Below are 288,358 nucleotides of genomic sequence, written 5' to 3' on the forward strand. Positions count from 1 at the left end.
CATAACAGTCTTGAGACATGAGCATTAGTTATCATAAACACATGAGACACATATTCTTTAGGTATAGACATGAGCATTAGTTATCATATATATATATATATATATATATATATATATAACTCCATGAAAAAAATTAGCTATTTTACAAGAACCTCTCATGAACAAAATACATAGCAATGAATCATGAAAGCATACCTAGTGAGTTCGAGGCAGCCGACAGAGGGTGGGCTGCTGAGATGATGAGAGGGTGTCCACTATCGGCGGTCCGCTAGTTGTAGGAGAAGAGGGCAAGCTTGAGGCAGAGCTGAGAGGGCATCGCGACGGTCGCTAGTTTTTACAGGAGAAGAGGGCGAGATTGAGGCAGAGCTGAGGAATGACCACTGAGAGGGTGTCGGGACTCGGCGGTCGCTAGTTGTAGAAGCGGGCTACAGGAGTCTGGTTAGTGGCAAGTGCTCGTCAGGGACTCGGGATTCATCACCACCGTGTTTCACTTTCTACTGTGGTTGATCATAACAAGATTAGTCACTAACCCACAGGTACTGAAATAATATAACTAGCAATCATTAATCACCTCATGAGCCATCGGCGCCTTTGGTACCACCTTGCGCAGTGATATGCAAACACCGTACGTCAGATTTTAAGCTCGATTAGCACTTAATCAAACTAATTTATAAAAATTAATATTTAGTTGGCACGGTACCCTGTGACATGGCAGCCACCCTCGATTAATAATAGATTATCTCAGTCGGTGGTGGCGGCCCACGGGTGCCAGGTGGCCTAGGTTGTACATTGCGTTGCTGGCGGGTGGCCCAGCCTCAGCTCTATTTGCCACATGCATGGCCAAGGGAGATCCACAATGGAGAGCTAATGAACACGTTGATCCAGATGTGAGCCGTTGATCCGAGATGGGAGCCGTTGAGTAATCTCAGGTGGTAAAGCTGGGCCTGTGCTAGCTCTGGCGACGATTAAGATTTCGAATCGGCTGCGCCGAAATTTCACCTGAGATTACTCCCTGATTAGCTGCCAAAAGTCCCGACTCTCTTTCGCTCTTCAATGCTCCACCCTGCGCTCTTCATCAGCTGCCGCCCGATTGGTGCTCTTCAGAAGCGTGCGACCGACTGGTGCTCCACCCTGCGCAAGCCTGACTCTCTTTCGCTCTTCATTAGCTGCTGCTGCCCGAATGGTGCTCTTCAGAGGCGTGCGCCCGAGATTACTCTTCAACTGCCACTCGATTAGCTGCTCGAGCTGGAGGGGACTGCTTCATTAGCTGTGCGAGCTGGAGGGGACTAGTGAGGCACCCGATTGTTGGTCTTCAGCTGTGCTGTCGCCAGACTAGTGAGGTGCCCGACTGGTGCGACTCAACTATTACGCCTGCGTCAACATACAACTCAGCCTACACATTGGAGATAAAATCATGTCAAAACAAAGAATTTCATTATCAAATTGATCAATATGCTAAACTATAAATTGTTTAAAGATAATGCACCACATTGGAGATCAAATCATGTCAAAACAAGGTGTTTTTTGGCAATGCTTGTAACCAAAAGTATAACTCAATGTATTAGAAAGATTAAGCTAAGAGAAATACCTTCTTGACAGATTAATGCAAGTGGTAGTTTGATCTTTAGATCCAATAAGATAATAGAATGTTCTTCTCCTCCCCACTTTCTGCAATGTATTGGCTATATATATATATATATATATATATATAGAGAGAGAGAGAGAGAGAGAGAGAGAGAGAGAGAGAGAGAGAGAGAGAGAGAGAGAGAGAGAGAGAGAGAGAGAGAGAGAGAGAGAGAGAGAGAGAGAGAGACTATAATGTCAATGAAGTCCTCCCAAAATTACGATGGGCTGAGATTACTATTATCCCGAGATTACTATTGTCTCGAGATTACTTAGTGTGGCGGCTAGCATTATGTCCATGTAATGATGTTTAATAAATATCATTTAAAGAAGTATGGACTCTTTTCAAAATTTTCAAAATTATACCAATGCATTCAATTCTCTTTATTTTTTGAAAAGATTCGCCACCCCCCGCCTGCCCTAGCCTGAGATTACTTTGGGCCCGAGATTACTCAACAGGCGCCCGCCGCCAAGATCAACGCCCCCTCGTGTCAAGATGCGACCCCCAAACCTTCTCCATCGTTGATCCCCCTTGGCCATGCCCGTGGCAAATAGAGCTGAGGCACCCCCCGCCTGCCCCAGCCTGAGATTACTTTGGCCCCGAGATTACTTTGGGCCCGAGATTACTTTGGGCCCGAGATTACTCAACAGGCGCCTGCTGCCAAGATCAACGCCCCCTCGTGTCAAGATGCGACCCCCAAACCTTCTCCATCGTTGATCCCCCTTGGCCATGCCTGTGGCAAATAGAGCTGAGGGTGCGCCACCCCCCGCCTACCCCAGCCCGAGATTACTCAACTGGCGCCTGCCGCCAAGATCAACGCCCCTCGCATCAAGATGCGACCCCCAAACCTTCTCCATCGTTGATCCCCCTTGGCCATGCCCGTGGCAAATAGAGCTGAGGGTGGCCGCCGCAAGCTTGGTGCCAGGTGGCCGCTATAGCGGGGGTGGAAGTTATATAATATAACTTATTAGTAGTTATTACTAATTAGTGAGAAAACTATAGTGGCCAGCCTCTCAGATTTTGCAGTGGAAGTTGAAGGAACATGAACGGTGATGTGCATTAAATTTTTTTAAATTGCATATCCCATACGCTGTACAGTGTACACTCATTACAGTCATACAATTGTAAATTGTAATCAAATCTCTTAGTTGCAATCAAATCTCTTATTTTTCAAATTTAAAAACCAATAAAATTCTTTTTAATTTGGCATGTCTTGCTAGTCACAATTTTCGAATCCAGGAAGACTTCTCCCTACCTAGGTCTTCCCAAGCAAAAATAATTTTTATTTTGGACTTCCCGTTTGGAAGACCAAATATTGAGCTTGGTTTTCTTTTGTAAACCAATTTTTTTAAAAGACTTCTGTAGAAACTTCAAGGACCCAAGATTACCGGGGAAGGCTTCCATTTTTAGCACTGCTTTTTGAGAGGCTGAGAATGTGAGCATGTCAGGTGAGTCATTGCCATCTCGACATTCTAGTTACCGCTATGATGCGTAGTATATATAAGTGATGCGTAGTATATATACTAGTTACCGCTGTGATGCGTAATATATATAAGTGCTCCCAAAAAATGTTTTTTTTTCAACCCTTAAAATTAAAGGCAATGTCAAAGCTTAACTGGGATTTAGACTTAAAAATCACTAAAAATTATACAAACGTTGGGATTTATCACTAAAATGTACATATTTTATCCCTTAAAATTAAAGGCAACGTGAGATTTCAACCAAGATTCTTGAATTTTAGTCAGGAAAATTACACTACAAACCAGGTTATGTGAGCATTGGTATATATATATAAATCATGATTCATGTCTCACTGATTTGTACGCAGTGCCCACTGTGTTGAAGGGCGAAGTAGAATTGTGGGCTTGACCTTAGTTTGTGGGCATCATCACAGGGAGACGGGCGATAAATAAGATAGAATTCTTCATGTACCTAGATCGTGTGGTCAGTATGGTTATGTCACATGTGTAGCTGTAAAGCGTTAAGCTACAACCTGTAAATTTGGAGGCTACACTCTCAAGGTGAATGTATCCATATTATATACACTAGTTGACCAATGCTTCTCACATCTCCTCAAAAACTTCAAATTAAAATTCTACCCCAATCTTTTTAAACATCCTCCTTCTCTCCGGAACCTCAAAATTCTTACCACATGGCAGCTTTGTGAAACTCTTTGTTTATATAATATGATATATAGAGATACTAGGATCGTGTCGAAATTGCAGCATATAGACGTAACGTGGAGTCTAAACTCTCGAGGTGAGTATATACATATCATATACATGCTGAGGATGTATACGTAAGGCTCGGAGAAGTAGAACACAATGTTCGGGAAAAAAAAATGTATATGTATGTGTTGGTTTATATGTATGGCTAACAAGTTGAATGGGGTAGAGCTGGTTCAATTGATTTAGGCTCTGCAGTTAGCTATCATTTGACCCCTCTCCTTTGGTTGTTACCTGCAGACATACTGGGCTGTTCCTAATGGTGTGGTGTTCTAGTTTTTAGGGTCTTACAAAGCTGAAGTTGGATGCCAAACAAGTCAGATATGGACCTAAAACTAAGAGATGGTACAAGAAGGTAAAGCAAGCAAGCTACATCTTTGTTGCCTTTATTGAGAACCCAGCAGGTAGGTACCAGACCAATAGTCAAAATTTGGTTCAGAAAAAGGGATGTCAAGGCTAATGTGCTAGAGAAACAGGCTCCAAGGCACTAAAGCTATGGTGGAAGCTTGCATTTTGCTTGGTTATCAAATTTCTTGGGAGGAGTCTTCTCTTATATTTGAGGATGATAGATGGGAGTTGGTTTGCAGCTTGCTTAATAGAGGGTGATAAATTAGCTGTTGTTGTTGGTTGACTGTGGTTTGGGCTGAAAGGATGTAAAGTATATATAAATATTGATCCCACAAAAATGAGTGAAGCTAACATGAATGCATCTTATAATGGGTTGATAAGGCAGATTTTTGAGTAGAAAAGCAGGCTCTAGGATAAAGTGAACTGAACCTTGGTAGAACGCGCGCGCACACACACACACACACACACCTATGTGGATTTTGATAAGGTTAGTTTTATATTGTGTACACATCTAGTATAACTACATGTGGGCTACCATATTTTTTTAAAGGTCGGGACACCCCAATACTATCTCTCTGAGAGGCTTAGAATAATGTGAGTGTGTGATTTGTGGGATAGTGTCAGAAATAAACTTTTTTTCTAAATAGGAAAAAGAGGATGGCCTTGAATTCAACTGGATTTTAATGAAAAATGCATAGATTAACAAGTTTTGATAATTATGTGTATGTGTGTGTGTGTGTGTGTGTGTTTTATGTGTATGTTTCACTATTATGAGTGTGTAGGAGGCATTTAGTAGAATTGTGGGTAGGAGGCAAAGATGAATTGTGGTTTGACCTTTTATGTGTGGAATAGTGATAAAGGGACCCCATATTCTATTAGATATGACTGCCACTAGGGAGGGATCGCCATGATAAAAATAGTTGCCTGAAATTTTCAACCCAGTGTTAGAAATAAACTTTTTTCCTGAATATTAAAAAAAAGGATGACCTTGAATCTCAACTGATTTTTATAAAAAATGCATAGGTTAACAAGTTTAATAATTATGTGTATGTGTCTGTGTGTTTTATGTGTATGGTTCACTATTATGAGTGTGTAGGAGGCAAAGATGAATTGTGAGTTTGACTTTTTATGTGTGGAATAGTGATAAAGGGACCCCATATTCTATTATCTATGACTGTCAGTAGTAGGGAGGGACCGCCTTGAGAAAAACAGTTGCCTGAAACTTGCAACCCTACCTTGGACTTTAAATTTTTTTAAAACTGAAGGCCTATTAGGCTTCGTGGCCTTCACTTGAAACAACCCTTTACTCATGAAGATCTACTTCGAGCGGCCTTCTTTAGAAACCCAGCTTTTATGATGGAATTGCTTTGAAGTTTTGGAGGGTGATGATGCCCGTTTGAATCTTGCAAATTTCAACACTTTCAAAGCTATCCACAACTACTTAGTTCTTGATTACAAACATTTCTACAAGGAAAATAAATAAGATTACTTTTTTCTAAGGGTAAAAAACCTCATCCTTATTATGTATTATAATACCCCTGTTCTCATCATGTTTTTGTTAGCATAAAAGGACTTATGTTTATGTCACATGACCTATCTCTTGTTCGTGTGAGGCACGATAGACACTGTGCCTACGCTCCACACATCATGGTAGACTTAGACGCTATACTTGCATCACTACATAGGCTTAGTAGTGGCTTATATGTATATAAGTGGATGGTGAGGCACCATGTCCCTAGTGTATCTTGGGCCTTGGATTATTATGGGGTATATAGACTCCCTAGCATTAGAGATGACATACTTGATTTTTTTTTTAATTGATAGCCATGGAGTGTGGCCTAGGGTGGGGAAGCCCCTTTGTCTTGACAACGTAATTAGTAGGATCCTAGAGAGCTTGACCATCCGGGCAAGACACGGGCGGGGTTTAGGGGAGCCAAAAGACCAAGTGCGGACATGATTGAGAGTGGCCGAGCACGTGTGAAGGGCACTATGCTATTAAAAGAGTTAGGGGTCCAATCTTGGAGGTGTCTCTTTTGGCTATGGTTGTGGAGAGCTCTCAACAACCCTTGTGGTAATGAAGAATGTGCAGTTGAGGAGGCTGCCTCAACAGTGGTATCAGAGCATGGATTCTCATCGCTGAACGATGTGATTTGTGAAAGAGATTGCCCACCTAACTGCGCCTAAAACCAACCACCATCATGCCATCATCGTTGCTATAATCGTAATAAAACAAAGCAAGCCGTCAACAAGGCCGACTCCCATAGCACCGTCAAGCAGGCTGACTCTCACTATTGGTGGGTGGGTAACGTAACGTAGCCAATGTTGGCTATTTAGAGCCAATCACCATAGCAGATAGATGGGCTGTTGATAGACGGGCACAACAACCACGATCGCCATCATCTGCCTAAGAGCCGCCAAACTGGGTCACCTAAGAGCATAACAGCCATGATCGTCATTTGCCTGAGAGTCGTCGACTTTGCGGGCAGACAAGCGTGCAGCACAGGCTGCCTTTACCAGACGACCTTCACCAACCGTCGCCAGTTGGAGTATACAGACGAAAGAATTCAAACACACACTCTTTCTTCATCGTTGGATATTGAAGGCCTTGGAATCTCCGCATTTCAGAGAGCAAAAATTTCTTTTGTTTTCTAAAAAAAAAGGAATTTTCAAAGGTTTTTAAACCTTTGAAGTTTAGGGCTTGTTCCCAAACGGTGTGTCCAAAAGTTTGTTCCCATAGAGATTGGGAGGCTGTTTTCACTAAGTTTGGAGGTGTTTTACCCCACGACAACCTTCAACTTTTCTAACAAGCAATTTTTGATTGTTTTTACAAAGCTTGGGAGGTGTTTCGCCCCACGAAAACTCTCAACCTTTCATACTGCACTAGTGATTTCTCTTCGAAGGTAACAACTCGATTGGTTTCCTAGAGCTTAGACTTGAGGTTGGTGCTTGTGTTTATTCTCTTGCATCGCGTTTAGAGGGTTTATATAAAGTCTAATAACCCTAATGAGTCCGTAAGTGGAGATCCTAGTCATATGTCGGACATGGAGAAGGCAATGGCCGATCCTAATGTCGTGATGACCGACGGGGGCGATCTACTTGATGATAATTTGGTCAGCACTAAATAGTTTAAGACTCTAGAGTCCCGTACTTTGGACATTGAGGCCAAGTATGATACGATAGTCCTCTTTCTTCAGGAGTTAAAATATAACATTGCAAGCTTCTACCACTGTAAGTGCTTCAATGGGAGGGATGCCAATGGCTCCCACCCAAGGGGGCAACATGAATGTCCGTACATCTCACTCTAGAGATACTACTGCTATTCTAAAAGATTTGAAACCTCCGACCTTTAATGGGGAGGAGAATAAGCGCAATAAGGATGCAGTTAACACTTTCTTACAAAAGTGGCAAGACTTGCATCGATTGCATCATACTCCAGAGGAGATACGCGCGCTTGAAGCGAGCTTAAGTCTAGGAGGTAAAGCATACAAGTAGTGGATGATCTTGGAGTTCAAAAATCGGCCTACTATATGGGCTAAATTTGAAAGTGCATTCATGAAAGAATTTCTTCTAGAGAATAAGATGGATCATAATTGGGAAGCATGGGATAATTGTGAGATGATAAATCTCACATTGACTTAGTATATCTCCAATTGTCAAGAAATTATTCTCAAATTGAAAGGTATGAATGACTTTTAGAAAATTCCTGGATTTATTCGCGGATTAAATTTGGACTATAGGAATGAAGTTAAACAATATGAGCCGAAAACTTTAGAAGAAGCAATTAAGTTTGCTCAAATTTTCGACAACGCTGTTGGAAACAAAAAGTGTGCGCAAAATGCACAATGGACATCTAATGTGTCCGAAGGTTTCAAGCATCAAGGTCAAAATAAACAAAAGGGACCTAACCAAAAGAATGACCAATCTAAGAAGTCTAAAGGACCACAAAAGTTTCTAAAGCATGAAGATTTTAAAAGAGCTAAAAAAGAAAATTTATGTTTTCACTGCATAGAAAAGGATCATAGTAAACTACAGTGTCCCAAGTTAAAATAAAATGAGAAGAATAAACATGATCAAAATAAAGAAAATCAAGTGCATACTATTCAAGTGCTCCCTCTACAGACTTCTCGTAAGTTTAAGAGGTTCAAGTTTATCATGTTGATTTTGTTCATGCGGGTTGTGTCACATCATCGATGTGGATGCCAACATTTGGACCACATGAGTTGGTTCGAATGCATGGTCACGTTAAAGGTCACAAAGTACGTGTTATGATTGATGATAGTGCCATGCATAATTTCTTGAACTATACCTTAGTCAAGAAATTAAAGTTTTCGCAAAGTCCAAGTGATCATAAGTATGTGGTTTCTTTGATTAATGGTTATGATAAAGATGTCTGGGATAGAGTAGTTCGTGATGTTCCATTAGTCATTCAAGGTCATGAGATGCATTTAGATTTTTAAGTTATGCATATCACTCGAGCGGATGTTATTCTAGGTCGAGAGTGGTTATATAACATTGGTCCATCTTTGTCTAGAAGTTATTTGCATAATTCTTTTGAGTTTGAAGTAGATGGTAAGAAAGTGTACTTGCAAGGTGAACATGATGTACCCTCCTCACCTCTTATATGCTCTATGAAACTCAATCGCCTTGTACATGCTAATGAAGTAGAAAACATCTTTTTGTGCTACATGCTTCTTGATGATGTCATTTCTTTTTTCACATGTGAAAACATAAGTGGTTTAAGTGAGCATAGTGTTTACATGACTTCTTTTCAATCAAAGAATGTTAACAATAACAAAATTCTTGAGAAGATGACTAAGTTCCCCCAAATATTTGATGACACGATCAGCAAAGGCAAGCGTGCACTCGATGCATAGAAGTCGTCTATGATGGCACACGGTCCTATGTTTCAAGGTTCCATAAAACCACAAGGACCTATGCAAAAGAGTAATCAATCTAAGAAAACTAAGGGACTGATGTGTTTCTTAAGGTAAGAGGACTATGAGAAAACAAAGTAAGAGAATCTAAGTTTCTATTGCATGGGCAAGGGACATAATAAATCCCACCGCCTTAAGCTTGGTTTGTTGGACATGGGTGAGGGACATAATAAATCCCACCGCCTTAAGCTTGGTTTGTTGGACATGGGTGAGGGTTCACAAACCAAAGAAAAGGGAAAGGACAAGCAAGTTTATTTGTGTCCTATTAGTAAGTTGTTTATAAATCGTTTGATGTTATTTTAGTTGATTCGAAGTGATGGGAAGGCAACATTTCGGTTTTGCATAATCACCATCAAAGTTATGCTTTTTGTTGTATTCTTACATGGTTTATCGCTTCTTTGAAATGAACATTTACCCTTTGATGTTATGTTTGGATCACCTCACCACAAAGAATTTCAGCATGTGGTTATATGTATTTAGGAAACTTTCACTCTTGCAGTTTGAGTGGGTTTCTTTCTTTCGGTTATTCAACTTTGATCGCATGTTCCTTTGTAATTATATCTGTTAGTTTTTCAGAGGACAGATCAACTTTAAGGGAAAGGGAAAGTCCCCAATATTACTGTTTCTAGAAGCTTATGATAGATTTTGCTATAGAATGATCAATCCAAGTTAAACCTTTGTGGTGGAAACGGATATGATTAATGATGGTATAGGAACTATTCTTTGTAAGATTGTAAACCTAATTCTTAAAGAAGTTGGAAAAGGTCCAAGAAAAGTATTTAGTATGAAAGAGGATCATAGCCTATGGTGCATACCTTAAGGCCACAGTGTCATTGATATGGTACTAGTTTGAAATAGCCTTTGGTGCATACCTTTGGTGCATACCTTAAGGCCACAGTGTCATTGATATGGTACTAGTTTGAAATAGCCTTTGGTCTTGTGAGTATCAAATGGCTATATAGATAAAGGAAGTTGATAGGTTGAAAGGCTCATCGAATAGAGTTGTCAAGAGTTTGATCTTCAACTTAAATAAAAGTGTGCTTACTTATAATAAGCACATAAGGGGTAGTGTGTTGATGATCCACATGATGCCCATGTGTGGTGTGCCATAGTGATGAGATGGTACTCATCCTAAAGTATAGTGGCCCCTTGTCGAGACATGCACAAACACTAGCGGTAAGTCTCATAAAGAGGGTAGTTTCCAATAAGTGACATGATTCCCTAGCGGTAAGTCTCATAAAGAGGGTAGTGTCCAATAAGTGACATGATTCCCTAGATGGTAGATATGATGTTGGGATCCCTATTCACCATTCCAATTAGAATTATTAAGCTTAAAGAATGTCCGGCATGAAATTGTCCAACTTTAAAAGGAGTTATTGGCTAGACCAAAGGACGTCCACATTTAAGAGGGTCTAGTTGCAATAGCGGATTACCAAAAGTATCTTGTTATTACTAGGTGGTATGGGACACTCGATAGATAATGAGGATGAGGTAATCAAAAAGTGGCTAACCGATACCTGGTTGAGAAGTTTCTCATCCAATGATATTTCAAGCTAGTTGACACTTGAAATATAAAGATTTGGTTCAAAGGAAGTAAAGTATATGGTCAAACAACGAGTAAGACGTAGAGCTCAAGAGTTCTAAGGGATTATCCACACAATGGATAGAGACCAAGATTTGGTTTGGATAATCAAGAATTGGATGAATAAATTTTTGTGCCAATATAGTAAGCGATAGTGATATAAAGTTTAATAGTTGTTCTGGCATATTGTGTTCAAAATATTAGAAACTATGCTAAACTTGAGTACAATTGATCATCCATCTCGCGATGGTATAATCAAGACAGTCAAACAAATCCAAAAGGATATGCTACGAGCATAATTAAGAAACAAACAAGTTGGATGTGTATTGCCAATATTGATTTGCTAACAACTATGCCAGACATTCAGCACGAGGCTCCAGTGTAAAGTTCTCATGGCTGTTGGCCTCGAGAAAGAAAAGATATAAAAGGTTAAAAATTTTCTTCAAGATCTCCACGAGATGACAAAAATCACGAAAGATAATGTTAAGATAGCACAAGATCATGCTAAACATTATGAAGACAAAGATCATAGATAAATCATCTTTGAGGAAGGTGATAAAGTGTTTTTAAAGGTTCTCGCGCACTCCAAATCCCTGAAAGCAGGGAGAAGTCCAAAGCTATCTCCAAGGTATTGTGGTCCATTTACAATACTTAAAAAAGTAGATAGTGTTGCTTATAAGTTAGCTTTACCAGAAAGCTCTAAGGTTCATCCAGTTTTTCATGTCAATAGACTGAAAAAGAAGTTGGGTGATGACGATAATCACAATCGTCAGTGAAGAGATCCTAGTGGAACTTATTGAACCCCAATCCTTACCACATGAACCAAAAAAAGTCTTGGATTTCCAATAGAAAAACTCGACACTCTGTACAACAGGAGTGTTTAGTTAATTGGAAGGATAGACTAGAAGAAGATTCTAACTGGGAAAAGGTAAGCACACTCAAAAAGAGGTTTTCGAATTCCATTTTTGAGGACAAAAAATCTTATTAAGGGGGGAGTAATGTCATGAGACAACAGAGTTAATGGGAGCCTAGAGAGCTCGACCATTCGGGCAAGGCACGGGCGGGGTTCAGGGGATCCAAAAGACCAAGTGCAGACCCAAGAGTGGTTGGACACTATTAAGAGTGGCCAGGAAAATGCGAAGGGAACTATGCTATTAAAAGAGTTAGGGGTCCAATCTTGGAGGTGTCTCTTTTGGTTGTGGTTGGGTGGAGTAGAGAGCTCTTAGAGCAACCCTTGTGGTAATGAAGAACGTGCAACTGAGGAGGCTGCCTCAACACCCTTTCTATCTCTAGGTGTTCACCCTCTTATGTGTAACACATATCTGTAGCCAATATGTCACTATCAATGGGAGGGTGCTTTCTATTATACTTTGAGAAGAAGCTATTATACGCATAGTTTATATTGGAATATGAGCTTGCTTACACTAGCTACTCACCTAGCAATGGTGCTAGTAAAGGCCACATGTAGAACCAGGATAGGTGACCTCTAGTAGCCCTTTCTACTAGAGATTAGGTGGATCACACATTTATCCCCCTCTCTAGTGTTGAGGCACTAGGTTCTCAAGCAGGGGTGGACATACATGCCACATCTAGCATACGATGCATCTCTTCTTGTTGTGCGATCTAGGACTTTCAAGATCGAGGTAGTTCTCTATTTTATTACTTCAATAATTTATAAATAATCATGGAAATAATATGACCTATAGTATTTCTCCTTTGTATACATAAAATAGAGAACATATTTAGATGGAATCAAGTAACCACTACAACATTATGGGAGGCATAGTGAAACCATCATCGTAATAACAACATAGTTATGGGTGCTGCTCTATGTGACACCCCTAGCAAAATTATGTCGCTAGTGGTGTCACTATTATTGTGTTGACAAGAGACACACCTAGTGACACAATTACCATCTATTATTGTGACATATTTCCCCCTATGGCCCATACTTCAAATTTTCATTTTCTCTCCCACCTTTCCTTGTAGCTCTTGAGCACATGATGTAGCTGTGTATAGCTCCCAACTGCTAAATATCTATACCTTATGCACACCTGCTTGGTTATTCCTACGTAGTGTAGCTGCATTCACACATAGCTTAGCATTATAGCTCATGACTGTAGCCTACATGGATCCTACCATTGCCACTTTATTGATCCTACTTAGGAAGATTCTAGTCAATGTAGGTTTCATGGGGGGGCGTTTTGGAGGCCTCCATAGCCTTTCTTATCAGATTCAAGATTTTATCGACTCTTTTTAGAAGAGGCCAATCACTAGGCAAAGGGAAGTACCAGTTACCATTCGAGGTCCCATCTCGATGAGACGGGTAGACTGAAGAAGATGTGACTATGATGCATGTAAGTGGCTCTCCTGGCAAACTTTTGTACTAGTGCATTTGAGAATCTAAGATGTAGAAAGCTAGCATTAACATTTGGTTATGAATAAAGCTTTATGGATCAAAGCATAAAGCTTCATGCATTAAAGCATAAATTTAGGAGCTCTTGCATGAAGCATGCAACATGAAGTTGCATACTTAATGCATCAAACTTTATGAATTAAGCGACCACTTACACCCTCTTGTTTTTCATTTGTATTCTTGCAAGATGAAAACCCATGGTTAGGAAGTTCTTGTACAAGGTAGTCCATAGTCAAGGGAGCTCATACCTTGGGCAATCCAAAAGATCAGGAAGCCTTCAAGTTTCCTACAAGAGTACGTTTACAAGTTCGCAAGCTTACAAGCCAGAAAGCCTATGAGTCTACATGTAAATAAGCTTGCAACCACATAAATTTGCAAGTTTGCAAGACCATTTACCCATAGAATGACACACCCACAAGTCTACAAGGTTGTAATCTCTAAAGTTTGCTTGCCCATCATCATAAGACTGCAAGTCGACAAGTCCATATGCGAGCAAGCCTACTCGCAAGCAACCAAGTACATAATCTCACTAATTACCCCCATTGCAAGACCTCAAGTCACCAAGTTTGCATGCGAGTAAGCCTGCAAGCTCACAAGAAACCAAGTATATAATCTCAATCACCCCTAATCTGACAAGCCCGGGGGTTTTGCGCAACTAGCTTCAAATCCATTTGATGGCAAAGATACATGCTTGTGATCATCCTTGAAAGCTAGCAACTTCATTGAAGGTTGCATAAAGACCAAAGTTTCTACCATATGTTCAGTCTTTTTTGTACAGTCACTTTTACTTTTTGCACTTGTCAACCAGTTGTAACCAAGGGTGATTAGCCCTTTGAAGTTACCTTTAGGCAAGACTAGGAAGTCACCAACAAGGTGCTAATTATCAAAATAGGTGTCAATTTTTAACAAACCAAGCACTTTTATATTTTTCTTCTTGCTACCCCTCACTCTAGCTTCACTTGGTTGAAGCTGAGGCTTTCCTAGGGCACTAAGTAGCAAAAGATATTAAGTTGTGCATGGTTTCCTCATCAATCAAAGAACTAAATAGCACTTTCCCATAGGGACTAGCCATTTCAATGCATTTTCTTTTTGGTTCTAGATCTGCTGTAGTTGAAATCACAGGTACTTCAACACATGAAGTAGCAGCTTTTGGAACAATCTCACGCATGTGATTATAGTGCCAAGATTTGGCAACATTGTGGTAGTTTTCCAAAGATGTGGTCTTGGCCATGGCCTCACTAGGAACATATGGGTCACTAGCTAGGACTTCATCTGGAACTCTATTCATGCTTGTGTTAGATGGTTCTTGGACCTTTTCTTGCTTTTGTGGAGCGGTTGATGTTTTTGTCAAAAATCCCAGGGATGTCATGCTAGATGCAATTTGTGAACTGGCTAATGGGTTGCCCCCTTGATTAGAGGCTTGAGCAACTATGGGTGCATCTGCCTTTGACAACTCTTGAGAGTTCTTGGCATGAGTAATAATGTTTTTCTCTTTTCTCATTTCTTCCACGGAGTGATCCAATTCCATCATCAAATGAAGACTCAGTTTGACTCCAAGGTCCTCGATGGCTACTTGCATAAGTGCTTGCCAAACCAAAGGATAGCTTTTCTTGGCGACAAGATCCATAAGCATATTTGTTGCTATGTTATACTCCCAATCTTGTCCCTTTAGAATTGCTTCCATCCATGTGCTTAAGGGTCTTTGAGAAGTCTGTTCAGGGTTCCTCTCTATCGTATGCATGGGCTCTTTTTGAATAACCCTAGAGCTTGAAGTAGGTGACTATGGAGATTTTGGGCTATCTTTACAGGAAGTTGTTGTTATGTCCACTAAAGAGTCCAAAGAGCCAATTGAACTAGTATTTGAGAACCTAGCACTAACAATTTGTCCTCCTTGTGGGTTCATGGTGGAGTTCTCAGTTGAGCTAGGCATATCATTCATTTTCATAGCTTGTAAGCTTGAGCTAGGAAACTCACTCTCCTTGGCCACATTGGTGGTGAGCATCTTGTTGGCCACCCCCCTCATGTGAAGGAATATTTGGAAAGCCTGGTGGTAGCATGATAGAAGTAGCACATGGCGGGTTTGTCAACAAATGGCATGTTCATGTGGCTGGACTTTTGAGTGCTTGCTTGTGCTATCCCAGGTGGTAGCATACATATAGGTGCTTGCCTAAAAAGGATTTTCCCTTGGCGTTCATTTTGTACGGTAGCCTCAATGTAATCAAAGACATCTTTCAAGTGCTCTTCACCTTTTGTGGACCCAGTGATTGCTTGCATAATTTCTTGCCAAAGGACTTCATAGAGTTGGTGTGTGGACAAGTCCCTGAGTAGTTGGGTCTCAATGTTGTATTCCCAATATACACTTTTGAGTACCCCATTTGTCCATGTGCTCAGATATCCTCTAGAATATGGAGCAACATTTATCGAGTTCTTTGGAGTCCTTGAGGTAGGTTGTATTGGAATTGCTTGATTAATGGGCATTAACGGCTCTATTTGGTCATTGTGTGCCTCTTGAGGTTCTAGATTCATTATAGAGTTTGACACTATGACATGCATTTGTTTTTCAAGTGCTACTTTTGAGGTTTGTGAGATTGGGTGTTTTCTGACTCTTGATTTGTAAAGTCTAATGGGATTTGACTTGGTTGAGCTAGTTGGGGTGCCGGATCCACTAGGGATAGGGTAGAGTTGGCTGGTGTAGTTTCTTGAGCAGGCATAAGGAATGCCAATCGTTGCCGCTCACTTTGTACTATGCTCATGAGGTAATTGGCAACCTTTGGCAAGTTCTCAACGCCCTTTTCAACAAAGACACCAATAAACAATAAGATTTCTTACCAATTAATACTATATAGCTATTGGGTAGCCGAATCCATAAGAACTTATTTCTTAATGTTGTATTGCTAGTCTTGGGCTTTGAGCAATCCATAAGTCCATGTGCTTAAAGGTCCACTAGAAGTTGGGCTAGCATTGGAGGACATGGTTGAAGGGTTAGCCTCTGGTTGAGTTTTTGTTGGTGATGGGGGAGCTATGGGGTCGACTTGGGAGGGTTAAACTGCTAGCCTTTGTTGAGCACGAATCTCAGTTTCTTCTTTCATTGCATTAATAGCTTGCTACATGGCTCCTACTCTTTCAACTTCCTCTTTAGTTCGGCCATCAGGCATAAGTTTTTGGTTGGGGGTGGTGTTACGGCTAGCGTCATTACTAGCTAGTGTGGCTAGGTGTTAGTAGAAATGCCTAGTCGACTTAGGTCTTGGGATTCGTCTAAGGAACCAAACAAAGATGTGGTGTCACCTAGTGTTAGCGTAAGGTTTTCTTGTATGCTCATGACCATCCCCTCTACGAAAGTAGAATCCATCATCAACTAGCCAAGTCATGTTGTTGGGGAAGTTTCAGCCATTCAAAGCCTTTGATATCTATTCTAATGGTTAGTGCAATCAATTCTAGGATTTTCTGGGTGCTCGAGAGTGATGGGGTTAAGCCACAAATGCATTTATCTTGTAGAACGACCTAGCAAAACAAGATCAAGTGGATGATTAGACCTTAAGCTAGGTGGTATCAAGAGTAGTAGGGTCATGAAACCATCTAGGACCACCTCATATAATTTTGTGAGAAGGTCACAAAACCAAGCATCCTCGAACTCAAGTTCCCACTCTAACAAGACACTGATCAGATTGATGAAAGGCTGCTAAATACCAATGCATTATTAATCAGGACGAAAACCAAGTTGGCCTTATTTTTTTGGAAGTGTAAAATCACTGGAGAGCGGCTAGCTACCTCCAGCCTCCCACCATGCCCGCGGCATGAACAATACCTTTGTTTTAAATTTACGCAGGCATGGAGTCCCACTCACCTAGCGATGACATACACTGGTTAGAAGCCAAGGTATATATTAAGAGCTGCAAACCATATCATTAGATAGGAAAAGTCCACTTGGCTAGTGCAATAGAGAGCATCTTAGGTCCGAACCACCTTATTATCTTAAACGGCCAAATTTTTCTTGCATTTGTTTTTCATCGTGTTTGCTTGTGTCCACATGAAGAGGCCAGAAGGGATTTGCCATGGAAACCTTTCACTTATGTGTCTCACCCATTTGCTATTTTGTGGGGATTAAATAGTCCCGAAATATCTACATTAATTATTTAAAATTAATACCATGAGTGAAAATAGGTGAAAAAGTTGTTGAACAATTGCATGGAGAGGACAGTTTCCAAAAAGTTGACCTCCACTCATTGTGAACCAAGCAACCAGGTTGTAGGCAGGTAGCTCAAGCTAGTGGGGCCCTCGTGTTGGCAGCCTTGATTAACAGAAGCCAAGTGGCAAAAGCTGGCCAGGAACACTATACAATGAAGGGGAGGTTGAATTGTTAATTTATGGCATGTGCTTAAGAGAGATTGGTGCTCTTTAATTGTGGTTAGGGCTCCCTATGTGCAAAGGCATAACACTATAGCTCATATTCATAGCTAGGAAAGCTAATTACCTTGTTTATTTCCCCAAAAGGGTCCTTATTATTGTGGAGTGGGAGCGGACAAGGCTTGGGGATGGTCTTTCATTGATGCCCATTACAAGGCTTGCATCTATGCAAGCATCCAAGTGTCTGGCATCAATGGGGAGGTGATGCCTGGCCACGTACATACACACATGAGTTACCAATATATGTGATGTGCATACATACAACATGCATGATTCACACATATAAGTGGTGTGTACGAACAAACATATATGATTTGCACATAATATAAGTGCTGTACATATATACACATACATGATTACACATAATGTAGTGATACACATGCCATGCACATGTGTATGGTAATGACGATTTGCACAAATAAATTAAATGTTGCCGAGGGCCTTGAAATGGTGGGTGCATGTTTGGATTGTGCAGGCGCTTTTTATTGCGCTTTGTGTGTAGCTGACGATGGCAGCTGTGTGATGTGGAGCAAGCGACGATAGAGGGAGGTTGTTGGCGGGGTTTCAACATTATTTCCGGTTTGCAGGCAGGCAGGTGGTGGCGCAGCTGACAATGGCAAAGGAAGCGCAGTAGTGGACCCGCCAAGAGTTGCAGTCGCCGCCCCAGCGCTAGTAGGCTCCAAGCCCCGGAGCCGAATCATGGGCCTCTCTTTGTCAGGAGCATTTCTCTCCCCTCTCCCATACATTCCCAGCAATTCCAAATCCACATTGTGTGGTCCAGCACCCCATTCTTTGCCTGCAGCAGCAGCTTCATTCGCTTCTTTGACAGGTGTTTGAAAAAGGCTTGATTTTTTTCTTAGCTTCATTCACTTTGTACTATGCTCATGAGGTTCATTCACTTTGTACTATGCTCATGAGTTGATTGGCAACCTTTCCCGAGTTTTCAACACCTTTTCCAGACACGAATAAACAATAAGATTTCTTGCCACTTAATACTATATAGCTGTTGGGTAGCCAAATCCTTAAGAACTTGTTTCTCAATATTGTATTGCCAGTCTTGGGCCTTGAGTAATCCATAAGTCTATGCACTTAACTTGGGCCTTGAGTAATCCATAAGTCTATGCACTTAACGGTCCTTTAGAAGTTGGGCTAGCATTGGAGGATATGGTTGAAGGGCTAGCCTCTAGTTGTGAGCTTGTGTTGGTGATGTGGGAGCTATGCATAATATGTTGCTTTTTTGAGGCTTTGCATTCTAGGCTTCATTCATAAGAGGTTGATTGGATAATGTATATGAGGGAGAGTGAGATATTTTGTGTAATCTAATTCTAAGCTATCCTATTTGTTTTATATTCATGTACCTCAGGTATGTGCCCCAATGCAAGGGATCACGATCCAGCAAGCATTGCACCTGCTACTATGGGTTTTACTCTCATGCCACCCTATGCCTGCACCACCTCCATCGTATCTAGATTTAGTACGACCTTTTGTCACACCCACCATTACCACCCCACCACCACCTATTACATCCACACCACCACCTATTACACCCATACACCCACCTGTGTCCATATACACTTCATGCCTACAGGGCAAGTGGCTTACAATGTTGTAGGTCGAGCATTTCGAGCATGACTATGAGAGTTGGTGTCACTTTGCCTACCAAACATGCACATATCATAGGTGTAAGTATATTTTAAATTTAGATGTGAGATTCTTTAATTGTAAGTGGCTTACAATGTCGTAGGTTGAGCATTTCGAGCGTTGTAAGTGGCTTACAATGTCGTAGGTCGAGCATTTCGAGCATGACTATGAGAGTTGGTGTCACTTTGCCTACCAAACATGCACATATCATAGGTGTAAGTATATTTTAAATTTAGATGTGAGATTCTTTAATTGATAATATTGTGTTCTCGCTATAGTTTAACGAAATGATTACTTTTAAATGTATGAAATGATTAAATGTAGTCATGTAGCTGGAGGCCGAGTTTGGAGGTGTCTTGTTGAAAGATGATAAGTAAAGAGGTGCACGCATATGCATGATAACACTAGGTACACTAATCTTTTTTTCAAAATTTGTTGAAATGTGTATGTATGTTTAGCTTTACATCAATCTTCAAAGTTTAATAATAGGACATGTTGTAATAAGAATGCTACAATTTGATAGGATCTTAAGTCTACATAGAAACCTTAATAAATGGAAAAGATCAAGAGAGAGTTGTAGAGAGGCAGGGGATAGAAGGAGAGAGAATCACAACAATAAATTGGATCCTGATAACCCTTTAATAACACCATATTAGATAATATGGGGAAAATCCCGCATTTTGGAATTTCAAAATTGAGAGGTTTCGTATAATTTGGAAATTTCCCACGTAATGTGGGTAGGTATAGAGATTAATATTTGTAAGTTGATTAATAGATCATGTAAAGGAAGGTGGTGTTGAAAAACACTGTAACAAGGAAGTTGATTAATAGATCATGTAAAGGAAGGTGGTGTTGAAAAACACTGTAACAAGGAAGTGGCGTTTGCCTCTAGCATAGACCTCCAATCAATTAGATTCAACATTGAAAAATGTAAAATAGCCAAATATCAACACTGTCAAGACAAAAAGATCATCATAGGCACCAACGATGGTTTGTATTAATAAGTGCAGAAAAGGTACAAAAAGCGTAACTGCAGCACCACAAAATTGAGTCATGATTCTACTATTGCTCTCAATGGGGGCACCATCAAGTTCATCCCCATCTGGATCATGCACGCTAGTGAGACGAAAGCCTTCTTGTGCTTTTTTGGCTTCCCTATCTAATATCTTAATTCTTGCCATATGGCTGTGGTTTTTTTTATCTCTATGACCAAACAATTGCATCAGCCATTTCCCACACTCGTGGATCTGCCTTGTTCTCCATCCAAAACTCCTTCCAACAATCAGTGTTTGGGAAGATTTTGGTAAAAAATTTGTGTACAATCTAGCCTCTGATGCTATTGGTTTCTCAAGCTTTTGGATTACATTATTCCATTAATTTATCACAGGCCTATAATATCTTCGCACACACGAACCATTTCTAAGATTTTGCCAAAATTTTATGTAAGATTTTATTCTTGATATCACATCTTCATGCCCCTTTACATACTCTGCCATTGGCAATAGAGGTGGATTTCCTGGTGATAGCATCAATTTACCTTCACTGTCTTTCTTCCACAGTGGGATACCTCCCTCACTAGGTCTCCAATCAACTTTCGCCAGATGCACTTTATATTGCATAATGGGTGATAGCATCAGTTTGCCTTAACTATCTTTCTTCCACAGTGGGATACCTACCTCACTAGGTCTCCAGTTAATTGTCGCCAAATGCACTTTATATTGCATTACTGGTGTTTCCCCCTTCATGATGAGGAACCAAAATTGAAACAATTTTGAGTGGCCTATAAGTGCTTCTTGGCCATCATAAAGGTAGCTATCACAATATCTCTTGAAGTCGGGGACTTCTATAAGCAAGAAGGGTGGAAGAGGAGGTTGAGCTAGTCCTTAACGTATCCATCAAATGTGGTAAAGTGAAGGTCTAGCCAACTCTCAATTTCTCAAAAAACCTACTAAACATTACATCTATGTCCTCATGTGTGTGCCTAACCATTAAAAATCCCAATTGGACAACCTTGAAAACACCCCTGGCACCAAGAAGAGACAAATATGCAAACAAGTACCAATTTTTGTTTTTACTTGCACAATTATCTAGCTGCAGGAGCAAGTTCTCTAGCAACTTACAGAATGAGGAATTCCCATTGGCCCCCTCATTTGCAAATGGTTAGTTCACTGGAGAGTGGGCATTGGTGTAGTTAGTGCTCTTGATACTATGGGCCCTGCATTGGAAGTAGAAACAACTTGTATGAGCTGCTTCAAAAGGTGGTGTGGGATACCTAGTTGTGGAAGTGGCATGCACATTATCACTTAGCACCTGTTTAATAATAGGTGCTTTACCATCACTGATATTGTGGTAGTCTAAAGCTTCCCTTGAGTTCAATCACCAAGAAGTGAAACATTGCTTCTTAGAAGCCCATTTGTTGCTAGAACACCAAGAGGGTGCTTATCCATCCTCTCTAAGTTATGTAAACAGAATGCAATGGAGCCAGTTGTGAGATTGGGGTCAGACGGCCATAAATCATTTAGTGCAAAGTGTCCATAATTACCCTCCCCATGCCCATGGGTGATCATACCAATCAATGCCACCTGTAGTTGCCATGCCGAATTGGTATCCTTTGGTACCGTCCATAGTCTAGGAATGGCTGTATTCTTTTGATCCATCTTGTCGTGGTGGGGATGATACACAAATATTTGTTTGGTTGTGTTTCTGAAAAATGTATGCCATCCATAGTACAAGATTCTGTAACTTTGTTGTTGATTCATGTAAGATCCCTGTTCCCACCGAGCAACGGATTCAGGATACTGGCAGCGGAAGTAGCACTTCTCGCGCAGGACAGGGGTCCCACATTCGGGGCCTCACCCATGGATATCCGGATAAGAGACTAATCCGTCGGTTGTTCCAAAACCGAACCCGAAAAAACTTCCTTTATCGGAAAGCATGGGTGATTCCACCAGGAAAACTTTTTACTCTAACGTAGTCAAGATCATTTCTGATCAAACTGATCCAATTGCATCTTCAAGATACTTGATCAGATCAAGGAAGAAATTTGCACTTGGATCATTGGGATCAACGCTTTTTTTCCCATTCAAGAGGCACAGCCGTTGATTCCTATCCATAGAAAAATTACTGTCTGGGATTTACTTTATCTATCGTAATAACAAAAGTTGAGTCTCGATTTACAGATCCATCAGTCCAGCCTAACCCCATCCGATCCCATGGGTTAGCCAACCGCCCAACCACTATAGTGATGGGATCCAATTAAGAATTTGGTTAGGTTTTGTCCCGGGTACCAAGGAAAAGAGTTCCAAGGCTCCCTAGCCGGAAGTTCATGCAAAATAAAACTAGTCACACCACTTACACCCAATATGAAATTGCCTTTTCACAGATTCTGTAAGATCCCTGTTCCCATCGAGAAACGGATTCGGGGTACTGGCAGCGGAAGTAGCGCTTCTCGCGCGGGACAGGGGTCCCACATTCGGGGCCTCGCCCACGGATATCCGGATAAGAGACTAATCCGTCGGTTGTTCCAAAACCGAACCCGGAAAAACTTCCTTTACCGGAAAGCACGGGCGATTCCACCAGGATAACTTTTTACTCTAACGTAGTCAAGATCATTTCTGATCGAGATGATCCAATTACATCTATAAGATACTTAGTCAGTTCAAGGAAGAACTTGCACTTGGATCATTGGGATCAACGCTTTTTTTCCCATTCAAGAGGCACAGCCGTTGATTCCTATCCATAGAACAGTTACTGTCCGGGATTTATTTTTTTCTATCATAAAAACAAAAGTTTGAGTCTCGATTTACGGATCCATCAGTCCAGCCTAACCCCATCCAATCCCATGGGTTAGCCAACCGCCCAACCACTGTAGTGATGGGATCCAATTAAGAATTTGGTTAGGTTTTGTCCCGGGTACCAAGGAAAAGAGTTCCAAGGCCCCCTAGCTGGATGTTCATGCAAAATAAAACTAGTCACACCACTCACACACCCAATATGAAATTGCCTTTTCACAGATTCAACCAGTTTAAAACAATCCTTTAATAAAGCCATAGTATCACTGATCACCATCTTCCAATTTATCCAGTTGATTCTTAATTTTCCCATCATTCCTTCATCAGAGTATCTATGGCATCATTGGCAACTAGGACGCTCACCACCTGTCCACTCAGGGGCCGTTTCCTACTCGGCAATATAATCACTTATCAAGATGGACTCTCGTTGAAGATCAGCAAGATCAACCAACAAATCCATATAAGGAGCCATGGACTCATCCATTGAAGACCAGCAAGGTCAATCAACCAGATCCATGCCCGATTTCAGAAAACAACTCCAACTCTGTTCCAATATCTTCCTCGACGCACGCGTGGGTATCCTAGGCCCAGAGCCCGAGCACCGTATGGTCAGCACCCTCTAGGATCCTTCGCAGGTGACCTAGCGCTTCACTCATAGGCCGCTTCCTTGGCCCCTCATCCACCGTACCGGAAGCTCACCATTTTAATCGCACCGAGGCTGGTCAAGACCTCGGCCGACCTTGCTACGCGAGACGTCCTTCATTGACTCTCCGTCAGCAGTTGCAACATTATCAGTTAGGTCTTCACGATCTTAATCACAAGATAGTCACAATGCTTTCCCAGCAATCTTGACATAAAACAGTCATTTACAAACAGCATTTACAAACAGTCACAGAATATAGTTTCTATATTAACTCTCATTTTTCCACATTATCCCTCATCAATCCACATTGCTTATTCCACATTCCAGTTATATGTGTACTCATCCCATCACATCATTTTCCATCTCATCACTTCAGATTCCTTCACATCACATATTGTATATTCACATCCATACATATATCCACATCCATACATCCACATCTACATCCATACATCTATTTTCACATCCACATCTACATGCACATTCATGCATCCACATCCATACATCCACATCTACATGCACATTCACATCCATACATCCATCTATATGCGTACATTCACATCTACATGCATACATCCACATCTCTATGCATACATCCACATCCACATTCTCCTCCATACATCTACATCTACATGCATACATCCACCTCCACATTCACATCCACATCTATACATCTACATCTACATGCACATTCACACCCATACATCCACATCTATATGCGTACATTCACATCTACATGCATACATCCACATCTCTATGCATACATCCACATCCACATTCTCCTCCATACATCTACATCTACATGCATACATCATCCACCTCCACATTCACATCCACATCTATACATCTACATCTACATGCATACATCCACATCTCTATTTACATCCTCATCTATGCATCTACTTCTATAGGCATACATCCACATCCACATTCTCCTCCATACATCTACATCTACATGCATACATCCACCTCCACATTCACATCCACATCTATACATCTACATCTACATGCATACATCCACATCTCTATTTATATCCTCATCTATGCATCTACTTCTACAGGCATACATCCACATCACCATTCACACCTACATCTATACATCTACATCTACATGCATACATCCACATCCACATCTATACCTCTACATCTACATGCATACATCTACATCTCCATTCACATCCACATCTATACATCTACATCTACATGCATCCATCCACATCTCTATTTACATCCTCATCTATACATCTACTTCTACATGCATACATCCACCTCCACATTCACACTCAAATCCATACATCTACATCTACATGCAAACATCCACATCTCCATGCATAAAAAAATTCTTTTAATTAATCTAGGATGATAGTTTCTAGAATATGGTAGGAAGTCCTCTTTTTATGCTTTGAATGAAATTATTTTATGCGTAATTTCTATAAAAATTTTACCATAGCTCCGCTACTATGACTGATAAATCTCAATTTTTTATAAGGGATAAAGCTTACCATTAAGGAAATAATTAGAATGGTCTCTAATTGGATCATCAATCCATAATGGATTGAATCATCAATATGCATAACTAAAAGCATAGAAAAAAAACCATTAATTTGGCCTCAAGCATAGCTTAATCTTGGATTAAGGAAAGCTTTATGAAAATCTTCATTTGGATTGAGAATGGATCATGAGTATGACCATTTCTTGAGTGAGAGAGAGAAATTTCATAAAAACCATTAGAATTTAAACATAAATGGAAATTAACTTCAATAGCATTTATTAGATTATGTAACTCTTCACTACTATTCACCAATTAACCTCAATAGTATTAAAAAAAAACCATACCAATTAAGCTTCTCATGCTTGCGAGGGGTTGAGAAGAGAGAAACATTGAGAAATTATAGAAAAGATCAAAATTCACTATACTTATCTTATAATTTGCTTGATTCTTTGTTCACGGTAGAGGCCCCCAACCAATCAATTGGTTTAGTATATTGATGGAGCCACCAATGGGGATTTAAGAAAGAGAGAAGTGTCAAAAACTAGTGAATTATTAAAGAATTCACAGTTCTTGGCTTAGGTGGAGTAGAGTAACAATGCATAGACACTATATATTTTGGCTTAGGTGGAGTAGAGTAACAAAGCATAAGACACTATATATTTTGGCTTAGGTGGAGTAGAGTAACAAAGCATAAGACACTATATATTTTGGCTTAGGTGGAGTAGAGTAACAAAGCATAAGACACTATCTATTTTGGCTTAGGTGGAGTAGAGTAACAAAGCATAAGACACTATATTTTTTTCAACAAGGGGAGGCTATAGGAAAATTTGAGCTCCTAACCAACAAACTGATTCTAGAATTTTCCAAGTCAGTTTGGTCACTTTTTGACCATTTTTAGGTCAGTTAAGCTAACTTTTTGGAACTAGACTTGAATGAGGAGAGAGGAGAGATGAAATATCTCAATTTTTATGAGTTTAAAACTCATTCAAGCATGTGAAATATGCACCTCCTTTAAAGAACTCTCCTTCCTTACATATGTGTCATAGTTTTTTTATTAATAAACCTTGTACATTTTCAACTCTTCATCTTATGTGAAATATGTACCTCCTTTAAAGAACTCCCCTTCCTTACATATGTGTTTTCTAAACTAATAAACCTTGTACATTTTCAACTCTTCATCTTATGTGAGCATTTACTCTTTTTGGATACCCAAAATATCTCATATTTTTAATATTGCTCATAGTTTTTTACTAATAAACCTTGTACATTTTCAACTCTTCATCTTATGTGAAATATGCATCTCCTTTAAAGAACTCCTCTTCCTTACATATGTGTCATAGTTTTTTTTTTTTCTAATAAACCTTGTACATTTTCAACTCTTCATCTTATGTGAGCATTTACTCATTTTTGGATACCCAAAATATCTCATATTTTTAATATTGCTCATAGTTTTTTACTAATAAACCTTGTACATTTTCAATTCTTCACCTTATGTGAGCATTTACTCATTTTTGGGTATCTTATTTTTACAAATTGGATTTATCTCCTCCCTACACATGTATTGATGCTATTGGCCCATAGGAACCTTAATTGGACCATAGTCTAAAGATTTCTGAAAATCTAGACCCTTAGACTAAGGTTCTTTATACCTATTTCCAATTAATTCCAATTGCACATTTGAAAATTCTTTTTGAATTTCTGTTTCAGGGGAATTCATCTTAATTATATGAGATATTTTTCTATCTAAAAATATTCAAAATCTAAATATTCTCTCTCTAGAATATTTTCTCTCTCTAGGTTAAAACAGTTAGAAACAAGGTCTTTATATTTCTGAAGAGTGATTGATTACAGGGGAAGATACTAGACATCAAAAAAGGGGGTTGGGGGGAGGAATCTTACAGATTCAACTAGTTTTAAAACAATCCTTTAATAAAACCATAGTATCACTGATCACCATCTTCCAAATTATCTGGTTGATTCAATTTCCCATCATTCCTTCATCAGAGTATCTATGGCATCATTGGCAACTAGAACGCTCACCACGTGTCCACTCGGGGCCGTTTCAATAGTTCCTAGCCCATAATACTCGGCAATATAATCACTTATCAAGATGGACTCTCGTTGAAGATCAGCAAGATCAACCAACAGATCCATATAAAGAGCCATGGACTCATCCGTTGAGGACCAGCAAGGTCAGTCAACCAGATCCATGCCCGGTTTCAGAAAACAACTCTTACTCCTTGTTCCAATATCTTCCTCGACGCACGCGTGGGTATCCTGGGTGACCCAGAGCCCGAGCACCGTATGGTCAGCACCCTCTAGGATCCTTCGCAGGTGACCTAGCGCTTCACTCATAGGCCGCTTCCTTGGCCCCTCATCCACCGTACCGGAAGCTCACCATTTTAATCGCACCGAGGCTGGTCAAGACCGCCGACCTTGCTACGCGAGACGTCCTCCATTGACTCTCCGTCAGCAATTGCAACTTTATCAGTTAGGTCTCCACGACCTTAATCACAAGATGGTCAAAATGCTTTCCCAGCATTCTTGACATAAAACAGTCATTTACAAACAGCATTTACAAACAGTCACAAAATACAGTTTCTATATCGAATTCCGTCTTTCCACATTATCCCTCCTCAATCCACATTACTTATTCCACATTCCCTTCATATGTACTCATTCTCATCCATTCATTCATATCAACGACACATTATTTCCCATACACATTCACCTTCATTATTCTTCATACACATCCATGCATACATCCATTTTCACATCCTTATTTATACATCCACATCCACATACATACATCCATACATACACATCCACATGCATACATTCACATCTACATGCATACATCCATACATACATACATCCATTTCCTCATTCCCATTCATATAACCCCATACACCTTCTCATCTATTCTTTTTCATCACATCCATTCTCACCCTATCACAACCCATATTCATCTTATCTCATCACATACACTTCTTATCTCATCCCATACACATCTTATCACATCTTAACTCTTCTTATCACATCCTAACTTATCTCATATGCATCTTATCACATCTTATCACATCTCATACACCCCTTATCACATCCTAACTCATCTTATCACATCCTAACTCATCTCATATACATCTTATCCCATCACATACACTTCTTACCTCATCCCATACACATCTTAACTCATCTTTTATGCATACCTCTATGCAAGAATTTCAATTGTGATAAAAGTAACACTTCTATAATAAAATAATTATTTTTTGGTAATATTTTTATAATAAAATAATAATTTATTTATTTTTTTAATTTCTATGCATGAAATTCAATATGATGAAAATAACATTTTTATAATAAAATAATTATTTTTTTCTTTATAATTTTATAATAAAATAATAAAATATTCATCTTTTATGCATACCTCTATGCATGAATTTCAATTATGCTAAAAGTAACACTTTTATAATAAAATATTTATCTTTTATGCATACTTCTATGCATGAAATTCAATTATGCTAAAAGTAATACTTTTATAATAAAATATTTATCTTTTATGCATGCCTCTATGCATAAAATTCAATTATGCTAAAAGTAACACTTTTATAATAAAATATTCATCTTTTATGTATACCTCTTATGCATAAAATTCAATTATGCTAAAAGTAACACTTTTATAATAAAATATTTATCTTTTATGCATACTTCTATGCATGAAATTCAATTATGCTAAAAGTAATACTTTTATAATAAAATATTTATCTTTTATGCATGCCTCTATGCATAAAATTCAATTATGCTAAAAGTAACACTTTTATAATAAAATATTTATCTTTTATGCATAATATAAAAATTCAATTTTTTCCATGATTACTATGAAATTCTTTCAATTAATCTAGGATGATAATTCCTAGAATATGGTAGGAAATCCTCTTTTCATGCTTTGAATGAAATTATTTTATATGTAAATTTTTATAAAATTTTGTCATAGCTTCGCTACTATAACTAATAAATCTCAATTATTTTAAAAGATAAGGCTTATCTTTAAGGGAATGATTAGAATGATCCCTAATTGGATCATCAACCCTTAAAAAAAATAATCATGGAATACATAAACTAAAAGCATAGATAAAAAAACTATTAATTTATTCTTAAGCATAGATTAATCTTGGATTAAGGAAAAGCTTTATGAAAAGTTTCATTTGGATTGAGAGTGGGTCATGAGTATGACTATTAAACTATTAAAATTAAACATAAATAAAAATTTATGTAATTCTTTATTATCATTAATCAATTAACTTCAATAGCATTCAAAAATCATACCAATTAAGCTTCTCAAGCTTGAGAGGGGTTGAGAAGAGAGAAACATTGAGAAATTATAGAAAAAATCAAAATTCACCATACTTACCTTACAAATTGCTTGCTTCTTTGTTCACGGTAGAGGCCCCCAACCAATCAATTGGTTTAGTATGTTGATGGAGCCACCAATGGGGATTGAATCAAGAGAAAAGTGTCAAAAACTAGTGAATTATTAAAGAATTCACAGTTCTTGGCTTAGGTGGAGTAGAGTAACAAGGCATAAGACACTATATTTTTTTCAACAAGGGGAGGCTTCTATTTATAGGAAAAATTGAGCTCCTAACCAAACAAACTGATTCTAGAATTTTCCAAGTCAGTTTGGTCACTTTTTGACCATTTTTAGGTCAGTTAGGCTAACTTTTTGGAACTAGACTTGAATGAGGAGAGAGGAGAGATGAAATATCTCAATTTTTATGAGTTTAAAACTCATTCAAGCATGTGAAATATGCACCTCCTTTAAAGAACTCCCCTTCCTTACATATGTGTCAAAATGGAATCATTATACCCAAAATATCTCATATTTTTAATATTGCTCATAGTTTTTTACTAATAAACCTTGTACATTTTCAACTCTTCATCTTATGTGAAATATGCACCTCCTTTAAAGAACTCCCCTTCCTTACATATGTGTCAAAATGGAATCATTATACCCAAAATATCTCATATTTTTAATATTGCTCATAGTTTTTTACTAATAAACCTTGTACATTTTCAACTCTTCATCTTATGTGAAATATGCACCTCCTTTAAAGAACTCCCCTTCCTTACATATGTGTCAAAATGGAATCATTATACCCAAAATATCTCATATTTTTAATATTGCTCATAGTTTTTTTTACTAATAAACCTTGTACATTTTCAACTCTTCATCTTATGTGAGCATTTACTCATTTTTGGGTATCTTCTTTTACAAATTGGATTTATCTCCTTCCTATACATGGATTGATGCTATTGGCCCATAGGAACCTTAATTGGACCATAATCCAAAAATTTCTGAAAATCTAGACCCTTAGGCTAAGGTCCTTTATACCCATTTCCAATAAATTCTAATTGCACATTGGAAAGTTCTTTTTGAATTTCTGTTTCAGGGGAACTTATTTTAATAAGATGAGATAATTTTCTATCCAAAAATATTAAAAATCTGAATATTCTCTCTCTAGAATATTTTCTCTCTCTAGGTTAAAACAGTTAGAAACAAGGTCTTTATATTTCTGAAGAGGGATTGATTATAGGGGAAGATACTAGACATCAAAAGGGGGTTGGGGGAGGAATCTTACAATTCATGTGAATGTTCCTTTCCTCCCTGATCCTTGCTCTTTCTTGGCTTGGCTCCCATTCTAGCCTTAAGTGAACTACACATGCTACACTTGGAGAACTCACTTGTCTTTGTCAAGGCCATGCATGGGAAATCTTTATTCCATATTCTCCCAAAAGAAGACTTGAATAGTTTTTTGTCATATCCCAATTTATCAAGTGTTGTGTTGATCTCATCTAATATGTCCACTTGCTTATATGTTTCTGGTATCTTTAACTGAGTCTCCCTTGAGCCATCCAACATAGTTCTACTCTTGTTAGGCATCTGCTCTGAGTTCACGTTCACAAAGTCTTGAACTAGTACTCTAGATACACCAGTATGCTTTAGGATTCTTCTCATTATTCATGTGTTTCCATGCACATGTTGATGCACACCAACCTCAAACTTTTCTCTGTAGTGGTCAAAGGATGTCTTTTGGATTCCATGCACTTCATACCATGATCGACAACAAACAATCATCCCATTGAGCTTAAATTCATATTTAATCTTCTAAGTTTTTGAGTCTTGAATCCAAGATACAAAGAGAACATTATATACATAGTTTGTATGGGTTTCTTAAGATTGCCCCCAAAACTCTGGGCATATTCTCAGTACCATGTTACGGACCGCAAGCTGACAATATTTACTCTAACAACAATCAATAGTGGAAACCCTTTGTACTGATTCAACTGACATAGTGACTCATGTGCCCTTTCAATAGCCACACCCACACAATCTTCACCAAGTTGCTCAAAGTTGACAAAGTTGTTTGGAAACACATATAAGATCAACCCCTTGTACGTCATCTGAGTCTTGCTCTCATCCCATAAGATTCCCAAATTTTTAGATCATTCTCTAAAGATGTTACTAGCATTGCATCTATAATTGGAGGTTCCATAAGATCCATTTGTTCATCTTCACTTTCAATAGGCCCTCGAAAACTCATATTAAAGTCACCAAAAGGCCTTAACAACATCTTAGGCCACCAAGACTAGATTACACCTCTTAGCTCACTTATATCCATTGTAGGAAAGAAAAGATGTGCATCCTTCACAGACTCCTCCACAAACACAGATACATTCCCTTATCCAATCTTTGTAGCACTGCAAAGATAAGTTAGATCTACTCCAGACATGCAACCAATACCAACACATTCGTTCATATAGACCTTAACTCCAAGTTGAACATCCATCCCTATGTCATAAAACATTCTCTACATGTCCATGCATAATATAATAAGAATATGCATAGTAGAATGGCTCTATGGTCAACCTTGCAAGCACAATGTGTTTTATAATGGCCACAGGTCATTCTACCATGCACAATGTGACTAAAAAAATGGCCTTAGGGCTAATATAAAGCACATTATGGATGGTAGATTTTCCTATGGGCCATTCTATCATACGATCTTGAGAGAATATCCCTAAGGAACACAAGATAATCTAGAGTGACCCTTGAAAGAGAATCTAGCGTGGCCCTAGGGTGGCCAAGCTACCAAGAACAGATCTACATCCTCTAAAGCTTGTAGCCTGGCCCTAGGGCCAAGCTACCATCAACAAAGCAACACCATCTTTGCTGGTAGATTGGCCCTAGGGCATGGCCCTAGGGCCAATCTATCAACAAAGATTTGTTCATGGTAGCTTGGTCCTAGGGCTAAGCTAGATTCTCTTGTGTGGTGGTAGCTATACTCTCTTGTGTTCCCTAGGGCCATTCTCTTGTGTGTGGTAGCTATATACTCTTGTGTTCCCTAGGGCCATTCTCTCAAGATTGCATGGTAGAATGGCCCTAGGGACATTCTCTCAAGATTTCATGGTAGAATGGCCCTAGGTCCAAGGGTATACCTCTCGAAGTATTCAAGCACACCATTCCTATGGTTAATGGAGCGAGACCGATCAAGAAAAGGGCTTACCCTATGAATCCAAAGTACTCCAAGATGGTCTAAGAAGAAATTGATCGACTCATTAACATCGAATTCATCCACGAAATAGAGCACACATAATGGGTATCATCCATAGTGATAGTACCCAAAAAGAATGAGAAGGTACGCGCGTCAACATCGCCAATATACGGGATCACTATGCCTTACCCTTCACAGAGCACATGCTCAAACACGTCGTAAGGAAAGGAAGCCTATAGCTTCCTTGATGGATTCTCCGGCTACAATGAAGTGTTGTTCAACCCCAAGGATCAACACAAAATGGGCTTTAGTATTGAATGGGGAACTTATACATACCGCATTATGCCTTTTGGGCTGACTAATTTTCCCGGCACCTTCCAGCTCTAATATGCACATGGCCTACAAGGAATATCTTAGGAAATTCCTTGACGTCTTTATTGATGACCCCTGTGTCAACTCCACGTGGAAAGCACACCTTGAATGTTTACGAAAGGTGCTAGAAAGGTGAAGGCTATACTGTATTTCATTAAACCCTCTCAGATTCCAATTCTGGGTTAGGCATGGAGTTATCCTTGGACACATTGTCTCCAAACAAGGAATCTCCACTGACGATAGCAAGGTGCGCCTCATCCTTGAGCTGTCCCACACCCACCAACATTAAGGGAGTCCAACGCTTCATGGGACATGTTGGCTATTATTGGCATTTCATTTTCATGTATACTGATATAGCTTGACCCTTTACGAACTCTTGATCGTCTTTGAGTGGACAGAGGAATGCCAACAAGCTAATACCACCCTCAAGAAAGCATTGGTGGCAAGTGCTCCTATTATGAGGTCCCCCAACTGGGACATCTTATATGTCCACATCGACACCTCTGTCTTTGCTGTTGGATGTGTGTTGGCCTAACCAGGTGAACACAAGATGCATTTCCCCATCATCCTTTCTAGCCACCAACTAAACGAGGCAGAAAGAATTATACCACAACTGAGAGAGAAGGGTTGGCCATGGTTTACACGGTTAAGAAGTTTTTCCATCTTCTTTTGGCGACCAAATTTACCTTCTTCGTAGACCATCAAGCTCTTCTATATCTGGTAAACAAGCCTTGCACAACAAGAAGAATCACCAGATGGTTTCTAATCTTTCTTGAGTTTGACTTCACTGCATAGTGCGGAAGGCCTTGCTCACAACATGTCTTGGTAGACCATATGTCACGCATCCCCAACGGTGAGCCACCCATGAGAGTTGATGACGATTTACCTGCTGATGCCATACGAATTTACCCCCTCCTCATCAACAAGGACTGTGCACGATGCCTCATTAAACAAGTTACCCCTACCAACTAATTGCGGGCCAACTCCATAGGTAAGGGAAAGACAAGATTATCAAACGATGTGTTCGGAGAAGATGAATATGTCTTCCTTTTAGAATAGGCTCACTCTGCCTAAGCTTGGGGTCACTTCGCAATAGATACCACTATACAAAAAGACCTCACAGTTGGGTTATGGTGGCCCACCTTAATGGCTCATGCAGCGGAATATGTCAAGCGGTGTGATGAAAGCCAACGAGAGGAAATTTCCCACTTTAAGGACAGCATGCCCCTAAACCCCGTTATGTCCTTGCAACCATTTGAAAAGTAGGGCATTGATTTCATTGGGCCCATTAGTCCCGCGGCCAGGTACACTCAAGCTTGATATATTATCACCACCATCATGGACTACTACATGAAATGGGTCAAAGCAAGGGCTACCCATAAAGCTGATGCACACTCTACCGCAAAATTCATGTATGAGTGAGTAATCACACACTTCAGATGCTCCCTTGAGATTGTGAGCGACAATGGAAGATACTTTATTAATGAGGTGATCCAATTTCTCTGACAAGAATTCCTTGTCACTCAATAGGAAATCTTTCCCATATTACCTAAGCTAATGGCCAAGCAGAAAGCACCAACAAAGTTCTATGTGCTATTCTCACCAAAACAATTGAGGCCATCCACAACGATTGGGAAAAAATGTTGTTGGTAGCACTCTGGGCCTATAGAACATCCTACAAGGCTACTACCAATGCAACACCCTTTAGTTTGACCTATGGTACTCAAGCGGTTATGCCAATGGAGTTCGTGGTCCCAAGTTTACGATTTATTGTACAAGAAAAACTCATGGGGAATGTCCTAGGTGTTCGCCTATTCAAGCTTGAAAAGCTTGAAAAGCTTGACGAAATACGCCTTCTAGTTGTATATAGCATGATTGTAGAAAAACTAAGGCGTAAACAATGGTTTTATGACTAGCCTGAAGGACAAGCAAATGAACAAAGGTGACATGGTCCTCCTCTTCAGCATAAAAACCCATAGAAATAAACTCAAACTCAGGGCTTAGGACCTTTCCTAGTCACTGAGATCACCCCACAGGCAAGGTGTAGTGCGCATAGAGACACTCGACGAAGTCAAAATGGCGGATATTGAAATTGTAGCAAATTAAAATGCTACTATGGCCCACTAACCAAAACCACCCTCAGGGCCATTCATGACAAGAAATAAAGAAAAAACGACCATGAATAAATGAAACAAGCAACCCGACAAGAGGCTAAAGAGAGGCAAGCCAAACTTTGGGAGAAAAATATTATGGTCAACATGGCCTAGGTTGAAGACCTCGAAGAAGAAGATTGGGAGGTGAAGCCTGCTCGGTTATGGTTAGGAATGACCACCCCGACAAGCTTCACTCAAAAAGTAGCTCTTGTAGATACAGAGGCCAATTACAACTTAATGTCTTATGATACATGGCTTTCCCTCAGAGCAACCCCCATTGAAAGAGACTCCCACCACAATCACAATAGTGGCCTCTCAAGAAGTTCACTATTTAGGAACAATCACAATCTTGTTCCACATTGGAAATAATCCCTTGGAAGGGAAGTTTTATGTGATGCTTGTAGGAACCATGCATGAAGAGATTCTTCTTGGAAGAGATTGGATGGGACACAACTGGTGCAACATTGACTAGGATGCAAGGACAACTACCCTACAACTGGCCCAAGCCAAGTTATAGTCCTAATGATGGGCGAAGAACCCATGCTCGCTGCTCCCTCATGCCAAGCAGATCCTCTTCCCCTCACCACTGTCATTCCACCCTCCAATCCACACAGATCCATACTGCTCAAAAAGAGGCCTCTCCCCACTTTAGACACACCATTGCCTTGCGTATCCTCTCAACTACCCCACTTGGCCGTAGCCCCCAGCAATCTGAACTCTCAAAATCCACCACTGATGACCCCCCCCAAAACTAACAACACTAACCATCCTAACAACACTAACAAATGCACATAGGGCAAGCACTCTCAAAAATGGGTACCTAAAAGGTAGTGCAAGGGTATTATGAAGGTACTTCCACTCTGTGGATCCCCCGATGATCCACTTCCCATACTCATATCTCGACAACACAAACTCCTCGTCTCTCTTGCAGGAAACCAATTCAACAACCCCAAGCCCATAGGGTACATGACAAATGCTGGCCCAAATGCTTCCCAAGGCCAAACTATCCTTGCTCACACCCTAAGCCTTGCCCAACCACAAATTCTTGGTGGATCCCAAAACCTCTACTTCAAGCTCAACATTAATATAAGGGAAATTGCCAAATTTGGGTCCCCAAATCACGAAGTAACAAACTCCCTACTCTTGTCACTCCGTAGTTACCAACCCTCCAATGGAAGACTCTACCACTAATACTGCATAGGAGAAAGGGAAAAAAAAACTTCACAACGACCCCTTGCCCCCCCATCAAAAGTTGACGGTCCATAACAATGATATACCCTTGACTTCGGCCACTCCCCCACCCGTCATTATCAGGATACCTCGAAGTACTCCTACTCAGCCCTTAACCTCTCCATTCTCAGCTACTCCCTTGTTACAAGCCTCTGAACTCCCCAAGGTGATACCAACCTTGCCATCACTCAATTGGAACCGTCTCCTCCATTTGGCAAATTGGGCATGGAATTGGTATAAAACCCACAATGGGGTGCTGGCTACATAGCACAGGGGTACAAAAGTTTTTTGCAGGGTGCCCCCAAAAAATCTCTATTTGCCACGACAGTACCATTCCAAAGCGTACGCCCGTACCTTGGAAATGCCAAGGCCGTACCAACCTCAACTCCAAATGCCACAGCCATTCCAACCTCATCCTCAACTGCCACGATCGTACCAAACAAAAGGCATGCTCGTACACATCCGTTCCAACCTCTACCACCAGAAGCATATGCCCAATTAAAGCATATGCCCATATCCTAGAAATGCCATGCCCATACCAACTTATGCCACTGTCATGTCCTTCTAAAAGCTATAAATATAGGCCTACCCCTCTCATTTCCTCAATTTCTGGTTTCAACGTACCCAAACTCTTGGAAAAACATTTCCTGAGCTTTCCCTTCCTCTCCCTCATCCTTCACCCCATGGCTGAGACTTTTGACTCCTCCCCCTGGAGGTTCACAAGCACCCCACTCTGAGAAAGAAGGGCCCAGCGGGGGGACGCTTTGAGTATGGCCGCCATCCCACCTAGTTATCACATCTTGGGTAGAACCTTACAAAGTAGGTCAACGGCCACACGGTCCACTCCCTTACGAAGAATAATCATAAGGTAAAGCATAATCTCTTATGCTACACCGGACCCTGCTACTGAGCTATTGCTATCGATCTAGCAATTGTAGCCCGCCGGCCTACAGTAGCTTGGGCTCAGCGAGCTGCCAACTTTGGAACCTTAGGGCCCAAACCTGTACAACTGCCTCTACTTTACAGAAACATATGATGCCAATGAGGCCACAAGTCAAGTGCTAGATAATGACGGCCAGGTCCACACCGTCCATCTTAGTGTTGACCTGGTCCGAGAAGCCCTCCACCTCCCCAAAATGGAACAACCATAGGTGCACCTCACCAATGCCCCACGTTTGACTCGCGACACATTCTGGGGCAGCATCACCAAGGACACTGTAGAGTGGGGCAACATAACATAGGAGGAGCTCGTGATGCTAGCCAGGGCACTGTCCTTTTTACTCACAACATGGTGAAGCAATCGCTTTAGCACATGCAGCATTTCGACACTAGCCACGGTCCACCAAGGCACGCCTATAATCTAGGCCAAATACTTACATAAGGAGCTGCATTCAGTATGCGCCAACCCCCAAGGAAAGCTTGTAGCAATAACCTTCCTCACAAAGGTAATCTACCACGCGGCTGGATGAGAGGAGCTCACTAGGGCAGTACTGCTAACAGGGCCCCCTAATCCTCTCCCACCTCTCCACCTCGCCAAAGGGCCATCACCCAGAACCCAAGTAGAAGGAGCATCTTCCACCCCAACTTAGTGAGGGCCCGAGCTAGAAACTGTTGAAGCCCAATGCAAGGCCGCTGAGGAGGAGGCACAAAAACAGGCATTTTATGATCATAACCTCTTTGAAACCCCACCACCTGTGGGATCTTATCCCTACCCTCCCGATCGCTCAGAAGCTAGCCCCTTATCTCCTACCTCGTCACAAAAAATACTGTGGAAACCCTCCACTATCTGGGCACGCAATTTTAGATCCCACAAAAAAGCATACTCAGAGAGCATCCGTACACATCACATGGGGAAGTGCCAGACTTCACCCAGGGCTTTCTCACACATGACCCGAGAACTCATCATTCAGATAATGGACTGCATCTATCAACAACAACAAGATATTGCTACAGTAGCGTAGCAACAAATGTTGCTTGCGAAGGCACAGGAGAGGAAGAATGCATAGGATTTTTTTATGGCCACCCTGAACAACATCCATCTCCCATCAGGCCCTCGATGAAAAGGAGCAGATACTTGCAAATACCCTCTCCTCATTTTCTAAGCTCCAGAACCAGCTAAGCTACAGGAAACACGTGAGGTAGCACAACAGGCTTGCCATGAACTCTCCCTCGCCTAAGCCGCTATGCATAGGACTTCCAAAACAAAGAACAACAAGCTATGAAGAGGTCATCAACCAAACCACCCTCGACTTCTAGCGCTACTACAAAGTCGCAGAGGAGGCTGTTCATCACAAAGAAGTGCAGCTAGAAGCTGTGGAAGCACAAGCCGCCCAACCACCACCCACACCATGTGGTCATGTCTCCAGCGTGATCGAAAAAAGGTCGACACACTAATGGAAACATCCACAGAGCTCCCTCTCCTCGTCATACCTCCCAAAGCCCCTACCAACTCCTCAAGCTCCATTACCAAACCGTTCACCTTAATCTCCTCCAACACAACATATCCCTCGATGAACCCCTCTCCCGTAGCACTACCTACTCCTATATCCCCACCAACTTGATAGCATCACCCTCCTAGCTTCCTTCTTCTTTCAGGGCCAAATTTCATTCACCCACCCCACCATCTTCTTCGACTTCCCTTCCCATCCCCTCCAAACTAACCTCATCAACCGGTTCCATCTCCTCTGCTTTGGGCAGCCCATTAACCAAAACGACACCATCGACCTCTCCGTCCCCAGATGGGCTATGCCCTTACCCCTACCCACCCTAGCAAATAGTCGACACCCTCCACTATGTCCACTGCATAGGCTGGGAGATAGTCTATGCTGCCTACAGATCCCTTCGGCATGATGAGCTCCCGCCGTACTCCACCCAGCATGCCTCCTCATACTCTACTGAAGATTTCATCTACAAATGGAGGTCATACAAGCCATAGGCATCATGCAATTTGACAACTCACATGTGGCATTTCCCATGGAGTTCACCCCTGAAGAAGCTGTGTAGGCCAAATCATTCTTCCTCTCCCACGGCCCCGATTACTCATGAGAAAGACAACGACGACGGTGGAGGAGGAGCCCCAAGTGCCCAACCCTCAAAGAAGCCGCAAAGGCCAAAGCATTCTTCCTCTCCCATGGCCCCAATTACTCATGAGAAAGACAACGACGACGGTGGAGGAGGAGCCCCAAGTGCCCAACCCTCAAAGAAGCCGCAAAGGCCAAAGCATTCTTCCTCTCCCACGGCCCCAATTACTCAGATGAGGAAGACAATGGCGACGGCGAAGGAGGAGCCCTAGGTGCCCAACCCCTTCAACACCCACCACCATCGCCCTCGCATCAAACCTTCTCCTCCTAGCTCTCTCACCCAAGCACAAGCACATAACCACCCCCACTTGGCACCACAACACCAACACTCTTTCCCTCACAATCCTCTACACCCACCCATCTCCCCACTCCACCTCCCTCACCCACTCCTCCCTCAACCTCCCACCTTAACCCTCAACTTAGGTTGCCCCCTACACCCTCACTGATTTACCCTCAACATTGGTCAGGCCTCCCCTATTATTTATTGCAAGCCTCACCACCGTCGCCTCGACATCAGCCACCCCTCCACCCTCGTGACCACCACCACCTGACATACGTGCCCCCCACCCTTGGAAGGGAAAATTCCACTACCACCACTACGTGAGCAGGAGAAATTGACCCTTTGCTCAATCTCCTCAATTGGTGCAATCCACTCGCTCGCACGAAGTTCGAGTAGGCCATTCAAATCCTACTCAGTCGATAACTCCAGGTGGTGCTACCCATCACGAATCGCATGGACCTCCACATCCTGTGCCCCTACCTCGACACCAAGCATCGTGACTAGAAGCGCGAGCACCCACCTCCACAATGCGATGGCTACCAGAGGCCACCCACTGCTTGTCCCATCATGTTTGATCTCATGGGACCAATACTGTAAGGCACCACGCCAACTTAGAATCAACCTCAAATATCTGCCAATATGTCGTAGATGGGCATGGAATCTTTTCCATGAGGATCAGACCAAGAACCCAAAACGCCTCACAACAATTTTCCATGGTTCTCTCCTCTGACGCCCCAAAACCTGTGCACACCGAAGCCAGCATGCTCAAACACATCCATGAGTTCATTGACAGATACAATCAAGCACCAGATATACGGCTATGGGTCGCCAATATCATATGCTTCAATTTGATCATCACACTATTGGAGACCTTCCCAGATTGGAGGCATTACCACGAAGGCACTCAAGGCTTGACCTTACACATCAACAAGGGGCCAACACTGAAGCAGCTATTTGGCTACTACGAGTGCATCCAATGGACGCCTGCCTAGTGCCTCCAAACCTTCAAGGATATGATGGAGACAACCTTTTGGATGACCTACCGTGTCTTCCATCCTACCTCGCGACACGACTTTGTCCGAACCTACTCGATCTACTACCATTAGATCCTTTGCCATCTCTGAGGGGACAGACCTGAATTAGGGAAGGGGGTATGTCCGGACCTACTCGATCTACTACCGTTAGATCCTTTGCCAGCTCTGAGGACGGGGACCTGAATTAGGGAGGGGGGTATGTTAACCACTCCGATTAACATCATTTTCAAGCGTGGTCACACTTCTTGTAACTTATGCGTTTGTAACCACGCAAAGTGCTTATTTGATAGAAGAGATATAGGATGACCGAGCTCACGGCTTGTGTAATGCCAGTCATATGAATGAGCTAGATGTACATAAAGCTAGAAAGCTAGTTTTTTGGGGCCTAAATTGTAAATGGGTAGCCGTCCATTGTAAAAAGTGAGCTCATGTATATAAGACATTTTATGGAATATGAAAAGGGACAATCCCATTTGTCTCAATTGAGTCTTGCTTTCTCTCCCTCTCTTTCTCTCTTGAGCTTATGGTTGCTTGCTTGTGTTGGATATGCTTGCTTGCTTGATTGATGAATATGCTTGCTTGCTTTATTGTTGGATATGCTTGCTTGCTTGTGTTGGATATGCTTGCTTGCTTGATTGATGAATATGCTTGCTTGCTTTATTGTTAGATATGCTTGCTTTCTCTCGCTCACACTCTCTTGAGCTTGTGGTTGCTTTCTTGTGTTGGATATGCTTGCTTGCTTGATTGTTGTGTATGCATGATAGGGATGGTGTTAATCTAGCTTCTCTTCTCCTCTCCCTTCTCTCGTGTCTCTATCAAGATCCCTCTTGCATGCATTTTGGCATAAGGTGAAGGTAGAGCTTTCCATAGATCCCTTCTTCTTTGCTCTTCACCTAGCTTATGAATCTCCACTTACATGACACAAGTGGTGGTGGAGTGAGTCCCTAGCAGCCTCACATAGGGGAGTTAACCCTCATCCAGGTTGGCTAAGGGCCATTCTCCGAATCGACCCTTGCATGGTTCTTTTCTCTTCTTCTCTCCCTCTCTTATGCAAGGTTAGTATGTTTAGGTTAATATCTTTGGCGCCACTGCCAAGGATGGAGACAATCTTCTGAACGAGCTACCGTGCCTTCCATCAAGCCCCCCACATCCTACCTTGCGACGTGACTTTTTCTAGACCTACTCGATCTACTACCATTAGATCCTTCGTCAGCTCTAAGAAAAAACCTGAATTTAGGGAGGGGGTATGTTAACCACTCCAGTTAACATCATTTTTCAAGCATGGTCATGCTTCTTGTAAATTATCCTTTTGTAACTGCGCAAAGCACTTATTAATAGAAGAGATATGGGATGACCAAGCTTATGTCTTGTGTAATGCCGATCGTAGAAATGAGCTAGATGTACATAGAGCTAGACAGCTAGTTTTGGGCCCTCGATTGTAAATGGACAGCCGGCCATTGTAAAAAGTGAGCTCATGTATATAAGAAAGTTTATGGAATATGAAAAGGGACAATCCCATTTGTCTCAATTGAGTCTTGCTTTCTCTCTCTCTCTCTCTCACTCTCTTGAGCTTGTGGTTTCTTACTTGTGTTGGATATGCTTGCTTGCTTGATTGTTGTGTATGCATGATCGAGATGGTGTTAATCTAGCTTCTCTTCTTCTCTCCCTTCTGTTTTCTCTCTATTAAGATCCCTCTTGCATGCATTGTGGCATAGAGTGAAGGTAGAGATTTCCATAGCTCCCTTCTTCTTTGTTCTTCACCTAGCTTGTGAATCTCCACTTGGGTGACACAAGTGGTGGTGGCATGAGTCCCTAACAGCTTCACATAGGGGAGTTAACCTTCATTAGGGTTGGCTAAGTGCTATTCTCCAAATCGACTCTTGCATGGTTCCTTTCTCTTCTTGTCTCCCTCTCTTGTGCAAGGTAGTATGTTTAGGTTAAAACTCATCAACCTTCTCTTTACCTTTATGTGATGCTAAACCTGTAGAACTGATTTTTTGATTCATCTTTCCAGTCCATGGTCTATTAATAGTATTAACCCTTATTGGACACCTCTGCAATGTTGACACCATCCATTGGGAGCCGTACTTCATTGGTCTATTAGCATTAAAAATACTAATATTGTATATTTTACGTATGTGATCACTGCTTATCTATGAAAGGCACACCACGAGATTAATTATTGACATTGCATGCTTAGATTAAGTGTTTAAACAAGCATAGGCGGCCTTGGGTAGCCATGGACCTATGTTTTAAGTATGGCTAGCCAAGGTGTGAATGCTTACGGCCAAGGTAAGGGTCAATTTTTATTCTCATCATTCATTTTCTTATACATAATCAATAGAGTGCTCTTCTTCTCTACTCTCTTTTTCTCTTGTCTCGCTTGCCTATTTCGATTTGAGCTCTTGTATGTCATTGCATGTGTATGAGAGAGTGAGTGTGTGAGATTGAGTGCGAGAAGATTTGAGCTACATTTGAAGTGCGGAGCCAGTAAACGGAGTAGAGCTCTCGGGTGCTCCTATGGCGGTGCAACCTACGAGGATCTCAAGCACTAGTATTCACGAGGTGAGTGACACACCGCACCACTACATTTGAGAGCTAGGTCATGGAACATTGGCTTCTGGGTTAAGCTATTTTATGTTCCAGAGTGTGGTTGGCCAAATTCCCATGGTAAGTGGCTATTTACTGCCTTTTTTTCATGGTGCAAGGGCCTTCCATAAGTGGCTATTTACTGCCTTTTTTTCATGGTGCAAGTGCCTTCCATAAGTGGCGCCCCCTACCAAGGAATAGCCCCACCACATAGCCATAGTGCGTCTTGAATGCTTGTGTATGGTTCATTTTTTTGAAGATTTTATTTTTTTGTCAAGAAAGGGCATAAGAAATTTCTCAGAACATTATATATTTTGATGCATTATTTATATTTCTTATTGCATTTTATTGTTATATTTATAAATGTGTCCTTAGTTTTGGTCGATTTCTACAAAACTTGTGTGTTTTTCAGTTCTACATTTGATGTTTTAGTTGATTTCTACATTTTCTAGTTTTTTGTATTTTTTTTTAAAAAAATAAAAAATAGTAAATTGGGCATGAAATTGAATTAATCTAGGTAAACATACCTTAAAATTAGTTTTTAAGCATACGGTTTATCTCAATTTTTAGACTCCTTACATGGAGAAATTGGGATTGATACAAAAATTTGGGGTAGGATTTGCAAGGCAGATCAAATTGTGTGTTTTGTATTTTTGCATTAGTGTAATTAGTGTAGATTAAGTTAGCTTAATTCCCTTATAATTTGGGCCACTAGTAGGTGTTAGACTATTGGGGCTGGCCGCATTTAATGTGTGCAAGATTTTAGGCCTCTAGCCAAAAAGTCTAAAAGACTATCACTACCCATTTTTGGGTAAGTTTTGAGTGGTTGGCCGCATTCAATGCATGCAAGCTTTTTGGTAGGTCTACAAATCAAAGATTTTGAAAATAGCCCTTTTCGATAAAATCAAAAATCAAAACCGTAAAAGCAAAAAAATAAAAAAGTAAAAAAGTAAAAATTTAAAAGTTAAATTAAAAGGTAAAAGGAAAAAGGTTGGCGAGCAAATATATATATATATATATATATAAGTACACGCACAATTTTATCTAATATATGTTTTAGGCCGTTTGCGATCGTTTTGAAAAGTGCAAGTTTGCCTAATATATGTTTTAGGCCATTGCAATCGTGTTGATGCAACTATGTGACACCCCAAAAAAAATGCATTTTTCCATAGGGAGCTTCCTTAACTATGGGAGCTAGTGCTTGTAGCACATGACTAACCCAAAAAAAAACATTATTCTTTGTGCCAGATGGGTTAAGAAACACCAAAGACACGTTTTAGAAAATCCAAACATTTTTTCAAAAAAATAAAAAAATCTAAAATTTTTTAAAAATTAAAAATAACAAAATTAAAAAAACAAAAAAATCTCAAACTTGTCCGAGGCACCCGTAGGACCTTCAAACACCGCATACTCACGTGCACCTACAATTTGGACGTGTATTAGAGGTCTATTTAGGCGATAGTGCGTCAATAGAGCTAGTTGCGTAACCAACTTACACTAGGCCTATGACCTTCGATCGGAACCCAATTTAACGTTATACAAAGACTTGCAATAGAGACCAATGATACTTTGTCTGATTTCAAGTCAATGGAAGGATCCCTTGTCCCAAGAAGTGAGAACGTTAACCAAGCCTCACTAGTCCCTTTGTCTAATCTCGAGTGAATGGAAGGATCCCTAGTCCTAAGAAGTGAGAACCTTAACCAACCCTCACCAGTTAGGCCAACTACTTGTCGTTTTGATTGCATAGCTAGCTACCTCAGAAGTGTGGCATCAAACTGCTACCTCTAAACCAAATCTTACTACATACGGATCACATGGGAGTTGAGGTAAACTCCAAAGAGATACCTGAGATAGTGTCATCGTTACAAGCATACAATTCCTATTTTTCACCTGCAACTATGATGATCGAACCACCCCCTGCACAAGTGCTTATGCTTGATAGTAGAACATTAGAAGAAGTTCAAGCAGTAGAGGTACTAAATCCAAGCTGCTATAGCAAAGAAAGAAGAGCCTTTGCAAGTGGCACAGCAACGTTAGCAGCCCAAATAGCTCAATATGCCCAAAACGAGTCCCAAGAAATAAAATTGCATCTACGTCAAGGAAAAGAGCTAGGCTTGTAAATCTTAGATCAACTTCTTCTCATATATAATGGGAGTATGATGCATCAACAGAGATTGTTGTGGATTTTGGAATAGGCCAAGCTTATAGTGTTAGTTGGAAAGGGATTGTCCAATCAATATCTGGGACCACAACATAGAAGGAACGATTGTAGGGCATATGCGATTGCATATCTATATAGGATCATTGAATATGAAAGGATCCAAGGACCTATTACATAAGTTGGGACATCCAAAGCAAGAATGCCCATAATGAGAGAAATGGTAACACCTCCTGTGAGCCCAGTGGATCCTACTTTTGTAGTATCACGCGGCTATACCATGGACTAACCCACATCTTCTAACCCACAAGGCTATGCAAGGACTCAAGAGCATACTAGCATGATCTTCACCTTCTTAGATCCTAGAGTTGTCCCCACCCAAGACACTGCTAGTACACTACCTCAGCCAGTGGTGGTAAGCACCACACCACCAACTTATGGAACCTATGACTAACACATTATTACCTTTCAGCCACATGCACACGGTTACAATGGTAGCCACCAACATTTCAAACATGGACCCCCTATGCCTGGCATATCTAGTTTTGCCATTCCTAGAGGGGTCACATCTCATTCTAGTCCACCTATAAATCGTGAGTGTGCTACCAACTCCTATTGCGAGACCAACTGCACTTACTTCCCACATGACTAAAGCACCTATTGGGGCGCCAATAGGACACATACCTTATGTAGCACATCTACCCCCACCAGGGTTGAGACCAATATATCCTCATGCAGTGCCACATTTTGCACCTACACCTATTCCTATCATTGCTCCTGTTATGCCAGCACCGGCTCTACCCTAAACCCAATTGCTTTTGCACAGGCCCTGGAAGAGTAGTAGCGAAGAGCATAGAGTGTGTTGTGAGAGATGGTGGTTGACATAGCCATGGAAAGGTTGCTCAGATAGCCAAGCTAACTTATAAATTCACTAGAGATGGTGATCCTAGGAGCCATTTAGAGGTATTTGATCAAGTGTGTGAGGCACTAGGAGAATGAAATGAGGTTTCTAAGACCAATGCCTTTATTCTAACATTAGACAGTAAGGTTGGGGATTGGTATAGAACTCTGAAGGTCGAGAAACGCTTGAACTTCACCGCTCTTAGGAGATTGTCCTTGAAGAAATTTATGCGTGAAGGAGTCTTATGGGTTGTAGCTTCATAGCTACACAAGGCCAAGAGAGAAGAAGATAAGTCGATTAGAGTTTTCATTAGCCATCTCAAGAATTTGAACTCTCGTTGCCTTTCGTATGAACACTATTTAAATAATAAACTGATTGATAGATTCATCCCATGGGCTTAAACATAAAGTGATCTATAATGGCTTAGTTATTGAAGGGATCACTACATGGGTTGTAGCTTCATAGCTACACAAGGCCAAGAGAGAAGAAGATAAGTTGATTAGAGTTTTCATTAGCCATCTCAAGAATTTGAACTCTCGTTGCCTTTTGTATGAACACTATTTAAATAATAAACTGATTGATAGATTCATCCCATGGGCTTGGATTCTAAATCTATTGCTTCCAGAGTCACATGACATAGCACTTCTATAGCTAAACAGCTTGCTAGAGGTAACACTTTAGCGGAGATGAATTTCACAAATTTCATGAAAGCATTCCAAGAGGGAATGAAGGCCTATAAATCTCCAGAAAATGTACATATGTATCCAAGTAGAGAGCTTCAATGGTGCTCAGCTACCAACAAGGGCATCCGACTAATGAGTGTCCAGTCCTAAGGGCATGCTATAATGGAAATTGTACCTTTTGTGGATATTGTAATGAGGCTTCACAGTGCTGCACGTATTTGAAAACCCTTGCTAATTAGCAATTAGCTTTACCAGCTCCATCATAGCCACAATCCATAATGCCTATTGTAATACCTCAACCCAATGTTGAGCGCACGGCACAACCTATTGCAAGGGGGATTTACAATGCATAAAATGTGTCGTTACCTCCACCATTCTAGGGATCTCAACCTACCTACTTGAGGACCACACCATTGAATCAAATAGGCTTCGAGGAATCTTTTGAGTGTCCAAAATATGCGGTTAACTTGGATAGTTCCTCACATGTCACTAAGGACTCCACAAAGCTTTATCCGGACTACTATGTAGGCGATGCAAGAGGCAGGGTCAAACCAATATCGCAGCTAGCCGTAGTAGGATAAGGTTGAGACATGAATAACTCTACTGTCAAGAGAATACCTCTTTAATGCTATCATTGTCAAGGACTACACCAAGTCTCTGAGTATCCCATCAGAAACCAACCAATCACCTAACTTGCATCTTCCAACAAAAGAATGCCAACAAGCCTATGACATGTTGAAGCAAGTTCTGGCTAGTGCTCCCATACTACGAGTTCCAAACTAGGATGTTGAAGCAAGTTCTGGCTAGTGCTCCCATACTACGAGTTCCAAAATAGGATGTTGTCTTCCATGTGCATATTGATGCTTCTAACTTTGCAATTGGATGCATCCTAGCCTAGCCAGGTGATTATAAATTGGACTACTCTATTAGTTTCGCAAGCCGTGAATTAAATGAGGCTAAAACTAATTATACCACCACAGAACGTGAGGGTTTAGGAATGGTATATTCTATTAAGAAATTTAAGCATTACCTTCTTGCTAATAAATTTATTTTTTATGTTCATCAAGTCCTCTTTTACCTTGTTAACAAACCATACTCCACAGGAAGAATCACAAGGTGGTTATTGATTCTTCTCGAATTTGATTTCACTGTAGTTGTGAGACTTGGAAAAAAACATGTCATGACAGATCATCTATCACATGTACCTAATGGTGAAGCATGAATCGGAGTTCATGATGAGTTATCAGATGCTACAATATTCAAGACTGAGGCTATTTCAGAGTGGAGTAAGAAAATTGTTGACTTTTTAGCTAACGATTTTCCATAAGAATAAGAAATAAGGAAAGATTTAGCAAGAAAGTTGCTAAAAAGAGGGTGTGCCTTACCAACTTATTATCGAAACTCTTTATAGAAGAGGTGAGGATGGTATTCTTAGATGCTTCCCATCACGGGAGGATGAATATCTCATGATCATAGAACAAGCACACCATGGGGTAGCAGGTGGACATTTTGTGACAGAAATCATAGCTAGGAAAATACTCCACTTGGGGTACAACTGGTAGCCAACGCTTTTTAAGGATTGTGTACTATTTGTAAAAGGTTGTGATGAGTGTCAATGTTGTGCCAAGCCATAGAAGAAGGATTGATGCCATTTCATCCTATCAAAATCAACTAGCCTTTTGAAAAATGGGGCATAGATTTTATTGGCCCTATTAGTCCTATTGCACGTGACACACAAGCACGCTTCATCATTTGTTGCCACAGACTATGTAACCAAATGGGCTAAAGTAAGAGCTTCATGAAAAGCGAATGCCATGGTGACTGCTAAGTTGCTCTATGAGAAAATCATTACCCTCTTTGAATGTCGATTTGAGCTAGTGAGTGATCAAGGTAAGCATTTCATCAACACATTCATAATTTCACACTGTAAGTCAATGACATATTACCCATAGGAAAATGGCAAAGTAGAGAGCATTAACAAGATTCTTATTTTGATATTGACAAAGAATATTAAGGCTTGATGCACTAACTGGCCCTAAGCTTACATCAATGTTATGGGCCTATCGCACATCATACAAGGTTACAATTGGTTGCACACCATTTAAGATGGTGTATGGACTTGCAGCGGCAGTAATGCCTTGGGAGTTCATGATCCCTAGCTTAAGAGTAGCTGTAAATGAAAAGCTTGACGGTAATGAATTGGCTGACCAATTGTTTGTTTTAAAATAACTTACAAAGGAAAGACAAATTGCAGTGAAAAACATGATGACAGAAAAGGACCGAAGAAAGAAGTGGTTTGACCAAAATCTCAAGGACAAGGAGATCAAGGTAGGAGATCTTGTACTTATGAATGGGGTCCATAGTGAAAAGAAAAAGCTCAAATATACTAAAAAAGGACCATTTAGTGTTTGTGAAGTTACTCCACAAGGTACTATGCATGTTGAGACTCTTAACGGAGTTGAAACTATGGGTTTCCTTAATGGTAGTAAGTTTAAAAAATATTATGGACCCCTAACTAAAGAATCCACACGTACTTCTCATGACAAGAAATTTGCCATGGAAAGGGCCGCTCAAAAGAAGATCCAAGACCAATAGGAGGCAAGGGAAAGACGGGCAAAACCTCAACAATGTCAAGAGGCAAACCTTGGACCTACTACACAAGCTTATAGTAGAGAGGTAATCGACAACATGGAGGATCACGTCATAGCTCTTAGAACACCCATTGAATTGCCTAGCCTCTATGGTAAAGTGTTCTATAATGCTATACTTGACACAGGTGCTAGTCACAATCTACTCTCCTTTGTTGCATAGAATCAGTTGGGTAAATCTCAACTTGAAAAGTCAAACATGAGAATAAAGGGTATAAGTGCCAAAAATACCAAAGTACTCAATTTACTTAGAACTATTATCTATGATGATAGTGGCCATTTGGCAGGTAGTTTTTTGGTCATGCCCGTAGGAACTTTAAAAGAACATGTCATTCTTGGACGAACCTGGATGGTAGCGGCTCAATGTGGAATCAGCTGGGCCACAAGGAGTGTCTCAATACACTTTTACACTCCACAAACATTGCCTCCACACCAAATGCTTTGGACCAACAACAAGCATTTGAATGTCGCAATAACAAATCCTCAACATCGACATGATCCAATGCCATTCCCTCCCCATAGACATCCACTTCACCACCACAAAGTTCTTCATCTTCAAGCTCCACATCTACATCTCTGAACCAACCACTACTAGTAGGGCATCAGCAAAGAAAGCCACAACCTACCCTTAAGTGGGTCCCTAGAGCCTCTCAACTAGTTCTCAATTGCCAACCCACTATCAAAAAACCCATGCAACAATACTCAATTTAAACCATAGGTTACCTCTCGATGGATTCCAACTTGTCTTCTTCAAGCTCAAGGATAAAGGTTCCCATCGCAGAAGTAGAAGACAATGCTACCTTTGATGCCTTGAAAGAGGCTTTCAAAGTAAGATATTCAAGATAGGGAACTTGATGGAGTCCGGTTGAATAGTTGTATAATGTGAAGCAAAAAGATGGAGAATCCATCTGAGACTATATCAACTAGGTAAGATATTAAGATATCTTCACTCTTATTGTAATGATAAAGATAAGTTCTCTGGCAAAAGACTGATCAGCTGATTCCTAGAGGGACTTGAAGATGTAGCCCTGCACAATTTCCTATATGCTCTTGGTGGACACACACCTCCTTTGAGCAATGTTGCAAAAGCACCATGGATTTTGAAGACAACTTCAAGGAAACTCGTTTCTAATAATTACACAAGGACACTTATGAAGCTTCCTTCAAAACCACAAGTATAAAAATCGAAGGGAAAGGAAATGAATCCTTTTCAAGACAATAGGTAGAGAAGGTAGCAGCTACATTGGTGCAACAAATAACCCGACAATGGAGAATAGGTTACGGGCCATGACCAACTTGGCCAACCTCATCTTTATCCCAAGAGAGAATTAGTGTGGTGCCCAATTCGCCAAGAAAACCACACTCGGAGTGTCCACATTTGAGTCTCAAACCAACTCTCTAATGTGCTGCCAGAGATGGGGCAATCACGAAACATCAAACTGCTACCACCAAAGAGCTTCTCAAGACTACAGATCCTTACCGCCTAATCCAAGGTAACCACCCGCTAGATTTGCTAGCACAGCACAACTCAATGCACCTCAACCTAGCCGTAAAGTGGCCCATCAAGGAATCCTCAAGGTACTCGAAGTACCCTTGCCACCTCCAGTCCTTCCATTGTTGAGATATTGAGCTCAACTAGTGCTACGATGGACATTGATGACTTGTCTGGGTGATAGCTTCTGCACTTATGCCACTAGCATGGTTAGTGAGATTATGGTTGATATAGTGGGGATGATAGGTTGTGTGATAGCCACTTTGGAGTATTAGAGTTATGGTATAGTTATAGTGCCAGCTCATATAATCACGTTCACACTATCGACCGACCATTGTATGTTGTTGTAGGAGAGAACTTTCCTTTTATGTATGTACTCTTTTCTTTTAGTTATATGGTTGTAGAGAAGAGAAGAAGATAGAAGAAAATTCAACCATCCATCTCTCTCTTGGGTCTTGCACTCTCTTGTGTGTGTGTGTGTGTGTGTGTGTGTGTCACTTCTTCGTTTAATGACATCTTAGTTTTCTTGTACATTCATTGATAGCATATATGTAATTTTTTGTTCGAGTAGGATCCATGATTAGTAAAATATACGGATTTGGATATACGACCATTCAGGGCCACAATAGTTGAAAATCTAATCAATAATATTGAGCAATGGTAGCCTGATGTGCCTTATGCATTTGTGGGCCCCTCTATAATAGTCACGACCAAGGGCACTGCCACAATAGTATCCGCAAATGCCAATCGATAGAGAGTGGATCCACCTTGAAGATTCACCATCCTCTTCAACAGGAGCAAGCACCCACCTGCTCGTGAACAACAAGAGAAACAACAAGCTTCCCTTCCCCGACAGGAAGAGCAAGCTTCCTCGGCCCAACAATAAGAGAAAGCTTCCCCTCCCCAACAACATTTTACATTAGCCTATTTCCTGATGTGCCTTATGCATTTGTGGGCCCCTCCATAATAGTCACGACCAAGGGCACTACCACAATAGTATCCGCAAACGCCAATCGATAGAGAGTGGATCCACCTTGAAGATTCACCATCCTCTTCAACAGGAGCAAGCATCACCCGCCTACTCGTGAATAACAAGAGAAACAACAAGCTTCCCTTCCCCGACAGGAAGAGCAAGCTTCCTCTCCCCAACAGCAAGAGAAAGCTTCCCATCCCCAACAACATTTTGCATTAGCCTATTTACTTAGAATTCACATGCTTAGAACAAATTTCTAATGCAATGTGTAAATTCAATATATTGGACAGTGTAAGAAGGCATTGATCTTTGTATTAACTGCTCTCGATATGTACAAAACTTTATCATGATTGATGTTAACAAGGCATTTATGTATCTCCATGTTATAACGACGATCTCTATGATATAGTTGATAGCACCAAGAAAGCTTGCTTCATGGTAATGTCTTTACATGAAATGGTCCTTTCATTTCTTCACGGTACCTATATGCATATTTCAAAGTAATGTATGTAAGTAATAGTGATTAAGGCTTAATTCTTAAATCTAGGAATTTTCAAGGATAGAGTGATTGGCATACCCTATTATCATTGCACTCAAACACATAATCATCAAGCACATGTAGGTTGTCCTCATTTGCCAAGTTGTTCACCTAAATGAGAATTCTCCTTGCATGAGAGAGGAAGAAGAGAAGATACAAGGGTTCATTTGAAAAAATGCACTTAGACAACCCTAATAGGGTTAACTTCTCGATGTGAAACCACTAGGGGCGCTCACTCCACCACCACTTATGTCACCCAAGTGGAACTTTCCTTAAGCTAGGTAGGAAGAAATAAGAGAAGGAGCTATGGAGAGCTCAACTCTTATCTCAATGCCATGTGTGTAAAGGGAGAGAGAGAGAGAGAGAGAGAGAGAGAGAGAGAGAGAGAGAGAGACAAAGAAGAAGAAAAAGAAGAGGGGAATAAGGAAGCATCACCTACAAGCACATACTCACAATTAAGTAAGCAAGCATGCATCAACACACAAGCTCACCGCCATAGCCACAAGAGAGCAAGAGAGAAGAAGAATAAGACTCAATTGTGATAATGGGATTGTACATCCTTTTCATATTTCTTAAGTCACTTATATACATGAGCTCCTTTTTTACAATGGCCTCCCATTAACAATTGGGGGCCCAAAACTCGTTCTCTGGCTCTATGTGCATCTAGGATTTTTTGTAGCTTATGGCCAGCATTTCACATGTCCAAAGCTCAATAATCCCAAGCGCTTATTAGCGTGGTTTTGCATAAAAATAAATGACATGAAGTGTAACCATGCTTTGAGTGATGTTGAGAGTTGTGGGTAACATACCCCCTCCCTAATTCAGGTCCATAAAAATAAATTACATGGAGTGTAAGCATGCTTTGAGTGATGTTAATCGTTGTGGGTGTAGCATACTCCTCTCCCTAATTCACATTCATCCTCAGAACTGGCAAGAAAGCTCAGTGGGGTGGTAGTAGAGGGAGTAGGTGTGCGAACAAAATCGTACTACTCTTTAGGGTATTGGGGGGAAAGGATGGAAAGCTTTGTAGCTTGTCACACAAGGCTATCTCCATCATGTCTTCAAAGGTCTGGAGGTGCCAAGTAGGCATCCACTGGATGAGCTCGTAGTAGTCAAATAGTTGCTTGAGTGTGGAGTCTTTGTTAATGTTGAAGGTGAGGCCGTAGGATCCTTTGTCTCATAGTGGTGCCAAGTAGAGAATTTGACCAAGAGGGTGATGATCAACTTGAAGAAGCGGATGGTGGAAATGATGGCGGGGTCCAGCACCTGCTCATACTTTGTGTTGAATGCGTGCATCAAGGCGAGCGTGCTTTCTTCAGTGTATGTACCATTGGAAGTGGGGGGATTGAACGAAGGGAAGTTAAACTGACACTTCGGTACTCGGCCCAGATGTGAGGCTTTAAGAGTAAGGGATGCTGCTGGCAGGCTGTTCACCCATGAGATCAAACATGATAGGCCAAGCATTTGGGTTGGGTCGTATGTAGCCCCCACGTTGTCGGTGTAGGTGTTGTCTGTTCCAGGCATCTTGCTTGGCATCAATGTAGAGTCCAAGGACATGAATGTCCATGCAGTCAGTGACCGTCGTCAATGGTGCTTGTTGGAGTCAGTGGACCAAGTAGGATTCAGATAACCTATTTGAATTGCATGTGATCACGAGGGTCGTGCTAGTTGAGGAGATTAAGGGGAGGATCCACCTCATCCTTTCCTGTGGGGGCTGGGCAAGAAGTTTGTCTTCTTCCAAGGGAATGGGGGTTGGGAGAGCAGAGGGTTGGGGTTTCGGGTGGGGATGTGGAGGAAGAGTATGGGTACATAAAGAGGCTAGGGGGTACCATGAGCTCAATGGAGGTGTTGGCATATATGGCTTGTCCGTAGTTCAGGAGATGGGCCCAATTAGAGAGGTTGGTAGTGAGAGGATGGATGGGGAGGGTGAAGAGAATTGTGGGGTTGTCAAAAGAGATTTATCTCTAGAGGAGGAGGGTGACAGGTAAATGGAGGGGGGAGGGGGAGTGATGAGGTAGGACGGTGATGGTCTCATCTAGAAAGATATTGTGTTGGAGGAGGTTTAGTTGGAGGGCCTGGAAAAGCTGAGTTCGAGGATGTGGGCGAGGTTTTGGGGTGGATAGGAGAGGGCAGGTAGCTCGATGGGCAGCATCCATCAAGATGTCGACCTTTCATTCTATTTTGATGGATACATGTCTTAGAGCTATTAGATTTGTGCTTGACTAGCGTGTTCGCGGCCCATAACTACGCATCATTTTGCTTTAGGGTCTTCTTTGTGACGTGTTTGTAGGTCTCAAAGGATGTTTGGAATTGGTTGCGGTGGTTGTCTTGGGTGATGCAGCGCATCTCTTGTGCTTCCCACCGGGTAAGGTAGAAGTTGTCGTGGGTTGACTTGGATTCTTTTTGGGTTGTATGGAGCTACGCTTGATGGTTGAGAGCATGCAAGGCTTCGGCAAGGTTTCACTCCGAGTCCACAAGTGAGGCTTGCAAAATTGGGCATTGGCGTGTAGAGGGGCCTAGAGGTCTTGTTGCCTTTGGATAAGATATGCCTTGGCCAGGAGCATGGCCGACTATGAGGGGGTGACATGCTCGTGTTGGTGTTGCATATAATCTGTCATGGAAGTAAGAAGCTCTTTGGTGAGATTGGAGAAGTCTGCCACAAAATTTGGGAGATCGCTCTAGGAGGAGAAAATACCCTAAAAAAAGGCCTGTTTGGAGCGGAATCATCCAACCTACACCCAACAAAATGCATCCATGGTATGGCATTGAGACAAAGAGCGTGAGGCACATGGGCCTTCGTCAGGGAGAGCTGGTGAGGGTGAGGGGAGGGGCTAGGCACTTAGAGGGTGTGGTGTGGAGGGAGTGGAGTAGGGTCTCCTCCATGAAGTGTGAGGTCTTGCAAAGCTTCTCGTATTTGATAGCATTGTGGCGTGCCTCTTCCTACTAAGTGTCGAAGTGTTGGCGCTTGGATGGTTGAGTGGTGGAGGAAGGCTGGAGCTCAGGGATGGGGTGAGGGATAGTGATGTCTCCATGTAAATGGATGGGCTTGGGTAACTCTTCCCAACCTACTGCATGGTATAAAACTTTGGTGAGTAGGGAGGAGGCTGCTAGCTTGCCTTGTGGGTTTGAGAATATGGCATGGAGATCTATGTGCAAAAATGGCTTCCTTTACCTTAGGCATGCTCACATCCAAAGTAAACATCCTGCCATTTCTATTACCTTTTGTAACCAAGTGACTGATTTTTTTGAAGTCTTCCATAAAACATCCTTGAGGATTAAACCTCACTTGCAGACCCTACTTAACCATTTGTCTAACAGAAACTAGGTTCTTTGTAATATTTAGAACATGAAGTACATCTACCAAGTATTTCATTTTACCATCTTACATAGATAATGGCACTTTACCAACATAACCTAGTTTTTACATTTTCTACATGTCTCTAAGCCACTCAACCGTAGATTGATCATGTGGTTAGAGACACTAGAATCCACATACCATATATCTTGAGATCTTGACACCTCTTGACAACTCTTGTTGTGAAATTGAGCATGTGCTACATCACAAATAGCTGCTCACTTCTGTCATCACCACCTCTTGTTGTGAAATTGAGTATGTGCTACATCACAAATAGCTGCTCACTTCTTGAGATCTTGACACCTCTTGTTGTGAAATTGAGCATGTGCTACATCACAAATAGCTGCTCACTTCTGTCATCACCACCTTGTTTACTAGATGATGCATAGTTGCCTTGCTGCAACTTTTCACTTTTAATGTCATTCTGTTTTTTAATATCATTTTGTTTTTTATAGGAGTCCTTTGCCATGTGGCCTGGTTTGCCACAATAATAGCACTCTATGCTATTTGCACTTTGATGTCGTTTGCCACAACAAGCTTGGCCTCTTTGGCTCCTTCTGTCTCTAGACTGGCCTCTTCCACCTGTGTATGGTTGCTATGCTAGCTGCAAATCATTGAACTGTTGTCCAAAATTATGGCTTTCTTGTTGGTCACCCACCACCTTGGCCTCTACCATGACCTCTATCGCTGCCTCTACCTGAATTAGAGTAGAAGGTATGTTCCGATGTGTTCTTGCTTTGTGAAGAAGAGTCCTCACCTAGAGACTTTTATTCTATGATCAGCATAGATACCAAGTACTGAAAGTTGGGAATATTTTCTTTGATTGCAATGGAGGTCTTAAATGGCTTGTACTCTTTGCCAAGCCCATTTAAATAGACACTCACTAAATCATCATCTTCCACACCGATACATTGATAGACACAAGGGATTCAACAATGCCCTTGATCTTTAAAGTATACTCATATACATGCTTTTGTTTTCCACAGTATGCAGATCTTGTTTTAGATATAGTTTCCTTGGCTTTGTATTGGTTTGGAACATCTGCACCAAGTTTTTCCATGCAACTACTCCTGGAGAGTTCCTTGAATGCTTTTATATCTGCTGGAGTGGCATTCTCTTTGGACAACTTTGGAGGCTCCTCATTGTCTCCTTCGACACAGGCCCAAAACCTTTTACCCACCATAAGGAAATTGGTCATTCTAAACTTCCAAGCATGGAAGTTGTTCTTGTCCAACTTCTCACTAAAAATATGATTGAGTCCGTCAGACATGTTTTCCTACAACAATCAGAAACCTACAAACAGATAATTTTTGTAACCTGTAACACAACAGTATCTTCTAGTGAAACTGTTGCTGCTTCACACACTCCAACCATAGCTAAAGCCATCCTATTTCTACGGGACTCTGTATCTAATGATCTATGTTGCCTCTAAAAACTCCTCCTGGGTGATGGGCTCAATACTAGAAGCTAATAGATCTGCATACCATTTTTCAATTGTCAACACTATGACTCTCTCTCTCTCTCTCTCTCTCTCTCTCTCTCTCTCTCTCTCTCTCTCTCTCTCTCTCATTCACTTTCTCGGTTATATAAAAAATGGTCGTGTGTGGACTTATTGCCTCACGTTGCCATGAAATCTTATAGCTGAATCAGAAAGAAAACATCGCTTCAACTCAGTATCTATAGCAATCAAACTCTAGTGTGCACTATAAAAGCCAATAAACAATATTAAGTGTAACATCTAGTATCTATGTTAGAATACCAAAAGTACAATTTAGATCACATGACACTTACCATGGTAGGCCATTAAAAAAATATAGGCTTGGTCCAAAATTACATGCCTAAACCATGTACATGAATCCATGTAGGAAGTCTCCTCTGAAACCAAAACCATAGATAAAATAAAATCCAAAACATATACTATGTATTGAGCCTCCCATGGGAGATTTGATAGAACCAGGTTGCATAGATAATTTAAATTGTATTACTTTGAGAAAGCATAACAATTTAAATTAAAGTCAATCACATGGACATAGCAAACCTTAACAAAGCTTGCATAACTCTTTCGTTAACCTCCTTGTGTAGTTTGGGTAGGATCTGAATCTCCTCCATGTCAAAAGGGAAGTATTGAGGAGTGTTTTGCATCGAAAGCTTCACAACAAGAAAGGAGGCCCAAATACCTAGACATGCATCTTCCTTCCTCACCCTTTCAATACTCTTTCTATTTTTGGCTTGATTCTAGGTCCTTTGTGTGTTGAGCCGTGTATCATGGGAATGAGTGACCTATGTCTCTTCAGTGACAATAACTCTTTCTCTTAGGGGAGAGATTTCCAAGATAGCTTTCATCTTTGTGTCAATGAGTTGAACCGGCTCTAGCATCTTGTCATACCTGAGCCTAAGCAATAGTCGTATTATGGATTACATGTCCTTCGGCATCACTATCACTTTGTGTGCATGGGTAGCTAGAACGTAGCTATCCTAGAAGCGAACCCTCAGTAGCCTCCTGCAAGCAACCCAATGCTTAACCGTGCCAACACATACCAATATGGTTCCTTTCACAAATGGATCTCTAACCAGTCGCTAGAATGGGAGCTTTAGAATTGCACTCTGCATGTGCCTCTGCACCTTTTGCAATTCCAATACAACAAACCTATGCTGCTCATACCTCCAAGTTATCATTCACCGAAGGTTGGATATGTTTTTACTCGATATAGCTTTTTGAGCTATTTTAGGATCTTTCAATGACGTGGCCCTCACGGTCTTCTTTGTCAGTGCCATCTATAACAAAATCAAATGGATGGCTGATCAATCTTCTCAAATGAATAACTAGGAAAACATTTTGGTTTAAAATCACTACAACGCGATAGGAAGACATCCAACACATTCAATCCCCCACATCGCATTGTACTGAATTCACAATCAAGGAAACTCCAACACACATAATGGCGCTTCCACACATGTTAAACACTATTTAACAAATACGTGTACCATATACAATCTTTGTTCTTCGATAACCTTAAGATGAGAGGTAAACATGGATATTTCAAAGGCACCAGAGGATAAGAAGAAGACATACAATAAGTCCCCAGTACACAAGCACAAATGTTTTGTTAACTATCACCACATATTTATTTGCTATTTGCATGTGCTGCTTGAGGATGAGCAAGTTTCAATAGAAGGAGGCGACAAGAGAGTAGAGGAACCTTAAAGAGCAAAAGATGAGGTTCAAGATATTGCGAGAAGATGAGGTTCATGAAATTACGAAGGAGATAAACATGGTTGAGGAGAGGAACGTCAATGTGAGCAGCTTAATATTGATGCCCTTAGAAAAGAAGACACCCAAGTGGTTATAGCTGACGAGAACCCCCCTGTGTGATAAAGGAAATAGAGCACATTCTGACCTCAGTCCTCCCCACATATCCAATAGGTGGCAATCAATATGTCCTATTAATAGATATTCAAGCTTTGTTTGACATTAGGGAGGACTTGAATAAGATGATGATTTCATCGACCCAGATGTGGATAAATATCTTCTACTGGATTCAAATATCAAGGACATTGAGTTTTGTACTCCTGCTAAGACATTAGCAATGATATACAAGGCTGCAATTCACTCTGAAGCCAACCTTCCCACTGAAGAGGAATTTCAAGCTATTCATCAAAAGCTCAATATTTCACAAATGGGAATGGAAGGGGAGTCTTCATCCGTCCAGGACGCCAACTCAATAATCGATCGCGCATCAAGAAAACAAGTGGAAGGACTAGCACTGGGAGAGTACATTAACCAACTGAATAATCAACATATGGACAAATGATTTACTTGTTAATGACAAGAATCAGAAGGTCTGGTTACAATAACATTTACTTGTTAATGACAAGAATCAGAAGGTCTGGTTACAACCAATTGAAATTTTCACAATTCACCATATCCCACAAAAAGAGAGAGAATAAAGCTGAATTCCCATTGTTTGTAATAAAGACATTATCTAGATATCTTGGGGGATACCCCATCAGATGGAATGCAAACAAAGTCGTGCTTCTGGAGAAGCAGTTAGCGGTGTGAATCTTTGGACAGGGCCCCGAAGTGTATGCTCTAAGGAGTAAATATTATTTAGCCTATACCACATATGGATTAATATGTGGAATCAGGATCCTAACATGCTAAGTGAATATGGCAAAAGGGAGATTCTCATATTAAAATACCGAGAGTTTTGCCAGTTTTATAATTGCACAATAATGCCGAGCCATCTTCAAAGAGGACAAGGCTCTCTATTTAAAAGTTTCACTACGTGATTAATTTTGGATGCTTTAAACTACTCCTTTTTGGCTCTCTTTACAAGCTTCCTATATGTCCATTGATGCAATTCCTCTCAATTGTTAGCTTTCTCTACTCCTCCACCATGTCTCGTATGATTAAAATACGTGAAGCATACTTGATAATGTGTTTTCTCCATTCCTTGGGTAGACCATAGTGATAAGCTACAATAATCCTTTGCAAACCAAGAAGTATGATTGTAGATGATATGATGTAAAAGAATAAAACAATACTTTCATTACTTAATTGCTCAACATACAGTTTTAGAACTAGTTCAATGCACAATGAATCAAATACCATATAGTGGATGATGTGTTGATCTGTTCATACAACAATCATTGATCTCTTGAATTCATCTAGTGTTGTTTGAAAGATATCATAGTCCTTTTTAGTCCACACTTTCAAATCACAGAACTTAAACATAGTGTCTAAAGATTTCCACATGTTGGTCTTACGTGATATTTCTTGACCATTTTCAGCATGGTCTACGCAGTTCCATCGGTTGTATTTTAGGATCTGTACTAATCGTCTTTTTCGATGAAGAGGGTTATCATATGGTGTTGGTGAAGATAGAAACCTTCTTGCTTTAACACCCCCAATTGAAGGTTTCTTGGATATATCCCTTCCATCCTTAGACCTTTTTTCATCTTTTTCAATCTTCATATGTCCACCATGCAAACCAATGTCTAATAGAACTTTCTCTAATACTTTGATGGATTTAATCTTTGTTGTATTGGGTCGTAGAGTCCATGCAAAACATATGTTTAAAAAGAAAAGTTTTTCAATGATTTTTTGAGAGAGCATGCATTGTATAAATGTGGACTCTCGATAATAGAATATCAAGAACTGACTTAAAGTTTGGGTCTTTCACGTGCTTATCCGGTGCCTTCTTTCAATATCTCTTATCAAGCACCTTTTGCACTGCACATGCAATATAAGCAGGGGCGTGTTGAATTGGCACCCTTTGACACATTGTACATACATTTCAGAGTTTTAAGATCGCATGTCCGATGCCACTCCACCTTATTGTCCCATGCCGTTCACATCCAAGATTTTTTCATTTCTCTTCTCGATGATGATCTCAGGTATATATATCCTATGAAAAACCTAATACAAAATATCAAAAATCTCTGAGTCAACCTGCAACACATAAAGAACATAAGAATGCGGCACTCGTTATAGCTAATGCTTTTGCATAAACAAATATTTTAAAAAATCACCTAAAAGGATCCCAAAGAGAATATTTTGTTTTTAGATTAAACACTAAACCATCTAGGATCATATTTTTTTATAGATGGATCAAGTCTCATGTTCATCAGTGTGATGGTAACCTTTTCTAACTTTCTCTCCTTCACAATTCGACATTCATCAAGCTTTAGGACAAATTTAAGGACACCATCGCATTCTTCATGATTAACTTCAAACAATTGAATGTCATATGATTGCAAGACCTCTAAGTCGTAAAAAATTATTATTGCATCTATTGTAGACCACATCTCCCGTTGGTGCAGCTTATGTGTCTTGAATATGAAATGGGATTCCCAATGCCTACAATACCTCTTCATTTACTCGTTTACCCATTTCTTTTATTGAAGAAGGATTTGACAATAATGATTTCTTTATACTAGATCCCTTAATCTTTGCCTACAAAGTCTTATAAATGGTTGAGTATCCTTTGTGTGATATACTCGCCTCATCAAGTATTGCCTAGATGTCATGTGGATTGAGTTGATTCTCTTTGATAAAGTCCTCCATCTGCTTATCTGCAACCTTATATTTCTTGTCCTTTATCATTACTTCTACATATTGGCGATTCAAACAAAGACTAAAATGTGCGTCAAAAGATTATGTCGTTGATTTTGATTCTTTATCAAGGTGCAATAATGATCTGATATCAAATTAAAATGCACAAAAACTAATATACATGAACACACGCAATAATGATAAAATATAAATATGATGTTTATAAAAATATTACAATAATAACAATCAAGTAAGTAATACAAAAGAGCTTACTTGATAACATGTATTTTTTTTAATGCCACCATCTCCTAGCTTCATTTATTCAATATTTCTAATGTTTTTTCTCATCTATGGAGTCCTAATGAGCTCTGCTTAAGTCTTAATTCATCTCTTTGTTTTCCAAGACCTAAAATAATTTCCTTATTGCTCCATGATTTGCTTCAAATAAATGTACTCCTTCTCAAACAAATCTCTTTCTCATTTAAGAATATTGCTTCTTGCATCCAAATGATATGTATAACTAAGGAGCCCATTATAGCCATCTCTAATAAAGTTAAACAGAGATGTCATATTTCTAAATGGAGATGTGGAGTTTATAAAAGAGTCTTTAGGATATAACCTCCCATTAATCCATAAATCTATGCTTTTCTTCCCTTGCATCTTAATCTAAAAGTTATAAACAAAGTATTGGGTTTATTTTTCTTACTGAGAGGTTCATATTCACGTTCAAGCTCGATGTGCAGGTTGTATACATCTATCGTCTTTTTATTCCTCCTTGCTCTTGATCCCTCCACCATCTTCTCGATCCTCTCTCTATTCCTCCTTGAGCAAAATGAGAATGCAAAGGAAAGACACAATTTACTTTATTTTACTATTTAGGTGCTTTTTTCATTCAAGTTTTGAGAGGGATGCTATTTCTGTCTGTACGTAGATGTTTAGGGGTCCAAAGTTGAGTCCAAAATTTTTCTAATGTCAGTAATCGCTTCCCAAGAGTTGGTTTGATTCTTGTAGAAAGAAAGAGTTGCTTTTGGCCAAGCTTATGGTAGTGTCCAAGGATTTGTTGATGGTGTCGAGCTTTCTCCTTTTTAAGTAAAGATGATTATATACTCCCATGGTGATTTCATTTATCAAGACAAGTAGGTGCTCGTATTGTTATTTAGTCGTAGGTGTATCAGTTAAGCAACCATGGTGGCGGCTCATAAATCACAATGGGATGTCTAATTTACAATAATGCAATGGGTTAAAAAAATTTCAATCTCTCTTGAACATAGACCTAAACCCAAAGGCCAAAAGCTTTGTGCGGTTAGTTGTACATCAAGACCTATAGGTTAGACAATGCTTTTGGACAAGTTAACAATTTACCATCTCCCTTTTGACAATTGAATATGGAGACTACCCATGCACCTATCATGGGCATGTCTGTATGCATGCAAGTGGTGAAGATGGATTGATACGGTGACATCAAGAGTATTCAGGGCTCCTTGGGGATGGTATCAAGTGGTACTTGGGGAGGCGGCCAAGGAAAGTGTTCAAGGCTCGTTGGGGATGGCATCAAGTTGTACTTGGGGAGGTGGCCTAGGAATACTAAGAACACTGTCAATGACGTAGACAAGGTAATTGTTGCAAGAAGTGCTAAATTGATCAATGCATGGTAAGGTTTGCCAAGTTCAAAGCCGCCAATGGCCACAAGGTGTGAAATGAGAAAGGAAGAAAGATTGTAACTTCCACTAGAGACCCAAAGAGCCTATAGGACTGAAAGATAGTAAATATGATCAATGTATGGACTAGAACTCAAAGAACATGGAAAATAAAAAATCCACGGTGTAAAGAAAGTGTTGCATGGTACGCAAACATGTTTGGCATGCATGCATGCCCTTTCATAAGCTAAAGGAAAAGAAAAAATCAAAGGAAGAATATTTCGACTTGATTGGTTAAGTGATAAGTATGACTACCATGGTGCAATGCATGTGCTAGTTGATTATATGCTTATGCCTATACTGTTGGAGAGGATGACACATGATACTACCTACTTGTTTTATTGTACTTCTATAGTTTCTAGCCTTAGAGGTCATCCAATCAACTATTTTTGGCATGGACATCACATAATACTATAATAACAACTTATTTGTGCCCTTCGTGTAGTGGAGATGGTTAGGGGGTCAGTCCCGATGGAGGTCATGGGTTCAATCCGCACTCGCTACAGAGGAACATGTACTTTTTATAAATAAAAACAGGATCACTCCATTAATACAAAAGAGCAACCTATTTGAATTATGCTCACTTCATCAATACAAAGGAGCAACCTATTTGAATTATGCTCACTTCATTAATACAAAGGAGCAACCTATTTGAATTATGCTCACTCCATCTCTATATCTCTATATTATATAAACGAAGAGTTTCACAAAGCTGCCATGTGGCAAGAATTTTGAGATTCCGGAAGCAATTTGGAGGTTAGAGGAGGGGTAGACTCCTATTACTCTAGGAATTTGAAAATATAAAGCTGGAAATTATATATGTGCCAAGCACGAATCAGCCCACTGGTTGATACAAACGAGCAAGTCACTACACGATGTAAATTCTTTCTTGATCATGCATGTGCGCACGAGATCATCATGATGTCAATTTCTTAATTTTCCTAACATTTGCATAAAATTCTAGCAGGATTTCGCCCAAGGCATTTTGGGGTTATAGAGCCATTCATAGAACTCATCTGTTTTCCGCCCGTCTTTTACCTGAGACAGTTTAGACACTTCCTTGGCACGAGGTACTTGCATTCCTTCGTACAGATCAAATGCGCTCCTGTGCCATTATCAAAACCCATGTTAATTACTTGGATTGATTGCTAGCTTGCAAAAAATGGGCTGAAAACGTTCATCTCTCACGTAAGATAAATTATTGGATTAACGAGAAACGGACACATGCAGCTTCTTGGAGTAAAGAGAAACTGAGACGTGCACACGCATGCATTCATGTGCATGCCCCCACACAGTGCTGCGCACATGCATGCATGACAGCTGTTGACTTTAATTTTCTGACAAAATATTTGTTAATACATCTCTGATCGAGGTTCTGAATAATTTGTTAACCTTGGCGTGTCCTGGTAGACACGTCACTAACGTATGCAACAGCCTAGCAACATTCTGTCTTCAATCACACAGGAACACCATGCTGCTTGCTTAATTAAGCCTCAGCAGTTTTCCTCATGGTATCTGCCTCGTATCTCGTAGTACACTGGGCATCTGCATATGTATTGCTCCTCTGTCTCTACCTCCCCCATGGTGCTCCTCTATGCTCTTGTATCTTCCTGTCTCTATCCTCAAGTTGTGGGATGATACCCAACTTTAACCAATGGCTATCCTCATAGCATGTGACATGTGTCTCTGTAGGTAGCTTGGCCTTTGTATGAATCCATCTGGTGTAAGCTTGAGGAAGAGCTCTTTGTAGAAGAGGGATTTAGGGGGTAGCTCCTGTGGACTAAACCATCTGGTGTGGGTGTCTACTCTAATCAAGTATGTACGGATGACGCGATTGATCTCTCCGTGGTGGGAGAGAGGTAGGAGAGGGGAATCAAGACTGTAATCAAAAGATGACAAGTCATCAATGTTCAAGGAATGTGAGGCAAAACAGATCCTAGCCCGGGCATAACATGACCATGTCACACCTCTACTCCAACCTCTGGGATGACTCCAAGGCTAATCTGGGAAGGTGACCACTGCCTAGTGTATATATCCGATGTAGGTATATCACTGTTTGGAAGAGAGCATCTACTACCAGAAGAACAGTCCCAAACTTTTCCCTGACAATTTCGTCTGGTATGGATGCCTTGCTTCGGATCATGTTGGATAGCATCAAAACCTGTATCTTCTACGAGCTTTGCCAGTCTTTCTGTCCTACGTCTGGTCCAAAAAAGGGCATTCCACAAGACACTGACCAAAGTATCAAAAAGCTGGGTTCCTGGAAATGTGCCTGGAAACATTGTCTCTCTAACCTAGCCAAGGCTGCATGCCCTCGTGTCATGTGTGTCTGTGCTGCTGGCCTCGTGGTAAAGGTCGGTCCCGAGAAGGTAATACCTAACTATATGTATGATGAGACTATCTCCACCTCCCCTCCGCCATATGTAAATGTACGTCTTTTTGCTCCTGCCCTGGAGGGGTTATATATCATGACTTTGGTTTTCCCTAGGTTTACCCTTAGGTCTCGCTCATCACAAAAGGCTCTCAAACCCTCCAGATGCCTCCGTAGCCCTTCCTTTGAATCTGAAATAAGGACAATGTCATCAGCATAGAGGAGGATAGGTATTAATGTATCAGCTAGTGCAGATCCAACCCAACCCCTCCTAGCCTGTCAATGAAGCTCTCAATCTCATCGATGTAGAGGCCAAAGAGAGTGGGTGATAGCAGGCAGCCTTGCTTCACCCCAATGGTGCTCCTAATCTGATATGTCATACCTCCAGGTGCCCTAACTCTCCCTGTGACAGACTTATATAATATGAGGAACCCCCATATCGTATCTGCTGGGACTACAAGCTCCTGGAGTCTTTTAGGCGAGCCCATGGTACACCGTCAAATGCTTTGCGGAAGTCCACAAAACAGCAATCCACATGCCCCTATGTTTGGCCTCCTCAATGGTAGCTCTGAGAGTGAAGATGTGGTCTAATGTTGAGAAAGATCTCCTAAATCCAGTCTTCCCCTTGGCTCGTGCCTGTGTCTACATGGTTGCTGATTTCTGCCTCTAGGACTGAACCAAAGAATTTGGCCCAATGATGATGGTGCGATAGCTGGTGTCGAATGCATCCCCAGCTTTGTGGATCGGAATATAGCATTGGTGTCCCAAGATGAGGGAAGACCTTGGCATATTGCAATGTTGAACAGAGGAAGTGTGCCAAGTTGTCACATGCATGTATAATGTGCTCAGCTTGGAGATCATGGTCCTTGGCCTTCCTGTTTTTAAAGCTTGTGTATGGCCCTAGTGACATTGGCCACAGAGAAGAGAGATGATCTGGTGGTCGGGTTATCTGAGATGTGTCAAACGTGGACTGGGCTGGGACATCATAGCGTCTTTGTGCATACGCATGCCATGTAGCTGGGTCTGTGATGGGAGCAGGAGACCTCTTCTCCTTCAGCATCTGACATGCCTTGGAACTATCTGCACTTAGAAACAATCTGCAAAACTCCTCCCGCTTGGCCAAGAAAGCCCTCTTCTTGTGCTGGGTAAACCGTTGAGACCTTCTATGTGCTTGGCATGCCGTGATGATTCCCCTTGCTTGATCTTGCCGTAGTTGCAAGTGGTAGGCTCTAAACAGTACTGCCACTCTCCCTGATCCTCATCCCTTTTCACTACTGTTACCATGTGGCTGAGATGGTCTCTAAACAATACTGCCACTCCCCCTGATCCTCGAGCCCCTCCCTCAATTCTGGTTTCAGCTCTATATGCAGCCTCCCATGTGTATACATTGACCACCGGAAGACCTCTTGTCACGTGCATCCCGCACTTGGATGCCACATAGACATATCTGAACAAGAAGGTGCAGGACCTGGAGTGTGAGCCCAGTCCGGGACGAGTCAGCCGAGGTTCCACTCTATGCGTCCAAGGTGTGCATTGTCCTGCACAAGAAGCACTGCCAGTCCATACTGTGAGTCTCCCTCTCGAATGGTGTCAGATGATCTGCGTATCTGGTTTGCGACCGGGTGCCAGACATCTATAAATGCATGTAGGAAAAGGGGACAGCCTATAAGGCTGCCCCAGAACAGGGCTTAGTACTCCTGTACTAGGCATGGGGAAGGTCTAGAACCACCCCAAGGGGCCAGGAGGGCCCCATGCTGTGCCCACCAGCCCTAGCATGGGCTGGGCAGGCTGTTGGCCAGCCCTAGGGGCCCTGGCCAGGCAGCCGACAGGGCCCAGGGCCCTGCCCAGCCAGTCAACCCAGTGCGGGAGAGGGGGGGCGGGGCCGGTGGCAGCCCACACTCTTTTCGCTTGGCTGGCCCCCAGCAACCTAGCCAGTTGTGCAGGCTGGCCAACCATTTCAGTGTGAAACGATGACCAAAAAGGCAGCATTTAATGCTAAATCTGCTGGTCGTGAGAATATTACAGCAAACCGACCCCAATAGAGCTGGCCGACCAAAGCTAGAACAGGGTATATAAACCGAGCCCTGAATTCAGTTCTACCATCTCATTATTCATGAAGGGTTGCCGCATTCCAAGGGCCAGGACAGCCAAGGGGAGTGCTCCAACCAAGGTGAACATTGCAGGTCACGATTCAGTCTTTATTTTCTGATTTACATCATTCTAATAAAGCAAATACACCATTCATGGTGGGGGCCCTACAGAGGGTATTTGGGTCCCAATACCATGTCCTCTTCTCCCTCTTTCTATCTCTTGCTATTTTCTGAACATCCACTTCAATATTGTGCATTATATTCATTGTGAAAGATTGTTGAATTCTGAGCATTGAAGTTAACCGATTCGGCCACAAAGTTTCCACATGTTACATTGGTATCAGAGCCTTCTTCAAGTGTGAAGATTCAGCCAGAAAAACCAGAAAAAAAGTTTTTCTCGCTTGTGTGGTTGGTTTCTAGACTCCGATGGACCACCCCTTTTGGTGTGACTCTTGTCCCTCGAAGGACGATTGGTTTTCAGCCTCCGGAAGCCTCCAGAGGTCTCCCACACGCATAATGGATGGTCAGATTGCGCTCCGGAAAGGAAGTGCATTTTCTTGCTATGGTGAGCTACGAGGAAGAGAGAGAACAAACTTCTGAACAGAGTACACTAAGCATCCCTTCGAGGGTGGAAAACATGAATGTACAAGAGATGTTCCAACAGATGATGCGAGCAATTGCAGAACAGCGCACCAAATTGGAAGAGCAGAAGGCATATTGGCCCTGGAAGAGCACACCCGTTTTCCAGCCCCCTCTTTCTCCGTCTCCTCCTCCCTCTCCTTCCGTTTCCCATATCCCGACAGCAAATCCTCTACCGAATGACCCTTTTGAAGGGTTACAACCGCAGCCGAGTTTGATGGTCAAGTTGCAGATGTGAGCAACCGAGATTCGACGGATGAAAGACCGTGCGGCAGCATCCCGTGCTGCTACACAAGAAGACATCAGGCGATGCGTGCAACAGGAAAGATACCTTGGGGCTTTAGACGCAAGAATGACACCAACTACTTCCTCGAGTCATTTTCCTGAGAAAATGAACTTCAGTAAGTATAATGGTAAACTCAACCCCACAACTCTCTATTCCTGGTTACATCAGTTTGAAGCTTATTTTTTTGCAATTAGAAAAATTGATACTGACAGAGTGATCTTGGCTATAGTTGGTATGTTTGGGACGAGTTTGTCCTCGACATTAAGCAGCGGTTTCTACCGCCCATTACCTTGAGCAACTCGAAGACGTGTTTAGGGGAGCGCGTCAAAACGCGCAACCGGTCCTTCATTTTTCCAATAAAATTTCAAACTTATGTTTGCAATTAGGCTAATCTGACAAGGACAAGAAAGGACACTTTCTTTATGGCCTTAACACGCAAATCCAATGGGAGGTGCATATGTTTAGGCCAGTCACCTTCAAGGACGCACTCTCGCTTGCGCAGAGTGCTGAAATGAAGCACAATGGCGGAGTATGAGCGCAACGAATTTGGCTACATAGGTGGCCAAAGAGTCGTTGTCTTGTTTGACAGCGGTAACATGGACGATGTGGTCACGGAACAGGCCGCCCGGCGAGCCCGTTTCGTCCTTACTTCAATGGACGAGAAAGTTGAGGATTTTAGCACATGCATGATGACGAGCATCAAGTTTGAAGCTCCAGGTGTTAAATTATTTATTCAGGGCATAGAGTTTGTACACGATTTTATGGTTGCTCCTCTAGTAGGAGGAGACATAATTTTGAGCATTCAATGGTTTCACAAGTTCCAACCAGATATCGATTGGGACAAGCACACTTTCCAGATTAGCCAAAATGTGTCCAAAGCCCCAGTGACCATTAAGTGTGAGCCAAGAATCCCAAACTTTCCTCTCATAAGCCACTTGCAGGCTAAACGAGAAATTAGGAAAGGCGTACAGTGTGCGATGATATACATCCAGACACCCCAGACGGTGGCCAGTGCTTCAAAGAAGTACCAGGCTCTCCATGACAAGTTCCAGACGATTTTTCTTTGAGACAATCTCCCTCCCAAGCTCCCCCCGTCTAGATCAGAGGACCACAAGATAGACCTCCTCCCAGGCTTGGATCCCCCGAGCGAGTTTCCATACCAATTGTTCAAGGCAATGGAATCGGAGTAGGAGCGCCAACTCCAAGAACTGTTGCAATCTGGATTCATATGTCCCAATGTGTCACCATTTGCAGCACCGATCCTATTTGTAAAGAAGAAGGATAGGTCTTTTAGATTGTGTGTCGATTATCGTGCACTCAATAAGCTCACTATCAAGAGTAAGTTCCCGATGCCTCGAATAGATTATATTCTCGAGAGGTTGAATGGGGCCAAGGTGTTCTCAAAATTGGACTTGAAAAGTGGGTACCACAAGGTAAGGATTGTTGAGGGGAACATCCCCAAGACAGCCTTCCGCACGAAACGGGCTCACTATGAGTTTGTGGTCATGCCTTTTGGCTTAACAAATGCCCCAGGCACATTCAACCGCATGATGATGCGTGTTTTCAGGGACTTACTAGGAAAGTGTGTTCATATTAATGTGGAGAAAGTTCTGAAGTTGCTAGAAAGCAACGAGCTCTACGTCAATGAGAAGAAGTCGGAATTTTGTTTGTTCGAGGTTCACTACCTCAGATACATTCTCATTGCCGAGGGCATCCAACTTGATCCGTTCAAGGTGGCCGAGATTGTCAATTGGGAAGTACCACATACTGCTTATGACATTAGATCCTTTATGGGTATATGCCAAGCATACTCCACCAACATAGACATATTTTCTGACCTCTCGGCGAATCTCAGCGATCTGCTAAAGGGGATCAAGACTAGAAGGCAACGGATCCGAATGACTCCACGAGCATTGGAGGCATTCAAGTACCTCAAGGTGGCTTTGTCAAAAGCACCTTGTCTAGCGCTTGCCTTGTGGGATGATCCGTTCCAAGTGATCTCACCGATACAAGTAACATCGCAATTGGAGGTGTGTTACAACAGATTGGCCATCCAGTAGCTTACATGTCTCGTAAGTTACTGCCTGCGGAAAAGAATTACTCAGTCTACGATCGGGAACTCCTAGTAGTTATTCAAGTCTTGAAACATTAGAAACATTTCCTTTATGGTCGTGAATTTGAGGTTCGCACTGACCATCAGACATTACCTTGGATTCAAACAATGCTAAGTGCACAGTGGAGTGACCGTTAGCACCGCTGGAGCCAAAATTTTCCAGCAATTTGGTGGTATGAACAAGTACTTGCCAGGAAAGGCCAACCCAGTGGCCGATGCTTTGAGCACGAAGAGACAAGTGACTTTGATTCAGACCACTATACTCAACCTTGTTGGTACGGGACTAGATAACATGAAGCACATGTACGCGGATTCCGAGAAATTCAGTACACAGTGGAAGCAAGCATTGGATGCCACAAGACCTTGCTACTTTTTGATATGCGATGGTTGGCTTTTTTACAAAGGCCAACTGTGTCATGAAGTCGTGCACGGCAGCTCTTCTCCATGATGCCCATGACGCCATCACTAGTGGTCATTGGGGCATGAATTCGCCTTTAGAGAAGTTAGAAAGGCAATATTATTGGCCAAGAATGAGGCGAGATGTGCTTGCACATGTGCAACAGTGTGACGTTTGTCAGAAAGTGAAAGCTCCTCGTGGGAAGAAGATAGGGTTGTTACAGCCTTTACCAACTCTCAAAGGATCTTTCCAAGATATATCAATGGACTTTGTCACGAATCTACCTCCCAGTCCGAGTAAGTGTAATACTCAGTGCTTGACTATTGTAGCAAATTTGTTGTGCTTATCCCATGCAGGGCCAATGTGACCGCCGAAGGCATTACCTGTTTGTTCATTCGGCATTGGTATCCGATTAGCGGGATCCCTAGGACCATAGTGTCTGACCGAGATGCCAAGTTTACCAATCATTTTTGGAGGGCATTGTTTTATAACTTTGGTACTAAATTGAATTTTTCCAATGCATTTCACCACAAACCAATGGCCACATAAAAATCTACAACCAGTTGGCCTTTGATGTGCTCGAGTGTTATGTCCACGATCAGCAAGGTAAGTGGGAATTGTATTTGTCTTTAGTTCAAGCTGTTTTGAATGATTCATTTTCTTCAGCTATTGGCAGGACTCCATATGAAGCAACGTTTGGAAGACCATTCCAGTCGCTATTGACCAGAACCTCATCTTCAGTACCTAAAGCGAACAGAATGACGGAGTCTAAAGCACAAGAGGTCTACACTCAACAGACCAACAAAGGCTGAAGAGATGTGAAGTTCCCAGAAGGAGATTGGGTTTATCTACGGATCATGAAGCAAAGACTGAAACAGGTGGACACGCGATGCCCAAAGTTATCATTCAGGATCTTCGGACCTTTTCCCATACAGAGAAAGATTAACGAGGTTTCAATGAAGTTGAAGCTACCTCTAAGTTGGACTATGCACGATGTGTTCCATGTCGGTTGGCTAAAACCATATGCAGGTCCATCAAGCATGCTCAAGCCGAAGACAAAGAAAGTTCCTCACGAAGTTTTAGGACCGAGGGATCCATGAAGCGGTATGGCTTGACAAGGAGTTCTTTGAAGACTATTCGGCTTTATTGACGGACTATTTGGAGGCTATGCAGCTTCTTTCAAGTTAAACAGAAGGGAATGTCACGTGCATCCCGCACTTGGATGCCACATAACTGTATCTGTATGCGAAATCTGTTTTTAAAATGACTGTTTTATGTCAAGAATGCTCGGGAAGCATTTTGACCGTTTTGAATGAGGTCGTGGAGACCTATATGTTAAAGTTGCAACTGTTGACGAAGAGTCGATGGAGGACGTCTCGCGTAGCAAAGTCGGCCGAGGTCTTGACCAGCCTCGGTTCGATTTAAAATGGTGAGCTTCCGGTACGGTGGACGAGGGACCAAGGAAGCGGCCTATGAGTGAAGCGCTAGGTGACTTGCGAAGGATCCTAGAGGGTGCTAACCATACGGAACTCGGGCTGCTCTGGGTCGCCGAAGATACCCACACGTACGTCGGGGAAGATATTTGGAACAAGGAGTATGAGTTGTTTTCTGAATTTCGGGCATGGATCTGGTTGACCGATCTTGCTGGTCCTCAACTGATGAGTCCATGTCTCTTTTATATGGATCCGTTGGTTGATCTTGCTGATCTTCAACGGAGATTCCATTTTGTTATGTGAATATATTGCCGGTTACTATGAGCTAGAAACTATCGAGAAGGCCCCTGAGTGGACAAGTGGTGAGCGTTCTGGTTGCCAATGATGCCATAGGTACACCGATGAAAGAATGAATTGGAATTTAGGATTCAACTGGATAATTAGAGGTTATTGATTAGTGATATTATGGTTTAATTAAAAGATTGTTTTAAGGACAGTTGAATCGATGAAAAAAGTAATTTCATATTGGGTGTGTAAGTGGTGTGACTAGTTTTAAGCTATCCCATGGAAGTATGAGAGACTTTGAAACAGGAGAACAAGCTACAGATACACAGGACGATGTTCATGGGAGAGATGGTGTGATTTCTCTTTGTGATGAACTTATATGTGTTCAAAGATTTGCTTACAGGTTCTCCATTTTTCTCTAGCTTGGTACTATGGAAAACAACCTTGGTTTTTTCGGCACCGTGCTTGGATGGTGTATTTGTGGGTTTCTCATGGAAACAGGACTTTGGTATCGAGAAACATGGTTTATAGGATACAGGTCTTTGGTTTATCGGATACAGGTCTTTGGTTTCATGTGGAAAGCATGTCTTTGGATTCATGTGAACATGTTGTAGTTTTCTCGAGGTTACATGCAAGCTGTGACTATAGGGAAGGACATATGGTTTAGTTCAGCCCTACTGCTGTTTGGGAAAGGGTTTGAGAGATCCATGATATCGATGGAGAAGACCTTTTCAAGCAGGGAGGTGTTGTACATGTGTGCCTTCTCTATGGAATGCTTTGCTGTAATAACGAGAGTTCTTATTTGGAAGTCCTGGGTGAAAGCTTCGAGGGATCCTATTGGTAGAGGATTTTGCAAGTTGTACTTTGTACTCAAATTTTGATCAAGTAAAGAAATACCACACGGGGCGCCACTGCGTTTTGGGGCCAATCGGTGTCCTTCTACTATTTGCAGGAGCACTCTAGCTCCCCCTGTTTGTTTTCCTTTTCCAGGTCCCCATGGGTGATGAAGTGTTTTGTGTGCGAGTGTTTGTTTCACCGCCCGTCAAATTTCTGAAGGCCAGTTTCATGGTTCCATCGTCAGGATATCGTCGACTTTCTCAAGGGGGCGAGCCCGTGGTTGTCACATCAAAAGCTTCTACATGAGGAAAGTGAAAAGGAAGTACAGGAGAGTGCAGGATTGTGAGTCTTTGTCTATATGAGGTGAAGAGCAAAAGCTAAAGATGAAGCTCAGGAGAAAAGACACCAAGGATAGGAAGTAGTCAGCCAAGAACAAGAAGCAGTTGAAGTGTTATGGTGCAAGAGATGGGTTGAAGGCTATGGCTTTCGACAGTTTGTCACCGGTGGTATATTTAGGGAGGCTTCATGGGGTTCGAAAGGCAGCTTCTTTCTATGTTCAACAGTGGTGGTCTACTATGCTTCATTGGGACTTGTGCTTACCACTTGGGTGGAGTGCGGGCAGGTTTTGGGTGCTTGTGGATGTATCAGAGTAGGCTCAGATGGAAGTAGAGGAACTTGATAAGGTTCTTATTCCCGAGCAGATACTGGCACATAAGGAAAGAAAGGTATGAGGTAAAGTTTACCGTCGCTATCTTGTGAAGTTTAAAGAACTATTCACCAATGGATGCGAAGTGGATGGGAAGGGTGACTTAGTAGATTCACCTTAGGTATTGCAGCTTTATCTTGATGCCTTTGAGTTGGAGCCGACTCTTGCTACGGCTCATTCAGGTTCAGCAGAGCTGGGGTCTGGAGCATTGCTTGATACTTAAGAGGGGGGTAGCACCTCCGCTCCCTTGTTATAGACAGGCTCAATTTTTTCATCTAGGAGTCGCTTGGTGACATCTTTGTATTCACCCGAAGGTACTGAGGCTAATAGTACATCTGCTTATGGGACTTCTGTGATATTGTGTACTAGTCACATGAGATGATGCTATTTGTGGAGTTGGTCTCCTTTGGAATGGCATGGTTTGGTTTAGTTCAAAGTCTGCAGCAACCTGAGCTAACACTTCGAGACTCTATGAAGGGCATAAGTCTTGCAAGCAGTCCTAGAGTTGGTTTGGTTCATATATGGATTGAACTCTATTTGTGCATGTATTTATACACTTTCTGAGGTATTATTGAATTCTGGTGCCATTGGATCCTGGCACCCTTGGGAATACATTGGATGTGTCAAGGTGAGATGCATGTATGTTGGTATGACAGATCAAGTACTTTATTATGTTCATGGATGCATCACTGAGTGTGACTCCTGTGGGATAGCCATGGGACATATGTGGGAAGTACTTAGTGGATGTACTGCTTGGATGCATTGAGTGCTTTCATATGCTCATGTTGTACCATCAGTCGTGGGTCCTGCAGGATATCCATGGGTGTAAGGCTTGCGAGCAACCCTGAGACTGATATTTTGGAGTGGGTAGAGCATCTTGAGGAGAATATTGTTTGCGAATGCATATATGTGTCATGCATATGTTTGTCATATGTAGAATGATGCATGATTTTGTTTTTGGCTAACACAGATTACGTGTTTCCACTTGGTTTTAGACTTTTGCTGCAGGTTCTGAAGGAACAAGCAAGAGTTAATTGTCACTTCGATGTGACAGGGTGGCCTTATTGTCCAGGATGATTGTTTCATCACCCAGATGCACTGGAGGGGCATTGCTTTTGGTCATATGGAGACTCTTTCTTCATTGGATGCTTACTGTGTTATTGAGTGCAATTGAGGACGCTTGCTTTTTTCAAGAGGGGGTTATGTTACGACCTTGTGTTTTTCCCTCTAGACAACAAGCAGGTGGGCACGGGCACGGGCACGAGCACGGGATGGACAGTGTGAACGGCATCAGTTTGGATATGAAAAGGAAACCCTTATGTATGGCCAACCCAAGTGTGAAAGGGACAAAAATCGAAATGAGGTCATCTCCTTTATGCACTTTACACGATCATCAACATTATTATAAAAAGTGTTTACCACTTTATAAAAATCTTGAACCACCTCAACGTTGGACATCAAATCCATATTCCAGTATTCAGGATCTAGCATGTAAGCAGCACTGTGTAGTGGTGAATGCGCTCCAATCCATCTAGCATGGAAGTACTTCAATAGGACTTTTCTTTGTCTACTGGAGAATGGTACACGCCATTGCTTTTCCACCACTGAATGCTCTAATTTCTCAGGACACTCCAAACTCCGCTGGACAGTCCACCATTGCATCCATGCTTTCCCGAGATTAGGCGCTCTTTGATCAAGATTTCGTACGGCATACATAACAGGCATCATTACATGGTATGCATCCATCACACTGTTCCACCAACTTCTTCTCGTAAGCGCTGCCTTCAAGACTTTGATTTTCTCTTTCACTTTTTCAGGTTGAGTGCTCTCCCAGTCATGAAATGTCATGCATGTAAATGTTTCGCAAACTGCATCTTTATTTCGAAGAAGAGACTCAAAAGTGTAAAAGTGAGTGCAAAACCTAGTCTCCGCTAGAAGCTTTAACATAACTGACATGCGAGGTCGAAAAATATCTAACACTCTCTGTCTCTTGAGCATGAATCTCACAAGTTGGCGAGCAGTGTCGACGATTGAGGCAAACCATTTGGTATCATCACTTTTATACCAATCTTTTAATACAAGATTCAAACTATGAGTATTACAGCCTACCGGAAAAACATGTGGATAGTGCCGCTTTAGGATTTTGGATGCATTCTTGCAATTCTTGGCATTGTCCATGACGATTTGGACTACATTTTTGGCACCCACTTCCTCTATCACAGAGCCAATGACTTGAGCAATGTAAGCCCCACTTTTGATTGAACCAGCAGAATCCACGGCACGGATGAAAGTCTCACCTCTAGGTGAAATAACCATTATATTAATTAATGGTTTTCTTTGTACATTGGACCATCCATCACTTACTATACTACATCCAGAAAGCTCTATATTGCTAAGAATTATTCTTTGTACAAGTTCTTTTACTTGCGCATAACATTTCTCTAATAGATCATTTCGCATAGCATGGTACGTAGGCGGTGAAAACCCTGGTCCAAACTCACCAATTTTCTTCCATGCTCTCTTCCAATGCTCACTGTCCACCATCATCATAGCACTCCCAGAAAAGTAAATCGCTTCAGCAAGGGCGAGTTGTGCATCATCGAGCCGACCTTGACGTAGGCTTTCTTGCAATGAAGTTTGACGCATGGGTATATTTCCTACGTCAAAGTTCCTCTTGCAGGAAGATGCACTGGGTAGATTACTTTCTGGTTGCACATTGACGTTCGAAGTATAAGCAGGCGATGTAGCCGGAGTTTGATGATTAGAACAACAGTGTTCTTGCTGCCTTGATACATTAACGGTAGGAGTGTAATGTTTTCTTGCATCTTTCTTTTGAATTTCTTCTCTTATGCGTTTGGCCACTGCAGGTGCAGAGGGGTGGGTACATGACTTTTTCTTCGCTCCGCCTAAAAAGTGTTCTCTTAGTCGAGGCGTCCCACCTGATTTTACTGTGTGGCATAGCTTACACTCCCAATCTATGAATCGGTCACCGACGTTAATTGCATATTGCCACTCTATCCCAGGTGCCTTTTTTTTCCTACTATTTGGAATTTGGACTCTATTGGAGGTATCACTAGATCCAACATTGTCCTCCATCTCAAATAACCTATTCAAGCAAGCATATAACAATGAATACACAAATGAAAAAACAACAAAGTCACTCACGTATTACAAAATATACATCAGCAGACAAACTACTTCGAAACTATCTTGACAAACACAAAAGATCATCACATAGCACAAAACTACTTCGAAACTATCTTGCAAGGTCTGACTACAGAAACAATGAGGCTTGCAATCATAACTATGGACGAAACTCTCCATATATGAATGCTAACATTGGAAATAACAACTATGGTAATGCCCGCAATTAGAGTTTGTATGAAGGTCACGGCCGAAGTTGGGCAATGGGCAGAATCAACATGTCAATTCTAAATCCTAGTGAGTCAGATATTGCGGTCAAAGCAGATGCAGTAGATATGCACGTCGTCCACTTTGATGCTTATGAGAACATACCAGTGGAGGTGAAAGAAGAAAATGTGCCAACACCATTAAGCTCCGTAGGACCAAGATTTGACATGCTCATTCTGTCTACCTTCTCAGAGATTGCACCCACAGTTCTACTTTCTAGACCAATTTGACGTCTCTACAGCTTCATCGGGCGTAATCTTTCATGCACTCTGATTTCGGACATTACCATAGCGGTTGTTATTTCCAATGTCAGCATTTGTATATGGAGAATTTCATCCACAGTTCTAATATGTAGGGTAATTTGTACAATCAGTTTTTACAATGAGAAAGGATTTCATTAACGTGTTTACAAACTCAAAAGATCATCATATATGTAGTTTATTGTTTTAACTTTAGAAAATAAAGATATCCATGACGATTCATGCTAAATGCAAAGGATGACTGAAAGTTTTTAGACCATGAATTATTTTATTTGGATACTTATATAACCATAAATATTAATTCTTGCTAAACCTTTAGCATCACGATAAGACGAATGCATAAATGTGTGTTCTAAGATTAAGATACATATAATTGATAGCATCCATACAATGCACATTGCACCCCCAATGAAGGATGCCTTTTGTACCCAATTAAGGATACTTTACACAATCAAAGATCTATGCTTGCCATATATTCTAGTATAGGACAATAGACCTTCTCTAACATTCACAAAGAAAATCAAAGATCTATGCTTGCCCAATACTCTAGTATAAGAAAATGAGTAAATACTCACATAAGATGAAGAGTGGACTAAGGACCAAAGGAAATACTAAAAAAATGAATTTTTAACACCTCAGAGTGGGGATTCCCCCTCATGAAGGAGGTGCCTATTTCACATGTGTGGTGGAGTTTTAAATTCTCAAATATTTAGATATTTGTCTACGCTAAACTGACCCAAAAATGGTCAAAAATTAACCAAATTGATCTGGAAAATTCTAAACATTGCCCGACACCCATCATGCAACTTTTGGGGAGATAGTCCTTGTTTTGGGGGCGTAATATCTCTCCTCAAAGTACTTGTAGAGCTCTCGAGTTGCTAGAAGTGTCCTCTTGGGAAGAACGTCCTTATCTTAGGGGCTGTCGTCTTTCCTTGTAGGCACTCCTAAGGCTATTGAGCCACTCGTCCTTAGTTCTTTGAATTGGGGGCAGGGTGTGGTTCGTAGCTAATACTTGCGGAGATTTAGGGACAAAGTTGGAGTCATTCAGCTTTGCATTTGAGCTACGTAGCTAATCTACCTCATTTTGCTTTATGAATGGTTTGATGGAGCCAAGAGTCCTGCTTAGGGGCTTGTATTGGTTCTTGATACTTGATATAGTTTAGAGTAGACAAGGGAACCCCGCCGGGTTTCTTTAGTTTTCCCGGCGGGCCCGCCGGGAAAACAAAAGAAACCCGGCGGAGTTACGGGACTAGTAGGTTTTGGCAGGTCATTGCTCAGGTCATGTGAATATACAATGTGATCACAAGTTTTAATATGTTAATAACAGGTTTTGTTAACGTGATCACGAAATTGTGAAGACGTTAATGAAATCCCTGCCTATGAGACCAAAGTTACAACCATGTGACATCTGATACACTGTCTGGAAAAGAAAAGAAAGAACTAAGAGAGTGAGAAGCGTATAACTCTGCTATATACTCAAGAAAATCCCGGATACAAGAATGAAATGTGTGGGCGGCAAGGGGCCATTTTATATGGCTCCAAGAAGCCAGGTCGGCCTGCTGAAAAACAACTGACAAGAGCAACAGATGTCCACGACCTGCTCTAGTGCAGTCGGCCAACATAGAAGCAGTCGGCCAGGTCAGAGCACTCAGTCGTGAGAGAATCCAGCAGTCGGCCAGCACACAGAGGTAGCCGACATGCAAAGGACAACCTCCCACACCAGAAAAAATAGGGAAAAATATGGAGAGTGGGAAACAATGAGAAAACACCTAAATCGGGCGGGCATAGAGGAACGGTTGTTAACAGAGAAAGCCTAACACAGGCTACAGAGGTATGCATGTTTAGGCGTAGATGTTGGGATTCCAAGTATTACTCTTGGTGTTTCTCTTTATTCTTTGCTCTGTTGAAGTTTCCTTTTACAAGGATTTGCTAGCGTTGAAGGATGCGTGATGTTGAAAGAGAGAGAGAGAGAGAGAAGCGTTGTTTATATTAATGTGTTGTTGGCTTAGGAGCGAGTACCTGTGGTGATAGCACCGCCGGTTGGCCGAGCAGAGGCGGAGCACTGGGCACTAGTGCCGTCACTCTTGGAGGTGGAAAGGGGCAGGGCTTGGCCGACCGGGCAGCACACAGAAGGAGGCAGCCGAACTGTGACGAACAGAGCAGTCGAACAACGAGGGACGTGAAGCAACCGAACATCGACAGACGGAGGCAGCCGAAGAACAACGGACATGAAGCGCCGGAAGGGTATCGCAACTCTGATCCCAAATGTTGGGACTCACACACTCACACACACAGCAGAATTTCCTGCAGATTAGGGTTAACTGCCAAAACAGGAAGCTCGCACAAAGAGAGAGGGAGAGAAAGCAAGACATCATGTGTGTGGTTGATCACAAATAGAAGTCAACCCTTGCATGTGAGTCACACCCATATAATATCCCAGTACAAAAGTTATATGGATAGAGTGTCCTTTCACACTTGATATCCAAGGGGAAAAACCAAATGGGAAAAAGTGTCCTTGGTCAAGCGCTGTTCACACATAGCACTACTATAAGTGAGCATAGGCCTGCAACCCCATGAGACACCTTGGTTCTTGATCATAAGGAACGAACCCTTACAAACATGACAATTTATGAGTGGTTTAAATGAAGAGATCATGCCGGTGAAGAAAACACTTGGGAGAATGTCCTTCACTCTAGAGACAATTTCCAAATTTTGTTTCCCAACCAAAATGTGGACCTTACCACATAGTAACACGGAACGGCCGTTTCCTAACCCGAAAATGCGGAAATGCCGTTTCCTGAGAGTCACCGTTTCCGTTTCTCCGTTTCCTAATCTCCAATAAAAATCACCCATTGATTTGTCTCTAGTGCTTGCTTAGTGATTTTCTACAAATTTTGCTCGCTATTTATTTCAAATTATGATGGTATCCGTTTCATGCAACTATGCCTTACAAAGCCATCATCCTGTTTCATGGAACTTCCATCACACCCCCATCTGGTATGATGCCCGCAGAAAGTGTGTTCCGGGCTGCTCAAACTAGTGTCTCCTTATGACAAGAACCTGATAGCTAAAGTGAGCTAGGATTCCCACTGAGGATGGAGCATTGATATCTATGCAGGCACTTTGAGAAACATCAAGTATGTATCATGTGGTAGCTACTTTTGCGATCATTGCTTATAAAAAAGTGATTAATACCACCCCACAACAGTTTCTTACCAATGCTGACGTCTTCGCTTGTTAACACATGTGGCACCCAAGATTGTCTTCCCTCGATTTGGGAGGCTTCCTGATTACCCATGTGTTCTATGCTATGAATTCAATGATTATAACTACCTCAGATTTCAAGGAGATCCAAGCGATTTACCTCAAATCTGTGCAGGACATCAAGAGGTTTGCCAGCTGCATGCCATCTTCAAAGGCTAGATTTGCTCCCTGGCCTAGAGATGGTGTGACAGCATGAACAGCATCTGCAGAAACAAACCTAAATAGCAAGTTTAATCAAGTAATTCTCTTGAATATAAGAAAAGGTCTAAATTTGAATATTTTCTTGAGTTATGTTTTTTCCCCAACAACCTCCAAGAAGAACAGTGCTTCCTTTTGACCATGTGGATAGCACTGGCAAGTCGAGCACTCTCCTCTCCAGAATAAGTTCTGGCTCTGTCGCCTGTCCAAGAAAAAAAAAAGGCATAAAAGTTCATGAAAACCATTGGATACCCTTACGCGAGTACACCTGAGAGTTTTCTGTTCAATAAGTTCACACAGTGATTTGGCCTTGTATTCTGCACCTGGATAACTGATGTGGCGAGGCTGAACCCTTCAAAATAACCCAATAACCTCTCCTTGGCTTCTTCTTGTGTTTTTGAGCGGATTTTGCTGCTGCCTTCACAGAAATCATCTTCAACACTTACGGCCCAGTATAGCTTGCCTTGCACTCCATTGACAATGAAAACAGTACGCCCATCGAATAGCGATGCAAACGAGCCAGTTTTCAAAGCCTAAATCAGAGGGAAAAAAATCTCAAGAAAGTGCTATCCATATAGCTACAAAAGTCAACTAGGAAAATTTAAACATAAAAAACCTTGAAATGATGATTAGTGCCAAATTTATCATAAGGAAATGCCATGGCTGTTGCAAAACTAAACAATCACGTAAGCTCACGATGATTAGTGCCAAATTCATCATAAGGAAACGCCATGGCTGTTGCAAAACTAAACAATCACATAAGCTGATCGTCAGAAGAAGAGGGTTTTCATAGGATCTGCCATCGAGATAAGACACTATCAACGCATGCTTCAATAATGACTTCATACAAATTTCCATGAGACTGCTTGAGAGCAGCTGACACACCTTAAGCATGTATACACATGTACCCTCTTAGCTACATCTTTTCTCCCAAGATGGAAGAAAGATGCACAAAAATGTTCTTCCACATGTGCAGCCTAGTGACAGCTTTCTTCATCTTTGGAGGAGCAAAAACTTTTAGTAGGTCACAGGAGGTACAAAAACTTATAGTAGGTGACAGCTTCCTTCATCTTTGGAGGAACAAAAATTTAAAGAATATGTTCTTAGAGGTGAGAAAAAACCACCCCCAACCATCCTCCAAGAAAATCTTCTTTTTTTGTACCTTTCTTCAGTCTCTTTTAAGACAAGAAAGTGTTTAACCATGCCCCAAGAAAGCGTTTCATAATGTTGCCTCAAGCACTACATGTGGATGTCCAAATTTGTTGTTGCTTTTCACCTACTTCCATGCTCCATTCTTAGAGCATGGAAGCTCCACATGTGGAGTTAAGCAATCCACTTTAATACTTCAAACTTTAGAGAGATATGAGAGAGAGAGATGAGAACTGTACACCATATGGGGTCCCGAATTACCCACTGAAGGGCCCCCTATCCCGTTATTGAGATAGTATTTGTTTTATTATCTTTTTAGAGAGTGACGGTGTGACTAACGATAAGCCAAACGCAGACCTCTGAAGACCAAGTGTTGGGCTGAACTGTACACTACTATAGAAACACCAAAGATGTCGAATCTCGAGCCTATGCACTCTTCCCAATGGTATGAGGGAGGGATGCAAAGCTAGGGCTGAGAGAGGGGCTGTTTGGGACTGTTCTAGACTGTATATGAATGCTGTAAATGAATGAGAATGCTGCGTTTTACCTTCACCAAGTGGCTGGAGCAAAACGATGAATGGATGAATGCTGAAACTGTATGGATGCAAAAAACGCAAGATGGACTGAAGGCTGAATGCTGAACTGCTGCGTTTTACTGATGTAGATGGCTGAATGCTCATGCTTTTGAGGCGCCTAGGGCTGTAGGAGACAAACGCTGAAGAGATGGCTGAAATTACAATCGCCTATGCTCCTAAAGCTGAGGATGACAAGCGTTTGGTTGATCCTTTGCTGAATTATGAGATGAATGAGAGAATGGATCAATCCTTCCTATTTATACTAGCTATATAGCCAGTCGGTTGGCACTAGATGCTGGCCGACTGCTCCATAAATATTAAATGCTTAATAATGATGTATAAATGCTGAAAATGATGGAAAAAATACCAGATAAATCCTAGATAAATCCTGGCTGATATCTGGGGTCCTGCAATGGTCTAGATGCTATGATGAATGCTGTACAATATGCAGGATGCTTTCTAATGCAAACCCTAAGGTTTCTACTGACTGTATATGCATGAATGCGTCTCTTTAAGAGGGTTAAGAGACTTAGACTGACTGACTATGGCTGAGAACAACCTACGTAGCTCGTGCCTGACTTATCCTAGACTGAGGATATACAATGGGGTCACGGCATACGACAAATATCATCCTAAATGGAACTAATACTGTACAAATGTTGCACTGATGATGATGAGCTAGTTTGTCACCATGCACTACAGTGCAGAGTGCATGTGACACCCAACCATCCTCCAAGCAAATCTTCTCTTTTTGTACCTTTCTTCAATCCCTTTTAAGACAAGAAAGTGTTTGACCATGCCCCAAGAAAGCGTTTCATAATGTTGCCTCAAGCACTGCATGTGGATGTCCAAATTGCGGAGTCGGCAAGCTCTAGGAGAGACTCATATTCTTGGTCCTCATCTTCACCATCCAATAGCTTGTTACAAACCCTATATATTAATTGAGGTGAACCGAGTGATTGTATTAAACTCATTGACAAGAATGCCCCGATATTTGTGCGCACTTAGCTCTTACTCACTCGAAGGTGGTCTTGGACCTGCCAATGAGTAGGAAATGTGCACTGATCCTTCCCTAGGAGGCAATCCAGATGGGGTCAAAATGAAGTCATCACCTATCACATTGGAGGAAATATCTATGGTGACTATATGACCCATGGAAAGAGGAAAACTTTTACCTCCCACTGAGTCCTTCTTCATTACATCTAGCAATGTGGAATTTGGTTGGATTGCTTTTAAAGGCAAAGGCTCCAGAATTGGCTCTTTTTTGGCTTCTTAAAAATGGTCATGTATTCCGCCTATGACCTTTGGCATGCTTAAAGATTTCCTTAATTGACTCTAGAATAGGGTTTGACTGCAGAGGCTTGTGGTGTAGATTTTCTTTACTTTGGAACCCAAATATGGGGGTTCCCTTCGTAGAAGCCTTGTGTTTCTAACTGCCTGGTTGGGACCCAACAAAATGTCGATTATTGGGATTGAGCTAGGGTCAGAGGTCGTCACTTGACTCTCTTTGACTTTGAATATCGGAGTGCGGTCCGTGAGGGTTTTTTGAGATTCAAATGGAAGGGTTTCTATTGTAGAAGCCATGAGCTTATAATATCTTTATGGGGATCCAACATGACTCGAGGTTTGGATAAAACTCTGTTGCATGGGGCTCCCGCTTGACAAATTTCCGCTCATGGGTAGCCTTCTCGCTAAATGGTGGTTGTTCCCATGTCTTTGCATGGACATTGTACTTTCCTTGGCTAGCCAGAGTACTCGTGTACCCACTCCTTCATGGTGACCTCCCTAAAAAGGTGATTGTAGTTAAGGTTGGGGGTGGTCTTCGTCTTTGCTATTATTGAGGTTTTGGATCTACATAATGATTTGAGGGGGTGGCCGACATGATGAGGGAAGTGTTGAGTGTTAGGGGTTAACCTAAGGTGATGACTTGTAAGTGGAGAACGAGGCTTGGGATGTTGATAAGCATGGGGGGTGCCCTCATCCACCAAGGGTATTGTAGCCATCCCATGGGGAAGCTTATGTATTGTGGTTCTTTTTCACCAACTAACATTGTAATCCATCTCCTCCCTCTCTTTCATTGTACCTTCAGAGGTCACATAAAACTTGCAAGATGCAGATTTAGCTCCAATATAAAAATGAGCTTCAAAGAAACCAACGGTCATAGATTGGGAATTGCTTACCATGGTAAGGGTTGTTGCAAATGGTGCGAGGGGTGAGTGGCCTAATGAGGTCCACATCTATCCCAAGACAACACATTCTGGCTAGCCCCAGTGTCATAACCAAGGCAAGCCAAGTAGCCAGTAGGCAGTGTTTCTAGGGGGGAACTCGAGCTCAAGGCGAACGGGTTTCACCATTGTTACTGTTTTGAATGTGTTAAGTATGAACAAGAATGTGATTTTGGCACCGTTCAATTATGCAAAGCTTTGGCACCGTTCAATTATGCAAAGCTTGTCCCAAGCTTCTATGGAAGAGTTTCCACAGTCACCAAAATGTGAATCCAATCCTCAAGAAAGCTTCCGCATGTGGTTGAATCCACCCAGAAACTTCATCCACTGGCCACGGAGGGTATGAATGATCTCGAGCCAAATGTCCTAATAGTCTTTGTTGGGGGAGTGTGGGTGCCCTCAACGGCTTCGCTAGAGCAAGCCCGCGATATATGCCAGGCTGCAATGCTACTGCAAATCTCCCATCTCTGGCATGAACCTGGGCGCCAATGGTCTGTAGGTGGGGCAGTGACTAGTACTACCGAAATGTTGCCGTGAGATACCTGAAGAGCTATCCCTCCACCATCCTCCTCATAAGCCCTAACCACCCCAGCCTCTATGGCCCAAGTGACAGTGCTCGAAGTAATGATCCGAGTTGAGGCCCTCTCCATAGTGAAGATGCGGAGGATCTGCCGCCAAAACTGCTGAGCCTTTGGGCAATCCCAAAGACAATGTCGCTGAGACTCCTAGGAGTGGCCGCATGTCGAACAAGTTGTAGGCCAACCTCCAACAGCCAACCAAGTGCCGACTACCAAGCTCCTATGTGCCATCATCCAAAGCAAGGGGGTGATCTTTCTAGGCCGAAAACTGCCCCAAAGCCTCTTCTAAAAGTCAGAGAGGAAACGTTGTGAGAGGCCCTGTGACTGCCAATGTGTTGTTGCTGCCGGGGTGCCATCTATCTCTAGCATTTGGATCCTACGGCCCAGCCACGCTATATAGGCAAAGAAGGGGGCATCGAGAGTCTCCTCCCGATCAGTAGGGTCATGCCAAGTCCACTCGCAGGGTCCCACTGTAGACGCGTGAGAGGTCGGCACTCCCGTATCCATAGCTGTCAGAATCTCTCTCTGGCCACCTTGGCCGATGGCGGGTCAATGTGCCACTCATGTGCCTGAAATCCAATCACCCTCACCCTCTGTAGGGTGCAGCCACTGAAATCCTCTAAGGTAAACTCTGATCTCTCTAATCTGCCATGAGATCCAATATAAAAAGTGAGCAGCCCACTGCCCTCGTCCGGTCCGTGAACTGCAACAAGAATATTAGGCTTGGTAAACACACCTAGCCACATAGGAGTCAACCAATCTGAGGAATAGCTGAGTCGATGTCGATGTTGAGCCTTTCTCTACCCCGGATCCCTATCAAGTCTCTCTCCTACACCTCCAAGGGTAATTGCTTGTGTGTGATCCAATTGCCTAGGGACCTGGCAGTTAACGCACCCCAAGAAACGTGACGCCACTGGGTAAACGGATTAGGGGGTTCCAGACCAACGGCTGCCTAAGCCACTCCCCTGAGGCTACCGGAGCAATCTACCTAGGGGCCGACCTAAGGTGCTCGAAGAAGACTGGTTGCAAATCTATCCTCAAAAGCTAGACTAAAACCGCGGGCCCACATCTCTGTGAAGATCCATATGGTACTCTGTGACCAAGGGCCCCCTAAACTCCGGAGCCGGCTGAAATCCGGGCCAAGAGGAAATCCTTCCAAGGCTCACAACCGGGAAGGAGTCCTCTAACAATCAGCTTGCCCAGCAGGGCACGGCTCTGAATAGCAAGGTCGATGATGCCAAGTCCCCCTCTATTTCGTAGCTGAATAATCACCCTCCATGCCACCTTGGCCTCGGCAGGCCTCCCGTCACACTGCCAACCCATAAGAAGTTCCAGATCAACCACTGTACTTGGCCAATACAAGCTTGAGAGAAGGCCCAACATGAAGTAATATACCACGTGGTGGCAAGAAGAATCTGGTTCACCACCACCACTCTACCTGCTAAAGAAAGACTTGCTGAGCTCTAGTATAGAAGCTTCTTCCAAATACTCAGAAGAAGAGAGGCGAGCTGCTGCTGAGGGAAGATATCAATGCCCACCTGGCATCCAAGATAATGAATAGGAGTTCCCCTTGGGATCCACTAGAAAGCCTCAACTCGGCGCCAAGTCGGGGCAGGTGCAGAGCCTACCCAGAAACCACACAACTTGTGCCAATTGATCTGTGCTCCTGATGCGCGACAAAAGGTCTCGATCGCCTCCACGAATCTCTAGAGATTCCCCACATCCCCTGAGAGATAAGCTAATGTGTCATCTGCAAACTCTGAATCAAGCAGCTCCTCCTGAGTGTGGAGGGGAAGACACATTCCCCAGAGCCCGGTCTCCTGGGCTGAGAGAAAACAACTCATGGCCTCCGCAACAAATAGGAAGAGGTAAGGCGCCAAAGGACAGCCCTGCTGAACCGAGCGAGGGGGAATATGTCACCACGAGCTCCCTGAATGAGATGCGACCAGCCTCGCTTTATGCCTTTCTATTGATCCATCTGCCTTACATTTCACTTTATACACCCATTTGCAATGACATTCTTTCCACTTGGTAATGCAACCAAGTCCCATGTATCATTGTGTACTAAGGCATCCATTTCTTCGCCCATTGCTTTCTTCCATACATGCTTTCCAATAGCTTCTCCAAAACATGATGTGCTTTATCATTGATGTCATGTATGATGTATGCATAATGCATTGCATACCCATCATATGTCAATCTCTCCACTGGATACCTAATCCTTTGTGATCTTCTCAAAACCAGTAGATCACTTTGTACACCCTGTGCTCTAGCATGTGGAAGAACATCTCTCTCTTGCCTTACACCTGGAGTACGTAAGGTTGGGATGCCAAGTTCTACATCTAAGCTTTCCAAGCTAGATGACTCATAACCTGTTATACCAATTCCTTCAACCTTCTTTTTGCCTTTGTCAACAACACTTTCACTTGTGCTCACACTACCATGTCTCAACCTTCTTGACCACGGACTTACATTATCACTTCCACCATAGTTGTTTCTCGTACCGGTACGAATGGGTTCGTACCGTACGGTTCGTACGGTACGATACCATACGATATCGTACGGTATCATACGATACGAGTTTTTTTTTTCCCCAATTTTTTTTTCCCTTGAAAAAAAAAATCCAAATGCTTAAAAAAAATATAGAAACCCTGCTTTACGAAGATCCCAAATGCTCGCAATACTTTGCAACTTTCGTGTCTACTCAGTAGACCATATGGGATTGTTGAGAGACCTAAAAAATCTGGCGAGGTAGACTGGTAGTGTACACTTGATTGGTAGGATGAGAGAATCTTGCTACATCACTTGGGGATCCCTAGTATAGGTAGGCTAGACAATTAGATTCTCAAGTTACGTACGAGGGAGAAGATTTGGACATGGCCATTTTGATCTAGAGAGGAGTCCCTAAACTTATCACCCTAGATGCACTCCTCGTTTTTGTGCAAGGACGGTCCCTTAGTCATAAACGCTTTTGGTATTGCATTACCCATCCAGGTTCTTTTTTGGAGACAATCGGGAGATCCAACCGGGAGAGACACATATCCATGTTCTGGTTCCTCAAGCACTCTAGACTCCTCCCCTCCCAACCTTCCCTCACATTCAAGCTTGAAGCTCCATAGATTGTAAGTGCAAAAAATAAAAACCGTATTTTATCGTACGATATCCGAAAATTTCATATCGTACCAAAAATTCCCGTATGGTATCGTATTTTCGTACCGTGACAACCATGACTTCCACTTGATGTTTCACCTGGCCCAGATAATGAAATAGTACTCTCTTTTGGCAAGTTCACATGCACATTTGCATCTGTGTCATCCACCATAACATCATCTTTGTTTTTGTACCAACTTTCCAACTCATCAAATACCACATCTCTAGAAATGAGCACCTGTTTAGTTTCTGGATTATAACATTTGTAAGCCTTTCTATCCTGTGCATAACCAATGACTATGCACTTCTCAGCCTTTGGATCCAATTTCCTTCTCTTCTCATCTGGCACATGTATATAGGCAATACATCCAAAAACTTTGAGATGCCCAATGTCTGGCCTAAAACCTATCATTCTCATCTCAAGAGTACTCTCATGTATGGCAACTGTAGGTGTCTTATTCAAGATGTACACCACTATGGCACATGCTTCTGCCCAAAAATACAAAGGCATACTCTTCTCATTCATGAGTGCTCTTGCCACTTCACCTATCACACAATTCTTTCTCTCAGTAACTCCATTTTGCTGAGGAGTGTACCTACATGTAAACTGCCTTCTAATGCCATGGAAACAATGTAAGATGTACTCACCACTACCACCTGTTCTCAAACACTTAATCCAATGGCCATATTGCTTCTCCACAAGTGCTTTGAACTCTTTAAATTTACCCAAGGCTTCACTCTTCTCTTTCAGAAAATAGATCCATGTCATCTTGCTGAAATTATCAATAAATGTTATATAATACCCGCTCCCATTTATTGATTGGGTTTGCGTGGGACCCCATATATCACTTAGCACAACCTCAAGTGGTCTTCTACTCATTTGACTATCCCTTGGAAATGGCAACCTTGTTTGTTTTCCAAATTGGCATGCATCACACACGTGTACTCCCATCATATTTGAATCTAGGTAGACCACCAACAATGCCTTTTGTTTACATAGATTTCAGCTTTTGAATGTTTACATGACCAATCCTTTTATGCCAAAAATCAATGTCTAGCACTATCCCACGACTATGAGAGAACATGGCTAACTTCAATTATGGAATGCTTGCATCTAGCTTGAATAATCTTCCTTCTTTTGACCTTTGGCAATCAATTTGCAACCATGCTTGAAATCCTCAACAAAGCAACCATGTTCATTAAATCTCACTTGCAACCCTTGTTCAACCATTTGTCCCACTGATGTCAAACTCTTTGTAATCGATGGCACATACAACACCTCAGACATAGTTTTTACCCTGCCATCATGCATCCTCAATGGCACACTACCAACATGTGTAATAGAATGCTAAGTATCATCACCTGTAGCAACATTACCCTGATTTTGTGTTGGAATCATATTATCAAACCACTCTCCATGACAAGTCATGTGGTTTGATGCTCCTGAATCCATGTACCATGTGTCATCACTCTCTTTGAAAGATGTCATAGTACCCATCACATGCTTCATGGCAAACAAATGATCTGTGTCCATTACTACATGATGCATAATTTCCATGCTGTGCTCTACCACCACGAATATCATTTTTCTTTTTCTAGCAATCTCTATCCATGTGTCCAAGTTTGCCACAATAATGACACTCAATGTCATGCATATTTTGTTGTTGTGGCTGCCATCGATCTCTACCACGAGATCCAAACCTCCCTCTAGCATGAGGGGTAAAAACCTCTACCACCACGTACACCAAATGATGGCTGTGAATCCTGTTGTTGCTGTGGTGGCCTATCATGCAACCACGTCCACCTATACGTCCTCTTAGACTAGCTCTCCACTTGCCTCTAGCACCTCTATAAGTATAGCATGCTAAATCCCTTGCATGTCCACTTGTGCTAGATGAGGCATCGAGACCAAGTTTCATCTCCTCCACAATAAGCAATAAAATCAGCTCATTAAAATATGGGGAGTCTCCACCTCTAATCGTGATAGAGGTTTCAAATGCTTTGTAATCCTTTCCTAAACCATTCAATGTAATGGCAACCAAGTCATCATCTTCCATGGGCACACCAATGAAAACAAGTGCACCAGCACATTCTTTGATCTCCTGCACATAATCATTTATACTCCTGTTGTTTCGAACCACACCATGTATCTTTTACTTCAATTGCATCTTCTTTGGTTGTCTAGTCGTATCATACAGCTTCACTAATGTATCCCATGCATCCTTGGGATTATGTGTCCCGAATATGGCATAACATGGTATTTGTCACACAAATGGAGAAGTAATGCAGCACTTTGAAAGCCCTCTTTGTCCAATTCCTATGTGTTGTAAGTTGGGCGGGTGTTGCATTCACAGGGGGAACCCTTGGCTCCATCTCCTCACCTGTCACCAAGTTTCATAGTCCTTTGCCTTTAAGGAAGTTTGTCACACGGTACTTCCAAATCCGGAAGTTATGTCTATCAAGCTTTTCTCCATCAATCTTGTCTGGACTAACACTCATTTTGCTATGCGTAATGTTCACTAAGAATTGCAACCAATCAACTCAAACACACATACATACATATACTTTGTCACTAATGCTGTCCGCACATTCCATAATTTTTATGGCGACAAAATCCAGGACTCAAAACCATTGTTTGCATAAGCTGAAATAACTTGACGCCGCTTACAAAATCTGAGAAATACATCCAAAACAGTCCACTTTTCGAAACACTTCAATGAGCTCACACTTTGCATAAAAATTCACCCAAGTAGCATTTGAGCTCGCTTTCTCTTCCTCACTCTAGCTTGATCATCCATCTCAAAGTGAATACATGGTCAGTGGTAGAGAAAGCTCTCCTAAAGCCTGCCTGCCCTGATGAGCGTAAACCTGCTCGCTCAGCATATCAGCTAAGCTCTTGCTCCAACACTGCACCATAGAGTTTGGCCAACACGTGGCCAACCATAACCGTCCTGTAGTTGCTCGGATCGAGCATATCCCGTGCTTTGTGGATCAGCACAATGGTGTGCATCATCCACTCCGCAGGCAAACCCTCTCCTAGTGCCCTGTTAAACAGGTGTGCAAGAAAAGGAGCCAAAGAATCTACTGCATATATGAGATGCTCACCCTGTAGGCCCATATGGTCGGCAGCCCGTCCATGCTGTAGGCAGCAGATAGCTTCCTTTACCATCGAGTGGGTAAAGAAGCTAGCTGTGGTAGGTCGAGGCTCCTGTTGGCTGAGGTATAGGTGGCTGCTGTGGGGCGTCGTATATGCCCTCTGCATGTGTGTGCCATGTCTGTGGGTCTACAATGGGTGTCGGTGTCCAGGGCTCTCTGAAGTGCCACAATGAGATAGGGCTATCTCTACTCATGAAGATATGAAAGATCTCTAGCTCCTGTATCTCTGCGAAGGCCCGCCTTTTGCGGCGAGTAAGCCTCCTCATCTCTCTCCTCGACTCCTGCTCTGTGTGATGGCTCCCAAGGCTTTCTGTATCCGGAGCCGTGAGTATAGGGCTCTGCACTCGTCATCATACCATCTGTTCTGAGGCATAGTCCCAGATCTCGCAGGCTCTCCTGAGTGGACACGATGTGGGAAGCTCTGTAATGTAGCCGTGTGTAGGAGTGATGCCAGCTAGGCTGTAATGGTATCCATAGGTGCCAGGGGATCCATGAGTAGGAGCCCATCCTCTACTCTGCCAGTGTATATGTCTGCCATGTCATGTGTGAAGTAGATGGTAGTGTGTGGCGTCGGTATGTGGGAGGCTGGTGATACTGGTGATCCGGCTAGTGAAAATGCCAAGTATGTATGATTTGCCCCAATAGGACGAGGTGGGATGGAGAATGAGGTGACAAGCTGTGATGCCTCCAAAGACCCCATAATGTAGTCCACCACCGTGCCTCCGGTCCGTGTATGACCACCATGTGGGAAGCATGTCAGCCCTCATGATCCCGGCCACTGTAGCATCCCGTTATAAATAACGAGACGATGCCTGGCTCCCAACTCTAGTAAGTGGTCCCCATAATCTCCTCTGTCTGGTCCATTGTCCTCTGATGCCCGACTAGCCCCTATCTCCTCTAGATCCACAGGATGGAGGATCTCCATGTCATCATAGTCATACACCTCACACTGTCTGCTCTGTGTGTGAGCCTTGAAGTCACCCGTAAGAAATACTTCCCCTAGTGTAGAATAATGCATAATCTCCTCTGACAGACAAGTGTATGGCGAGGCTCCTGTCTCCTCCTCCTGTGGCATGTCCTCTGTAATGACATAGGAGGATCCTGATGGAAGAAAGTAACATAGGGCTATGTATATAACCGTGTCCTGTGAGAGCTGTAAGCTGATCCACATGTATCTGGCCTCTGGATCCTGTGCTACCACTCTCAGTCTCCCCTGTAGCTCCCGTCTGAATAGAACCGCTACCCCCCCGACCCTCTCAAGGTACCTTGCCGTGTGGTCCTCCTGTATGCTGTCCCACTGGAATCCCTCTACTCGAGGTAGCTCTCTCTCTCGGCTCTGATGTGTCTCTGTCAGAAGTATGATGTCTCTCCCCACCATAACATGCTCCAATCGTCCAGGCTGCACCCATAGTGAACCATTACAATTCCATGCTGCCATGCGTATCTCTGTCAGTGGCCTGGTCTATGTCCCATAGGCTCCAAACCGCTAATCCATGGGCCGGCCATCAATGACCACCCGACCATCTCGATAGAAGGCCTTCTTGCCTTCTCTCCTCGCGTGTAAGACTCATGGCATGCAAGCTCTCCTATGCTCTAGCTGCATCCTCGTGAGATCATCATCCAAGAAAATAGGCGCTCCCTCTAAGCCTCGTAGTATGACCCTCTTCCTCATGAAGGTGACCCTCTCCGTCTCTCCTGCAAACTGTAGAATGAGGGCTCGCTTGCGTGTTGAGTCTTTCCCGGCTCTCCATGCTTTGGTGAAGGGGAGAGGGTCCTCTTCCTTATAGCCTAGCTTCATGCATAGAAGCTGTCCATCTTTCTCGAGAGTGGAGTTGGGTGTCTCGGCTATACCTGTGACTCGAATGTTGAGGCGGCGGGCATGCCTCATCTTCTCCTCCTCAATGGTGGTGTGAATGATTTGATGTTCTTCCCTTTGAGTCTCCTCCCTCACTTCTTTGCGGATGTTCTTCTTCACCACCTCAACCCATCCTAACTGCTTGGCTTCGAGTTTTCCCTCCATGTCCTTTGTGATCTCCTTGGAGATCTCTTCTTTGATGGCCGTGAGAGTGTTCTCATTGATCTCCCCTTCTTCCTTCTCGGTGTCCTTAACGGCTACCAGTTCCACTTTCAATGCACTCACCTCCTCCTTGAGTGCTGTGTTCTCTTGTTCAAGGTCCGTGACCCGTGCTTCGAGGGCCATGATGTGCCGGTGTAGTTTGTTCTCCACCTCATTGAAGTTGGAATCGGATGTCTTCTTATTCTCCTTGATTAGTGCCTGCATTGCCGTCTTGAAAGCCTCAAGTTTCTCTTGGAGACTCGGGGCCATTCCTCGAGATTGAGGGGAGAGAGAGAGAGAGAGTTATGTTGCTGCCTTGGGGGCCTGAGCAAGGGTGGGAGGGGAAAGGGGGGTGCAGGGCCTACCGGACATGCAGGCGGGCCAGCATAGCGCCAGTGGCGAACAGAGAGGGCGGCTACGCACAGAGGCGCAAAGCGAACAGGGAACAACGAAGTGAAGCAAGCAGCGAACAGTGCAGCGAACAGCAGGCGGCAACCAGTAGTAGCGAACAGCGAAACAGGGACAGAGGCGAGGGCGAACAGTTGCGGGCGGCGACAGTAGAGAGATTAACAGCGAACATGGGCGGCGAGGGTAGAGGCGAACTGGGGCGGCGAGAGCAGAGGCGAGGGCGAGGAGGGTAGGCGAGGGCAGAGGCGAGAGAGAGAAAGAAAGAAAGAAAGAAAGCAATATTAACGTCTGCAAAAGGCCAAAATTAGCCTATGAGACAAACAAGTAATACAATGAAAATGTGCCAGCTGCTATTGGACCTCCTGCTGGTGTCGAGACCGGATGGCCGCAATCTCTCTGTGGTGTAGCCGTGGTGTCTGGTAGCCGGCTAGTCTGGGTCGTCGCCTAGCTCGAATCTCCTCCGCTCGCAGAGATGTCACTCCCAATGTGTGTGGCTGGGCTACTGGTGCCAATCTCTGGAAGAAGTCAGTCAACTGGGACTGTCTTCCTCCGCTATGATGTGCGGGTGTCTGAAGTAAGATCTCCCTGTGTCTTTGTAGTGCTAGTAGTAGTCTGCCTAGCTGTCTCTGGTCCGATCTCTCCCAGATCTGTCTAAGTGATGTGGTCCCTCTAAAAACCTCAAGATAGCATGCCCTGATCTCCTGCAAAGCACCACACTGGCAAACAAAACGTTCCTCTGTCTCTACCCCCGTCTGGCATAATCTGCAAATGCGCTCTGCTCGAGGGATGCGTGCTGCTCTCCCAGTCTCGATCTCTAGTTGGTGTGATGAGACCCTTAGTCGCCCAATGGCTACTCTGTCTCCATGTGATAAGTGGACCTCCAAGTATCATGGTGTGACTTGACTGAACACAATGCTAATCAATACACTTAAATACACTAAGATTTGAAGGACACTTCCTCAAATACAAGAAGTAAATTGCTGAATTGACAAGAGACACACAATGAGCCGGAACGGCCGACCCCTCCCTTGAGTAAATTGTATTACTATTGGAGAAATTCAATACATAGCTTCACGGGCATCCATTGCCAAATCCTCCATGCCAATGCATATGAAATTCAGCATTTAGAAAACAATGGTATGTCGATGTAGATCACCAAGGAGCTGCCTTGATGCCCGGCCCGACTTCAATGCCCATATTCTCTACCATTGGCTCTATGTTCTACCAAGCAAGGTAGCAACATCTTCAAGAGCACATAGGACAAGAGAAATACTACACAGGGCGGCTAAACAGGGAGTCGTGCCCTTCTACTGAATAAGTAATGACAACACATTGTCCAATTAGCTTACCAGTCTTCATAGAAGTTGTTGCAAGCGGAAGCCTTCGCGTTGGAAGCTTTAGGAGTGTTAATATCTTTGATTTGCCGCAATCTTTCGCGACAAAAGTCTTCAAGAGGATGAAGGGAACCCTGGGAAAGCTTCCCCTATGGTTCAACTTGAGAAAGGAAGGCTGAAATTAGGGTTTTCAGCAAAAAGACCAGAAATTACAGCAAAAATGAGAGCTGTTTTGCTGAATTTCAGTCATTGGGAGTGAGTAGGAGAGTGATTAACACTTGGAAACACTCTTGGAAGCTTGGAAAACACCCTAGCAAGTTGGGTATGGCTATGGAGAGCTTAGAAATGGAGAGAAATGGTGGAAAAACAGAGTTTTCAGCCTCCAAAAATCCTCATGAAGAGAAAACACGAATTTTCTCTTAATAAGTAAGTGAAGTGGGGTCCAATCAAGTGGAAAAGCAAGGCGCTGCGATATCTGCTCCTGCGAGCTACGCTCCATCCCCCCCCTCCCGTCTACCCTCCCCCCGCTGCCCCTCGCCGTCGCGCGCCCCCCTCCCCCCCCCCCCCTTCAATTCCCCCGCCTCTCTCCCCCGTCTCTTTCCTCGCTTCCTCCCCCACCATCTCCCCCCCGCCTCCTTCCTCGCTTCCTCCCCCGCCATCTCTCCCCCCCCCCTTGCCTCCTTCCTCGCTTCCTTCCCCGCCATCTCTCCCCCGCCATCTCTCCCCCCCCCCCCCCCCCCCCCCCCCCCCCGCCTTCTCCTCCGCTTCACGGCTCTTCTCCCCGCCCTCTCCCTCACCTCCCCCTCCGTCTCGCCCTTCCTACCACCGCTAGCTCCCCCCCCTGCCTCAACTCCCCCCTCGCCCCTCCCCCCGCTCCGCCCCCGCTATCCTCTCACCTTCCGCCTCTCCGTTTCCTTGTAGGGCTGTGTCCCTCCCGTTGGTGACCCCGGTATCTGGCCTTTTTTCTCTTGAGGACTCCATGGAAGCCGCTCCGACTACCCCTGCCGATTCCGGTCTCCGTCTGGAGTTCACAGCTGCAGATCAGCAGTTGTTTGTTTCCACAGTATCCGCTCTTGAGGCCTCCTCCTTGGTCTGCAAGATAGTGGGTAGCCGTCCGATGCGGAGAGAGCTTCGCGACCTTCTGCACGGCAGCCTCGTTGGCGTGCCTGCCAAGATCGTCAGCGTCGATTTTTTGGGACGTGGCTACTACCAGGTGGATTTCGAGTCCCCCCAGGCAGCTCAGACGGTGCTGGCTCGGAGCCCCATTGCCCTCCGCTCATCCCGAGCGTTCCTGGCGCGATGGACTCACGGTTTCGACCCCGCTTTTGACCGGCTAGAGCAGGCGCGACAGGTTTCCCCATCACTATCTGCTTTCCTAGACTCAGCAGGGAGTACTTGCCCCTCTTGTCATCCATTGGCAAGGCGTTCGGGCAGGTGGTGGAGACGCCTCAGATAGCGGCCTCAGTGATAGCTCAGGCAGCACGACTCCCGGCCATTCGTGTTGTGGTTCCGTCACCGGAGTCCCTCCCGAAGACGATCCTCCTCCCTTGTCTTTCTGGAGGACATCTGATACAGCGCGTGGAGTATTCGGGCCTCCCCGGCCAGTGCTACATCTGTCGGGAGATGGGCCACCTCACACGCGCTTGTCCCCGCAAGGGGGCTCATCCTTCACGCTCTGCCGCCTCTGGACCCCCTTCAGGAGGCCCGAGGGGTGGCCATCCACCTCAGAGACCGGACATCCCTCGCTCGTCGCAAACAGGCGCCATCATCTGACGAGCAGGCCCCGGCGGAGGATGCTGCGCAGTCTCAGGAGGCTGGCGGATGGCAGGAGGTTCGCCAGCGGAAACGCCCGGCCCGCAGGGACCGCCGCAGACGCCAGCAGGCAGCACAGGCTGGCGGACTGGCGACCCCAGCTGGCGTCCAGGCACCTACCCGCACTTATGCTCCAGTCAGGGATAGGCGGCCAGCAGGTCCCACCCCGATGGACGAGGATTCAGTCTCAGTGCCCGTTGAGGCCGCCGGTGGAGCCCCCCACGTGGAGACCCCGCTCCCGCCTCCCCCCGCGGGGGGCATCCCGGGCCGCACTCTGCGACCATCGGCCCCTCTTCCTTTCACTCGGAGAGCACTCCTTCCTCCCTCCCCTCTCCCCCCCCAGCCCCCCCCCTCTTGCCTCCCCCGGCGGCCCCCCCTGACACCTCTCCTCTGGCAGATGCCTCCATCCTCTCCTCGCTCTCCCCCCTCCTCTCCGCGAGCCACCATCCCTCCCGCGGCCTCTCCAGGATATTCCTCTAGACCACCCACTGCCCCGGGGCAGCGTAGCTGGGTAGGCCAGAGTTCAGTTCAGCGGCTGTTCCACCGCCACTCCGGGCCGGTGGAGATGGCGATCATAGCTTCGCCCGCCACAGAGTTCTCTCCAGCCTCCCCTGGGGGGCCCCCGCGAGTGATGGGGCTCCCAGTGGATTATGGTTTTTTCAGGTGTCTCCAGCTGGATGCTGGCCCGTTTGAGACACTGGTAGCGCCCTTGCGAGTTTGCGTGGTGTGCCGTCCCTCTCGTTCTCCTTCAGTGGTGAGCAGCATGGTGGCCTTCTCCTTTCCTCTCAGTGTTGCCCCAGACACAGCATGGGATTGCAACTCTGTAGAGGAAGTTTTGCGTGATCAGATACTGGAGTTTTCTCACCACTTCAGTGACCTGGGGCTCACGGACCTATTGCAGACCCGATTACACTCAGCCCGCATGAGCTTGTTTGGTATAGGAGATTGGCGGGCGGATCCGGTCCACACCTCAGTTGAGGCGGTGCTACTGATTCTCCACACCGCCCCGAGGGTGCAGCCTACCTTTAGATACATATATGCAGAGGATTGGTCTCACGCCTATGCCCTGGACAGGGCGAAGGCGGAGTGGGGCTGGACACAGAGACAGGTCACCCTCTTTTTGGAGAGACTCTGCACCCGGACAGACAGTGACTATTCTCCCTCCAAGCCGGCGCCCAAGACTCACAGACTGGAGGGCAGCTCATCCGGGCCGGCTGAGAGGGGTGAGCCACTGGCGGCTGCTGCACTTGCCATAGCTCATCCATGAGGATCCTCTCATGGAACATCCAGGGTCTTGGTGGACCTCGCTGCTACATTGGTCGGGGCAGACTTCGCCAGGAGATCCAGAGGGCTCTCGTTGGAGGACCCATAGATATCCTTTTCATCCAGGAGCACCACCTTTCTGCCGGGCGTACCCGCACCTGCGAGAAGATCTTGCCAGGCAGGAGTCACACTTTTTGGTCACCGGCATATGGCTCCCAGGGGAACCAGGGTGGAGTATGCATCTCAGTCAGCGAGCAGCTTCTATCCGAGGTTGTGGATTCTGGCACTCTGGTCCAGGGTCGTGCGCAGTGGATCATCCTTCGGGTTGGGGAAGACCGCATTGGCTTCCTCAACTTTTACGCCCCTAATGGGGCAACCGGGAGGGCTGAGTTCTGGAGCACCATTAGGCAGTCCCTCCCCATGGCAGACCATTGGTGCCTAGGGGGGGATTGCAACATGCTGGAGGATGCAGAGGACAGGATGGGGGGCAGCCAGGAGACCATTCATGGGCCGGAGCTCGCTGCCTGGGAGGAACTAGTGCTGCAGGTGAGAGGCCAGGATCCATGGACTCTCTCGGAGTTTGGCAGGTTGCAGGGGAGTTTATCTTTCTCGCGCTCGGATAGGCGGGCCACAGGAGTTAACCTTTCCCGCATCGACAGGTTTTACATTGATGAGTGGGCTTGCGATACAGGTGGCACTGTGGGTATACTTGCAGGCTCCTCGTTTTCAGACCACTTTCCAGTGCTTCTCCAGATCGATGACCCTACGAGAGGAGAGCGAGGCCAGAGCGTCTGAATTCCAGATTGTCTCATAGAGGAGCCCGAGATTGCGACCAGAGTTGAGCAGGTCTGGCAGGAGCTTCAGTTCAGGAGAGGATCGGCAGCCAGTGATCTTGACAGGGGTTTGCAGGAGATCAGTAGGATGCTCAGACAGGCTGCCCTGGACCGTCTGGAGGCTTTCAGAGAGCAGGAGAGGAGCCTGCGGAGGAGTCTAGCTTCCCTTCAGAGACTTCAGGAGAGGGAGCCTACGAGCCCTTGGATTTCAGAGCAGATGGAGTCAGCTCGCACAGAGATCAGATCCATCGAGGAGAGGAGGGTGGAGTTCCGATTCCATGCTCGGGCTTCTTTTTGGACACAGGCTGGAGACAGAGTGACTCGAGACTTCTTTGAGGCGACAGGGCCTCGCTTCAGACGAGAGGGTCTCAGGCGTCTTCGGCAGGCTGATGGCCAGGTGGTGGTGGATCCCCCCAGGGTTCAGGCGATCGCCACAGATTTTTACAAGGATCTGCTCTCTGCTGAGCCAGCAGATGACAGGGTGAGAGAGGCTCGGGAGGCAGTCTGGAGCTTCACGAGACCGGTTGTGCCGGCCCATTTGCAGCACTCCCTTCTCTCCCCCTTCACGGATACGGAACTGGAGGAGGCTCTTCAGGCACTTCCTCGGGGCAAATGCCCTGGTGAGGACGGTCTCTCAGTGGCTTTTTTCCAGAGGTACTGGGGTCTCTTGCATAGGGGTTTCAGATTGGCATTCCAGGAGATCATGGAGTCGGGAGACATGCCGGACAGCATGGCAGAGGGGTTGATTCACTTGATCCCCAAAGAGGGAGGAGACAGACTGGAGATTAGACAATGGAGACCGATCACCTTGCTAGGCATGGCCTACAAGGTCCTAGCTAAGGCGATCAGCAGGCGGCTTCAGCCTCACCTTCCGGACATCATCCACTCCACGCAGAAGACAGGCTTCATCCAGGATAGGAGCATCCTGGATAACATCTTCTCTTTCTGGGAGGCTACGGCTTTGGCTAGATTTCAGCAGGAGGATCTGGCAGTGCTCCTTCTCGACTTCGAGAAGGCATATGATCGGGTGGACTGGGCCTTCTTGGAAGGCACTATGGAGAGGATGGGCTTCCCCCCTCAGTGGATCCGTGGGGTCTCTGCACTCTACACATCGGCCCATAGCCAGGTGCTGATATAGGGCGTGCGCGGAGAGAGGTTCCAGCTCTCACGCTCGGTGCGGCAGGGGTGCCCCTTGGCGCCCTTCCTTTTTCTTTTTGTGGCGGAGGCCATGAGCACTTTCTTGACGGCACAGGATACAGGTTTGCGGAGCCTCCAGCACCCCATCCGCACCTCGGAGGAGCTCCTAGACTCGGAGTTTGCGGATGACACTGCTGTCTATCTTCAGGGAGGGGAGGAGAACCTCCGCCGCTTCGCCTCAGCCATGGACAGGTTTTGCAGAGCTTTGGGCGCTTTGATCAACTGGCACAAGTCGTGTGGGTTGTGGGTCAGTTCTGTGCCCCCCCCGACTTGGAGGCCAGTTGATGGGTTTCAGTGGCTGCCCCCCGGCACTACAGTGCACTATTTGGGATGCTATGTGGGCATTGACATATCTCCGGAACAGCAGATAGCCCCCCTTCTTCTGAGCATTCGGAAGAAGCTTCTGTATTGGAGTACCGCTCGTTTATCTCTGGCTGGCCGAGTGGTTGTGGCCAACCAGGTTCTGCTTGCTACCATGTGGTACATCACTTCTTGCTGGGCCTTCTCGCGGGCGTGTATTGGCCAGGTGCAGAGGCTCATCAGGAACTTTCTTTGGTCCGGTGGCGACGGGCGGCCCGCCAGGGCCAAGGTGGCATGGGCTGTGATCACCCAGCCGAGGGAGAGAGGCGGCCTGGGCATAGTTGATCCTATTTGTCAGAGCCGAGCTTTGCTTGGCAAGTTGGTGGTTCGTGGCCTCCTACCAAGCGCTGAGCCGTGGAAGGAGTTTCTTGTTTCCAGGATTCTCAGCCGCACTCCTTCTCTTAGCGGCCCCTGGACCCCCAGCATCAGGTGGATCTTTACAGAGCAGCGATCCAGAGGAGTGGGCCTTGGCTTCGAGGAGCGTTTTGCAGCTAGCCTTCTGAGGGCTTGGGAGCATCTGAGGCCGTCACTCTTCCAGACTCCTCCGGGCACTGATGAGGAGCGCCTGAGGCAGCCATTGATCTGGAACCCCTTGATCCGACTTCCCAGTGGTCATATGGTTGGATCGCGATCTCACGTGTCGTGGGGCCCGTTGAGCTCCGGCCCAGCCCAGTCCCTAGACGACTGGATATGTTTTCAGCAACTGCCTCTAGAGGCTCAGGAGAGGAGACTCAGCGGGATGAGGGGCAGAGAGTTGATGAGGCAGGACATTGAGGCGGGCATCCCCCGGGAGTGGTGGACTCCAATACAGGACCCTCTACCTCCACAGTGGATGGGCGTCTTTACTCGGCATGAGATCCTTCTAGCGGTCTGCGGCTCAGCAGAGAGAGTCGCCCCACTCACCTTCGAGGTGGGAGAGGGAGGCCAGCTTCAAAGGACCCGACTAGATTTGGATGAGTTCCAGGGTTGTATCTTTCAGAGGGTGCGGGTGGTCGGCTTTCATCAGAGACAGTGGCATGTAGACCCCTCACCGGCCTCGATAGGGGAGGACTATTCTTGGAGATTATGCGCTTGGGACAGCAGGCCTCTTATTCGCCTTCAGTGGGATCCAGGCGAGTGGCTTTGGCGAGATCCCTACTCGGCCCCTACCAGCCCAGGCACCCCCTTTTTTCAGTACACAACGAGGCTGGGGCGGCGGATCCAGAGGCACAGGACAGCGGGCACCCCGGCGGCGGACGAGCATTGGCGGCGGCAGGGGCTCTCCCATGCCTTCCTTAGGGACTTCTGGCAGCGCCTTTGGGCCAACTTCCGGCCCCGGAAGGTGACGCTTTTTCTCTGGCTTACAGCGCATAGAGGACTGGCTGTGGGGACTTGGCTAGCTTTTGGCAGACACCCAGCGTCCTGCCCTCGGTGCGGCCATGCACAGGAGTCGCAGCGGCACTGCTTATGGGATTGCCCACAGGCACAGCAGGTCTGGCAGCGCGCTCTCAGGATGGTTTTTGCAGGCTCGCCAGGTGAGATGATGGCGACGTGGGGTGCGGTGGCTTGGACCACGGACAGCGGCCCCGGCCCTTGGATACGAGGACGTCCCTGGCAGTGTGACCATCCAGGTCTCTGACAGGGCGATGGCGGTGGTTCCGACGCCAAACTTCTCTTCGGCAGTCTCCCAAGAGGGGGACGGGCACAGATGGGAGATGATCAGCAGCATGGCGGCTTGGCACATATGGAGAGCCCGATGCAGGGAGGCCATAGACCGCCAGGCGACTCCACCGGCGGAGGTCATACAGGCCCTCTGGGTGGACATCATTCACACCTTGAGAGGACACTGGGGGAAACTTCAGGGCGACTCGGATCGCATGAGAGGTCGCCGCAAGGCGTTCCTCCGCACTTGGCAGCCTGGCCCTTTCCTCATCGCGAGGGGCGAGGATGTCACTTGGCACTACAGGCCTCCAGTTTGGCTTTTCTCACCTCCCGCATGTACTACTAGGTAGCCCCCCCCAGAGAGCGGCAAGCCACGGGGGTGGAGCTCCGGTGTTCACTGTGTTTATTATCCCTCCTTGTGAGGTGAGCTTTGTAGCCTTATGGCGTTTTCTCATTAACTAATAGAAGGATCGTTTTTCCAAAAAAAAAAAAAAGAATTGGGGTCCAATCAGGTGAGGGGACATGGGGAGATGCCCATTTATGAGTAAAAGGGGAGAATCAGGTCCTGGACATTGAGTCTTGTCCGCCTCGGGACTTCAGTGAGTGTGAACTTGGAAGCGGTCATAATTTATAAGTGACTTTTGGGTGCCCAAACTTTAATGAAGTGGGAACGCACTCACTTATAAATATTGGCTAAGTCCTAAGGGCTATTTGAGCCTAGATTGGGTAATACTTGCCACCTGTTCACATGCCACACAACCATGTCAGCAGACAGTTTCACACGCACGGTTCATGGGCGGGCGTCCCCTAGCCCGGAACTACACATAGGTCATGCAAGCATGAAAACAACATGCAATTTCATTTGCAGGCAAGCACATAAAGATGCTATGCAATGCAGCATTGGCATGAGCAATTTCTGTTCATGAAACCATATAAGACCAGGCGTTTCCAGGCAAGTATATGCGATACCAGACCCAGTGGAAAGCCAATCCTCCAGGCGTTTCCGAGCATGTACACAAAGACACAAGTCCAAGCGGAAAGCCAAGTCCTCCAGATATTCCGGACATGATAACGTCAAGTCCCAACGGAATATCATATCCAACTATACAGCATGACACGTGTCAATCACATGCATAGGCACATTGCATAAGCCATGGACACCAATCCAATATGTACATATAGTGTGAAAGCAAGAGTGAACCATTCGGGTGGCCAAATGGTGATATTCCTTGCAGGATCCATCCGCACCCCATCTTTGGACACAATATGCCCAAGATAATGTATCTCTGACAAGAAGAACTCACTCTTCTTTGCATTTATGAAGAGTTTATGTTTATGGAGCTCTTCAAAAACAATAACCAAATGAGCTTTACGCTCTTCTTCTATCTTCGAGAAGACTAGGATGTCATCAAAGAAGACACCTGTAAATTTCCTGTACCCACAGAATATGTGATCCATCATTCTATTGAATGTAGCCGGGGCATTTGTAAGACCAAAAGGCATAACAAGATACTCATAAAGCCGAAATGCTATCCTGAAAGCAGTTTTGTGTACATCCTCAGGCATTACACGTACTTGATGATATCCACTCTTGAGATCAATTCGGCTAAAGCATGCCGATCCATCCAACTTGTCAAGGATGTCGTCTATGCGTGGAATCGGAAACCGATTCTTGATGGTAAGCTCATTCAAAGCTCTATAATCTACACACATAAATACGAAAGGATCCATCCTTCTTTTGAACTAAGAGGACGGGTGAACAATATGGGGAAGAGCTTGGCTGAACCAAACCCTTCAAAAGAAGCTCATTTACTTGCTTCATGATCTCCTCTTTTTGGGATGCACTTACACGATAGGCTGGCCTATTAGGTGGTGAGCTACCCGGCACAAGATCAATACGATGATCTTCCGGTCGTACAGGTGGTAACTCATTTGGTAACTCATCAGCAAAACAATCATTGTGCTCTTGCAAAAATTTCAGCCTATCATTACAAAGAGTGTTTACATGTACATTATTTTCCTCAACAGGATCTTGTACAAAAATCAAGTACGCAAAAATACTCTTTTTCATTGGAGACATCTCCAAGAGCACTTTCCAAAACTTTTGTACATATGCATTTACCGATTCCCCCTCATTTTGCTTTACCCAATCCCACTTCATTGTTATCTCATTCAATGCATTGGGAGGCAAGAATTGAGCATAGAACCTCTCCTTGAACTCTTCCCATGATCTATCAGGATTCGGTGAGAGCTTCTCCGTGAGCCACCAATGGGCAGCAGTGCCTTTCATGAACATGCTTACATGCCGGATCATGGATTTCTGAGTGAAATCCTCATCACTGAAAGCAATATCAAACTGGGCAATAAAAGCAAGTGCCTTTGATGCATCATATTCCCCATGATATGTGTCAAACTTCACAGATTTGTCTCCGGCTTTGAAGTCACGAGACTTTGATGCATGTGTGTGCATCTCAACATGTTTTCCCCCATGTTTGTCCATTGGGACAGCCCCTGTTGACTGGCATCATTTTAGGACCAAAAGGTGATGCATAAGACATAGATACATGTGTCCTGTAAGCATGAGGCATGGCTGGCCCCTCAATATGCATTGATACATTTTCAGCCATAACTTCTCCCTCACGAGCACACTCGAAGGCATGAGTGGCATGAGGGATACGCGGAATACCTGCACCAACAGAAAATTGCAGCCCATGTTGCATGTGTTGTGCATGTACATTTTCAGCCGGCAATGGCATTTGACATACATTTTGACCACTGCCATAAACATTGTATCCTTCACGAGCAACATAAGGTATTCCTGCATGGCGTGAAGTCATTGATTGTTCCTCTCCCATAGCATGGAGATTTATCCTCTTAGACATAAGTTCTTGTTCGGGCACCAGTGGGGATTCCAAGACATGTGGGATGGTTGCCTTTTCTGCATAGGCATCCTCGGTACGAGCCAAGTATGCACGTGCTATGCATCCCTCGGTTGCATGTGCAACTCTTGAGCAATCATTGCCATTGCATGATCCATATAAGATTCAGCTTTCTTGGCCTTCAAACGATCATGTACCAATGGATCCTCGCGGCGATAGAGATTCAATTCTTCTTGTTGTGCATGGAGAAGTGCCTGCATACGAGTAAGTTCAGCCCTCAAGACTATGGACTCTTCTTCTTGCATCTTCTCTTTGCCACGGGACGGCTGTCCCACATATTCATGTTCCCTATTGTGCACCACATGAGTTTGCTCATCCTGTAAAGCATTGGAGGCATGCATTTCATTGTCCCTGCCTCTTGTATTAACATCTCCAACATTCATTGTATGGCTGTCCATAATGTTGTAAGTGTAGAGATAGCTAGTGTTCACGGTGCTCGTCTCTCACGATAGAAGTGAAAGAGAACCGTATGCTCTGATACCAATGTGACTTGGTTGAACACAATGCTAATCAATACAATTAAATACACTAAGATTTGAAGGACACTCGCTCAAATACAAGAAGTAAATTGCTGAATTGACAAGAGACACACAATGAGCCGGAACGGCCGACCCCTCCCTTGAGTAAATTGTATTACTATTGGAGAAATTCAATACATAGCTTCACGGGCATCCATTGCCAAATCCTCCATGCCAATGCATATGAAATTCAGCATTTAGAAAACAATGGTATGTCGATGTAGATCACCAAGGAGCTGCCTTGATGCCCGGCCCGACTTCAGTGCCCATATTCTCTACCATTGGCTCTATGTTCTACCAAGCAAGGTAGCAACATCTTCAAGAGCACATAGGACAAGAGAAATACTACACAAGGCGGCTAAACAAGGAGTCCTGCCCTTCTACTGAATAAGTAATGACAACACATTGTCCAATTAGCTTACCAGTCTTCATAGAAGTTGTTGCAAGTGGAAGCCTTCGCGTTGGAAGCTTTAGGAGTGTTAATATCTTTGATTTGCCGCAAACCTTCGCGACAAAAGTCTTCAAGAGGATGAAGGGAACCCTGGGAAAGCTTCCCCTATGGTTCAACTTGAGAAAGGAAGGCTGAAATTAGGGTTTTCAGCAAAAAGACCAGAAATTACAGCAAAAATGAGAGCTGTTTTGCTGAATTTCAGTCATTGGGAGTGAGTAGGAGAGTGATTAACACTTGGAAACACTCTTGGAAGCTTGGAAAACACCCTAGCAAGTTGGGTATGGCTATGGAGAGCTTAGAAATGGAGAGAAATGGTGGAAAAACAGAGTTTTCAGCCTCCAAAAATCCTCATGAAGAGAAAACACGAATTTTCTCTTAATAAGTGAATTGGGGTCCAATCGGGTGAGGGGACATGGGGAGATGCCCATCTATGAGTAAAAGGGGAGGATCAGGTCCTGGACATTGAGTCTTGTCCGCCTTGGGACTTCAGTGAGTGTGAACTTGGAAGCGGTCATAATTTATAAGTGACTTTTGGGCGCCCAAACTTTAATGAAGTGGAAACGCACTCACTTATAAATATTGGCTAAGTCCTAAGGGCTATTTGAGCCTAGATTGGGTAATACTTTACCACCTGTTCACATGCCACACAACCATGTCAGCAGACAGTTTCACACGCACGGTTCACGGGCGGGCGTCCATGAAAGCATATAAGACCAGGCGTTTCCAGGCAAGTATATGCGATACCAGACCTAATGGAAAGCCAATCCTCCAAGCGTTTCCGGGCATGTACACAAAGGCACAAGTCCCAGCGGAAAGCCAAGTCCTCCAAATATTCCGGGCATGATAACGTCAAGTCCCAACGGAATTCCCCATGGTCGAATAGTGTAGGATATCTACGGATAGAGTGGCGTATGGAGACTCACTAGGAAGGGCCCCTCTCTCCTCTCCTCCTCCAATCTGGTCCTCCATGTGACCTGTGTTGAATCTCGACCCCTTCGGCGGGAAGTAGCATATTGCCAAGTAAACTGTTCTCACCTCTGAGAGCTGTAGGCTAATCCACATGTAGCGTGCCTCTGGGTCTCTCGACACCACCCTGATACGCTGGTGTAGTGCTCATCTGAATAGTATAGCGATCCCACCCGAGCCTCTGGAAGTGCCCTGTCGCATCCCTTGTCTATACACTGATTCCCACTGGTACCCTCCTACCCGTGGTAAGCCTCTCTCTGGGCTTTCATGTGTCTCTGTCAGAAACATGATGTCCCGGTTCTCCATAACCTCCTCTAGTCTGCCTGGATGTGTCCATAGAGCCCCATTGCAGTTCCAAACTGCTGCATATATCTCCTTGTGCTTCTTGATAATTTCCTGTGTCCCATAGGCCATATGGCGCTAGGCCACCATCTTGCCCTCTATGTATACATGGCCGTCTCTTTTAATGTGCCTTTTTCCCTTCAGCACGTGCTGCTTTAATTTGTGGCATGCATGATTTCCTATGTTGTCTCTGCATCCAAGTTAGGTCATCATCAAAGTAGATGGGGTCCCCTGAAACACCCAAATGTACGCATATAATCCACTTTTGGCTTTCGGCTATACCAAGCCCAAATGTGTTGGGGTAAAGGCGTTATGCCCACCCTTATAGTGTGTACAAGCCCATAAGTTATAGTACATAGTACACTTAGTACTTTTAATGTACTAAGTGCACTAGTGCAATATACATGTGTGATAGGGGAGTCACACACTCATGCCTTATGAGTTGACTTATCCCCACAACTCTCTCACTCTCTCTCCCATGTGCTTCTCTGTGTATGTCTCCCACATGACCTAATTCTGTTTCTCCCCATCAACTGGTATCAGAGCCTAGAAGGCGGTGCTATTCATCTCTTCCTCTGCTCGAATAGGGTTTCTTGCATTGATGGCTTTTACAGTCATCCAGTCTAGTAACGCAGGAAGGAGGCGAACATTGAAGGTCGACGGCTAGCTACATGTAGCGCTGCTACTCGGTGAAGACGCCAGAAGCGAACGCAAGGCAGCAATCAGGCGAGAGGTGGCAGCTCGTGCACGTACAAGGGCAGGCGTGTCAGGCGCCTACTGCAACTAGGCGGATACGTAAGCCGAGGCGTGCAAAAACGCTGGCCACCTAGGCGAGTGGCGCTAGGCTTGAGCGAGCGAATACACAGGCGACGCACACCTCGTGGCTTTACGCCTGCAGCAGCCAGGCGGAACGGGCATCTTGCACCTTGTGCCTACGACTGCCCTCTTGAGGCCTGCGCGAACCCAACGCGAAGAGCTTCCTTCCAAAGGACCCACATGCACGTGCTACTGCACGCTTCTGGGCAGACTTCGTAGACCAGAAGCCTTACGCGTGTTCCGTGAAAACCCAAGTCGACTACAAGCGTTGGGCGAAGGCGTTGGTTGAATCAAGCGCACAGGCGGACGTCAACAGCGCGAGTGGGTTTCGTTCATCTCCTTACTCCTTTGCCTCTTTTGCTCGCTTTTAACAGTAGCGAAGCTGGGGTTTTTGGAATCTCTTGAGGCTCTTCAGAAGAGGGGAAACCAGGAGTTTGTCTCCCAGCCGTCCCTACCTGCACAGCTGCAGGAGCATCAGCATCAGCATCAAGCATCAGCACCAAATTCGCCTGCAAATCAGAGAAAAATCAAAAAATTACAAGATATTTTGCTTCAATTTTTTTTTGGGACTTGCAATTGAGCAGGTACAATTATCAATTGAGCAGGTACAGGTGCCCAATTGCTCAATTTTTGAGCAAAATTGGCAAAATTGGGTGACATTGGTCACAATCAGGATCAATTTGCAGGAAATTGGATGTCGAGATTTGGGGCTTTTGATGTAATTGTGCAATTAAGCACTCATACATGCTGTATGATGTGAAAAATCGCACATTTGGGCAAAATTGCAGCAAATTGCAGTGCAAATCAAGGGGCTTTTGTGCCGATTTGGTTGATTTGCATGCAGGCAATCGCATTTGATGCTGTGGATAATGTGTTGATGCCTTACAAGCACTCAATGTGCCTGTAAATCAAGGGGCTTTCATGTATTTGATGTATATGTGGCCAGGGGAAAGCATCGTGAACACTCCGGATGCCTTCATGTGCGTCAATGTACCATGTATGATCAGAAATTGATCTTAAATCAAGGGGCTTTTCAAGTTCGTATGCTTGTTGAGCTTGGCAAAGCAGCAGGCAAGACATTTATGCCTTGAATCCTCAAAAATCAGCTTGCAGTCAAGGGGCTTTTGCCCAATTTCTGTTCGGGACTATTGTATGCAGTGTACGGGACTGTAAAAGTCTGATTTTCACTCATTTGGACAGCCAAGAGAGCATTTATTGCTATTGTACCTGCTGGTACAGATTTGGCACAGCTTTGTGCAAGTTTTGGCATGGCTGTACACTGTTTTGAGTGACCAAAAGGTTCAATTTCAGCTGCTGTACTTGCCGGTACAGGTTTGGTACATCATTGGTGAGCACTTGGTACTGCTGTACAGTATTTTGGAAGGGCAACAGAGCACATTTAAGGTGCTGTCCAAAATCTGCAGCAACCAGATTTTGGTGTTTTCATCACATAAAGTGGGAGAAAAGTTGCATTTGTGCTTCCGCAGTGGGAGATAAAGCTTGGGAGAACAACTGTGAGCACTTTGTGTGCTTTTGGTGCAGTGTTTGCACATTTTTGCAGGGAGTCAGGCATTGACAGGTTGCATTTTGCTATGGCAACCACAGGTGAGAGCTCTTCATTGCTTCACATCAAGAAGCTTGAAGGCTTGCATAACTATGATATTTGGCAAACCCAGTGCTACAATGTGTTGCTCCAGAAAAAGCAGCACAAGCCTATCAAAGAAAGGGGTGTGATGCCCGCTTCTCTTACTGCTGAAGAGTGGGAAGATATGGATGAGCTGGCAAGATCTACTATCATGTTGTCTGTGTCAGACTCATTACTTTTCAGCATTCGTGAAGAGAAGACAGCTTGGGGAATGTGGCAGAGATTGCAGGACTTGTATGCCCAACAAAGTGCCTCAAGCAAAGTGTATTGGTTGAAGAAACTCATAGGCCTTCAGATGAAGGAAGGGGCTTTTATGACAGCCCATCTAAATGAGTTTAATGGTATTGTCAGCCACGTCATTAATCAAAAGTTGGCAATGGACGATGAGTTCAAAGCCACTTTTCTGTTATGCACTTTGCTAGAGAGTTGGGACACATTCAAGACAACCACTAGCAATTCGAATGCTATGCTGTGATATGCAGATGTTGAGGGTGCTCTTCTTCAAGAAGAGATGAACAGGAAAAACAACTCTGTTGGAAAGTCCAATGCAATGAATGCACGTGGGAGATCCCAGCAAAGGGGGAAAAGCCAAGAAAGGGGAAGGAGCAAGTCTCGCTCCAAAAAGGATTTGGAATGCCATTATTGTGGCAAGAAGGGACACATTAAAAAGCAATGCTACAAATGGAAAAATGATCAAAAAGAAAAGGGAAAAGGCAAAGACAAAGACAAGGATGAAGCCAAAGATGTAAAGCCGAAGGGCAAAAGTGGAGTCAAGATTGAAGAAATCAATGTGTCACATGCAGGTGGCAGTGAGGATGAGGTCCTATTTACTTCTTCACTTGATGCCCATTCACTTCTTACAGGTGGTCATGGTATGCACTCATGGATCATTGATTCAGGTGCCTCCTGCAGAGACTTGTTTGCCAGGTATACTGCTGGCAATGAAGGAGTGGTTTATTTGGGTGATAACCATGCATGCAAGATTCTTGGCAGAGGTGATGTAAGGCTTGTATTTTCAGATGGCTCACAGCTTATGCTCCATGATGTCAGGCATGTGCCTGAGATAAAAAAGAATCTGCTTTCTACTAGACAGCTTGATGATGCTGATTATGTTACCCCATTTGGTAGTGGAAAGTGGAAAATTAGTAAGGGCTCACTGGTTGTTGCCAGAGGCTCTAAGGTGGACACTCTTTATTTCATGCATGCAGGTGTTTGTCACCATGCTAATGTAAATGCAACCGAGCTGCCGGAAATTTCTATGTGGCATAGCCGGTTGGGACACATGATTCATACGGATGACAACCCGGCTGATCTGCTGACGAAGAGTTTGCCTCCGGAGCGGTTTGCTCATTGCAGACACTTGATGGGCATTGGATGAGGCCATTTTCAGCCTTGATATGGCCTTGTATATTATCATGTACATGCTGATTTTTCTTTTCCTTTACTTAAGGGCACTTTGCCTTTAAGTGGGAGGTTGTTGGGGTAAAGGCGTTATGCCCACCCTTATAGTGTGTACAAGCCCATAAGTTATAGTACATAGTACACTTAGTACTTTTAATGTACTAAGTGCACTATGTGTACTAGTGCAATATACATGTGTGATAGGGGAGTCACACACTCATGCCTTATGAGTTGACTTATCCCCACAACTCTCTCACTCTCTCTCCCATGTGCTTCTCTGTGTATGTCTCCCACATGACCTAATTCTGTTTCTCCCCATCAAAATGGTGTTATGGTTTTCAAAGCTTTTGTTGGACACCTGTTCAACACGTGAGTTGCACACATTATAGCTTCCATCCAAAAATTGTGAGGCAACTTTTGTGCTTTCACCATGCATCTTGCCTCTCCATGAGAGATCTATTTTTCCTCTCAGCTACACCATTCTGTTTGCAGTGTATAAGGCATAGTACATTGGTGTTTGATGCCCTTTTGAAGGATATAATCCTTGAATGCATTTGACATGTATTCTCCACCTCTATCTGAGCGGAGTGTTTGGACTTTACATCCACATATATTTTCAGCCATTGCTACAAAGTGTTGAAAGCATGTAAACACCTCTGCTTTCACTTTCAAGGGGTAAACCCAAGCAAACCTGGAGTAGTCATCAATGAATGTGACGAAATAAAGATGCCCCCCTATGGATGGTGTCCGCATTGGACCACATACATCACTGTGTATGAGCTGTAATTTACTTTCAGCTCTAACAGCTCCATCCTTGGGGAATGATTTTCGATACATCTTTCCCAAAATACACCCCTCACATACATGTCTTGTTGGGGACTCAAGAGGCGGCATATTATCAACCATATGATGCTTCTACAAAAGCATCAAACTACGAAAATTTACATGTCCAAAACGAGCATGCCATAGCTCTGCATCATGCATAGCGGGAGTGTGGACAGCCACTGTATTTGCATCATAAGTACGCTTGTCATAGCTGTCCAGCTTATACAAGCCTTTGTATCGTGTTCCAAAAGTGACTATTTCATAACCCTTTGATAGGTCTTTTACCAAACACTTCCCATCTTCAAATTCAACCTTTAAACCTTGGTCGTTTATGGCTGAGACGGAGAGCAGATTTTTCTTTATCCTTGGAACATACAACACATTTTTCATACATATATTGGCACCATTGGCTGCAACAAGTATGACATTGCTAATTCCCTTTACTGGATATGTGGTATGATCTGCACATGATACAATGCGGCCATTTGAAGCATAAACCAAGTGCTGAAATACATATTTTGGCACCATTGGCTGCAACAAGTATGACATTTTGCTAATTCCCTTTACTGGATATGTGGTATGATCTGCACATGATACAATGCGGCCATTTGAAGCATAAACCAAGTGCTAAAATACATCTTTGCATGAAGTGATTTGGCTCGAAGCAGGTGTGTCACTAGTGCATGTGACCAAAGAAGTGTACTCTTCCTAAATTACATTAGCCGATTGATGTGCTTTGTCATCAGAAGAGTCTGCTACTACATTGCCTGCATCTTTCTTTTTCTCTTTTGCAATTTGCTTTCTACATTCATTGATGTAGTGGCCAGGCTTATGGCAGTAGTGACATTTGCCCTTCTTTTTAGGCTTTTTTGCATCCCCTCAGACTTTTCACGACCAGAAGAGGGCTGTCCATGACCAGCCTTACTAGACTGTTGTCCCCCATGCCTAAAGCTCTTTGCTTTACCCTTATCCTTGGCTGTAAATGCCTTGTCTCCACCACGGTTGCTAGATAGGTTTGCTCTTGTTTGCTCTTCCTATAAGAATAAACCCACTAGCTCTTCAAAGGTGACAAGATCGCCCCCTCCTCTCATAGAGAGGTTGAGAGAGGTGTGAAAGCCCAAGTAGGAAGATGGTAAAGAATGAAGAGTGTTGGTGACCAGCTGTCTGTCTGGGATAACCTCATCAATGTTGAGCAATTGTTCCTGCAAATCTTTCACTTTGGTGAGATGATCTGCCATGGAGTCACCCTCATCCATAGAAAGAAGATCCAATTGCCTCTTCAAGTAGGCAACTCTTGCCTCGTTGCGTACCTAATACATTGCTTCCAATGTGTCCCATGCAAGCTTCGATGTCTTGCAAGACTGAATGCGTAGAATAATAGTCCTTTTCACTGAAAGGGCTATCAAGGACATGGCCTGTGCATCCCTAGAGTCCCATCTCTTTTGCTCTTGTGTGGGAGCAGGTTCTACCTCAGGAGCTCTTTGAGCACCTTCCCTTTGAGGCGTTGCTGGCTATATGGTAAGTGGGCGTGTGTCATCACCACACACGATGCCCCAAAGCCCTTTGGCTACCATTAAATTACGGATCATGAAACTCCAGAGGAAGTAGTTTGACCCATCCAACTTGTCCTCCTGGGTGAGCACACCAAATACATCTGTAGCGTTTTGAGCCATGTCAACAAAATACACTTGCAAGCAAACCAAGCACCAATGTGCACTGCCAGGCAACCAAATGTCCTGTGTAAATTTTTGCCTGCAACCTGAAGCAAGTATAAACCTGCACCAAATTGTCCAATGACACACAATGTGTATACATATGCGACAAATCATTGCTATAATCCCCAATTACATGCTCCAATTTGAAAAGCCCTAATTTTTATGCATTGCAATTGCTTCAATGTGCAGTCAATTGCCCAATTTTCACAAAAACCCCAAATTTCTGCAACCAAGGGAGGCTTAATTGGCTGATTTTGAGCTTAATTTGAAAAAACCCCAAAATCCAACCAAAACCACATGGGCAATTCTACAACAAATAATTTCAATGCAATTCTGCCTCCTATATTTTCCATGCGAGGGGAAATTTTGCTAATCCCTCAAATTCACTAAGCCTGCAGTGTAATGTTTGCAATTTTTTTATTTTTTTTCAATATTAGAATTTAAAATACCTGCAAGTGAAACCGATCCCGTCAAGGGGGAAAGACTCCGTTGGACACCCACACGCTTAATAGCACAACTTTAAAACCACAAATTTGAAATGGACAACTTAAATGAAATGAAATGGAAAGATGGACACCAGCACTGGGGCCGGAACGGGCCGACCCCCCCCTCAATATATGATATATTTATTGGGAGTATTTAATAAATACAATGCTCCATGGGTTCCAAGAACCAGATAATGTCCATGTACATATGAAAACAGTACCAAACAAATAGGCTCGAATTTCGATGTAGAAGCTCGAAGCAGAACGACGACTAGTGTGGTCCAATCGCTACGGTCCTGTGCTTTCACTGGACTCCGCGGAGAGCGCCTCACTGGTGTTCCGAGACCACGCACAAACAGGCGCTCTCGTACTAACGCCTGGCTCTCCCGATCTCAGCACCTTTGGACCGAGGTTCGCCAATATAGCTTGGACAACCCGGCACCGAACGGGTGTTGGCCGAGCGGGATGAATCCTTTATCAGATTTAAACATAAAAATACTTTATTCAAATCTGAAAGTCACTTACTTGTGGATGGTTGATAGAAAACCAATACTTGTGGTATGCTGAAGCCACCCTTGTGAGGGACACCGAGACACAGCAGCCTGTCGAGGAAGAAGAGGGGTAGCTGCCTGTGGAGTAGATGTAGCCACCTGAAGAAGGGAGATGCCGCCTGGCTACAACAAGTGCAGCCACCTTGTAGAAGGCACAGCCTCCTGTATGGAGAAGGGATCGCCTGCTTGGGAGGAGGAGTAGGCGCCTGCAGGAGAAGAGGAGTAGCCCACTGAAGTTGGTCACACAGTCGCCTGCAGAAAGAAGGCAGCGTAGCCTTGTTATGAGGGTGGATCTGGTGCAGTCGTTTGCTGGAAGTGGGCACACATCCACCTGCAAGGGGCAGCGCAGCCTTGCTAGAGATGAAACACACAGCCGCCTGTAGAGTAGACAGCCGTCAGCCTTATGGTGCAGCTTGAGAGATAGACAGCTGCCTGTGAAGAGCAGCAGCGTAGCCTGTACAACCTGTATGGAGGATGGAGCGCAGCCTAAGGAGAAAGGCTGCCTGTTGCTGCTGATGGACACTGCCTGCTGGCTGTAGCCGTCAGCTAGGGCTCAGTCGCTGTCTGTATGCAGAAACGCAGCCTACTGGAGGTGGCATGCGCAGCTTGAGAGAAGCAGAAGCGCAGCCTGAAAGAAGTAGAAGCGCAGGTCGTTTTCTCCTTTTTTTTTCTACGAAGGATGGTGGAAGAGCACGCCGATGGTGATGATCCACGCATGAAGACGGGAACCTTTTTTTATTAAAAATGAAAGTGGAGTTTACTCCACGCTTGCATGTGGGTGGGGAGTTTGGGTAGGTGCCCATGCCCACCCCCACACTCACTTAAGTGGGGCTCCCCACCTTGGCCTCTAAGTGGGTGCCCAAAGGGGGTGCCCACTTTTAAATAAATGTGAACACCTAACCTTATAAAACAAAGGGGTTAGAATAAAATATTAAAACAACATGTGTAACATACTTACCACCTGTTCACATGCACTAAAACTCGTCAGAATACAGAGCAGACTTCACGACTCACTGGCAGGCGTCCCCGCTCAGTAAGTAACACGTCAAGCAGGCAAACACACAAATACATGTCATGCGAAAACAGTTTCAAACATGCAAATCATGTGTGCATGTGCAAATAGTATCATGGACATATCTCCCGTTCATGGAACAAGTACAAAATATCTGTCGGCACAAAACTGGCACAACATAAAAACATAAAAACCTGGTCTTCCTATGGAGTGACAGTCCCATAGGTAAGACACAGTTCCAGGCACGAGTCTCCCTATGGTGTGACAGTCCCATAGGCAAAACACGGCACAAATACTGGCTCTTCCATGGCGTGACAGTCCCATGGGTCGAACACAGTCCAGGTCATACACGGGTGGCACTAGTCTGGCTCCCGTCCATACGAAACCATCCTGCTAACACACGGGTGGCACCAGTCTGGCTCCCGTCCATGTCAGCAAAATACTGGCCTCTTCACATGAGACACCGGCCTGGCCTCAAGTGAACGAGACGCAAAAACTGGAGATGGACCAAATGGTCGGCCAATTGGTGACAGCAAGGCTTGAGATGGCCAGGTACAGATGGCCAGTCGAGCAGGTATAGGCGGGACGTGACTGCAGGTACGAGTGAGTAGGCACAAAAGGTATGGGACTGTAGGTACGAGCGAGCACGAGGAGCTATCAGACAAGCAGGTACAAATGGTGCTGCAGACAGTGCGCAGGTTGCACATTGTACGGAACTGAACTCTTGACTGAGCTGTACGCTACAGGGAACGAAACGCCTTGACGGAGCTGAACGCCTGGACAGAGCTTTATGCTCGAGACTGGAGAGGTGGACGTGGAGACAGAGCTATCGCATGGGCGGAGCTGCGTGCTGGAGCCAACGCAGCCAACGGCGGTAGAGGGCTGAGTTCTGTGCGACCACCAACGACGTGGACACGGCGGTCGACTGGAGCTAGACGTGGGCGTAGGTGGAGCGAGCACAGGCAGCGGCGGCGGTTCCCTGCGCAGTAGCACCGCCGGAAGTAGCAGGCGAAACCGGGCGGCGGGAGGCAGGAAACGGCGGGGGCAGTTCTCTCCCCACTAGTGCCACAGGCTAGGAGGCGGACTCCGGCAGCACAGGAGGCGACGGACGGACTTCTGTCGACGGACCTAATTGCCGGACGAACTAGCTGCTGCTGACAGAATTCCACAGACAGCTGTCCCAGCTCTGATACCAATTGTTGGTGTTGGACTCACACACACAAAATCCTGCATATTAGGGTTAGGTGCAGAAAGAAGAAGCTCACACAAAAAAATGAGAGAGAGAGAGAGAGAGCCAAAAGTGTGGTAGCCACAAAATGCAAGTCAACCCTTACATGTGTGTCACATCAATATAATATAGAAGTACAAAATATTATATGGATAGAGTGTCCTTTCACACTTGATATCCAAGGGGAAAAACCACATGGAAAAAAGTGCCCTCGGTTAAGCCCTGTTCACACATAGCACTACCATAAGTGAGCATATACCTACAAGCTTCTCTTTGCTCCAAGCTCCAAGCTCCAATGGATAGCTCCAAAAACAGAATTGTTCTCTTCTTCACTAACTCACAAAACCCTAATAGAGCGCACCAAGCTTTGATACCATGAAAAGAGAGATGAAATAGACACAAGTGTAGAGAGGCAAACCCAAATTAGCTCTCATTATCTCAAACCATCAACATCTACATGATATAGAAGCTCCATAGATTTCCTTCATTGCACACCACAAAACATAGAACACTACTCTAGTGATAAGTTCACACTGAAATAACTAAGTCTAATGTCCACACACTTGACCAGCTGGACGCGGCCATTATTGTCCACACACACTGCTAGACTGGTGTCCACATGCCACCGCTATCCACCAGATCCCGATGAGCTTGCATTCTCAATAGGAACTCAAAGTGAACATTCCAACAATTGAGGCAAGAATCAACAACCTCATGGATCCTCTTCTTCTTCTCACCAACAAAAGCATCCAATGTGAAAGAACGAGCGATAGCAACCGTACCTACGCTAGTTTGTACCAACAACCACGCTTTGCAAAACCACCACATGTTCCGAAGATCAGCCTACAAATCAGCCCGGAGTTTTTCCATCTGCTCCTCGAAGTGAGTTTTCTCTACCCCGTCTACCTCTTCGTGTTGAAACTCCATTTGATCCCCCTCGGGTTCAAAATTCTCCTCACGATCCAGCAAGGTGCCATGAAATGGAGATCTTCCCATGGGTGAAGTGGAGGAAGTGTCTACTGATGCAAGAAAAGGCCATGTGCCAATTTTGAATTTCAAAAAAAAAAAACCGGGAGCAAAAACAGCATTTACGTGAGAAACTTTAGAAAATATGCAGGTTCATCTACAACACTAGCTAAAAACAAGGATTAATACAAACACCATAGAAGGGTGCAAAGGCAAGCTCACCACCCAGCCACAGTCCGCATCTACAAACCTCCCCCGAGCCAGGGACTAAGGCTCACTCCTAGAGATCCGTTCCACCAATGTCAGCCCGTACATGCCCTCCACACAAGACTATCTGTGATCTACCATGTTGACAGCAAGAGTATGACAACTTTTGGTCTGTAGAAGATTCACACATTTTGTAGTGCACATGTATGTAGAAGTTGGGAGTTTATTAGTGCTAAGAGTTAGAAGTTTATTAGTGCTCGTAGTTAGAAGTTTATTAGCGCCTAGTGCCTAGTACTAGGCACTTAAGTTATTTGGAGTTTTTATACCTTGGTGTCACTTATATATACCTAGATGAATCCAGGAACATGCCCAAATTCACCTTTTAGGAACGTGCATGTATACTTATGGTAGTCAACCCATAAGACTATATAACTATCAACTCCATTATGCATAGTATGGACTAGATACTACGACATCCCCACTAACGTCATTAGTGCCCAATAGTGGGTGTAGAACTCTGTATCAAGATATGCTCACACACACACACACACACACACATAAGAGCATATATTCACACAAAGCCCTTCGTACTGAGTTTCTGTCAAAACTCCGGAGATGCAAGGCAGACTCAGTCATAATGAAGCCTAGCACTAAGGGAAGTAGCAAATAGAAAGAATTAGTACAACAAATAAGTAGTTGATAGGGCAAATTCACCGCTAAAGATAGAAAGAATTAGTACAATATCAACTGGCCGCAACTCAGACGAAAACTTCACAATGTGAAATCTGCATGTCTGCTAATACGGCTGAATTATATACCTAGATGAATCTAGGAACATGCCCAAATTCACCTTTTAGGAAAGTGCGTGTTATATACTCATGGTAGTCAACCCACAAGACTATATAACTATCAATTCCATTATGCATAGTATGGACTAGATACAACATCCCACTAACGTCATTAGTGCCCAATAGTGGGTGCAGAACTCTCTATGGACTAGATACTACGACATCCCCACTAACGTCATCAGTGACCTTATGCATAGTATGGACTAGATACTACAACATCCCCACTAACGCCATCAGTGCCCAATAGTGGGTGTAGAACTCTGTATCAAGATATGCTCTCACACACGCACTCCACACACACACACACACACACACACACAAGAGCATATATTAACACAAAGCCCTTCGTACTGAGTTTCTGTCAAACCTCCGGAGATGCAGGCCAGACTTGGCCATAATGAAGTGTCACTTATATACTTTATGGTGACACATGGCACCTTTTACTTGGACCCCTTGGTCCTTAGATGTACGAAGGCACATTTTACTTTAGTCATGTCAGTCTCCTTCCACCACCAATTTCTCTCTATGCTGGTCGACTGTTTGTCTTCTTTTATTGTCTTCAAGCTTTCCGTTGCCCTTGCCTCTTACCAACATTTGGTATCTGAGCTGGTTCAAGAGGTTTGGTCTGTGAAGCTCTCTCTCCCTTGTTTTCTATTCGACTAGGCACGAGTGGTGCTGGTTTGACTTTGCAACTTGTGGTGCAGGTTCGAGACTTGCAACCTGTGGTGCCAGGTCGACCTTGCAAAGGCGGTGTTGTGTGCTATGTAGGGTGGCTAGCAAGCACCAGGCAGTGCTACTGAGGCGACACAAAGTACACAAGGGAGGGCAGGCAGCAACTATATGCGGGTGGCTAACCAGCACCAGGCAGTGCTACTGAGGTGACACCACCCTTTATGCTGCCAATATAAAGACAGTGCGAATTGTGGTTAACCTGATCGTACGACCAAAAGTCTCCTGAAAGTCAAAAACTTTGTCATGGACATCCTAATCCCTAAAGGCCAGCATATAAACAATAGACTTAGGTCATGATCCAGGCACAGGAGGATCCCAGAAGGCATCCTATGGGTGCAGGAACAGGTCGGCAAGGTACTCCAGAAGCTATGAGCTACAGGGCTGGTCGGCAGCATATGTATATTTTTTATGTCTTTGATGCTCGCCGACAGCAGGTCGGCCAGCTGGGGATTCCTCTTGAGGCCTATAAAAGGCTTTGCCAAGAATGGTTTTGATCATTTGACACTTTTTGATGTTAGGTCACATAGTAGGTTAGGTAGGACAGATTTCCACCTTTTCAAGGGCATGCCTATGGCTGCCAAGATTATGTACCCTTTTTGTACTATATGAATATACTGAAAATACAGCTCTCTCTCTCTCTCTCCTATCCATCTCTTCTTTGCGTTTTGCATCAAGATGTACCTATGAAAGGTGTTTAGGGCTGAAAGAAGACACAGAGCTTCCGAGCATGTGACAAACTTCAACCTGTGCCGTACCTTTACTTTTTCAAAGTACCATCAAACTTGTATTAAACCCACTCTCGATGGCCAAAGGTAGAAAGGAGATTCCACCTCATATATGAAACCCAAAGAACATTTGATAGATTCTTTGCACAACCTTCTTTAGACATGTGTGAAATAGTACCTAAACCTTTGAGTGGGCAATTTGCATCATTACCCACCATCACCATGATGTCATCTCCAGGCTTTAGGGAGGAATACCAATACTTACAACTCGTCATGTGTCTAGAAGCCCCGCTCAATGATCAAAGAATCATCATGTGCTGCAACCTTAGTTGTCTCACTACACACTTCTTCAATGGCAACAAACAGCTCTATTTATGTAGCATGATTGGATCATTCCTTGGTCTTGAGAGTGCCATTCTAAGCATCTGCTTTCTTTTTCCTACAATCTTTGGCTATGTGTCTTTTCTTATTCCAGTAAAAGTATTACGTCTATTTCTTCTCATTTAAAGAGTTAAAATTCTTACCCTTCTACTTGTGAGCGGAGAAGGCACGGTCGTCACCATTGTGATTCTCCATCCACATCTCCTCATCCCAAAGTAATGAGCTAAACTCCTCAAATGTCGGAGGAGTCGATTTGACACAACCATTCAAAGATATAACAAAACTATGAAATTTGTGCGGCAATACCCTTAGATAGCGAGCAAGATCTGAGGAGAGAACACCCATGCCGATTGCACCCACCATTGGTCATGAAGATCTTTGATTTTGGTTAGGAACACCTCTACCACTTCACCTTCATTTAGCTTCTCCTATTGAAATTTGAAATTAATCTTTCAGATTCTAAATCCTCGAGGAATTCGAGATCTCATACTAGCTATGTAGCATAGCCCATGCAGCTCCGGCATTGGAGACAAGCTAAACCATGGTTAGCACACTATCTTCCACGCTAGGGACAATGGCACAATGTATATGCATCCCTTCATCTCCAAGTGTGGACAAGGTTAGCAACATGTTATACAAGGTCGCCATCATCCCTCACTAGTGGGGTGTAACATGGGTTCTTGCGAAAGCGTGTTTATGATTGATTGATTGAGATTAGCACTTAATCAAAACTTAAATCCATGCAACCATTGCTTCTTCTGCATGCTCAATATACAATAGAGAGAGATGACCTAATCCACCATGTATTACTAGCATGAAGCATATACAATGTTGAACAGAGAAACTCAATGGCAGCACTACTCCTGATCTCTCAATGACTCACAATGATGATTGATTGATCAATCAATGAATATGACTAAGACCTAGAATCCTCTTTATAGTATCTAATGTTGGTGAGTTGGCTACCAACCCTACCAACCGTAATAATAATATCCAACTAAGTGTGTTCACACAATAACCCAATAACTCTGCCCACACTTGGCTGCTCATTGGGCACCTAGACAATATTACAATGAACTAGCATAATAGCCCTTTCAAACACACGTACTCGACCTCCAAGCTAACCAATGGATAGAAGCACGTCCACATCGCACTTGAAAGAGTGCACGTGACATCTCCTCCTGCTTAACTTGGAGCACGGGTGCAAATGATGCTCCACCGCTCCAACCCGATATGAATCTTCCAACGAACTCGCTCTCTGCTCCACACACCAGTAGGAACTCCAATAGCATGGCTACTGGACCTATTGTCTCCAATGATGTCTCCGCCCTACCTCCTTTGAGCTAACCAATGGATAGAAGCACATCCACGTCACACTCGGGAGAGTACCCTCTTGCTTAACTTGGAGCATGGGTACAAATGATACTCCACCACTTCAACCTAGCATGGATCTTCTAGCAAACTCGCTCTCTACTCCACACACCAATAGGAATTCCAATAGCATGGCTACTGGACCTGCCGTCTCCAATGATGTCTCCGCCACTACCTCCTCGAGAGCTACAGGCACTAGAACTAGCCCCTCCGTCTCTGGATGCTCAGCTCAATGCTCAACTAGTATGGTAGACACCACTTTGGAATCGCTCATCTCATCCTCCTCAATGGATTTGGAGAGAAAATTCTGAAACTCACTCGACTCAAACGTGTCCTTGGAAAGTGGAATGGACTCTGAGATGGGTTGTCCTCCATAAATCTTGATCACCTCTCAGCCTAGTAGTGGCTAATGTTGGTGAGTTTGCCACCAACGCTAATAATAATCTCCAATTAAGTGTGTTCACACAATAACACAACAACTTTGTCCACACTTTTGGGTGCCTCAACACGATCAATAAGCACAATAGTTACAAACACATGAATTTGGTCACGTACTTGAGCTTTGAGATGGCCAATGGGTAGAAGCATGTCCACGAGACACTCACTAAAGTGTGCTCGTGACATGGGGGGTGAATATCAACACCAATGATAGTGTTTCAAAGTTCATAGGAGAATAGGATAGCCTTGAAATTGAACATCCAAAGATGATAATTGGTGCCATTAAGCTTTCCATCAACACCGAATGGTGGTGGACAAGGTCTTAAAGAAGATGTCATTTATCCTTAGGAACTATTAGACAGCACATAGCAAAGTAGTTTGGTACCGAGCCATAGCTTTGATACAATGTAAGAGGATACAACGTGCGATGTATGCAAGAGAACAATCACAAGAAGTAGAAACTTTTACAGCACAAAACTGCAAAACTCAAATTGCACAATAATAGAGAGACAGAGAAGAATATTGTATTACTGATGTGGTAGGAGACAGATGGCAAAGCCCTACACCCGTGTGCTCCTGTGAAGGGAGCTTAGATGGCTAATCTAGAAGTATTGAGACAAAGGAGGTACGCTAGTAGAAGCTAGGAAGTAAACTCACATTGATGACTGACAAACTGTCTTGAGAAGGAGCTGGTCGTGTATCGATATAGGCATGTATACACGGAGCAGCCATGACATGACTGTGTAGGTAGACACTCATGGTCATAGTCGACGCCACCGTCCAGGGAGTAGACTCAGCCATTTGAGCTTACCTTGGGTCCTCTTTGGGCTTTGGAGTGTCAAAACAGGATGTCCTAGGGTATAGTCTACCTACTCCATGTGTGGACTGTTATGGGATAAAAGTCCACTGTCCCATAACAATCCATTGTAGAAACAAGATGTCCTAGAGTATAGTCTACCTACTCCATGTGTGGACTGTTATGGGATATAAGTCCACTATCCCATAACAGTCCATTGTAGCATGTAGCCTATTTGGCAGTGTCCCAAATCTGATATAATCCGTCTCTAAACCATCAGCCTGTCTAGGCCACAATCCCATGTGAATACGGGGATGCTGGGAGGTGCCACAGCTACTTGATCATAGCTACTACTCATAATGGGGGCCATACAAACATAAGTTAGCCGGTGCCTAGACAATACAATATGAGGGTGGAGCATTGATATCCAACATCCTCTTCATGGATGGAGTAAAATGCTGCAACATGCACCTCATGTAACGATACCTTTCTATGGCACCTAAGAAAGTCCCGGATCTGCAGCTACTACGTGGAGGGTCTAGATCTCTCAAGACTAGGGTGTCTAGCTCTTTGGAGGGATTGTCCCCTCTCTTGCATGACTCTATATGTGCCCTATAGGCTTTGAGATTGAATTTAGATTTGTGTCAGGAAACACCTAAGAGCTTACTCAAAAACCTCATATATGAGGACTTCAACAGGAATAAAATTTTCAACACCTCAACAATGGTTTAAAAATGGCTGGGGCCAGGATTTTAGTCCAGGGGTCTGCCATGAGATGATGTCATAGTGTTATCAGATCCAAGCAACATCATTCCCTTTCTTTTCTCCAAGCCAGGATAACAGGGGGACATGCAACAAGAAGGAAGAGAGCCCTTTTGCATCAGAGATGTGGAGTTGAGAACTTTTAAGGCCTACTTAGAAACTTTACACAGCTGATTGAATGAAACCTCAAAAAAAAATGACCTGGTGTGAACATCGATTACTGTCAATCACAGCTCGCCACATGGTTCTTCCATTGTCTCGAGGTGGAATATTACCAAACAAAGCTGCTCTTACAGCTGAGCGTATCCCATCTGCACCAATCACCAAAGGGGCCTGCCAATCACCTTCCCAAAAAAAATCAGATTGTTTACAGCATGCAAAGGTTGGGAAAACAAAAACTATTTTTAAACATTGCAGAGAGAGCACGAAAAATGCATTTATTTCCTTGAAATAACAATTTAAGTTTTCCTTTTCAAATAGATATTATGAAATTGTTCTCCTGTTCGTGGAAAGAACCAATCTGGATAGATTATGCACATCAGTAACACCTTGATGAGAGCCCACAGGTTCTTTTCCACATCATGGTTTAGAACATTGATAGTGCACTCCCATCTATATTCACCTATAAGGTGCCTTAGGTGCCCATGGCCATCATCTCATGCATATCAAGGCCAAGTTTGCAAAACCAAAGGATTGAGGTATTGGAGTGTAGGCTAGATCTACGGATATATAACCGTTACAATAACATGGGCGTAATCTGAGACCATTGGGTTGAGTCTATTTTGCATATTCACTATCACAGTGTTTTGATAACTGCCAACTCAAGGGGGTCCCAAAAATTAAGGAGATCTCTAAGCTGATTTGACTTTCTGGCTCTTGCTCCTTTTCATTGAAAGTTTCCCCATAGCACAAACTTTCTTTTCAAGTTCATTAGTCAATTCAAGTTCTTTTATATTTAGAATAATTACAAAGAGAAAGAGAAGACAAGGGTTCTTTACTCCGGTGGAGTTTCACCAAAGTCATAGAGGTCTTGCCTTCAAGGGACTAATGCACCCTTTCAAGAAGAAATTGTACACTGGAAGGTGGTGGGAGCACCATGGCATGACAACCTTTGTTTCCCCTAGTGACTTAATCAAACTGACTACTTACAAGCTAGCTTCAGCATTGAATTCCTCCATCTTATTTTTTGGCACACGACCGTTCTGTGAAGGCATGATATATGTTGTTTTTTCTTCTTGCTCTGTAGATGCTTTCTTTTCGGGAAAACTAAAAACATGTGTTTTAAACAAAACATTAATTTTTTTAAAACGTAGTCATGCAACTAAATTACTGCAGTTGCAAGCTTTGGAACCTTACCTTGATTGAAAGCGTTTCGTTCTCTTTCTTGAAATGAACCACAGCACCATCTTCTTCCTGTCAGCACGAATAACTTGGTTGTAAAAAACCTCATTATAGACTTTATCTCAGAAAATCTTATCAATGAGGAAGGAGATTTTGTAAGAAAACTTTGATTGGCACAGTTGGAATCAAAATCGAAAGGAAAAGAAGAGCTCTATGCTCCCACGACCCTGTGGGAGTACATTTCCACATGTAAGTGCACGGGAGAGTGCATGTCCATGTGTAGGTACATGTGAGAGTACAAGTCCATAAGTACATGTAAGACATTTCCATGTGTGAGTACATATCCATATCACAGTATGAGAGCTCATGTGGGGGTGTGAAACCTCAGCCATCTAGAATGTCAGCATAGGAGAGTCGATAACTGTCATGAGGCTCATCATGTCCACCACTGCTGGAAAGGTGTCCCTGTGGCACTGGAGGATCTACCAAATATGGAGCTTCCATGGACCACCGGCCCATGAGCATTGAGGGCATTGTAGCCGATGGGCACAGTCCCAAGTCACTTCAAGAGCACATTGTAGCTGATGGGCACTGGAGGATCTCCCGAATATGGAGCTGCCATGGACCACGGACCCATGAACATCACACCATGTAGCTCATGGGTGCAGTCCCGGAAGACTCCAAGAGCTCGCACGGGCGGGCATGGGGAGGGGGAGGAGGGGCATGAGGCTTAGGAAGAGGGGTGTACTGACTCCTTATGTTCACTACCCATGAGCCTATCACATGATCGACATATGTTAATTGAAGTGGTTTAGGTAGTTGTTTTAGATTCTTCCCCTAGAATACCTCTACCCATAAAGTGAGTTTTCTAGGTTTTGAGGTCCACTTAAAAGGTCTGATCTCCCTTTGAGAGAGAGATACGATTTGTATCCAAATCATGTACAGCATTGTATCTCTCATGTAAGGAAGTCCAAGGATCATGTCATAGGATCCTTGTTGTTGGAAGTCCATTACCACAAATAATCATCCCAAAAGTTTTGATCTTGATGTCTCTCAAAACTCCCCATGATCTAGTTGTGTTTCCATCAGCAAGTTTCACCATTAGATCTGTATCTTCAAGAGAAGGACTTCTTCACATCTCCCAACAACACTTGGTGATTATATTGACACCACCACCACCATCACCATCCAAGATTGGGATAACCTGTTTTCCATTGTATAACACAAGTAAAACTGTGTTCATTTCATCACTCTCCAATTCGTGCCCTAGTTAATTCCTGTTTTGGCCTTGGGTTGAGAGCTTGTGCTTGATTCAATCTCTGTAGGCTCTTGCACCTCTACTCTCAGATTTCCCCCAGCCCTTTAAATCTCACTTATTGAAGAGGGCAGGGCACAGAAGAGAAGGATATACTAGTGCTTTGTGGACTTCTGAGGTACCTGAGGATATGCAGTGGGGGGATATATGCTTTGTATGAGTCTCTGACAGGCAGAGTCCGAGCTCCAGGCGGACTATCCGAAATGGTGACCAGCACGATAGGGTGAAGCAGGGATGCCCTCTATCGCCCACCCTCTTTGGACTGTACATTGATGCGGTCTCTGATTATGTAGACAGATTGGGAGGCCCAAGGGCATGCCTGGCAGGGGTGTTGATACCCATCTTGTTATATGCTGATGATATTTTTCTAATCTCAGACTCTCCAGAGGGATTACAGAGACACCTCGATGCATTACAAGCTTTCTGTGCGGATAGAGATATGACAGTGAACCTTGGGAAAACCAAGGTTATGGTGTTTAACACCACACAGGCATGGGTGACGAGATTAGAGCCTCAGCTCACTTTCCGAGGGGAGCCGGTTGAGAACGTCAGGTCATATGTCTACTTGGGAGTTACTTTCACAGGACCGCGTTTCTCCCTAAAGGAGGCAGCAGCTGAAACCGATCCCGTCAAGTGGGAATAGACTCCGTTGGACACCCACACGCGTAATAGCACAACTTAAATATCACAGTTTGAATGGACAACTTAATAACAGCTGAAAATTGAAATGAAATGAAATGTTGATCAATGGACACCAGCACTGGGGCCGGAACGGGCCGACCCCCCCCCTCAATATATGATATATTATTGGGAGTATTTAACAAATTCAATGCTCCATGGGTTCAATGAACCAGATGATGTCCATGTACAACTGAGATGAATACAGTACCAAACAAGAGACTCGAAGTAGACGTTCGAAGGAGAGCGACCCACTTGAGTGGTCAAGTCTCTACGGTCCTGTGCCTTCACTGGAATCCGCGGAGAGCGCCCCACTGGTGTTTCAGGACCACGCACAAACCGGCGCTCCCGTACTAACGCCTGGCTCTCTCGATCTCGGCACCCATGGACCGTGGTTCTCCAAAAGCTTGGACTACCCGGCACCGAACGGGTGTTAGCGGTAGAGATAATCCTTTATCAGATTTACAACAAAATCCTTTACTTAAATCTGAATCCACTTACTTGTAGCTCGCTAGTGGAAGACAAATACCTGAGGTGTCTATGTGCAGCTACTAGAGATGGACACCAGGGCGCAGCAGCCTGTCAAGGAGGAGGAGGAGGAGCTGCTTGTGTAGAAAGTGTAGCCGCCGGAAGAGGGGAGGCGCAGAGCCGCCTGTAGCCGCCTATGGAAGGGAGGCGCAGCCGCCTGTTGTGGAGAACGTAGCCTGCTAGAGAGCAAGCGCAGCCGCCTGCAGAAGGCACGGCCGCCTGCTAGAGAGGAAGCACAGCCTGCTGGACAGCAAGCGCAGCCGCCTGCTGGAGAGGAAGCGCAGCCGCCTGCTGGAGAGAGCGCGCAGCCGCCTCTTGTGGCCGCCTGTGGAAAGGAGGCGCAGCCGCCTGCAGTGGAGAGGCGCAGCCACCTGTGTAGAGAGCAGCCCACCAACGTGCAGCAACCTAAGGAAGGCAGAGAGATGCCTTGTGTGCAACTGTTTGAAAGCTCCTTTGTAGATGTTGGAGAGAAAGAAAGAAAGAAAGATTTTATTAACGTCTTCCAAAAGACCGAACTCGGCCTATGAGACAAATCAGTGTACCTGTGTGGGGTATCCTCTGTCATCCCAACAAAATGAAAAAGTACTGAACTAAAAAAGCTGAATCTGGGTGTGCAATAAGTACAATGAGTGGGGGAGGTGATGGAGCTCTACTACTAGGAGAATGCAAAGTTATATGCATGGAGTATACAATCATGATATGCAACCTAGCTAGCTCCATCCTGTACCATACTGGGGGTATAGAATGGTATACATCAATGAAGGGGGTGTCCACAGCTCCCTGAAGAACATGCCTGGGTCTGCTCTGAAGTGAGCCAGTCGCTCCGCACCCTCTCTGTGAAACTGAGCTCTGATCTCTGTCATCTCTCTCTGGTATAGGCGTGGTGTCCGAAAGCCAAGTGTCCTCTGTCTCTTGCGGGCTCTGAGTGTCTCTGCTCTCTGGAGAGTAATTCCCTGCTGTGTAGGGGTTGGGAGTGGGGTGGATCTCTGAAAAAATGTAGTAATCTGTGTCTGTCGTCCCCCCTCTGGAGCTGTCTGAGCCTGTAATGATGTCTCTCTATGACGTTGTATGTCTAGAATGAATCTCCCTAGTATGCGCTGGTCTGCTGCCTCAAAGATCTCGCGTAGGGAATGTGGCTCTCTGAATAAAATGGGATATCTCTCTCTGATGGCTGTATATGCTCTGCATCTGCATACATAATGCTCCTCACTCTCCACCTCCTCTCTGCACAATTTGCATACACTCTCCTCTCGGGGGATCCGTGCTACTCTGCCAGTCTCGATCTCCAATCGATGTGATGAGACTCTAAGCTGACCAATAGCTTCTCAGGAGCCATGAGGTAAAAAGCCCTCCATGTATCTAGGCCTCTCTATAAATCCATCATCGGTGATACTCATGAAGTGATCTCTGTAGTATAGCATCTTCAGTCGAAGAGGCTATGTAGGTGATATCCATGTCTCTCGTGTATAGAGCTGCCATAGGTCCTGTCTCAATACTCTGTTCCTCTCACTATGAGAGAGACGGATATGTGGTGCATCCCTGTCATACTGGAATGGTGGTAGATGATCCATGTCTAGGCCATGCTGTGAGAACCAATGTGTGACCTATGCATACCATGATCCTCTGTCTCCTGCCTCAGCCAGCTGTCTAGATGCCTCAAAAGCTCTGTATGACAATCTGTCCTGTGGCATCTCTCTGAATCTGTCTAGCAGGCATATAGTCTGGAATATGGCCTCTACCATCATAGGAGGCGTAGCAAACTCTGCTCGGATAATGTCATGAGGTACTGACGGTTTGTTGCGTATCATGCGTGCCATCATGAGGGCCTGTGGTCTCTCTATCTGTGTCCACCAATGGGTAGCAAGTCCTGGCATCCATACCGCTTCTCCATACATCAGTGCCGGTGTGACTAATGTGTCAGATAGCCACCCTTTCGTCCGGGGTTCCTGAAAATGCACCTGGTGGCACTGTCTCTCTAGCATAGCCAATGCTGCATATCCCCGTGTCAATCTGGCTCTGGCTGTTGAACCCATGGTGAAGCGCGTGGCTGCTCTGCAGAGAAGGTAACCCCTAGGTACACGTATGATGTCACCAACTCCACCTGGCGTCCTACGAGAGTGAATGTCAGCTGACTCCTGCCCTGTCTCGATGTATGAAAGACCATAACCTTGGTTTTCCCAAGGTTCACAGTAAGATCCCTCTGTGTGCAGAAATCATCGAGTGCATGTAGATGCTGCTGTAGACCTCCTGGACTCAGACACTAATACAATATCATCAGCATAAAGCATAATATGTACTGAGGTACCTGCTAGATCAACTCCATCTCTGCCTCCCCATGTAATGAAGTCAGCCACCTCATCAATGTATAACCCAAATAGCGTGGGGGAAAGTGGGCATCCTTGCTTCACACCAATGGTGCTAGCAATAGTCTCGGACATACCTCCTGGGCATCTGACTCGCCCAAAAACCTGCTCATATAATGCATAGATGCCCCATGTGATATCTGCTGGTATGCCAAGAGACTGCAGGCGCTCAAAGAGCCTCTCTCGTGGTATTGTGTCAAATGCCTTGCGGAAATCCACAAAGCAGCAATAGAGCTTTCTCTTCCTCACTCTGGCTTGATCAATCATACATCTCAAAGTGAATACATGGTCAGTGGTAGAGAAAGCTCTCCTAAAGCTTGCCTGCCCTGATGAGCGTAAACCTGCTCGCTCAGCATATAAGCTAAGCTCTTGCTCCAACACTGCACCATAGAGTTTGGCCAACATGTGGCCAACCATAACCGTCCTGTAGTTGCTCGGATCGAGCATATCCCCTGTTTTGTGGATCGGCACAATGGTGTGCATCGTCCACTCCGCACGCAAACCCTCTGCTAGTGCCCTGTTAAACAGGAGTGCAAGAAAAGGAGCCAAAGAATCTACTGCATATATGAGATGCTCACCCTGTAGGCCCATATGGTCGGCGGCCCGTCCATGCTGTAGGCGGCGGATAGCTTCCTTTACCATCGAGTGGGTAAAGAAGCTAGCTGTAGTAGGTCGAGGCTCCTGTGGCTGAGGTATAGGTGGCTGCTGTGGGGCGTGGTATAGGCCCTCTTCATATGTGTGCCGGCTCTCTGAAGTGCCGCCATGAGATAGGGCTATCTCTACTCATGAAGAAATGAAAGATCTCTAGCTCCTGTATCTCTGCGAAGGCCCACCTTTTGCGCGACGAGTAAGTCTCCTCATCTCTCTCCTCGACTCCTGCTCTCTAACGGCTCCCAAGGCTCGCTGTATGCGGAGCCGTGAGTATAGGGCTCTGCACTCGTCATCATACCATCTGTTCTGAGGCATAGTCCTAGATCTCGCAGGCTCTCCTGAGTGGACACGATGTGGGAAGCTCTGTAGTGCAGCCGTGTGTAGGAGTGATGCCAGTTGGGCTGTAATAGTATCCATAGGTGCCAGGGGATCCATGAGTAGGAGCCCATCCTCTACTCTGCCAGTGTATGTGTCTGCCATGTCATGTGTGAAGTAGATGGTAGTGTGTGGCGTCGGTATGTGGGGGGCTGGTGTGATACTGGTGATCCGGCTAGTGAAAATGCCAAGTATGTATGATCTGCCCCAATAGGACGAGGTGGGATGGAGAACGAGGTGACAAGCTGTGATGCCTCCAAAGACCCCATAATATAGTGCACCACCGTGCCGCCGGTCCGTGTATGACCCCCATGTGGGAGGCATGTCAGCCCTCCTGATCCCAGCCACTGTAGCATCCCATTATAAATAACGAGACGATGCCTGGCTCCCAACTCTAGTAACTTGTCCCCATAATGTCCTCTGTCTGGTCCAGTGTCCTCTGATGCTCGACTAGCCCCTATCTCCTCTCGATCCACAGGGTGGAGGATCTCCATGTCATCATAGTCATACACCTCACACTGTCTGCTCTGTGTGTGGGCATTGAAGTCACCCGTAAGAAATACTTCCCCTAGTGTAGAATAATGCATAATCTCCTCTGACAGACAAGTGTATGGCGAGGCTCCTGTCTCCTCCTCCAATGGCATGTCCTCTGTAATGACATAGCAGGATCCTGATGGAGGAAAGTAACATAGGGCTATGTATATAACCCTGTCCTGTGAGAGCTGTAAGCTGATCCACCTGTATCTGGCCTCTGGATCTTGTGCTACCACTCTCAGTCTCCCCTGTAGCTCCCGTCTGAATAGAACTGCTACTCCCCCCGACCCTCTCGAGGTACCCTGGCATGTGGTCCTCCTGTATGCTGACTCCCACTAGAATCCCTCTACTCGAGGTAGCCCTCTCTCTGTGTGTGGGCATTTAAGTCACCCGTAAGAAATACTTCCCCTAGTGTAGAATAATGCATAATCTCCTCTGACAAACAAGTGTATGGCGAGGCTCCTGTCTCCTCCTCCTGTGGCATGTCCTCTGTAATGACATAGGAGGATCCTGATGGAGGAAAGTAACATAGGGCTATGTATATAACCCTATCCTGTGAGAGCTGTAAGCTGATCCAAATGTATTTGGCCTCCAGATCTTGTGCTACCACTCTCAGTCTCCCCTGTAGCTCCCGTCTGAATAGAACTGCTACTCCCCCCGACCCTCTCGAGGTACCCTGGCGTGTGGTCCTCCTGTATGCTGACTCCCACTGGAATCCCTCTACTCGAGGTAGCCCTCTCTCTGTGCTCTGATGTGTCTCTGTCAGAAGTATGATGTCTCTCCCCACCATAACATGCTCCAGTCTTCGAGGCTGCACCCATAGTGAACCATTACAATTCCATACTGCCATGTGTATTTCTGTCAGTGGCCTGGTCTGTGTCCATAGGCCCCAAACCGCTAATCCATGGGCCGGCCATCAATGATGACCCGACCATCTCGATAGAAGGCCTTCTTGCCTTCTCTCCTCGCGTGTAAGACTCGTGGCATGCAAGCTCTCCTATGCTCTAGCTGCATCCTCGTGAGATCATCATCCAAGAAAATAGGAGCTCCCTCTAAGCCTTGTAGTATGACCCTCTTCCTCATGAAGGTGACCCTCTCCATCTCTCCTGGAAACTGTAGGATGAGGGCTCGCTTGCGTGTTGAGTCTTTCCCGGCTCTCCATGCTTTGGTGAAGGGGAGAGGGTCCTCTTCCCTGTAGCCTAGCTTCATGCATAGAAGCTGTCCATCTTTCTCGGGAGTGGAGTTAGGTGTCTCGGCTATACCTGTGACTCGAATGTTGAGGCGGCGGGCATGCCTCATCTTCTCCTCCTCAATGGTGGTGTGAATGATTTGATGTTCTTCCCTTTGAGTCTCCTCCCTCACTTCTTTGCGGATGTTCTTCTTCACCACCTCAACCCATCCTGACTGCTTGGCTTTGAGTTTTCCCTCCATGTCCTTTGTGATCTTCTTGGAGATCTCTTCTTTGATGGCCGTGAGAGTGTTCTCATTGATCTCCCCTTCTTCCTTCTCGGTGTTCTTGACAGCTACCAGTTCCACTTTCAATGCACTCACCTCCTCCTTGAGTGCTGTGTTCTCTTGTTCAAGGCCCGTGACCTGTGCTTCGAGGGCCATGATGTGCCGATGTAGTTTGTTCTCCACCTCATTGAGGTTGGAATCGGATGTCTTTTTATTCTCCTTGATTAGTGCCTTCATTGCCGTCTCGAGGGCCTCGAGTTTCTCTTGGAGACTCGGGGCCATTTCTCGAGATTGAGGAGAGAGAGAGAGAGTTATGTTGTTGCCTTGGGGGCCTGAGCAAGGGTGGGTGGGGAAAGGGGGCACACATCCTAGCGGAGAGGGAGGCGACCCAGCATATTGCCAGCAGTACTGGCAGTCAGTGGCGAACAGAGAGGGCGGAAGCGAACAGGGAACAGCGAAGGCGGCAGTGAGCAGGGGCGGCCCAGGGAGAAGGCGGTGGCGCCAGTAGCGAACAGAGGAACAGCGAAGGCGGCGGTCAGCAGGGGCGGCCCAGGGAGAAGGCGACGGCGCCAGTAGCGAACAGAGGAACAACGAAGGCGGCGGTGAGCAGGGGCGGCCCAGGGAGAAGGCGGCGGCGACAGTAGCAAACAGAGGAGAGGGTGGCGAGCAGGGGCGAAACAGCGAACAAGGAGAGAGGCGAGAGAAGCGAAACAGAGGAGAGGGCGGCGAGCAGGGGCGAGCAGGGGGGCTAGCGGGAGGGAGGGCTAGCGAGAGAGAGAGAGAGAGAGAGAGAGAGAGAGAGAGAGAGAACACGACCACAGCTGGCCGGCTCCCCTAGCTTGCATGGGGGCGGCCAGTTTCAAGGTGGGGTGTGGGTAGGTGGCCATGCACCCACCCCCACACATAAAGGGTTAAGAGTGGGGTTTCCCTGCCCACCTTGGCCCATACGTGGGTGCCCACTTTTAAATGAATGTGAACTTACAACCTTATAAAAATAAAGGTTAGAAAGAAAGCTATTAAACAAACAAGTCCAATACACTTACCACCTGTTCACACGCAACAAAACTCATCAGAAAACAGAGCAAACTTCACGACTCACAAGCAAGCGTCCCCGCTCAGTAAGTGGCACGTCAAACAGGCAAACACAAGAATACAAGTCATGCGAAAACAGTTCCAAACATGCAAAACATGAATGCATGTGCAAATAGTATCATGGACATATCTCCCCTTCATGGAACAAGTACAATAAATCTGTCGGGCACAAAGATGGCACGACAGAAAACATAAATCCCGGTCTTCCTATGGAGTGACAGTCCCATAGGTAAGACACAGATCCAGGCATGAGCCTCCCTATGGAGTGACAGTCCCATAGGCAAGACACGGCACAAATACTGGCTCTTCCATGGCGTGACAATCCCATGGATAGAACACAGTCCAGGTCATACACGAGTGGCACCAGTCTGGCTGCCGTCCATACGACACCGTCCTGCTAACACACGGGTGGCACCAGTCTAGCTCCTGTCCATGTTATGCAAAAATACTGGCCCCTTCACATGAGACACCGGCCTGGCCTCAAGTGAACGAGACACAAATCTGGAGATGGACCAAATGGTCGGCCAATTGGTGACATCACCCCGGGCTTCTAAAGAGTTGTCCTCAACTGAAAAGCCTCCAGATATGCCTGCAACAACTGTGGGTAATCAATAAAATAATCCTCATTTACCCACTTTGCATCAATGGGCAAATAATTTTTGAACTTCACAAGGTATCTCTTGGAAAGCTTTCTTGCAAGTAGCTTTCGCTCCTTGTGAAAGACAATCTGTTCTGGCTGGAGGATCTCCTCAAGCTCATCAATCTCTGGTGGATCTTCTGTGACAGGCTCGACAGGATCTGGCCCCACATATTTTTGGAAAAGACTCACATGAAATGCATTGTGAATCTTCCAATGACTAGGTAAAGCAAGCATGTATGACACTTCATTGATCTTTTGAATCACCTTGAAGGGTCTATACTAGCGAGGAGAAAGCTTAGGATATGATTCTTCTCGTCCTAGCCTCTTCCGAAGCCTAGCCTTCTCAAATTTCAGCAAAACCCAATCACCTTCTTTGACTTGCATGTCCCTTCTATGCTTGTCAGCAGCCATTTTATGCTTATCTTGTGACCTTGCAATGGCTGTCCGTACCTGAGCAAAGGCTACATCCAAGTCACGAACATATTCATCAGCTGCAAAAATCTCATCCTTTGTACGAAGGATGGGTGGCAATACCACTCTGCCATAAATAATCTCAAACGGGGCCTTTCCCGTGGAGGCATGAATCGTATTGTTGTAGGCAAACTCAACAAGTGGAAGATACTTCTCCCATGCAGTCTTTTGATCTGCCACATAACACTTCACAACACGGCTGAATTTGCAGCTTCACTTTGACAATCCGTTTGGGGATGATAAGCTAATGAAAACTCAAGTTTAGTGCCCATATTATCAAATAAAGCCCTCCAAAAGAGACTCATAGTCCTGGGATCTCTATCTCCAACAATGGATTTAGGCATACCATGATGTTTGAAAATGTTAGCAAGAAAAAGCTTTACCATATGATCAACTTTAATGGTTTTCTTGACGGGCAAAAAATAAGCTTGCTTGCTAAACCTGTCCACAATGGTCCAAACAGCATCATTCCCATGATGCTGGGATCTAGGCAAGTCCATAATAAAATCCATAGTAATACTTTCCCAAGGTTGCAAGGGAATAGGCAATGGCTGAAGCAAACCTGGAGGTTTTTGCCTGTCAAATTTCACCTTTTGGCAAGTAATACATGCACGTACATATGCCTCAATGTCTTTACGCATGCTTGGCCAAAAGAAATCTCTCTCGATCATACATGTAGTGGACATGATACCTCTATGACCAGCATAAGGTGGAGCGTGACATTCCTCCATAACCTTTGGACGCAAATTCTTCACCACACATAGGCAATTATCCTTCATAAGATAACCCTCGTTGATAACATAAGAGGCATGTGAGTGACCAGCCATCAAATCAGTCCATATATGGCAAAAATCAGCATCCAAATGATACAAATCTCGCATAGCAGATAAGTCTCCATGAGAGGCCACTGAAACTGCAACCACAAAAGGCCTCCAGGATAATGCATTTGCCACCACATTTTTCTTTCACGGAGTATGCACAATCTGAAAATGAAACATGGAAAGAAAGTTTGCCATTCTCATCTACTTCTCCGAAAGCTTTGTTTGAGATAGAAAGTATCTCAAGCTTTGATGATCTATCTTGACTACAAATTCAGCCCCAAGAAGATAATGTTTCCATATCTCTAAGGCGTGAATTACAGCTGAGAGCTCTTTCTCATAGATATCCATATGAAGCTCAGCATCATACAAACGACGGCTCTCATATGCAACTGCATGCCCTTCTTGATTTAGGACAGCCCCTATACAATCGCCACAAGCATCACATTCCACTACGAATGGCCTCTGCAAGTCGGGAACAATCAATACGGGTCCACATATGATAGCATGCTTGAGCTGCAAAAAGGCATCCTGTTCTTTTGGGGTCCATTTGAAAGTGGTTTTCTTCTTTGTGAGATCATGTAGAGGGGTGGCTATCATAGCAAAATGCCTTGTGAAACGCCTATAATAAGAACATAATCCCAGAAAACTACGTACTTGATGTACATTTTGCAATTCTGGCCAATTCCGAATGGTTTCTATCTTTGCAGAATCCATTGTTACTCCATCCTTGGATACAATGTGACCCAAATAATGTATTTCTGAAAGAAAGAACTCACTTTTCTTGGCATTAATGAAAAGTTTATGCTTCCGCAACTCTTCGAACACTGTGACCAAATGAGTTCTATGTTCCTGCTCATCCTTGGAGAAAACCAAGATGTCATCAAGGAATACACCTGTGAATTTGCGATGGGATTGGAATATCCTATCCATCATACGATTAAATGTGGCAGGAGCATTGGTGAGACCAAAAGGCATCACCAAAAATTCATATAATCCAAAAGCTGTCCTGAATGCAGTTTTGTGGACATCTTGTGGCACCACTCGTATTTGGTGATAACCACTCTTCAAATCAAGACGGCTGAAACAAGCCGAGCCATCAAGCTTATCCAAAATGCCATCAATACGCGGGATTGGCAATCTATTCTTGATGGTAAGCTTATTTAAAGCTCTATAGTCCACACACATGCGGAATGACCCGTCTTTCTTTTGAACAAGAAGCACGGGAGAGCAATAAGGTGAGGAACTTGGCTGAACCAAACCTTTCTCTAAAAGCTCATTTACCTGCTTCATGATCTCTTCTTGTTGTGCGGCACTCACACGGTATGCGGGTTTGTTAGGTGGAGAATTGCCTAGCACAAGATCTATGCGATGATCCTCGGGCCTTTAGGGAGGTAATTCACCTGGCAATGCATCAGCAAAACAATCGTTGAATGTATGAAGAAAATTCAGCCTATCGTAAGTCATAGCATCCACATTTTGATGACTTGGTACAATGCTATCACGAACAAAAACCAAGAGCTCTTTCTCATAGATATCCATATGAAGCACAGATCCAGGCACAAGGCTCCCTATGGAGTGACAGTCCCATAGGCAAGGCACGACACAAATACTGGCTCTTCCATGGCGTGACAATCCCATGGATAGAACACAGTCCAGGTCATACACGGGTGGCACAAGTCTGGCTCCCGTCCATACGACACCGTCCTGCTAACACACGGGTGGCACCAGTCTGGCTCCCGTTCATGTTATGCAAAAATACTGGCCCCTTCACATGAGACACCGGCCTGGCCTCAAGTGAACGAGACAAATCTGGAGATGGACCAAATGGTCGGCCAATTGGTGACAGGAGCAGCTAGATTAGCTCGAGGGCATGTGCAACCTTGGGGGCACTTGAGAGGCAGTGTGCACACATGCAGTTTCAGGAGCCACACACCAAATTGTGGCTATTTGATACACTTGTCACACCGACCCTCCTGTACGAAGCTCCAATTTGGGGGCCCAACATACATCACAGATCTGAGAGAGGGACGGATGAGGGATGGAGGCAAATGGAGAGACCACTGATTATGATGATTGCCCGCATGATTCGGAGCAAATCATCAGTACCACATGAGATTGTTCGGGCTGAGCTGGGTGCCGCACCAGTAGTGACCAAGGCCCTATTCCAGGCAGTTACCTTTTTACAGCGGCTATGGGAGCTCCCTCAACAGAGGTACTCCTGATTGGCATTGACCTCATCCATACAGTTGGCACATGATGGAGATACTCATTGCTGGTACGCTCAGATGAGATCATGGTTTGCGGATAGAGATACTACCACCCTTTCAGTACAATCTGGATTGTCCATATTTGGATCTCACCCGCTCAGAGCAAAACCGCGTGATCAAGATGGATATCATCAAAGTGGACACAGAGAGGACATGGACTAGCCCCCTTGAGCCCTTAGGCACGAAAATGGCTCATTACAAGAGCCATTTTCTACACCTCTCACCAAATGATTTTATCACCCGCCCGGCGTACATGGATGTACACCTATCACATGGGATACGGGCCGTTACGTAGGGTCATGGAGTTTGAGGATCAGAGATGCCTGGGATTGTTCCCACTTGAGCTCAGGAGACACAGAGAGACCCTCTTGGCACACAAGAGACCGAGCCATGATGTACCTAGACAGAGGACCCTGACAGATTTCTTCGGCACCAGCACCAGCAACCCAATCCACACACCTCGTAATACCTTCTCCATTGGGCCATCAGGGCACCAACCACGCTCCAAGGGAGTCACCACTAATAGAGAAGTCATCTTATGTCGTGCTCGTCAGCCACGCCCACCAGGATCTCGACCACGGCATCCTCACCAATCGCCAGATCAGAGCCATTATTACTCGGCATCGAAGGCGCCTACCTCACTTCTACGACCTCTCCATTCTAGACATCCCCATGGCGGAGATACTTGATCTAAGGAGAGGGCAACACTTCAACTAATCAGCATACATGGATCTACCTAATATACATTTTCCAGTATTTTCTACTCAGTATCATCTCAGAGTCTTACAATTCTGTTTTTATAACTGTAAGACAATCAGTTTATTGTACTTTTTAGTCTCATTTAGTTGTTCTCTTTGATGAGACACCAACTTCAAATGTACTCTCAATTTTGGTCTCATAGGCCATTATGGCCTCTTAGAGACGTTAATATATCATTTCATTTCTTTCCTTGTAATAGAGAACTTATTGGGACTCTCACTTCTGATATTAAGAAGGCTGTCAATCTAGCAATGTCTCGGGGATTATTCACTATTTTGCACAGAATTCTTTTGTTGGAATATATCATCTCCAGAGGGTCTACATCACCTTTTTTCATGCATGTATTGGTCATTTTATGAGACCCTGCATTGGCATATTTGGCAGATATTATTTTGCTACCATTTTTTAGGCATTTTATAGCATTTTTATGCTACATATTAGCTGTCGATCTGCTACAGCTGGCCGACCAGTTCATAGGAGGGGTATATAAGAGTGCACACCCTTCCCCTCAGTTTTCATCTCATTCTTGCATATCTGTCGGAGGTCATTGGCTGTAGCAATAGTCTCTTATGCTTGTAAGCCCCTAGCACCTACGGGCTTCCCTCATGCTCATTTTTCAGTAATGATCAATTGTTTCCAGCCTTCAACAGTTTGTGCTTTGGGCCTACAAGTTGTGATGCTCTTTCTTTCATGGTATCAGGGCCAAACCCTGATCTACAGGTAAGAAACTGCTGCGTTTTTCTGATTGGAGCAGAGGCTTCATCATTGTGCTGCATTTTTTGCATCTAGACTGCTGAACTGCTGCGTTTTTGCTGTTGGAGGCTGAAGCTCTCTTCTAGGTGCTGAGGATAGGTTCCTGAGAGATTTTCTTTCTCTATTTTTATTTTTCCACCCTCCCTCCCTTTCTTCTCTCTCCCCTTGTTGTGCACACCTTGAGAGGAGGCTATTCTCCCTCCCTTTCTTCTTTCCACCCTCCCTCCCTTTCTTCTTTCTCTCCCCTAGTGTTGCTCCTTCTCCCATTGATACTCCAGCTCCTTCATTTCCTCGATCCCCTGCTCCCGCTCCCCAAGTGGCTCCTTTGCCCAATCTTTCTTCTTTGAGTTTCTCATCCAAGTCTTGCTCCCACCCCTACCCATATACCATCCTACAATCCTCCCCAAGTCAGTGACTCCATGAAGCTTATAGCAACCAACTATCATACATGGTCTTTCTACACTCAATTATTGCTGGAAGGAGTCAGTGTGTGGATGGCTATCGCCACACCTCACTTGGTGGACCCCACTTTGAGAACCATATTGGACGCTCTATCATCATCCATTGCATGACTCCATCTATACATGCACAATTTGTCTCTACCCGGAGTAATGCTCATAACGCTCATTAGATGTGGACATAGATCCAGAGGAGGTATGGGAGAGTTTTGACAATGCAGATTGCCCAATTAGAGTCAGATCTAGAGAAGCTTACAATCAATGAGTCAGATAACTTGATTGAGAAGATTGGAGAGTTCATCCGTATCAAGTTGCAGCTTGAGGGGTACGGGAGCACCATCAACAATCCCATCCATAAACTTCTTGGTAAATTGCCTGCTTCCTTTGATTCTTTTAAGGATAATATTTATTTCCGTGATCCTCTCCCCTCTTTTGAGGAAGTCATGAGTTATCTCCACGACAAGTGCATGCTTCGCGGAAAAGGCAAGTCAAAGTCTACTTTTGTTGCCTCTGACAAGGTAAAGGCAAAGGCAGAAAAGGGACCAACAACAACAACAACAAAAACAAAGGCAAATGGCACCATCAACAATCCCATCCATAAACTTCTTGGTAAATTGTCCCATCCATAAACTTCTTGGTAAATTGCTTGCTTCCTTTAATTCTTTTAAGGATAATATTTATTTCCATGATCCTCTCCCCCCTTTTGAGAAAGTCATGAGTTATCTCCACGACAAGTGGATGCTTCGCGGAAAAGGCAAGTCGGAGTCTACTTTTGTTGCCTCTGACAAGGCAAAGGCAAAGGCAAAAAAGGGACCTCCAACAACAACAACAACAACAACAACAAAAACAAAGGCAAATGCAAGGGTTAACAGGATTTGAAGGAGTCCAAAGACAAAAGCAATGAATGTGATTACTCTGGCAAGACAGGTCATACTGAGGCTTGTTGCTTTGCTCGTCGTGATGACTCTCGAGCAGCCAAAGCCAAGTATAAAGCTCAGGATGCTTCCAAAGCATCAGACAAGGACAACATCAAAGACAAGGACAAGGACAAAGTTTCAGAGGAGGGATTTGCCAAAGTTGCATACATGGCAGTCACAGATTCATCTACTTCTTCACAGGATTCACTCCTCGTGATCACAACAATGACTTCTCCAGAAGAGGTCAGTGACACACCTAAAGCAATGGAATGGGTTGGTGATAATGGTGCTTCTGCCCATATGACCAATCAAACCCATATATTGGAGGACTACCAGACTCTCTATTCTTCAGTTCGTATCGGCGACAACTCTTCGCTTCCTGTCACCGGTGTTGGTAATGTTTCTTTGGGTTCCTCTGCCACCTTACATGATGTTTTACATATTCCACAAATTCCCAAAAATCTGTTTTCTGTATACAAAGCTTCTCAAAAAGGGACTTGGTGTGTACTTTGATGATGAGGTCATTGAAGTGATTGCCAGGAAGACTCTCGGTTGTTGCCAATGGAGTCCATGAAGGGGATCTCTACAAGATCACCAACTTTTCTTCCCAGATCCCTCGCGCTGACTCACATATTCATTAGCTTTTCTCCCCCTTGATGGCTTTGGTTTCTGAGGCAGGTACTTCTCTGTGGCATTCTCGCTTCGGTCATGTACCCATTCCCGCCTTATAGAAGTTCCATTCTCAACAGGTTGTCAGCGGACTACCTCAGCTCAGGTCTCTTTCACACATTGCTCATCTTGCATGATGGGCAAGCATCATCAAGATGCGTTTCCAGAGGAGGCCACTCATCGAACAACCCGAAGACTAGAGCTTATACATGCAAATCTTGTTGGACCCATGGAGATTGAGTCTCTTGGAGGGACTCGATATTTACTTCTTCTTGTGGATGATTTCACTCGCAAAGTCTGGGTATGTTTTCTAGCTCGCAAGTCAAATGCTTTTGCCAGTTTCAGGACTTGGATCGCGATGGTGGAAAATGATTCAGACAATACAGATTCTTTTCTCCAAACTGATAATGGTGGCGAGTTTATACCGTTTGATAACTTTCTTGCATCGAAGGGCATTCATCGACATACCACAGTTCCTTACACTCCTCAGCAGAATGGAGTTGTGGAACGGAAGAACCAGACCGTAAAAGAGATGGCTCGTTCTTTGTTGCATCATGCAGGTCTCCCTCCTGCTTTCTGGAGTGAAGCTGTGGCTACCTCAGTTTATCTCATTAACCGCTCTCTCATCACAAAAGCAGTTGAGGGGATGACCCCGGAGGAGGCTTTTACAAGACACAAGCCTTCTGTTTCTCATCTACGTGTTTTCAGTTGTGTTGCTTATGTGCATGTCCCAGATCAAAAGAGGACCACACTCACACGAAAGTCAAAGAGGATGATCTTCACAGGCTCTAGTCTAAGATCCTACGGGTACCGCTTCTAGGATCCAGAGGTTGATGACATCATCATTTTCCATGATGCTCGGTTTGATGAGAGCTTGTTTGGCATTGAATCCTCTCCACCTGATGCATCTACAAATTTTCGGGATGATCCATTCGCGGTGGATGTTAGTGATCTTATACCTCTTCCACATCCAGCTCCTCCTCCTCCTCCTTCTCCTACCCCTCCTCCTCCAACTCCGGTGCTAGCTGCTCCTTTACAGCCACCAGTTCCTATTGCAGCAGCTTCTTACAACTCCTAGTCCCTCTACGAGTCCTGCGTTGACTCCGAGATTACCCCCACCAGTGCTTACTTCATCACCTCTCCCAGCAGCATCGGATGAGTTCTCTACTGTAACTGGATCTTCTTCTTCTTCACACTTTAAGAGGAAGTGTCACCAATTGGCTGACCATTTGGTCCATCTCCAGATTTGTGTCTCGTTCACTTGAGGCCAGGCCGGTGTCTCATGTGAAGGGGCCAGTATTTTTGCATAACATGGACGGGAGCCAGACTAGTGCCACCCGTGTGTTAGCAGAATGGTGTCGTATGGACGGGAGCCAAACTGGTGCCACCTGTGTATGACCTGGACTGTGTTCTATCCATGGGATTGTCACGCCATGGAAGAGTCAGTATTTGTGCCGTGTCTTGCCTATGGGATTGTCACTCCATAGGGAGCCTCGTGCCTGGATCTGTGTCTTACCTATGGGACTGTCACTCCATAGGAAGACCGGGATTTATGTTTTCTGTCGTGCCATCATTGTGCCCGACAGAAATGTTTAGTACTTGTTCCATGAACGGGAGATATGTCCATGATACTGTTTGCACATGCATTCATGTTTTGCATGTTTGGAACTGTTTTCGCATGACTTGTATTCTTGTGTTTTGCCTGTTTGACGTGCCACTTACTAAGTGGGGACGCCTGCCAGTGAGTCGTGAAGTTTGCTTTGTCTTCTGATGAGTTTTGTTGCGTGTGAACAGGTGGTAAGTGTATTGCACTTGTTTATTTTATAGCATTCTTTTTTAACCTTTGTTTTTATAAGGTTGCAGGTTCACACTCATTAATGAGTGGACACCCTCCCCAAATATTACTTGGTGTCCTTGGTATTTTGGGCACCCACGTTTGGGTCATGGTGGGGAGGGAACCCCTCATGTGTGTGGGGGTGGGTGCATGGCCACCTACCCACCCCCCACCTTGGAACCTTTGGAACTGGCCGCCTCCATGCAAATGAGGTGGGCCGGCCAGCTGTTCGTGGGATGTCTCTCCATCGCTCAGGAGTGAACCTCTTCTTGTTTATAGGCGACTGTGCATGACCACCTTGGATCATCTGTCCGCCAGGCGACTTCTCCAACGTCTACCCACAGACGGCTGCGTCCAGGCGATCCTCTTCTCTCTTGCTTTGCCACACAACTGCGCCCTGATTGCCTCTCTTTCGCTTGCTTACAGGTGGCTGCGCTGGCCTTTCTTCCACTTGCCCTCAGGCTGCTGCACACAGGTGGCTGCGCTGGCCTTTCTTCTTTCGCTTGCTTATAGGCTACTGCACGCAGGTGGCTGTGCAGGCCTCTTTTGCTTATCCACAGCTGCACACAGGCGGGTGCACAGGTCATCATCCACTCGCCTTGCAAGTGGCTGCACACAGGCGGCTGCACGCAGGTGGCTACGCACTAGCGGCTGCACACAGGTGGTTGCGCAGATTTTCTCCCTCTCTTGCTTTGCAGGCTGTCGCGTACAGGTTCCCCACCTCTTACCTTGTAGGTGGCTGCACACACAAGTCTTCTATCCCTTGCGCTCAGGCGACTCCAACTCTCCCTATCATCGGGCAGCTCTGCTGGCGAACCATCATCTATCTCTCAAGCTGGCTACAACAGCAGTAATAGAGACTTCTTCTTTCATACTGATACTCTCTGCTGCTAACACCCGTTCGGTGCCGGGTAGTCCAAGCTTCTGGAGAACCACGGTCCATGGGTGCTGAGATCGGGAGAGCCAAGCGTTGGTACGGGAGCGCCTGTTTGTACGTGGTCCTGGAACACCAGTGGGGCGCTCTCTGTGGATTCCAATGAAGGCACGGGACCGTAGAGACTAGACTTCTTCCAGTGGATCGCTCTCCTTCGAACGACTACTCCAAGTCTCTTGTTTGGTAACTGTATTCATTTCAGTTGTACATGGACATTATCTGGTTCGTTGAACCCATGGAGCATTGTATCACTTAAATACTCCCAATAATATATCATATATTGAGGGGGGGGGGGGAGGGGTGTCGGCCCATTCCGGCCCCAGTGCTGGTGTCCATTGATCATCATTTCATTTCATTTCAGTTTTCAGTTGTTATTAAGTTGTCCATTCAAATTGTGATATTTAAGTTGTGCTATTACGCGTGTGGGTGTCCAACGGAGTCTATTCCCACTTGACGGGATCGGTTTCATTGGTATCAGAGCACGGTTATTTCCCTCTTCTTAGTGGGGAAACGAACCTGTGTATTGGACACCCCACTTCTAGCATACTTAACACAATGGACAGCCAAGGCAACCCTTTGGAAGTGCCTATTTCGAGGGGCCCATCAAGTGCCTCGCGTGGTTCTGATGCTTTATAGGGAAGGCACAAGCCCCTTGAGAGGGTGAATGATAGTGATTCAAGGGGACAACTATCTCGAGGAAAGACAGTTATGCAAGAAGAAGAGCCTGATGCAATGAGGGCTGAATTGGCGCATATGAGAAAGCTTTTGCAGGCACAAGAGTAAGAGCTAAAATTTTTGCATGAAGATCCCCATGTGCGAAGTGCCATTGAAGCAAGGAAAGCCGATGCAATGGTGGACATGACTTTTGAGTCCATGGCACGAGAAGTGGGCAAGAAGCCAAGGGAGTTAACACTTTCCTACCTCCCCCGCAAAGGTGACATCAAAGAGGGGGAAGATGGAGAGCTGAAATTCAGAAATCCACCTCGCTTGAAGCACGGCGATCCCGCATCTCAAAGGTTGAGGTCTTTTATGCAAAGGAAAGAGGTGACAGTCACCTCTCGTCATGCATCTTCTCCACAAGGCACAAAGGCTGACAGGTATATGTATGCTAGTGCTCATGGAGGGCATGATGGTCACATGTATTCAAGGCATGTATCCCAAGGAGGGGGTGACAGGTCTGCCACTAGAAGAGCCTTGCCTACTGAGTTGTCTCATGGAGAGACATTGCCTTATGCAGGAAGGTCACATGTATCTAATTCTCAAGTTCGTGGAGCACATGCCACCGTGCTTCATGAAACTTCAATCATGGCCCATGGAGCCCATGCAGATAGGGCTGCCCCGTTAGAAAAGGGAAAAAGAAAAAGAGAGGACCATGAGCCTCATGCCAGAAAGCTCAAGGAATTTATAGCAGGTGACAAGTCCGTTAAATTTGATGTTTTTCATGGAGAGCATGATGCTTCCAAAGTGTTAGCATTTGTGGCATAGTTTGACATTGCTTTTAGCGATGAGGACTTCACTGAGTGATGGGGAGAAAACCAGAATTAGGGTTAGAGTTCATTCATGGGAGACATACACAGAGAAGCAAGAGAGAGAGGGAGAGAGAGTTGTGGGGATAAGTCAACTCATCAAGTGAGTGTGTGACTCCCCTATCACACATGTATATTGCACTAGTACACATAGTGCACTTAGTACATTAAAAGTACTAAGTGTACTATGTACTATAACTTATGGGCTTGTACACACTATAAGGGTGGGCATAACGCCTTTACCCCAACAACCTCCCACTTAAAGGCAAAGTGCCCTTAAGTAAAGGAAAAGAAAAAATCAGCATGTACATGATAATATACAAGGCCATATCAACGCTGAAAATGGCCTCATCCAATGCCCATCAAGTGTCTGCAATGAGCAAACCGCTCCGTAGGCAAACTCTTCGTCAACAGATCAGCCGGGTTGTCATCCGTGTGAATCTTAACAAGCTGAATTTGCTTGTTCTCTATCACCTCTCTGATGAAGTGATACTTCACATCCACATGCTTCGTCTTTGCATGAAAAACAGGGTTCTTTGCCAACTGAATGGCACTCTGACTGTCACAATGCAACAATGGAATATCCCCTGTATAGCCCAAATCAACCACTAACCGAGATAGCCATAATGCCTCCTTGCAAGCCTCTGTGGCTGCAATATACTCGGCCTCTGTAGTAGATAAGGCTGTGCACTTCTGCATCCTGGATATCCATGACACAGCACCTCCTGTAAATGTAAACACATAACCGGTAGTAGACTTCCGGTTATCTGGATGACCGGCATAATCCGAATCCGTGTAACCATGCACTAATGCATCCTGTTTGCCAAAGCAAATGCACAAATCCTGTGTGCCCTTCAGGTATCTCATGACACCTTTCACTGCTTCCCAATGCTTCTTGCCAGGGTTGGCCATGTATCTAGAAACCACTCCCACTGCAAATGCAATGTCCGGCCTAGTAGCAACCATGGCATACATGAGACTGCCACAAGCTGAAGCATACGGAATCTTGGCCATATCAGCCCTGTCTCTATCTGACTGTGGGCTGTCCATAGCACTGAGTTTCACATATGGAGGCAAAGGAGTACTAGCCTTCTTCCCCCCGTCCATATTGAACCTCTGCAAGACTTTGCCAATGTATTCCTTCTGAGACAAATACAACACATGCTGATTTCTGTCCCGAAGTATCCGCATACCCAAGATGTGATTTGCATCACCCAAATCCTTCATATCAAAGGTTTCATGCAGCCTCTTCTTCAAGGCATCCATCTCTTTACGAGATTTCCCGGCAATCAACATATCATCAACATACAAAATGAGAATCAATAGACTGCCATCCAAAGCTTTCTTGGTGTACAAGCAGTGATCTATGTCACTTCTCCTGAATTTCTGTGATTTCATGAATGTATCAAATTTATGATACCATTCTCTTGGTGCCTGTTTGAGCCCATAAAGACTCTTTTTCAGCTTGCATACAAGCTTCTCCTTTCCACTTACTGCATAACCCTCTGGCTGCTGCATATATATCTCCTCATGGAGATCACCGTGAAGAAAAGCAGTCTTCACATCCATCTGAATCAAGTCCAGATCATCATGCGCAACCAAAGCCAACACAGCTCTAAGTGTGGTCATTTTGACCACTGGAGAGAAGATCTCATCAAAGTCCACACCATATTCCTGCTTGAAGCCCTTAGCCACTAACCTGGCTTTGTATCTTGGCTTAGCATCTGATGCAACTTTGAGCCTGTATACCCACTTGCATGGCAAAACCTTCTTGCCTGCAGGCAAAGGCACCAACTTCCAAGTTCCATTTTTATGCAGAGAATCCATCTCTGACTTCATGGCACGCTCCCATAGAGCTTTGTCTGCCCTTTGTAAAGCCTCCTTGTAACATGAGGGCTCCCCACAGTCAGTAAGCATCAAATAGTCAACCCCTGGAACAAACCTGTCAGGGGCTCTGGAGGGTCTAGTGGACCTCCGTACCCAATGACCATCATTTGCAGGTTGCTGTCCAGCCTGCATATCACCCATTGGTGGCTCCTGTTCCATGCCATAAGGCTGAAAAATCATGCCCGGTATCTCCTCTAACTGTGGTATATCCATAGGGATATCTTCTGCCATATCTGGCTGTCCATTTGGACCATTTTCAGCACCATTTAAGGGCTGGTTTTCCTGCTGTAATGGCTGATTTACAGCCCTTTGTTGTTGTCCATGATGTCCATCATCATCAAAGATGACTCTGCCAGGCTCCTGTTGCCTTGCAGGCTCCTTATACATGCATGTTTCATCAAAAATGACATCATTGCTGCGTATGATCTTTCTATTTATGGGATCCCAAAGTCTATACCCCATTTCACCTCTGTCACCATATCCTAGGAATATGCATTTGTGAGACTTAGGATCAAGTTTGGTGCGCATTTCCCTGCGTATGTGCACGTACGCAACGCAACCAAACACTCTCAAGTGCTTGTATGACGGAGGCTTCCCTGTCCATACTTCTTCTGGCACTTTCCCACCAAGCCTCGTGTTAGGTGACCTGTTTATAAGGTGAACGGCTGTCATAACAGCTTCAGCCCAAAAACCATGAGGTAATGCAGCATGTGACAACATAGAACGGACCTTCTCCTGTATGGTCCTGTTCATCCTCTCTGCTGTCCCGTTTTGTGGAGGATCATAAGGAGTAGAGAGCTCCCTCTTGATGCCTTTAGCATCACAAAAGTCCTGAAACTGTTTGGACGTATACTCTCCACCATTGTCGGAACGCAAAGCCTTCAGTGTTTTGCCAGTTTGATTCTCAACAAGAGCAACAAACTTCTGAAACACTGAGAATGTATCACTCTTCAAACGAAGAGGATAAACCCACACCTTACGTGTGGCATCATCAATAAAAGACACAAAATATTTTGCCCCTCCCAAAGAAAGCTGAGGCATCTCACATACATCTGTATGCACAAGCTCTAACTGAGCATCTTTCTGTCCAAGAGCTTTCTTGTGGGGGCACTGTAGTTGCCTACCATATATACAATGCTCACAAAATTGAAAACTTGAAAACTTTAGAGAAGGCAAGTAACCCAAACGAGACAATTGCTCCATTCCTTTGACACTCATGTGTCCCAACCGGCTATGCCACATAGAGATTTCCGGCAGCTCGGTTGCATTTACATTAGCATGGTGACAAACACCTGCATGCATAAAGTAAAGAGTGTCCACCTTAGAGCCTCTGGCAACAACCAGTGAGCCCTTACTAATTTTCCACTTTCCACTACCAAATGTGGTAACATAATCAGCATCATCAAGCTGTCCAGTAGAAAGCAGATTCTTCTTGATCTCAGGCACATGCCTGACATCATGGAGCATAAGCTGTGAGCCATCTGAAAATACAAGCCTCACATCACCTCTGCCAAGAATTTTGCATGCATGGTTATCACCCAAATAAACAACTCCTTCATTGCCAGCAGTATACCTGACAAACAAGTCTCTGCAACCTGTGACATGAAAGGAGGCACCTGAATCAATGATCCATGAGTGCATACCATGACCACCTGTAAGAAGTGAATGGGCATCAAGTGAAGACGTAAAGAGGACCTCATCCTCACTGCCACCTGCATGTGACACATTGATTTCTTCAATCTTGACTCCACTTTTGCCCTTCGGCTTTACATCTTTGGCTTCATCCTTGTCTTTGTCTTTGCCTTTTCCCTTTTCTTTTTGATCATTTTTCCATTTGTAGCATTGCTTTTTAATGTGTCCCTTCTTGCCACAATAATGGCATTCCAAATCCTTTTTGGAGCGAGACTTGCTCCTTCCCCTTTCTTGGCTTTTCCCCCTTTGCTGGGATCTCCCACGTGCATTCATTGCATTGGACTTTCCAACAGAGTTGTTTTTCCTGTTCATCTCTTCTTGAAGAAGAGCACCCTCAACATCTGCATATGACAGCATAGCATTCGAATTGCTAGTGGCTGTCCTGAATGTGTCCCAACTCTCTGGCAAAGTGCATAACAGAAAAGTGGCTTTGAACTCATCGTCCATTGCCAACTTTTGATTTATAACTTGGCTGACAATACCATTAAACTCATTGAGATGGGCTGTCATAGATGCCCCTTCCTTCATCTGAAGGCCTATGAGTTTCTTCAACCAATACACTTTGCTTGAGGCACTTTGTTGGGCATACAAGTCCTGCAATCTCTGCCACATTCCCCAAGCTGTCTTCTCTTCACGAATGCTGAAAAGCAATGAGTCTGACACAGACAACATGATAGTAGATCTTGCCAGCTCATCCATATCTTCCCACTCTTCAGCAGTAAGAGAAGCGGGCATCACACCCCTTTCTTTGATAGGCTTGTGCTGCTTTTTCTGGAGCAACACATTGTAGCATTGGGTTTGCCAAATATCATAGTTATGCGAGCCTTCAAGCTTCTTGATGTGAAGCAATGAAGAGCTCTCACCTGTGGTTGCCATAGCAAAATGCAACCTGTAAATGCCTGACTCTTTGCAAAATGTGCAAACACTGCACCCAAGATGTGCAAACACTGCACCCAGAGCACACAAAGTGCTCACAAATGTTCTCCCAAGCTTTATCTCCCACTGCGGAAGCAAGAATGCAACTTTTCTCCCACTTTATGTGATAAAAACACCAAAATCTGGTTGCTGCAGATTTTGGACAGCACCTTAAATGTGCTCTTTTGCCCTTCCAAAGTACTGTACAGCAGTACCAAGTGCTCACCAATGATGTACCAAACCTGTACCGGCAAGTTTAGCAGCTGAAATTGAACCTTTTGGTCACTCAAAACAGTGTACAACCATGCCAAAACATGCACAAAGCTGTGCCAAATCTGTACCAGCAGGTACAATAGCAATAAATGCTCTCCTGGCTGTCTAAATGAGTGAAAATCAGACTTTTACAGTCCCGTACACTGCATACAACAGTCCCGAACAGAAATTGGGCAAAAGCCCCTTGACTGCAAGCTGATTTTTGAGGATTCAAGGCATAAAAGTCTTGCCTGCTGTTTTGCCAAGCTCAACAAGCATACAAACTTGAAAAGCCCCTTGATTTGAGATCAATTTCTGATCATACATGGTACATTGACGCACATGAAGGCATCCAGAGTGTTCACGATGCTTCCCCTTGGCCACATATACATCCAATACATGAAAGCCCCTTGATTTACAGGCACATTGAGTGCTTGTAAGGCATCAACACATTATCCACAGCATCAAATGCGATTGCCTGCATGCAAATCAACCAAATCGGCACAAAAGCCCCTTGATTTGCACTGCAATTTGCTGCAATTTTGCCCAAATGTGCGATTTTTCACATCATACAGCATGTATGAGTGCTTAATTGCACAATTACATCAAAAGCCCCAAATTTTGACATTCAATTTCCTGCAAATTGATCCTAATTTGACCAATTTCCTGCAAATTGATCCTGATTGTGACCAATGTCACCCAATTTTGCCAATTTTGCTCAAAATTTGAGCAATTTGGCACCTGTACTTGCTCAATTGCAAATAATGGACATAAAAATTCTCGAAATTGAAGCAAAATACCTCTAATTTGGGCTGAATTTGAGGGGCAATTCTGATTTGAGTGCTGATTTTTGATTGTGATGCTGTGCAGGGGGGCAATTGTTGCTGATGTTGCTGATGTTGCTGCTGTTTTTCTTGGGAAGGGGTGTGGGCTCTTTTCTATATTCTTTCCCTTGCCAATGGTTTGTTCTGGGAATCAGCAAAACGACACCTGCACACACCAGCCGTCACGAAGATGGGAGATGGCGTCAACGACCGTCTGAACAGGGCAGTTTGAGAGCTTCAGCAATGGCGGAACGCTTGGGCGATGGCACCGTGTAGGTGAGAGCTTGGGCGATGGCGCCGTGTAGGTGAGAGCGAAAAGCTTGGGCGACGGGCGTGCAGTTGTTGCGATGCCGCCTAGTATTCGCTTCGCTTAGCGCATCTACGCCCAGCGCTTGTTCGCTCAACGCCGGGCGCTTCAGTTTCGCCCAGCGCTACACTCCTTAGCTAATGCTTCGCCGTGCGCCTTCTATACGCTTGAAGTCGATTCAAGTAGCCAGCCGACGACTGTGTATCCACTCGCTGCTCACGCTGATGGTTGCTACTAGCCTTCGCCTGCGTGCCTGTACTGATGACGCTTCTCACCAGCGATGGCCCTCCCTCTAGCGCCAAGCTTGGCCAGACCTCGTGGCTGTTGGGCAGCCCACGCTGGTTGGCTGGGCAGAGAAAGGCGACCAAAAAAAAAGAAGAAGGCAACCCTCAGATCAGAATTCAGCACGACCAGTACGACTGCTCCAGGGCTCTGATACCAGTTGATGGGGAGAAAACCAGAATTAGGGTTAGAGTTCATTCATGGGAGACATACACAGAGAAGCAAGAGAGAGAGGGAGAGAGAGTTGTGGGGATAAGTCAACTCATCAAGTGAGTGTGTGACTCCCCTATCACACATGTATATTGCACTAGTACACATAGTGCACTTAGTACATTAAAAGTACTAAGTGTACTATGTACTATAACTTATGGGCTTGTACACACTATAAGGGTGGGCATAACGCCTTTACCCCAACAACTGAGAAGTCTAAAGTACGCCATGCTAGCATGTTCTTGAAGGGGACCGGTGCTCATTGGTGGATCACTGAAAAGATCACCAAAGATCCCATTTGCACCTGGAAAGAGTTTAAGGACAGATTTTATGCTCAGTTCTTGCCACCTAATGCGGAGCAAACTCTCACCCAAAAGTGGGATAGACTTGAGCAAAGAGATAATGAAAGTGTGCAACAATATGTCAATAAGATTTGGAAAGTGTTGCTTGAGGTTACTCCTTTTATGCAAATCACTGAGGATGAAAGAAAGAGGAAGTTTCGCTCCGGATTGCAATCAGCTTATCGTTCGGGCATTGAATTGCACCTGAAACACACTTTACAACAGCTTATAGCCTCTGCTCTTGCTACGGAGCAATTGGTGCTCAAAATTAAGCAAGATCAAGGCGGTTCAAAGGGCAAAGATAAGGCTGTTCCAAATCTGCAAAAAGGTGGACAGCCACCTAGAAAGAACTTCCGGGAGACCCAGAAGGGAGGTAAAGCTGAAAATACCTCATCTAAAGATCATGGGCCAAAGAAGAACAAATTTGGCTTGACCCTTGAGCAAAGGGAGCAATATGCCAAGGAGGGGAAATGTGCATGCAGTTCCCGATGTGCAGGGAAACACAAAACATGATGCAAAAGAGCAGATGGTATGCAAAGCATGGGATCAAATCAGCCCGCCTTATTTATGTTTGATGATTGTGCAATCGATAACTTCATCTCTATTCAGATGGCAGCTGCCTTGGGTATTGAGGTTGAGAACATGGGACCTCAAATTGAAGCAGAAGCTGCCTTTGTTGGTATACCCCACTAATAGGGAAGTTGCGCATACATATCCAGGGTTACCTTGATCATGAGCATTTCCTAGTTGCACCACTTAATGGATGTGATGTATTGCTTGGCAAGCCATGGTATCACAGGCTTGAGCCCCGCAAAGAGTACAAGACAAACATGATTTCTTTTATGCATAGAGGCCGCATGCATTTCATTGATGCCGGCAAGGAAGGGGATTCCATCCCACTTGTATCTCACATCCAGATTAATAAAGCAATGAAAAAGAGTCTTTCTGCGTACTTGGTTTTTGTTCCTGATAGCATTGTACCAAGTCATCAAAATGTGGATGCTATGACTTACGATAGGCTAAATTTTCTTCATGCATTCAACGATTGTTTTGCTGATGCATTGCCAGGTGAATTACCTCCCCAAAGGCCCGACGATCATCGCTAGATCTTGTGCCAGGTAGTTCTCCACCTAACAAACCCGCATACCGTGTGAGTGCCGCACAACAAGAAGAGATCATGAAGCAGGTAAATGAGTTTTTAGAGAAAGGTTTGGTTCAACCAAGTTCCTCACCTTATTGCTCTCCCGTGCTTCTTATTCAAAAGAAAGAAGGGTCATTCCGCATGTGTGTGGACTATAGAGCTTTAAATAAGCTTACCATCAAGAATAGATTCCCAATCCCACGTATTGATGACATTTTGGATAAGCTTGATGGCTCGGCTTGTTTCAACCGTCTTGATTTGAAGAGTGGTTATCACCAAATACGAGTGGTGCCACGAGATGTCCACAAAACTGCATTCAGGACAGCTTTTGGATTATATGAATTTTTGGTGATGCCTTTTGGTCTCACCAATGCTCCTGCCACATTTAATCGTATAATGGATAGGATATTCCGACCCCATCGCAAATTCACATGTGTATTCTTTGATGACATCTTGGTTTTCTCCAAGAATGAGCAGGAACATAGAATTCATTTGGTCACAATGTTCGAAGAGTTGCGGAAGCATAAACTTTTCATTAATGCCAAGAAAAGTGAGTTCTTTCTTTCAGAAATACATTATTTGGGTCACATTGTATCCAAGGATGGAGTAACAATGGATCCTACAAAGATAGAAACCATTCGGAATTGGCCAGAATTGCAAAATGTACATCAAGTACGTAGTTTTCTGGGATTATGTTCTTATTATAGGCGTTTCGTAAGGCATTTTGCTATGATAGCCACCCCTCTACATGATCTCACAAAGCAGAAAACCACTTTCAAATGGACCCCAAAAGAACAGGATGCCTTTTTGCAGCTCAAGCATGCTATCATATGTGGACCCGTATTGATTGTTCCTGACTTGCAGAGGTCATTCGTAGTGGAATGTGATGCTTGTGGCGATTGTATAGGGGCTGTCCTAAATCAAGAAGGGCATGCAGTTGCATATGAGAGCCGTCGTTTGCATGATGCTGAGCTTCATATGAATATCTATGAGAAAGAGATCTTAGCTGTAATTCATGCCTTAAAGATATGGAAACATTATCTTCTTGGGACTGAATTTGTAGTCAAGATAGATCATCAAAGCTTGAGATGCTCTTTCTTTCCATGTTTCATTTTCAGATTGTGCATACTTCGGGAAAGAAAAATGTGGTGGCAGATGCATTATCCAGGAGGCCTTATGTGGCTGCAGTTTCAATGGCCTCTCATGGGGACTTATCTGCTATGCGAGATTTGTATCATTTGAATGCTAATTTTTGCCATATATGGACTGATTTGATGGCTGGTCACTCACATGCCTCTTATGTTATCAACAAGGGTTATCTTATGAAGGATAACTGCCTATGTGTGGTGAAGGATTTGCGTCCAAAGGTTATGGAGGAATGTCACGCTCCACCTTATGCTGGTCATAGAGGTATCATGCCCACTACACGCATGATTGAGAGAGATTTCTTTTGGCCAAGCATGCGTAAAGACATTGAGGCATATGTACGTGCATGTATTACTTGCCAAAAGGTGAAATTTGACAGGCAAAAACCTCCAGGTTTGCTTCAGCCATTGCCTATTCCCTCGCAACCTTGGGAAAGTATTACTATGGATTTTATTATGGAATTGCCTAGATCCCAACATGGGAATGATACTATTTGGACCATTGTGGGCAGGTTTAGCAAGCAAGCTCATTTCTCGCCCGTCAAGATAACCATTAAAGTTGATCATATGGTAAAGCTTTTTCTTGCTAATATTTTCAAACATCATGGTATGCCTAAATCCATTGTTGGGGATAGAGATCCCAGGACTACAAGCCTCTTCTGGAGGGCTTTATTTGATAACATGGGCACTAAACTTGAGTTTTCATCAGCTTATCATCCCCAAACGGATTGCCAAAGTGAAGCTACAAATTCAGCCGTGTTGGATTTATTGAAGTGTTATGTGGCAGATCAAAAGACTGCATGGGAGAAGTATCTTCCACCTGTTGAGTTTGCCTACAGCAATACGATCCATGCCTCCACGGGAAAGGCCCCGTTTGAGATTATTTATGGCAGAGTGGTCTTGCCACCCATCCTTCGTACAAAGAATGAGATTTTTGCAGCTGATGAGTATGTTCGTGACTTGGATGTAGCCTTTGCTCAGGTACGGACAGCCATTGCAAGGTCACAAGATAAGCGTAAAATGGCTGCTGAAAAGCATAGAAGGGACATGCAAGTCAAAGAAGGTGATTGAGTTTTGCTGAAATTTGAGAAAGCTAGGCTTCGGAAGAGGCCAGGACGAGAAGGATCATATCCTAAGCTTTCTCCTCACTATTATGGACCCTTCATGGTGATTCAAAAGATCAATGAAGTGTCATACAGGCTTGCTTTACCTAGTCATTGGAAGATTCACAATGCATTTCATGTGAGTCTTTTGCGGAACTATGTTGGGCCAAATCCTAAAGAGCCTGTCACACAGAAGATCCGCCAGAGATTGATGAGCTTGAGGAGATCCTCCAGCCAGAACAGATTGTCTTTCACAAGGAGAGGAAGCTACCTGCAGGAAAGCTTTCCAGGAGATACCCTGTGAAGTTCAAGAATTATTTGCCCATTGATGCAAAGTGGGTAAACGAGGATTATTTTGTTGATTACCCATAGCTATTGCAAGCATATCTTGAGGCTTTTCAGTTGAGGACAACTCTTTAGAAGCCCGGGGGGATGTCACCAATTGGCCGACCATTTGGTCCATCTCCAGATTTGTGTCTCGTTCACTTGAGGCCAGGCCGGTGTCTCATGTGAAAGGGCCAGTATTTTTGCATTACATGGACGGGAGCCAGACTGGTGCCACCCGTGTGTTAGTAGGATGGTGTCGTATGGACGGGAGCCAGACTGGTGCCACTCATGTATGACCTGGACTGTGTTCTATCCATGGGATTGTCACGCCATGGAAGAGCCAGTATTTGTGCCGTGTCTTGCCTATGGGATTGTCACTCCATAGGGAGGCTCGTGCCTGGATCTGTGTCTTACCTATGGGACTGTCACTCCATAGGAAGACCGGGATTTATGTTTTTTGTCGTGCCATCATTGTGCCCGACAGATTTATTGTACTTGTTCCATGAACGGGAGATATGTCCATGATACTATTTGCACATGCATTCATGTTTTGCATGTTTGGAACTGTTTTCGCATGACTTGTATTCTTGTGTTTGCCTGTTTGACGTGCCACTTACTGAGCGGGGACACCTGCCAGTGAGTCGTGAAGTTTGCTCTGTCTTCTGACGAGTTTCGTTGCGTGTGAACAGCTGGTAAGTGTATTGCACTTGTTTATTTTATAGCATTCTTTTTTAACCTTTGTTTTTATAAGGTTGCAGGTTCACACTCATTAATGAGTGGACACCCTCCCCAAATATTACTTGGTATCCTTGGTATTTTGGGCACCCACGTTTGGGTCATGGTGGGGAGGGAACCCCTCATGTGTGTGGGGGTGGGTGCATGGCCACCTACCCACCCCCCACCGTGGAACCTTTGGAACTGGCCGCCTCCATGCAAATGAGGTGGGCCGGCCAGCTGTTCGTGGGATGTCTCTCCATCGCTCAGGAGTGAACCTCCTCTTGTTTATAGGCGACTGTGCATGACCACCTTGGATCATCTGTCCGCCAAGCGACTTCTCCAACGTCTACCCAGAGACGGCTACGTCCAGGTGATCCTCTTCTCTCTTGCTTTGCCACACAACTGCGCCCTGATTGCCTCTCTTTCGCTTGCTTACAGGTGGCTGCACCCTGATTGCCTCTCTTTCGCTTGCTTACAGGTGGCTGCGCTGGCCTTTCTTCCGCTTGCCCTCAGGCTGCTGCACACAGGTGGCTGCGCTGGCCTTTCTTCTTTCGCTTGCTTATAGGCTGCTGCACGCAGGTGGTTGTGCAGGCCTCTTTTGCTTATCCACAGCTGCACACAGACGGGTGCACAGGTCATCATCCACTCGGCGGCCGCACGCAAAGCACTGGCGGCTGCACACAAGTGGTTGCGCAGATTTTCTCCCTCTCTTGCTTTGCAGGCTGTCGCGTACAGGTTCCCCACCTATTACCTTGTAGGTGGCTGCACATAGAAGTCTTCTATTCCTTGCGCTCAGGCGACTCCAGCTCTCCCTATCATCGGGCAACTGCTAGCGAACCATCATCTATCTCTCAAGCTGGCTACAACAGCAGTAATAAAGACTTCTTTCATACGGATACTCTCTGCTGCTAACACCCGTTCGGTGCCGGGTAGTCCAAGCTTCTGGAGAACCACGGTCCATGGGTGCTAAGATCGGGAGAGCCAGGGGTTAGTACGGGAGCGCTTGTTTGTGCGTGGTCCTGGAACACTAGTGGGGCGCTCTCTGCGGATTCCACTGAAGGCACGGGACCGTAGAGACTAGACTTCTTCAAGTGGATCGTTCTCCTTCGAACGACTACTCCAAGTCTCTTGTTTGGTAACTGTATTCATTTCAGTTGTACATGGACATCATCTGGTTCATTGAACCCATGGAGCATTGTATCACTTAAATACTCCCAATAATATATCATATATTGAGGGGGGGTTCGGCCCGTTCCGGCCCCAGTGCTAATGTCCATAGATCATCATTTCATTTTATTTCAATTTTCAGTTGTTATTAAGTTGTCCATTCAAATTGTGATATTTAAGTTGTGCTATTACGCGTGTGGGTGTCCAACGGAGTCTATTCCCACTTGACGGGATCGGTTTCAGGAAGGTTGGCCTACCTCGGTGGTTTCAGCAACTCTCTAGAGATTCTGATCTCACTAAAGCACAACTCCATAACCAGATCTCTAATCACACTTGGTCTTTGGTGCCACAGCCTTTACATCGTCATGTGATTGGTGTGAAATGGATTTTCAAAATCAAGTTTCATGCAAATGGTTCTTTGGATAAGTACAAAGCCCACCTTGTTGCTCGAGGATATGCTCAGAAGACAGTTGAAGACTTTGATGAGACATTTGCTCCTATAGCTACGGATACCACCATCAGGATTGTTTTGGCTCTGGCTACACACTTCAGATGGCCCGTGTTCCAGATGGATGTCAAATCCGCTTTTCTGAATTGTCACGTGCACACCCGAAAGATGTACAAGTGACATGGCATCATAAACATTAATCAGGATTTATTTGGTGTTTTCCAGCATTTTATTAGGCATTTAAGCATGGTACGCAGCATGTATCTCGTGGTATAAGCTGAGTACATCATCTAAAGCAGCACATTAGACTTCATTAGGCTTCATAGGCATTTATGGTGGCAGCCGGCAGGTCGTGAGCATCTAGGAGCTGGCCAACAGCTTAATAGCTGGCCGACCAGCATCATTCACACATATATATAGAAGTGCATCAGTTCAGTCCAAGCATCTCAGCTTCTCTTCAGCGCTTCCTTCCTAGGAGACAAGGGAAGTCAGTGGGACAGCAGTTCACAGTCATCATAGGCAGCACATTCAGTCCATGGTCTTATCTCTCCTCAGCGTTTCTCATCCATGGAGTAAGGGAGAAGCAGATCAGCAGTATAGCCAGCATATTCAGCACATAGTTCATCATTCCTACCTCCTACATAGAGGGAAGCCGGCATCGAAGAGTGGACCTCCGCATTGGTGCAAGGGTCCTCATCATCAGCATTCATCATATCCCCCTCATCCCGAGAAGGATCTTCATCTAGGACAGCATCATAGATCTATTTCTAAATCTTCATTGTAACCATTCATTTTAATATAGCTACATTACATTGCATTGACACTAATTGTCTATCTCTTAAGCATCATTAAGTGAAGTTTAGTTAGCCTAAGGTTGTGGTGGCAGCCGGCAGGTCGTGAGCATCTAGGAGCTGGCCAACAGCTTAATAGCTGGCCGACCAGCATCATTCACACATATATATAGAAGTGCATCAGTTCAGTCCAAGCATCTCAGCTTCTCTTCAGCGCTTCCTTCCTAGGAGACAAGGGAAGTCAGTGGGACAGCAGTTCACAGTCATCATAGGCAGCACATTCAGTCCATGGTCTTATCTCTCCTCAGCGTTTCTCATCCATGGAGTAAGGGAGAAGCAGATCAGCAGTATAGCCAGCATATTCAGCACATAGTTCATCATTCCTACCTCCTACATAGAGGGAAGCCGGCATCGAAGAGTGGACCTCCGCATTGGTGCAAGGGTCCTCATCATCAGCATTCATCATATCCCCCTCATCCCGAGAAGGATCTTCATCTAGGACAGCATCATAGATCTATTTCTAAATCTTCATTGTAACCATTCATTTTAATATAGCTACATTACATTGCATTGACACTAATTGTCTATCTCTTAAGCATCATTAAGTGAAGTTTAGTTAGCCTAAGGTTGTGATTACTACGATCAATCCCTCACATGTCACATGAATGGAGATTTAGAGGAGGAACTTTATGTTGAGTAGCCTCCTGGTTTTGTGATTCAAGGACAGGACACCCATGTGTATCTTCTGCAGAAGGCTCTTTATGGTCTCAAACAGGCACCCGTGCCTAGTATCAAAAGATTGATGCCTTCTTGTTATCTCTTGGCTTTGAGAGGGCATATGCTGACAGCAATCTCTATGTGCTTCTCTCTAATGGGGATATTTGTGTCATTGTTTTGTATGTTGATGACCTCATTCTTTCTGGCTCAAATATTGAGTTGGTCACACAGGTTCAGTCCACGCTTTCAGCGACATTTGAGATGACTGATCTTGGCCTTCTTCATTATTTTCTTGGGCTGGAGGTTTGGTAGAAAAATGATTGTATCTTCATTTCTCAGCAGAAGTATGTAAAGAAGCTGCTCTCACTTTATGGGTTGTCAGATTGTACACCTCTCTCTTGTCCCATGGATCCCAATGCCAAGTTCTCCAAGGAGGATGATACACCCTTGGTGGATTCCACAAAGTACCGACAGATTGTTGGCTCATTGCTTTACCTTGCCAACACCCGTCCAAATATCTCCTATGCTATGAGTGTTCTCAGCCAGTTCTCATCGGTCGCTCGAAGGTCTCATTGGCAGGTAGCCTTGAGAGTTCTTCGTTATCTTCAAGGTACTTCAGATTATGGCATCACCAATTCCAGTGGTGCTGATTTGCTTGGTTTTATAGATTCTCATTGGGCAGGTTGCATTGATACTCCCTTGCCAACACCCGTCCAAATATCTCCTATGCTATGAGTGTTCTCAGCCAGTTCTCATCGGTCGCTCGAAGGTCTCATTGGCAGGTAGTCTTGAGAGTTCTTCGTTATCTTCAAGGTACTTCAGATTATGGCATCACCAATTCCAGTGGTGCTGATTTGCTTGGTTTTATAGATTCTGATTGGGCAGGTTGCATTGATACTCGGAGGTCTACATCTGGATATTGCTTCATGCTTGGTACAAGATTGGTTTCTTGGAAGTCTCAATAGCAGAGGACTGTTTCTGCTTCTTCCACCGAGGCTGAGTATAAATCCTACCTTCTCTCCTCCACTGAGGCACTTTGGATTCATCAGATTCTCGAGCATTTATGTTGTGACGACACTTCCCCGGTTACCATCTTCTCAGATTCTCAGAGTGCTATTGCTCTAGCTCAGAATCCTGTGATACGGGGACGATCCAAGCATATTGAGGTGCATTATCATTTTGTACGTGACTGAATTGAGTTGGGACTTCTTCAGCTGGCCTATTGTTCTACCAAGGACAATGTGGCTAATCTCTTCACCAAACCACTTCCGAGAGCTACTTTGGAGGGGTTACTTCAGCGTGCTCGTATTGGACCGCCCTTCTAGCACTGAAGAGGAGGTGTTGGAATATATCATCTCCAAAGGGTCTACATCACCTTTTTTCATGCTTGTACTAGTCACTTTATGACACCCTGCATTGGCATATTTAGCAAATATTATTTGGGATTTTTCTACCATTTTTTAGGAATTTTATAGCATTTTTATACTACATATTAGCTGTCGGCCTGCTACAGCTAGCCAACCGGCTCATAGGAGGGGTATATAAGGGTGCACACCCTTCCCCTCAGTTTTCATCTCATTCTTGCATATCTACTGGAGGTCATTGGCTGTAGCAACAGTCTCTTATGCTTGTAAGCACCTACGGGCTTCCCTCGTGCTCATTTTTCAGCAATAATCAACTGTTTCCGGCCTTCTACAGTTTGTGCTTTGGGCCTACAACCTATGATGCTCTTTCTTTCATCTTTATCATGTAATTCCTCCTTTTATTTATCTAACATTGACACTTGTGCCAATTTGAATTGAGGTTGAAGAGGAGTGTTTGGTGTTGGATTAGATGTGGGAAGTGGTTTGTACTTAATGACTCGTTTGGTGTTGAATTAGATGTGGGTAGTAGTTTGTTTGGTGTTGGCTTAGATGTGGGTAGTGGCTTGAAGTGGTTCGAATTGAGGTTCAAGAGGAGCGTTTGTTCAATGCTTGTTTGGGAAAGACTTCTTGAATGGGTTCCCCTTGAGAAGACATGTACGAGTCTTCTTCAAAGCCACTTTTTTATGGTGACTACATCATCTGCCCTGGATAATATGTCACGCTTTTTCGATGTCTTCTCTCCTAGTATTGGTGCTTCATTTGCCTTTCCTTTGGAAGGGTTGTCCTTAAGTTGGGCTCTTATAGATCTGGGAGCTACCTGTTTCAAGGTGCCTACTTACACCTTCTTTTGTCTTGGGAGAGGATTGGGTAGCCCTTCTCACTTGCTTACCTTTCTTCTTTGCAGCAGCTCTTGATTTAGTTTGAACTCTTTCTATTGCATTTAATGGAACCATTTGAATTAGTCCACGTCTTACACTTAATAAGTTCAAACTTGTCACTTAATAGAGTTCAGTTCAGTTAGTGGAACAAATGTTGTTCTTGAGGGACAATCCTTGTAAAGTTGGACTCTGCAACCTACACACAAAGGTGTTAAGGGAGTTGAGGTAGACCAACTTCTTGGTTGGATATAGTTTCTTGTTACGTACCTAATATTAATCCTCGGGATTAGCGCTTGATCTGGCAGGGTTAGGGGACCCTGAGATTAGGGAAGGCACGCAGATACTCGTGGCAAAGGTTCATTATTCATAAATCCATGCGAACTCGCTATTTATGACCAGATAGTTATTAATAGCAGCAGTCATCACTATATAAGTGAGGTGTGGGTTATTATCATGAGAGACTAACAATAGTTGGTATGCGCCTAGACCATAGTAGTAGATAGTCTTGTCGAGGGCCTGTACAGGCAGGTTCTGGTGGTATGGGGTACTACGGCTATGGCAGTGAGCTTTAGCCCCTGGCTCAAAGGAGGTCTCCAAACACGGACCGTGGTTGGGTAATGAGCTTTCCTGCACCCATACTAATCTTGTGTTTAGCCTGTGATTTAGCTAATGTCACCATTTGCCTGCCCAAGTGGTCTTCCCCTATTTTATGCCAAGGTACAAGAAGCCAAGGAGCTTCGTGTCGCCCATAGTGAGGCCAGGACTCGCATCACCTATGGAAAGCCAAGTCTCGTGTCACCCGCAGTGTGGCGAGGACGTGGAACCCACTGTCAGGAATCCCAATTTAGGCTATCCATTGAGTCAGTTTCGTGCTCGGGAACACCTGCTATTTACAAGTTCTAGGAACGGGAGATATATACATTGCATAAAGCACATGCATGCATCTCTACTTGCTTGATACTCATTTCGTGACTTGTTTTTGTGTGACCGCCTGCTATGACCTGTCCAATTCACGAGCAAGGGATGCCCACCCGTGAACCATGGGAACGCCCTATCTTCTGATTGAGTTTGTGACATATGAACATGTGGTAAGTATCATTTCTAACCTTATTTTTATTTGCAAAGGTTTTATAACATTAGGAGTTCACACTCACTTTAAATACACGGCCACCCGCTAGCCAGTGCTGGCCAGGGCCTAGTTCCTTCACTCTTGTCCAACCAGCCTGGTGGACACCCTCACGTCCACATGAGGCCATTTAATGGCTTGGGCAATGCCCACCCTATACTTAAGGGGGCACTACCACGTGGCAGGAGGGAATTGGACCCCTTCCACCTCCTCTCCACCAACTTTCCCTCATGATTGCTCACAACCATCACAGATCCTCACATCTGGCACACTTATGCACACTCACTTTACCATATTCCCAATCAGCCTCCACTCACACACCCACCCAGACCTCGCCCCACTATATCCACTTTCTTCACATCAACCATGGTGGAAAAGGCCATCCAGAAACTCCAAAACCGTCACTCCCAGGATCATGAGGGGATTAGATCAAAGCACGTATCACATGCAGGCAACACCCTTGCACCCCTCTTGGCTTACATGCTTAACAGGGCATTGGCGGAAGGCTTTCCCCACACTTGGTCATCACACGTCATCTCACCCATACACAAAGCTAGGGACACTATGGAGCCCAATAACTACAGGACCATCATGATCAGCCATACCTTGGCCAAGCTATATGGATCCATGCTGGAGACAAAGCTCAGCTCATTGGCAAAGAGAGGGGCATAGAGCACCACGCCAAGCAAGGTTCAGGAGGACCTTCTCTGCCCTCGATCGCATCTTCACACTCAGGAGCCTCATTGGGCAGGCCAAGGCTGATGGCCGACGCCTCTACTATTGCCTTGTGGATTTCCACAAAGCCTTTGATACAGTGCCACGTGATTGCCTACTACCACAGCTACAAATCCTTGGGATTCCATCAGACATGATTTGGGGCATTATTGCTTTATTTGAGTCAGTGGTTGGGAGAGTGAGATGCCTTGGAGGACTCTCAAAGGAGATATCTAGTACTATTGGGGTGAAACAGAGACAACGAGCTGAGTTTCTATCACTTCTCCGGAGGTGAAGGGCAGACTCCGCCATGATGAAGGCTAGCACTTACAACTAGACTAGCAAAAACAAATCACTTCCCTATTAAAGCAATGATTAAGCAAGACTAGAAGTAATTATAAATAACAACTAAGAGCTAAAATGAACTAAACAAAAAATAGGCTTTTAAGCTCCCCATTTTTGTGAAACTTATTACTTATAATCTTAAACATTCCAAAAGCAGAAATCACAAAGATATATCTACTTCGATTCAAAAAGCAACGAGCTTTGCGTAAAACCTTTTTAAAGCAATAATCCTTTTGTACAAGCAAATTGATGAGTTGGCAAACTTGAGTAATAAAAGCAAACTTGTTTGAACAAATACAAGAGAATCTAAATAACTGAGAAGTAACAACACCATATTTAGTTATTTTAGAAATGTTAGAAGTGAAGTGAGGCATTCTTATGATATTTAAGTCGGAATACTCGGGTTGTAAACATTTATCATATATATCTACATCTAAACCAACACAAGATTGAGAAATCTTAAGGTCCAAAAAAGAACAACGGTCATTATTTGCAGTGCAGTTAAGTTCACATAAACTCTTTGGGCTAAATTCCTCCACCTAGAGAGGTAGGGCTTAAATACATATAGTCTTGGATATCAGGAATATTGGGAACAAAGATCATCAACAAAACGTCTCACTTGACAAAGATTGTGGAGAAAGACAGGACAAACTCATATGTCTACTTGGGGGTCACTTTCACGAGCTCTAACAAACAATTCTCCATGAGACAAGCATCACAGGACAAATTGACTAGGGGATACACTGCACTTGCCCTCCGAGAGAGACAGTGCCACCAAACACACTTCCAGGAGCCCAAGACGAAGGGCTGGCTTTTTGACACACTAGTGACTCCAGCGACGATGTATGCATCCCCATTCTGGCACCACGCTTATCAGCGGCAGATTGGTAGTGCATAGGACATCCACAGATTTTCATGCTATGCAGATTGATACACAACAAACCATGTGCCCCTCACCATATCATTCGAGCAAAGTTTGCTACAAGACCTATGGTGGTGGAGGCCTTATTCCAGACTATCACGTAAATACAGAGGATACTAGCCATGGATTCATCCACGATTACCATACCTAGCACACTAGTCTTCTCGGGCGATAGCGGAGAGGGGTACATCCATCCTGGTATGCTTCTGTCCTCACATGCTTCACCACACAGCCTACAGATGAGCCAACGCCCCCATTTCAGTATGACCCATACACCCCCTACACCAAGCTCACACATGTGGACAGGAACCGAGTGATTCGATATGACTTGCTACAGTTCCACATTCGAGATCCATGGTCATAGTCAATGCCACCGTCCACCATGTAGACTCGGCCCATAAAGAACTACGGCCATGGCTACCTTGGCTCATCTTAATTAAGGTAAATGCTTCTTTACCTAAGCAAAATTGACTCTAAATCGATAAAGACTTACTTAGGACGCCAATGTGGTGATAGCTCAAGTGGTAGAGGTGTTTGTCTATGACCACGGGTTCAGAACCCCACATGGTGCTTCGTCGCGGCATCATCACCTACAGGCTGATAAAAAGCACCTACGGGCACTGAAAAATGGCAACTACGGGAGGATCTTGGGCCTAAGGCCAGTCGGAATGTCATGTGCATGCACATGTGCATGCTAATCCCAGGGCTGATTCCTGAAGGGGCAACAGATAAAGAACACGATTAGAACCAGTTCCAAGAGCTTGTGCTGCTTGTATGGGCAGGGAAGCCTTGTGGAGAGAACCAGGGGCTGTTGGCCAGTGCATGAAGGGATTTATCTCCTGTCGGCTGCAACAAATGGACATGGATGATCCTCCTCTCATTTGGACCAGCTCGCTGAAGCTCCCGCCTCCACCCTGCTCTGCGCACCCGTCTGTTCGCCCCCATCCCTCTGACGCCTGTTCGCCCCCTCCTCTCCGCCTGTTCGCCCCTCCACCCCCCGCCTGCCTTCTTCTCGCTGCTGCGCCCCCCTCCTGCCTCGCTGCTGCGCCTCCCCCCTCCTCGCCATTTCGTCCCCCCCCCCCCTCCTAGCCGCCTCTTGGCCCTTTTCGCCCCCCCCCCTCTTCGCCTGTTCGCCCCCCCTCCCCCTTTGTCGCCTGTTCGCCCCCCACCTCGCCGCCTTTTCGCACCCGCCTCCCTTCAGCAGCGCCCCGCCTCCCCTCCCTCTCACGTTTTTGCCGCCATCCCCTTAGGGTTTCTCCTTCGCTTTCGCCCCCTCCCTCCTCTTTCGTGTTTTTTTCACCCCCAGGGGGTTTTGTTTTTTCTCCATTTTCATCCGGACTTCCGCCTCTTGGTGTGCAGCCTGTTTCTTGCAGGTTTTTCCGCTTTCGCTTCGCCTTCGCCTGAGCTTCAGACTCTGATGGAGACTCCTCCCGCCTCGCCTCAGAGGGACTCATCCGCAGCCCTCTCGCCCGCCCCCGAGGACATCCCCATCAGGCTCTCTCTTTCGCCGGAAGAGGAAGCGAGCCTCACCGCAGAGGTGGAACGCCTCCAGGCTCATTCCACCATCTGCCGTATAGTCGGCACTCGCCCCAGTAGAGGGGAGATCAGGGATCTTCTTCAGGCCCGCCTTCTTGCAGATGTGGGCAAGATCCTAGATGTACAGCTCCTGGGCCGGGGCCATTATCAGATCGAGTTCGAGGCCGCCCAGAGCGTTGCCAAGGTCCTTGCCATGAGTCCTCTGGACATCAGGGGTGCTCGGGCCTTCTTCAGACCTTGGCAGCATGGATTTGACCCAGCAGCGACGGAACAGGGAGAGCGCCTCTTCCATATTACAGTTTGTTTCCCTGGTCTCCGCCGGGAGTATCTTCCGCTCCTCTCCAGGCTCGGAGCATTGGTGGGCTCGGTACTAGAGACGGGCCCCTCAGCAGCTTCAGTGGTGGCCAGAGCAGCTGGGCTACCTTCGGTCAGAGTGTTGGTGTCTGACATCTCCTCCCTTCCTAAGGTCATTCAGCTACCTAGGATAGGGGGGGGGTGGATAGATCAGAGAGTGGAGTTCTCGGGGCTCCTGAACCAGTGCTTCATTTGCAGGCAGGTCGGTCATCTGGCCAAGGCCTACCCTCGCAGGAGACCTCGACCCGCACCACAGCAGCAGGCTTCTGATGGCCCGCCCACAGATTCGGCTTGGCAGGCTGCCTCAGGGACGCCTGCCCAGGCCACAGAGACCTCGGAGTGGCAGCCTGGACAGGGGCGCCGCCGAGGGAGACAGCCACAGCAGCACGCCCAGAGACCGCTGCAGCAGCAGCCACAGTCTCAGCCTCACTGGGTTCCCGTGAGGAACAGCTTTGCTCCCCTTCAGGAGGAGACCCCTGCAGCGACCGAGAACCAGGAGATGCCAGCTCCCCCTCCTTCACCCCCCCCACCCCCGTCCCCTCCCACCGCCTCGCTTCCACCTTCGCCTCCTCCCGCCCCCGCTCCGGTTTCGGCAGCGGTTCCCTCTCCACCTCCTTCGCCTCCCCCTCCTCCCCCTCCGCCCGCCTCACCTTCCCGGGAGACCCTGGCAGTTCCCTGGTGCTCACCTGCAGTCCGGAGAGCGCTGAGCACTGACCTCGCTCGAGCATCACAGAGGAGACCTATGCCGATTAGGGCCTCGCGGATTTCATCTATCCGCAGTCGGCTGAGTCGCCTTGGCATTAGACAGCGCTCGGAGGCCTTTGATTATACCTTTACACGGCTTTTTGGAGCAGAGGGCCCCCATGAGCCAGCACCCATTCGAGTCCATGTAGTGATACCTCCGGCCCGCGGGGAGGAGGCACTAGACTCAGCGGTGGCCTTCTCGTTCCCTCTTTGTGGACCTTGTGATCGGGAGTGGACTCTAGAGCTCGCTCTCAGCACTTTGAAGACTCAGGCAGTTGAGTTTTCTCACCACATGAGCGATTTGGAGGTGACAGATGTGATAGGCCGACTTTGGGAGTTGGCTCATTTTTTCTTGGATCCCGGGAGTGTGGATACCTCAGGGATTCGGCATTTGGTCATGCGCATAGTGGCAGACTTGGCACGCGACCCTGGATATGTGAGTATACACGAGGTTTCTCTGTCAGAGCAGGAGGCAGTCGCCATGGGCCACAGCCACTGGCGCCTGATCCGGGATTCTTGCATTACACCGGGTGGGCAGATTCGCAGCCGTTCGGATGGGGACTACTCTCCATCCAAGCCGCTTGCGAAGGCCCGCCGCACGGCTGAGACAGCATCCACCTCAGCAGGGCATCCATGAGGATCATCTCATGGAATGTACAGGGCCTTGGCGGAGCACACTTCATACGTTATCGAGGCTGCTTGAGGCAGGAGCTTCAGAGATGCCTGGTTGGTGGCAGCATTGACATTTTGATGATGCAGGAGCACCACTTGGGTGAGAGCAGGATCCGGAGATATGGTTCGGTGATGCCTGGTAGATGGGACACTTTTGGTCTGCAGGGTTTGGTCGTTTGGGTGGACAGGGAGGAGTATGCATGGTTATTGCAGATGTATGGCGGCAGGCCATTGTGGATCGAGGGATCATTGTGCCTGGTAGAGCACAGTATGTCATTCTGAGGATGCATGATGAGCTATTGGGTGTGCTCAACATCTATGCGCCCAATCATGCTAGTGCCAGAGCAGAGTTCTGGACTCAGGTCACAGATGCATTGCCAGAGGCCGCACATTGGTGTGTTGGGGGAGACTTCAACATGCTTGAGGACCCGGCAGATAGGGTGGGAGGCAGTCATGTTACAGTGCACGGCACGGAGCTTGCAGCTTGGGACCGGTTTTGCATGTCACTGAGGATCACTGATGCATGGCAGCATGGGGCTTTCTCCCGGTCTCAAGACAGTCTTAGTTTCTCTCGGTCGGATCGCCGGCAGGGAGGGACTAATCTATCTCGGATTGATCGCTTTTATGTGGGCGATTGGTTAGGGGAGCGAGAAGGCTCCGTTGGCATTCTCGCTGGCACCTCATTTTCAGATCATGCGCCAGTTATATTGACATTGGAGGAGGGGACACGGGAGCCCAGCTTGCAGTTGAGGATCCCAGAGAGGGTACTTGCAGATCCCAGTCTCGCTGAGGATATTGAGAGGATCTGGCATGATAGTCAGTGCTCTGACCAGGATGCAGCAGGCCAATGTGCCCAGGGACTCATTGATCTTAGCTCTTTTTTGCACGTTGCAGCTTTGACGCGACTGGGAGAGATTCGCGAGCGGGAGCAACGGCTGAGACGCAGCCTTGCTTCGCTACAGCGCCTTCAGGAGCAGCAGCCTGCATGTGAGTGGGTGGCGTCCCAGTTGAGCCAGGCACGTCAGGAGGTTAGAGAGGTAGAGGAGCAGAGACATGAGTTTTACTATCGGCGTCAGGCCTCTCAGTGGACGCTGCTTGGTGATAGAGTGACTGGGGAGTTTTTTGAGATCACTGGACCCCGTCATGCGCGAGCAGGAGTCCGCCAGCTTGGTAGACCGGATGGATCAGTAGCTACTGAGCTCGGGGAGATCAGAGCCATTGCCACTGCTTTCTATAGTGACCTGCTTTCAGCGGAGCCAGCCACTGAGGATCGAGATGTTTGCAGACAGACTGTGTGGGCCCATGTGCAGAGGAGGGTCACAGACCATATGCGTACAGTTCTAGGTGCGCCTCTGTCAGAGATTGAGCTTGCCGAGGCCTTGAGGGTCCTACCGCGACATAGTTGCCCAGGGGAGGACGGACTGACGCCGGCCTTTTTTATGCGCTATTGGGACCTTTTGGGGCCAGGCCTCTGCAGGGGCTTTCAGCATGTTTTGGACACTAGGGTGATGCCGCAGAGCTTTTCAGAGGGCTTGATCTATCTTATCCCCAAGGGGGAGGGAGTATCAGATGACATTCGGCAGTGGAGGCCTATTACGATCCTCAATACTGTCTACAAGGTCTTAGCAAAGGCCTTGAGTTTGAGGATCCAGCCCTTCCTGGGGGAGTTGATTCATGCTACTCAGACAGGATTTGTCAAGGAGCGCAGTATCCTTGACAACATCTTTACTTTCTGGGAGGCGACGGCCCGAGCTAGATTTCTCGGCGAGGACTTGGTCGTGATGCTTCTCGATTTTGAGAAGGCATACGATAGAGTTGATTGGGGATTCTTAGAGGGCACTATGCTTCGCCTGGGCTTTGATCCAGGATGGATCAGAGGGGTGGCAGCTTTGTATTCCACAGCTCGCAGCCAGGTGCTGATTGCAGGAGGACGGGGGCCGAGTTTTGAGCTGACCAGATCAGTCCGCCAGGGGTGTCCTCTCGCCCCTTTCCTTTTTCTCTTCTTTGCGGAGGCTATGAGTATGTATTTGACGGCAGAGGAGGTTGGTTTGAGAGGACTTCAGCTCCCAGTCCGGGGGGAGGATTTGCTTGATGCTGAGTTTGCAGATGACACGGGCTTATTTTTGCATGGCCAAGAGGCCAATCTTATTCGGGCTGAGCAGTCGCTCCAGGTTTTTAGTGCAGCCTCGGGAGCATTGATCAATTGGCGCAAGACAGTGGCCTTTTGGATCAGTAGTGCTCCCACTCCGGCATGGAGCCCGGACCCCGGTTTTAGATGGATTCCTCCTGGCACAGCAGTGCGGTATTTGGGATGCCAGATTGGCCTCGATTTGTCACCTGAGCAGCAGATTGCCCCGCTTCTTCTGAGCATTCGGAAGAAGCTATTGTATTGGAGTACAGCTCGACTATCCTTGGCTGGGAGGGTGGTGGTGGCAAATCAGGTGCTGTTAGCGACCATGTGGTACATTACGTCTTGCTGGATTTTCTCGAGCTCTTGCATCAGCCAGGTACAGAGGCTGATCAGGAACTTTCTGTGGTCTGGGCGGGACGGTCAGCCAGCTCGGGCAAAGGTTGCATGGGCAGTTATTTCACTTCCGCTGGCTCAGGGCGGTTTGGGCATTATAGATCCAGTCGATCAGAGTAGAGCCTTATTGGGGAAGCTTATTGTTCGGGGGTTGCTTCCAGGCGCTGAGCCTTGGAAAGAGCTCCTCTTGCAGCGACTGCAGGCTCGGGCGCCCCCTGTAGGGGGTACTTGGGCACCAGAGATTCGCTGGATCTTCATAGAGATGAGGAGGACAGGCCTCAGTAGAGGATGGGAGGACAGATTTACTTTGAGTATCCTGAGAGCTTGGGAGCTGCTGAGACCAGGGCTATCTCAGCGGCCTCCTTCTTGTGTTGAGGAGCGGGCCAGGCAGCCGCTCATCTGGAGCCCAGCGGTTCGTACAGAGCAGGGTCATATGCTGGGTTCTCGGCCTCGTCTAGCCTGGGGACCTTTAGCGGCAGGCCCAGCTCGTAGTTTTGGAGACTGGCAGGCTTTCTGCAGTCTACCAGAGGAGATCCAGGTGGAGAGGCTGAGTCACTTCAGAGGGGGGATGATTATGAGGGATGATATTCAGGAGGCACTTACAGAGGAGTGGTTCACACCTCTCGAGCCAGTGGCCCCACGGTGGATGGGAGCTTTTACGCAGTTGGAGATCCTGATTGCTGTCAGAGCTAGCACTGAGGATGGCAGATGCCTCTATTATGAGATTCAGGATGAGGGCAGACTCCAGAGAGTGGAGGTGGAGTCGCCTTTGGTTGCAGAGTGCACCTTCCAGAGGATTCGGGTTGTGGCTGCCGCTTCTCGGAAGTGGCATATTGACCCCGACCCTGCTGATGTGCTCCCGGATTGGCGCATATGGGCATATGCAGCGCGCCCCTTGGCCCGGCTACAGTGGGACCTCGGGGAGTACGAGTGGCATGATCCTTATGCATCTCTTGAGGCCACAGAGATCACCTTTTTTCAGTATACTGTTCGGCTGGGACGGCATATTTTGACGGCGAGGAGGACGGTTTCTCCAGCGGCAACGGGGCATTGGCGATTGCAGGGACTCTCACAGGAGTTCCTGGAGGATTTCTGGGCTCGGCTCTGGGCTAGTCGGCAGGCCCGAAGGATCTCGGCTTTTCAGTGGCTGGTCGCCCACAGGGGCTCAGCAGTTGGCACTTGGCTTGTGTACAGCGGTCTTCCGGCGGCCTGCGTCCGATGCGGCCACCCCATGGAGACACAGAGACATTGCCTTTGGGACTGCCCTCAGGCACAGCAGATTTGGCTGCGGATACTGCGTATTCTGGCCCCCCTCTCTCCAGAGGGTATGTTTACGTGGGGTGCCGCTGCTTGGTCGACTTTGTCAGGGCCTGCTATGGGCTATGAGATGGAGCAGGGCAGTCAGGCCATCAGATTTATTAGGGGCCAGCCTCGCCTGGTTCCGGCACCGGATTTCTCGTCCGCCAGCTGGACACAGGAGAGGGATTTACGATGGGAGCTCCTCAGCAGCCTCACCATCTGGTTCACCTGGAGGGCCCGGTGCTTTACGGCCTTTGAGGGGAGATTAGAGCCACCAGCAGAGACTGTTCGGGGGATTTGACAGGAGTTGATCCACACCCTGCGAGGACAGTACGACCGCATCCGGGGGGGCTCGGATGAGGCGATCTTACGGCGCCAGGCCTTTCACACCACTTGGCGCTGTGGCCCGTTCTACACCTTACACACGGGATCCCCCCGTTGGCACTACAGGCCACCTGTTTGGCTCTCCCCCCCCCCTATTGTATGATTTAGCCGCTCAGTTTTATATACGGATGCTTGTATTTTGCAGCACCTAGGGAGAGTCTCCCGGGCTGCCATGATGTATTCTCTGCTCTTCTCTCTTAGGAGCAAGAGAGATCTTTTGTAGCCCTTCGGGCATTTTTATATAACTAATGAAAGGATCTTTTCTCGGAAAAAAAAAAAATGGACATGGATTTGTCCAGGACCTGCAGGTCGGCCAGTCCATGAGACTTTCCCAAGGCCTATATAAGGCATAGTTTGCTCATTGGTTAGATCACTCACTCCTCTAGGGAGAAGGGTCCTTAGACTGGATGTAGACTAGGTGTTTACCACCTTTGATGGCAACCAAAGGCTGGCTAAGAGCTGTACACCTTTTTGTACCATATGAACTGAAACTCAGCTCTCTCTCTCTCTCTTCTCTCCATCTCTCTTGTTTGTGTTTCGCATCAGGTTGTTCCAGGATGGTGTTTAGGGCTGAAAGAAGACTCCCAAAGCTTCCGCATATGACACGGCAATAAAAGGAAAAAAAAAAGGACTTACTGAAGACAGGAGCAAGGACATCCACTCAATCAGCAGTACACAGCATTACCTGTGTTACATCGAAACACTCGTAACCCGTGTGCTTACAGTCTTCTGGCAGACCTTCTTGAAGTATTCTCAAAGCATCCTTCCATAGGATAGAAATGAGTGGTTGTCCAAATCTCTCTTCCATTTGAGTGCTGAGGCTCCATTCTCCAATCTTTGTTCCGTCTGGATAGACAATGTTTGATGGCTTATTCATGATGCCAGCAGATCGCATCTGCAAAGGTTTCACACAACTTCCCTTCAGAAGTTTACAAACATTTTTTTTCCTGCCAAATGCAGCCCAATGATGAACATTAAGCCTATTTCACATGCTAAACCTTAGAAACACTCCAACTAACATACCTTTTCAACTACTTCTGGGCTTGCTTCATTCAGAGCCTTACATCCATTTGGGAAAAGTGATATGAGTGTGCCTTCTCCACCAGAAATGGTTGGATTCTTTTCGTAGACCTGAAAACCAACAAAAACACATCAAAACTCATGAACTCGATACTTTCACCAAAGACCACCACACAAAAAGTGTGTAGGAAGATGCAACTCTACATATGTGCAAGACAACACTTCGCAGAAAGTAAGATCTTCCAAGCACAAAAATTTAAACTCAAACTCAAACTGCACAATACCAAAAATGGAACAAAATGCTGCACTACTGATGTTTCTAATACATCACATGGCTATACGCTCCAAACCCTGTAGTGCGGTGAAGGGATGTTTGATAGCTGGACTAGAACTGCTAAGACAGAGGCTCTAAGCTAGAAGGAAGCTAGGGTAGACTGCAGAAGCAGCTGGACAGCAAGGGCAACAATGATGATGAAGTATGAGGGTTTCTTTATGCTCTTGTTCTTTTGCCACAACTCAAGTAGATTTTGGGGATGCCCACACTGATGCACCGTGCCTAGAAGTTGTCTGCATGCCTGCCCATCACCTGTCCTGCCTGCCAGCACCCTGTTCACCCCACGCTGCCAGTGAACTACCTGCATGGTGTGAACACTGCCTGAGACCTGGTCCAGCCTCCCCGGCCTGTCCCTTACAGAGGTCACCCACCCATTTCTTGAGTTCAGACGCCTGAGCCCTACCCTTTTCAACAATCTAGACACTGCCTAGTATAAGATGTGTAACAATCTCCCCCACTGAGATCACACCTATCCACAGCTATAGAGCTTCACTCAACAGAAGAATTGGAAAACGTTATTTTTCTTATAGATCAATCTCTGCGTCTCTGACTCCATTCCACTACTTTATTGTCCTTTCTTCCAACAAATCCCCCCTAGGAGGAGTGATGGTGTGAACGAGAGCTGGCACTCATGTATAGGGGAGTGCCATGCTCGAAGTAAGTCTTCTCTTACCCATGGTATTGGATGCCCAGAGATCTCAGTTAGGGCTTCCACTCCTTTTTGAAAGCTTACATTACGCCCTCGCCTGGTCAACACAAGAACTTGCAATTATATCTCCTAATGAAGCACCTAAACGAGCAACTTGTCATAAAATATTCATATATGCACCTCCTCTAGGAAATTCATCTCATTCTGAAGTAGCTTTCTCTTCAGTGTTTGTCCCACAATCTCTAGTAATGTGTTCAGTGAAGTCACAATTGAAGTATTGCCCTGCTAGCAGCATAGCTTATAACTCTTCTCGAGAGGAATGGCTATTATAACTCTTCTCGAGAGGAATGGCTATTATAATTGAATTCACCATAGCGAAAGAGCGCAAATGTAGCATTTGGGAAGGGAAAACACTTGAAAGAAACAAAGGTGGCTTCCTTACTCGGAAGTCTCATCACTTGAAAGTTGAGTGTCATTGCCAAATAAACCACCACCTCAGAGAGAATCCTGGGTTTGGTTGCATGAATAAACGCAAATACGGACAGCCCCGTATGGTCAACACCCTCTAGGATTCTTCGCAGGTCACCTAGCGCTTCACTCATAGGCTGCTTCTTTGGTCCCTCATCCACTGTACCGGAAGCTCACCATATAAATTGAACTGAGGCTTGTTAAGACCTCGGCCGACCTTGCCACGCAAGACGTCCTCCATTGATTCTCCATCAGCTGTTGCAGCTTTCTCACTTAGGTCTCCACCACGACCTTTTTCACAAGATTGTCAAAATGCTTCCCCAACATTGTTGACATAAGACAGTCTTCTAAAAACAGGTTTCATAAATACAATTTCTATCAAACTCTCATTGTTCCACATTGTTCCACATCATTTCTCGTTATTCCACATTCTTCTACATCAATTCACATTGGTTAATCCACATCCAGTCATATCTATTCCCATCGTCCTTCATCCATTCTCATCCGATCACATCATATTACATCTCATAAGATCTATCCACATCTATCCTCATCACATCACCTCACATCCATCCATATCACATCTTATCCATTCACATCTATCCAGGTCCACATCACATCACATCACATCTATCCACATCATATCTCATCCATTCACATCCATCCACATATTATCACATCCATTCATATCACATCACATCCATCTACATTCATTCAGATCCACATCACATCTCATCACATCCATCCACACAGCATCTCATCCATTCACATCTATCCAGAACCACATTACATCACATCACATCCATTCACAACACATCACATCCATTACATCACATCACATCCATTCACAATACATCACATTCATTACATCACATCTTATCACATCCATCTCATCACATCTCATCACATCCATTCACATCTCATCACATCCACTTACATCTCATCACATCGATTCACGTATCATCACATCTCATTCTCATCCATTCACATCTATCCAGATCCACATCACATCTCATCACATCCATCCACACCGCATCTCATCCATTCACATCTACCTAGATCCGCATCACATCATATCCATTCACAACACATCACATCCATCACATCACATCCATTACATCACATCTTATCACATCCATCCACATCACATCACATCCACTCACATCTTATCACATCTATTCACATCCACTCACATCTCATCACATCTCACTTCAAGCCATCTACAATTCTGTTGGTCTGCTCCTTCACCATAATGATCTTGTGAAGCAAAAGGATCACCACCTTCTAATAAGCGAGGTAGACAGTTACTTGCTCGTGGAAACTCTTATATTGTTTTCATGAATTATATCAATTGTCCAATGAATAACGGCTAATCTCAAAACATTGAGAACATTGCATTGTTAAATTTTCTCACACTTATGTGAGCTCCAAGTACAACATTTTATAGCCCATTGAGGCATCTCCATGCATCATATCCAAGGGACATCTAGCATGCCACCTACACCGTCCAAGTGACCTTCATCGATGACCTCATCAGGAATCTCCTACTACTTTTCACCAACTTACAATCACCATCTTTGAATCAAGCCTTCACAAACATGCAACCAAATGCAAGGACTACATTTATAATATTATCCACTAACTTATGTGTAATTCGTTTATTTATGTATCAGAAGAACAAAACAGCAAGCAAGATCAAATGTGATGTTGTGAGAGAAATAACTGAGCGCTTACCTGAGCATCTACCCCAATTTTTCGGAGTTGCAGAGCTGCAGAGAGGCCGCCGAGGCCACCGCCCACGATGACGGCTCTGTCCACAAGAGGCTTTCCATGGCATCCTTTTGAGGAGGTGTCAGACATTACTGCCGATGACGAAGACGAAGATGATGCTGATGATGGCACGAGAAAGGGGTAGAGAGACGCTGCGGGAAGGGACCAGAGCAACGATGGCATATCTATTGAGAAGGAGGCTCCTGAGTCCTAGCTCGAATCAGGCAGACATCACCAGCAAATAACCACAGCTTCTAAAATTTAGCTCAGCTTAGTCAGCTCTCTACAATAATTCTGCTGCCACGTGTAGCGTTCCAAGTTTAGGCATAAATTCTTAAAGCTCCCGGCATATATAATAATTGAGCACAAATTATAGAATTTAATTTAAATAGGGCACCCAAACTTCCATCCAACAAGTCCTCACTCCACCCCATTCCTCACCATAGGAGCAGGCTAGATTCACTAATGAAGCATCGGTGTCAGCGAATGGGGATCGAACTCTAGCCCCTCACTCTAGAGTCCCATGCTTTACCATTTCGCTTTTCGATGTTTCTTAGCTGAGGTAAACGGGGATCGAACTATAAACCCCTCGCTCTAGAGTCTGATGCCTTACCATTTCCCTTTGCTTGGTTTCAAGGGAATATGCATGCTACAAAAGTGCACTTTAAAGGTTTTCTTGGTTTCAAGGGAATCTTCATGCTACAAAAGTGCACTTTAAAGGTTAGGAGGTCATTTTTTAGCAATCTATCAAATAAATTCTGCTTTTTTTGCGACTTCTACATTTGTCATTCTTTTCCTTTGTGTGCCCTTTTCTATATGCTTTTCTCTCACAAAAGGACCCCCATCAATTCTTTGGTAGAGTCCTTTAAACAACACCTTGGTACCATCCCCAACCCCAAAAAACCACCCCCTTCGCCTCTTTCTCTCAACTCTTGCAATCCAATGGAAAGGATCAGTAATAATAAAGGTAGAAATAATTGGTAACCATATAGTTGTCACCTTTGATTCTAGAGCCAACAAGGTAGAGATTCTCAAGCAACCAAGAAAACTAAGGACACCAAGGTATGGATTGCAAATGATCTCACCCCAACACAAGTGAAGCAAAAAGGGGCTAAACTTGTTAAAATTTCAGTAGCACATAAAGGAGGCAAATGAGTTGTTTTCCGTGATGGAAAGCTCTTATGTAGAATTTTCAAAACCCAAAGCCAACTGCTCATCCGAGAGAACCTACTATAATCATAATCTCGCCAATGTCCGATATAACTCCTCGTCCGGAGAACCTACTGTGAATATAATCTCGCCAACATTCGAGAGATTTATTAATCTTCTTTCCTTTTCATGGCTCACAACATGATAAGCAATAGATTCGTATGAAGAGCATCCCTCTCTTTTTACCTAATATATGCAAATAAGCAGAAGAATGTAAAGTTAGTGTAAGCCACTAACATAAATTATCTAATGATGGGAATCTTTATATTGAGATCCAATGGATCTTATGCAAACTTGTGGACTCATGAGGGCTCAGAGATTTTAAGATTGAGTCTTAATCTTTAGTGAAATAAGATTTGTTTAAATATATGATATCTTTTTGTCTTCTCATAAATACAAGGTAACTAGATCCACACAATCAGTTGTGTATGGAATGTTCTATTCCTTAAATAAGATTTGTATGGAATGTTCTATTCCATACACAATCAGTTGTGTATGGAATGTTCTATTCCTTAAATAAGATTTGTTTAAATATATTATATCTTTTTATCTTCTCGTAGATACAAGGAAACCAGATCCACACAATCACTTATGTAAGGAATGTTCTATTCCTTGGGAATGTATCCATTGGTGTATAGCACATCATGTAATAAAAAGACTCTCTGTTTGTTCTTTTGAAAATAATGTGGATAATAAAGGTTGTCTATGGTTATGGTTTTTCACTTTGTTTCTAGGGTCTTTATAAAATGTTGAGTTGGATATATCATTTTTATATATTATTGCAACAAAGTGAGTTTGAACTTGAATGTAAGATTGTGGGCACGTTACACTTTTCCTCTCAAAAATTATAAGACCAAGGAATGGTGCCCTTCCTTTCAAACAAAATAGTATATTAAGCTAGCAATTTGAAGTTTTTTATAATGAGTTTAGCGCCTTGGTTTTAGTAGTTAACAATTGGATACTAATATTTATATATCCACACAAGTTGGCATGCATAAGACCAAGGAATGTGCCCACCTTGGTAACATTGAATTTAGCTTTTTGGGTGTACTACAACTTGCTTAATTGGTGACAAGAACATAAAAGATTTCATATTGATTAATTTGTACTAAAAGAAAATGTTTGTTGAATTTGATGAAATTGCTAGCATTGTATATTTTGGTGTGACATTCTAGAATTCAAATTTTCTTGAAGTAGTTAAGCCTTTGTATATACATACATACATACATATATATATATATATGTATGTACATACATACATACATACATATATATATATGTATGTACATACATACATACATACATATATATATATGTATGTATGTATGTACATACATACATACATATATATATATGTATGTATGTATGTACATACATACATACATATATATATATGTATGTATGTATGTATGTACATACATATATATATATATATATGTATGTATGTATGTACATACATATATACATACATACATACATACATATATATATATATATGTATGTACATACATACATATATACATATATATATATATGTATGTATGTATGTACATACATACATACATATATATATATATATATATATATGTATGTATGTATGTATGTATGTACATACATATATATATATATATGTATAGTGTATATATATACATGCATACACACACACACACACACACACACACACACACACACACACACACACACACACACATGGAGTCCATTGACTTCTCCATTTTACATTAAGCACTAGGTAAGGCTACATACTACAATGCCATCTTACAAAATATAAGCTTCACATGTATAAATTAGATGGTGCAGCACCTTACAAAGGTTAGGACATGTGAGGCCATGATAATCAAAGTGGTTAATAAACTACCCTTCCTAAAGATGAATGTGTCCTTGCATCACCAGTCAAAGATGTTGAAGATGCCACCGATTTCATAAAAGGAGCTGATAAAAGTCTTATGGGGGGGAATCAATTAGCCCCGTCCACTGCATTATAGCAAAGCGCTTCCAAAACCATGTGTCCCCCGGCATGTCCTTCAGCGGCATGCCCTTTTGAAGGTGATAAATCGATGCCCATGGAGGTATACTTAACCATGCCATAAATCGATGCCCATGGAAGTATATTTAACCATGCCATAAATCAATTCCCATCAAAGTATATTAAACCATGCCATAGCATTCAATTCACTCTTGAAAATTACAGCCTTTGTTGGGATCAAATCTAAGGCTTTGTACTTGGCCCCTTTGTCTTTCCACGGGATGAGAATGATAAGAAGCGACAAATAACTATTACCAGATCTCGCACTTTGGCATAGTACTTGTCGAGTTCTTCATCCTAAGTTGCATCTCCATGGTGGTGAGTGGTTTAGGCCCGTTGACGTGAGGAAAGTTGTAATATAGGCTGTTAGTCTTTGAGATACATGAACTTTTACTAGGAAAGTTGTAATATATGCCATTATTCTTTGAGATGCATAAACTTCTACTAAGACCACCTTCTTTTAATTGGTAAGCAATGTGGTATAGCATGAGGATACAAATATCTTTTGATTTGCTCTTTGAGTCTACAGGATCCAGATGGCTCTAACAAACAATCTGGTAAATGTTTGACAATGCCCACAAATTGTGAGGCTCTATAGTTGGTAGTAGCCTACATGGACTCCTTTTCTTACCACAGTTCTCATGAGCTTCAAAGAGGAGTTGGCATCGATGATGGGAAACTGAGGGGAAACTCGAGGGAGAGGACATTGCGATGAGCTCCAAAAGGTATTCGTCCACCACTAAGGCATTCAAAGTTGGAAATAAAGTGGCACCATGTGAGTTGATTGAAGATAATGGGATGGGGAAGGAGGGAATAAAGAAGGGTTGGTCTCGAGAAATGAAATGGAGTTGTTGAAAAAGAAAGGGTGGCTAAGGTGGGTTGGACTGAAATGTGGATGTGGGAGAGGAGGGTATAGGAAGATGTCAAATTGAAGAAGGTATAGAGAAAGGGTTCTATATAGAAGGGTGAGGGTATCCACTAGGAAGCAAACTACCATGGGCAAGTTGTCCCAGTCGATAGCGCCATATTATCTCATAAGTAAATCTGCTCTTAATAAATCTCCAAAGCCATAGCTTCCAGCTTTGCAAATAAACAAGAAGGAGATAAATATAACAACTATGCATGATAAAGAGAGTGGGTTCAATCTCCCCCCATGCATGAGTGGGCACGCTTCCTCATGCATGTATTTATTTATCGCGACAAAAAGTAAGTGCTCAAAAATAGCTTGATATATTCCACTTTGGGCCATTAATATCAAAAAGTAACTTGGTCCCCAAGCTTGGTTATTTACATTCAAATTGTAGCAAATTAATTAAATAAAACTATGGGCGGGCGACCATCTGCGCACACCGAAATCCAACGGCTGTGCATTGGCCAAAATCCATTGCACCCACGCTCCTTCGTGCATTGATCTGCTCATCAAAAACAAGACACGTTAAATCTCGCTTATCTGCTTATCACGATGTGACCACTGCTCCACGCTCTCGCGTGTTGCCAGTCACGATCATGCGGCAAATGAGCATACCATAAATACCACATATAATATCAAATAATTGCACAATTCACATTTCTATAACAAAATCCAACTTCTTCATCTCTAGCTCTTTAAGGGTAACACCTTCTATGGCTGCTACCTTAAATTATTGGATCTCTGCATGGACCGTGGTGATGGTTGCATTGTTTCACCAGAGGCACTTTTTATGTAGGCTCCTCAATGTTCTTTAACTTGGCTACCTCCTTATCATAAACTCCTTCTTCTTCCATAATGCAAGAACAAGAAAGCACAAGAAAAGAGAAAGCAAGAGTTGTGCCAACTAAGAGAGAAATAAAGAAGGAAGAAGATGCACCTAAAAAGAGTCGTGTGACTCCTATCAACTTTTTCAGCCACACCTCTTCTTAAATTTCAAAAAGTTTTGAGTATATCTTTCCTAAGGTCCAAAGAACTTTCATTTTCGCAAAAACTATCCTCAAACCTTTCAAAAGTTGAGGAAACTCATACACAAATATGCGGACCCGCTAATTTTGCCATGTTAATCTACATTGCATTTTATAATGAAAGCTCATCAAATAAATGATTTTAATAGCCAAAATGCTAAACATTTATCAATATAGACCAATAAAATGTGCCAAAAATGCACAAAAATAGGGGTTGTCATTTCTCCTCCACTTAGTTACGTCCCTATGAGCACTTTGAAAAGAGAACCTTTGCCTTGGAATCAACACCTCATGTTGATGAAGAGACCACATCTCTTGAACACTTCACTTTACTGCACTTCTTCTTCACTTTACTGCACTTCTTCTTCACTTCTCACAAATGCCAACACTTCACACTTCACACTTCACACTCACACTTCCCACTCACACCTCATGTTGATGAAGAAACCACATCTCTTGAACACTCCACTTCTTATTCACTTCTCATCACAAATGCCAACACTTCATGCTTCACACACACCATCTTGAACTTCAACTTCTTCTTCACACCAACACTTCTATAAAATTTTCCACTTTGACTTTGAAAGAACAAGGCAAAAGAACATCCCCAAATGAACACAAGTATGCCCACAAATTTGGCAAAGAAGCAATGAAATCCACCATCCATGAAGCTCTCAATCTGTGGATAAACCCATGGAAGAATTCCCAACCAAAAAAAATTAGCTTTAAGGCACTCCCTCACATATGATTGAGCTTTGAAAAACTCCACCCAAAACATCATGATGTGTGATTTTGAAAATTTGAAAGGAAAGAGAATTTATTTTGCAAAAAAGAAAACTCTAAACTAGGGATCCTTGTGATGAATGGGCATGGAACACTTGGCTAAGAGAGTATGGATTGAGAAGAAGAAAAGAATTCTGGGGCTCCCAATTGGAAATAAAAACATGAGCTATAGCTTTGAAATATTTCACATGTGAAGTGCTGCTTACGGAAGACCATTTACACCATGTTGGATTTTAAACCTTAGTGAATTAAGGCTTTTTTTAAATACAAGCGACACCTTATTTTCTTGCTGTGCTACAGGCAACGTGGAGCCATTATGAATTGGAGCAAGGCGACAGGTCTGGAGGATATCCACTTGTGTGAATAGCCCGCCCATCTTCACTAGGAGAAAAAGTGCACAAAGACCACCTGGCCATCGCTTGGGGGAGGCCACCACCATCGTTTGGAGCACAATTTGCAAACCATGGACCTTGAATATCTCTATCTCTATCTCTATCTCTTCTTGCATATTTTGAGACTAGCTCCTTTCCCCTTTCTTTGCAGATTTTATGGCTAGCCTTGTCCCCTTGCAATGTAACCAAAATGAACAAGCTCTCACATCACTGAACTTGGCACGCAAGAGATCATGATCATCACCCTCACCCTCACCATCGTCACTGTCTCCTTCTTTTTCCATAATGCAAGAACAAGACAACATAAGAAAAGAGAAAGCAAGAGTTGTGCCAACCAAGAGAGAAAGAAAGAAGGAAGAAGATGTACCTAAAAAGAGTTGTGCAACTCCAACCAAGTTTTTAAACCACCTCTTCTTGATTTTTGATTAAATTTCAAAAAAAAGTTTTGAGCTCTCATCTTTCCTAAGATCCAAAGACCTTTCATTTTTGCAACTAAAGAACATAAAAAAGTATCCTCAAACCTTCCAAAAGTTGAGAAAACTCACACACAAATATTATTTGACCATGGCTTTTAAATTTATGCGGACCCGTTAATTTTGCCATGTTAATTTACATTGCATTTTATAATGAAAGCTCATCAAATAATTGATTTTAATAGCCAAAACGCTGAAAATGTATCGATATAGACCAATAGAATGTGCCAAAAAATGCACAAAAATAGGGGTGGTCAGTGTCATTAGTAGGGATGATAATCCATGGACCTATATAGACAAGGACACTATGGCCACTTTATAATTGGTTTGTGGTCATTATATCCTAATTTAACAATTGGGTTCTCCTACATTGTATCTTAGAAACTTAGAGAGACAAGATAAACTTAGAAAGAAAAGACCAACATAACTTTGGGGATGGAATGCCAAGACCAGATGACACATTTCTAAATGCCCTAAGCTTTCGAAAATCCTTGGATTTTGCAAGGAACTTTTTTGTAGTTGTTAATCCCACCACTACAACAAATGGGGGGCTTAGTAATGATGCTTTGTAAAGAAACGTTAGGATTTGGTGAGGTCTTCTTGCGAGGGTTCTCGCTTTACGTCATCATCATGATAGTTGCAAGGTGATCACAACAATCGTCGCAAATTTGCTTTTTGGGATGACCATTGTGACTAGTATTGAGTTTATGACACTTTTTCTAGATAGTATATAAGTGTGAAAATAAAATAATATCGGTATTTATGACTTAGAAAATGATGAATATATATATATGTGTGTGTGTGTGTGTGTGTGTGTGTGTGTGTGTGTATGTATGTGTATAAGCACTTACAAGGAAATCACAAACCGTTAAGTTCTCCCACACCCTTTTGTTTATATCCTTCTGCATATGTGAGGGCATTTGTATATGACTCTACATATGTGAGAGAATTTTCTACACATCATCATATCCTTTGGTAGAAAAAGGCTGGTTAAATGCTTGGTTTCTATGCCGTCTCTGAAAATTTTGTACAATCTTCACCACTTTCTATTATTTCTTGCTTGTATCTATCAATCCATTTTTATATTTCACCAAATTCTGAAGATAAATTTTGAAACCTTTACTCTTTATCACTTATCCATTATGTAGCTTTTTCCTTTGCCTACAAAAGCAATAAGGTTTCCCACCAAACATGTGTCATCCTCATTCTTTATAGACGGGGCATTAAAGGATCCATTTGAAAAAGAAAATCCAATATGCAAACCAATGATTTATGAAGTAACAACCTTCAGCCATACTTACCTCTAGCCTTGCTCTTTTTCTTACAATTCCTTTGAGTTTTCATAAACCTCTTTAAATAGAACATCCATCTTGAATAAATTGGTCTACCTTTAGCTACTTCATCAAAACTAAGTGCATAATAAGGTGCATTTGTGTGCTCAAAATACTAGAGGGGAAATGCCTCTCAAAAAGGCACATTGCATTAATGGACTCAATACTTGCTTTGGCTTGCTTAATATCTTTTAAAGAAATCAATCTATAAGCCACGATAAAAAATGTTATAGTTTACATATGTATGTAATTAAAAAAACATAACTTAATATATATGTTGAAGAGGATCCTACACCATGATCCTTGGAAGGCCTTATATGAGAGGTGTAAGGTTGGGAAACCAATCACATTTACATATGCAAAGGGGATAAGTCCTTCAAGGTAGACCTACAAATAAGGAAGACTCAATATTATAGACCAATATGGCATGACCATTTGAACTACTTCATTCGATATCTATAGAGCATGCAACAACACATCTCTGGCTACTTCAATTGATATCTATAGACTATGCTGGTGGATGGTGAAGATGAGGAACTAGAATATGAGCCCCTACTAGAGCTGAACAACCTCGAGGATTGGATTCACGTTCTGAAAACCATGGATACTATTCCGTAGAGGCTTGGGAGAAGGTTTATACTAGTTACATCCTTCTTTACACTAGGTACACACTTGAAATTGAGATGATGGTAAAACCATCTTAGCTTGAGCTAGAGTTTCCACACAGAAGGACCATATAGTTTTGTGGCCAACTTCGGTTGATATTTGAACTAGTCACAACTTAGTACCTTGGGAGACATGGGCCTTGTTAGCCCACCCACCCCTTACTCATCCAACAAATACCGCTCACTTAGCCTATGAAGGTACCCCCCTTTAAGGCCCTAGCTTCACTATGAATATATAACATATCTCTCAAACCCAAATGTATAGATGATATACTCATGAAATATTCAAAAAAGAGGGAAAAAAAGAAAAGGGTTAAACAAAGCAGAAGGGATGGAGCAAAATTGTGTGGGAGAAAAGTCCCCTAAAAAATGTTAAAGAAAGTAGAAAGAATGATTTCAAAGAAAGCATACATGAGAGGGAGAAAGATTAAAGAAAATAATTTAACAAGAAAGAAAAAGTGCTAGGAAAATAATACTAGAGAGAACCCTAAAGTTAGGACAAAAAATTTGTCAAAATTAGCCCAAGATAGATGGCTCACATTATCAATTCATCAAAACCATTTGATTCATCACAATCAGCTCAAACTTACCTTGACATGCCATTAAAACTACCATGTTTCAAGCTCATTTATGTTGATTTTGATCCCATCGAATCGGTCTCGCCATGTTATCATATTCATTTCGAGCTCAATTAACTCCATCATGCCTCACCAATAACGTGAACCCTTTAGTCTGCATGAGTAGAATAAAGGATTGCCATATCATTAAATTCGTAAAGTTTGAAACCATGTTACCATACCATCAAATCCACTATATTCTCATGTTGGTTCAAATCTTTCTATTCACTTATCAACTCTTAGATTAGACCAATCAAACCCACCCTGATTTCAACTTCAACCCATTGTATTGTAGCATTTAAATGGTAGTGCTGTGTGGACGTAGGCTAATAATCGGCCAAGGGCCTGTTTCCTTCTTGTTGAAGTGAATAGGGTGTGTGCGGGAACAAGCCCTTGGTTAAAGGCTGTAAAAGAGAATGTGTAAATGTAAAAGAACCTGTGAAAAGGTGAGAAGAATCTATTGGGAGAATCTACTAGGAGAAGATAAAGGGTAGCATGAGAAGATTTAGGAAGTGTGGAGATATTCTGGGAAAAGTGAAGAGGTGGAGAGAATCAAGCAAAAGAGGTGGAGATATTCTGGGAGAGGTGGAGTGAATCAAGGAGAAATCAGTGGGATTTGATGCTTGGATGTAAACTCTATAAATTGAGGCATTGGCCTAATGAGAATTTGCTGGTTTTTGATTATCCATGCTTACATTAAGCTATTTGCTAATTACTCACTAATTACTCACTAATTATGTCTTAATTATTTACTAATCACTTTGTTAATGATGTTGATTCTAGTATTTGATCCACCATAGCTCATCACATTACTCTAATTTCAACATGGTATTAGAGCCATGCCTAGAATCCATTAGGTTTATGAGCCTATTATCTAATTAATTAGGATTAGTAGATAATTAAAAATTAATCAAATTTTTAGTTATTTTTCAACTCACCTCTGCACCCCCAGCCAGTGGAGGAGCTCCCTCTCCTTGCACACATCAAACTAGCCCAAACCCTTCTAGCACAAGCTAGACAACTCATTGCTCTTCAAGCTCATCAAATCAGCGCAGCAAACCGCCGATGGGTTCAGGAGAAATCGCGACAAATTTACCAGGCGCCTATTTCTGGGAGAAAATTTGAGATCTTCACTTCCACAGTTCAAATGGGTCTAATTCCTCTTAGCCCCAAGTGTTTTCAAGCATGCTCTACAAGCTGGTGAAGTCAGAATTCAATTTCATCAAGTCTATAGTGAGATCCAAGCTCTTCATCAAATCTGCAGGCGACTTTGGTAAAACAGAGATTAAGCTTTCAATATTTGGTCAAATCTTGTGTTTCTTGGCTTAATCCTCTACTAGACTCATTGCTATTGATGGCCTTGAAAGCATTTGAGCTCATTTGAAGTCTAAGGCACCAGATCTGGACTCCCCGCATACTCTGTTTTTTGCACACAAAACAGTAGATTAATTTGCTAATCAGTGATTAATCAATACTAATCACTGTATTTTGGTGCAATTGAGGGTTCAAATTAACCATTAGGTATCTGATACAGATCCCTATAACTTCAGATTGCAATTTAGAGTTGGTTTGATACTCCAACCATTCCGTACAAATTGGTTACCCTTGATTTAATGTAATTTTTGGTGATTTTATACTGATAAATTTGTTGTAATCATCTCTTAAAGACCAGATTGAGTTGTAAAAGGGTAGACACTGCCCTTGAATCTTGAAATCGGATCAAGAGGTAAGACCCCCTTCACATCATCATGAGTACAACACAGGAAATAGCCAAATTTAATGAGGAGCAATTTTACACATGGCAGACAAAAACCATGTATTTGCTCATGAGGAAAAATCTGTGGGGGCTAGTTGAGGGAAGAGATGAATGTCTAGAGAGAGGAAAAAATGAGTGGAAGAGCAAGAATGAAAAAGCATTGGGACTTATTGCACTCAGTTTAAATGATGAAATCATTCATCACATCACAGGGATACAATGGGCAAAAGATGCATGGGATGAACTCAATAAATTATTTGGCACACAAGCAAAAAATTCAAAGATAAATCTGTTAATGCAATTCTACAAATTGTACATGAAGGAAAGTGAACCTTTAATCACACACTTGAATAGATATAAAAGCATTAAGCAACTGGCAGCTATTGGCAAAGGTAGAAGATGATGAGGCACTAGCTGTACTTCTGAAGAGTGTGGACAAAGGAGAATATGAAAACATTGTAGCAACACTAAAGAATGTACCTGAATTGAAGCTACACGAGATAGAAGCAGCTCTACTAGAGCAAGAGAGCAGAGGCAAAGAGAAGAAATGGCTCGACTCAACAACAGGAGAAGAAAAAACATTCTTCACCCGAGGAGGATTCTCTCAAGGACGAGGATGAGGAAGAGGCCAGAGTAGGAGGAAGATCCAAAATACCCTGTGTTGAGCTTCCCATGGTAGATTTTGGCAGATTTCATAAAACCAGGCTACACAGACAATTCACACCGTATTACCTTGAGAAAGAATAACACTTTAAATTAAAGTTTAGGGCATGGACATATCAAACCTTAAAATAGCCTGCATAATTCTATCATTGACCTCCTTGTGCATTCTAAATAACACATCAATCTCCTCCACGTCAAAAGTAAAGTATTGAGGAGTGTTTTGCACCAGAAACTCAAAACAAAGGAGGGGGCCAAATACCTCAAAGCTTCGACATTAGAATCATGAAATTCTAGAAAGGCAGCTTCTCTGGTCGCCCTTTTAATACTCTCCCTACTATCAGCCTCCCTTTTTCTGGCTTCATTATTGGTCTTTTGTACGTTGTGTCATGTGTCACGCAAATGATTGATCTTTGTCTCTTCAGTGTGACAGTAACTCTTTCCCTCAGGGGAGGGATCTCCACCATGACATCTTTCATCTTTGTGTGAGTGAGTTAACTGGCTCTAGGGTCTTGTCATATCTAAACCTAAGAAGCCATAGTGAGTACATGTCCTTTGACATCACCATTACTCTGTGTGCATGAGAAGCTCGGACGTAGCTATCTTGAAAATGCTCAATAAGCCAATCCTTAGTAGCCTCCTACAAAAGCAACCCAGCACTGAGCCCTGCCAATGCATACCATAGTGGTTCCTTTTGCAAATGGATCTGACAAGGCACTGGAATGGGAGCTTCAGAATTGTGCTCTACATGTGCCTCTGCACCTTTCACAGTGCACGTAAAACAAACCTATGCTACTCGTACCTCCGAGTTCTCATTAACCGAAGGCTAGATATATTCTTTCTTGGTGCAACTTTTTGACCTATTTTAGGATATTTTAATGAGGAGGTCCTCACAGTTTGCTTTGTCTCCGCCATCTATAACAAAATCTGACGAATGGCTCAAAGGACTAACCAAGAAAAATTTTGGATAAAAATCACTACAATGCGATATGTAGATAACGAACACATTCAAACCCATACATCGCGTTGTGCCACATTCACAATCAAAGAAACTCCAACACACAAAATAGTCTCAAACGACAAATAAGGAAAATATTTTGAATTAAATTCAATACAATGCGATAGGAAGACTTCCAACACATTAAACCCTCCATATCACATTATATTAATTTCACAATGAAGGAAAGTCCAACACGTAAAATCGGCTCAAATGACCAATAAGAATTTTTTTAAAATAAAAATCACTATAACGTGATATGTAAACAACTAATAGATTCAAACCCATACATCACGTTGTACTACATTTACAATCAAAGAAACTCCAACATGCAAAATAGGCTCAAATGACAAACAATGAAAACATTTTGGATAAAATTCACTACAACGCGATAAGAAGACATCCAACACATTGAATCTCCCATATCGTGTTGTATTGAATTCACAATGAAGGAGACTCCAACATGCAGAATCAGCTTAAATGACCAATAAAAGGATAAATTTTGGATAGAAATCACTACAATATGCGATATGTAAACAACCAACATATTCAAACCAATACATCGCATTGTACTGCATTCGCAAATCAAAGAAATTCCAACTCGCAAATGATAAAGAAGGAAATAATTTTGGATTAAATTCACTACAACGCGATAGGAAGACTTCCAACACATTAAAACCCCCATATCATGTTGTATTGAATTCACAATGAGGGAAACTCTACACAGGTTAAAACACCTATTTACAAGTATGTATACCAATCAATACAATGTGAGATGAGATCATGTATAAGTGTGTTGTCGTCTCATTGTAGTAATCATACTATAGGAAGAGCGTTGTTGGAGTGCTATGTTTTTTGTTAGGAAACTCTAGGGAGTCCACGCAGAAGAGGAAGAAGAAGACATGGCATAAGTTAATAAGCATTGGATTGAGAAATAAAAACTTACTCATCAATCAATAGAATGTCATCCAGGAAGGGATGAGATGGCATAGATGACAGAGAGTAGATCATGCCGATGAAAATAGGCGAAATAAAGCTATTATTTAAGAAAAGCTCATTGCTTAATTCGATGATTAAGGGTTTAACAGAAGAGGTTCCACCTTAAGTAGGTGTGACACTCCACGATGACGTCAGAAGTAATGGCATTAGGGTGCACATGGCATGCAATGATGATGATCGAATGCATGAGTGACGTGTGTCTATCACTCGTGAAAGAACGTGGGCGAACTGCCAATGTATTCATGCCACGTATGAAGACCACGTGATAATGCACACACTCCCACATGCATTATTTATAGCATGAGTTTCAAAAACTCTTGGCTTTTTTTCTCGTGCAACTATTATCTTGCTCTCGCTTGCTCCTATGTCAACGTTGCGACCGTTATTGGCAATTCTCCTAGGCGATGATCTTCCCAATAATTATTCGTGAAACAGTCTCCAACCCTTTGGCAATTTTAAGGTGAGTTCTCAAGTCTTATTGGTCTTAGAATTTTCTTTTTCATAATTGAAAAATGATTGTGAGTGCCTTTCCTTTACCTATGCAAATCATGTATAGTGTTGGAATTAGGGTTGCAGAAAAGCACACAAAGCTTGGAGAAGAAGAAGCAAGAATGCACACACAACACAGTGTATTAGATTGTGTCAATGTAGAAAGATAAGTTAGCCCTAGAATAATGGGCGTATATATAAGCCGGGGGAAAAAACCTCCTAAAGAGGGAAAAAGTGCCCGATGGTCCTAAGTGTGTTCACACACATCACTGCCTATATATATGGCAGCAAATCCCCCCTAGGAGTGATGGTATGAACGAGAAGCTGGCACTCATGTAGTGCCATGCCCGAAGTAGATCAGTCCACAAAGGGGAGCAAGCCCAAAGCTTTGTGGAAAGCTTCAAACTTCTCACGAGGAAGTGCCTTTGTGAAAAGATTAGCGAGGTTGTCCTGTGTTGGCACATATGCCAAGCTGATCTCTCCTGCTGAGAGTCTCTCCCTGACATAGTGATAATGCACCTCAATGTTCTTTGTGTGAGCATGAAAAACTGCGCTTCTCGTAACTGCTAATGCGCTCTGACTGTCAATGTAGATAGAGGTGGCAGACTCCTGTCCAACACCCAAGTCAGCCCATAAGCCGTCTGAGCCACACACACTCAACCGTAGCTGTGAAAGCTGCCCTATACTCAGTTTCACAGCTAGAAGTGGCCACAATAGGTTGCTTCTTGCTCAACCAAGATATGCATGAGCTATCGATGAGCATGAAACAAAAACCACTTGTGGACACTCTTGTGTCATAGCAACCAGCCCAATCTGAGTCCGAAAATGCATGTAAATTTGGCGACAATGATCCCTCCTTGGGATAAAATAGCCCAAGATGTATGGTGCCACTCAAGTAGCGAAAGATGCATTTAACTGCCTTCCAATGCTGAGACCCTGGGCTATGCATAAACCTGCTCACCTGTGAGACTACAAACTGAATGTCCGGCCTCGTAATGCATACATAAATGAGGCAACCCACTGATAGAGTGTGACATCAAAGTGATCTCCAACATCATGAAGACTCAACTTGAAACCTGTCTCCATTGGAGTAGCAATAGACTTGCAATCTTTAAGGCCAAACCTCCGCAACAATGTCTCAATATACTTTGTCTGACAAAGCAATACCTCCATCACACTACTTAAATTGTATCCCCAAATAATGATGCAAATGCCCTAAATCTGATATCTCAAAAGAGGCATTCAAACCAGCCTTAAAATCAGCAATATGACTCTCATTTGGTCCTGTGAACAGCATGTCATGGACATAGAGAGCAATGATTAGATGTACATCATCCACACGTTTAATATACAAAGTGCTTTCTGTTAGACTATTCTGAAAACCATGTCCAGTCAAATATGCATGTATCTTTTCATACCAAGCTCGTGGAGCTTGCTTTAAACCATATAAAGCCTTTTTCAACCTGCACACTTTGTTTTCCCGCCCACTTTGAACGAAACCATGAGGTTGCGATACATACACCTCCTCATGCAAATCTCCATTCAAGGACGCAGTCTTTATGTCCAACTGATGTACATTCCAACCATTATGAGCTGTCAATGCACAAATACTACGAATGGTAGTCATACGACAAGTGGGAGCAAAGGTCTCATCAAAATCAATGCCCTTTTCTTGAGCATAACCCTTTTACTTAAAAACCCACTTACATCCAATGACCTTTTTACCAATAGGCAAATCACACAAAGACCATGTATCATTCTTCATTATAGCATCATATTCACTTTGCATTGTAGCCAACCAATTTTTTGATTTTTGTGCCTCATCAAATGAAAGATGTTCTTCCTCTTCACACATACTAGACACAACCAAAGCATAACAATCTGATGCATAAGAGGCATGCTGAAAACCTGAACAAGTACGACTAGACATAGGTGCATCAATTTTACTATCACGCAAGGTTTGCACCAGCCATTTAGGCATACCTCTAGCCTGCTCATTTTCAGCCCTATCCTCATAAATTACATCCTGTAAATTTGCATCAGAACTAGGTTGATCTATGATGTCGTTTGAAATCTGCATAGGCTGAATATTTGCCTCATTAGGACTTACATTTGAATTCCCACCTGTAAACAGAGGCAACAACGTATCAAATACATCCCGTGAGCTCACATCAAGATACGCTTTGACTGTGGATGATACAATTTGTAACCCTTGCTCTCAGCACTGTAACCAACAAAAATGTATTTGACAGCCTTATCATCCAATTTTCTGTGTTGTTGCACAGGCACTAAAGCATAGGCCAAGCAACCAAAGACACACAAGTGACCAATAGAAGGCTTCCTCCCATGCCAAGCTTTGTATGGAGTAACAGACTGCAAGGCCTTAGTGGGACACTTGTTGAGTACATATGCAGCACACATGACAACGTTAAGCCAAAACGCATGTGGAAAAGCTTGGCTCTTGACCATACATCGTGCCATCTCCATAAGTGACCTGTTTTTCCTCTCAGCAACACCATTTTGCTGAGGGGTATACGGCAATGTACATTGGTGTTTTATCCCACGACTAGCCAGAAATGCATCAAACTCTTTAGACATGTACTTCCCCCCTCGACCAGAACGGAGGGTGCCCACATTACAATTGGATACATTTTTCAGCCATAAGCAAAAATTGTTTGAAGCACAAAAACACTTTGGACTTTGCCTTCAATTGATATACCCATGCATGCCTTGAGTAATCATTAATGAAAGTCACAAAGTACAAGTGTTTACCAAATGACGGAGTTTGCATAGGCCCACATACATCACTATGTACATACAAGTGTTTACCAAATGACGGAGTTTGCATAGGCCCACATACATCACTATGTACAAGTTGCAATTTGCGAGTGGCCCGCACAGAACCATCCTTTGGAAATGCAGAACGCTCCATTTTGCCCAAAAATACAGCCTTCACAAACATGTTTCATCAATGGTGTCTCAAGAGGGGGCAATGAAGCAACCATATCAAATTAACTAGCAAAGTTCAGATGACCAAAATGAACATGCCATAGTTTTGCATCTGAAACTGCCTTTTCAAGATGCATTTGCTGAATCTTCCACACACTTGTCATAAGAATTGAGCCTATACAGCCCACGAAACAAGGTGCCAGATGTAATAATCGTATTACCAGAAGTCAAATCATGAACAGTACATCTGTCATCCACAAATTTGACTACAAGTCCAAGTCTGGCAAGCGCAGAGACAAACAATAAATTCTTCTTTATCCCTGGCACATACAAAGCATTTGAAGTGTGAAAGCACTGCCATTTGCAGTAGTAAGCATAATTTTACCAACGCCCTTCACTAGGTAAGAAGCATTATTGGCATATGTGATAGTATTCCCATTATTGGCACATGTGATAGTATTCCCATTCGAGACAACCTCAAGACAAGTGAACATATCATGATGCGAGGTGATGTGCTTTGTAGCACCACTGTTAAAATACCATACATCAGAGTCAACAAAAACTGCTAAACATGCATCATGTACTACAGATGGGTCATACTGGCAATACACGCTAAATGCCCATTCTGTATCTTGCACAACATTTGCAAAATCTACATTTGTAGAAGCATTCGCTATTGTGGCTGCATTTGACTCTTTCTTCTTTGCCTCTTTAGCCTTTAGCTTAGAACAATTCTTAATGACATGATCAGTTGCCTTACAATAGTTGTACCTGATCTTTTTCTTGCCTTTATCAAGAGCCTTCTCAGACCTTGTAAGATTCCTCCCCAGCCTCTCAAGATATCCAGCATCTTTCCCTGTAATCAATTCCCTCTTCAGAATTATAAGAGATCTCGTCTCTGCCTGTTTTGACATAGAGAGAGAAAATATTCTAGAGAGAGAATATTCAGATTTTTAATATTTTTGGATAGAAAATTATCTCATCTTATTAAAATAAGTTCCCCTGAAACAGAAATTCAAAAAGAACTTTCCAATGTGCAATTGGAATTAATTGAAAATGAGTATAAAGGACCTTAGCCTAAGGGTCTAGATTTTCAGAAATTTTTGGATTATGGTCCAATTAAGGTTCCTAAGGGCCAATAGCATCAATCCATGTGTAGGGAGGAGATAAATCCAATTTTGTAAAAGAAGATACCCAAAAATGAGTAAATGCTCACATAAGATGAAGAGTTGACTATGTACAAGGTTTATTAGTAAGAAACTATGAGTAATATCAAAATATGAGATATTTTGGGTATCCAAAAATGGGTAAATGCTCACATAAGATGAAGAGTTGAAAATGTACAAGGTTTATTAGTAAAAAACTATGAGCAATATTAAAAATATGAGATATTTTGGGTATCCAAAAATGAGTAAATGCTCACATAAGATGAAGAGTTGAAAATGTGGAAGGTTTATTAGTAAAAAACTATGAGCAATATTAAAAATATGAGATATTTTGGGTATAATGATTCCATTTTGACACATACGTAAGGAAGGGGAGTCCATTAAAGGAGGTGCATATTTCACATGCTTGAATGAGTTTTAAACTCAAAAATAATGTGATATTTTTATCTCTCCTCTCTCTTGAACCAAACCAAATCAAAAAGGAACCAAACTGAATAAAAAAGGAACCAAACTAGGTCCAAATCTAGTCCAAATTCAACCAAACTGAAATTGGAAAATTCTAGAAATCAATTAGCTTTGGTTAGAGCCTCCCTCTCCTATAAATAGAACATGAATCCTTTGAAAAAAAGGAGGAGAATTTTACTATTCTAGAACTATGCTGAAATAATGCTAATATTTACTATTCTCTAAAATTCTCTCCAATTTGTAAGAAATTGGAGCTTCCCTCTTTCTTCAATCTCCATTGGTGGCTCCATCAACATACTAAACCAATTGATTGGTTGGGGGCCTCTACCGTGAACAAAGAATCAAGCAAATTGTAAGGTAAGTGGTGAATTTTGAGCTTTTCTATAATCTCTCAATGTTTCTCTCTTCTCAACCCCTCTCAAGCTTGAGAAGCTTAATTGGAATGGTTTTTGAATGCTATTGAAGTAATTAATGAATGATAGAAAAGAATTACATAAATTTACATTTATGCTTAATTCTAATGGTTTTTATGTAATATCTCTCTCTCAGTAAAGAAATGGTCATACTCATGACCTAGTCTCAATCCAAAGGAAGCTTTTCCTTAATCCAAGATTAATCTATGCTTAAGACCAAATTAATGGCTTTCCCTATGCTTTTAGTTTATGAATATTGATAATTCAATCCATTATGGGTTAAGATTCAATTAGGGATCATTCTAATCATTCCCTTAATGATACACTTTATCTTTTTAGATAATTGAGATTTATCAATCATAGCAGCGGAGCTATGGCAAAATTTTTATAAAAATTACACAAAATAATTTCATTCAAAGCATGAAAAGAGGAATTCCTACCATATTCTAGGAATTATCATCTTAGATTAATTAAAAGAATTTTATTATAATCATGGAGATGTGGATGTATGCATGTAGATGTATTATAATCATGGAGATGTGGATGTATGCATGTAGATGTATAGATGTGGATGTGAATGGAGATGTGGATGTATGCATGCAGATGTAGATGTATAGATGTGGATGTGAATGGAGGTGTGGATGTATGCATGTAGATGTAGATGTATAGATGTGGATGTGAATGGAGATGTGGATGTATGCATGTAGATGTATAGATGTGGATGTGAATGGAGATGTGGATGTATGCATGTAGATGTAGATGTATAGATGTAGATGTGGATGTGAATGGAGATGTGGATGTATGCATGTAGATGTATAGATGTGGATGTCAATGGAGATGTAGATGTAGATGCATGTATAGATGTGGATGTCAATGGAGATGTGGATGGAAGAATGTAGATGTATAGATGAGAATGTGAATGGAGATGTGGATGTATGCATGTAGATATAGATGTATAGATGTGGATGTGAATGGAGATGTGGATGTGAAAGGAGATGTGGATGTATGCATGTAGATGTAGATGTATGGATGTGAGTGTGAATGTGGATGTGGATGTATGCATGGAGATGTGGATGTATACATGTAGATGTAGATGTATAGATGTGGATGTGAATGGAGATGTGGATGTATGGATGTAGATGTAGATGTATGGATGTGAGTGTGAATGTGGATGTGGATGTGGATGTATGCATGGAGATGTGGATGTATGCATGTAGATGTAGATGTATAGATGTGGATGTGAATGTGGAGGTGGATGTATGCATGTAGATGTAGATGTATGGATGTGAATGTGAATGTGGAGGTGGATGTATGCATAGAGATGTGGATGTATGCATGTAGATGTAGATGTATGGATGTGAATGTGAATGTGGATGTGGATGTATGCATGGAGATGTGGATGTATGCATGTAGATGTAGATGTATGGATGTGAATGTGAATGTGGATGTGGATGTATGCATGGAGTTATGGATGTATGCATGTAGATATGAATGTATGCATATAGATGTGGATGTATGGATGTGAATGTGCATGTAGATGTGGATGTGAAAAGGGATGCATGGATGTAGATGTGGATGTATGGATGTGAATGTGGATGTAGATGTGGATATATGTATGGATGTGAATATATGATATGTGATGTGAAGGAATCTAAAGTGAGGAGATGGAAAATAATGTGATTGGATGAGTACACATATAAATGGAATGTGGAATAAGTAATGTGGGTTGATGAGGGATAATGTGGAAAAATGAGAGTTAATATAGAAACTGTATTTGTAAACTGTTTGTAAATGCTGTTTGTAAATGACTGTTTTATGTCAAGAATGCTGGGAAAGCATTTTGACCATCTTGTGATTAAGGTCGTGGGTGGAGACCTAACTGATAAAGTTACAACTGCTGGACGGAGAGTCAATGGAGGACGTCTCGCGTAGCAAAGTCGGCCGAGGTCTTGACCAGCCTCGGTTCGATTAAAATGGTGAGCTTCCGGTACGGTGGATGAGGGACCAAGGAAGCGGCCTATGAGTGAAGCGCTAGGTCACCTGCGACGAAGGATCCTAGAGGGTGCTGACCATATGGTGCTCGGGCTCTGGGTCGCCTAGGATACCCATGTGTGCGTCGAGGAAGATATTGGAACAAGGAGTAAGAGTTGTTTTGTGAAACCGGGCATGGATCTGGTTGATTGACCTTGCTGGTCTTCAATGGACGAGTCCATGGCTCTTTATATGGATCTGTTGGTTGATCTTGCTGATCTTCAACGAGAGTCCATCTTGATTTTTATAAGTGATTATATTGCCGAGTATTATGGGCTAGGAACTATTGAAAAGGCCCTGCGTGGACAGGTGGTGAGCGTTCTGGTTGCCAATGATGCCATAGATACTCTGATGAAGGAATGATGGGAAATTATGAATCAACTGGATAAATTGGAAGATTGTGATCAGTGATACTATGGTTTTATTAAAGGATTGTTTTAAAACTGGTTGAATCTGTGAAAAGGCAATTTCATATTGGGTGTGTAAGTGGTGTGACTAGTTTTATTTTTGCATGAACATCCGGCTAGGGGGCCTTGTAACTCTTTTTCTTGGTACCCGGGACAAAACCTAACCAAATTCTTAATTGGATCCCATCACTACAGTGGTAACCCATGGGACTAGATGGGGTTAGGCTGGACTGATGGATCCGTAAATCGAGGCTCAATTTCTGTTATTACGATAGATGAAGTAAATCCCGGATAGTAATTGTTCTTTGGATAGGAATCAACGGCTGTGCCTCTTGATGGGAAAAAAAGCGTTGATCCCAATGATCCAAGTGTAAGTTTCTTCCTTGATCTGGCCAAATATCTTTATAGGTGCAGTCGGATCAGTTTGATCACTAATGGTCTTGACTACGTTAGAGTAAAAAGTTATCCTGGAGGAATCGCCCGTGCTTTCCGGATAAGGAAAGTTTTTTCGGGTTCGGTTTTGGAAAAACCGGCAGATTAGTCTTTTGTCCGGATATCCGTGGGACGAGGCCCCGAGTGTGGGACCTTGCCTCGCGCAAGAAGTGCTACTTCCGCTGCTAGTACCCGAATCCGTTGTGCAGTGGAAACAGGGATCTCACAGTTGGTATCAGAGCAATTTGGCTAATAAAGATCAACTGAGAAGACAAATATGTCAAAAATTTATCAAGAAACACAAAAAGGTTGTAATTGTGTGATATAAGTCATACAATTTGATATTCAAACTGAAATTCGTAATTTGGTAATTGGGTCTTCGGATGGAAGTATCGCAATTATATAGAATCCCTGACTTGCTTGAGGCCTAGACATGATGGTATTTACCTTATAATTCCAAGGGTCGTGACTACCAGTATATACCGAGAGTATAACTGCAGCTCTTTACTGACAGTATATACGAGTAAATCTAAGACTTGAAATTATAAGTGTTAATGCTATCCAGATGATGATTTTGAATGTGATTGATATGATTTTTAATTCTGTTTGAGAATTGATGAATTGATTTGGATTCTGATTGAAAAATGATGATTTCTGAAATTTAGTTGAAATATAATAACCTGAGCGAAACCACAGTGAGGATGAATGGGACGAGTCCCTGTGATGATATTCATAACTGGAATGATGATAATGAATTCAGCAAATCACTATGAGATTAGTGGATTGTGCTGTCAGATTACTACTGTTAACACTTGACCGGTAGATCAAGTTAAGGGATGACAAATTGAGAACTTGCTTGACTGAAATTCTCGTGGAGGAATGTTCAGAAGGAAAATTTTCGGTCTAATGGACCATTATCATGTTAAAGATATGAATGATATGATCTGAATGAATTGTTATTTAATGATGAGTTCTATATAAGGGATATTTATCCCAGTGTTCTGTTGGGTTGACCAGAATATAAGGAATCCCAGAATAAAATTGGATCTTAAGAAAAAGAGTTGTCCTCTACCTTGCGAGATGAGGACATCTCGCACTTTTTTAAGTGGGGTAGAATGTAAGATTACTCCCCAGCCTTCGAGGTATACAGGAGTAAGAATCTCCCTTTCTGATCTTATAATTATTCCCTCTCTAAAATAAAAGAAAAATTCTGTTTTTTTTAAAGGAAGACCCTTTCCCTAGAATACTTCTCAGGAGTCCCACCTGTTTTAAGGATTCAGAACAATGAGTTCAGAAGTAAAAATCGGTGTTCTAGATACCAAGGTTTTGGTCTTCATTCGAGTACGGCCCAAAAGAAGTTCTTTATCTCTTGGGGAGTATAAGTAGTTATCCCCTAGATATTGTGGACCAAAGAAAGTAAGTGACTTAGCCTACGAACTTCTTTTATCTCCTCATCTCAAGGTTCTTAATGCCTTCTATAGAAATATGTACCAAACCCAAATCATGGAAAGAAGGTAAAACTTCAGTGGCAAGATACCGTTGGCTTCTAGGTTACGCTAGCTCCTTCCTTTATATAAGTTGTAACTTTTACTTATCGCTCACAGTAATCTTACTTCCATCGATCTCCTTTCTTTCTTAATCTCCTTCATGGCTTGGTAGCAAGAACTGGTTTTATCCATGATGATTTCTCACCTTCAAGACACAAGCGAGTCTGTGAAGAAGGATTTTTTAGAGTTGTATGAGCATGCACTTTTCCCTCACTTGGGAACTTCTGTAGCTCAGACCAAATGGCGGACCTGTCGAGATATAACTAGGGTAACACCGTGGGAGCGACAGCACTTCCGTAACAATGTCCGTTCGGCTATGGTTATTGAAGCTTTGGGTTTGGGTCCTCGATACTACTGCGTGATGAGATCAAGGCATGGTGGATTTTCTGAGCGGGTCTTCTTACTAGCATGCTTTCTTCCTCACCAGAAGATATGCCTTTATCCCGTTTTTGGCTTGCCTCTCAAAGGTCCTTTTGTTAGATCACCTCATACCACTGAGATAGGTGCGGCAATAACCAACATAATTATTCTCATAGATGAGTTACCTTATACGTGCGCAGCTTGTGAGTGCTGCTTTTGTGATCATATGATGGACGGGCTTATGGAAGTGTAAAGAGTTCTTCTATCTTTACTGTATATGTTCCAAGAATGAATAAAGTTTAAATCTTGTTCTTGTCTTGACCCTTACTTTCTTTGAGACTTTTTTATTTGGTGGTTAATCTTAATTAAATTTTTCTGTAAGTCTCATATTCGTGCATCTTGTCAAATTACCCCCAGTTTGCGAGATGAGGACATCTCGCGTTTTTCAAGTGGGAGAGAATGTAAGATTCCTCCCCAGCCTCTCAAGATATCCAGCATCTTTCCGTGTTATCAATTCCCTCTTCAGAATTATAAGAGATCTCGTCTCTGCGTCTGTTTTGATATAGAGAGAGAAAATATTTTAGAGAGAGAATATTCAGATTTTTAATATTTTTGGATAGAAAATTATCTCATCTTATTAAAATAAGTTTCCCTGAAATAGAAATTCAAAAAGAACTTTCCAATGTACAATTGGAATTAATTGGAAATGGGTATAAAGGACCTTAGCCTAAGGGTCTAGATTTTCAGAAATTTTTGGATTATGGTCTAATTAAGGTTCCTATGGGCCAATAGCATCAATCCATGTGTAGGGAGGAGATAAATCTAATTTTATAAAAGAAGATACCCAAAAATGAGTAAATGCTCACATAAGATAAAGAGTTGACTATGTACAAGGTTTATTAGTAAGAAACTATGAGTAATATCAAAATATGAGATATTTTGGGTATCCAAAAATGAGTAAATGCTCACATAAGATGAAGAGTTGAAAATGTACAAGGTTTATTAGTAAAAAACTATGAGCAATATTAAAAATATGAGATATTTTGGGTATCCAAAAATGAGTAAATGCTCACATAAGATGAAGAGTTGAAAATGTAGAAGGTTTATTAGTAAAAAACTATGAGCAATATTAAAAATATGAATTATTTTGGGTATAATGATTCCATTTTGACACATACGTAAGGAAGGGGAGTCCATTAAAGGAGGTGCATATTTCACATGCTTGAATGAGTTTTAAACTCAAAAATAATGTGATATTTTTATCTCTCCTCTCTCTTGAACCAAACCAAATCAAAAAGGAACCAAACTGAATAAAAAAGGAACCAAACTAGGTCCAAATCTAGTCCAAATTCAACCAAACTGAAATTAGAAAATTCTAGAAATCAATTAGCTTTGGTTAGAGCCTCCCTCTCCTATAAATAGAACATGAATCCTTTGAAAAAAAGGAGGAGAATTTTACTATTCTAGAACTATGCTGAAATAATGCTAATATTTACTATTCCCTAAAATTCTCTCCAATTTGTAAGAAATTGGAGCTTCCCTCTTTCTTCAATCTCCATTGGTGGCTCCATCAACATACTAAACCAATTGATTGGTTGGGGGCCTCTACCGTGAACAAAGAATCAAGCAAATTGTAAGGTAAGTGGTGAATTTTGAGCTTTTCTATAATCTCTCAATGTTTCTCCCTTCTCAACCCCTCTCAAGCTTGAGAAGCTTAATTCGAATGGTTTTTGAATGCTATTGAAGTAATTAATGAATGATAGAAAAGAATTACATAAATTAATCAATGATAGAAAAGAATTACATAAATTTACATTTATGCTTAATTCTAATGGTTTTTATGTAATATCTCTCTCTCACTAAAGAAATGGTCATACTCATGACCTATTCTCAATCCAAAGGAAGCTTTTTCTTAATCCAAGATTAATCTATGCTTAAGACTAAATTAATGGCTTTCCCTATGCTTTTAGTTTATGAATATTGATAATTCAATCAATTATGGATTAAAATCCAATTAGGGATCATTCTAATCATTCCCTTAATGATAAGCTTTATCTTTTTAGATAATTGAGATTTATCAGTCATAGCAGCGGAGCTATGGCAAAATTTTTATAAAAATTACACATAAAACAATTTCATTCAAAGCATAAAAAGAGGACTTCCTACCATATTCTAGGAATTATCATCCTAGATTAATTAAAAGAATTTTATTGTAATCATGGAGATGTGGATGTATGCATGTAGATGTATAGATGTGGATGTGAATGGAGATTTGGATGTATGCATGTAGATGTAGATGTATAGATGTGGATGTGAATGGAGGTGTGGATGTATGCATGTAAATGTAGATGTATAGATGTGGATGTGAATGGAGATGTGGATGTATGCATGTAGATGTATAGATGTGGATGTGAATGGAGATGTGGATGTATGCATGTAGATGTAGATGTATAGATGTGGATGTGAATGGAGATGTAGATGTATGCATGTAGATGTATAGATGTGGATGTGAATGGAGATGTGGATGTATGCATGTAGATGTAGATGTATAGATGTGGATGTGAATGGAGATGTGGATGTATGCATGTAGATGTAGATGTATGGATGTGAGTGTGAATGTGGATGTGGATGTATGCATGGAGATGTGGATATATGCATGTAGATGTAGATGTATAGATGTGGATGTGAATGGAGATATGGATGTATGCATGTAGATGTAGATGTATGGATGTGAGTGTGAATGTGGATGTGGATGTATGCATGGAGATGTAGATGTATAGATGTGGATGTGAATGTGGAGGTGGATGTATGCATGTAGATGTAGATGTATAGATGTGGATGTGAATGTGGAGGTGGATGTATGCATGTAGATGTGGATGTATGCATGTAGATGTAGATGTATGGATGTGAATGTGAATGTGGATGTGGATGTATGCATGGAGATGTGGATGTATGCATGTAGATGTAGATGTATGGATGTGAATGTGAATGTGGATGTGGATGTATGCATGGAGTTGTGGATGTATGCATGTAGATATGAATGTATGCATATAGATGTGGATGTATGGATGTGAATGTGCATGTAGATGTGGATGTGAAAAGGGATGCATGGATGTAGATGTGGATGTATGGATGTGAATGTGGATGTAGATGTGGATATATGTATGGATTTGAATATATGATATGTGATGTGAAGGAATCTAAAGTGAGGAGATGGAAAATGATGTAATTGGATGAGTACACATATAAATGGAATGTGGAATAAGTAATGTGGGTTGATGAGGGATAATGTAGAAAAATGAGAGTTAATATAGAAACTGTATTTGTAAACTGTTTGTAAATGCTGTTTGTAAATGACTATTTTATGTCAAGAATGCTGGGAAAGCATTTTGACCGTCTTGTGATTAAGGTCATGGGTGGAGACCTAACTGATAAAGTTGCAACTGCTGACAGAGAGTCAATGGAGGACGTCTCGCGTAGCAAAGTCGGCCGAGGTCTTGACCAGCCTCGGTTCGATTAAAATGGTGAGCTTCCGGTACGGTGGATGAGGGACCAAGGAAGCAGCCTATGAGTGAAGCGCTAGGTCACCTGTGAAGGATCCTAGAGGGTACTGACCATACGGTGCTCGGGCTCTGGGTCGCCTAGGATACCCACGCATGCGTCGAGGAAGATATTGGAACAAGGAGTAAGAGTTGTTTTGTGAAACCAGGCATGGATCTGGTATGGGACTAGATGGGGTTAGGCTGGACTGATGGATCCGTAAATCGAGACTCAATTTCTGTTATTATGATAGATGAAGTAAATCTCGGATAGTAATTGTTCTATGGATAGGAATCAACGGCTGTGCCTCTTGATGGGGAAAAAAGTTTTGATCCCAATGATCCAAGTGTAAGTTTCTTCCTTGATCTGGCCAAATATCTTTATAGGTGCAGTCGGATCAGTTTGATCACTAATGGTCTTGACTACGTTAGAGTAAAAAGTTATCCTAGAGGAATCGCCCCTGCTTTCCGGATAAGGGAAGTTTTTCGGGTTCGGTTTTGGAAAAACCGACGGATTAGTCTTTTGTCCGGATATCCGTGGATGAGGCCCCGAGTGTGGGACCCTGCCTCGCACAAGAAGTGCTACTTCCGCCTGCTAGTACCCGAATCCGTTGCACGGTGGAAACAGGGATCTCATAGACCTATTGTTGCTACCTGTGGAAGGAGAAGAAGTTGTAGTCCTACTAATAGGAGAAGAAATAGTGGAAGGGGCTGCCTTACCACTTGTTCTAAGCTAGGCAGCAACAAATGCCTGACCACTTCTTCTCTGCTGGGCAGCAACAAATGCCTGATCAACTGCACGCTGCCTAGCCCTATTTTTCGTGGACTGCGCTTCTTGCAAGAGCTTGTTGACTAAAGTATCATACTTGACAACATTAAGTCTGTCCTCAGTAACAAGTCTCCACGTGGAAGCAAAAGTCTGATATGACTCAGGTAAAGCATCAAGAACAGTCTGCACAAGAGAATGATGAGGAATAATCTCACCTGCAGAAATCAAATGTTCCTTGAGATCTTTAATCTCAGCAAGAAAAACATTCATGTCATCATCTTCCTACATAATCTTCGATTCTAGCTCTTTACGCAGGTAAGAGATTTTTCCCTCGTTATTTACGACCTGCATACAAAACCAGCTAGAATATCCCAAGCTTGTTCTACTGTTTTAGCTAAACGAATATGTGGAATGATGTTACGTTGATAGAAAGTGTAATCAAGGCATGAACCTGCGCAGCTTTACCATCCCAACAACGAGCTTGTTCAGCAATGGGTAAAACAACAGGCAGCAAGAGTAGAGCTGCTAGAACCTGCAACATCCTCAACAGATCCTACATCCACAGAACCTGGACGTACATCCATACCCTGCACAATGTTCCACACTCCTTTTGTAACCAAAACATGCTGCATCATGTATGCCCAAAGTGGGTAGTTGCTGTCTCCATCCAATTGTCATTAGCAGAGCAGACAACATACAAAATACATCATTGTTGTTATCAGCCATGGCCACTGAGTGAAACTGATGCAAAAGCTACCTGTAATGAAGCAAAGACTGAACAGAAAACAACTCGTGCTATGTAGCACGGTCCACAATAGAATATGTATGCCTGTTTTGCAAAAAACTGCACTGTCGAAATTTCCCAATCGGAGAACGTGAGTCGAAGGGTGGTAGCGACGTAGCCCTGAGAGCCGATGCCTACTCTCTGATACCAATTGTTGGAATTAGGGTTGCAGAAAAGCACACAAAGCTTGGAGAAGAAGAAGCAAGAATGCACACAACACACAGTGTATTAGATTATGTCAATGTACAAAGATAAGTTAGCCCTAGAATAATGGGCGTATATACAAGCCGAGATCTTGTGTAATGTAATTCAATACAACGCGATATAAGGCTTCACTCGCCAACATCCACCCTAAAAGTAGCTTGTTAGTGTTTTCTACATATTTGTGCAGTATAGATCTTGTATAATGTAATTCAATACAACACGATATAAGGCTTCACTTGCCAACATCCACCCTATATCGCGTTGTATTGACTTGTAATATATGTGGTAAGTATAGCACGAATATGGAAACTTACGTCCGATCACCTATGTCGCATATTTGTGAAATATTGCAAGCTAGTACAACACAATATAAGGCTTCCCCTCGCCAATGTCCAACCTAAATCACGTTGTACTCACTTACAATATACAAGATCCTTTTAACTCAAATATGGAACCCTAACCCTATTCCTAATCTCTATCTCATAGTTGCGTTTATTTAAATTTTAACAACGCAAATCAGTATTGCTTGAATATGGAACCTTACAGGGGGATCGCTAGGCTAGCCCATAGTTGTGTGTTGTAAGAAAAGTTGTAGTATCACTGATGCATATTTGTGCAATGTAAACTGTGTATATTTCGATTCAGCACAACGCAATATCAAGCTTCCCTTGCCAACATCCATTGTAAATCATGTTGTATTGACATTTTCACTGTAACTGCAAATCTCCATTATCCTTTCATTCTTGTGTAGTTAGCAATCGTTTTGATATCTTTTTTTTTGCTTGTAGATGCATCCTTTTGAGATCGAGGTAGAATCTGATACTAGGTTTGAAGAAACACCTAAGGAGAAATTATTTAATTTCCTTCACAAAGTCAACCAGCACCATCGCCAATCTCAGATATCATATATGTTTTCTTGCAATGTCTCCATCGACAGTATGTTCTTGTCTGAACGCTCATATCTCTAAGAGAAAGAGCAGCAATACCAGGAGACAACTTCAAATGATGGAGCCATCTTAGAAAATGTTCAATATGTGCATGTGGACGATCTTGTTTCTTTCACATCCTTAAGAGATAAGACAAACATGGATAATTTAAAGGTTTTTGTGGAGGATAAGAAGAAGACACACAATAAGTGCCTAGTACACAAGCATAAATGTCGTCTTATTGACTACCACTACGAGTTTATTTGCTATTTGCGTAATGTGCTCTGTTTTCTCTACCACAGTGGGGTCCTCGTCAGCTGTAACATCTTGGGTGTCTTCTTTTCTGAGAGCATCAATATCAAGCTATGTTGAAATATACAAGTGAATAGGGTGTGTGCGGGAACAAGCCCTTGGCAAGAGGCTATAAAAGAGAATGTGTAAATGTGTGAGAATCTATGAAAAGGTGAGAAGAATCTACTGGGAGAGAATAAAGGGTAGCATGAGAAGATTTAGGAAGTGTGGAGATATTCTGGGAGAGGCGGAGAGAATCAAGCAAAAGAGATGGAGTGAATCAAGGAGAAATCAATGGGATTTGATGCTTGGATGTAAACACTATAAATTGAGGCATTGGCCTAATGAGAATTTGCTAGTTTTTGATTATCCATGCCTAAATTAAGCTATTAGTTAATTACTCACTAATCACATCTTAATTATTTACTAAATCACTTTGTTAATGATGTTGATTCTAGCATTTGATCCACCATAGCTCATCACATTGCTGTAATTTTAGCAAGCTATAATATCTTGGGTGTCTTCTCTTCTAAGGGCATCAATATCAAGCTGCTCACACAGAGTTCCCTCTCCACAGCTAATTTTATCTCCTCTGCACCCCTTTCTACATATCCAATAGGTGACAACCAGTATGTCCTCCTAACAAATATTCAAGCATTGTTTGACATCAGGGAGGACTATTGTCTCGCCATCATCACACAGAATCTTGAAGAAGATGATGATTTCTTTGATCCAAGTGTGGATAAGTATCTTCTATTAGATTCAAATGTCAAGGATAGTGAGTTCCATACTCCTACTTAGATATTATCAATGATGTACAAGGATGCTCTTCACTATGAAGAAAACTTTCCCAATAAAGAGGAATTTCAAGATATTCAACAAAGACTCAATAGTCCGCAAAACAAAAACAATTGGAAGGGAAGATGATTCTTTATTTGCCGTCCAGGATGTCGAGTCATCAATCAAATTATGGAAAAATAATTTACTTATTAATAACGAGAATCAGAAGGTCTGATTACAATAATTTTGAATATCATAACGAAACTTCATATTACATTTGCTTTGTTGACTTACAGACAACTTTGTTTTGTAGATGGTGGTGTATGACAATGATTTTCTCATGCATGCATCAAGATCACGAGTGGGAGGACTTGGAAGGGGATCAGCATTGGGAGAGTACATTAACCGGCTAAAATTTCCACAGGTCATTATATTCCACAAAAAGTTTTCAAAGGATAAGCTGAATTCCCATTATTTGCAATCAAGACAATATCCAGATATCTTGGGGAATACCCTATCAGGTGTAATGTAGACAAAATCATGCCTCTAGAGAAGCAGTTAGTAGTGCAAATCTTTGGGCAGGGCCCTGGAGTGTATACAATATAATGTGTTATGCTAACTTGATATCCATGCTTTCACCATTTACTTGTAAAACGTGGTCATAGCTTGTCTAAAGTCATTGGCATCTTCTTCGTTGAATGTCATTTTCTATAGCACTGTAGTAACCTTATTAGAGGCAATCTATACATTAGCCTTTTCAATTCTAGTCTCGCCATTATTACTACGATTTGGGATAATCATGTGTAATTTCCTCCTCCATGCCTCATACCTCCATGGTTGAAGAACTAATAAATGGCCTTTGGTGGTGACAAAAAATTTCTAGCCTTGCCTCCACTAATACTTGGTTTACATGAAACATTTCCACTTGCACTTGATCTCTTCTCATCTTTCTTGATTTTCACTTTCCCTTTACGTAGACCCACGCATGAAAGAACCTCCTCCACTCTCTTACACATTGCTTGGGCCTTTGCCACCATCGGTTGCATCTTATATGCAAAACATATATATTCATAAACTAACTTTTCCACAATTCTATAGATGGCATGTAGTGTACAAGGATGGACTCGTGTTCAAGGGATGTTAAGGGGTCCCATTTTAGATCCACCCTAACCATTGTTTTGCCATCCCATATGAATTGATTTTACGAGTCGGTGCATCATCCTTCCCAATATTCATATTCCTTGCCTTTTTTCCATTCTTACCCTTTTTCTTTGAGCGCATGAAATACTCGGAGGGTTCACCTAAAAATATGTAAGTGTACCACGTGAGTTCAAATGAAGGGATTTTTTAATTTAAAATTTTAAGGTAAATCCATGTCATTCTGCTGAAATCATCAATGAATGTCACATAATATAAACTGCCTTTAATGGATGGATTTTGTTCAGGACCCCATACATCACTATGTACTATCTCAAGTGGCCTGCTACTCATATTGCCTGCTACTCATATTGCCTTCTCTAGGAAATCGCAACCTCGCCTCCTTTCCAAACTGACAGGCTTCACAAACATGCATATTCCCATCATACTTGAATCTAGGCAGCCCACTAACAATGCCTCTTGCCTGCATGTTCTTTAATCTTTGTATATTCACATGTCCAATCCTCTTATGCCACATATCAATATCCTGTACCACATTTCGGCTTTTAGAAAACATGGCTGATTTCAACTCAAGAATTCCAGCATCCAGCTTAAACAACCTACCTTCTTTCTTGCCTTTAGCAATGACTCTACATCCATTTTTGAAATCCTGAACAAAGCAACCATGCTTGTTGAAACGAACATGTAATCCCTGTTCCACCATTTGACCAACTAAGGCCAAACTTTTTGTAATAGAAGGCACATACAATACATCTCACATAGATTTTGTTTCAACATTGTGCATAACCAATGGTACACTTCCAACATGTGTAATGGCATGCTGGGTATCATCTCCTATTTCCACATAGCCTTTCACATCCATAGGCTTCATATGCTCAAACCATTCACCATGACAAGTCATATGGTGAATGGTGCATAACCAATGGTACACTTCCAACATGTGTAATGGCATGCTGGGTATCATCTCCTATTTCCACATAGCCTTTCACATCCATAGGCTTCATATGCTCAAACCATTCACCATGACAAGTCATATGGTTTGATGCTCTAGAGTCCATATACCAAGTGTCATCATTTTCAGCATTTGTCATCATAGATCCCACAACATGTTTCATGGCAAACAAGTGATTTGTGCTGCCATCATTACTGCTTGATGCATAATTTCCACCATGTTGTGCATAATGTCCACCATGTTGTGCTCTACCCCCTCTCAAATCATTTTGTTTGCGGAAACAATCACGTTCCATATGACCAAATTTCCCACAGTAATGGCATTCCACATCTTACATAGATGGTTGTTGGCCTTGCCAATGTCCTCTACCACGAGGATTACCTCTGCCTCTCTGAGGTGTATATCCACGACCACCTCTAGCACCATATGTAGGCTGAAAATTCTGTTGTGATGACCTATCGTCCTGCCATCCACGACCATTACCATGGCCACATGATGCGAATCTCCCCCTGCCTCTAAATCCTCTTTGTGAATAAAAAGCCTGATTTCTACCATTATTATCATGGCTAGTAGATGCATCATGAAAAGTGTCACTGAGTTTGATTTCCTCAACAAGCAAGAGTGAAACCAACTCATCAAAGTCTGGTAAACCTGTACTCCGAACCGAGATGGATGTATCAAAAGATTTATTCTCCTTGCCAAGACCACGCAAGGTAATGTCTACCAAATCATCATCAGGCATGGGGGCATTGATTGTTGCCAATGCATCTCCATACTTCTTTATCTCTTGTACATAATCATGGATGCTCCTTCTATTCCATTTCACATTATGAATCTGTTGTCACAAACTGAGACTTGCGAGCACTCGTGTGTGTATCAAATGACTTCACCAGTGTATCCCATGCATCCTTGGGATTCTCAGCATCATGTATGTGTATGAGTATGGCATCCGAAATACATATAGATAGATAATGCAAGACTTTGTATGCTCTTTCTAACCATTGCTTGAGCTATAACCTACTGCTGTGTAGGTTTTCGGGGTAGTTCCGGCTCTGGCTCCACACCTGTAAAATGAGATTCCAAAAACCTTTTCCCTTCAGAAAACTTTTGATCCTGTACTTCCATGCCGGGAAGTTCTTCCTATCCAGCTTTTCACCCACAATTTGTACTGGATTATCCGACATATTTGCTCAATGCAAATGCACCTTCCGCACACGTCCAAATCTGTAAACGAGCCTTCCTCAGCTCAACCACACTCTAATGAGTGTTCCAGATACTCCAAAGTAGTCAACAGACTTCAATTTTGACGTAGAAAATCAAATTGTATGCATCCAAAATGAACTAGTTTACGTAGTCCAAGATACCCTGCTTTGATGCACTTTCCAAGGCTCCAAATTGCAATGTAGTGGTTCAATCAAGTGTGGATAACTTGCATTGACACCTAAACAACCTCAATGTTGCATATTAACACCAATCAAGGTGTGTACATACCAATTTTGTCAAACCCCCTTCTCTGTTTTGAGAAAAACCAGAAAAACCAGTAGTAAAATTGTTCTTATTTCTTCAATCCTTGTCCAAATTGAGAGACCAGGCATTCATTAGCTTAGCAATGATGTCCACTAACTCCATGTAAAGGGAATTAGACCAATTGTTTAAGACAAGAAAGTAATTAGTCGATTAATCACACTTTGTTTCACTGAACTCAGTAGACAGCCTGTTTAATCAGCTCATTTCCAGCTCCATAGATCATAATTTCTCAATCCAATCATATAGCCTCCTTCTCAGGTGTATGTATCAACCAATTGCTAAGGCAATTTTGGAATTTATCAAGCACACAAGTGGAATTTGGTCTCCACTTTGCAAAATATGTGAAAAACTGCCCTGTTTCTCTGTAGATGCTGCGCCGCCTGCTCCTGAAGGTATTTGGAGTGATTAAAGTGTCAATTAAAGGCATATAATGTTGCCTAACACTACAATTCAAGTGTACAACCCATCAATGAATTGATTTTTGCCAAAAACTTGGTTTAATTTCATCAAAAGTTGACCTCTTTTTCTCTGTTTTGTGAGAGCTTCAAAACCAGTGATTTTCAATCACTTATATGCATCAAATTTGCTCCAAAATCAGTTGTAGGGCTTGTACATGAGTTGCCAATACATTAATCCTTGTCACATACATGTTTCTTTGCCAGATTTGCATCTATTTCACCATACATCATTGCTTCCAAGCTCCAATGGAAAGCTTCCAAAAAACTTGAATTTTCCTTTGCTTTGGGCAACCCTAATTTGCTTTGTTTCTGCTTGAATCACCTGCAATCCGCTCAAGGGTGTTTAGTAGACCTTACCCGGTAGGCCAAGCTCTCAGATCTGATAGAAATTGGTATGCTCCAAGCTTCATAGCTTCAATGGCAAGCTTCATAGCTTCTTCTCCCTCTTCTCTCACTCACTCATAAACCCTAATAGAGAGCACCAGGCTCTGATACCATGTTAAAAAATAGGTAGAGGGAGAGGAGACACACACACAAGAGAAAACCCTAATGTATATTACAAACCCTAACCATAGAGGGAAGCCATCTCCCTTCTCACACAATGCATAAAGCCATAATCTATAATACACAAGACACACTATGAGTTGTGTCCACACACATCTAACCCTAGCTAATGTCCACACCCTATGACCAGCTGGACACGGTCATTTATGTCTCACACATGCTGCTACTTAACATGCCAACACATAGCACAGCTGGCACACACTGACATCAAGCTTGAATCTCAATACATACATCTAAGACATAATCGTTGTTTGGATTCAGATCGAAGGTCACTTCTTTAGCACAATGCTTGAATACATGCAAGTGAACTATGTGTTTAGGCTCACCAGTGAGTTCAAGGACATTGTTATTCAATTGTTGCCTTGCTTTTCTGGCATTAAAAGGACATGACAGTGGAGTTAGCCTTTTGTTTTGCAACATGGACTTCTTAAAACTTACATACATTTGTCTGTAGATCATTGCATAGGATTCTCTACTTAAACCAACTTTGTCACAAATACCTTGAGCTTCACTTTGCAGTAAATGTATTCTTCACATCTTGCAATCGTGCATGCGCAAGATCATCACTAATTGTTTTGAACTTTGAATGAGAAAGTGTAGACTTCACCACCTATCTTAATAAGACTTGTGAGAGTGCTCTATTGTCTTGTTTAAGGTTCTTCAGCCTATTAGTCTTGGCATGTATACAGTGTTTGTAGTTTTCACTATTTTTTAAAAATGCAGTAAAGTGGTCTTTGTTCTCTTACTTGTTCACGTGCATCCAAATTAGAGGTGGGCCCATGTTTGATTGTCTTTTGTAATACCCCTTTTAATTTGTTATTCTTGGTCTCTAGATCCTTTTGTTTTTGTTCCAATTCATGGTTTTACAAATGCTAAGTGCATAAACAACTTTTACTAACTCATTGTATTCATTCTCCTTGTTAGACAGTCGAGGATTTAACTGCTTGATCTAAGCTTCCTTTATCATTAGCATCCTTTGTCATGATATCCAAACGCTTTGCACTTGACTAGGAAGCATTGTTGTGTAACCAAGCAAGCCAACATTTCCCTCACAAACATATTTGATCAAAGAAGTTAGGCCTAAAAATTTAGGTGGTTATTGAGTCGAGGGATCAGTTGGGTAAATTGATCCTTCCACCCATAAGCTTAACAAAATATAATGGCTATTGAAGATACTTGGGAGTTTCTTATGATTTTTATCACTTCTAGGTAGGTCATATGTGTGACTCCCTTGTGTTTTTTTTTTGTAACTACCACCTTATAGTGACAAGTTCTTGTGGCTACTCTCCTTTTGAGAGAATAAGTTCTTATGTCTACCGCATAGCTTATTCACTTACGCTTCACATCCAGAGGGGTGAAAAGAGCATTGAAAGTTTGTCTTTGATGCGCTCATAAGTATTCGTTGGCAGATGTGGAAATTGATTCTTGAATTTTTGGCTCAAATGCTGTCGGTAGATACGAGTGCTGGTTGGTTACCATTGGGGATTATTGAACACACAAGCTTTTGTGTAGGTGTTGAATGCACAAGGTGGTTAAGTGACTTGCTTGGTGTCACTTGGGTTGCCAATCTTGTCAAACTGTTGGGGTTAAAGTTGATAGCAAGGCTATCTTCACTTTGTTCGATTTTGGCAACCATATGATGTGATTATTATCATAGTATCCTTATTGTTGAAGCACGTGCACAGGCACCCATCTTTGATGAACATTATAAATTGGTGGCTAATGCTTTTGGTGCAAAAGTTTCCTTCTTTGTGCAAGCTTAGGAGACTTTGTGATGCCCTTAGAAATCCAAGCATTGGTATTTCCTTGGTAGTACCCTTGTGCTTGTAGTAATCTTTTGGGTACTCACACTTTTTGACTTGGAGGAGTTATTTGAGGAACTCGTATAGGCTTTTGTGGATGGTGTTGTGGAGTACTTTTCTTTTTCCTTGGTCTCTGAGCGCTGCATTGAGGAAGAGGCTTTGATGATCGAGGTACCTAAATTTGGATTTTTGTTATTTTGGTGGATTTTTCTTTTTGGCTGATGTGGAAGGTTTGGGGCCCTCCTTGACATTGGTTGGCGTTGAGGTTGCAGGTTTGAGACTCATGGCTATTTTTGATGATGTTGAGGCTAGAGTCTCTTGTGGAGTGGTTGTCGATGATGAGGCTTTCGAGCATGCAGTTGTCTCCTTTGGTGGGGTTTGCCGATGACGAGGCTCTGGGCCTTTTCCTTTGAGTTCCTTTTTAGAGATAGATGGTTGCGCGGGGGGAACTTCTTCAGGAATAGCTGTTGATTGCAAGGTTTTGGCATTGAATTTCATTGTTGAGGATGGAGTTGAAGGAGTAGATGCTTTATCAGAGTGGGTCGTTGACACAGATGGTAGGTCATTGTGTGTAGAGGGGATTCTATGGAAGAGGCTTGTAACCTTTTACATTCAACATCATATAAATCCATTAAATTTGGATTCTCTTCCTTGCAGTATGGTATTGTCATTGATCATCATGATGACTCTATCGCTAGCAAAGCACAGTGGTGCTTGGGCAGCAATATTAGATTTATGCCCAAAGATCAAATTTGCTTCCAACACATGCTCAACCACAAAAAACTTGCAAGTAAGGGGGTTAGTTTTAATATACATTGTATATTCAAAGTACCCCAAACATGGCATGTTCAAGTCTTGTGTAAACAGAATTCTTTCTCAGGATGAGTCATGAGTGTTGGGTGAGCAAACAAATACCATAACTTGAGGGTCATGATATTGTGTTCTCATGTTGGTGGTGGATAAAGCTGTGCTTGAGTTGTGGTGACTTTATTGGAAAGTTTCAATCCAACCAGAATCCTAGGGATCTTTTCAGTAAGATATGTTGGAAGTTCCAGCTTCTCCAAGGTCTCTTCCTCTCGTAAGCAATTGTACAATGCCTATAGGAGTGTTCAAGGTGACTGTTTGCATGGATTCATTAATTGAATACAACGAGTCACGTATCCAAGTTCCACCAAGAATGACATCATACTCAAGGGAATCTAGGGTAACATGGAATGTAAATTCCACATCTACAGCTAAAGTAACTGAAAACTTCAATGTTTTGTCCATTGGTTCCTCTTACAAGACCATTGTCTTTAAGGATAAGTTTAGGTTGTCCCAAGGACACCCAAGTGTCTATTGTCATGATGTTATGACTAGCTTGAGTGCTAATCAATGCGTGTTTATGCTTAACATCATTGCATGTAGGAAAATCCAACAATACCATGATAGAATCTTCCAAAGAAGGAACCATGGATGTTTTAGTTTTTATTTCAGCTTCAGATCCCATTTTTATTGCATATTCCCATTCCCTTTCATCCTCTTTTTGGCTCTCAGATTTTTCAAGAGTACCTAATGTGTACACTGGCACACTTAGTCCTCTGACAATTCTAACTGAATATTTGGAAACTTGTGAATCCTTTACAGTTCTATTCTATGGAGCTCTTTATGTCTTGGTATAACTCATGGTGGTGAGCCCTTAAATGTGCAAGTGCTAATGTTATGTTGGCTTTACCATGAGAGAAGAGCATTCCTCCAAAAATGAGGTTTTGAGAGATTGCTTTAATTTTTGTAAGGGAATTATCAAATTCCTCATGTGCTTTCTCAACTGCGCATAGTTCATGCAATCTGTCTCGAATGACTCTTCTGTAGAGAGTATGTCTTCCTCTTGAAAGGGGAAGTGGTACTTCTCTGGGTTTTGTATTTTGGTTGCTTTTTTAGGTTTGGCATTATTAGGCTCAATCACAACTCAACCATGTTAAGCATGCTCTCCTGAGCTTGCTCTTTGCATTCTGCATATGTCATATGATCATGATTCTTAATTTGGGGTGTTAGGGTGGGTTCTAGCTTCTGGATTGGTCTATTAAGTGCACTAAGTGATAAATCAGAATTTGTTTCATCCTCAGCAAGTGACGTACTAGAACTTCTTTCATCTTCTGACTTTTTTTGGATCATTAGGTTTTCTTTATGTTTGGCCATGCGACGAGATTGAATTTTCTTTTGGGCTTTTATATCCTGTGTCACACATATGGGTCTTGTGGCTTGTGTGGTAGCTTTTGAGTTGGATGCTTTTGCATCATGTGTAGCTTTTGGCTCTTTTGGGTTTATGTCCTTCATAGGCTCCTTTTCTATGTCCTCTTTTTTAACCTTGGTTTGGATACTTTGTTGCCCCTTATTTTTCTTGGGTTTAGAAGATTTTGGTTTGTGTTTTGGTTCCTTCTTTAAAGCATGTGCTTCTACCCATGTTGAGGTATTGTCCTTTGCGGTCTTTTTGACTATTTCTCGTGCTTTGGCTTGTAAGCGTGCACTACTACACGATGCTTATGTTTCGACGATGTTATTCGACGCCTGTCCTGGCATCGGAATACACATCTATATAGACGTCTGTATAAACATCGAAAATAACGTCTGAAAAAATATCGTTATATATGGTAAAAAAATCGTCGCTATAAATGTTGGAATAAAAGTCAAAATTTATTTTTTAAAATTTTTTTTCCTTATTTTTATCATTACCAATATACATGTTTCTTTTTCACTTTTAGTGTATTAAAATACTTATAAAATTAAATGAAACTAATAAATACATTACCATCAAATCATAACATGTGAGATTATTTGCATGTTTACAAAATCAAAGTTGATCATTATCAACTCTCTCATCTAAAAAAAGATCATTAGCTCCAAAAATATCTATTTCAAGAAAAACCCTCCATCTTCAAATCATGTGGGAATAGACGATGCATCTATGTCAACCTCTAAATCTTTTAGCTTTGGCTCTGGTTCCTCATTTAATGTTGCTGGCTCTTCATCAAGATCTTCGTCTACTGTGTCTGAAATATTTCCTGTGTTTGACTATTCAATCTCTATATCTTCGTCTAGCCCTTACTCTTGTTGTACTTGGACATGTACTGGAACTTGATCTTGCTGGCCCACACTAATCTCTCCTTCATCTCTGTTTATTTCCAAGTATATATTAGCCTCACATTATATCTTATGTTTTAATTAAAGAAGGTTATCTTAAATAACAACTTTCTAAAATGTTCACTTGTTTGTACAACTACAGCTTGAAGCAGTGGACCGCCCCCTACACAAGAGGAATATGATTTTGCATTACAATGGGGTTTGCAAGCTCTATTTGATAGGGTGCAAGATGAAGAATGGATTATTATTACTGGAGGAGATGCTTGGCAAGCATGGCAAGTAAGTACATTCCTAAACCCTAAACCTCTTTGTTTTTACAAAATTGATTCTCACTTGTGTTAGTTTTATTATGTTTTAGGATCATTTAACTCGAAATGGTGGTGCAAACGTAGCTACCGATAGCAATGAAAATGTGAGAAGTGAAGGAGATGGAGCTGCAAGGAATAATACAATTTGCACAGCATGAGATCTAGATAGCCCCTAGCTCCATAGGTTTTTATTACGCTTTATCTTGTTTGTAAGATTCCTCCCCCAGCCCGTCAAGATGTCTAGTTTCTCTCCTTGTAATCAATCCCCTTTTCAGAACAATAACAGATCTTGTTTCTATTTGTTTTGGCCTAGAGAGAGAAAATATTCTAGAGAGAGGTAATTCAGTTTCTAGATATCTTTGGATGGAAAAATATCTGTTCTTATTAAAATGATTTCCCCTGAAACAGAAATTCAAAAATAACTTTCTAGTGTGCAATTGGAATAAATTGAAAATAGGTAAAAAGGACCTTAGCCTGAGGGTCCAGATTTTTTGAAAATTTTGGATTAAGGTTCCTATGGACCAATAAGATTAATCCAAATTTAGGGAGGAGATAAATTAAAGAATAAAAGAAAAATATCCCAAAATGAGTAAATACTCACATAAGATGAAGAGTTGACTAAGGATAAGGTTTATTAGTTAAAAAAGAAGAGATATTTAGAGGAAATGATGCATTTTTGACACCTCAGTGTGGGGAATTCCCCTCATGAAGGAGGCGCCTATTTCACATGTGTGGATGAGTTTTAAACTCACAAATAATGAGATATTTTCATCTCTCCTCTCTCCTGTTTCAACTAGATCCAAAAAGTGAGCTAAACTGACACAAAAAATGGTCAAAAAGTGACCAAACTGATCAGGAAAATTCTAGAATCAGCTTGCTTGGTTAGAGGCTCATTTTTTCTTATAAATAGAAGCCTCCCCCTTTGTAAACGGTTAATAGTGTTTATGCAATGTTACTGTACTCCTCCCTAGAGTCAAATACATTGAATTCAATTGATAATTCAATTACTTTTGACTAAATCCTCTCCAAAAGAACTGGTGGCCACTCTTGTTGCAAACAAGAGTAGAACCCTCAATCCCTCAATCCCTCAAGCCAAAGGAAAGCTTACAAGTTCCATGTAAGCTTAATTCTTACTTATGTTGTAAATTTTAAATCTATGGTTTTCTTAAATTTTATGCTTTGTAAATGTTTGAATTAAAATATGATGCTATGCCCTGATGGAAAGGCCACCCCCTTCTCTTCTTTATAATTCAGCCCTTCTTAATCCTAGAAAGTTTAATTAAAAGATTGATTAAACTCTTTTCATTGTTTACTCTCTTGATTTTTAGAAAATGGAGTAGATTAGAGATATTAGAATTCAAATTGGATTAATTCAAGTCATAAGTTGAATGTTAAAATTGAGAAATGGTCAGCCATACAAAGGAGGTTATGGCAAAATTTTCTTAAATTTTGTGGAATTATCATTAGGTTATTCTAAAAGAGTAATTCCTTCCGTTTGTGCATTCTAAAAGATTTATTTTTATTTCAAAAGTGTTATTCCCATTAAAATTGAATTTATGCATAGAAAGATGCATAAAAGATTTATTTTTTTATTTCAAAAGAGTTATTCTCATTAATTTTGATTTTATGCATAGAAAGATGCATAAAGGAATTTATTTTTATTTCAAAAGAGTTATTCTCATTAATTTTGATTTTATGCATAGAAAGATGCATAAAGGAATTTATTTTTATTTCAAAAGAGTTATTCACATTAATTTTGATTTTATGCATAGAAAGATGCATAAAGGAATTTATTTTTATTTCAAAAGTGTTATTCTCATTAAAATCGAATTTATGCATAGAAAGATGCATAAAGGATTTATTTTTATTCCAAAAGTGTTAATTTCATTAAAACTGATTTTATGCATAGAAAGATGCATAAAGGATTTATTTTTATTTTAAAAGTGTTATTTTTCTTAAAATTTAAATTTATGCATAAATAGATGCATGAAGAAAGGATTTTGTTAAAAGTGTTATTCCCAGTGAAGTTGATTTTATGCATAAATAGATGCGTAAAGAATCTTTATATCAAAAATTAGAATTCTCTTAAATTCTATGTTTAAACGAATGTGATGAGAATAGATGTGATGAGATATCATGAGAATCAGATAGATGTGAATGAATGGATGGATGGATGTGATATGAATAGAAGTGATGAGAATGTGATGTGGATAGATGTGATGTCAATCAGATAGATGGGAATGGATGGATGGATGGATGTGATGTGAATAGAGGTGATGAGAATGTGAGGTGGATAGATGTGATGAGATGCAATGTGAATCAGATAAATGTGAATGAATGGATGAGATGTGATCTCATGTGAATCAGAATATAAATGAATATAAATGAATGGATGAGATGTGATCTCATGTGAATCAGAATATAAATGAATGATATGGGATGTGAGTGAATGTATGTGATGATAATGAATGTGAATGTGTATGTGAGGAATGGATGTGAATGTGTATGTGAGGAATGGATGTGAATGAGTATGTGAAAGAATGGATAAGGATGTGTATGAGAAGAATGGATGTGAATGTGTATGTGAAGAATGGATGTGAATGAGTATGTGAAAGAATGGATGTGGATCTATGTGAAAGAACGGATATAGATGTGTAAGTGAAAGAATGTGATGTGATGTGACATGAATATATGTGGATGTGAAGTGATAGATATGAATGTATGGATAGATATGAGTAGTCATACATGTGAACGATTGGATGGATGTGGATGAATGAGATGAGATGTGTATGAATGAGATATGATGTGGAAAGAAGTGATGTGATATAATGGTGATAAGAATGAATGTGATGGATATGAATGAATGTGATGTGATGGGATGTGAATCTGTAGGATCCCACTGCCCCCTCTACGGATTCCCAGTAGTAGCTGGCAACGGAAGCAACTCCCTCATGCGCGGGCAGGGTTTCCCACTTGGGGCCTCGCCCTCGAATGTCTGGGCGCACGAGACTAAGCTAGTGGTCATTCCGAAAACCGAAACCGGGAAAATTTCCCATGCCCAGAAAACGGGGACGATTCCACCATTTTTATTTTCTTTACGAATTTTTCTTAACAAAGTCAAGATACTAAACTAACCTTCATTTGAATAAAACAGATAGAAGGAAAACTATTACAGACTTAACTTGAAGGGATCAACACTTTTTTCCTAATTGAATCAGGCACAGCCGTTGATCTATTCATTAGAGAAGTCTTCGGGCTTTTATTTAACTACTCGAGTTATAAACGTATTCCTATTAATCAATTTTATTATTAAAACTCTACTAATTCTAGCCTAACCCCATCTAGCCCATGGGTTAGCCACTGCCCAATCACTGGAATTGGTAGAACCAGACAAGTACTCACCCACCCATAGTTGAATGCTTTTCTTAACTTTTGCTTTAGAATACAGATACGCACACACTCCTCTTTAAACTTTAACTTTTAAAACAATCCATTGACAAATTACAGATGTCATAACTCAAAATTTACATTCAATCCTTGTTTCTCACAAAACAGTATCACTCTGGACTCTCCGTTGAGACCAGCAGGTCAGCAACAAGATCCAGTATAACAGATTACAATAATTTTCTTGTCATCATACATATATATATCTTCCACAACATACGCATGGGTGTCCTAAGCACCGCGAGCCCATGCATCGCCTGGTCAGAACCCTCCAGGATCCTCCTTAGGTGTCTTGGCACTTCATTCAGGGACTGTTTCGTCGGCCCTCACCCATCGTACCGGAAGCACACCATTTTTCACCATACCCAGGCTGGTCAAGACCTGGGCAAGTTTTTGCCGCGTGAGCCATCCTTTGAACACTCCCCGCCAGCTGTTGCAACCGAACTTCCCTTAGAAAAACACATATACCAAATGCTCCCTCCCAGCATTCTGGCGTAAGACAGTCCTTTAGGAAAAAAGGGTTTCTATGCAAGTTTTTAGTTTTGATTTTCTTTTGAATACAATGGGTATATCTTAAATCCGTATCCCAATACTTCTAGATCAGAGGTCTAAAATTCCAACAGAATTTCCTGAATTCTGAAACCTTGATCCTCAGATCAGAATCAAGGATCTTAACTTGATTTCAGATTCGGTGGGTGATTTGAGTGAAATTTTCCTGAACTTGTCACATCCTCTTTTCTTAAAACTGATGAAGGAGATTAAGTCTTGGTCATAGTCTGATTCAGGGTTTGAGGCTGGAAAGGTTCTCCCTGAACTAACTTTCTCGAAGGATAATATTTCAATTACTACTTTACTGAATTTCAATCATTGAGTATTTTGCGCTTAACTGAATTTAAAACTAATCATGAATTCCTATGAGGAATAAATTAATAACTTATCTAAAATTTCGACTTCGAAAGTTTTTCCTGAATTTTCTCATTACCATCCTAGAGAATATGAAACGGTAGAATTTTCTCTCACAGAGTATTTACTTATTCATTTACCAATATTCATGGGATTTAAACATAGGATTAAAGAGAACTCTTATTTTGATATAAAAATTTTGTATGCATCTATTTATGCATAAAATCCAACGTCTATGGAATTAACACTTTTATATAAAAGAAAATCCTTTTATGCATCTATTTATGTAAAAAAAATCAAATTTGATGAAAGTAACACTTTTATAATAAAAAAATTCTTTTATGCATCATTTTATGCATAAAAAATCAATATTGGTGAAAGTAATACTTTTATAATAAAAAAATTCTTTTATACATAAAAATCAATATTGGTGAAAGTAACACTTTTATAAATAAAAAAATTCTCTTATGCATCATTTTATACATAAAAATCAATATTGGAGTGAAAGTAACACTTTTATATTAAAAAAATTCTTTTATGCGTCATTTTATGCATAAATATCAATATTGATGAAAGTAACACTTTTATAATAAAAAAATTCTTTTATGCATCATTTTATGCATAAAAATCAATATTGATGAAAGTAACACTTTTATAATAAAAAAATTATTTCCAATATGCATCTTTCTATGCATAGAATTTAAATGTAATGAAAATCACTCTTAAAAAAAAACCAATATGCATCTTTCTATGCATAGAATTTAAATCTAATGAAAATCACTCTTTTATAATAAAAAAAAACCAATATGCATCTTTCTATGCATAGAATTTAAATCTAACAAAAATCACTCTTTTATAATAAAAAAATAACCAATATGCATCTTTCTATGCATAGAATTTAAATTTTAACGGAAATAACACTTTTATAATAAAAATATTTCTACTATGCATTTTTCTATGCCTAGAATGAAATAACACTTTTAGAATACACAAATTGTGGGGATTACTCTTTTTGAATAATAAAAGATAAAACTTATTTCACAAAATTTAAAAAAGTTTTGCCATAACCTCCTTTGTATGGCTGACCATTTTTTATTTTTTTTAATCCTCAAGTTACTTAAAAATTATCCCAAATGGTTTAAAGCATTCCAAACTAATCAAATTTTACCTTTAAAAGAGAAACAACATGAAAAGTTTAATTCTAGCAATTTGATTACTTATCTAGGGTAAAGAAAAGCTGAATTTAAGAATGAAGAGAGGGGGAAAGCCTTTCCAACAAGGCATAACATCATTTTTTCATTTTAAAGAAAACAAAAATTAGAAAACCATTAAAAGGAATAAAGAAAAAGTAGGATTTCTAGCTTACTTAAATTTTTGTGAGCTTTCCTTTGGCTTGATGGTTTGAGGGATCTACTCTTGTTTGCAACAAGAGTGGCCACCAATTCTTTTGAAGAGGGAAAGGTTAAAAACTAATGAATTATCAATAAATTCACTGTTTTTGGCTCTAGGGTGGAGTAGAGTAACAGTGCATAAAACACTATTAAGCTTCTACAAAGGGGGAGGCTTCTATTTATAGGAAAAAGTGAACTTCTAACCAAGCAAACTGATTCTAGAATTTCCCAAATCAGTTTGGTCAATTTTTGACCATTTTTGGGTCAGTTTAGCTTACTTTTTGAAACTAGACTTGAATTAGGAGAGAGGAGAGATGAAATATCTTTAAAACTCCACCACACATGTGAAATAGGTGCCTCCTTCATGAGGGGGAATCCCCACTCTGAGATGTCAAAAGTTTAATTTTTTAGTATTTCCTTTGGTCCTTAGTCCACTCTTCATCTTATGTGAGTATTTACTCATTTTTGGAGAGATTTTCTTTATTTCTGCAATTTATCTCCTCCATACATTTGGATGAACCTGATTGGACCCTCAAAACCTAAATTTAAAATTTTTAGAAAATCTGGACCCTTAGGATAAGGCCTTTTGAACAGATTATAATTTATTTCTAATGCACCTTCTGAAAATCTCTTTGAACTTCTAATTCGGGGGAATTTATTTTCGGGCTTGGTATATACTTTTTAAGAAGGCTGACATGAAATACATTATGTACTTTAAGTTGAGGAGGCAGAAGAAGCTCGTAGGCTAAGTCACCTACTTTCTTTGTAATCAGATATGGTCCACAATATCTGGGGGATAACTTCTTCTACTTCCCAAGAGATAGAGAACTTCTTTTGGGGCATACTCGAATGAAGACCATATCTGTTTCTTCGAATTTTCTGTCTGTCCTCTTCTTATCTGCAAACTACTTCTGTCTATCCTGGGCAGCTTTTATATCTTTGTGAATTAACTGCATTTGCTGCTCCATGTTGTCAAGCATCTGTCTGGACATCTCGACCCTAATCAATGGGTTAGACCAAGTTAATGGAGTTAAGCAATCTTGTCCATACAGAGCTTTGAAAGGGCTCATCCCAATACTTCGGTGATAAGAAGCATTGTAGGTGAACTCGACTAGGTGCAGATAGCTTAGCCACTTCTTGGGTTCCCTGCCCTCCACAGCATGACCAAAGTATATCTTCGATTACTTAGCTCACCCTTTCAGTTTGACCATCGATCTCGGGGTGGTAAACTGTGGTGAGATCCAAGAAAGTTCCTACTACTTCGAAAAATGTAGTCCAGAATTTTGACGTGAACTTGGGATCTCAATCACTTACTATTCTCCTAGGTAGGCCATGCAATCTGAAGATTTCCTTCAGGAACACTCTGGCCACATCCACTGTAGTGTAGGTTTCTTTTACTGGAATCAGATGGGCAGCTTTGGTTAGTCTATCAACTACCACGAAGATGGAGTTGTAACCTGATTGCACTGAAGGTAATCTAGTAATAAAATCCATACTGATACATTCCCACTTCATTTGGGAGATGTCTAATAGATGTAACTTCCTAGGCATTTTTACTCTCTCAGCCTTGACTTTCTGAGACAGGTCAGCAGACATTGACGTACATGATTAAGTACATCCTTTTTTAGACCAAGCCAAAAGAATCTTTTCCTCATAGACATGTAGGTTTTGATGAAACCTGGATGTCCTACAATAAGGCTGTCATGGGCTTCATTCAAAATTTGACCCTTAGTTTCCTCATCATTGGGAATGCATAGCCTGCGATTATAATACATAATTCCATCATCCAGGCTATACCCTTGAACTCGGTTCAACTCCTGTGGAGTTTTGCTTTCCTGCATAAGTAGGGTAGCAATAGGGCCACAGAATCTATCCTGCATGATCTTCTCTCTCTCTTGCTTCAATAATCAAAGGATTTGACACTACAGTAATTGCAAGCAAGGAGTTTTCTACTGAGGGCATCTGCTACCACATTTTCTTTGCAAATTTGAAACTGCTGTTTCATCCAACCCTACCATTGTGATTTTGTGTCTTTCTAGGCTATTCAAGGCTATATACTCCTTGCATAAACTCAATACATATTGTTTGTAGTTGTAAAGACAAAGAATTCACTGTACGAATGCAACAGCATGTTGTTTCAAGTATTTGCAGAAAAATGCGATGATGAGCTGTTAGAAATTTCAAATTATCATAATCGCGTTTTGTTACAAATTATTAAATTTTGCTTTATCCAATTTGTTATTGCCTTCTTTTATCATTCCATGTTCTCCATGGTTGTAATCTTTTTCCATTGCTTTGTATGCAGCTTTTCAGAGTGATGGCAAGAACCAAGGCAACTGCAAGGAGGTCTGGCAAAGGGCCAGGGCTTGCAGCAGAAACAGCAGCAGCAGCTGGGGCTGATATCAAGGAATCTAGTGTGCCTCCAAAGGGAAGGGTTGCACATGGCAGGAAGGGGAAGCCAATGAGCATGCTCCAGCAAAAGTCCAAGAGATTAAAACATTCTGTAGGTGTGCTAAAGGAGATCAGAAAACAACAAAAAGCCATAGGCTTTGCAATCCCCAAGGCACCTTTTTAGAGACTAGTGAGAGAAATATGTGATAGTTGGCACCTTGGTTTCAGGTGGAACAGGACTACCATTCTTTCCTTACAGGAAATGACAGAGGATTACTTGGAGAAGTACTTTGAAGATGCAATGCTTGTAGAGCAGCCCATGATCACAAGGTAACTCTGATGGCCAAGGACTTCAACACTTTGTCCAGAGTGAGATGGAGATATGACAAGCTGGTCCATCCTGTGGAATGGCAGGACATAAAAATGAGAGACATATTATTAATTCCACCTACAAGGAAATTGAAGGTAGATAAGGTGAAGGTTGTTGAAGTGACCCACCCAAAGAGCACAAGAGGGAAAGCTGCTTATGAGGAGTCACTGAAGCAGCAAATAGAAGAATCCAAATCTGCTATAGATGTGGAGACTGTGCAGATGGAGCTGCAGATACAGAGAAGGTTGCAGGAGCTGGGCCCTAACATAGTTGTCCATATTGAAGATGATTTTTCAGAGAATAATTTTGACTTAACAAAAGCATGCTTGGCAGCATTGGCTCACAAGAATGAGTATTGCTCAGATACTATCATTCTTGCAATGCTCTAGTAAGTGTCTTTTATTTTACATTTGTTTGCAAAACAATCCTTATTGTACCTCCTCCCTTACACCTTACCCTAATTATTGTTTTGTCCAATGTAGCATGATGAGAAGCTGGCTGAACCATGATGTACAGCATACAGTTCATATTATTGATCCTGCAATTTCCTTCAAGTTAAGAGATCCAAAGGAAATTCCCATGGACATTTCCAATTGGTTCAGACACTATGATTTTGATCATGTTGATATTTTGCTACTTCCATACCATAACAAGTATGTGGGTGACTGCTTCTTTTGAGATTTTTCTTCAAGATTGAGTACTCTTGTAGCCTTTGATTTCTTAATGCTTTTTTCCTTCTGCAGTGACCAGTGACCACTGGAGCTTTGCTTCTATTGACATCCAGCAGAAGCAATGCTTTTTATTCAACTCTCTTAGAAACACACACAGAGAGGTGAAATTGTAAGTGGTTTGTATGCTATTTTCAATTTTAAACTTCATTATTTGGATTTAATGCACACTAACTGAATTATATGTATTGCAGTTGTATTAGAAGGCTTCTAGATGCATTGGATCACTGTCCTCCTAATGTCAATCTTTTGGATTCAATAGAGCCAATAGATTTAGAGGTAGAAAGTTGTTCCCTCTACTGATGTCTATTTCATGCTATGCCTTTGAACTTATTGAATAATTTTATTTTGTTCAGATATTAACAGTTTCTAACATATCTTTCCAACTATCCAGACACCACAACAAGATGATTCAAGTAGCTGCGGCTGGAGAGTGCTGATTAGTGCCAAATATATACTTTCAAGCTATTTTGAGATAGGACAGCCAGAGCTTGTAAGAAAAAATAATTTTCATTTAGCTTCAAAAAATTTGATATTGGTACAAAGTGTTCTAAATCATCATATCTCATTGGCAGATGAGAGAAGATAGCTTCAGCTCGAACTATGTATATAGTTTCAAAGCTGATATAATTTGGAAGTTTTTGAAGTATGCCTCCCCCAAACCTATTGTACCAGCTACTGTCGAGTTGGGTGAGAGCTCTAAAGTCCGAGAAGGTGTCATACACCTTGATGACACAGATGATGCGGATGTGGTGCCACAGGAACAAGGACCTAGTGCTGATGAGGAGAAGCCACAAGAACAAGGACCTGCTGGCTGCTGATGTTATTGAGGAGATGATGGAGCAGCAGCAAACAGATGCTCCAGGGGCAGTAGAGGAGACAATGGAGCAGCACCAAGAGACTATACACGACAAGATGGAGCAGCAGAAAATAGATTCTCCAAATAAAGATGATACGGTGAGCTTGGACCATGTAGAGCAGCCTCTAGATCAGCCTGTAGATAAATAGAAAATTGTTATCAAGAATATGTTCTACATATATAATGAAACACTTCTGTACAGAATTTTACTTTATTGAATATAATACCTTTGTTTATGGAGTCTGTGTTATCTCAATTTTTTAATTTTCAATGTCTGCATTTTATTGAACTCTCTCTTCTTTTGAGCACCTGCAAAAAAGCAATATGAAACAATAGGGTAAAGTAAACTAATAGCAGTGCTTAATGAGACTAGGATAAGTCACATGGTATACCTTCTTATTATTGTAGATAAATAAAAAGTCCTTTGAAATAGAACCTTCTGTCTCAAATAGAATGTCATTGCGCAATTGAGCTAGGGAGCAACATTGTCTTAATGAGATATTGACTAGCACATCACCATTCTCAACAACATCAATATCAAGAAGTTTATTTTCTGCACCAAAAGAATCTTCATCTTGATCCATTGGGACTAGTTTTGTACCTAGCATTCAACTGCACTTATAATAAAAAGAAAAAATGAAATTTTGTGATGCAACCATGTACTTCAGTTGCATAGAAGGTTGGAAAACCTCACAAAACACTGAACTACATGTCTTCTTATCCCAACCTTTATCCAAAAATTGTGGCATGCATGCTAGACTTGTGGCTTTAACTGTGAACATTGTTTTTGAAACCTTCACTGGAAAGGTATTAAACAAGTCTACAAAAACTATGAGAGGCATGCATAAAGAAATTTTTATTATCCTTGTGGCAATATTGGGCCTCAAAGCTTTCTGTACTTCTTTGAAAAGCTTGGCCCTATATGCCTCTGTAACACTAAAATGTGGGAGAGGCCAATCCACTGAATTCCATGCTGGAAGGTCTTGTTTTCTTAACACACCATGTGTGTTTGCATTGTCCAGCAACAACTGATAAAAATGATCAGTAAAAAATATACCGGATTGAGCTAGCTTTGTTGCACATCCACCTTGGTATTGTTGTTCTCCTATCGATCCATGCAAAACATCTATAAATCCCAGAATACAATCGATGTTTTGCCATGTCTCATACGATGAAGGGTATAAATCTGAAATAAAATAACACAAGAATGTCAATAAGCAAAGAAAGAAAGCTTTATCTTAAAAATTCATATACCTCATAAAGAACAAAACCACAATAGAAAAATATACAATTAGGCCTGTGTTGTGGAAGATCATTTGGATAGTCTCGCAAGACAAGTTCTTTATGCATGTACACATGCTGAATCAAAACTTCTTTCACCGATATCTTCCCTCTGGTGATTTTAAAATCTCGTACTCTTCCCTTCCATGATGCCAAGAAAATGTTTTTTGTCTGGGGTCTCTTTCTTTTACTAGGTTGCATGAGCACCCATGCTCCTTTCGAAACACTAAACCTTTCCCAAGTTCCTTCCGTTTTGACTGTACTTGAATTCTCTACCGAAGAAATAGAAGAAGCAAGTCGACGGCGTAAGGATGTGTGGTATAATTCTGCCTTCATAGCATTATCATCCACAGAGCGTCTTCCACAAGAACGGCCATAGTTTTTATTCACCATGGAGACCTTGTGAATCTGTAACCACAGCAAAGTAATGTAAACAAGATAACAAAGTGAAGTTTCAAGAAAGAGAAAGTGGGCAGACAGACAGTTGACAAGAAATATCTTACTCTAAGCCAAACAGGATCAAGGGAGCAGTTTTGGAAAAGAAGAGGCTGCTGCACAATGAGGCAGTGGTGTAGAATGGTAGACCTTTCAAAGGAAAGGTAGCACAACATTTCAAAGTTCAAAGGAAGGTGGAAGCGGGAAGGCCCTTGTCAGAGAAAATGTCAGACTAGATTCTATCCACCAATCTTATAGGTACCAACCCTTTCTAACCCCTAAATGCCCACACCTTAGATATATTGACTAGTCTAGGAAGGGGGGTTGCTGAAGGACTAAGTGAATCCCTACCTATAAGAGCAATCACATACGGCCTCAGTGACTCATACAAAAATACGATCGTACAGATTTTCACAATCATGGTTAAATATGACGGAATGATAGATCCTATTCAATTAATACAAATGTTTGAACAATGATGCAAGGCCTTTGGAAATCCCAATATTCCCAGTAAGGTACATGCGTTGAACCTATTCTTAGAGGGAAAATCTAGTAGATGGTTCGTCACATTGATGCCGGCAATCAAGACCAACTTTAGCACCTTGAAAACGACCTTTTTTCATGGTTTTTCAAGACAAGGTGATCGGTTGCAAAAGAACTCTATTCAATTGAGCATAAACCAAATGAATCCATTAGAGACTTTATCCTTTGGATAAAACTCTTGGACTCACGATGTGAGTCATGGAAAAAATTAAACAATTTTTAATTAAAGAGATGTTTCATGATGGGCTTAAAGAATAACAACTTACACAACTTGATCATTGTATCCAACCTGAAAACATTCGATCAATGTTGTAAAGCAGCAATACGTTTAGACGACATGTTGGAAGATGATCATGCTACGAGATGTTCCTTATCTAAACCAACCAAGTGAAGCAATGGCAAAAGAAAGATTGATCTTGGAATTGTCATTTCCCAACTTCTATGCAGCCTTGCTTAAAAGCTTTCAATCAACATCTCTAAGAGATGATGAAAGCCTTCAAAGCCAAACATCCTTAATGCCTCTACAAGTGAGGAGTGAAATGCCTTGTGTTAAGTGCAATCACTAGTACGACCATCCCAATCCCCATTGTGCATACAAGGCACCTATCTTTCTATACTGCATACATAGTAAATCCTTTGATCATGATACTACAAAGTGTTCCAATTCATCAATAATTGACTCAAAACCTATCTCCCGTGCACCAAACGCAAACAGTCCAAAGGGTAGAAACTACTCAGGAAGCAGTTAATCGAACACTTCAGTGTTTCTATTGTCGTGGACCTCACAAACTGTACAGTTTGGAATACTTTCATGTTTATTAACACTCTGCAACCCATGTGTGAACAATGTGGCATTCACCACATGTTCCAAGATTGCCCAAGACGAGTTGCTTCAATGCAACTTGTCTCACAAAATACAACTCTAAACATCTTAAGTGTACAAAATGGGCGATTATCCACGGTACCTTTGAGTGTGCTTACACCACCACTATAGGATAGCAGATTATCGATATTGTTTCCTACATAAAACACTTGTACTTTAAAGCCCACGACTGTCTATACTCGCGCATCAGGAAAAACGTCGCAACACCATTTGTTGAGCAGTGAACGTACTACATAATTAAAAAAAAGCTGGGGCATAGTGGGGGGAAGTCTGCACAACAGGACTCTCCCTGTCTGGCGCCCCAGCTCTTTTTTTTTCTAATGCAGACACAATAAAACTAACATAACTTCACATTATCATGGACAAGTGTAATGTAAAACTTACAAATACTAAAAAAAAAGAAATTTGCAAACCATGGTTTAGGAATGTCAAAATTCAATTACAATACTTAGCGGATTACATAAGTGTATGTTTCCAAAAAACTCATATACAATGTGAGATCCATGTCCCCACCGCGCAACAAATTCAGGGGTGCTAGTAGTGGAAGTAGCACTTTTTGCACGGGGCAGGGTCCCACACTCAGGGCCTCGCCCACGGATATCCAGACTGAGACTAATCCATCGGTTCTTCCAAAACCGAACCCGAAAAAACTTCCCTTGCCCGGAAAGCACAAGTGATTCCTCCAGGATAACTTTTCTCTTAACGTAGTCAAAAGCCTTAACTAACAGAATTGATCTGACCAAACTTGTAAGTCCCATAGTTAGATCAAGGAAAAGATTGCACTGGATCATAGAGACCAACGCTTTTTTCCTCATCAAGAGGCACAGCCGTTGATTCTTTTCCATAAAATAATTTTTGTTCGGGATTTACTTCATCTATCGTACCATAACAGAATTGAGTCTCAATTTAGGGATCCATCAATCCAACCTAATCCCATCCCCAGTCCCATGGGTTAGCCAACCGCCCAACCACTGTAGTGATGGGATCCAATTAGGAATTTGGTTAGGTTTTGTCCCGGGTACCAGGGAGGAAAAGAGTTTCCAGGCTCCCTAATAACTGGATATTCATGCAAACTTAAAACTAGTCACACCACTTACACACCCAATATGAAATTGTCTTTTTCATAGAATCAGCTATCTTTAAAAACAATCATTTAATGAAACCATTGAGTCACTGATCATAATCCTCAAAATCTCCAGTTAAATTTTTATTTCCAATCATTCCTTCATCGATGTACCTATGGCGGCAACCAGAACGCTCACCACCTGTCCACTCAAGGGTCTTTTTGATAGTTCCTAGCTCATAGTAACCGGCAATATATTCTTATATCAAAATGGAAACTCCATTGAAGATCAGCAAGATCAACCAATGAATCCATATAAAAGGGCCATGGACTCATCCATTGAGGACCAGCAAGGTCAATCAACCAGATCCATACACCCGAATTCAGAAAACAACTCTTACTCCTTGTTCCAATATCTTCCACAATGCACGTGTGGGTATCGTCGGCAACCTAGAGCCCGAGCACCGTATGGTTAGCATCCTCTAGAATCCTTCGCAAGTGACCTAGCACTTCACTCATAGGCCGCTTCCTTAGTCCCTCATCCACCGTACCGGAAGCTCACCATTTTAATCGAACTGAGATTGGTCAAGACCTCGATCGACCTTGCTATGCGAGATGTCCTCCATTGACTCTCCATCAGCTGTTACAACTTAATTGATTAGGTCTCCACGATCTCATTCACAAGACGGTCAAAATGCTTCCCCAGCATTCTTGACATAAAACATTCATTTAAAAACAGGTCATAAATACAGTTTCTATAAACGAACTCTCGTCTTTCCACATTGTTCCACATCAACCACATTATTTAATTCCATAACCATTTCACAAGTATTCCTATTCTCATCCAATCACATCATTTTCATCTCATCACGTCTTTCCTCAATTTATCCTCATCAGATCTAAAGTCCCCTCCTCGCGTTTTACTACAAATTCTTGAGGCAGCATATTGGAGCATGCCTTCAGTCATTTCAGTGTGTATACAACTTGTTGCATGATGTATTGAGTCTATAGAAAGCAAGAAGTGATCAAGCTCTCACTCAACAAGCCCAATTAATTTGTCTTCTTGCTTCTACTTGCAGTGGAAAAAATCTATGAAATGCATATAATATTTATCATAATATCTAACCTACATCACATCAATCAGTACCTTACCCTAATATACTATTAAACAAGAAGAGAAGGAAATAGAGTGTCTTATTGACCTGGAAGCTATCTGTAGGTGTGCTGTGCTGATGATGAGTATCCTCTGCTGGGGATGAACCTGTGCTGGGGATGAACCTGTGCTGCTGGTCTGGATGCTGATGGTGTAGAGTAGGGAGGTAGAGATGCAAGAGAGCTGAGTTAGGAGAATAGATTATTGTAAAATACCAATAAAGTAGCTATTAAATACCACACGTGTGAAATGTAGTCGTTTTTTCACACGTGTGGGTCCCACCTAGATCTTTTGGAATTTGAAATTTGACACGTGTGAAAGTCACTTTTTGCCTTGGAAATTGTGTCAATCATGATTTCATAATCAGATCCATTAACACTCTTCCCTCCCTGTCTTCCATCCCTGCCACCAGCACCCTCCCATCATCCTTTTCCTTCCCCCTCTGAACACTTCCTACCCAACACACTCCATCCACTCTGCAACCTATCTGAAGACTACTACCACTGCCAGATCTCCAGGTTACCTGGGCTGCAGCTCAAGTTTGGAAGAGAGTAAGAGATCCAATAGTATGGAAGAGGAAAAGAAAGGTCAGAGATCTATACTCTTTTCAATGTTTTCTGATATATATTTCTTCCATCTGTAGAATTCTTGAATCTTACTACCTAGGAATATGGTACATCACCCTACGATTTGATTAGAGATGGATATGAATAGGACATATAATTTTGCAACAAAATGCGAAGAGAGTGCTTTACATTTTCCAAATGGTCCAAATCGCGTTTTCCTACAAATTCTGATATTAGTTTCAGTTTTTATTTCTTCCTCTTTGTTTTGCTCTCTTTTGCCCTGGGGAATTCCTCCTAGTGTCATTTACTGTCCAGAACATTGTGAGATGTTCCTAGTATTTGATTGGAGATGGATGTCAATAGAAATGCAGAATTTGCAACAAAATGCGAAGAGAGTACTTGACATTTTCCAAATGGCCCCGCATCACATTTTCTTGCAAATTCTTGTGTCCCTTTTGGTTTTCACTTTTTCCTCATTGTTTTGCTTTCTATGTCCCTAAGGATTTCTTTCTTGATGATGAGAAATGTTTTTGCTTTTCAACAGTTGATTCTCAGGCCCCTCCTTTCAAGAGGAAGCTGGACTTTTCTGCTGCTATACTCAGACCACAGCAATCACCAGGTGATTCATGTGTGCTCATGAAGAGAGTTGTTTGGTGATATCCTATACATTACCTGATTGCATATGTCAGCATATAGAATTCATGATATATAAATTTTTGTTCAGGCAAAAGCAAGAGACTAGAGCAGAAAGGTGAGTCGTCCCTTTCAAAACAAAGGGAACCAGAATAGGACAAATCTCCAGATTTGCTCCTATTTGACTTTCTTCACAAGTGCAAGGCTCAGAGGAACTTCCACATATACCATAGTATTTTCAATAGGGAGTTCACTATGAGCTCTGTTTTGGAGCATCACAGAGATTTTCTTTCAGACCATTGGGATACCTTCAAAGAATTGATAGAGGCAGGAAGAATTATGGAAGGTGAAAGGTTTTTGTGCATATAAATCATATTGTCTCCATTGACAAGCTGAGGTACCATGTGAATAGAAGATTTAACAGCCTGCCTGAGGAATATAAATTCAGCTGTAACTTGCACACCAGAAAGTGTAGAGTGCTTGAGGAAACCATGGCATTCCTTATGTACATTGTCTTCCATCAGCAATCTCTAGAAGAGCAAGGGCAGGAGGCTGAAGAAGAAGATATATCTGTAGCGGAGGTAAAAGAGGATATTCCTATGGCAACAGATATGGCAGAGCAGGAAGAAGATATCAACCTCGAGGATGAGGGGCTGCTCTTGACCTTGTTCAACTGAGGACTGAAATTCTTAGGGCAGCACAGCCAGTTGAAGATTTTGATGTTCAGAGCAGCAACTATGTAGTGCCCATGCTTCCAGGTGTCTTGATTGGTGGTAGAGATTATGTTTTCCTCCATGATATAGAGTGTATGTTCAATTTGAGGGAGGACTATGCCATTTCCCTTATTGCCTAGGCTTCAAGGCTTGACAAGGAGGTTGGCATAGAGGATGACCATTCACTACTGGCTTTGGAAACAACTTTTGATCCTACAGAGGCCCTTACTATTTGTTTCAAAGAGGTTGAAAATTTCCAAGAGCCAGATGAAGCTGCCTTCCAGCTCACCCAAGAAGCTATGAATCTCTCAGCACTTCATAAGGAAAAGCTTAAAGAAGAGGCTGGACTGGAGGGGAGAGCAATAAATCTTTGGAAAGATGAACTTCTTGTTGCTGATGAAAATGAGAAGGTATGATATTATTACTTCAAATCAAATACTTTATCTTGTGTTTAAATGTTTTGTAGTTATGTATTATTATCTCACTCCAATCTTTTGATACATGGCAGCTACAAATTGAGGATGACACATTCCTCCAGAGAACAAGTGGAAGCAGGCCGGTTGGGCTTGGCAAAATGTCAAGCCTAGCTCATTATATTCATGATCTAGGCAGTGCTAAGATCTTGATTTACCATAGGCAGTTGAGCAACAATGGAGAAGCCATTGTTTATTTCTTTAAATGTTTATCTAGGGTTTTAGGTGGACATGATCATCCATGGCAAAAGGAAAAGATCATTTTAATAGAGAGGTTGTCCGCCATAGATATATTTGGGGATTATGTGAATAAGTAGGCCTCTAGGGCCTCTTACTTTTTGTCTTATACTTATTATGCATTAGCATGTGGTGTTAAGGAGCCCAAATGTCTGGAGGGCTATGGAAAACACAAGCTCATAAGGTTTCGAGAGCCACCCATGATTGAATCAGGCCACACAATCCAAGAAGAAGAACACGTGGAGATAGCTGAAGACAAGGATACCCCTCTCAGACAAGCAACAGAGGCAAGCATTGATAAACAGACAGTCTACATCAAGCCAACAAGGAAGAAAAAGAGTCCAATCAAGTTCAAAAAGAGAGTTCCGACTGGCAGGCCTTGGGAGTAATAGGATTTAGTCATCAAATATAGCACAAACATTATGTTGAAGTTGAACTGATTTGTACAAAGTCTTTGATCCTCATCAGCTCCTTGTCCGTACGGAGGATCAGTACCCTTTTGCATTTGTCCCATCACCGTACGACACTTCAGTACTCTTCCCACACTCAGTAGCTTCTAAAAGCGTTTGACACTCAGTACCTTATTGGTAAGGATCAATAGTGTGTCTAGCATAATTAAGTAGTATTGATTGATTTATGTGTAGCTCATGGATATATTGATGCTTGTTAATATAGATCACATGTTTCACAAAAGAAATACTTTTGATGGAGTCTCAAAACATATAGGCATAACACCAAGAGTCACTTGTTCCACAGAATAAAAATCTATTGATTGAGTTTGAAAACATGTGGACATAACACCAATAAGTTACAAACTGCTATTCATGTTTACTTGTCCATTTATGGTTTCTAAATATCTTCGAATCCCTCCATTGTCTATGTCTCTCTGCTGCCATTGAATTGTCCAAAGTTTGTCTTCGTCTTTGCTTTTGGGCTAGAATAAAAGCAAGCTTGACTTTGGAACTAGCAACTTTTCTTTTAGCATGCAGCCTTTGTAGAATGCCTCGGTAAAACCATTGGAAGACTTCCTTCAGACTATTTGCCTTTTGACTCCCTCCATAGTGTTGTGTGTGTCTGAAAAATGCATTACGTGCCATGTAGTGAGACTTCTCCATGCCTTGGGTAGACCAAATTGCTGGGCAACCATACTTTTTGACAAAATAGGGAAGGTGGTTGTAGATGATATGCTGTTTTCACAGAGACATAAGAATGCATAGTAAGTTATAAAAGAAAAGAGGATCACACTTAAGTAAAAGAAGAAGACATCACTTTACCATGTAGTGAGTTATATTGCAGGCTGTCCACGCGTCTTTCATTGACTTCCCAAAATGTTTAATTGCCTCTTCAAAGTTCTTGTAATCACTCTTTGTCCATGTTACATTGTCACAGAACATGAAGAGTTGATCAAGAGACCTCCACACCTCTGCCTTCACATTTCATGCTTCCCCATCTGCCTCATGATCTTTCACGGCATTATGGACTTGCTTCCACAATCCATAACTAATCCTTGAAACTGTTCTACCTTGCCTTACTTGCTTACTACTGTGTTTGGGACGAGACAAGAATCTTCTTGCCTTAACACCACCAATAGAGGGCTTGATTGGTACCTCCTTGCCATTGGTAGACTTTTTAAAATCCTTTGTGATATGAACATCACCTCCATGCAGACCTATATCGGATAACACTTTTTCCAATGCATGAAGAGCATCCTTTCTATTTCTTTTGGGACGGAGTTTCCAAGCAAATCCAATATACAAAAATACCAATTTCTCAATAATTCGACATAGAGCATGCAATGTGCATATGTGAACATTACATAGTGGAATGTCAAGAATGGCCTTAAAGTCAGGGTCAACTTTATCTCTATTAGGTGCTCTCTTCCACCATTTGGAATCCATTACTTGAGCTGATTCTTTGCAGTAAAGACAAGGAGACTTTGAGTTACCTCCTTTACTAACGTTATACATGCACTTAAGTGTTTTAAGATCCCCCACCATGTGCCACTCTACTTGAAAATCACCTTTTCCTGCAACATGGAGATTCTCTCCTTGCACTTGTCTTTTAATTATTCTTGGTATTTCCGTGTGGTGAAACACCCAATCTAGTGTTTCATGGTCTTCTGTCTTCACCTGTGATTATACAAAACAAAAGTCTTACTATAAAAGATTTGAAAACATTGACTAAAATCAAGTACAAAATAAAAAATGATCATACCTGGAACGAGCCTAACCACCATATGTGTTTCTCTGACTGCACACTAAAATACTTGAAACTCGCTTCACTCAATGATGTATCAAGTGCTCCATTCATCAATGTAATAGTAATCCTTTCCATTTTCTTTTCCTTTACAACCTCACACTCATCCAGTTTGATAACAAATTTCAAAATGCCTTTGCACTCTTCAAATGTTATTCCATAAAACTCGACCATTCTTGTTTGAAGTTGTTGTAGATCTACAAATATATTGTTCCAAGGGTCATACACAGTGGTTCCTTTATCACCATGAAATATTTCTTCAATATGGATATATTGTCCAATAAACTCATCTATACTTTCATTCAAATGACCTCTTATCTTCCACACTATTGCTGGATTTGGCAGTAAAACTCATTTGATCACCACCATGAAATATTTCTTCAATATGGATATATTGTCCAATAAACTCATCTATACTTTCATTCAAATGACCTCTTATCTTCCACACTGTTGCTGGATTTGGCAGTAAAACTCGTTTAATCCTTTGATCTCTCAAAGTTGAGGATATCGCATGGAAAATCGAACTATATCCCTTTCTGCTAACTCCACTAACATCAAGAGCCTCTTGGATTGTAGTACCATCAACTTGATTATTGGATATAAAGTCCTCTACAACATTGCGTTTGATTGTTTTGTATTTTTTTTCTTCAATCAAACCTTTTGCTACACCACAAGAAAGTAATCCTTTCATTTGTTTAACTAGAAGAAGGTTGGGATCCATATTTTCTTTTGCAGGCTCCAATAGTTTCCTATAGTAACAACACAATATGCCTATATTATTCAACACTTCCAATCCTGTTTTGCGTTAATGGACAAAATAGATATAGTCATTTGAGAGCATTTTTTAGTATAAAAAATAAAAAATTACAAACTAGCCTTGCTTCTTGAATTCTTCGCTTGCATCCACCAGTCCCAGCCTTCAAATTTGCAATGTTTTTAATCTTCCTACTTCGTTGTCTATCTCCAAGCACGGTTCTCTTCCTTCTTGATCTTGTCAACTCTTTTTTACTCTTTGAATGCTCCTCAATTTCATTCTGCAACTGCTGCTCCAATTTTGCACGAATAGCTATCTCTTGAATCCTGGCCCCCTTTTCTTGTAGGTACATTGTTTTATATGTTTCTGCAAATGCAGACTGTGCTGAAATATAACCAAGAAGTCCATTTTGTCCATCGCCCGCAAACCTCAGTAATGTGGTTGGATTGACAAATGGAGGTGTAGAGTTTTTTACTAGACATTTTGGATATATACTTCCATCACACCATAAGTCAATATGTTGGAGCCCTTCTCTTCTCATATTTTCCCGTTGTTGAGCATTCAGCACCGTATCCTTTTGTCTTTTTTGTGCTGGAGCATATTGTTCTTCTAAGTCGATGTGAAGATGGTGTAATCGCTTCTTTTGAGATTGTAACTCACTAGTATCGGCCATTTTTTGTGCTTCTGAGGTTGTAAAGTTTGCTTGTCAATCTCATAGTCTTTTTGTAACATGAATCTTGGAAGTGTGGCGGTATCCATACAATCATTAAGTTCAGTGATGGATTCTTTATGAGAGGCCTGCACATGTCGTCAAAAGAGATGTGGAATCTTCGAGAAACAAAAAAAAGGAGATATTTAATGCAAAATCGTGTTAGACAAAAGATTATATCTTATTCTTTTCTGAACTAATAGTTCGGTAGTCCTTACTGACAGTTCTGAGCCACGTTTCCATATTTTATTATTTTTGAGGTCTTTTAGGAGAGAAATAAATCGAGAAATAGTGAATTTCTTACAAGGCCCCAAAATGAGCTCCCTTTTTCCCTAATGAAGCACACGTGTGTTTTTTTTTTTTTTGCTTTTTATATTTTCTCACAGCCTGTTACAGCCTCAAGAGGCCTTGTGTACTCTTTGTTGGGTCAAACGAGTGTCCGTTTTTCTTAATTATACACATTATAGCCTCAAGAGGCCTGTAATACTCTTTGTTGGGTCAAACGAGTGTCCGTTTGCCGTAATTAGTGTAGACGCTACACGCACGTGAACGACCTCTTAGGAATATTTTTATGAAAAAAGTGCATACTAGTAACTTCCTAGATGGAAGAGGAGGTCCTAAAACCTATTTTCCATGACTATCTGAAGATGAATTTTTTTTCTGGGATTTTGTTCCCTATTTCTCGCAACACATTTTTTAGAGTGTTTTAAAAGGAATTTGAAAAACTTGTATGCGAGAGTTGTAGTATTTTTGGAGCATTACAACTTTGTCTCCCTAAGTCATTCGTGATTTTGTCATTTAGACCCTCAAAAAGTAGCCTGAATATGGTTGGAAGTTGTTGCAGTTTTTTGTAATTTTTCGTGCTTTTTGGTCTGTTTTTTGCCTTGATTTTCGAGTCAAATTTTGAGGCTATTGGTCGGAGGCCAAAACAATCTTGACTTCAGATGGCCAAGACCAAAGTTGAATATCTTGATGTTAGCTTTCTGATGAGCCCTAGAGCGCCTTAATCGGACTCACGATTTAGAAGATACTAGCCTCCAAATAAGGGTATTTTGCAAACAGGGTTTTTTTTTTGGCCAACCGACTCCCTTTCACGTTGTAAACTAGTAGGATGCAGTTCACAAATTTTATCAATTTTGATTATTTATTTATTATTATTTTTTAAATACTGTTTCACGTCACGAAATGCTTCGTGTTTCACAACGTGAAATGCTTAGTGTTTTACGTCGCGAACCAGACTCCACGAAAAAATTAAATTTGATTCTTTTTTCACGTCGTGAGATGCCTAGTGTTTCTTGTTGTAAAACATTTAGTGTTTCATGCCATGAACTGAACTTCACGAAAAATTTAAATTTGTTTTTTTTTTTTGGGGAGTGAACCTTTAGGCAGTGAAACCTTAAGGAATGAAAGTGTAAAAAATGGTTCATGCGTAAACCATTTTTTTTATTTTTTATTTTTGGCATGAACCTTTAGGCCATGAAACCTTACGGCGTGAAAGTGCAAAAAATGGTTCACGCGTGAACCATTTTTTTTGCTTTTTTTTTGGGTGCAAACCTTTAGGCTGTGAAACCTTAAGGCATAAAAGTGCAGAAAATGGTTCACGTGTGAACCATTTTTTTTGTTTTTTTTTTGGAGTCTAGTGGGAAATACGAATTTCCTTGTTTGGAGGGGATATTTTTTGAATTTAAAATTAAGGAGATATTGACATTTTTCTTAAAAGATAAGTGGGAATAAAAAAAGTCAACGTTTTTATCACACCCCTTACACCCTTCATAAATGACCCCCAAAATGGACAATTTGACAACTCATGAGAATCTACTCATTGAATGCTTATTAGTCTTATTAGGTTATGTAAAAAAATTGATTAAAGATTAATCTTTGATTAATCCTTTCACTAATCTTTTTCTCTTTTACACTAATCAAGGACTCTAATTAACCACTAATCCCTAATTAATTCACACAATTGAGCACATCATTGGATAGAGCAAGGGAATGCTAATCTATGTGCATCAAAAAATGTGTAAATTAATCTTAAAAGAGATTAATTAGACTCTTAATTTTGGTCTCCTCTTTTAAGAAAAAATTAAGTAAAGAGAGTCAAATTCCTCCAATTGATGTAATTAGGTGTTTTGATGTATCTAGATGCTCTTAAAACACTCAAAAACACTAATTTTGACTACTCACATGATCAATTTAGACTAATCACATGATCAATTTGGACTCTAAATAACACATTTTCTAAATTTTTGGTCTCTTGAAGTGGATTAATTACTCTTAATGACAAAAACCAGTCCATTAAGAGAAATTAGTCGAATTCAAGGAATTTTTGATGGTTTTGAGATTTCTTTTGAAGGATTAAGCTACTCCTAATGCTTGCTAACACTCTATGCAAACAAGTTCAACAAAAAACACACAAATTAAGCTAAAATTAATGATTTTAATTTTATGTTTAACACTAAACAGAGCTAACATTCACTAAAAATTACATTGTAATCCATTGTTTGATGCAATGGATCTAAACTAAGCCTAATACAAACTATGTGCAAGCCATAAGAACATGGAAAACCATAATAACCACAACAAAAACAATAAATTAAGCAAAAAGCATTCTTTACAAAAATAAAAAAGAGAGCTATTCTACACTAAATCACACACAAATCACCCCATCAAATCCACATCTTTTTCATGGGAAACCATTAATCGAGAAAATGGAAAATGGGTAATGCATAGAATAGAGGAAAAACGATGGAAAAGGCCAAGGGATGGCTCCTTGGCAGCAACGGTGCCAAAAATGTTATGGCTCACCCTAACCCTCCTTGAAACACTCCCAATAAGAGATTACTTGGTGAATCGCAATTTTCATGAGGATCTTTCAAATGGCTGAGCTCATAACTCTTGAGGTCTTCAAGATCTACAACTTCTTGTGAGAAGTAATTCCACTGTGCCTCTCGCGAGCATTATCACACCACCGTGTTGCACTATGGGTACTTGTCCCTTCTCTCAACTCACTTCACTCACACACACTCACTAGCATGCATTAGGGAGAGATATTAGCAAGAGGATTAGTAAGAGCAAGAATCAATTGCACAATGGGAGAGTATGTTGTATTATGAGAGAGAAATTCACTTATATACATGGCCATAAGTATTCACACTCACTTAAATTATGGTCGACCGGACACTTTAGGCTCATAAGAATCCTGATGCTATTACAATGACTACTCTCTTGATATATCCATGAATTACATCACTTAGGACTTCATTCTAGCTTTCTACCACACACTCTTGAAGCGAGAATCACCATAAATACTCCGTCAAACCATTACGGGCTCCCATCCAAGTTGTAGCTTTGGACACCATTGCTTCATATCTTGAATGTATGACCCTTTGGTGTATGACCCTTGAATCCTTGATGTAAGATAATGGAGGTAGCTCTTGTTGACCCTAGGAATGGGTTAACAACAGAGCCATAGAAATGCGAAGTAGCATAGAAGCACGGGTTATCTTGATCAAGGAGGAGCACCCGAGAATCATTACAGATGTCTAGAACAGAGCGGACATAGATAAAGTCGACCTAGTGAAGGTGGAGGCATGTTTAGCATTGATGGATGCCGAAGAATATCCAGAGGTATATGAGATGGAGGCTCAAAGGATGGAGCAATGGAAAACACATGCAGGAGGTGTGGGAGACATACTTGGACAAGTTGAAATTAGTAATGGAAGCACCCACACCTTCCTATAAACAAGTAATTCCTCATCATCCAAGAGACAAAAATCCGGATAGAGGGTCAGGACATTTGGATTTGGCTATGTCCTCAAGATCAAAAGCAAGAAAGGATTTCGATGCCCAAGTGGAGCTGAAAAGTAAGTAGGAAGCAGTAGAGGTGGGGCAACAACTCTAAAGAACTACAAAAAGAGAATGAGGACCTGCGAACATCGAAAAGAAATTTACTATCTTGAAAGAAGAATGAAAGAAACCAATAACAAAAACAGAAGGAAAAGGTAAAGAGATAGTGTTATGGACCGGCTCTCCAGTTGATGAAATCTTGAAAGAACATGCATGGGAAGCCACAAAGAAATTCAAAGAGAACGTGTGATGAAGCAACACTATGGGTCTAGGTAGAGAAGCTAGAGGCGCTCATTGAGGAATATAAGGAGCAACAAAAGCAAGATGGCAAGATCATCAAAACATTAATGAAGAAAGTAGAGGCAGCCACACCCACAAGGGTGACAAGGGGAAAAGGGGGGAAAAATGAGTATCAGTGAGCTTAATGTGGCGTTAACAATTGCTAATGCTAACATCAAGAAAATAGCACAACAAATGGATGACATGAGAAAAGCTCACACAACCAAGGAATTACAATCCAAGGACAAAATGATTTAGGATTTCCAAGGCTGGGCCAACCGAAAGAAAAAGGCTAAGAAATATTTTTAGTTTAAGTTGTAGGAAGAATTGGGGTAGAAAAGCCTAAGAGCTTAGAAGGAAATAGCACTACAATGTATGCAGTGCTGTAGTTGGTGTACTCTACACAACAAGCAGGAGCCCTAAGGCTTTCCAACTAAGACAACATAGTTAAGCTCATAACTAGGTTGGAAGTGAAAAGATGCAAGGAGGAATAGAGATTGAGCTCTTGCAAGCACATACTCACACAAACCCTAGAAGAGAACACACAAGATGAGAGGCTGAAAATTATTATTCTTCGACTTCTCAACAAAAGGGTTCTACCAAAAGATAAGAGAAATACAACATAAGTACTATGTACATGTGGTCCATAATGTGAACACGCTAAGTGAGTGAGCTGGCAAGATAAGTATACCATAACTCAATGGTGGACTAGTAGCTGGTGTAGTCTAGTTGTAGAATCACTGGCAAAGATCTATCATGTTAGCATCCTACTAAACATGCCAGTGATGTAAATGGAGAAAATGGTCACCTAGGCATATCATAAGTGTCAGTGCATGTGTTGAGCATGACATCTCAACACTCCCCCTCAAGATCACTCCATCTCTAGGACGCCAAGCATAGTCCAGAATCTGCAAAGCTTCTGCTCTTAGGGCTTTCATGAAAATGTCAGCTACCTGCTCCTCTGTGCTAACATACATGAGATCAATGTCTCCTCCTAAAACCCTCTCTTTCATGAAAATGTCAGCTACCTGCTCCTCTGTGCTAACATACATGAGATCAATGTCTCCTCCTAAAACCCTCTCTTTGATGAAGTGATAGTGGACCCCTCTATGTGTTTGGTATGCACATGAGAAATCGGGTTCGTTGCCAACAATTGTATACTGATAAGGTTGTCACAGAAGATGTTGAGAACATGTCTGTCAACCTATAGCCCCAAATCACCAAGTAGCTTGCGCAACCAAGCTACCTCCTCACATGCTCCCATTGCAACACCCCTATACTCTTCCTCTGTACTCAATAAGGCAACTGTTGGTGGCTACTTCTTGCTGCTTCATGTCACAGCACCATTCCCAAAAGGGAACATAAATCCACTGGTAGATCTCCTATCTCTGCGATACTACCAGCCCAATCTACATCGGTGTATCCAAACACCTGTAACTTTGTACCAACCCCATAAAAGAGACCATAGTCTAGTGTAGACTTCATATAGCGCAATGTGCACCTCACACCATCCAAATGTGGCTTCCAAGGAATCTACATAAACTGACTCTACAATCCAACTGTATAGTTCATATTTGTCCTGGTGATCATCATGTAGATCAAGCTACCCACTATCTTCTTATACATAGTGGGGTTCTTCAAAATATCACCCGAAACTGCACTTAACTTGCCATTTGAATCTAATGGCATAGAAATTGGCTTACAACCAACCATACCATATTTGGACAACATGTCCAATGCATATTGTCTCTGTGACATCCATATGTCCCCTTGGCCATCCTAATAACCTCAATACCAAAGGAAGCACCTCAGCTCATCTAAATCCTTCATGTCAAATTTTTGCTTGAGGAGACATTTCACACTCTCAACTTCCTCTCCACTATCATCCCCAACAATTAAGTCATCCACATAGATTGTGATGACACAAGGCCCTTATCACTCTTACGCACATGCAGTGAATGATCAGCATCTACTAGATGAAAACCAATGGTGATAAGATATTGTGCTATCTTATCATGCCATGGTCTTGGTGCTTGCTTCAAGCCATATAAAGCTTTATGCAACTTGCATACAAAATCAGGGTGATTCACATTTTCAATAGCCTGGTGGCTGATCCATATACACTTCTTCTTGCAAATCACCATGCAAGAACGCATTCTTAACATCCATTTGCTGTAAAACCCATCCTTTTGATGTAGTGATTGCAATAACAACTCTCACGGTTGCCATCTTGGCAACGGGTCTGAACGTCTCCTCATAATCAATGCCATAAGTTTGAGCATAACCTTTATTAACAACCAATCTTTCTTTATACCTGTAATACTTTCATCTGAGTTGTGCTTTATTTTGTACACCCACTTGCATCCAATAGCCTTCTTGTCCTTAGGCAATGGCACCAAGTCCCAAGTCTCATTTACATCCAATATAGCCATTTCTTCATCCATGGCTTTCTCCGAATCTAAATCAACAGCTTCTTCAAAACATGTGGGTTCAACAGCTTGCTCAACTTTAGCCATATATGCATAATGATGAGCGACATAACCATCATATGTCAACCTATCAATAGGTTTTCTGAATCTCCCTAACTTGTGTTGTCCATGATCACTACTTGGCATTTTTGTAGCTTCTCTTGTCTTTCTTACACCAGGTGTTCTAATAGCTAGAATTGCAAGCTCATTCATCAAGGCTCTTCTCTGAGCCACACTAAACTCTCCATCAACATAAGAATGCCTTGCAGAAATGTTGGGCATACCAAGAGGCTCACCAACCTTGTCTTTGCCTTTCTGTCATGTACCAACTGCATTTTTAGGACTGGTATTATGACCCAGCCTGTCACTCCATGGTCTATCAAAAGACCCAACACAAGAGGACTCTTCAAGTCCACTCAATGACTGTGATTGCTGACTTGCATTTTGTGCAATCACATTTCCAGTTACATCATCCCTAACAACATCTTTTTCAGTAGCATACCAGCTACTCATTTCATTAAACACAATATCTCTGCTTACCCTCAACTCACGTGTGGTAGGGTTATAGCATCTATATCTCTTTTTCTCAAGGGAATATCCAATAAACACACATTTTTTTGCCTTTGGATCCATCTTCATGCAACTCATCTAGCACATGAACATAGGTAATACATCCAAAAACTTTCATGTGAGACAAATCAAGTTTCTTACCTTTGAATTTCTCCTTTGGCGTTACATCATGTATGTCTACATTAGGAGTCTTGTTCATAATATAAATTGTTGTAGAAATAGCTTCAGCCTAATAGCTATGCGGCATATGCTTCTTTGTCTCATCAATGCTTGTTCATAATATAAATTGTTGTAGAAATAGCTTCAGCCTAATAGCTATGCGGCATATGCTTCTTTGTCTCATCAATGCTTGTGTTATCTCTAGAATTTGCATGTTTTTCCGCTTATAGCAACTAACAGAACGAGTCATGAAAAACAACAACAAAATCATGCAAACGACAACTCAACTCTATTTTTAGGAAAAACCCAAAAATATACCTTTTTAAAAATGTATGGAGACAAAAGACACACTTTCATGTCAAACATTAAAAAAAACATTGCTTACATTACTTACATTTTACTCTAAACCCAAAAACATATAATTAAAAAATGAATTACAAAAAAGAAGAAACTCTTCTAATCAACTACGAGAGTCATTGGACCTTTTGCTTAAAAATAGCAATTATTTTCTGGTGCAAGTATCAAGAAGTTTTTAAACTCAAATCCATACACAACAATTTCTATATCATGTAAATTAAGCATATTCACGCGTTGATAAATTTCACTTTTCTTTTCTTTTTTGCTTTGTTTAAGTGTCTAGATAATTCTTTCCCTTGAGTACGGATAAGTTTTGTACCAATACACATTTTTACACTGCGTGTTGTACGTAGCGTGTTATCAACAAATTGATAGTAGGTGATAAAATTGATGTTACTTTTAGACCCAATATAATTCGATGAAACTCTTACATGGGGTTAGTGCATTGTTTAAGAAAATAAATTTTCTTTGTGTATATAAAGTTGATCCAATGGTTGAATTTATTGAAAGAAAGGATGTCTCTAGATTTAGATAAAAATTCAATGATCCAAACGGTCACATTTTAGATGGTAGTGAGTACTATAATTTATAAGTTTACTTTATTTTGATTTAATAATTTGATTTAGAGTTATAGTCTTTGTAAAACCAGTTTTCAGTTTATAACAGTTAGATTTTGAGCCATTAAAATGATAACAGTTGTCCTTTTAAAAAATTGACGGAAATTTGGATTTCACTTTGTTGACAAAGTGGATTCTGAAATCCGAATTTCCATTGAGACTAACGTTTCTATCATGACATCAAATTTTTTGTTAAAAAAAAAGAAATTTTCGTCCATATAATGAATGAAAATTTCACTTTTATTAGATGAAAAATTTCGTCCGTCAAAAAATTTCGTCGACGAAAAAAATTCCGTCGATAGAAAAATTATCGTCAAAAAAATTCTATCAAAAATTTTTGTTAGAAAATTCCGTCGAGGCGACGGAGAAAATTCTGTCGATGGAATTTTCAATCCATCAATGGAAATTCGGATTCCAAAATCCAAGTGGATTCTAGTATCCAAATTTTTATCGACAAAATTTTTTTCGTCGATGAAAATTTTGATAAAATTTTTTTGTCGTCGATGAAATTTTTGATGGATTTTTATTTGTCGGTGAAATTTTTCCGTCGACGAAATTTTTGTCAAAATTTTTTTGGTCGACAAAATTTTTTTCGTCCAAAAAAGCGAAATTTTTGTTCATTATGGACCAAAATATTTTTTTTTGATAAAAATTTCACTCTCACAATAGAAACGTTAGTGTGTCCAAAATTTTGGATTCTAGAATCAATTTTGTCAACAAAGTGGATTTTGGAATCCAAATTTTCATCAATTTATGACTGTTTTATGTCAAGAATGCTGGGGAAGCATTTTGACCGTCTTGAGGATTAAGGTCATGAAGACCGAATTGATAAAGTTGCAACTGCTGAGACGGAGAGTCAATGGAGGACGTCTCGCGTAGCAAGGTCGATCGAGGTCTTGACTAGCCTTGGTTCGATTTAAATGGTGAGCTTCCGGTACGGTGGATGAGGGACCAAGGAAGTGGCCTATGAGTGAAGCGCTAGGTCACCTGCGAAGGATCCTAGAGGGTGCTGACCATACGGTGCTTGGGCTCTGGGTCGCCGAAGATACCCACATGTGCATCGTGGAAGATATTGGAACAAGGAGTAAGAGTTGTTTTCTGAAACCGGGCATGGATCTGGTTGATTGACCTTGCTGGTCCTCAAAAACGGATGAGTCCATGGCTCTTTTATATGGATCTGTGGGTTGATCTTGCTGATCTTCCACGGAGATTCCATTCTATTATATGAATATATTGCCGGTTACTATGAGCTAGGAACTATGGAAAAGGCCCCTGAGTGAACAGGTGGTGAGCATTCTGGTTGCCAATGATGCCATAAGTACACCGATGAATGAATGACGGGAAATAAGGTTCAACCAGAGACTTTGAGGATTGTCATCAGTGACATAATGGTTTCATTAAAGGATTGTTTGAAAGTTAATTGATGCTGAGAAAAAGGCAATTTCATATTGGGTGTGTAAGTGGTGTGACTAGTTTTATGTTTGTATGAACTTCCGGCTAGGGGGCCTAGGAACTCTTTTCCCTGGTACCCGGGACAAAACCTAACCAAATTTCTAATTGGATCCTATCACTACAGTAGTTGGGAGGTTGGCTAACCCATGGGACTGGATGGGGTTAGGCTGGACTGATGGATCCGTAAATCAAGACTCAATTTCTGTTATTACGATAGATGAAGTAAATCCCGGATAGTAATTGTTCTATGGATAGGAATCAACGGCTGTGCCTCTTGATGGGGAAAAAAGCGTTGATCCCAATGATCCAAGTGCAAGTTTCATCCTTGATTGACCAAGTACCTTTAAAGGTGCAGTCGGATCAGTTTGATCAGTAATGGTCTTGACTACGTTAGAGTAAAAAGTTATCCTGGTGGAATCGCCCGTGCTTCCCGAATAAAGGAAGTTTTTTTGGGTTTGGTTTTGGAAAAACCGACGGATTAGTCTTTTGTCTGGATATCCGTGGACGAGGCCCCGAGTGTGGGACCTTGGCCCACGCAAGAAAGGCTACTTCCGCTGCTAGCACCCCGAATCCATTGCGCGATGGAAACAGGGATCTCACAGAATTGATAGACACAAGGGTAGAGAGGAAAACCCTAATTAGCTCTCATTATCTTAAACCATCAACACATACATGATGGAGAATCTCCATAGCTTTCCTTTATTGAACACCACAAAACACAGCACACTATCCTAGTGATAAGTTCACACTAAAATAACCTAAATCTAATGTCCACACACTTGGCTAGCTGGATGAGACCATTATTATCCACACACTTGGCCAGCTGGATGAGACCATTATTATCCACACACACACACTGCTAGACTGGTGTCCACATGCTACTGCTATCCACCAAATCCCGATGAGCTTGCATTATCAACACTCCCCCTTGATTAAAAAACAGAAGCAGAAGGGAGCACACACAAGAGAAGCAAACCCTAATCCATATCCATCAATCATAAAGAAGGAGAGAAGCCATAGTCACCATCTCTCTCACACACACAAAGGAGAACACAACATAGTGTTATGTCCACACTACAAAGTAAACCTAATGTAATGTCCACATCACACATGACCAGCTGGACGCGGTCATAAACACACCACACAATATCTATCTACCATACTGTCACTCTGTCAGCACCCATGTGCTATCCTCCACAGCTGTATCCGAGCTTGAAATTTCAACACTCCCCCTCAAGCTCGACATGTCCATCTCTAGGACTCCCAATCTAGTACGGAAATACTCGAACTTATCCTTACCAAGTGCTTTGGTAGAGATATCTGCAACCTGCTCATCTGTCTGTACATATGTCAAATCAACATGCCCATCTAGCACTTTCTCTTTGATGAAATGATAGTAGACCTCAATATGTTTGGTCCTGGCATGATAAACTGGGTTGCTAGCAAGCTGAATACTACTCATGTCACAATGAATGACAACTCTCATATCACTCTGTAACCTGACATCATCTAGCAACTTCTTCAACCACATAGCCTCACATGCAGCTATGGCTGCTCCACGATACTCGGCCTCTGTGGTAGATAAAGCAACTGTAGGTTGCTTTTTACTGCTCCAACTCACAGCTCCACTACCAAGGATGAAAACATAGCCACTGGTAGACCTCCTGTCATATGCACTACCGGCCCAATCTGCATCTGTATATCCATAGACATGCATGTCTTTTCCTGCCTCATAGAAAAGACCATAATGCACGGTAGTTTTGACGTATCTCAGAATACGTCTCACAGCATCCAAGTGAGGTTTACGAGGACTTTGCATAAACTGACTCACCAAACCAACTGCATAGCTGAGATCTGGCCTCGTAATGGTCATGTAAATAAGACTACCAACCATTTTCCTATACATGGTGATATCATCAAGCTCATCACCCAAATCAACCCTAAGCTTCATGTTTTGCTCTAATGGTGTCAACATTGGTTTGCATGCTGTCATACCATACTTTGCCAGCATGTCAAGTGCATATTGCCTTTGCACCAGCCATATATCCTTGCTTGTTCTTATCACCTCAATGCCAAGAAAGAACCTTAAATCACCAAGGTCTTTCATATCAAACTCTTTGCATAAAGAGGCCTTAACCTCATCAATGCCTTTCCCACAATCACCTGTGATAATCAAATCATCAACATAAATGACTATCATCACGATACCATCATGTGTCTTCTTCACATAAAGTGAAGAGTCTACATTTCCAACCACAAATCCAATACTGACAAGATATCTGCTGATCTTGTCACTCCAAGCACGAGGTGCTTGCTTCAAACCATAGATTGCTTTCTTTAACCTGCAAACAAAGGTAGGATATTTTGGATGTACATATCCTTCTGGCTGTTCCATGTACACCTCTTCTTGTAGTTCACCATTCAAGAAAGCATTTTTTACATCCATTTGATGTAAAGCCCAACCTTTTTGTGCTGCTAGTGCAATGATAGACCTCACTGTAGCCATCTTAGCCACTGGGCTGAAAGTTTCATCATAATCAAGACCATAAGTTTGTGCATATCCTTTAGCGACCAGCCTTGCCTTATGTCTCTCTAGGCTGCCATCTGACTTGCACTTGACCTTATACACCCATTTGCAACCAATTGCATTCTTTCCTTGAGGTAACTCAGCCAATTCCCATGTATCATTTTTGTCCAAAGCATCCATCTCTTCATCCATGGCTTTCTCCCATACATGCTCTCCAATAGCCTCTGTATAGCATGTAGGTTCCACATGCTTCACCATAGATGTCATGTATGCATAGTGCATAGCAAAATCTCGATATGTCAATCTTTCAACTGGATATCTGTTGTGAGGTGAAAAAAAGAAAGAAATACCTGCCTCTATAGCTCTTCCACCTCCCAAACTTGGAAAAAACTACCACGAACGGGGCACCACCAGCCACCGGCTGGAACACTCTCTCAACATTCGCCACCCACCCACACCATAAGACAGCTCAGAACCATGAAGGACAGATGATATATTCAGCAAACACACAACACCATACACTCTGTATAAACACAACAAATACACCAAAGACCAGGACTCTGGCCAGGATTTACTGCCAAGGGAATCACACCCTTGCGTCTGACGACCAAGCCTCTGTCTCCCGGTCCCTGTAATCTCCAGAGGGCGCCCACACTAGCAACCCTTCTTCACTTCCTCTGTAGCCTGGCTACTCTCTGTCTGCTGCTATCTGCCAATTGTCGTAGGCGAGCCCCGCTATCTCCAGCCCACACATCAGCACCACTTCTGCATCCAACACACACAAAAACCCAAGGCTCCCTCTCTGGTCAGCATCCACGCACTGCCTGCAATCATCGCCCACACAAGACCAGCTACTCTCACCAGAAGGCGCCCACACCAGCTAACCTTCACTCAGCAGCTCCCACTCTCTGTATGTCGTGACCAGCAGTTTCACCAACCACCAGAGCCTCTGCAAAACCTCTTCACCACGAACCACTGCTCACCGCAGCATACGAGATACCTAGCCCAAGCCACATCTCATGTACCCTTCCTCACAGCAGCCCTTTATACTGTTCCAATCACCAGCCTATACTAAACCATCATCCATAGGCCTGCAGCCTCTCTTTGTTGCTCTTTTGCTGCGCCAATCACCAGATTCTCTCTCTCTTTGCCTCTGGCTTTGCACAGTTACCCAACAAAGTCTCTCACACTCTCTGTTGCCTGTTACTGTCCAGTAACCTCCAGCACTAGACAGTCACCACTCTCACTTCTTCGCACTGCTCAACTTTTATCACCAGATGGCTCCTTTACCCGGCGGCCACCACGCTTCACGTCTGCCTTCGAGGCCTTCTTTACCTTTTGTACACACAACAACACCTTGCTTTCACGTTCTCGCCAGCTCTTCCACGAGGCGGTTCCTCCCCTTTGCCACCTGTGGTTGCGCTCCAGCTACACTGTCCACCAAGGCGGCCTTCACACTTTCCGTAGCTGCAGTACTCCAGCTTCGCCTTCCTTTACCTCGGCTTCACCAGCCTGTCTCCAATCCCAAGGCGGCCAACTAGGCCTCACACCTCTCCTCAGGACTGCGATCACCAGCCACACAGTCACCTTCTCTGTCTGCAGCAAGCGCCGGCGACTCTTTTTCGTCCAGCCAGCACACACATCTCCAAGCACTCGTCTGGCACACGGCGGCCCCTCAGCTCTCTCTCTCTGCAGCTGGCCCTTCACTGTTAGCAAGGCGACGACCCCCCTGGCGTTGCGTCCCTTTCCAGCAAGGCTTCTCTTCGGCTTTTTTTTGGCGACGCCTTCCACCACCTTCTCGACGATTTGCTGGCTGCCAACTTTTCCTTCCATGTGGCCTTCTAAATTGGCCATATGGATATATTAATATTTTATTTTTTAAAAGCTTCCAAACCACCAAGTAATGGCCACCCTCAAATAATAAAAGAGCCCCTTCTCCTTGCACTTCGGATCATCACGCCACGGCCATAATTTTCCAAAATAAGAGCGAGAGCTGTCCGTCGTCTTCATCAGCATCCTTATTTCCAAATCTGCAATTGCCAGGCGGTGCCCTATATTTAGCAACCATCAGCACATCACACAATTGCCATAAAATTCCCAGATCACCAGCATTTTCTCCGGAAAAAACACGTGCATGTACCCACTCACGACCAAACCGCTCGGCCTGTACACTTGCCAGGGCATTCAGGGCAAAATTTATTCACACACCACACGCACCATATGTACACTGATCCAAAATACCTCTCAGATTTTAGCCTGACATCTGTCTCTCTGGGATCTCCGCAATGCATGCGGGTCACTCTGTACACCTCACTCTTCTCTCTCAAAAAGTATATCCATGTCATCCTGCTGAAATCATCTATAAATGTCACATAGTATAGACTGCCTTTGATAGATGGATTTTGTGCAGGACCCCATACATCACTGTGTACTATCTCAAGTGGCCTGTTACTCATATTTCCTTCTCTAGGAAACCTTAACCTTGCCTGCTTTCCAAACTGACAGGCTTCACAAACATGCATATGTCCATCATATTTGAATCTAGGCAATCCACTGACAATGCCTCTTGTTTGCATGTTCTTTAATCTCTGTATATTGACATGTCCAATCCTCTTATGCCACATGTTAATGTCCTGCACAATCCCATTGCTCTTTGAAAACATGGCTGATCTCAATTCTGGTATGCCTGCATCCAATTTGAACAACCTTCCTTCCTTCTTGCCCTTGGCAATCAATCTACAGCCATGCTTAAAGTCTTCCACAAAACAGCCATTCTCATTGAATCTTACTTGTAGTCCCTGCTCAACCATTTGGCCTACTGATGCCAAATTCTTTGTACTGGATGGTACATATAGTACCTCTGACATATTTTTCACATTTCCATCATGCATCCTCAAAGGCACACTGCCAACATGTGTTATAAGATGCTGAGTATCATCTCCTGTGACCACATAACCATTTGTACCCAATGGTTGCATCTTCTCAAACCACTCACCATGACATGTCATGTGGTTTGAGGCACCTGAATCCATATACCATGACTCATCTCCAGCATTCTGAGAATCCATTGTCCCCATAATGTGCATCGCAAAAAGATGATTTGAACTCCCATCATTGTTACTAGTAGATACATAATTTCCATGTTGTGGTCTTCCATTCCTCACATCATTTTGCTTTTTGTAACAATCTTTTGCCATATGTCCAAGTTTGCCACAATAGTGACATTCAATCCCATTCAAATTTTGTTGAGGACCTTGCCATCGTCCTCTACCACGAGCACCTATTCCAACTCTCCCCCTATGGGATTGAAATCCACGACCTCCACGTGGTCCAAATGATGACTGTGAATTCTGAAAATTCTGATTTGATTGTGGTTGAGTAGACCTGTCATTCCAACCACGTCCTCCACGGCCTCGAGGGGTAAATCTCCCCCTGCCTCGAAAGCCTCTAGATGAGTAAAAAGCCTGATTCCTTGCATGCTCATCATTACTGGATGAGGATGCACCACCTGTAAGACTCATACCACCAAGTCCAAGATTCAATTCTTCCACAATGAGCAAGGACACAAGCTCATTAAAGTCTGGCATTCCTCCCAACCTTACTGAGATGGAAGTGTCAAAAGATTTGTATTCTTTGCCTAAACCACACAATGTGAGGGCAACCAAATCATCATCATCCATTGGGGCATGGATTGATGACAAGGAATCTGCATAACCCTTGATTTCCTGAACATACTCATGTATACTCCTATTCCTTCATGTTACACTGTGAATCTGTTGCTTTAGTTGTATCTTCCTTGCATTAGTGTCTGTCTCATACATTCGGCACAATATACCCCATGCTTCTTTCGGTGTATCTGCATCTTGGATGTGAATAAGCAAGGCATCTGTTACACATATTGAAAAATAATGCAACACTTTCGAAGACCGCTCTACCCATTGCTTGTGAGCCAGCAACTGAGCATTATTTGGTTGAGGAGGTAGGAATGGCTCCGGGTCTTCATCCGACACGAGACTCCATAAACCTTTGCCTTTCAAAAAACTCTTCATTCGAAACTTCCACACTTGAAAGTTAGTTCTGTCAAGCTTCTCTCCAACAATTTGTATCGGACCATCTCCCATGTTGGCAAGGTAGTAGATGTATCCCTTTGATCACAATGTATGAAGTACCTGTAATGCTCCAAATCTCTCCAAATCACATCAAATGATTGCAATATATGTGCTTTTGGATCCCACAATTCTTCATCAACAATGTATACTCGATCAAGGTTGAAAACAAATGATACTTCTTCACAAAAAATTTTCTGGTTTTTTTCTCGCCAGAGAACCAGTCAAAGATCTTGCTCTAATTCCTTCAAATCTTGTTCAAATTTGATGTTTATGCATTCATTGGATTCATAACACATTTCTCCAACATATCCTAGAAGGGTTTGATCAAATTCTTCAAGGTTAATGAGAACCACCAATTTTTGTAGCTCCCTGGTTTGCCTTTTTCTGCATATGTCAAGTACCACCTCTCACTAAAAGTGCTCTATCTCCTTCAAATCTTATCCAAATTCAAAACTTTTTAAATCAAAAGTTTAGTAACTCATAGAACTCTACTTGTACCAAAGGAATTAGGCCAATTTGATATATACAAGGATTAATGCCTTGATTAATAATGCTCTGTTTCTGGACAGACTTTCTGCAAACCTGTACACCTCTGATAAATGACTTCAATGAGCTCCAAATACATCAAATGAGCTGATACCAAGCTTCACAATGCCTTAGCAATGTCTTTGTTAAACTCCCCAAGCTTTGAATGGCATCAAATGGAGTAGTAATGAGTGAATTAGACCAAAACGTATTCAACCTGTCCAAGAACCTGCACAGAGATGCGCCGCCTACTCCAGAGGGTTGTAGAAGAGGGTCAATTTACATTTGAGTGGATAGGTCTCTTAGTAATGACCTAATCTATCATGGGTATAAAGGGCAAGCTCCAATTTTGAGTAGAATTGCCACATTTGATCCTCCACGGGGCATGTATTCTCTGGTTTGCAGGAGTCAAAAAAACCAGAATTTTTCTTTCACAAATCTCCTGAAATACATCAATGTTTCATGCAATGGTTTGCTCCAGTGTTGCTAATACATGTGCCCTTTCACAATACATGAGAACCTCTGTGTTTCCTTTGTATTTGCCCCAATACATTTGACAAAATACATTCCTTCACAAGCTTTCCATGAAAGCTTCAAAACCAGAAATTTCCTGCTTGCTTTATGCACTTCAATCTTCACTGAACTTGCTCTTTGGCACCTGCAATCCGCTCAAGGGAGTTTTGCTACTCTTACCAGTTAGGCCAAGCTTCAGATCTGTAACCGAGGTGAGCTCCACAGCTTTCTTTTTCTCCACAGCTTCAATGAAAATCTTCACAGCTTCTTCTTCTTCTTCCCTCTTCTCTCACTCACTCTCACAACACAACTAATGAGCTCTAGGCTCTGATACCATGATAAAAAAACAGAAGCAGAAGGGAGCACACACAAGAGAAGCAAACCCTAATCCATATCCATCAATCATAAAGAAGGAGAGAAGCCATAGTCACCATCTCTCTCACACACACAAAGGAGAACACAACATAGTGTTATGTCCACACTACAAAGTAAACCTAATGTAATGTCCACATCACACATGACCAGCTGGACGCGGTCATAAACACACCACACAATATCTATCTACCATACTGTCACTCTGTCAGCACCCATGTGCTATCCTCCAACTGTATCCGAGCTTGACATTTTGACACCCCTCAAGCTCACCATATCCATCTCATAAATTCCAAGCCTGTCTCTCTGAAGTACTCAAACTTAGCTTTACCAACAATTGGTTTGGTAAAGATATCTGCAACGTTCTCTTCAGTCTTCACATATGTCAACTCTATCTGTCCATCCAAGAATTTCTCCTTGATGAAATGATAGTGGTCTTCTATGTTTTTGGTCCTCACATGATAGACTGGATTGCTTGTATGCTTGTATGCTGCGCATGTTTTCACAATGTATGACAACTTTCCCATCACATTGCTGTCCCAAATCTTCGAGCAGCTTTTTCAGCCATACCACCTCACATGTAGCCATAGCTTCTCCTCTATACAGTGCCTCTATGCTAGATAAAGCAACTGTGGGTTGCTTTTTGCTACTCCAACTCACCACTTCCATTCCCAATGTGAAAGCATAGCCACTAGTAAATCTTCTATCATAAGAACTACTTACCCAATCCACACCTTTATATCCATGAACATCCATAGCTTTGCCATACTCATAAAGGAGTCCATAATGTGATATATCTTTCACATATCTCAAGATTCTTATCACTGCATCCAATTGTGATTTCCTTAGGCTTTGCATAAAATTACTCACAAGCCCAACCGCATAGCATAAATCCGGTCTAGTGATAGTCATGTATATCAAACTACCAACCATATTTCTGTACATTGTCACATCCTCAATCTCTTAACCACAATCAACCCTTAGCTTCACATTTTTCTCCAATGATGTGCTGATTGGCTTATAACATGTCATGTCATACTTTGCTAGCATATTCAATGCATATTGCCCTTGAACCAACCAAATTTCTTTCTTTGTTTTCACCAGTTCAATGCCAAGAAATTATCTCAATTCTCTCAAGTCTTTCACGTCAAATTCACCACATAATGAAGCTTTCATATCAGCAATATCCTTTCTCTTGAATCACCTATTCACAATCAAGTCATCTACATAGATGACAATTACCACACCATGTGCTGTCTTCTTTGCATATAGTAATGAATCTGATGTTACCACATGAAAACCAATGCTAATGATATACCTTCTTATCTTGTGTGTCCAAGCACATTGATGGCACGGAAGCGGTAGAGCTGTCTACTCCCTTATAGGATGCCACACTTCCATACACGCATATAAACACACCAGAACACCAGACCAAAAAGTATGAACAAGACTTATATTTCAGATCTGGCTGTCACAACTTGTTTCCAAACGAACAAAGAAAAAAAAAGAACTCTCTGGCATCACCAAACACCAGCCACAGCTAATCAAAAGAATTTACAACTCTGGCTTGAGTCCCCAGAAGAGGTAGAAATCCACAAAATACCATACACACACACTCTCTCTCTGGCTCTCTGTGCTGATCCTCTGTCAGCCGCACTTCAAACTCAAGCTCCACAATGCAACTAGCCCACCACCAAGCAGCCACACTGTATATCACCAGCCTTTGTCTGCATCCAGTTGTCTTTAGAATCACCAGAGTCGCCCCAGCACCTCTACTGCAAGGCGGCAATTCTCTTTTACTACAGCTGGTCTCTCCGTACCCAAGGCCCACACCATGACTCGAGAGGCCTCCTCTTTGTTCACAAGGTGGTTACCCAATCTCCTTTGCCTCAGCACCCAGTTCCACAAGAAGGCAACCATCCAACTCTTCTCACCTACACTGTTTCCCTACAACAACGATACCCGCCAGCCTGCCTAGCATTCCACTCTTGCAGTCTTTTTACCCTTTACCTCTTCTAGTCGTGGCGACCCTCAGCTTCAAGGCGCCCCCTTCACTGCTTGTACGGCCTCACCCAGTCGCCTCCAGCCTTCAGCGCTAGTAGCTATGCACTCCAGAGCCATAGTAGTCGACTCAAGGCGGCCACCTCTCGCACTTGTAGCTGCACTCCAAAATCCCAGCAGCTCGACCCAAGCTTTTTGTCACTGCCGAATCCCAAAGCAGCTCTTTGCGCTGGCTTGGCTCCCTCTCTCTTTCCACAACCAAAGGCGACCCTCTCTATATGAATCTCCTTTTCCTCGCACAGTGGACTTTTTCTTTTGTTTCGCTGGAGTCTCTCGCCTGTGCGTCAGCTGACCAACGCTACGCCAAAAGCCACAACTGTAGTTGACCCAGCATCCGTAGGCAGCTACTAGCGGCTCCCCCACGGTCAGCAGTGTCCCTCCAGGCGGCCTTTGTTTCTTCTACTCGGTGAGACGATCTCTGCAGCGCCTGCAATCGCGACCTTTTTCTTTTACTGCGCCTTCCAGCTACAACACAAAGCGACCTTCCCTCCTTGCAGCCGCACCCCCAGCGCTTTCTTTTTTTCTCCCCCTCTTCCTACGTCAGAGAGCTCTCTCTCTTACAAAGCGCTAGCGCTTCCTTTTTTCCTACAGCCGCCCCACCACCTTCGCTTCGCCAACCTTCTACAGCATGCGCTGGCAGCAGCTTTGGCTGCTACGTGGCCATTCCTTTTGTTAGCCATGTTTATATTATATATATATATATATATATATATATATATATATATATATATATATATATATTTTAGAGTTTCACTAATGACCACCATATTCCCTTTCACATTAAAGCTCAAGCATACTATCCACACCAATATTTTATGGCCCAAGCCTCCATACACCTTCAAACACAGCTTCGATGCCCATTCACTACTTTGACGTGCCCACAATCAAAGCCATCCAGCAGCTGATATCATCCTCAGTGGACCTCTCACCGGACAGGCCTATATATGCTCACATCAATACATTTACTCTGTACACTTGACAATGCTCTCAAAAGCAAAACTTCACACACGCCATGTACATGTATGTACAAATTTCAACTCCTTTTTTGTCCACACATATTTAGCAACCCCCTACTTCTGCTGAGACATTCATGTCCAGCAGCTGTACAAACAGGGATGAAATATTCAGATTTCCCTCTGTATCTTCCACAACCTCCTGACATGCATCATAAGCTTCCTGATCTTCTTCTTTCACGGCTAACATCAATCGAGCACAATATGTCTTCAGTCGTAAACCATTCACTCTCCTTTTATGCTTCTTTCCATCCAAATCAGCAAGCTGATAACTCCCATTATCAAATTTTCTCTCAACTTTATACGGACCTTCCCACTTTGTCTGGAATGCAGTATGAAAAGTACTATCCAGCTTGCTATTATACCTGAGAACCAGATCACCCTCTTCAATTTCTTTCTGCTCCACCTTCTCATTCTCTCTCTCTTGTCTTTTCAATTGCATAGCTGCATAATGATCAATTGCTAGCTCTCTGTCCAACTGGACTATTTGCAAGGCCAGTAATCTTTCTCTGTAACAATCAATAGGCTCATGCCCTTCTTCAATCAAAAACTTCAAAGGTGGAATTTCCACATCAATAGGCATGAGTGCTTCTTTCCCATAAACTAAATGAAAGGGTGAGAATTGTGTACCAGATTTTACTGCAACCCTGTATGCCCATAATACACGATTCATCTCTATATCCCAATTCTTGATATGACCTTCTGTCATTTTGGTTATCATCAGCTTAAATTCACCATTGAATCTTTCATTCAAGCCATTGCATTGAGGGTGATAAGGAGTGGAGTACTTGTGGTTGATATTCAATCTTCTCCATAAATGGTCAACTACCTCTCCTCTAAATTCAGGTCCATTATCTGATAGTATCTCCAGAGGAATACCAAATCTGCAGCATATATGTTCATACACAAAATCAGCCACCTCTTTACTATCCACTCTCTTCACTGCCTTCACTTCTGCCCATTTTGATAGGTAATCCACTGCCAGTAAGCACATAACACTTTCCTCTAGCTGTCCTGGGAAATGGTCCAACTGCATCCACTCTCCATCTTTCAAAAATGTCATATACCAGCATGATATTTCTCGGCTCCTTTTTTAAGATCCTCTTCCCCATTCTCTGGCACTCATGGCAAGACCTGCACCAGTGCTGAATATCCTTCTGGATGGAAGGCCATACATAACCCTCCAGTAATATCTTCTGTAAGGTGATCTTAAATGCATAATGACCCCCACATGCTCCTTCATGATTTGAAGATAGAATATAATAAATCTCTTCCCTCCAGGGAATTCTCCTCAATACCTGATCAGCTCCTTGCATGTATAATTCATCTCCAATCATGACATAATGCTTACTTTTCCTGATAAAATGATACTTTTGGCCTTTTTTGAGCTCCTCAGGCAAGCGTCTTGAGAGTAAATAATCCACCACTCTGGACAGGTATTTCCTCCCTCTGTATAATGGCTCTTCGATTTTTGCAATTACTGGATCCTGATTAATTGCCTCCTGAGCCAACTCATGTGCCATATGATTGTCCTCCCGCTGCACATGTTGAATACTCCATGCTGTAAATTGATGTAGCAGCCTTCTAACATTAGCCAGACATTCTTTTAATCTCGGATTCTTTGCTTGCCAGCTACCCAAGACCTGCTTTACTACTAATAGAGAATCTCCCTTTATGATTAGCTTTTGAATTTTTTGCTTTAAAGCAGCCTGCAACCCTTGAAACAATGCTGTGTATTCAGCCTCATTGTTATTTTCAGCTTCCAGATGTATTCCATTCTTTAGAATCAGCACACCTTCTGAATCCTAGATTATATATCCCCCGGTGGCCTGATGTATACTCCTTTTATACGAACCATCAAAGAATAAAACATGAGCTCCAGGAATGATAATCTGTTCCTCTTTTTCTATCTTTGAATCCACTTCCTTCACCAGTATCGGGCCATCTTTGTATGTTAGAAGATCTGCCAGAGTTGCCTTGCAAGTATCTTTAATAAAAAATGAGAAATCATACTCTTGAAGCTCCACTAACCATCGCATCATACCTTTTGAGAGTGAAGTTCCAATCACCAGCTGAGGGAGTAAAGTATAATTTGTCAGCACCACAAATGGTTTCATCAGGAGATATGACCTGAACTTCCTGCAAGCATACACCAGACTTGACAAAACCAATTCAGCCTCAGTATATTTCCTCTCTGCTTCTGTCTTCACTTTACTTGCATAATATACAGGCTTCATATATCTGGATTCATCTCCTCTCTGCATTAAGATTGCTCCAACTACATTCGGACCAAAAGATGGATTCACATAAAAAACCTGAGAGAAATCCGGAGCTTTTACACTGGAAATACTTCCCAATACCTCTTTCACTTTCTCAAACACTTCCTCGTATTCTTCATTCCATTGCAATGGTTCTTTCTTCATAGCCTGCTGAAGAGGATAAAGCAGTTGAGACATTAAAGGAACAAATCTTGCAATATATTTTACCTTCTGGACAAAAGTCTGCAGGCAGCTGCCTGGATGTTGATGGTGCTGATAATAAGACAAGAGCTTTTATTTTCTCTGGATCAGGTTCAATTCCATTCTGAGATATCATATGCCCCAACAGCTTCACCTTTGAATGTCCTAAATGACACTTCTTTGGATTGAGCTGTCCACCTGTATCATCCATTTTAGAAAATACTTGCTCCAATTTATTACCATGCTTTTTTTGAGAACTATATACACATATATCATCCAAAAAAGCTCTCACAAAATGATCTGTAAGAGGTGCAAGTACTCTATCAGTGTTTCTCTGATACCACGAGGGTGCATTTTTTAAACCAAATGGTACTACTCGGTAACAGAAGCAACCCCACGGTGTAATGATAGTGGTTTTAGCCTGATCTTCCTCAGCAATTGAGATCTGAAAATACCCAGAAAAGCCATCGCATACACTATACCTCTCATATCCAGCTACCCTGTCCAAAATATCATCAATGAACGGCAGAGGATAGTGATTGCTTTTTGTTGCAGCGTTCAGAGGTTTGTAATCAATACAGACTCTCCAACCACCTGTATGCTTTGGAGTGAAGACCACTGGATTTGCCCAATCTAAGTGATCTACTAGGTAAATTAACCCTGCTTTTAACAACTTACTCAGCTCCTCTCTTAATACAGGCAATAGCTCTCTATTTATCCTCCTCAATTTTTGAAACACTGGCCTCACACCCTCCTTCAATACTATGGGCATTGGTTCACATTTGAATCCTCGGATCTCTTCATATGACGTAATGAACAAATGAGGGAATTTATGTATTACCTTCATATACTCTTCTTCCTCCACTGGCTGCAATTTAGGATTCAGCATGCCCTGTAAGAGCTTCTCTTTCTCTGCACTGGGTGATGGAGGCTGCATCAGACTGTCCATATCTTCAAGTCTGCTCTCTTCTTCCTTCTTTAACTCCTCTTCAGCTTGCATCACATGCTCGTTTTCTTCCTTCATTATAAATGATACTTGGATCTCATCATCAGAAGTAGAACTCTCTTCTTCAGTTTCACTATCTGTATACTCATTAGCACTTGTTTCTTCAGGCTCATCAGCACTTGTTTCTTCAGGCTCACTCTTCATTTCCCGCTTACTACTCATATTGAACTTCCTGGCCCTCCCTCTCCTATTATGTATTGTTATAGTTCCCCTTTTCCAGTTTTGGATGGCACCCACCTGTCTGAGCCAAGGTCTGCCCAAAATCAGCGGATAAGCTCCCAAACCAGCCAGCATAATATGGCAATTTATGTTGCAAACCACACCAAAAGCAGTCACTGGCACCTCTGTACATACACCCAGACACTTCACTTTTGCATGATTTGCCAGACGGAGTCTAAAATCTGAACTAGCATTCAGCTTTAACCCCAATCTCTCCATACAGGACTGAGTCATCACACTGATTTGTGCACCGCCATCAACATATGCCTCTCCAACACTCACACTTCCACACCAGGCATCAACTGATGGACAAATATCAGGAAGGTCTTCCACAGACATCAGCTCCATTTCGCCTTGTGTGGGCTCCTGCTCATTTACTTTCCTCGGATTTGCCAACTTCTTCCACTCTCTCTTAAGCTTCGGACACAATCCAAGCAATTGGGCAAAAGTTATATTGGCTACCCTTCCCTTTAAATCTCCCATCAATGTATACTCCTCCTGACCTTGACCAATATGCAAATCTGAAGTTTTATAATGTCTTCTTGGCTTCCTCTTCTTCTTCTCTGGTTGAGGGCTTATATCAAATTGGACATGTTTACCTTTCTTAGAAGATGGTTCAGGTTCTGCCATTGTACTCCTCGTCCTCTTGGCCACAGGCATAATCTCTCGAATGGTCTCCACTCCTATCAAGCTGAGAGCCGGTCCTTTCCCTCCATTTGACTCCACTGGTAGAGGGTTGATTTGGATCTTTTACTTCAACACTATGATCCCCCGATCTATCATTAGTCCTCTGCATCACAGGATATATTCCACCACCTGCTGCTCTGGGCGGTTTGTCACATTGAGGGCTGATATGTCCCCGCTCCCCACAGTTCCAGCATTGGACATTACTCAAATAGTAGCCTCGTCCTCTCCCTGTTCCTCCCATGTTCCCTTCACCTGTTGACATATTGTCCCTTCTATTATTTGGTGCACCTCGGCTTCTTCCCTTTCCACCTGCTTCCATCCAATTCAAACTTAGAGACTTCATGAGCTCCACTGCATCATGTATGTCCCTCTTCAAAGTGTCCTCCTGTTCTGGAACAACAGCAGCTTCCCTTTCAGGATGTATACTCTCAATCTCTGGCATCTTCACAAACTTCTTCGACTCTTCCTGTATTCCCATTTGCCTCAGACGTTTCACCTTCCACTCCTTCTCACGAGCTACTTTGACAGTCTCCTCAAAGCTATCCAGGTTCTTCAGCTCCACCTTCAGACGGAGGGTTGGCTCCAGACCAGCCACAAACCGGTCTCTCTTTATCATCTGGGGGGGTACTTCAGGAATCAGAGCCTCACACCATAGACTCCACAGTCTACCAAACTCAATCAGATACTGATCCACATCCTAACCGTCCTTCTGCTGAATGTTACACAACTCCTTCCACACTTCATTCGGACTCCTCACTCGAGCAAACTGTGCCAAAAATGCAGCTCTGACTACACGGTACTCAGGATCCTGTTGATGAATGTTCCTGTGTGTAGTCACAAACATCTGTAACCATGTTTTTGCATCACCCTGCAGGCAATAAGCCAAAATCTGAGAAAGGATCTCCGGGGTTGCCCTGTCTTTCATCAAGGCTGTAAATTCCATCTTCTCCAGAAACCTGACTGCACTTTCCTGTGTGGCAATCCCCAATATTCTGGAAAATCTTGAGCCATCTTTCCAAATCTTGCTTCACATAGCCCCTATCTTCTTTCACAAACCAGAGGAAATCTGCTCCTCTGTGGAGGCACCAAAAAGTGATGGCACGGAAGCGGTAGAGCTGTCTACGCCCTTATAGGATGCCACACTTCCATACACGCATATAAACACACCAGAACACCAGACCAAAAAGCATGAACAAGACTTATATTTCAGATCTGACTGTCACAACTTGTTCCCAAACGAACAAAGAAAAAAAAAGAACTCTCTGGCATCACCAAACACTAGCCACAGCTAATCAAAAGAATTTACAACTCTGGCTTGAGTCCCCAGAAGAGGTAGAAATCCACAAAATACCATACACATGCACTCTCTCTCTGGCTCTCTGTGCTGATCCTCTGTCAGCCGCACTTCAAACTCAAGCTCCACAATGCTACTAGCCCACCACCAAGTAGCCACACTATATATCACCAGCCTTTGTCTGCATCCAGTTGTCTTCAGAATCACCAGTCGCCCCAGCACCTCTACTGCAAGGCGGTAATTCTCTTTTACTACAGCTGGTCTCTCTGTACCCAAGGCCCACACCATGACTCGAGAGGCCTCCTCTTTGTTCACAAGGTGGTTACCCAATCTCCTTTGCCTCAACACCCAGTTCCACAAGAAGGCGACCATCCAACTCTTCTCACCTACATTGTTTCCCTACAACAACGATACCCGCCAGCCTGCCTAGCATTCCACTCTTGCAGTCTTTTTACCCTTTACCTCTTCTAGTCGTGGCGACCCTCAGCTTCAAGGCGCCCCCTTCACTGCTTGTACGGCCTCACCCAGTCGCTTCCAGCCTTCAGCGCTAGCAGCTATGCACTCCAGAGCCACAGTAGTCGACTCAAGGCAGCCACCTCTCGCACTTGTAGCTGCACTCCAAAATCCCAGCAGCTCAACCCAAGCTTTTTGTCACTGCCGAATCCCAAAGCAGCTCTTTGCGCTGGCTTGGCTCCCTCTCTCTTTCCACAACCAAAGGTGACCCTCTCTATACGAATCTCCTTTTCCTCGCACAGTGGACTTTTTCTTTTGTTTCTCTGCAGTCTCTCGCCTGTGCGTCAGCTGACCAACGCTATGCCAAAAGCCACAACTGCAGTTGACCCAGCATCCGCCGTAGCGGCTCCCCCACGGTCGGCAGTGTCCCTCCAGGCGGCCTTCGTTTCTTCTACTCGGTGACGATCTCTGCAGCGCGCCTGCAATTGCGACCTTTTTCTTTTACTGCGCCTTCTAGCTACAACACAAAGCGACCTTCCCTCCTTGCAGCTGCACCCCCAGCGCTTTCTTTTTCTCTCCCCCTCTTCCTACGTCAGAGAGCTCTCTCTCTTACAAAGCGCCAGCGCTTCCTTTTTTCCTACAGCCGCCCCACCACCTTCGCTTCGCCAACCTTCTACAGCATGCGCTGGCAGCAGCTTTGGCTGCTACGTGGCCATTCCTTTTGTTAGCCATATTTATATTATATATATATATATATATATATATTTTAGAGTTTCACTAATGACCACCATATTCCCTTTCACATTAAAGCTCAAGCATACTATCCACACCAATATTTTATGGCCCAAGCCTCCATACACCTTCAAACACAGCTTCGATGCCCATTCACTTCTTTGACGTGCCCACAATCAAAGCCATCCAGCAGCTGATATCATCCTCAGTGGACCTCTCACCGGACAGGCCTATATATGCTCACATCAATACATTTACTCTGTACACCTGACAATGCTCTCAAAAGCAAAACTTCACACACGCCATGTACATGTATGTACACATTTCAACTCCTTTTTTGTCCACACAACGTGGTGCTTGCTTCAATCCATACAAGGCCTTCTTCAACTTACATACATGTGTAGGATATTTGGGATGCACATAGCCTTCTAGCTGCTCCATGAGCACTTCCTCTTGGCACAATTCACCATTTAGAAATGCATTCTTTACATCCATTTGATGCATTTCCCAACCATTTGATGTAGCCAATGCAATCACAAATCTCAATGTTCCCATCTTAGCCACAGGGCTAAATGTTTCATCATAATCCAAACCATGTGTCTGTGCATATCCCTTTGCGACCAGCCTTGCTTTATGCCTTTCTATTGATCCATCCAACTTACATTTCACTTTATACACCCATTTTCGACCAATGACATTCTTTCCACTTGGTAATGCAAGCAAGTTCCATGTATCATTATGTACCAAGGCATCCATTGCTTTCTCCCAAACATTTCACTTTATACACCCATTTTCAACCAATGACATTCTTTCCACTTGGTAATGCAAGCAAGTTCCATGTATCATTATGTACCACCATTGCTTTCTCCCAAACATGTTTTCCAATAGCTTCTCCAAAACATGATGGTTCCACATGCTTTACCATTGATGTCATGTATGCATAATGCATTGCATACCCATTATATGTCAATCTCCCCATTTGGATACTTAATCCCTTGTGACCTTCTCAAAACTCACTTTGTACACCCTGTGCTCTAGCATGTGGAGAAACATCTCTCTCTTGCCTTACACCTGGAGTACTTAAGGAGGCTGGGATGCCAAGTTCTTCATCTAAGCTTTCCAAGCTAGATGACTCATAACCTATTATACCAATTCCTTCAACCTTCTTTTTTCCTTTGTCAACAACACTTTCACTTGTGCTCACACTACCATGTCTTAACCTTCCTGACCATGGACTTACATTATCGCTTCCACTTGATGTTTCACCTAGCCTAGATAATGAAGTAGTACTCTCTTTTGGCAAGTTCACATGCACATCTATATCTATGTCATCCACCATAACATCATATTTATTTTTGTACCAACTTGCCAACTCATCAAACATCACATCTCTAGAAATGAGCACTTGTTTAGTTTCTGGATTGTAACATTTCTAAGCCTTTCTATCTTGTGCATATCCAATGAATATGAACTTCTTAGCTTTTGGGTCCAATTTCCTTCTCTTTTCATCTGGCACATGTGCATAGGCAATACATACAAAAACTTTGACATGTCCAATATCTAGCCTAAAACTTGTCATCCTTATCTCAGGTGTACTCTCATGTATGGCAGTTGTAGGTGTCTTATTCAAAATGTACACTGTTGTGGCACATGCTTCTACCCAAAAATACAAAGACATACTCTTCTCATTCATTAATGCTCTTGCCACTTCACCTATCACACAATTCTTTCTCTCTCGGTAACTCCATTTTACTGAGAAGTATACCTGCATGTAAGCTGCCTTCTAATACCATGGTCTCTCAAGAATGCATCAAATGCATATGAGATGTACTCACCACCACCATCTATCCTCAAAACATTTAATCCAATGAACATGTGGCTTTTCCATGAAAAGATGTAGGGGAGAAGAGAGCTTGAGCTCTTGTAAGCACACACACACTCACACAAACCCTAGAAGAGAACACACAAGGTGAGAGGCTGAAATTTATTCTTCTTCTTCTTCACATAACAAAAGTGGTCTCTACAAAGAAGATCAAGTGACTAACACACATAATAGAGTATATACAAGCGGTCCATAATGTGAACACGCTAAGTGGAGTGGGTAGGTGTGGACTAGTCGGTGTAGTCTAGCTGTAGAATCTCTAGTAAAGATATGTCAATGCTAGCTACCAAACCTGCTAGTGATGTAAATGTAGAACGGTCATGCAGGCGCCTCATGAGTGTCAGCTCGTGTTGAGCTTGAAATCTAAACACTCCCTCTCAAGCTCAACTCTAACTCATGAACTCCAAGCATATCTAGAAATCTATGGAGCTTCTTAGCTCCCAAGGCCTTCATGAAGATGTCAGTGACCTGATCCTTTGTGTTGAGTAGGCCAAATCAATGTCACCTGCCAAGACTCTCCCCCTAATAAAGTGGTAATGTACTTCAATATGTTTCATCCACGCAAAACTGGGTTCCTGGCCAACTCTATACTGCTAAGATTGTCACAATATATGACAACCTTTCTCTCTACATGCTACCCCAATTTAGCAAAAGTAGCTTGCATAACCAAGCTACCTCACATGTTGCCACCGCAACTCCTCTGTACTATGCCTCTGTACTATGCCTCTGTACTCGACAAGAAAACTTTGGGCTACTTCTTGCTGCTCCATGTCATAGTAGCACTCCCTAATGAAAACATAAATCCTCTTATAGATCTCCTGTCTGAGATGCTACATGCCCAATCTACATCTGTGTATCCATATAGCTCCAATGGTACACGTGCTACATAAACCAATGCATAATCAACAATGGCTCTCAAATACCAAAGTGTGCGTTGCACACTTTGCACACTATCAAGATGTGGTTTGTGCGAAACCTACATAAACTGGCACTCTAAGCCAACAATAAAAATACAGTTTCTATAACGAACTCTCGTCTTTTCACATTATCCACTCTCGGACCACATTACTTATTCCCTGTTCCATTCAATGTGTACTCATTCTCATCCATTCACTCCTATAGACTGCACATTATTTCACATACACATTCACATTCATTATTCTACATACATATCCATGTTCGTACGTCCACATCATACATCCAATTTCACATTCATACATACGCATCTACATGCATACATCTATTTTCACATCCTCATTCATACATCCACATTATACATACATCCAATTTCACATTCATACATACGCATCTACATGCATACATCTATTTTCACATCCTCATTCATACATCCACATTCACATACATACATCTATATCCGAATCTACATCCATACATCCACATCCACATCTTCATTCACATTCACATCCATACATCCACATCTACATACATACATCCATTTTCACATCCTCATTCATACATCCACATCCACATACATACATACATCTGTATCTACATCCATACATCCATTCTCGCCCTAACACATCCCATATACATCTTATCCCATCAGATACACTCTCTACCTCGTCCCATACACATCTTAACACATCCTAACTCATCTTAACACATTCTATCACATCTCATACACCTCTTATCATATCCTATCACATCTCATACACATCTTATCACATCTTTTCACATCTCATACACCTCTTATCACATCCTATCACTTTCCGTACGCATCTTATCACATCTTATCACATCTCATACACCTCTTCTCACATCCTATCACTTTCCATACGCATCTTATCACATATTATCACATCTCATTTAAAAATCAATCTTTTATGCATCTTCCTATGCATAAATTCATTTTAAATGAAAATGACACTTTTGAATTAAAATTCCATCTCTTATGCATCTTCCTATGCATAAACTCAATTTAGATGAGAATTGACACTTTTGAATTAAAAATCCATCTTTTATGCATCTTCCTATGCATAAATTCAATTTGGATGAGAATAACACTTTTGAATTGAAATTCCATTCTTTTATGCATCTTCCTATGCATAAATTCATTTTAAATGAAAATGACACTTTTGAATTAAAATTCCATCTCATGCATCTTCCTATACATAAACTCAATTTAGATGAGAATTGACACTTTTGAATTAAAAATCCATCTTTTATGCATCTTCCTATGCATAAATTCAATTTGGATGAGAATAACACTTTTGAATTGAAATTCCATTCTTTTATGCATCTTCCTATGCGTAAATTCAATTTAGATGAGAATGACACTTTGAATTTAAAAATCAATCTTTTATGCATCTTCTTATGCATAAATTCAATTTGGTAGGAATTACACTTTTAGAATAAAAGAATTTCTTTTATGCATCTAAGTTATGCATAAAATCCATTTATGATGAAAATCACACTTTTAGTATAAAAAGAATATCTTTTATGCATACCTCTATACATGAAATCCAATATGATAAAAGTAACACTTTTACAATAAAATAATCAACTTTTATGCATACCTCTATGCATGAAATCCAAATATGATAAAAGTCACACTTTTATAATATAATAATCAACTTTTATGCATACCTCTATGCATGAAATCTAAATATGATAAAAGTCACACTTTTATAATAAAATAATCAACTTTTATGCATACCTCTATGCATGAAATCCAAATATGATAAAAGTCACACTTTTATAATAAAATAATCAACTTTTATGCATACCTCTATGCATGAAATCCAAATATGATAAAAGTCACACTTTTATAATAAAATAATCAACTTTTATGCATACCTCTATGCATGAAATCCAAATATGATAAAAGTCACACTTTTATAATAAAATAATCAACTTTTATGCATACCTCTATGCATGAAATCCAAATATGATAAAAGTCACACTTTTATAATAAAATAATCAACTTTTATGCATACCTCTATGCATGAAATCCAAATATGATAAAAGTCACACTTTTATAATAAAATAATCAACTTTTATGCATACCTCTATGCATAAAATCCAAATATGATAAAAGTCACTCTTTTATAATAAAATAATCAACTTTTATGCATACCTCTATGCATGAAATCCAAATATGATAAAAGTCACTCTTTTATAATAAAATAATCAATTTTTATGCATACCTCTATGCATGAAATTCAAATATGATAAAAGTAACACTTTTATAATAAAATAGTCAATTTTTATGCATACCTCTATGCATGAAATTCAAATATGATAAAAGTAACACTTTTATAATAAAATAATCAACTTTTATATATACCTCTATGCATGAAATTCAAATATGATAAAAGAAACACTTTTATAATAAAATAATCAACTTTTATGCATACCTCTATGCATGAAATTCAAATATGATAAAAGAAACACTTTTATATTAAAATAATAATTCTTTTATGCATACCTCTATATATGAAATCCAAATATGATAAAAGAAACACTTTTATATATTAAAATAATAATTCTTTTATGCATACCTCTATGTATGAAATCCAAATATGATAAAAGAAACACTTTTATATTAAAATAATAATTCTTTTATGCATACCTCTATGCATGAAATCCAAATATGATAAAAGTAATACTTTTACAATAAAATAATCATCAATTATGCATAACATAAAAATCAATTTCTCCATGATTACAATAAAATTCTTTCAATTAATCTAGGATGATAATTCCTAGAATATGGTAGGAAGTTCTCTTTTCATGCTTTGAATAAAATTATTTTATGTGTAATTTTTATAAAAATTTTGCCATAGCTCCGCTACTATGAGTGATAAATCTCAATTTATTTTGAAGGATAAAGCTTATCATTAAGAAAATGATTAGAATGATCCCTAATTGGATCATTAACCCAATAATGGGTTGAATCATCAATACTCATGAAATACATAAACTAAAAGCATAGAAAAAAGCCATTAATTTGACCTCAAGCATAGATTAATCTTGGATTAAGGAAAAGCTTTATGAAAAGCTTCATTTGGATTGAGAATGGGTCATGAGTATGACCATTTCTTGAGTGAGAGAGAGAAATTACATAAAAACCATTAGAATTAAGCATAAATGAAAATTTATGTAATTCTTAACTATCATTAATCAATTAACTTCAATAGCATTCATCAAATTATGTAACTCTTCACTACCATTCATCAATTAACTTCAATAGCATTCAAAACCCATTCCAATTAAGCTTCTCAAGCTTGAGAGGGATTCAGAAGAGAGAAACATTGAGAAATTATAGAAAATGATCAAAATTCACTAATTGCCTTACAAATTGCTTGATTCTTTGTTCACGGTAGAGGCCCCCAACCAATCAATTAGTTAAGTATGTTGATGGAGCCACCAATGGGGATTGAAGAAAGAGGGAAGCTCCAATTTCTTCAATTTGGAGAGAATTTTAGAGAATAGTAGAAATTAGCATTATTTCAGCATAACTCTAGTTTATTCTATTTTTTTCAAAGGACTCATATTCTATTTATAGGAGAGGGAAGCTCTAACCAAAGCTAACTAAATTCTAGAATTTTCCAAATTCAGTTTGGTTGAATTTGGACTAGATTTGGATCTAGTTTGGTTCCTTTTTGATTCGGTTTGGTTCCATTTTGATTTGGTTTGATTCAAGAGAGAGGAGAGATAAAATATCACATTAATTTTGAGTTTAAAACTCATTCAAGCATGTGAAATATGCACCTCCTTTAATGGACTCCCCTTCCTTACATATGTGTTAAAATGGAATTATTATACCCAAAATATCTTATATTTTTAATATTGCTCATAGTTTTTTACTAATAAACCTTGTACATTTTCAACTCTTCATCTTATGTGAGCATTTACTCATTTTTGGATACCCAAAATATCTCATATTTTTAATATTGCTCATAGTTTTTTACTAATAAACCTTGTACATTTTCAACTCTTCATCTTATGTGAGCATTTACTCATTTTTGGATACCCAAAATATCTCATATTTTTGATATTGCTCATAGTTTCTTACTAATAAACCTTGTACATAGTCAACTCTTCATCTTATGTGAGCATTTACTCATTTTTGGGTATCTTCTTTTACAAATTGGATTTATCTCCTCCCTACACATGGATTGATGCTATTGGCCCAAAGGAACCTTAATTGGACCATAATCTAAAATTTCTGAAAATCTAGACCCTTAGGCTAAGGTCCTTTATACCCATTTCCAATTAATTCCAATTGCACATTGGAAAATTCTTTCTGAATTTCTATTTCAGGGGAATTCATTTTGATAAGATGAGATATTTTTCTATCCAAAAATATTCAAAATCTGAATATTCTTTCTCTAGAATATTTTCTCTCTCTATGCCAAAACAGGCAGAGACAAGATCTCTTATATTTCTGAAGAGGGAATTGATTACAGGGGAATATGCTAGACATTTTGAGAGGCTAGGGAGGAATCTTACAAATTCTTTTCACTTTTCACTAAGGCCTTCCAACTGGGATGACATAGCTATGTTCGTGACTAAGTTGGAAGCACCTGCCTGCTCAGAGGCTGGACCAGGCCACAAGGACACAAGACCTTCCCTAATGCAAGGCCGGATCCAAAGCCGTAAGCCTCATCAAGATGAAGCATGATTATAGCTTGTGCCCTCTCATCATCTTCAATATCTTCAGCCTTAGTTCGATCAATAACCTTAGTGCCGGAGATGAATGGCCAAAAACCTTTGGACATCATCTTGTATTTGACAAGGACTTGCCAAGTGTGGAAGCCCTCTCCTGAGAACTTCTTAATTTGGGTGTTGTCCTTTGACATTGGGTATTGAAGGAGGTTACTAGAGAGTAATGGGCTGATTTATGAAGAAGAAAAAACCAGAAATTTATGATATTTTGGCTTAAGTAGAAAGAGAAAGGCTTATGAGAGTGCAACAACCCTTAATCAAGCCAAGGATGTTGCATAAAAAGGAGATTAAGATGGTAAATTTTATGGTTTAGCACTTAGGGTTTGTGCCCAACCATTAATTTTGATGGAGATTAACTTCATTAGTGTCAAGGAACACTTTGTTTGGTGATTAAGATCACCATTAGTGTTTAGAAACATGATTAGTGCTTAAGAGCACATTTCTAGCGTCTAATGACACTTGCATTGGTGATTAGATTCACCATTAGTGTGTAAGAACACTCTTAGTGTTTAAAAACACTTTGGAGTGACTCCCCTCTACTAGATTTGTAGCCTTATTAGTGTTAATCAGCACTATTAGTGCTTATAAGCACACTTTGAAAAGCTTTGTGCACTTGAAGATGATGTTGATGATGGAGCTTGATGAGAATGAGGCTCATGAATATCTCATGGTGTATGGCCACTGCTTTAAACTCAAAAATAGGATCAGCAAAACAAGCCATACAAAATGAAGCTGTAGACTCCTGAGGCTATGGGCTTCAAAAGCCCTAAGCCCACACAGCCTATTATGCACTGCAGATGTCGAATTCATGTACAACATCGACGACGGCAGCCAAGAACTGTGCCGACCTGCACAGGCGACAATGCCGCAATGGAGAGAGGGCGATTCGACTAATGAGCTATACGAAAATGTCCGCCCGGATGTCCTCTTTACTTTCTTAGTTGAGAGCTCCCTAAGATTTTGCCTCCACAAGCTGCTAGAGCTCCTCCTGTGGCAGGAGGTTCAGCTCCACACAAGAAAAAGTGATAAATTTGACCTATTCTACACCACAAAAAGGCCTAATCAACCAAAGCTCTAGATACCATATTAGAATTCGTGGTGCTCATGCTAGATCAACTATGTGGAGGAGAGAGACTCACAAAATACAAGAAAATATCTTGTTTATTAAGTTGCTCAAATACAACTAGGCTTCTTGCTGCATACAAAATGCCTCCTAGCTTCACCTTTAAATAGGTGAGCTAGTGGACCTTAAGTCCCTTCACACACACACCCTTCTCCTCCCCTTTTACATAACCTTAGTCTCTTAATACCAAGGTGCTTTGGTAGCTTCACCTTTCCATCTGCTCTATTTTGGGCCCATAAGTGGTGCATGCATTGAACCTCTTGTAAATCATCTCGTTGTGCCTTGCTCTCCTTTGCTCCCGTGATGGTTTTCCAAAGCATCTTGGCTATATTCTTGAAAATGTGCATTGGGTCAAGAAGATGGTTCACTAGAAGGTCATTCTAGTATGGAAGTTGATGGAAAATGGATAGACGCTTCATTCTTGGAGGTATACAGGTTGGATCCGCTCCCATAAGGTCCTCCAATCACTGCTCTTCCATATGCGAGGAGACCTCCCTAGAAATCCCTCACGCAAAGGATGGTCCACTGGGAGATACTTCTTGTGGCCCTCGTATACTATCTTCTTCATAGACTTTGAGTATCGAGCCTCAAGTTGTGGGCCACATAATGGACATCCATTATACCCTGACACACTGAAAGCCCTGTAGAACATCAAAAAAGATTGTAGCAGGTAAGTTTGGATGACAATCATGACTTAACATAATATGTTAACAAGCTATAGTATTACCTGAGCACTCTCCATAGCCAAGCCAATCATGCATAGTCCACATAAGTATTCCTCTAAATGTTAGTGCATGTTGTCCAAACCTCTTGGAAATATCATGAACTTCAATGCCCTCCCATAGAACACGAAGCTTCTCAACTAAAGAGGCTAAATGCACATCCATGTTCTTCACCTTGTACTTTCCAGGAACTCAAAGACAATAAAAGATGTCCTTTTTTATCGCTAGCCATGGTGGAAGATTATAGTCAACTAGATAAACAGGCTGTGTACTCCATGATGAACTTCGTAGACCAAATGGATTCAGTCCATGATGTACTTCGTAGACCAAATGGATTCACTCCATCCATCGCTAGTCCGAGTCGAATATGGCGAGCCTCCTCCTAAAAGGCTACCCACTTCTCTTCAATGTGCTTCCATGTAGGGGAATCTGCGGGCACACGCATAACACCATCCGTGGACCTAGTGTTACGGTGCCAAGTCATTAATCCTGCAATGGATTTACACTTGAACACATTGTTTTAATATGAGGGATGATGGGAAAGTGTCGTAAAACTTTTGCTGGTACCCTTTCTCCTTGCACATCTTGTCTATATCTTGATGTACCACAATGCGGACATTGTACTGCGTTGTTATATTCTTATCAATAAAGAATACAATCATTTGGACAAGCATTGTGTGTGTTGTAGTCCATGCCAATCAAGTGCAACATTGCTTTTGCTCGACTACGGTTCACTGGCATCTCATTATCTTCTGGCAATATTTGATTTTTCAATAAGCTGTTACACAAAATAGTCAAGCTAAGAAAATGCATATAAAGGTACATAACTCACTAATTTCATATGATATCATCACTTACGCAAAAAGTTTTGATACGCTCATATCAGACCATCCACCAAAAAGTTTTGATACGCTCATATCAGACCATCCACCAAAAATTGATTGCAAGTTTAATATGGATAGGCAAGCACGTAAAACAAACACATGTGCTCCACGATATAGTGGAAGTCGAGCAAGCCTGCGTAGCTGTTTCTCTTCTTGGGAAGCGTATTCCACATGTCGTGTGTTTTCTTCTACCCCTTCGTGTTCCAAACCTTGATCTTCTATTCCATCGTGTAAGGCATTTATCATGTCATCCATGTCATGTTCTAGTATTTTCTCTGAATCCACCTCAAGTTCCTCCAGGTTGTTGGATCACCTCGTTTGTGGGGCTACTCTTGTTGGTCTCCATCATTCAGGTCAGATATCCACTGGTTCGTCATTGTTGAAGCACGCATTGCCACTAATTAGATGTTCCAATCGCTCCACCAAAAATATTTCCCATTTTTTTGTATGATCATTGTAAATTCGTCGACGTCGAGCCACTTGGTATTTGCAGTGAGTACACGTGCAAAATTTGAGGGTGTGGCATCATCCATGGTTTCCATATTGATTTGCAAAATGGGAATAAATGCTTATTTTTGGAGGGAATCCTCCCTTAAGTATTTGTGGAGGGTGGTAGTCGGTGATAGGTAATTGGAAATGTCGGGGGCGTGCAAGATCTGGAAAGATTTTGAATTTGAATGAAAGTAGCGATCGTCAAAATAAGCGTTGAAAAGGTCGTCGAAATAAGCGTCGAAAAGGTCGTCGAAATATCCATCGAAAAGAGCGTGGGAATTTTATTTTTTTGACTCTTATTTCCACGCTATTTTCCACGTACTTTTTGACGCATTTTCCCACGCTTATTTTGACGCATATATCGACGGCACAGGTTTTTACAGTAAAACAGAACCTCTCTTTTTTTTGCATTTTTTTCGTGCTCATGTGTTTTGCTTCCTCACTAGGTATGCCTCCTTTTCCCTCACTAGGTATGCCTCCTTTTCCCTCACTCCCATCTCCTCTTGGTTACATGTACATGTGATGTAAAATGTCTGCGTGTATAATTATGAGTAATTTTCTTGTTTTTTTGCTTTCTCATTTGTTTTGCAGGTTCTTTCTCTCTTCCAAGCTCTCCTCTACCTCCTTCTTTGCCCTCCCCTCTCCTCTCCTCTCCTCTCCTCTCCTCTCCTCTTGGTTGTTAAATCGGTGTGTGTTGAAGGATACATCTCCTTGTGTATTCATGCTATTCACACTTTTAGGGTTTTGTATTACTAATTCTTTTCTCAACTTTTTTTTTTTGTAAGTCTTCTAATCCTCTCTTTCAACTTCACCAAAAAGAGGTAAGTTCCTTTCTCTCTTTCCTCTATTTTTATCTACCAAAAAGAGGGGTTTTGTTTTGTAGGTCCTCTATGCATAGAGCTTAATGCACAGGCATAGAGCTCTAATCATAAAGCTTAATCTATGCATTAATCTCTATTCGTATAGCTTAATGCATAGATTAAGCTCTATGCATGCATTCATAATGCATAGAGATATATGCATAATAGATTAAGCTCTATGCATAGAGCTCAATGCATGCATTCAGCTCTATCTATGCATGTATTAATCTCTATGCATAGAGCTTAATCTATGCATGCATTAAGCTCTATGCATGCATGCTTAATGCATAGTTCCGGGATATGATTTAGTTTATGATAGCGTGGCTTGCATAGTGCTTTATGCAAAAGCCTCATGCATAATGCTTTATGCATAAGCTTTATGTATAAGGCCTCATGCATAAGCTTTTGTATGTATGCATTACTAATCCTTTCCTCACCCTTTTGTTGGTTTTGTAGGTCCTCTAATCCTCTCTTTCAACATCACGAAAAAGATGTAAGTGCTTTCCTCTCTTTCCTCTATTATTATTTCACCCTTGGGTGCTGGGGATTTGTTTTGTAGATTTGCGCATAAGCATTATGCATAATGCTCATTCATGCTTTATGCATAAGCCTCATGCATAGCTTTATGCGCATAAGGCCTCATGCATAATGCTTTATGCATAAGACCTTATGCATAGTGCTTTATGCATAAGCTTTATGCATAAGCCTCATGTATAGCTTTATGCATAATGAATGTTGAGGGATAATTCATGTGTATGCTCTTATTAAAGTGTCCATGTGGGCTTTGTTATGTGTGTGTAGAAACATGTCTCGCACTCCAGATGAGACACCAGCTTACTCTCCATCCTTCTCTCTATATGCCATGTCGCATGATCAGTTCATGGGTTTTTTAGCACAAGCCACGCCCGAGCAAAGAGCGATGGTACAATAATATTTTGGGAGAGGGGCTTGCACTTCGGCCGCACAATCGGGCACCACCACCGCTAACCCTAGTTCACCTATAGAAACCCCACAAAGAGCCACTAGTTGCTCGTCCACTCGCAGTAGAGGACAATGCTCGAGTAGTGGAGGTGGAGGTGGATGTTGTCCAAGTGGGGGCACGAATGGGTCTACGCCCCTACGTGAGCATCCTTCCCCATCTAACACCAGAAGCACTCCATGCTCGCAATCATCTCGCGACGTTTTGACACACAGCCCGCACCCACCGATGGTTGGAGAAACATTTTACACAATTGTCAATGGCAATGTGGTTTTGATAATGTCGGGCAAGAGATGAAGAGCCGCATTTGCGAGCTTTGCCACATTGTCTTTGCAAATGACTTTATGACTTTATGGCCAAAGTTGGATAAAGACAAGAAAGATAGAGTCATAAATCAAATCAAGGATGAGTATAAGCCGGTCGCCGGCGGTAGTGATGTCGTCCCCATAAGGTGGATAAAGGACCACATGGTGGACGTCATGAAACATTGGCGGGGAGATGTGACTAGGAGAGTGAAGGCAGGGGGCAAGAAGCCTTGGTACATGAGCACCAAGGATTGGAATGAGGAGGGGCAAAATCATGCTCAAAATCCCCAACACTACAAGCAACAAGAGGATGCGGCCAAAGCCCTAATGGAGAGCGTAGGAAGCTCTCACCTTGGAAGCGACGATTGGGATGCATTCCATGTCTACTTTATAAGTAGCAACATTTATCTTGTATGTTTTATTTGATGCTATGTCTACTTTGTAAGTATCAACGCTTATCTTGTTGTTTTGGTACTTTTAGAATCAAGTGGTTGTGGTCGGCCGGCAACGGGAGAAGAGGAGGACATTGCTCGTTGCCATAACACATACTTTCTTTTGGAGACGCTTGAGCGAGAAGCTGCCAACCTCAATTGGGGGCACATTGTAGATATGGTAAGTGCAGCAAGCCTTAACCTTATGATTTGTATACTTGCTTTGCCTTGTCATGTTAGATCGTTGTTTTGGTATACCAAAAAAAGTGTATTGTACGGTTTTTACAAGGACCAATGCCTGATCCTGAGTGAGGGCTCCGCATAGAGTGGCCTTGCCCATGTCTTTCCCCTTGTACATACACATTTTGGTCAGCTCATATCTTTGTTTGAGCTTGTATAGATTGTATGCAAAATTTGGCTTATCTCGTCAGAGCTTGATATGTAAATTTCAATTTTGGCTTATCTCATCAGAGCTTGATATGTAAATTTCACATCTTGCAATATAATTTGGCCATTGTTTGCACTTGTGTGAATTGTGTACCTACTTTGTAATGTCGAAAACGTTATGGCACTCTCTCTAACTTTTTCAACAAATTCGCTTCGTTCTTCACATCAGAGTGTAGTTGCCTTTGGTACTCTATAAATTTGGCATAATGGTGCATCTAGCTACAAGACTGTAGCTAGATGCACCATTATGCCAAAGAAAATTTAATACCTGCACGCATCGAAATAAGTGTCGAAAGTTTCCTACATCCGTTCGAAAATAGCGTCCAAAGTTTCCTCCATCCGTTCGAAAATAGCGTCCAAAGTTTCCTCTATCCGTTTGAAAATAGCATCCAAAGTTTCCTCTATCCATCGAAAATAGTGTTGAAAGTTTCTTGCATTCGTCGAAAACAACGTCTAAATGACAGTCGAGATAAGTGTCGAAATATGCGTCAAAATCGCAGTAGAAATAATCGTCAAAATAGTAGTCGAAATGTCAGTCGAGATAGTCGTCGAAAGTAGGGTCGAAAAATGCGTGGTAAAATTACTTTTTTGGACTCTTGTTTCGATGCTTATTTCGGCGCTTACTCTTCGATGTTTCTATTTCGACGCTTTTTGCGACCGGTATTTCGACGTTTAGGGGATTTTAAGCTTAGCTCTAAAGCGTCGAAAAAAGTGTGGATAACGGCCCCGCCTCTTGTAGTGCTCATTTTTCTCTCTCAAAGCTATCACTCTAAAAAAATCCATATAACCATGTGCGAGAAGAAAAAGATTTAAAAGACCCCTTTTAAAAATTTGTTTATTCCCCTCTTATATGTATACATGTTTAGAATTTCAAACAAATTCTTTCAAATTAATAAGCTACATGATTCTATTTTTCTTGGAGCTATCACTCTAAAAAAGCCCATATAACCATATACGAGAAGACAAGTATTGAAAATTTCCAATTTTATTTACATAAATAACATTAAACAACTATGTACATGTTAAACCCCCTATATAAATTTACATACATGAATTACATTAAATGCATATTTGTTTACTCCACTCCTCCATGTATATGGCATGCAAGTCTCTCAATTACCCGCCTCCCCTTCATTATCGTGCTATGTTACATGTACATACGATGATCCCCCTACTTTTTTTGGTCATTTCAATAAAAAAATCTCACTCTTATTTTTTTTCGTTTTCATAAAGGGGAATTACACAATATACACACCTATTAGAAAGGTATCAAAGTTTTATGCTAATCACCTTGCTTGATCAATTGTGGTGTTAACCCTCCTAAAATATATAATATGCAACTCATTCTAAAAAATAAAGTGGCCCAATAATTTTTCTTTTACTTAATTACCTTTGGCAATATTTACTTAATTGCATTGATCTTTGGCAATATTGGCTATCATACAAAGACATTTTCTTTCCCAATATTGGGGGCAAAAATCAAGACCAACCAAGCAACTAAGGGCAACCTTAATTCTTTAGCTTCACCTTTGCAAAAAAAATACTCAAATGTTTTTTAAACTATGGCTACACACACCAGCGTACTAAAAACCAATTTGTAGTGTATTTTTCCCGGTTGTTGGAATTGAAAAATCATAAATTTCTTATTTAATCTTCTTTCAAGCATTATCTTTGTTTTGATTGGTTTGCAAGAACTATTGTCCCGTGGCATTTGAAGTGCCCCCCCTTTCACTGCTGATTGGATAAACTCCTTACAATTTCTAGAATGGAGGAGTAGGTTCCTGCCATGCAAGCAGTTAAACCAATAGCAATAAAGAAAAAAATCATCACTCTCTCCCAAAGAGAGACCCTGCCAGAGAACAGCTTCAAATAGCAGATGCATGGGATGGTAATGGCCATTGTGGTGCTTAGGAAGGACCCAACTAATGCCATCAAGTAGGCAAAGAAGGGCACAGCAAGAGCAACCACGACCGTGCTTGCCACCAACAGGGTCCGAATGATTGTTCCCCACACGCCAGTATGCCTTGTTTTCCTGCACGCGCTGGGTAGTAAATCCTCGAGAGCAGCTGCTAATGGTGCGAGGGTTAACGCATACTTAGCAAATGGGTTGACGAGTGTCGCGATAATGGCAACCTTCGTTGCAACTTCCTCCCTGGGCAGGTTCAATGTCACTTGAGACCTGGTGCTGTCCCCGAACATCAGAAAACCCAACACCGCGATGCCTCCATATATCAGTGTACATAGCACAAAGCACACAATCAGCACCTGCCAAAACAGATCATCCAATCATCTAATAATTAGCTTGGCTTTTGACCTTGAAGCTGCTAAGCTTAAGATCTACATATAATGCATTAAGCGAAATCTTTACATGAGAGAATTGGGTCCTGTCTCTCATCGAGTTGTAGATGTTTGGAAACACGGCGTGACCACAGTAGCAGAAAGCATAGAGCCCGACAGCAATCGGGAAGCCTTGTACATTCAGCAGCACGTGCCCTTGATCTGCATGTGTGAAGCCCACATCAAAGATGCCCTCCCAGGCCACGGCCGCGAGCACGGTAATGCACGCGACCACTCCCCCAGCTGATATATAGGATATCAAACTCAGGTCACGCAACCAGACTGTCGGTAGCATCACCACGGCTGACAGGATTACGAAGCTTTGCTCTGACGTTATCCGAAGGAAACCCAAGTGGAGACCGGCCTCCCATGAAACAAGATGTGTGAGATTATCGCCCTCCAGGATCAGGTACTCGATGGCCACGGCAAATAGCTCAAAGTACAACAGGCCCGATACGAAAATCCGTCCACATTTCCCGAATGCGGCCTGCCCCACGTCTGCATACCCCAAAATCTGTGGATCTAGATCCAGGCATCGGCGCAGAAGGACCCCTGTGTAGCAGCAGATGGCTGCAAAGATGAGCAAGAAGCTTAATCCGAGCCATCCGCCTTGCGAAACAGCATAGGGCATTGACAGAATTCCGACCCCTGGAGAAGATGATTAATCCAAACCAGAAAAACATGTCAAACAAGACTTCATTCACTCCCATGCGGCGTATTTCTTGCAACCTTCTACATGCAAGACGCATAATTCCAAAAAAAAAAAAAGGTAAATTCTTTCCACAAAAACTTGTAATTGCAAAGCCAAAGCATTTAAACCTCCACAATCTATTTAATATTATATCTTCTTCTTCTTCTTATTTGGGAGCTGCCACACCCCGCTCGTAGCTATCCCACGTGGCAGCCTTTCTTTTCATCCATACATACTACTTATACGTATATACTAGTACTTGACCCGCACGCTACTGTAGCTTGCACACTTCCCTCTTGTATTACACTACCAGATGGCACGTGGTTAGAGAGGAGCTCTCACACCTGCCACATAGTAGATATGGGATTAATTTCCTGCATTGTTGGCTCGAGCGGTTGTGGTGCCTTCAGAAGAGAGAGCATGTGGTCCAAGAAAGATCATGCTGCAAGTTATGGACCCCCACATAGAAATAAAACTCAGCAATTATCTTGAAATAATATTTCAATTGCCCTATGTACCAACTTGTGAGCTTATATTTAAATATGAGTGACTATATGTGTGAATATATTCATGGTATGATATGTGCATATATTTTATTGGGATGAAAACTACTATAAATACATATGTGTACATGTGTGTGGGTTCACACATATCTCTCTCTCTCTCTCTCTCTCTCTCTCTCTCTCTCTTCATGTGTGTAGGTTCACCTCTCTTTCTCTCTCCCTCTCTCTCTCTCTCTCTCTCTCTCTCTCTCTCTCTCTCTCTCATGCTACTGTAGCCTGTAGGTATAGTTACTCGCGCTACGTGTGTGTGTGTGTGTGTGTGTTTTAGTTTTTGTACACACATGTGGACAGATATGTGCGTATACGTATACATGTGTGTGTTAATTATGTGCACACCAACTTCATGAGTGTGCATGTG

The 288,358-nt window shown here is 42.6% G+C and overlaps 2 protein-coding genes across 5 annotated transcripts in view; both read right to left on the reverse strand.

Annotated features, from left to right (window-relative positions):
- Nucleotides 1-64,544: 64,544 nt before the first annotated feature.
- LOC147631619 (uncharacterized) lies at nucleotides 64,545-180,401 on the reverse strand. Its single transcript, XM_086808154.1, has 9 exons — nucleotides 179,753-180,401; nucleotides 176,571-176,678; nucleotides 176,233-176,442; nucleotides 127,395-127,451; nucleotides 126,240-126,371; nucleotides 82,505-82,714; nucleotides 82,293-82,383; nucleotides 82,084-82,186; nucleotides 64,545-64,996 (listed from the first exon to the last, which is right to left on the reverse strand). Exons 1-9 carry the CDS (start codon nucleotides 179,969-179,971, stop codon nucleotides 64,852-64,854), a joined length of 1,275 nt encoding a protein of 424 aa, XP_086664280.1. The 5' UTR covers nucleotides 179,972-180,401; the 3' UTR covers nucleotides 64,545-64,851.
- Nucleotides 180,402-285,979: 105,578 nt separating this feature from the next.
- LOC147631620 (amino acid transporter AVT1I-like) overlaps nucleotides 285,980-288,358 on the reverse strand; it is an 11,364-nt gene continuing 8,985 nt past the window's right edge. For all 4 annotated transcript variants that reach the window (XM_086807859.1, XM_086807856.1, XM_086807857.1 and 1 more), the window contains exons 3-4: nucleotides 286,778-287,394; nucleotides 285,980-286,674 (exon numbers count right to left, since the gene is read on the reverse strand). In XM_086807859.1, coding sequence (XP_086663985.1) covers nucleotides 286,138-286,674; nucleotides 286,778-287,394 — 1,154 coding nt within the window. In that variant the 3' untranslated portion in view covers nucleotides 285,980-286,137. The remainder of the gene's footprint in view (nucleotides 286,675-286,777; nucleotides 287,395-288,358) is intronic.

This window comes from Cibotium barometz, chromosome 14 (genome assembly GCF_041138505.1).
Source record: "Cibotium barometz isolate CiBa-2024 chromosome 14, ASM4113850v1, whole genome shotgun sequence".
Classification (NCBI taxonomy): Eukaryota; Viridiplantae; Streptophyta; class Polypodiopsida; order Cyatheales; family Cibotiaceae; genus Cibotium; species Cibotium barometz.

Excerpts from the sequence above, each read along its gene's own strand:
- LOC147631619 (XM_086808154.1), bottom strand. The coding sequence starts at position 179,971 with ATGCCATCGTTGCTCTGGTCCCTTCCCGCAGCGTCTCTCTACCCCTTT. Across the intron at positions 82,187-82,292 it reads AAGCACTGTTCTTCTTGGAG|ATGCTGTTCATGCTGTCACA; the intron begins GTTGTTGGGGAA and ends TTGTTTCTGCAG. Across the intron at positions 64,997-82,083 it reads ATGTCCTGCACAGATTTGAG|GAGCGCATTTGATCTGTACG; the intron begins GTAAATCGCTTG and ends ATAATGGCACAG.